The sequence below is a fragment of the Cervus elaphus genome, chromosome 24, assembly GCF_910594005.1.
Source record: "Cervus elaphus chromosome 24, mCerEla1.1, whole genome shotgun sequence".
NCBI classification, from domain to species: Eukaryota; Metazoa; Chordata; class Mammalia; order Artiodactyla; family Cervidae; genus Cervus; species Cervus elaphus.
Genome location: NC_057838.1, coordinates 60034420 through 60278212, shown reverse-complemented (window position 1 = coordinate 60278212; position 243793 = coordinate 60034420). Strand labels below are relative to the sequence as shown.

General features: G+C 45.6%; 8 protein-coding genes and 1 pseudogene across 16 annotated transcripts; 6 read left to right on the top strand and 3 right to left on the bottom strand.

Moving 5' to 3' along the window:
* The first annotated feature begins 5218 nt into the window (after positions 1 to 5218).
* RAD54L2 (RAD54 like 2) lies at positions 5219 to 95191 on the top strand. The gene is made up of 22 exons (XM_043885372.1): positions 5219 to 5433; positions 42229 to 42424; positions 66241 to 66442; positions 67392 to 67531; positions 68008 to 68124; positions 68451 to 68677; positions 69466 to 69648; positions 69788 to 69921; positions 71381 to 71577; positions 72634 to 72976; positions 73691 to 73868; positions 74995 to 75246; positions 75462 to 75580; positions 76827 to 76945; positions 79137 to 79236; positions 79963 to 80168; positions 80575 to 80747; positions 81245 to 81441; positions 83763 to 83962; positions 85500 to 85589; positions 87829 to 87921; positions 89362 to 95191. Exons 2-22 carry the CDS (start codon positions 42283 to 42285, stop codon positions 90354 to 90356), a joined length of 4407 nt encoding a protein of 1468 aa, XP_043741307.1. The 5' UTR covers positions 5219 to 5433; positions 42229 to 42282; the 3' UTR covers positions 90357 to 95191.
* A 2519-nt stretch (positions 95192 to 97710) lies between these two features.
* Positions 97711 to 128056, top strand: TEX264 (testis expressed 264, ER-phagy receptor). 6 transcript variants are annotated; one of them, XM_043885375.1, is made up of 6 exons: positions 97711 to 97794; positions 98771 to 98843; positions 100990 to 101281; positions 111016 to 111237; positions 123905 to 124073; positions 127466 to 128056. In XM_043885375.1, exons 3-6 carry the CDS (start codon positions 101024 to 101026, stop codon positions 127756 to 127758), a joined length of 942 nt encoding a protein of 313 aa, XP_043741310.1. In that variant the 5' UTR covers positions 97711 to 97794; positions 98771 to 98843; positions 100990 to 101023; the 3' UTR covers positions 127759 to 128056. The 6 variants fall into 6 exon arrangements, with proteins under 6 accessions (XP_043741310.1, XP_043741309.1, XP_043741311.1 ...); XM_043885374.1 differs by having other exon boundaries at positions 97746 to 98183; XM_043885376.1 differs by having other exon boundaries at positions 97746 to 98196.
* A 2618-nt stretch (positions 128057 to 130674) lies between these two features.
* Positions 130675 to 141631, top strand: GRM2 (glutamate metabotropic receptor 2). The gene is made up of 6 exons (XM_043886971.1): positions 130675 to 130783; positions 132498 to 133080; positions 135545 to 136382; positions 137866 to 138941; positions 140621 to 140801; positions 141026 to 141631. The coding sequence occupies exons 2-6, from the start codon at positions 132631 to 132633 to the stop codon at positions 141097 to 141099; spliced, it is 2619 nt and encodes an 872-aa protein (XP_043742906.1). The 5' UTR covers positions 130675 to 130783; positions 132498 to 132630; the 3' UTR covers positions 141100 to 141631.
* A 33405-nt stretch (positions 141632 to 175036) lies between these two features.
* IQCF6 (IQ motif containing F6) lies at positions 175037 to 175703 on the bottom strand. 3 transcript variants are annotated; one of them, XM_043886755.1, is made up of 2 exons: positions 175619 to 175703; positions 175037 to 175464 (listed from the first exon to the last, which is right to left on the bottom strand). In XM_043886755.1, the coding sequence occupies exons 1-2, from the start codon at positions 175688 to 175690 to the stop codon at positions 175096 to 175098; spliced, it is 441 nt and encodes a 146-aa protein (XP_043742690.1). In that variant the 5' UTR covers positions 175691 to 175703; the 3' UTR covers positions 175037 to 175095. The 3 variants fall into 3 exon arrangements, with proteins under 3 accessions (XP_043742690.1, XP_043742691.1, XP_043742692.1); XM_043886756.1 differs by having other exon boundaries at positions 175676 to 175703; XM_043886757.1 differs by lacking the exon at positions 175619 to 175703 and adding an exon at positions 175575 to 175592 and having other exon boundaries at positions 175096 to 175470.
* Positions 175704 to 189428: 13725 nt separating this feature from the next.
* Positions 189429 to 189699, bottom strand: LOC122683159 (40S ribosomal protein S29-like). Its single transcript, XM_043886758.1, has one exon. It carries the CDS (start codon positions 189668 to 189670, stop codon positions 189500 to 189502), a length of 171 nt encoding a protein of 56 aa, XP_043742693.1. The 5' UTR covers positions 189671 to 189699; the 3' UTR covers positions 189429 to 189499.
* A 7595-nt stretch (positions 189700 to 197294) lies between these two features.
* Positions 197295 to 210026, top strand: IQCF3 (IQ motif containing F3). Of its 2 annotated transcripts, none has more exons than XM_043886753.1 (3): positions 197295 to 197458; positions 197645 to 197740; positions 201216 to 201696. In XM_043886753.1, the coding sequence occupies exons 1-3, from the start codon at positions 197441 to 197443 to the stop codon at positions 201681 to 201683; spliced, it is 582 nt and encodes a 193-aa protein (XP_043742688.1). In that variant the 5' UTR covers positions 197295 to 197440; the 3' UTR covers positions 201684 to 201696. The 2 variants fall into 2 exon arrangements, with proteins under 2 accessions (XP_043742688.1, XP_043742689.1); XM_043886754.1 differs by lacking the exons at positions 197295 to 197458; positions 197645 to 197740; positions 201216 to 201696 and adding exons at positions 208330 to 208395; positions 208562 to 208609; positions 209571 to 210026.
* An 18630-nt stretch (positions 210027 to 228656) lies between these two features.
* On the top strand, positions 228657 to 229700 carry LOC122682686 (annotated as a pseudogene).
* Positions 229701 to 232411: 2711 nt separating this feature from the next.
* IQCF2 (IQ motif containing F2) lies at positions 232412 to 233923 on the top strand. The gene is made up of 3 exons (XM_043886760.1): positions 232412 to 232455; positions 232634 to 232720; positions 233479 to 233923. The coding sequence occupies exons 1-3, from the start codon at positions 232438 to 232440 to the stop codon at positions 233860 to 233862; spliced, it is 489 nt and encodes a 162-aa protein (XP_043742695.1). The 5' UTR covers positions 232412 to 232437; the 3' UTR covers positions 233863 to 233923.
* A 7529-nt stretch (positions 233924 to 241452) lies between these two features.
* On the bottom strand, positions 241453 to 243354 carry LOC122683043 (IQ domain-containing protein F5). Its single transcript, XM_043886536.1, has 2 exons — positions 243294 to 243354; positions 241453 to 241910 (listed from the first exon to the last, which is right to left on the bottom strand). Exons 1-2 carry the CDS (start codon positions 243295 to 243297, stop codon positions 241465 to 241467), a joined length of 450 nt encoding a protein of 149 aa, XP_043742471.1. The 5' UTR covers positions 243298 to 243354; the 3' UTR covers positions 241453 to 241464.
* Positions 243355 to 243793: the final 439 nt, after the last annotated feature.

Below are 243793 nucleotides of genomic sequence, written 5' to 3'. Positions count from 1 at the left end.
TCTTTTTTTTTTGGCTGTGCTGGGTGTCAGTTGTGGCATCTAGAATCTTTAGTTGCAGCATGCGAACTCTTAGCTATGGCATGTGGGATCCAGTTCCCCAACCAGGGCTCCAACCCTTGCCCCCTGTGTTGGGAACATACAGTCCCAGGGACTGGACCACCAGGGAAGTCCCAGTGTGGGTGTCTTTGATGCTTATATATTAGGTCTTTTGGGAGAGGGGAGGGAGATAATAAGACTTCTTTCTCAAGTTTCTGCCCCACTTCCCTGGTCCCTTTTTCCTCTGTTTGGTCATTTTTAGGGCTCTCACCTAAACCTACTTCAACACTTGAGACCAAATCTGCTTTATTTATCACACAGGGAGTCTAAGCTAAGAAGCCAACTGGGGAAAATGTAAGGCATGGATCAGGGAGGGGTTGAAATGGTGATGTGACCTTGGGATTCAGAGAAAACTGAACCAGCTTTTGAGACATCTTTTAACCCTTTAAGATCATAGTGTGAAGTCTCCTTACTTGAGTGAGCGGAGAACCTCCAGAGGTTTTGAGCATGCTGCTTTCTGCTTAGAAGCTTGCTATTTTCAGGTGGTTACGAAAATGTCTTTAGGCAGATGAGCCTTTTCCTTCTAGAGGATAATCTAAACGGAAATTCATGTGTATATATGTATGACCCAGTGACAAAATTTAATTTAGGTTCATGTAACTGATATCAGATCCTTTCTGGAAAGTCTCTTCAGACAAGGGAGAAGGGTATCAAGGTAAAATTTCCTGAGTCTCAGAAACCAAGGGGTGAGGCGAGAATAGAAAATTTGAGGCCATGCGACAGCTATGATACTTTTGGAGCACCTTCTGCAGATCTAAATTCCCAACAGTAGTTTGGGAACATGAACTCCCAGGTCGGTAGGTGCCCAATATGCTACTGGAGATCAGTGGAGAAATAACTCCAGAAAGAATAAAGAGACAGAGTCAAAGCAAAAACAACACCCAGTTGTGAATGTGACTGGTGATGGAAGCAAGGTCCAATGCTGTAAAGAGCAATATTGCATAGGAACCTGGAATGTTAGGTCCATGAATCAAGGCAAATTGGAAGTGGTCAAACAGGAGATGGCAAGAATGAACGTCGACATTTTAGGAATCAGCGAACTAAAATGGACTGGAATGGGTGAATTTAACTCAGATGACCATTATATCTACTACTGTGGGCAAGAATCCCTTAGAAGAAATGGAGTAGCCATCATAGTCAACAAGAGTCCAAAATGCAGTACTTGGGTGCAATCTCAGAAAAAACAGAATGATCTCTGTTCATTTCCAAGGCAAACTATTCAATGTCACAGTAATCCAAGTCTATGCCCCGACCAGTAATGCTGAAGAAGCTGAAGTTGAACAGTTCTATGAAGACCTACAAGACCTTCTAGAACTAACACCCAACAGATGTCCTTTTCATCATAGGGGACTGGAATGCAAAAGTAGGAAGTCAAGAAACACCTGGAGTAACAGGCAAATTTGGCCTTAGAGTAAAGAATGAAGCAAAGGCTAATAATGTTCTGCCAAGAGAACACACTGGTCATAGGAAACACCCTCTTCCAACAACACAAGAGAAGACTCTACACATGGACTTCACCAGATGGTCAGCACCGAAATCAGATTGATTATATTCTTTGCAACCGAAGATGGAGAAGCTCTATACAGTCAGCAAAAACAAGACCAGGAGCTGACTGTGGCTCAGATCATGAACTCCTTATTGCCAAATTCAGACTTAAATTGAAGAATGTAGGGAAAACCACTAGATCATTCAAAGTGAAAGTGAAGTCGCTCAGTCGTGTCCGACTCTTTGCGACCCCATGGACTGTAGCCTACTAGGCTCCTCCCTCCATGGGATTCTCCGGGCAAGAGTACTGGAGTGGGTTGCCATTTCCTTCTCCAGGGGATCTTCCCAACTCAGGGATCGAACCTGGATCTCCCGCATTCCAGGCAGATACTTTAACATCTGAGCCACCAGGGAAGCTTCTAGATAATTCAGATATGACCTAAATCAAATCCCTAACGATTATACAGTGGAAGTGAGGAATAGATTTAAGGGACTAGATCTGATAGACAGAGTGCCTGAAGAACTATGGTTGGAGGTTCGTGACATTGTACAGGAGACAGAGAGCAAGACCATCCCCAAGAAAAAGAAAGGCAAAAAAGCAAAATGGCTGTCTGAGGAGGGCTTACAAATAGCTGTGAAAAGAAGAGATACAAAAAGCAAAGGAGAAAGGGAAAGATACAAGCATCTGAATGCAGAGTTCCAAAGAATAGCAAGGAGAGATAAGAAAGACTTCCTCAGTGATCAGTGCAAAGAAATAGAGGAAAACAATAGAATGGGAAAGACTAGAGATCTCATCAAGAAAATTAGAGATACCAAGGGAACATTTCATGCAAAGATGGGCACAATAAAGGACAGAAATGGTATGGACCTAACAGAAGCAGAAGATATTAAGAAGAGGTGGCAAGAATACACAGAAGAACTGTACAAAAAAGATCTTCATGACCCAGATAATCACGGTGTGATCACTGACCTAGAGCCAGCCATCCTGAAATGTGAAGTCAAGTGAGCCTTAGGAAGCATCACTATGAACAAAGCTAGTGGAGGTGATGGAATTCCAATTGAGCTATTTCAAATCCTAAAAGATGATGCCGTGAAAGTGCTGCACTCAATATGCCAGCAAATTTGGAAAAGAGCAGTGGCCATAGGACTGGAAAAGGTCAGTTTTCATTCCAATCCCAAAGAAAGGCAATGCCAGAGAATGCTCAGACTACCGCACAATGTTACTCATCTCACACACTAGCAAAGTAATGCTCAAAATTCTCCAAGCAAGGCTTCAACAATACATGAACCATAAACTTCCAGATGTTCAAGCTGGATTTAGAAAAGGCAGAGGAACCAAGATCAAATTGCCAACATCCGCTGGATCATCGAAAAAGCAAGGGAGTTCCAGAAAAACATCTATTTCTGCTTTATTGACTATGTCAAAGCTTTTGACTGTGTGGGTCGCAATAAACTGTGGAAAATTCTGAAAGAGACAGGAATACCAGACCACCTGACCTGCCTCTTGAGAAATCTGTGTGCAGGTCAGGAAGCAACAGTTAGAACTGGACATGGAACAACAGACTGGTTCCAAATAGGAAAAGGAGTACATCAAGGCTGTGTATTGTCACCCTGCTTACTTAACTTATATGCAGAGCACATCATGAGAAATGCTGGGCTGGAGGAAGCACAAGCTGGAATCAAGATTGCCAGAAGAAGTATCAATAACCTTAGATATGCAGGTAGCACCACCCTTATGGCAGAAAGTGAAGAAGGACCAAAGAGCCTCTTGATGAAAGTGAAAGAGGAGAGTGAAAATGTTGGCTTAAAGCTCAACATTCAGAAAACCAAGATCATGGCATCTGGTCCCATCACTTCATGGCAAATAGATGGAGAAACAGTGGGAACGGTGTCAGACTTTATTTTTTTTGGCTCCAAAATCACCGCAGATGGTAACTGCAGCCATGAAATTAAATTAAGACGCTTGCTCCTTGGAAGAAAAGTTATGACCAACCTAGACAGCATATTGAAAAGCAGAGACGTTACTTTGCCAACAAAGGTCCGTCTAGTCAAGGCTATGGTTTTTCCAGTAGTCATGTATGGATGTGAGAGTTGGACTATAAAGAAAGTTGAGCGCCAAAGAATTGATACTTTTGAACTATGGTGTTGGTGAGGACTCTTGAGAGTCCCTTGGACTTACAAGGAGATCCAACCAGTCAATCCTAAAGAAAAATCAGTCCTGAATATTCATTGGAAGGACTGATGTTGAAGCTGAAACTCCAATACTTTGGCCACCTGATGCGAAGAGCTGACACATTTGAAAAGGCCCTGATGCTGGGAAAGATTGAAGGTGGGAGGAGAAGGGGAAGACAGGATGAAATGGTTGGATGGCATCACCGACTCAATGGACATGAGTTTGAGTAAACTCCGGGAGTTGGTTTTTTACAGGGAGGCCTGGCATGTTGCAGTCCATGGGCTTGTAAAGAATCAGACACGACTGAGTGACTGAACTGAACTCAACTGTCTTAATTTGCTCCAAAATTAACTGATTTCTAGAGGTGTGAATGGACTTCCAGGGCTTCCCTGGTGGCTCAGTTGTAAAGAATCTGCCTGCCAAGCAGGAGATAGGGGTTGGATCCCTGAGTCAGGAAGATCCCCTGGAGGAGGAAGTGGCTACTCACTCCAGTGTTCCTGTCTAGGAAATCTCATGGACAGAGGAGTCTGGCAGTCTAGAGTCCAAGGTGTTACAAAAGAGTCAGACACGATTTAGCGACTAAACAACAGAGGTGTGAAGGCCTAGAAGAAAAGGGAAGAGGGAAGGAGAAGGGATTTTTTTAATTGTGTTGATTTTATGCGGAAAGCAAAGCCCACTTTCTGAATTTTTTCATCATTTCGTCAATATTCATTTCTTTCTTTTTTTTTTTTAATATTAATTTCTTGAAAGAGGGAGAAGGAAGGGAACCTGGGCCTGCTGTGCAGCTGACACAATTCACTCTTCCCCTTAAATGGAGCCCACATGGCAATAATTCCCAACTTGAGGGAAGAGAACCTGAATCTTTAACTTCCCTCTCCGGTTCAGTGATCAGGAAAGCCCTTTCTTGTCTCCGCTTTTTTTCCAGCTTCAGTCAACAGGAAACCGGTCGGGAGGGGGAAAAACCTAGTTATATGGTGCACATCAATTTCAAGAGTCCTTGAGATCTGCGCCCAAGCTCTGTAGGAGGCGATAGCAGTAGTAACAATCATCATTGGCAGCGTCAGCAACGACCGAGACCCAATGTTGAGTCGCACATCTCCGCGCCAGGCACTTGCAACATTTCATATAGTCCTAACAAACCTCCAAGGTTATCCCCAAGCGAAAAATGAGGAGGAACCGAGACTCACTAGAATCACTGACTTTCCAACGTGCCTCTCTGATGGCTAGCGGGGTGCAAACTCATTCTGTTGGACCCACCACTAAAATCATTCTCAGGTTTCCGGTCTGGGATTCCCGTGCTTCATTCACTCCTGAAAAAGTTAGCACAGATGGCTCTGTAGAGGAAGGAGTCGCAATCCATCGGGCGCGAGGGAACAGCGGCCTCCGACAGGCTCTCAGCGGAACTTTCCTGTCCGCGGCGCGTGTTCCCGTCCGGGCGGCCGGGCGCGCGGGCCGGGAGGGGGAAGCTTTCTGGCGCGGACCGCCAGCGGAGGCTGAGAGCGCCGCCGCCGGAGAAGACCGACGCTTAGCCGGAGCCAGCCCGCGGCGCCCGGGCCTGGCCGGCTGCCTCCCTCCATCCCCGCTGCCACTGCCGCAGGCACTGCCAAGGCGGGCGCAGCGGAGCGCTCGGCCCCTCGGCCCTACCCGGCCCGGCGCGGCCGTGAGCCGCGGCGCGGGAGGTGAGTGCGGTTGCCGGCCCCCCGACTCCCTGCTCGGGCCGCCAGGACCCGCAACAATGGGGGCCGAGTGGAGAGGCGGCCCGGGCCCCTGGCGCTCAGCGGCCTGGGGCAGCAAGCCGGTCCTGGTGGCCCAGGCCTTGGGGCGCTGGATCCCACCTGGGAAACTCCGGTGGCTGGAGGCTTGGCGGGGGTCTTGGCCTCCACCTGGGGCCTTATTGGCTTGGTATTTAGGACTTTTGTACCCGGGAAAGGGAGTCGTAGGGACACGGAGACTTAACTGTAGTGGCGTGCGCTCTTAGCGCCTGATGCAGACGGCCTGGAGGCTGGCCACAGCGGGTGGGTTGGGGGGAGGGTGCATTTGGAATTCTAGGGGGCCTCAGTGTGCCTTCCTGGTCCGTAAGACGAATCGAGATGCGTCTCTCCTTGCCCTCCTCCCCACCCGCTCTGGTCCGTGAACTTGGCAGGCCGGGATCTGGCTGAGGAGAAAAGGGTATTGAGTATTTAGCTTCCCTGAGGTAACCGGTCATTAGTTCCTGGAAAGGCAAGGAGCTCAGCTGGGCACAGGGGAGTTGAGCGAAGAGATGGATTCTCCAGTGCCCAGCATCCCAAAGTTGAGTGATTCTCAGATAGAGAACTTGTCACAAGAGTGTCACAGTGAGTCGTGTTGGCTACCTTGGCGTTAGGGGGAAGCCGGAGTTGTGAACTGGAGAGTATAGAGGAGGGTTGGTAGGCTGCTGAGGTTGGAGAATTGGCTTTTTGTGGGCAGTGGTGGTGGCAGCCTGTGAGATAAACAAGGGACCTTTGCAGAGTGGGCTTCCTGATAGAGAGTGACCTCTTTCTGCGGGGGAGGGGTGACTCAGATCTATTAGAATTCCTGCCACTTGCTAGTGGATGTGACTGAGTATGTTGGTGGCTGGGCAGTGAGGTAGATGGGGCTGGAAGGGGGCGTCTGGGGGCTGAATTGAGTTTGTTCCTGAATAGAAGTGTGGACCATTCCTTTTTACTGCGAGTCAGAATGGTAGCTGTCATTAACCGTGTTTTAAGTAAAAAATTTCTTTGTGGTATTTGGACCCAAAGCATTCCTCTGTTCATTTTTTTTCCTTCTTTGTTTTTGAATTGTGACTCATGCTTTCTTTTCAACACTGTGGCTGTTGTTTATGATGATAGACAAACAGCATAATATATGTAAATTTTAGGGATTTTCACTCCACTTTTTCTAAATGTAAATTAAGAGCCTCTTTTCACTGACTTGTGTGTCATTGTTTAACGTGTGCAACTCTAGAAAGGGATGTGAAAACTCTTAACAGTTTGTCGAAAGTTCATTTTATCCCTAAATCCATGAAACTTCATTTTCTCCTACTGCCATGAAGTCATTACATTAAATCTGCTAAATCTTAGTGACTGTTATTTCAACTCTCCCAGGACATTATCTTCACTAGAAGTGTTGTCTGTCTGGTCTGTACACTGTGTCTCAAGTGTTTCATTGAAAGGCAATATGCAAATTCCAAGTAGCTGAGGCCTGCATCTATTCCATGCACCAGAGTTCTCTATGGAATATTCTCAAAAGTTGGTGTGTTGTCTGTAGGTGAGATATCAAACCTCGTGTGGGAAAAAAAGAAGTGTCAGAGTCATTGTACTTTCAGAGTTTGTTTCGTGTTAGGAGCTGTATTGCCTCTTTGGAGTATATTAGAGTATAAATTTTCATATGAGATGTGAGGTAATTCTATTTGTAGTTTGCTGGTGGTTCTGAGGATTTTTTTTCCCTTAATGTTTAAAAAATCATGTATTTCCCTTGAACTATTCTTTTTCTCTTTTTTAAGTTTTCTCTTGTAAGTAGCTCATTCTTCCATAAACAAATATCTATTGAATTATGCCAGGCCCTGTGTTGGGCACCTCCACCATGGTGATGTTATTCTCGTTTTAATAATAGTAATTCATATTTTAGAAGGGGTTATAGGTCTGTGAAGGAAGAAATGATTCACGCATTCAAGCTTTTAATCTGTAAAAGCATTGAGTACAGTTTTTATGAAGTATTGATTCTGACTACTGACAATTGATTATCTTTATATATTTCCATGGGAGAAGTTCACAATGGTATGGGATTGTTTAGGATTATTTTATTTATATACACCTGTTAACCTGAAATATGCCTGTAGACAAACCACCAGGTAAACATTTTGTTGCTGTGTGTATCTTGATGGGCTGTGATTTACAAATACTGTATGTGTGCCTCGGTTCCTTAGGAAGCCATCACACTTTCCTTCCCACTGTGGTTTTGAGAGTATGAAGGTGTTGCTTATTGCCTTTGTCTGGTTCACTGTATATAGACTGGGAGTGCCTGCTGATGGTGGGAGTGCTGTCTCCTAAAACAGGAGGAATAAAATTGAGGTAAGGCTCAGCTTATTTGCTGTTCCTTGCCTCTTAATTTTTACTTCATAAATTATGTTTGAAAGCTTTTTTGCTGTAATTGTTAATCTCCATTCTGATCTAGTTAAATGAAAGTCTGTCCTTTGCTCTCCTCTCTGTCTTGCTGCATACGTATTTTGGCCAAAAATAAAAGAAGAGATTTAAAATCAAGGCATGTGGATAATAAATTCTTTGAAATATGTCTCACTTTCCATCTGGAATAGTCACTTGATCAAATCAAATAAGAACTGTTTTATTTGTTGCTTTGGAGGTAAACTGCTGAAAAATGTTTTTGACTGCCTCTTAGTCAGATGGATCACCTCAGAGACTCTTGGAAAGAAGACTTAGAGCGTTTGATTTCTTTGGAAAAATTCTGAGGTGTCTAGGACGATGGAAAGAGCATGGTCTTTGGAGTCATTCCATCTGTACCCCTTGCTTGCTTTTTAACCTGGGTAAGCTTTAACCTCTTTGTGCCTTGTTTTTTAATTTTTTTTCAGTCTGTGAAATGGGGCTGAATAAAATAAAACAACCTTTCCAGGCTTTAATGAGGACTGGAGATGAGGGCCTAGTGCTTCATGGGTGGGCAGTGTTTGCTGTGGGCAGTAGTTAGTATCTGTCCCCATGTACGGGATACTCTTCTCAGTAGTATTAGTCCCGGGAGAGTGGCTGGGCGCTATACATGGTTGCGAGGTTCAGTTTCCTTGTGTAGTGAGGAAGGCAATCTTCTGTCTACACCTGTTGGCACCCTGATCAGGTGAGAGAATTGTTGAGTCCACACTATAAAGTCCAAGGTCATTCCTGGCACTGGTAGGTTTTTTTCCTGGCAGTTTGTATGGAGAAGCCTGGAGGTAACTGTTTGGCATGTCCTTGTTTTGGGAACTGTGGGCATTCCCAGTGACAGAGTGCTGGGATATGCTAAGTAGCAACATGTTCTGTGTGGCCCCTGATCGAGGTATTTCTCTAGCTTTCTTCTGTTGGCATCAGATACCTGACTTTGGTCTTTTTGCCTGGAAGGGTCTGGATGCTGGAGAAATTTGTCCAATTTGGGCTAGTTTGATAGAATCTAGCACTGTTCAGAAATGTTTTTGATGAACAGAAGGTTCACAGGCTTTGTTATAGAATTGTCCAGTTTTATTTTTTCCCTGTGAGAGGAGAAAAAAAAAAAGTTGAGAGAAAAATAAGAATGAGCCAGACAGAAATGATTCAAAATAACTGGCCCTAAATCTCTTCCAGTCTTTCTTCATCAAATCCCCCTCCATTCAGAGTCTTTAACTCCAGTTAAAAGTAAATAATATGCCTCTGGCCTTGAATACACGAATATGTAGATCCTGGTATGTCTCTACTTCAGCATCTCGCAAGGACCTTGGTGCCCTGGCCTCTTTGGTGTCTTACTCTGCAGTCCGTCTTCTTCCACAATTCCTCTGTCACTATAGGTTCCGGTCATAGAGAGCTCCTTGAAGGTCCCAGGATTCTCAGGCTATTCCTCTTACTAATTTTCCCTCCCATTCTAGTGCTTGTTTGACCCTTAGGCTTAAATTTACTAGGAATGCAGGCCCCACCATCACTTAAAGCCCTTCCTTGATTCTTTCCAGATTAAGGTGGATGCTTTTCCTTTGTATGGCCATTACAATCTGTGAAAGCTTCTTTCATAACTGGTGTACTGTTAACTTTGGGTATTTTTGTGTATTTTCTGTGCCTACTACTGGAGGGCAGGACCTGGTTTTGTTTGACTTTACATCCCAGTACCTAACCATTCCTGTTACGGAAGTGGCTACTCAGTAAATGTTCAGTGAACAAATGAATGACCTCTGCATGTGAAGTGTCATGAAATTATTCCTTGTGAAGCTGGTGATGTGATGAGAGTTCCAGTTTCATGGGTGCACCTGATCCTGGCTGAAGCAGTGCTGCTGCCTTTGTATTTCCAGGTTGCTAAAAGCAGTGCTTTATTTTGCTTTGAAAATGTGTTGCTTATTCTGAACGTAAATGATTTTGATGCTGGGGAGCTATCACCTTCTCTCTTTGGGTCTTGCCAAAAGTTTCCTTTGGAAGAGAATGTGATAGTTCTTTAGTTTATCCAGATCGTCCATTGGCCATTTACTATTATGAGCACTTTGTCCTAAGGTGGGAAGAGCAGTGACTAGTTTGGGCTGCAATGTCTCCATACAACTATTTCCAGCCTGGGAGTGAGTGATGGATGTAACAGCAGGATGTTGTGACTTTTGTCAGCTGACAGACTTTTTGAAGATCCAGCTGAGCTCAGTATCGTCATATTCAGGATATAACATCGTTTGCCCAAATTTTACTGAAGAATTTGAACTCAGTGATTATGAAATTAGCTGTTGCAGTTTTTTTGTTCAGCCTCCCACTGTACTAACACTGAAACTGATATATTAGTTCTTTGTTAGGAAGCTCTGTTGTTCTGAATTACTAACCTGAAAGTAATGGAATTGTGCCAATTCATTTAGTCACCCTCTTGGCTCTTCTTAGTGGTAAAATAACTTGAGAATATACTATCTAAATTACTTTAATTTCCATGGTTGATCAGACCACTTAGGAATCCCACTGGCCAGGTGTAAGGAACTTTATTGAAGCCTACGTAATGCAGTTATTCTTTCATGTAGGTGACATAACAGACTACAGAAAAGGAAAGCATGACAAGTAACTGTAGTTAGATTAAAGATAAAAATTGACATGAGATAAAAAGGAAAGCTGAGACAAAGCATAAGGCACTTTAAATGTGGCAAGCAACTGTTAAATTGAAGAAATTTGTGAGCAGTGTTGAAATCTTGAGAAGAAAATTGTTATGGGTGAAAAGCAATAAAACTATGAACAGTTTCATCCAAATAGGCACATTGAAGGTACTCGCACCCTTTTATGGTTTTATAGCACCATTGATGAAAGTGGTAAATAGGTAGAATTGAAAAATGTTTCCTTTACTATGATAAATATCATATAGCTTGTGTATGTCGGAGAAGGCAATGGCACCCCACTCCAGTACTCTTGCCTGGAAAATCCCATGGACGGAGGAGCCTGGTAGACTGCAGTCCATGGGGTCAGTACAAGTTGGACACGACTGAGCGACTTCACTTTCACTTTTCACTTTCATGCATTGGAGAGGGAAATGGCAACCCACTCCAGTGTTCTTGCCTGGAGAATCCCAGGGATGGTGGAGCCTGGTGGGCTGCCGTCTATGGGGTCGCACAGAGTCGGCCACGACTGAAGCGACTTAGCAGCAGCAGCAGCTTGTGTATGTATGGTGTTGTAATTTATAAAACACAGGTGAAGTGGCTTGCTTTCTAGTGCACAAAGCCAGTAAGAAGAAAAGCTGGAGCTTCATGCCAGGTTTTCTAAGCTTAGGGCCCTTCTTATCATGCTCAGGGGATACTGTTAGGGCTTCAGTTAGGGTTGACAGTCCCCCCTTACTCCAGGCTTCTGGCCAGTAGAGGATACACAGTCCACCCAGGGCGTGGAGCCTCTGCTCTGTTAACGGCAGCCTAGTGACTCTGGAAGAGCTGGGTGCTGGGGGAGAGGGGGAGCCCAGAAGGAGCTCCTGCCTTCCTCACAGATCCTTTAGGGGTTATGAGAAACACCCAGAACCAGGCGGAGATGGTTTTGCACTTAAGACCCAGTGAATCAAATCGGGATCTTCCTGCTAACGGGAGGATGTGTAGAAACTGGAAGAAGAATGAAAGTTTGGAGAAGAGTCCTTTAGGTGTAATTCCGGATTGAGCTTAGTGCCCTCCCATCCCACCGTCTCTGCTCCCCTCCCCCGTCTCTCCGGCTTTCTCCTCTCTGCTGTTTCACCCGCCTCCCACCTTACTGTGGATGCTGGCTTGCCGTGGTCCACAGTTTCCGTGCTGCCCTGCCCAGATCTGAGAACATGCCTGAACCTTTGCACTCCGCCTGCTGTGCCAGTTGCCAGCCCTGAATTCTCTCCCCGGGCTTCTTTGGCGGCCCCTTGGCTGCCCAGCGTTTCTGGGCTGCATTGCTTGTCAGCAGCTCCCGCTGCCTCACTGACTTGCGCTGTCTCTGCCCCTGCAGGTGCTGTCCTCTGCGTTCACAGGTCCGGTTCCCACCGCGGCAGCCTGCACAGGTCCCGAGGCTCGTTCCCTCAGGCCCTAGACCTGCTCTCTGTCTCCCTCCTTGACCTGTGACCTCACCTTACGGCTCTCTGATTCCCTGCCCCCCCCCCCCCCTTCCTTTCAAATCCTTAACTTTTTCCCTGATTATGCAGGTAAATATATGGGTACAGTTAAAATTTAGGTATTTTTAAATAAGGAAAGGAACCCTTAATCCCGTATCTCAGTGTTAAGTACTCTCATGAATTTGGTTTCTATTTATCCACACTTTTTTCCACTGTGTATATGCTGATATCTCCAGGAAGATCCCCTGGAGAAGGAAATGGCAACCCACTCCAGTATTCTTGCCTGGAGAATCCCATGGACAGAGGAGCCTGGCAGGCTACAGTCCATGGGGTTGCAAGAGTCGGACACGACTGAGCAACAAAACCACCACCACCATATGCTGATACGGACATATTTGTGCTTCTGTAAATGTGTGACATAAAATAATTCCTTTTTTACGGAAATGGAATCACAATATACCTACTTTTTTATAGTTTGCTTATTCATTTAATGCATTTTTTCTTGTGCATTTTCCTTTGTGTCTGACACATATCTGTTGTATCTTTTAATAGTTTATAGTATTATATATTTTTATCAGTTTTCCTAGTCCCCTGGTGATAGCCATTTGTTTCCTCCTCTTTGAAGTAACATCCTTGAAGTACATCTTCCTATACCTCTTCGTGTGCACTGTGTACATTTTTCTGTGCTCTGTGTACTTCCTGGGATAAATTCCTGCAACTGGAAAAATTCCTAACAAGTCAAAACTTATGATTGTTTATGATTTTACTAGATATTATCACATAACTTTTGAAAGATTATATCAGTTTATCTTTCTCCTCTAACAGGGAGCATTATAAACAATTTTAATCTTTGACAGTTGAATCCTAGATAACGCACTTTTATTTATATTTCCTTATTGAAGGAGGATGAGCATCTTTTCATGTTTTTGTTTCATATATAGATTGATTGGTTAATTAATTAATTGCTCACTTGTCTTCTTTCTAGCATCTTCCTGTCCTCCCTCTTTCCCCTGTTTGTTTTTACCTACTACAAGGTAGAACCAAAGTAGTTTGGCCTTTCATGCTATCCTAGCCCTCTCCTTATCCTTGGGCATTCTATCTAAGATGCAGTTTTTTGTTTTTTTGTTTTTTCATTTATTTTTATTAGTTGGAGGCTAATTACTTTACAATATTGTAGTGGTTTTTGCCATACATTGACATGAATCAGCCATGGATTTATGTGTGTTCCCCATCCTGAACCCGCCTCCCACCTCCCTCCCCATCCCATCCCTCTGGGTCATCCCAGTGCACCAGCCCTGAGCACTTGTCTCATGCATCCAACCTGGATTGGCGATCTGTTTAAGATGCAGTTTTATAGCCATTTCCTCACTTCTTACTTTAGCTAAACCTCTTAATCCTTTGCGATCTGGCTTCTGGTCCTGTTTTTCTCCTGAATACCAACTCTGAGTGAATTCCTTGTTACCCAGACAAAGATTTTTTTTCTTGATGTTTGTTGTTCTTTATTTTGACTGATTTCCCTTTGCAGGGAGGGAAGCTGTGTGTAAGTGAACTTTTTATTATGGAAAATTTGAAACATACACAGCAGCAGGGAGTCTAGTATAACGAATTCCATGTAGCCGTCACTCATTTTCAGTCATGATTAATATTTCCCCAATTTTTTCTTTCAATTGTCTTTCCCACTTTTTTTTTTCCCCCTGATGTTGGCATATTTCAAAGCTAATCTCAGGCTTTGTCATGACATGAATGCATATCTCTGTTGAGAACATTTTATTTCTTAAACATCATCACCTTGCCATTTTCTTTTTTTTTTTTTTTTTAATTATTTCTTACTTTTCTTTTCAGCTGTGCTGGGTCTTCATGTGGACTTTACTGCATGTGGCCTTTCTCTGGTTGTGGCAAAGCGGGGGCTGCTCTTCTCTGCAGTGCACAGACTTACTGAGGTGGCTTGTCTTCTTGCAGAAGCCGGGCTCTAGGTGCCCAGGCTTCAGTAGTTGTGGTGCCTGGGCTTAGTTGCTCTGAAACATGTGGGACCTTCCCAGACCAGGAATCAAACCTGTGTCTCTGCATTGGCAGGCAGATTCTTAGCCACAGGACAACCAGGGAAGTCCACCTTGCCATTTTCTATCCTTAATAATGAGGACTTGATATTTAATCCTAGTTCTGATACTGACTATTTAACTTGGACAATTTGTTTTTTCAAGTTTTTATTGGAGTATAGTTGCTTTACAATATTGTATTAGTTTCTGCTGTACTGCAAAGTGAATCAGCCATCCATAAACGTTTCTCTCTTTCTGAATTTCCTTCCCATTTAGGTCACCAGAGAGCCCTGAGTAGCGTTCCCTGTGCAGGGCAGTAGGCTCTCGTTAGTAGCTATGTTATACACAGTAGTGTATGTATTTCTATCCCATCTCCCAGTTCATCCCATCACCCCCTCCCTGCTTGTAGCCGTATGTGCCTTCTCTACATTTGTGTCTCTGTTCTGGCTTTGGAGATAAGTTTCATATGTATCACTTTTCTAGACTCCACATATAATCAATATTATATGATATTTTTCTCTCTTTGATTATTTCATTCTGTGTGACAGTCTCTAGGTCCATCCGCCCACATCTCTACAGATGGCACAAGTTTGTTCCTTTTTATGGCTGAATAATAATCCCATGTGTGTGTGTATATATATATACCACATCTTTATCCATTCCTCTGCTGATGGACACTTAGGTTGCTTCTGTGACCGGGCTACTGTAAATAGTACTGTAGGGAACATTGGGATGCATGTATCTTTTTTGAATTATAGTTTTCTCCAGATATGTGCCCAGTAGTGGAATTGCTGGGTCATATGGTAGTTCTATTTTCAGCTTTTTAAGGAACCTCTATACTGTTCTCCACAATGGCTGTATCAGTTTACCTTCCCACCAACAGTGCAGAAGGTTTCTCTTTTCTCCACCTCCTCTCCAGCATTTATTGCTTGTAGATTTTTTGATGATGGCCATTTTGATTGCTGTGAGGTGATACCTCATTGTAGTTCCAGTTTGCGTTTCTCTAATAATTAGTGATATTGAGCGTGTTTTCTTGTGTTTATTGGCCATCTCTATGTCTTTGGAGAAATGACTGTTTAGGTCTTCTGCCCATTTTTTGATTGGGTGGTTTGTTTTTTTTAAATTAAGCTGTATGAGCTGTTTATGTATTTTGGAGATTAATCCCTTGTCAGTTGCTTCATATGCAAATATTTTCTGCCATTCTCAGGGCTGTTTTTCTGTCTTGTTTATGTTTTCTTTGCTGTGCAAAAGCTTTTAAGTTCAATTAGGTCCCATTTGTTTGTGTTTGTTTTTATTTTCATCCTAACCCAGGTTTGTTGGTTTTCCTCTTCTATTCCCTCTGTGGTCTGACCCTCAGAAATCTAGCTCTTTCACTCCCACAACTTCAGGCTGTCCAGGTGACTCAGTTGTGTAACCCTGGTTTCTTTACCAAACAACAAACCCACATTTCCTCCTGGCTTTTGGACATGTCTTTCCGGTCGCGTGGGTGAGTGTTCAGTGCCCTGGACGGAGTCTGCCCGCCAGAGCTGCCCTCAGTGTTGCCGCTCGCCCCACGGCTTGGGCAGTTTAGTCGCCTCTCTTGATCTTGGTGTCCTCAGTCAGGATGGTAGGGCTGGGTTAGAGTCTGAAGTCCTGTGCAACTTTATCATCAGCTGTGAGAAGGTGCTTTCAGAAATGTCTTGCTCAGCATATGTGGGACCATATGCATCATTCTGCTCCCCAAACAAGTTTCTGGCTTTTTCCGCCTGGCCTTTCTCAGAAAATCCATGCTTTATCCTATGACTTTTCCCTTGCATTTGTCCTCAACATGGGGCCAGTTATCTTGTGGCTAGTTCTTCAGTTAATCCTGACTTCTGCCTCTTCCTGGAACATACCTTGAGCCCTTTTCAGCTTTGTATCTGTATTCACATTGTTTCCTTTGGCTGTCCTATTCAAGTTGTTTCCTCTACCTATGTTGTGGCCAGTTAAATTTCTGACCATCTTTCTACTAAGTTCAGGTACCAGCTTCACCTGCACTGGAGGTGAGTTCTCCCTCTTTCGGCTCCCATGACTGACAGCGTCTCAGTGGCATTTCACACTGTGCTGGGTGCTTCAGGTATTCGTGTGTACAAGTTTTTCTTGCTTTCTTGTGTAATCTCCTTGAGTATAGGCACCACATTTACACACTGTAATTTTGCATCCTACAGTGTCTTGGCACGATTCTTTGTACTAGTAGTTATTGCAGTTAATTCCAGTCTTGAAAGTCAAAGAATCCTCTGTTTTCCTGTCCTGTCTCAGAGTTGGAAAGATTCTCCAACTTCTGGGCAATACAGTTTAGCTTCTCCAAAGTACAGCTGGTCATACTACATTGTTGTTGTCATTGTCTTTAGTTGCTGAATTGTGTCCGACTCTTTGCGACTCTGTGGCCACTGGTGTCCTCTGTCCATGGGATTTCCCATGGGGGAGTCGGTTGCTCTTTCCTTCTCAGGGGGTCTTCCTGACCCAGGGATCAAACCCGCATCCCCTGCTTGGCAGATGGATTCTTTCCCGCTGGAGCCACTGCGGAAGCCCGCATACTGCATGCTCTCATGGAGTAGCTAAAGGTAGTCATCAGCCTTGATTGGAAGCTAATGTACCATATGCTGGGCAGTGTGCTTGGTAATGTGTTTTTTCACTTTAAAAAATTCTTATACATGTACTGTTATTCTTCTCATTTCATAGATAAAGGCACCTAGATCTAGAGAAATTAAGTAGCTTCTTTAGCATCCCTTAGATAGAAAGTGGCAGTGCTGGGACTCTGACCCAAGCCATCTCATCCCGGAGATGTGATGTATTCTGAACTGGTGTACTGTTCTTTTGTCCGAAGCGCGTTTACTGCCAGTTGGCCCTTACATGTTTTATGTTTATTTTCTAGCACTTATCAAATGTCTTGCATGGTTTTTTTGTTCATTTCTTCCCAGCCACCCAAACCAGCTATCCCTCTATTGTTCTTTCTGATTTTGGTGAAGAGTATGCCAGACTTCAAGCCTCAGAGTCACACGTAATTTTTCCCTTTCCTTCCTGTGAGTTCTCCCTAGTAATGCCTTATCTCTGTTTCATCCTTTCTGGCTTCTTTCTTCTTCACCCAGGCCCTCCAGGTCCAGTCCTGGATTATAATGACTGACCTTCCTTCCTTCCTTCTCTCATTTTTGTATAGTCCTTCTGAAAGGATTGCCTGTCACCCATCTCTCTCCAGGTAAAAATCTGTTTTTCCTGTAGAGGAGGGTTCCTAAAAGCCAGTTTTCAAGCTGTGTCACAGTCAACTGTGGGACCTCTTTTCAAGCATATAAAGTCCTCACTGTAATACTATGAAGCCAGTACTGTTGTTTGCAGTTTACAGATGAGAAAACAGAGGCTCAATGAGATTGTCACTCTCACAAGATCACTGCTGTTGGGGGTCTGTGTATTTTTAACAAACTCCCCAGATTCTGTTGCCCTTGTGGTTTTAGAAAAAACCAGGCAGCCTTCAACCCCTTTTTGGAATGCCTCCCCTACATCTTGTGTTTCTCTGTGGTTCCCCCTCCATCTAATGGATCTGACATTCTGTAGATTTTAATCTTGACCATGCCCACCTTGCTGATGTCTTTCCTGATAGCATCCTCCTGGACTGGTTCTTTCCCTGTCTCTCTGACTCACTGTGCAGACTCCTTTTCAACACTCCCTCATGGTTTGACCTATCCTTGACTTGCTTTCTCCCACTTCATACACTCCCTGAGTATCATCCAAATTTGAGGCCTCAGCTACCTGAATGTGACAGGAACACCCAAATCTGTATCTGTGACCCCAGCCCATTTTCCGGCTGTTTCTGACATTTCACCATTAACACTGTTAGCTGCTCCATCGTTTGAGCTGGAACCCTGGATCAAGGACCAGAGCTTGGAGTTAGAAGTCTAGGTTGGAACTGCACTCTCCCACTCTCTCGATAGTATCACAGACTCAGTGGACATGAATTTGAGCAAATTCTGGGAGATGGTGGCTGACGGAAGAACCTGCGTGCTGCAGTCCACGAGTCACAAAGAGCTGACATGACTCAACGACTCAACAACAACAACTGCTCTCCAGCTGGGTATATTTGGGGCAGGTCACTTAACCTCTGTAAAACTTAGATTCCTTATCTGGAAAGTGGGAATAACATTGCTTTTTTCATGGTGTCATTGTGAAGATTCAGTGAGAGAATGTAGAAAAAACCAATCATTTGATCGCAATCTGTGGAGTCCTTCCCGTGTCTATCAAGTACCGTGATGAATGCTAGGAGATAGTGGTGAGCAAGGCCGCCCTCACGGGGCTCCACTTGGCTACTGCGGTCTCACTGGTTTTGCCTCCTTAGTCTCTAATATTCCCTCTCTTCTCCTTTCATTTTGCCACTACCTTAGTTCAGGGTCTCATCACCTTTTGTCCAGATTGTTGTAACCGTTTCCTACTTAATCTCCTTGCCTCCACATAGCTACCAGTGTTCTTTTTAAATTGGGAATTCAAATGACACTTCCCTGCTTGAGTTCCTTTAATGGGGCTCCCACTGGGGGCACACGAGTCTCCCACACTGTAGGGAGAATTGCATGGAGGTAGATACTGAGTCCACTTCTGAGCTCAACAGAGAAGGGCTCAATGGCATAATAGTTATGTCTGCCAGAGGTGCAGACAGCAAAGTGGTGCCAAGTGCCACATATTTGCCAATCCTTATATAGGACAAGGCTCAGACTCTAAACAAGGTCCTCAGGACACTGCTGGATGAAGATCTGGCCTACTTCTCATCTCTTGCAATTTCCTTATGAGCTCTCCAGCTGCTAGTCCTGCAGAACTGTACTCCTGCATGTGTCGTTCCCCCTCTCTGAACGACTTCATCAGTCTTCTTAAGGAAAGCTGTTTGTCCTTTGATGTTCAGATCTGTTGCCTCCTCTGGGAAGTCTTCACCACCCTTTCTCAGCAAAATCATTTCCTTCTCTCCCCTATAGAGCCTCTTCCTCCCTCCTTCCCTCCTTCCTTCCTGCCTCCTCTCCCCCTCCTTCCTTCCTCCCTTCCTCCTCCCCCCCTTGCTCCCTCCTTTCCTTCCTTCTTCCTTAATATAATTCACATACTGTAAATTTCCACCATTTTTAAGTGTTTAATTCAGTGATTTTTTTTTACATCACAGGATTATGCACCTATCACTACTATATAATTCCAGAACATTTCTTTTCTACAGAAAGAAACTTGTACTCATTCAGCAGTCACTCCCTCTTCTCCCTCTCCCTATCCCCTGGTAACAGCTAATCTATTTTCTGTTTCAGTGGTTTTGCCTATTCTAGGCATTTCAGATACATGGGCTCATACAATATATGGCCTTCTGTGACTGGTTTGTTTCACTTAGCAGAGTGTTTTCAAAGTTTGCCCATGTTAGTACTTCATTCCCTTTTATTGCTTGATAATATTCCACTCTATGGATATGCTGTATGCATTTTATCTATCTAGTCATCAGTTGTTGGAAGAAAAGCTTTGGTCATACATTGTACTTTGGCTTCCCTAGTGGCTCGGGCAGTAAAGAATCCACCTGCAGTGCAGGAGACCTGGGTTCGATCCCTGGGCCAGGAAGATCCCCTGGAGAAGGCAACGACAAGCCACTCTAATATTCTTGCCTGGAGAATCCCATGGACAGAGGAGCCTGGTGGGCTGCAGTCCGTGGGGTTGCAAAGAGTCGGACACAACTGAGTAGCACTTTCACTTTCTTTCACGCTCATGGTGAGTGTTACATGTCTGTGTCAACTGACTGGACGATTCCTGAGGGCTCCAGTCATCACTCTGTGACCAGGTTCTCTCATCTCTGGAGCTTCAGTACCTGCCAGAACTGGCCAGTAGTAGATGCTTAATGATGAGTCATTTTATCTCCTTTTCCAGAAAACTTAGAAACATTTTCTGCCTTTTCAGCACTTCTCAGATCCAAGTCATGATTCCTGTATGGAGTGTCTTCTCCCCTCCTCACTTACCTAAGTCAGCCTTGCTTCTGGGGTTGTCTCAAGGTCTGCTTCCTCCAGGAAGCCTTCTAACAGCATCTGAACCTCAGTGTGTTGCTTTCTTCTCTGAACTCTGGTATATTTGGGATCGCTGTCGTTCATCAGGCTCTTAAAAATGTACCCCTACCTGTCTTACCTTAATTAAGTAGGCTGACACTAAGCCCAACAACACTTGCTGCTACTGCTAAGCCAACAACACTTAGGATTCCCTTTTTGCACTCCCAGTACAGAGGTGCTCTAATTAATGTAATGGAATTATGTCTAACGTTTTACCTTGCTTAAATTCAGCCATACACTTTACAAAAGGAAAACAAAGAGAAAGTAACGAATAATGGTTTAAATAATGGGATAATTTATACTCACCATTTTACTCAGTGAGTGAGTACCCAAAGGCAGTGGATGCAGTCAGTGCTGTTACAGTTAAAATGATTGACAAAACCTATAAATGTAAAGAATTCTTGATCACTGTTGAGGTGGTGTATTGCTGAGTTCGAAGTATTCAGTAGTAGGGCGGCAGGGAGGAAGAATTGAGCGCCGATGCAGAATTGGTGAACTGGTTCAGGCAGCAAAATACATGAAGGGTTAATTTCTGAATATTATACTTTTTTGGAAATATTTTTGGTGTATACATCTATAGAAATAGACTTCCCTGGTGGCCATATGGTATAGAATCTGCCTGCAGTGGAGGAGGACCCAGGTTTGATCCCTGGGTGAAGAATATCCCCTGGAGAAGGGAATGGCTACCCTCTTCAGTATTCTTGCCTGGAGAATTCCATGGACAGAGGAGCCTGGTGAGCTACAGTCCATGGGGTTGCAAAGAGTCAGACACGACTAAGCAACTAACACTTTCACTTTCTCTGGAAATACATACAGAAGACTATTCATATGGTATTTTTGTGGACAATCGAAAAGGCCTTTCAAGGATGATTCTAACTATGGATGATCTTTTTCACGTGCTGCTTTAGGCCCTCATGTGAACCCTAGCGAAGATGGGATCTCTGTAGTAGATAGCTGGTGAACTGTGGTTGGCAGTGTGAGGGCTTGCCCTGTTGGTCACAGGATGTGGCTACCGATAGGAGCAGTCACAGCCTGAAAATACGGTGCTGCTCAGGATGAGGGTGAGGCCAAACGACTTATTCACTGAAGACTTTGTAGAGAGAGAATACATGTACAAAGATGCTGGTCTTACAGTTATAAAGTCATATATCTATTTATTGTAAAACAAAAGAATAAAGAAGAAAATAATAGCTTTTTGGTAAAACTGTCACCCAGAGATAAAAATGTTTAATAACCTTTTGGTGCTTTTCCTTCTTGTCTTTTTTTTTTCTATGCATATATATACTTGCAAATGTGTAATTCTGTTTTTAAAACTGGGATCTAAGCGTTTATTAATTTTTTCCCACTTTTTATACAACATTATATTGTTAAGATGGTCTAGAAAATCTGCCTCTGAAATTTGCTGTGCTGTATCTATTGTATGTTCTCAGAAAGACTTTTCCTCTGCTAGGTCGGAAGATCTTGGGCAGAGCCACGTATTGATGTATTGATAGGTTTGCTTATGAGCTTCACCAGGACTGTCTTGCAAGCTCTGGTGAGGGCAAGCTAGAATTCGCCAATTGACCCGCGCTCTCAGTGCAGATTCCTCTGTCAGAGACTTGTGACCTGATCTCATCTGTCAGCTGCCCCTGTTAGACTTGCCCTTCTTCTAATGACTGCAGTAGATGTTTCAGATTGTTTATAAACTATTTTTTTTTTGGATGTTTAGAGGAAGGCCTGTGGCGTTTTTTGTTATTGTTATCAAAACCATGTGCTGTGGCAGCATCTTAATGAACAATTCCGTGTCAAGGGCATTTTGGCAAGTTTTTCTCCTTTGAAGATTCTCTTCTCTTCATATTCCATAAGTGAAAGTAGCAAGTAATACCTTGTGACATGTACAATCAATACAGTTCTTATAAGAAACCAAATCTGTAAAACAGTTGGAGCATCAGTAAATTAGCCTGTTGAAGTAGAAACTTACTCTTTTGTATTTAATGTGTTTGAATTTTGTTTCCAATGATAGTCTTCCTTCCCCAGTTTGTGTCTCTCCAGCTGCCTAACCTCTCATAAGGGATCTTGAATCTTAAATGTGAACAGATTATTTAGTTTGTCCTGCTAACGTAAAGCTTATCTTTGGCATAACAGGGAGAAAATCTGTGTTTCAGATAACTTTTCATTTAGTCACTTTGGTGTCTTGGTAAGTTTTGCCTCACCTGCCTGCTCCAGAACTGGTACATTCTAGAGTCTTCCTAGGTTCCCTTCTTGAGCTATGAGTTGGCCTTTTGCTGTGGTTTATTCTGGCTGTCTCCATGTCTTTCCTTCCCTACTATTGTATCCACTCATTGTTTGTGGACTTGGTTTATCCAGTTTTGTCTAGGAGGAATGCCTGTTTTCTGGGCTTGGGGCCAAGTTTTTTTTACTTAACTTTCAGGTAAAACTACAGCATCCCAGCTGCTGTTTCCAGAGTTGAGCTCTCTGAAACCAGTTTTATTTGTTTGGAGACCAGACAGCACATTTTATGGTGGAAGATGTTGCACACATTTTGGAAAATAAAAATAGGCTCTCCCCAAATGGACCATTGGTTGCCTGTATGAGAACCAGCACACTGATGTGTACTGTACAGTCTCAGCTACCAAGGCTTCCAGGTGGGCTGGAGCTGAGAGAAGGCTGTAGTGTTTTCATGAGCAACACTGGAAAAGAAGCTGCGCATCTGCATAGGATTTGTGTTGAGTTACTGAGTCCTTGTCGTGTTGCTGGGTTGCATGTTGCATGAATGCTTCCAGCACTTGAAGTGTAGGTGTCATTACCCCAAATGAGGGAAAAGTAAATAATTCGCTCCAGTCTGTCTGACGTCTAAGAGTTCCCTCTCCTTGATAGCAGTGCGGACAGTAAAAGCGAGGCTGTGTTGTAGCATCTGGTCTCCAGTCAGGCTGGTGTCCGAGGGGGAGGCGACGGCAGCACCTTAGGCCCTGTTAGGGAAACCTGGAAGAGAAGTCTCACATGTCTTTTACTCTTTCATTGGGGCTTGAAGAACACGACCCTACTGGCCCTTTACCTCCTGAGAGTTCTCAAATCTGGTCTTTGTTTTTTGTTTGTTTGTTTTTTTTTAACTGGCTATTTCCCATCTCTTCATATTCCATTTCTTCTAGCAAATATTTCTTCCAGGCCATGTTTTGAGTGCTTACACTGTACTAAAAACTGAACTGTGTAACTTCACAGTATACTTTACATTTATATTCTTTCACCACCTTTTTCTTTTAATAATCCTTGAAGGTAGGCAGTGCCTCCATTTTAGTTTGGAATCTATGGCCCCGAGAGATGACTTGCCTAGGGTCACACTGAAAAATGAGTGGGATTTCAATTTGAAACTGCATATTCCTATGACTTTTTTTTTTTTTTTTTTAACCTATGCTTTTATATTCTATGGTGCAGAGTGATGTTTATAGTACACAGAGCTGGTCATCTTATTTTGGTCTTCTTGTGGGATAATACCCAGTCTCAACATAGTCAGGGTCTTCAGTGATCTTGATCCTGTTGCTTTTCCGAGTTGAGTTTTTACTCTTCCCCCATACTTCCTGCTTTATGCTCCAGTAATGCAGTCTTCTTGGATTTGTTTGATTTCACATCTGCTTTTGTCTCTCACTTATTGTTCATACAGTTCCCTGTCTTTGAACTCTTCCCTGCTCTTCTCTATTTATCTCCAGCCTCCACGCCCCTCCACGCCCCACTCTGTGTATGCTTCAGCCATGTCTGCTTCTTTGCAACCCCATGGACCGTAGCCCACCAGGCTCCTCTGTCCATGGGATTCTTCAGGCAAGAATGCTGGAGTGGGTTGCCATGCCTTCCTCCAAGGGATCTTCCTGACCTAGGGATTGAATCCACATGGTTGGCAGGTGGTTCTTTACCACTAATGCCACCTGGAAAGCCCTACCTGCCCCACATTACCTAACTCTGTCCAAATCTTTCTTCAGAACTCACTTTGGGCCTCATTCCTCTTAATGCTTGATCTGTCCTGACCTGTGTTTACTCCTTATCTTTGTGTCCCCAGTAGATGATAGTTGTTTAATATGTTTTGGTTGAGCTGAGTAGAATTTTGGAAAGTATCGCTGTCCAGAAAAAGATGTTCAGAGACCACCAAAGCTTCTTGTTGAGCTGTTTTGTCAACTTTAATAACTTAGTTAAGGGTCAATTTCTGACATGAGGAATGTAACTTATTATTAAAAACAGAGGCTAAAAAACAAAACAAAACAGAGCCTAAAAGGTTTTTCTGAATTTTGACATTTGGATGTATTAGAACTATCTTTGTGGAACCATCTTTTCTCTCCTTTTTAAATTGGACCTCCATTGCTATTCACTGTTTGTTAACTAGTACCCTGACTAGGAGGCTGAATCTTTAGATAATGGACTTGATTTCATATGGTGTATGCACTTTGCAACTATTGGTTCTCAGTCATCATCACTTCTCTTCTTTCTCTGAAGCTTTATAGAACAGCCTGATTCTAGATTTCAGAGCCTCTTTATGTCAGGGTACAGAGAATGTGCATCTTAGTAAAAGAACGTCTTGGTTTCTAAGTCATGGTTTTTGCATATCTCCACCCCCTACCCCCTTGTGTTTATCAAAAATCAATAGTCAGCAGTTTGAATGTAGAATACCATAGTTTTTGCTTCATCATTTTGCTGAGAAGACTTTATTGCTTTTAAGCTCTTTTCTATGCATAAGCATTCAGCAGTATCCTTAGTGAATTTTAACTGATTGTTAAGTCTGCTGATAAAGAAACTACTGACTTTCCCTGATACTGGCAAAGGCCCAGGTGTGGGAGGATTAGTTACTCGGCTTGGTAGAATATCAGCTTGTCCTCTACAGAGATGATCCCTTTTTCTTCACTGAGGTTCCTCTCACGTAATTCTCTAAATATGCTTTTGTTATTTTCAAATCTTCCTTAAGAGTCAATTGCTTCCTGTTGTTTAGAGGCAGCCCAGAGGAAACAACTTTTGAAAAGCAAAACTGACTAATCGATTCACCTACTGATGGGCTTTTTGGGGTTTGTGAGCTGGTTATAGCATCTTTATCCCAGTGTTAATGTGTTGTGTACATACAAGCCTTCTGAAGTGTTTGAAACTGCTGCCAGATCCTGGTAAGAACTCAGGAAATCCACAAATGAGGAGTAGCTTCCCCAAAGCAGTGAAGCAGTCTGTCTGTCTGCCTTACACAGGGCACAGACAGATGCCCACTGTGGGCCACAGTTAGCAGAATGTGGTAGATTTGGGGTCCTCCTTTCGATGTAACTGAGAGTGTGAGATTTGTTACCTAGGATGCCTAATCAAATACAGAGTGAGGAGTTAGAAATAGATGGAGTAGAGCGGAAGTGTAAGAGATGCTCTTGCAGTCCGCCCTTTCCTTTAACCCTGTAAAGAAGAGGCAATTTAATAATATTAGGGTTCAGTAAAGCTAGATATATATGGCTTCTTGGGTAAACCAGATATAACCTGTTGAAGAAACTAGCCCAGATATGATGTTATAAAGAAGGGGGAAAAAAGAGTTAAAAGGGAGCAGTCACAGCTTTGTGGAGCATGTAGTGCATCTTATTTGTATGTTTATAATAGGATGCTGTTAGGAAACATGAGGGCCGTGTGTCTGATCCCTTTTTACAAGTCCTAACAAAGGAAGCTGTATTTCTTCCCATTTTGTTGATGATAATGGAGGGTATGGGACACCTGAAGGCAGTGCCCAGAGAGGAAAAAAAAGAGGACTTTTCCTCCTGTCCAGCATAGTCTCAGATGCTTTGGGAAGTCCACATAACTTGCCAGGAGTGAGCTTCAGGAACACGTATAAAGGTTGTGCTTCTCAGGCTCAGGTTCTCCTTTGTTGAGGTTCAGACCTTTTGTCTGTAGGATTGCTTAACACCCAGTGCCCATGGCCCCCACTTCTTTTGTTTTTGAGGAGAAGAGGCTTTGAGGCAACATTACTGTCAGTTTTCTGGGCAGGTGACTGGCCTACCCCAGGAATGGTCCCCCTGTCTGTCAGGCTGTGGAGCAGAGGGGAGCCTTAGTCCTTCTGTTAAATCCCTGCATGGGTGTTCTCCCTTCACAGTGCAGGTAGAGCTTTAGGAATCTGACCCTCTTGACTCTTGCTTTTGTGAGTAGTCCCTCCTCTGTACTTTTGAATTATGAGCTCATCTTCCATAAGGCTTTATCTTGGTGGTCCTGGTTGAGGTATATCCAAGAGATGTTTTCCATTTACTTCTAGGCAAAGCAGAAGCATCCCTTGCTTGGGACCACTTTAGTTTTGGTTAATTTCTTGGACCATGTAAGTAAGTAAGTAAGTAAGTATGTATGTATTTCAACCTCAAACTGGTTTGAGGGCAGGCTTCTAGTTACAGACTCCCATTGGATATCTTTTTTTCTCCCTCCAGCCTAAATTGACACAAGATTTTGTGTTGTCTTCTGTGTTGGTGGTTAGATTCCGCCCCCCCCCCCCCCCCCCGCCCGCCCCCCACCCCAGACCACTCTTTCATGAGAGTATGTATAGAGGTCTCAGTCCCTTCTTTTCAGCTTCTTTGAGCCCAGGGTATTATCTCTGTGTCTCCTTGCTCCCCCTACCCCCCCTACAAGATCGGTACCCTCCTCTTCACCTAGGACTGCTGTAGTGAGAGATCTCATGATTTCTTGTGGTTTCAGGTTGCCTCTCATTGTTGGTTCTTGGGGGTTTCTCTTACTTGTTTTGTGGGAATAGTTGTGCATGTAGAATGGATGCTGATTATAATTTTCTCCATATTTCTAGATGTTTCACAGTGAGAAAATTGCAGGATCTCCCCCACTGCCAAGGGGCCAAGCAGGATGTCCTTGTCCAACTTGGTAGATGTACTTTGCTCATTGTGTTGCACTCTTATTGGTTTCCACCAGATGGTTTCTAGGGCTGTTGACCTGAAATCTTCCTCTGGTGCAGTCCTGCACTCGAGACTCTGGTATACCCAGTAGTCAAGCACTCACTCTCAGTTAATCATTTCTTTTTTCAGATAATTTTATGGGCTTTTGCTGCAAAAGTAGAATCAGCAGGGAAGCTATAAAATGGCACACTTAGTCTTGGTTTGTGTTCTTTCTGAAATTTGAAATGGCGTGCATTTCACAGTTCTTGATCAAGATAACAGCAGCACTAATGGTATTTAAAACTGCGTAGGTTCTTTCCATCCTTCTTTGTGAGTGGCATCTTTTAGAAGCCAAGTTCAAAATGTATAATTATTTTTAAAAATGTCAACATTTTATTTACTCTAAAGACTAAAATACAGCTTGTATTAATTTAATACTAGTATCAGGTCAAAAATCTAACTAGAGGCCTGCGTACTTTGTCAGATCCACACTGGTACAGAAATAATGACATGGACTTCACTAAGAGCAGAACTATCTTAAACGGGGACTTTTGAATGTGAAGAGGCCCACCTATCAGAAGTGTTTGTTATGGAAGCCAGTGTTTTTATTTTTAGTTAATGGAGAGATGATGAGGAGAGTGTGGAAATGGCTGTGATGTAGGGTGTTCAGTACTTTTCTCTGTTAGCATGGCCAAGTGGCAGCCTCTAACCCTGGGTTTAGAATGTTCTGCAGATGAGCCATTGACTTAGCTGGGCCTTTTGTTCAGCCTCACTGTTATGTAACAATGAGTTGCACTCCTTTTTCTTGTGTTTTGTGGTGAGCAGGAGAGAGGATTAGCTCACTATCCGGTCATTTTTCTGTTAATCACCCCCTTCTCTTTCGGGGGCATTTTCATTTTGGCTGCAGTGTGGGGGCAATGTCCACTTGAGAATAGGTCACAAGAATATTTAATGACCACTTGTTGACTGAGTGACCAGAAGATTGGAACTTTATTCACCTTCTTTCCCAAATGCAGGCCTGGAAACCCTGTCCTTGAGATTTGGCAGTTGGCTCTAGGTGTTCCACTTTTATTCTTGTCTCTCAGTCATCTAGATTGTTCTCGGATGGTGGTGGCCGGCATTCTTCACTCTCGGTCACCTAGATTGTTCTTGGATGGTGGTGGCCAACTATTGTAAGTTGGCAGTTGGCATAGTGAGTGCTGATGAGGCGGAAGTTTGAGGTTTAATTCCAGAGTTCAGCCTCACCCTGGTTTGAGAGAAGCCATGCTGCCCAGACTGTACTGTTAACTGGACGAGGGTAATGAGTGTCCTTGGGTACTCGATGTGTTTAGGGCAGATGTTTAACCTAATTAGGGGAGAAAAATGTATCGTAAATTTCTTGATGGGACAATAATGTCATTATTCATTTTTGTATTAGGGACGTGATTTTAAATTATGATTAGGTTTGATTAGGTATTTGTTATTTATTCAAATGCTACAGACATCTTTGATGTCCAGCAATGACATTTTTGTTGTTTCTGTTTTGGATTCTTATGGCTTCTTGCTCTACATCTAAATTTACCTTTTAGAGGCATGTATTTATATCACCCCCACTGTGCCTGGCACAGTGTCTTTATCATAGGAGATGCCTAAGCTTTGGCCTGAATGAATTGCTAGCCCTTCTGCTTTTCCCTTTGACCATTCTATCTCCAAATAACTATCGGTCACTTTTTCCTTTTAAATATTTCTTTAAGCTTTTATTTCATTTCAGCCTTTGCCCTTCATCCCCACTATCATGACAATATCTCCTCGCCATAATGTCACTGTGTGAATTATTTTGTTCTCTTCATTATATCACCTCTCATTTGGTAGATTGAAGTTTGGTCTTGTCTCCATGGAATAGCATCTTTATCTGAAGAGTGACCGGAGGCACACAACAGGCATGTGCACTCACACAGGTCAGCTTCCAGTCTCTGACACATGGCCCTTCTTCCCAATGGTTAGTATCCATTGGTTTCTGCTTACAGAAGGGAGGTTTTCCTGTGGGTTCTCTTGTTATTTGCAAAATCTATAGCCTGAATCTGCCCAGACTGCATGTGCTTTTCCCCAGAGACATTATCAGTTCAGTTCAGTTCAGTCACTCAGTCGTGTGTGACTCTTTGCGACCCCATGAATTGCAGCACGCCAGGCCTCCCTGTCCATCACCAACTCTCAGAGTCTACCCAAACCCATGTCCATCGAGTCGGTGATGCCATCCAGCCATCTCATCCTCTGTCGTCCCCTTCTCCTCCTGCCCCCAATCCTTCCCAGCATTAGAGTCTTTTCCAATTGAGTCACCTCTTCGCATAAGGTGGCCAAAGTATTGGAGTTTCAGCTTCAACATCAGTCCTTCCAATGAACACCCAGCACTGATCTCCTTTAGGATGGACTGGTTGGATCTCCTTGCAGTCCAAGGGACTCTCAAGAGTCTTCTCCAACACCACAGTTCAAAAGCATCAATTCTTCTTCACAGTCCAACTCTCACATTCATACATGACTACTGGGAAAACCATAGCCTTGACTAGACGGACCTTTGTTGGCAAAGTAGTTAGAAGAAGCCTTTTTCCTACTTTACTGTACTGGCTTTAGGTCAGATGCACGCTTTCTTTCCCACTTACCTTTGCTAATATTTGGATGTCACTGGTTTCTGCGGTGTTTATGTCCAGTGTTAGACTAGAGACGAGACTTACAGTGCAAATTTATTTAGGTTATCTGTGATTCAGTGGTGTGAATCTTAAACTACATATATTTACAGTGTTGTAGAGAGAGGGAGGGTGTGTGTGTCTGTGTCTGTGTGTCTGTGTGTGTAAGAGCCTAAGAACTGGGCACATAACCTTAGCCATAAAGTACCAGTGAAACACGTAATTCAGACTGATTACATAAGTCTCCTTAGAAATAGTTCTGAACTGGGCCACCTCTACACATAGAGGAAGGGCAAGCTGGCGCATCCAGTTTCTCCCTGCCTGTGGGGTGCTGTTTGTTTATGCCATTGATTAGCCCTAGAGCCTTCCAGGGGGAACCCAAGTGAGATTTGCCTCAGAGATAGTTCCAGTTGTTGGCTAGGCTCAGGGGAAGAGGGAGCGATGCCTGCCCCCCAGCGAGAGGACATACTGTCTGTTCCTGAGGATCCTAGGGGGCTAATTAGTCTTTTTAACCCTAAGTTATTGTGTCTTAAAGGAAAGGAAGTTTGTTACTAATTTTCTAAGGAGAATAGTTAGCTAGGTAATCTTGTCAAATCTGTACTTTGAAATAAGATATTTTTGTATTTGTTAAGTGTTTAAATCTGGAGAACCAGGAATAGACGATTTTATTCTCTTCCTTATTAACTGTCTTTTAAAAGGTTATTTGTTTAGTTTTACCCCTAAATGCTTGATTGTATATTTCCTAAAGACACTTTCTTCTGTAACCACAAAACAGTCCTCACAGTCAGGAAATAAAATACTGATACACTACTGTTATCTAATCCATAGTCCATATTCAGTTGCATCAACTATTGTTCTCAATACTGGCTCTTATAGCTATTTTCTTCCCCAGGTCCAAGACCTAATCCAGGATCCCATGTTGCATGCAGTCTTCTTTAATCTGAGACAGTCCTTAGAGAATTATTTTACATATATGGTGAGATGTACACCGTTAGTCCTAGGATGCTCTCAGTTCTCACATTCCGATCCCGACTTCCCCGTGCACCCTAGAGAAAGGTGGTACCACCTTCAGAGTAAAGGGATTGTGTTTGAGTGCAACTCTTTAGTGTAATTCAATTCTTCCACATTTTCATAGCTGCTGACAGGTTTGGTTGTCTAAGTGGGTATGTTGGCCAAGGGAGGGAGACAGGTGATGATTAGACTCTGTATGTATTTTTGTTTATTTTTCTGTGTGCTTAGTCACTCAGTCGTGTCCAACTTTTTGCGACCCCATGGACTGTAGCCCACCAGGCTCCTCTACCCATGAGGATTCTCCCAGCAAGAATACTGGAGTGGATTGCCATGCCCTCCTGCAGGGGATCTTCCCAACCTAGGGATCGAACCCAGGTCTCCCACATTGCAGGTGGATTCTTCACCGTCTAAGCTACCAGGGAAGCCCTTATTTTTCTATGCGTATTTTAAATTGCTTAGGTCATTAAATGATCCTCCTTGGTTCCACTCAGTTTTTCCTGATTCTCAGAATCAGTTTTTATTATTCAGTGAAAATGCGGAATGTGGTGTTGATAACAGGTTTGGTTTTATCTATGGTTCTTTTTTTCCTTTGTTCTTTGAGGGGTGAACTCACTATGGATTCCCGTTTACAAATTCGTGTATCATGTAATTACTAATCTAAGTCAACTGGGAAAGTGACATTTAGTTGTTTAAAGATACAGGTTACCTATTGCATTGCAGTAAATGCCACACTTTATTTTTGCACGTGGAAAGTCAAGAAATAATGCATTTTTAAATTTTCTGTTGCTCTTTGCAGATATAAGTTCTTGTGATTTGTCACTTACAAGTCTTTGTGACCCTGAGATGTTTCCCAGCACCAATAACCACTCTCTGATTCATTCTCTGGATCCCAGCTTGGTGTTCAGCAGTTCAGTTTCCATGCTAACTACTCAGAGTTAGTGCAGACTCTACAGGTTGAGGACGCAGTCCCACAGAACTGAGCCTGCTTCACATACCGGTCACAAGTCCTTGACTGACTGACTATAAGTCAGAGGTTCCTATGAGCCCCTCTTTAGGTTCAAAAATTTGCAAGAATGATTCATAACTCAAGAATATACACATGTTTACTGGCTTATTGTAAAGGGTACAACTCAAGAAGAGCTGAACGGAAGCGAAGCGTAGGGCAAGGTGTGGGGGGCGTGTTCCCGTGCTTCAGTGCCCTTTCGAGGTGTCGCCCTTCCAGCCTCGATGTGTTCACTGACCCAGAAGCCCTCTGGCTGTCAGTGTTCAGGGGCTTTTATAGAATTTCATCTCCAGCTCCCTGCCCCCATCTTGGAGTTTGGTGGGTAAGGCTGAAAGTTCCTTCTGGTCGTTTGGTCTTACTGCTGGCCAGTCCCATCCTGAGGCTTTCTAGGGATCCCACTCTAGAAATTCACTTACCTAAATTCAGGTCTGGTCAAAAGGGGCTCGGTATGAATAACAAAAGACACTCCTGTCTTTTTTGGGTTTTGGGAGCTCTGTGCTGGGAACCTGGGGCAAAGACCAAACGTAGTTTTGTATTGTCGCATAGACACCATAAGGTGTCTACCCCTGACTAGTATTACCATTCATTTTAGAACTGTGAGAAGTGGAACCAGAAGAGTTTACCTATGTCATTATGGAGCTAAGTGCACAGAGTGCCCATGTCACTGACAAAGCCAAAGTGGAAAAACTTGAGTAGCTGTAGAAATACAGTTTGTGAGTACATACCGCAAAATAATAGTCATGCATTAGAAATTTTATTTATAGTAGATACCAATGTAGGGAAAACCACAGTATACAGCCTGTATATGAGATAGGTATAACTTTTTAAAAATAAATGATTATTGAAAATCTAAAGTGATCAGCATCAATTCAGAAAATTAGTGGCTATATTATGGAAGGATTCAGGTAAGGGTCCCTGCTGTAGTCTTATTTGTAAAAGCTCTGATTTGTTGAAATGCTGCTTGGATAGAGCTTTTCAGGATTGTGTCTGGTGGGTAGATTGACTAGATACAGAGATGTCTTTACCAGAATTTATGCTGAATGTTTGCAGGCCTGTGAAGGGTGAATGAACCATCCCTCCCTCTGTACAGCTTATGCTTGTCTGGGTTTGAAGCCCCCAGACTGAGCTCTGTGGCTTTGTGATAGATTTCTTAGAAAGGGAAGAGTCTTAGGAGAGGGAGGGGTCTCAGAGGGCTCAGGGAAGAGGCTGGTGAGAGGAGTGGAGTCAATTGTGGTGGGACATCAAGCATGATTTGGCTTCTCTCCAAGCCTCTTCAGTCTCACCATCCAGTAGATAAACCTCACTTGCTTTTAGGTTGATCTGAACTGGGCTGGCTTAGGCTCCAGGGAGCCTAGGGTAAGTGGGCCATCCATGCCCCTGCCAAGTTGGTCCTTATCTCTGAAATCCCTGTTTTAAGTTAGAGCTATGTGGAAAGAGATAACAGGGCTCACGAGTTGAATGGTAACATATTTAGCCAGAATTGCATTTATTCTTGCCTCATCCCCTGCATTTAGAGATCCAGGGATCTTTTTTTTTTTTTTTACCACCCTCAGATTACACAGATCTGATGTTTTAACATATGTGGAGTGCGTGTGTGTGAGAGAGGGACTCTTTTCAGAACCCACACTTCTCTGGGGAGCAGTGTCTGTGTCACACAGGCTTCTCATAGCCAAATCTGTCATCCCTATTTTAGCTCCTGTCTTCCCAGTTCAATTGTTTATTCTCTTTCTCTTTCTCTCTCTCCCCCTCCCTTCCCCCTTCCCTCCTTTCACCACCCCCTCCTTTTTTTTCAGCTGACTCCATGGAGAATGAAATGAATCTTTCATTTGCTCCCCTCAGCAGTGGCCTTCTAGGGCTTAACTCCTACTTATTCAAAACTCCTGGGACTGACTCTTGCAGGGATGTGCTTCTCAGTAACTTCTTGGATGAAGGGCATAAGCCAAGGGGGATTTACGAGGAGGGCAGTGTACCTCAGCCCTTGGCTGTTTTAAAGGGAGTGTGGATAGCAGAGATTCAGTGGTAAAAGTGAAAATTTGACTTTGCAAATGTAGTATTGGTCTTCCCTGGTGGCTCAGCTGTAAAGAATCCGCCTGCTATGCAGGAGACTTGTAGGAGACACAGGTTTGATCCCTGGGTCAGGAACATCCTCATGAGTAGGAAATGGCAGCCCACTCCCGAAGTCTTACCTGAGATATCCTATGGACAGAGGAGCCTGGTGAGCTGCAGTCCGTGGGGCCGCAAACAGTCAGACACAGTGAAGTGACTAAGCAACAATGTAGTATTAACTTCAGTTACTGAGGAAATTTGCCCCTTAATGATTAATTATATTTATAAAGTAACCTGTCTGTATAATTTTTATATATCAGATTAATTTTTGTTTTTTATTTAAATATGGAAGATTTATAATGTTCATGTAATGTGGTTCTCTGCATGTTATGTTTTTCCTTAAAGCCAGTTTTTCTCTTTGTGATACCTGAAAACGTGGGGGAGAAGACCACGTTTAGAATAGCAGGTATTAGAATAGCAGGTCTCAAACTTTTTGCTCTTAGGATCCTTTTATACTCTTAAAAATTATTAAAGACCTCAGAGTGCTTTACTGGTCAATATTTGTTGTATTAGAAACTAAAGCTGAGAAATAAAATGTATTAATTCATTCTAAAATAATACAATAATTATATATTAACATAAATAACCTTTTAAATGAAAAATAGCTATTTTCCAAAACAAATTAGAAGAGTAGAATTGTTTAACATGTTCAAAAATTTGAAAATGTCTGGTTGAATCAAGACAGCTGGGTTCTCAGATCTGGTTCTGCATTTGTTCTGTTGCGACTTACTGTTTTGTTGTTGACTTTTTATATTATTGAAGTACATGAAGAATGTAGTTAGAAAAGACAGGAGTGTTTTAACATCCTTTTCATATAATTGTGGGTATTTGTTAGTATTATACCAAAACTCTGGTAGTTTCTTCAAGCTTAATTGTTACAGAGAGCTTGAAACCGTATCAAGAAACTTTTTGTATTGTTTTCATTGAAATCCATTGGTCTGTCTTGCACTTTGAATGGCTGTTTAACCCATGCAGGAATTTGACTTTGTTAAAGGGTGTCGAGGACCCTCAGGGGTTCCAGGACCACCCTTTAAGAACTGCTGTCATAGAATTTGGAAGGGGTCTTAAAGATGAATCAGGCCCATCTCTCTTCTCTCTGGAGTAAGAGGGTTTGTGGAAGACGCTCTGGGAGGATAACGCAGTGCGTTGCCGGCGAGCTGAGGCTGGCCTTCAGGCCTCTTCACACGCGGCTCCAGAGCCTCTGTCATGCTTGGGGCTGGCCTCACTTGCATTGCCTTTTGGGAGAGTTGTCTCCTGTGGCCCGGTTCCTTGGAGGCCTGGGTGTGTTTGTTCATCTTTCTTTCTTTCTTTTGTCTTAATTGCTGAAAGTCTCATTTGAGTTCCAAAAAACATATTTCGATCTCTGTCAGTTTAGCTTCTGTGACTGCTTATGTGTATTAAATATGTTTTAAAGTAACTGAAAGATAAGCAAAAGACATTTGGGCTGCATGGAATTTTGAAGTACACGTTAGATTTTCATCTTGCACAGGAAAGGTGTTTTGAAATAACTTTAAAGATCCACAGTCGATCTCTCACAGCAGATTGAAGAATCTTGTAATAGATATCCAGAAAGTTCTATATGTGAACTGAACTCTCTTCTCCTCTTCTTTGATTCTTTGACTAATAGGTTTCTTTGAAGGGCTGTTGCTTCAAGTTTTGGGCTGAATGTTTGCTTGCTCTGAAAACTTCCCTCCCCTTGTATGTTAGCATAAATGCATGGTTTTGTTTATATTCTTAATGGAGAAAAGATGTGAGTGGCACTTGCTGTTAAATTGCTTTGAGAGCACTTGAGGAAATTTAATATTACCCAAGGTCACCAAAATTAATGAGGATATGGCAGTTGGGAATGGATTATTTTATTCAAAGGCAAGATCAGGATGCTGCTGAGGACCACTAAGATGTCTCTGGAATTTCACCAGCTACCTGGTGAAGCCGTGTGTGTTTGCAGTTTTCAGTGTGAACTCTCCAGGCATGGTCAGCTTTGTGAACAAAGGCTGTGAGTGTGTGTGTGTATGTTTATTTCCTTCTGTGTATCTCCCCGCCAAGGGTGTGTCTGAGGGCTGTGCCCACATGATTAATTCCACTGATTCTTGGTCAGGCAGCACTTTACAGACAGGTGTCTTTGTCTTTGAATTTAGCAGGGCAGAAAACCCTCTTCCTTCACTCTCAAGGTTGCTGAGAGAGGCTCACTGGGATTGACTGTGTGTTTCTTCATAATTAGAGCCTCTTTTTAGCAAACCCAGTATGATGTTGTTCAGTCACTCAGTCATGTCCGACTCTCTGTGACCCCATAGACTGCAGCACGCCAGGCTTCCCTGTCCTTCACTATCTCCTGGAGTTTGCTCAGACTCATGTCCATTGAGTCAGTGATGTCATCCAACCATCTCATCCTCTGCTGCCTTCTTCTTTTGCCTTCAGTCTTTCCAGCATCAGGGTCTTTTCCAGTGAGTCAGTTCTTCACATCAGGTGGCCAAAGTATTGAAGCTTCATCTTCAACATCATTCTGTCCAGTGAATATTCAGGGTTGATATGTTTTAGGTTTGACTGGTTTGATCTCCTTGATGTCCAAGGGACTTTCAGGAGTCTTCTCCAACCCACAGTTTGAAAGCAAACCCAATATATTAAACTATAAAGGTTAACATATTATTTAGGGATTGAATATTTACCTATCAGAGTGGTTCTGTTGGGAGTTCCTTTAAATAGCTCGTTCTCCAGTTTCATTAAAATAGAATTTGATTCCCAGAGTTTGCTCGTAGGAATAACAGGTCATTTTTAAGGTGCAGCAACACCCAAGTCACCCTCCTAGTATGTCTGTGTCTTAGAAGCAGAGCTCCTCTTCACTGAAGATTGAAGCAGTGTGTCTCATGGGATGAGGAGCAAATGGGGAAATGCATTTTTTTCCTTATCAATTTTTTTTCTCATGTCTATATTCCACTGTATTTATGTACCACAGCTTCTTTATCCATTCATCTGTCGATGGTCATCTAGGTTGCTTCTATGGTCTAGCTATTGTAAATAGTGCTGCAGTGAACATTGGGGAACATGTGTCTTTTTCAGTTTTGGTTTCCTCAGGGTATATGCCTAGTAGTGGGATTGCTGGGTCATATGGTGGTTTTATTCCTAGTTTTTTAAGGAATATCCATACCATCTTCCATAGTGGCTGTATCAATTTACATCCCCTACCGGCAATGCAAGAAGGTTCCCTTTTCTCCACACCCTCTCCAGCATTTATTGTTTGTAGACTTTTTGATGATCACCTTTCTAACTGGTGTGAGGTGGTATCTCATGGTAGTTTTGATTTGCATTTCTCTGATAATGAGCAATGTTGAGCACTTTTTCATGTGTTTGTTAGCCATCTGTACGTCTTCTTTGGAGAAATGTCTTTTTAGGTCTTTTTCCCACTTTTGCTTGGATTGTTTGTTTTTCTGGTATTGAGTTGTATGAGCTGCTTATATATTTTGGAAATTAATTCTTTGTCAGTTGTTTCACTTGGTATTATTTTCTCCCATTCTGAGGGTTGTCTTTTCACCTTGTTTGTAGTTTCCTTTGCTGTACAAAAGCTTTTAAGTTTAACTAGATCCCACTTATTTATTTTTGTTTTTATTTCCATTACTCTAAGAGGTGGGTCATAGAAGATCTTGATTTGATTTATGTTGAGTGTTCTGCCTATGTTTTCCTCAAGAGTCTTATAGTTTCTGGTCTTACATTTAGGTCTTTAATCCATTTTGAGTTTATCTTTGTGTATGACATTAGGAAGTGTTCTAATTTCATTCTTTTGCACATAGCTTTCCAGTTTTCCTAGCGCCACATATTGAAGAGGCTATCTTTGCCCCATTGTATACTCTTGCCTCCTTTGTCAAAAATAAGGTACCCATAGGTGTGTGGGTGTATCTTGCCTATCTTGTTCCATTGGTCTGTATTTCTGTTTTTATGCCAGTACCATGCTGTCTTGATGACTGTAGCTTTGTAGTATAGTCTGAGGTCAGGAAGGTTGATTCCTCCAGCTCCATTCTTCTTTCTCAAGACTTCTTTGGCTATTTGGGGTCTTTTGTGTTTCTATATGAATTGTGAAATTTTTTATTCTGAAAAAATGAAAGTGAGTCTTCCCTGGTGGCTCAGAGGGTAAAGCATCTGCCTGCAATACAGGAGACCTTGGTTCGATCCCTGGGTCGGGAAGATCCCCTGGAGAAGGAAATGGCAACCCACTCCAGTATTCTTGCCTGGAGAATCCCATGAATGGAAGAGCCTGCTAGGCTATAGTCCACAGGGTCTCAAAGAGTTGGACACGGCTGAGCGACTTTACTTTCACTTTTCACTTGTGCATTGAATCTGTAGATTACATTTGGTAGTATAGTCATTTTCACAATATTGATTTTCCTGCCCAGGAACATGGACTCTCTCTCGATCTGTTTATGTCGTCTTTGATTTCTTTCATCAATGTCTTATAATTTTTCATATACAGGTCTTTTGTCTCCTTAGGTAGGTTTATTCCTGGATATTTTATTCTTTTTGTTGCATTGGTGAATGGGATTGATTCCTTAATTTCTCTTCGTGGTTTTTCATTGTTAGTATATAGGAATGCAGTGATTTCTGTGTATTGACCTTGTATCCCATAACTTTGCTAAATTCACTGATTAGCTCTAGTAATTTTCTGATAGTTTCTTTTGGGTTTTTTATGTATAGTATCATGTCATCTGCAAACAGAGTTTTACTTTTTCTTTTCCAATTTGGAATTCCTTTTATTTCTTTTTCTTCTCTAGTTGCCATAGCTAGGACTTCCAAAACTATGTTGAATAATAGTGGTGATAATGGACACCCTTGTCTTGTTCCTGAAGTTAGAGGAAATGCTCTTAGTTTTTCACCATTGAGAATAATGTTTTCTGTGGGCTGATCATATATGGCCTTTACTATGTTAAGGTAGGTTCCTTCTGTGCCCATTTTTTGAAGCATTTTTATCACAAATGGGTGTTGAATTTTGTTGAAGGCTTTTTCTGCATCTGTTGAGATCATGTGTTTATTTTTCAATTTGTTAATATGGTGTATCACAGTGATTGATTTGTGTATATTGAAGAATCCTTGCATCCCTGAAATAAACCTGACATGATCATGGTATATGAGCTTTTTAATGTGTTGTTGAATTCTGTTTGCTAGAATTTTGTTGAGGATTTTTGCATCTATATTCATCAGTGATACTGGCCTGTAATTTTCTTTTTTGTGTGTTGTCTTTGCCTAGTTTTGGTATCAGGGTGATTGTGGCCTTGTAGAATGAGTTTGGAATTGTTTGGAAGGCAGATTCTTAACCACAGGCCCAGGCCCACCAGGAAAGTGCCCAAGAGCTAATTTTTAAAATCAGAGCTGCCTTCTCTGTGTTCTGAAAGGCTATGCCACATGGAAGTGTGCGTGTCGGGGCGGAGCCCCTTAGAGACAAAGTGCAGTTGACCGTGCTGCTGCCTGCAGGATCAGCTTTTCCTCTGCCATTTTCCCTTTGTTGCTTTTTTGAAGGTGATCAGTAACAGCCAAACCTGCCCCTTAAGTAGTTAGTGTGGCTCTGAAGAGCTGAGAAAAGACTTCACTGTGTTGTCTTTGTAAAGAAATTTAGTGGCCTGTAGAAGGGAGGGAAAGAGAAAAACCAAATTTGGTGGGACTTAAGAAAGCCATTACTTTCCAGTTTCTTCTCTGACATGGGCATCTGATGGCCTGGGTACTATTTTAAAAGTGTCCTCTTTTTTAAAACAGTTTTGAGAAGGGGGCTGGACCAATGTCTTTCATAGTCTTAAAAACATATGTGGTGGTTGAATGTTTAATTGATGTTTGCTGCTTGTCTGTCAGGAGCTTGGGGCTGAGGTGGTTTTAAAGATGTTTGTTAACTGTGGGTTTGCAGGAAGCTTTTCATTGTTATTGCTTAACCTCTAAGTGATTGTCATTTTTCCATCACCACACAGTTTCTTTTGTAAAATGCCAGAAATTCAGATTACCTAAAGGTACTTGCTAATTAAAAATTGTTCTCTAAAAGCCACTCCATGATCAGCCAGACACACTGTAAGCAAAACAAGTTGCCTCACGCCGTGTAGAGTGAACTAGGGGTGTATGCTGATTGTGAGCGTGCGCTTCCGAACAGAGCAGTTGCTGATGAATTATCATTATACTGATATTCAGAAATAGATTTCACTTCTAAACCTGCTGATATTTAATTGGTTTACTACTTCCTTTTTCAAACCTAATGAACTAAAGCATAGGTTTCCCTCAGAGACTTGGAATTTGCCTTGTCAGTGAATGGTAGCTCAGCATTAGTTATATTAATGTGTATTTGTGGGTCACTTTTCTTCCCTGTACTTTAATGCCCTTTGTGAATGTTTTTGCAAGTGTGTTATTAATGCAAAAATTTGAATTCTATTACTAAACCATCCACAGCTGCTCTTTGCTTTTGTTGTCTTCGGAGGCTAAGTATGTGACCGGTCAGGGTGCACACACTCGTTATTCCTGCGCTTTTTAACTGAGCAGTCTTAAATTCTGGTTTTCCAAAATTCTAAAGGATCCAGTTTGCTTTGTTTTGTTTCTGTTTCTATTCGGGGGAGCATAAAAGTTCTGTTTCAAATTGTGTCTGAACTTTAAGAGATTCCAGGTCTAGAATAGTATTTGTGTTGAATAATTAAGATATTTGTGTTTCTTTTTTTTTTTTAATTTTGGGAAATGGGAGGAATTTTAGGATGACCCGATTCTGGATGTGGTTGTCTACAGCTGTTTGTCTTATGAAAACTTATTTATCTTGTGCCCTTCTTCCCCACATGTTGTTACAAAAAATTTGAAATGTACCAAAAACTGGAAAGAACTGGTGAATCTTCACATTAATATTTTGCTGTATTTGCTGTATCACAAAACAGCTAGCTTTCTCTTTATCCTGTTTCTCTTCTTTTCACTCAAGAAGAAAGGACTTTTGCTAATAGTGAAATGGAGAGAGAGAGGTGGACAAACATGCACAGTGCCTGACACATACTAAATATAATAGAACAAACAGATTGGCATGACAGAGTGAATGTGAATAGGAATGATTTGAATAGGACATGCTTCTAGCTCTAGGATACAAAGAAACCGCTCCCAGCTAAATCCCTGCCACTAGGGGCTTACTGTTGGGTCAGGAGGTGAGAAACCAAAGAAGGCAAACACTTTGCCAAGTAACTCATATGAAGCCTTCAGTGAAGGTCAGCCTGGTCAGCATGGCTACTGGAGTTCAGAAGAGGGAACATGATCCCTGAGGACTGGAGCAGTGGACAAAGGCTTCTTGGAAGAAATGGAGCTGGAACTGGGCCACGAACTAGGGCAGAGCCCAAGAGCTGAACTGTGGGCGCCAGGCCTTCTGAGGCTTCCTACCTCCTCGGGAAGGGACAGTGTGATGAGCAGTCAGTTACCCGTAAGCACTGTATTTAGGTGGTGGGAGAATGGACCATCTTCCTTGTAGTGCTCCAAGATAGGGCCTACTCATTCCCTGAGCACTCCCAGTTACTCCAGGACCTCACCTTTGCTGCTCATTCTGCCTGGACACAGTCCCTGCAGATGTCTGTCCAGCTCTCTGTTTCTTCTGGTCTCTGCTCAGTGAGAACTTTCCTATCCCCGTTCCCTGCCACACTATATAAAATAACAGCTGCTTCTGGCACACACCACCTTCTGACATAGTTTTCTCTCCTTTGTACTGTGTCCCCAAAGCCTGAGTGCTTGCGATTATATACACATGTATATGTATCTACAGAGATGTAAAGAGTAGGTGCTCAGTTCAGTTCAGCTCAGTCGCTCAGTTCGTGTCTGACTCTTTGCGACCCCATGGACTGCAGCACGCCAGGCCTCCCTGTCCATCACCAACTCCCAGAGTTTACTCAAACTCATGTCTATTGAGTTGGTGATGCCATCCAACCATCTCATCCTCTGTCATCCCCATCTCCTGCTCTCAATCTTTCCCAGCATCAGGGTCTTTTCAAATGAGTCAGCTTTTTACATCAGGTGGCCAAAGTTTTGGAGTTTCAGCTTCAGCATCAGTCCTTCCAGTGAACATTCAGAACTGATTTCCTTTAGGATGGACTGGTTGGATCTCCTTGCAGTCCAAGGGACTCTCAAAAGTGTTCTACAACGCCACAGTTCAAAAGCATCAATTCTTCGGTGCTCAGCTTTCTTTATAGTCCAACTCTCACATCCATACATGACTACTGGAAAAACCGTAGCCTTGACTTGAGTTGGTGCTCAGGAAGCAGTTAATGCATGAAGGAATGAACCAGTGGAGATTCTGAAGTGTATAGGGTGTTTGGACAAGAAAGTACCTTACAGGGACCAGACAAGCAGGTAAGAGAGGCTTGAGCCGGGCAGAGTCACCACAGTGTGTCTCAGGGCCAGCGTCCTGTGGGGAAGGTTGAGGTTTTAGGTATGCTTAGCTCCCTACCTAACCAGGGTATTCATCCTTGACATTTTCTCTTTGAAAAATGTGTGTTTCTAAGTGAAACCTTTGGTGATTCTGCTGCCTCTTGTCCTCCTCCCAGGACCCCTGCAGTGGACCATGAGACGGTAATGTCCACTGAGGACCTCTGGGAGCCATGTCAGACGAATCCGCCTCAGGGAGCGACCCAGACCTGGACCCAGACGTGGAGCTGGAGGATGCGGAAGAGGAGGAGGAGGAGGAGGCGGAGGTGGCAGTGGAGGAGCATGGCAGGGATGACGGGGAAGACCTGCTGGATGGTGAGTGCCTCTCGTGAGCGACAGAGGTTGCTTCCCTTTTCTCCGTTAAAATTTTTGCTGAGACAGCTTGGTGTTTGCAGTTGGATTTCTCAGGTCATCCATCGTGAGAAGGCAGAGTCTGAAAAACAGCGACAATGAACCCATATGCTCTTCCCCAGGAAATGAATTGTTCCTCTACATAAGCTTCACTGTGGTGCTGGAGGGACCTTTAGCCCTCACCTCGTCTTTGGCCATGTGCACACATAGGTCCCCACATTTGAGAGTGGAGCGTACTTGTTCAAGTCGTGGAGGGAGTCAGTGGCAGAGTTCCTGTGGTGAGACTTTGTGGTCTGGTGACCACAGACCCATCAGGGGATAACTGTGAGTTACCTGTGAATTTCCTCAGTTATATTCACAATTCTGCTTCTGTGAACATGAGGACGTTATTTGGGGAGAGGTTCCTAGATGGGTTCACAACTCAGAGAGCTTACCCTGTCTCCTGCAGTGCTGGTCTGCCTCTCAGCCACTTCAGGCAACTATAAATTGCTCCAGTGGGGAGAGAACTGCCCCTGTGTAGCTGCTAGACCCCTGCTGGACTCCTCTTTGGTTTGCTTGGCTCACCCTTTCTTTATTCCCAACTTGTTGAAGTGGCATTAGACTTTTTCTTTCATCATTAGTCTAGTGTTAGGTCATCTGACCAGCTTCTCAATTAATTCTAGCCTTTCATGGCACAGGAGTTAGTTGTTTGTAAGCTTCCTGTTATCCTAGGAATAAAATTTGCCTTTTTATAACACAGCAGTATTCATTTATAACACACCAGAAATTGCACTAGATTGTCATTCCTTGGACCTGCTGGAGCCTGGTGAAGATGCACTCCTGTCATTCTCCAGATTCCAGGGGAATAAACATCTTTCCTTTTTCTTTGTTGATGTTAATGTCTTTAGTTCTCACTCATCCTAACAACTGCCATATGGTTCAGGGATCAATTTTCTGTCACGTAAACTGTTGAGAAGTCTCTGCCCCATTTCCAGTTTACTTATGGCAGGCAAATTACCATTTTACTCCCTGCCCTCACCCGGACAGCATCTTTTGCTATCCACTGCTAGCCTGTTCCATTCGAGTCTCCTCACCACTAGTTTTATAGTTCCTGTCCATAAAGTAGTATGAGGAGAAATAACCGAAGATAGTGATGTATGGGTATACCATTAGACTGTTTTGCTTGCCTCTCATGGTTCTTAAGATGGCATTAGAATCCCTAGGTATCTGCATCACTTTTTGCTTTTATATCATTTGGTTTCTCAAAATTATGTTTTCAGGCACCTCTAGAACTCTCATCAGGTTTAGACTGGGTTTTAGATACTGCCAGTGAGTATAATGGATATATACACACTGTTTTCCCTCTTGGCTTCTTGGATTCCTTTTCTCCTGGTCAGATTCTTAATTATTTAAAAATTGTATGGTATGAATTTGAGGACTTTACTATTATTTATTTAAAAGTGGCAAGAATTTAATTGTGATTTGTCTCATAATAATGTACTTATACATATACATAATACATATACATAATACATAATTACTTATAATAATGTACTGTAATTGGAGTTTTTAAAAAAGAAAATGTATTTCTTGATGAAATAACTTTTTAAAATTTTGAAATGATTTCTTTTTATTGCTTATGAATTTCAGAGTGAGTAAGAAAAAGTTTCCATAGGTACTTTCTCCTTCTTTGGCCCCATTAGGGTATCTCACTTCTTGGAATTTGATTCAAGCACAGTTTTTTTTTTTTTAACTTTTTGTTTTGTATTGGTGTATAGCCGATTAACCCGATTAACGATGTAATAGTTTCAGGTCAACATGGAAGGAACCCAGCCATACATACACATGTATCCATTTTCCCCCAAACCGCTCTCCCATCCAGGCTGCCACATACAATTGAGCAGAGTTCCTTGCAAGCACCATTTTTACTTTTCAATGTAGTGTTAGAACACTACAACCCTACCCTCCCACCCCCCACCCCTGCTCCCCGGAAATAAAAATGATACTTCTGCTACTTGTGACATCTCTGCCACTGTTTCAGTTCTTACAGCTTTTCTGGTCTTCTCATCTTGAACACTCTGTGCAGTTGTGCTAAAACATCCAAGACCTGCCTATTTTCTTCAGTCTTGCCTTTGCTTCCTTGGCTTGCTGGTTATCCTGCAGTTCTAATGGGCAGAGCAGCCAGCGATTCTAAAATTAGGAATAGCTATGAATAGTCTAGTCTTAGCTGGTGTAGTGTGATGTGGCCCTTTTGTTTTCTTAGAACAGTTTTTCTCAACCTGGGTTGATTTTACCTCCCGGGGGACAGTTTACAGTCTGAAGACATTTTTGGCTGTCACGACTCCTGGGGGTGGGGGAGGAATGCTCCTGGCATATGTGGGTAGAAGTAAGCCGTCCTGCTGACGGCCCTGCACTGCATAGAACAGCTCCCTGCCACACTGTTATCTGGCCCCAGACGTCAACAGTGCTGCAGCTGAGATACCCTTTCAGAAAGGAAACTGTTACTACAGCCCTTTCTATTTGAAGTGTTTCACTTTGACAGTACTTCCTTATAGTTTACACAAACATCTGAACTATCCTACTAACCTTTTCAAAGAACTGCCTTCTGGCTTTGGTGATCCTCTATATTATGTTTGTTTTCTTTGTAATTTCTATTTTAGAATATTCTCCTACATCTTTGGGATTTATTTTGCATTACTTTCAAGCTTCTTAAGATTATGCTTAGCTCATTTCAGCATTTTTTTCCTAGTAGCACTTAAAACTAAATTTCTAAGTACTACTTTAGATCCATCCCCTCAGAAGCATTTTGAAATGTTTTGTCTTATTGGTTATTTTAGTAATCCTGTGTGTTAAGTAGGGTGGGTGCATTTTACAGATGAGAAAACTGAGGCTCAGAAAGGCATTGTGCCTTGCTCAATGTAATTAGTAAGAAAATGGCAAAGCTGGGCCTTTGGTTTCCAAGGTGGTGTGCCTGTTTCAAACCCATGCTGCTTCTGAGACCATAGATTCATATAATTCCCTGCCTGTGATGTGTTGGCTTTCTTTCTTAATGAGTGCTTTGAGGGAGGAAGTTGGTGATATTGTTGATCAGAGATGAGAGGACAATTAGAAATAATGGCATGAATAAAGGGAAAGCATGGCATGTGGTAGAGAATGATGAGCTCTCTTACTTGGTGTAGCACTGAGCACTTTAGGAGGATGACCGGAGTAAGACTGGGGTCATGACCTGTGGTCAGATCATGAAGGAATCTAGATTTGTTTTAGAGGCAACATGGAACTGATGGAGGTTTTTACTGAGGGAGCATTCATTAGACCTTTTATTTTAGGAATGTTATTCCAGCAGTATACAACAGAGATGGTCTGCAGATCAAGAAAACCAGTTAGGTCTATGATGGAGCTTTATGGGAAGGGTCAGTGAGGGTTTGAACTTTTGAGTCAGTTGATCTGCACCTGAGGAATACAAAGTCAGATTTGTTGCAGTGGGATTTATATGACTTGGTGACTTATTGGTTATGTGGGGCAGATTGAAGATGGACTAAGTAAAGCCTGGGAGGATTATGAAACCTTTGCAAAGATGGAAGGAACAGAATAGTGAGTGAATGGGGGAGTTAAGAGATATTTTTAGCTTTGCTACATTTAAGTTGGAGCATTGTCTACCCCTTGATACTGACCTACCAAAGCTGACTCGTGAGACATTAGTCTGAGAACTGGCTGTGATAGAACATGGTGGCTTTGGCTATTGGGGAACAGCTTCATGATTTTGTCTTCAAAAAAGTGGGGAAGAAGATAGTGCTTTCTGTTCACAACAGGTGAGGGGACCTGTGGCATGTTGTGAGACGTTTTGGATTGGCGTGTCATTCCTGTTTTTCTTTTCTATATTCTTTTAGAATGATGGGGAAAGTTAGAGGTCAGCTCTTTTGGGGGTCTGTCATTATTAGAGGCAGAGGTTCAAAACCCGCTCTGTCTGGAAGTTGGCTTTCCTTGTACAATGGTTTTTCTGGCTCAGTATTTTCTTCTAGCTGAGCGTGAGCTCTAATCTCTTGATCCAGATAAGGTGCTTAGAAATATTTAGATGAAGGAAACTCCTAGAATTATCTGGCCTTTACCAAAAGAGATTTGTTTTCAGTTACTACTTAATGTGTGTTGCATTTGATGTGAGAGTGTGGCGTGAGTGATACATGATACATTTTCATTTACCTGTGTTTTGCTGGTTGATTTGCTGGTTCATTTGTCTTTCTCAATGTCACTCTACCCTTTAAGCCTACAGTAGATTCTTCCTTTCATATACTTGACAACTGTAGGTAATAGAGCATCTAGACCAAGGAATAGTTCCAAGGGTCTGTCTGTGCAAATGGTAAAAATCCTAACCTCATTTCCCCTAAGTAGTTTCTTATCTCCTTGCAGTAGGGAGACAGGGAGAAAAATAGCAGGAAACCTGGGCCTAAATGTACAGTAAAGGTTGGGGGGTGGGGGAGATTCTTAGAATTTAATATGTTCATTTAGTAAGAACTTCATGTATTTCTCATTGATATTCATCTGGATTCGATTCTTGGTTTCCCTCCAAATTTTCAGTTGTTCTCCAGGTGTACAACAATCTTAGTTAATAATGAGATTCCCCTCCCCCACCAGTCCATTTAGGTTACCCTTATTCTTATGGAATATTTATTACAAGGAAAAACCAGATGTCCCATTTCTTTTCCTCCGGTACTTTTTTGCTTCATTAGTTGTGCTGGTTTCTCTGCTATTTTCTCAGTTTTCTGGTAGGAGAACTGGGACCTCCACCACCCTTTTCTTCTGAGAGCCCTCTGCTCATCCAAGCTGTTTGGCCTGTGAACAACCTTGTTCAGCTAAGACAAGAGTAGGATTTTTTTTAATAGGAATTTCATTGTAAAACCCAAGGCCCAGTCAAAAACTACAGACTTAAACCATTTACTGGCTATGCTAGGAATGATTGCTTACCAAGGAGTTTTATTTCCAGACTTGGTTCCTTAGGTTGTGGAAGGAATACTAGGAGTTTGTGGAGCTTCACTATAAACATGACAGACCTTGCTGGAGTGTCAGTTTTATTGGGAAGTTAGTGGAGGAGTGTCAGGGCTTGGGGGTTCAGTACTTTGGTATGGATTGAAAAAAATTTTTTTATATAATGAAAATCTGGGCATAGAAATCAGTATTCACATGAAGTTTTAAGATAAAATTAGATTTTCTTCAAATAAATTTGAGAGTGGAGTTTGAATGCTTTGGATGGTGCCCTAAGGGATAAGAACATTTTCTGTGGGAATTCAGGACTCCTCAGCAGAAAACTTGGAGAAGTCCTAGTTTATTTAAGTGAGTCAGGATCTGGATACAGACTGATTTGATGGGCACATCTCTTTGGAACATAGGCCTTTTTTTTTTTTTCCCCATTTCATTCTATTCTTGTCTATTTTACATGGCGTATCAGGATACTAGTTTCCTCGAACAGCAGCTAGATGTGTGACATGCTTAGTGCCTTCTGGAACCTGCTTCATAGCCATCTTATTGACAGAAAGCTAGCCTCCCAGATGTCAACTTTGACCCCCTTCACCTTGCACCACAGGGTAAGGAAAACTGATCTCCTTCTCAACCCCTGCGTCTCTTAGTCTCCTGCAGGGAGTTTGACTTGTGCTGTTTCTCTCACCCCCTTCTATTTGTCCTCTTTGCTTGCAGTATAAAGAATCAGGGGTAAAGTATCCTAGGCACAGGGCCAGGGCAAAGGCCCTGGGGTGGGAACAACTCTGCTTGTTTAGACTCAGGAAAGTGGAGGCTTTGGTGGCTAGAGGACAGAGAGCAAAGGGCAGAGTGGTCTGGGGTGAGCTAGGTAGGGGCTTGAGCATGTAAGGCCAGTGGTGGTGGTTCGAGATATACCTGGAACCCTGGGTTTATTTGCTTGAGTACTGACAGCTGCTATTTCAGACTCACGCTGTGAATCCCAAGCATGTCAGTAATCACCAGCAGTCTGCAGGCAGAGTCTTGCAGCTGGAAGTGAAAGAAGTGTAGGGAACCTCGAGAGTTTTAAACTAAGATCAGAGTGGGCGGCTTTTGTGTCATGAAGAATGGCACTTGGGAGGAAGATTCGCAGCAATCTAACGGGAATCCTAGCCAATGTTTTCTCCCTCCCGTGGAAGCCCCCAGGGCCCTTCACAAGGAGCATAGGTTATGGAGGTTGTAGTTTTCACTGTTTATTATGGCCTTTCTGTCACATTAGACATCCCTATTTTGAGCCTAGATTTCTTTCTCTTCTAAGAATAGTTTTAAGTAAATGTTATGAACCCTGTGATTGTCTCATATCCTAGATCCTTCTTCAAAGAGTGTGTCTGGAGTTGGATAATATTTCAAAATCTGTGATGCCCAACTGCTTGTTGACTTTACTGTTTAACAATAAATTTCTGATTATTAGTAATATGAACCTATTAATTAAATTTTGGAAATTTAGGACATTATAAAGAATATAAAAATCACACACAATTCTATCAGCCAGAGATAGTAAGAATATTGATATCTTATTTTTCAGTTATTTTTCTCTTCAGATGTATATTTCTACAAAGCTGGAATCCCATTGCATTTTTTTTTTTTTTGCATGTGCCATTCAAAATTTTTCAAAACCAGAATTGTTTCATAATTCCATGGCATTTCATTTTTACTTTTCTAAGTTTTTATTTTAAAAAATAAAAGTAAAAAGATCAGTTGTTACCAGAGGTTTGAAGGCGAGGAGGGATGAATCTGTGGAGCACGGAGGATTTTTCGGGCAGTAAAACTGCTCTGTATGGTCTACCATGGTGGATACATGTCATTACACATTTGTCCAACATCAAGAGTGAACCCTAATGTAAACTGTGGCCTCTGGGTGACACGGATGTGTCAGTATAGGTTCATTGTAGCAGAGGTACTACTGTGTTGGGGAGGATTAGTAATGAGGGAGGCTTATGTGTGGGGCCTTATTCTGTGAGATGGGAGCCATTGCAGGGTTTGAACAGAGGAATGATCACTGGTTGATGTGTAGGGAACAGACTGTTACAGAGATGAGGGCAACATCAGGGAGACCAGTTAGGAAGATATTGCAAAATTCAAGGCAGGAAGGATGATGGCTTGGTGGAGTTGGTAGAAGTAGTTGGATTCTGGGTATGTTTTGAAGATGGAGTCAAGAGAATTGGTTAATGAAATAGATATAGACTGTGTCAGAGTAAGAGGGGAGCTAGGGATGGATTCCAAGTTTTTATTGAACTAGTTGAAGATGCCATTTTCTAAGGTTAGGAAGATCAGGGGCAAGGCACAGATTGAGGACAGACAGGAGTTTGGTTTTGGAGAAACATGTTAAGTTTGACATGTCTTATGCCTCCAAGTTGAAATGTCCACAGGTCAGTTAGACTATTAAGTTGAAATTCAGAGGAGAACTCTATGTTGGATATTAAAAAAAAAAAAGTGGGGCATATCTGTATATGAATGGTACCTAAATCACAGGAAAGGATAAGATTATTTCAGGAATAAGAGAAATGATCTGAGCAACTAAGCACTTGACAACAGAAGTGGGGAGGAAATGAGGATGATTGAGAAGAGAAGACTGAAAAGAAATGGCCACTGAAGTAGTAGAAGACCCAAGAGAAAATGTTATGGGATCCAGATAGAAAAAAAAAAATCATTTCAAGGAGGAAGTGATCAATTGTGTTAGATAAGGCAACCAATGGTCCTAGTAATATGAGGACTAAGAATTGACATTGGATTTAGCATTGTGGGGGTCCTTGTGCCCTAATAATCAATTTCAGTGCAGTGATAGGGGCTCAGACCAGAACAGGAGGAGAACGGGTTTTATCTTTTAAACTTACTTTTTGCCAGTGGGTCTGATCAGGTTGGGAAGGAGAAACTGATGGTGCAGGAGAGACAGGTGGCAGTCCATACTGGCTAAAGCCAAGCTGTCAGTGTGGTCTTGGGAAGCCTTTGCCGCAGCACTCTAGTGTGTGATAGAGAGGAGCACCCCACCAGGCAAAGCAGTCTTCATCTACACCTCTGTGATCCTGGGAAAGTCCTTGCTGAGCCTTTAGGTTCTCTTCCAAAAAATGAAAAGTTTGCAACCTGAATTCTAGATCTGTTGTTCTCTTATTCTGGATGAAGACGGGGAAGGGAAGGCATGTTTTTAGGAACAAAGAGGAATCACTGAAATAGAGAAAAGGGCTGTGCATCAGCCTATGGGAGCAGTTAGACCATGCAACTGAGTGCACCAAAACAGACAAGACAGTGTTAATAGAACATTCTATTGCATTTCAGCGTTTTGTTCTCAACATAGATGACGAGCAGCATTCCTTAAATTACAGATTCAAGCCAGATCTTTTTTTTTTTTTTTTTAGCTGCAGTACATGACTTGTGGGATTTTAGTTCCCAGATCAGGGGTCAAACCTGCACCCCCTGCAGTGGAAACACCAAGTCCCAACCACTGGACCGCCAGGGAAGTCCCTCAAGCTAGATCTTTGTATTCTGTATTTCTATCTTCCTTTTCTTCCCCAGAAGCGTGTCACTTTTGTCGGAGAAGACTTGGATATCTGTTGTTGGACTGATTTTTCAGCATAGCTTGTGTCAGTATTTAGATGACCTCCGTGTTAGAAATGAAGCAGTGCTGATTTTGGTGCTTGTTGCTGTCCTTCCTTTCTGTGTGCTAGGCTTAGGGACACAAAGGGGCAGAGAGCTTGAGCGTGCTGGGGGCGGGGCTGTTTTGTAAACCTGCATTAGGAAAACATGTCAGACCTTGACCCTGTTGTTCAGAGTGATTTTGTAGGGCCTTTAACATTCCTTCCCCTCAATCCAAGGGCTTGGGGGAGGGGGGGCGGTATCTGATTGTGGTTTTAATTTGCATTTTCCTAATTACTTCAGGTGTTGAGCTCTTTTCCACATGCTTACGATCATTTTCACTTTTGTAAAGTGCCTGAACCCATGTTTTCTACCATTTTTCTTTCTTTCACAAATTTCTTAGTTGGTTTATAGGAATTTTTTATATCTGGTTGTCTTTTTGATATATACACATGACACACCTTCCCCATTTATATTGCCTGGTTTTTCACTCTCTTAGTTGTGTATTTTTTGCAGTCTTATAATCTTTTTTAAATTGTATTTTTGATCTGTAGATGCTTTAATTTTAATGAAGTCAAATTTATCATTTTTTCCCCTTTTTGTTTTGTGCTTTGTATAAGAAATAGTTGTCTGCCCCAAGGTCATGAAGATATTCTCCTGTTGTCTTCTAGACGTTTCATGTTTACCGTCACATTTAAGTCTCGGATACATCTGGAATTGATTTCTGTGTGGTATGAGTTAGAGCCACGCTTCATTCACCCCATCCCCCACCAATATGGTTAATTGATCTACTCTGCATTAGAGTTTTGTGTTATTCTTTGTTGTAAATCAAGGCACAGTACATATGTGACTCCTTCTGAACTCTGTTTTCTTCTTTTATAACTTTAAGGGGAATGGGAGTACAGGGGGAATTGTGCAGGGTGGTGGCTAAGAGCAGGGACTCTGGAGCCAGATCAGCCACCTGAGTTCAAACTAATAGCTTTGTGAAGGAAGTTTTTTTTCATCTGTACAATGGGAAGATTTGTAGTATCTTGTATTTACCATTTTGAGGACTGAATGAGTAATATTGGTAACATGAATAAATCTAGCCAAAAGATAAGAAGCATTGCAGGTAGGCTGGGCCCCAGTGCTTCTGGGAGCAGAGCCAGTGACCAGCACCGTTTTAGATGGACTTGGGTATGACGGGACATGGGGTGGGGTGCATATCTAGCAGACTCACCACAGACCTGTGCTGGAACTACAGTTATTCCCCAGTTACCGTGCCTGCCCCGACTTCAGAGTTACCCAGTAACCCTCTGGAAGAGAAGGTTTTTCAGTATTTTTTTAATCATCTCGTGAAGTGTTCAAATAATCTTTGGTCCAGTTTAGAATACAGAAGCAGAACGTGCCAGGCTTAAATGAAGTTCCCTGAGCAGCTTACCAAGAGAGACAGCGGCAGCTATTAACTTTCTCTCTGCAGCTATGTTGACAGACACTATAGCTTAGCAGTTGGGCACATGCTGAAATAAGAAGGAAGAAACCTAGAGGGGGCCTTCTGGAGGCTAACCTTTAAGTGGGGACCCAAAAGAGGCTATGGGTTAGAAAGAAGTAAGTCATTAGAATCTAACACAAAACTGTTAGATGAAGAGGTGGGGAAAGAGGGACACAGCCTCAGCCAAGGCCTGAGATCTCGAGAGCACTGTACTTTTGAGGCTAGAGAGTAGGCAGTGGAGGGTGTGTGGGTACAGGTGTTGGAGGAAGCACTTGGTGGTCAGAAGGAAGGCTGGATGCTAGCAATCAGGGAAGACCTTAAGTGTTTTAGACTATATCCTGTGGGTAGAAGGGACAGCTTTAAGGTATTTTAGGAGATCCTGGGTGGGTGGAGACTGTAACATGGTCAGATTCAGAAAGCTCTCTTTTTGTCGTGTGTATGGAAGTGGGAGTAATCAGAGGCAGGGAGACCCTTTGGAGTCTGGTGTCAGAATCCAGACCAGGGAGTACAACGGTATGGAGGGAAGCCAAGTGGGATATTTAGGTAACTTCTTTAGGCACAGAATTTGTGTTTGAAGATGAGGAGAGGAGAGGTTTTATCATCAACAGTGATCATATATGGTAGAGATCTATAGAGTCTTTCCCCTGTGGAGTGAAAGGTCCTGGGAGAGCCACTGCTGAGTGCTCCTCCAGATTAGAGATGTTGTACTTATGTTCCAGCCGGTCTTTTAATCAGGAAGCAAAGATTCAGTGTGCTACCAGATAGATGCATATTGTCTTTGCATTTTCTGTGACCCTAAGGAAATTTTTTTTTTTTTTTAAGATTTATCTTATTTTTAATGTGGTCAGAAAGTGCTTTATCTGTCTTTGTCTGAGTTGACTCTACAGCCTTTTGCATTCATAGGGTTAACATTTAAAGTTTAAGTTAATGAGATAGTCCAGGAGGTCAGTGACATGCAAAATAGTTTATTATTTTGCCAAGGCATGAGTTTAAATGCTGCTCTCTGGGGTGTGGGAACTGATAGTTGAACCCTGACCTCCACAGCATCCGCTCCTCAACCTACCTTGTATTCTGCTCTCAAATCAGAAATTGTTATCATTATTAAGAGTCTGATGGGAATCGTTTAACTGTTTCAATTATATGTGAATGCGTTTTGTGGAGGAAATTCTGTGCTGGAGCAGCATTCTCTAGTTTTGGGAGTTTGTAAAGGTACCTTACTTCTCTCTTGCCTGCTCTGCTTTCCCAGCATGATGTCTGATGCTCTGCTTGTGGAAGACCAGCCCTTTCTCAGCTACTGAATCCTTCTGGGAAATGTGTGTGTGTGTGTGTGTGTGTGTGTGTGTATCTGGGAAGTGTGTGTGTGTGTGTGTGTGTGTATCTGGGAAGTGTGTGTGTGTGTGTATCTGGGAAGTGTGTGTGTGTGTGTGTCCAGCCCTTTCTCAGCTACTGAATCCTTCTGGGAAATGTGTGTGTGTGTGTGTGTGTGTGTCCAGCCCTTTCTCAGCTACTGAATCCTTCTGGGAAATGTGTGTGTGTGTGTGTGTGTGTGTGTATCTGGGAAATGTGTGTGTGTGTGTGTGTCCAGCCCTTTCTCAGCTACTGAATCCTTCTGGGAAATGTGTGTGTGTGTGTGTGTGTGTGTGTGTGTCCAGCCCTTTCTCAGCTACTGAATCCTTCTGGGAAATGTGTGTGTGTGTGTGTGTGTGTGTATCTGGGAAGTGTGTGTGTGTGTGTGTCCAGCCCTTTCTCAGCTACTGAATCCTTCTGGGAAATGTGTGTGTGTGTGTGTGTGTGTGTGTGTGTGTGTGTGTGTGTCCAGCCCTTTCTCAGCTACTGAATCCTTCTGGGAAATGTGTGTGTGTGTGTGTGTGTGTGTGTGTGTGTGTCCAGCCCTTTCTCAGCTACTGAATCCTTCTGGGAAATGTGTGTGTGTGTGTGTGTGTGTGTGTGTGTGTGTGTCCAGCCCTTTCTCAGCTACTGAATCCTTCTGGGAAGTGTGTGTGTGTGTGTGTGTGTTGGTCATGCCTCAGTACTTCAAAGCATTCATCAGTAGAATGAAAAAATAAACTGAGTTATATGGATTTCACGCCCCCGCCTTTCCACTGTACTCTCACAGGGGAAGCTTTTGTTTGTTCATAGGACCAGTTTTACTGTCTTCTACTGTCTTGGTCTTAACAGATACAACAGTAACAGATTTCAGAAGATGATCACCTTAGTGTGTATACCTATGTCCTCTCTCAAATAAAAGTAGCAGAATTTGAGCTGGTGTTACACTTTGCCCATTCCCTCTTAAAAGGAACAGCAGGTATGCCCTGTTTTCCTCTTGTTTGTTGTGGATACTCTTATAGGGGGCCCTAGTGGAGTTTGCACATATAGGAAGATTTGCATGTTGTTCTGTGCTTCCGTCACCATTCTAAATGGATTTCCAGGAGGAGAATGCGGGGCTTTACCTGCCTGAACTCCAGAGGGAAGGGCTGCAGTCCCCCGAAGTTGCAGGCAGGCTTGTTCTCTTCATTCCTCTCCCTAAATCCTCACTTTGTGGGTGCGAGGTCCTGTTAACTCTCGGCCCTCAGGTTCACTGGAGATGCCAGGAGATTGTCTGCTAGCTTCCCTGAGAGAGACTGCCAGTTGGAGCCCTCCAGAAGAGCAGGGAGCCTGGCTGGCATGGACTGACATGGTTCTTGAACCAACTCTAGCCCTGACACCTATCAAGCAGTTGCAGCATACAGATCCACTTTACTCCCCCATAGTGCTGAATGCAGGTGCAGAAAGGACTGGCCGTTTAGTGATTCTTAAGTTTCCAGGAGTAATTTGCTTGAGTCTTTAATTCTCTTCTTATTTTTCCTGTTTGGATTGCTCATACTTTGGGAAACAAGCAAAAAAAAAAAAAATTATTGCCTCTGTTTTCCCATTTATATCCCTAGCCAATTTCTTTCTTTTTTTTTTTTTTTAGACAGAGATGTAGTTGATTTACAATATTATGTTAGTTTCAGGTATATAACATAGTGACTCAAAAATTTTATAGATTGTACTCCATTTATAGTTACAAAACATTGCCTATACTCCCTGTTCTGTACCATATATGTTTGTAGCTTATTTATTTTATACATAGTGACTGGCACCTCCTAATTCCCTACCCCTATCTTGCCCCCCCGCCCCTTCTCTCTCCCCACTAGTAACCACTGGTTTGTTTTCTGTGAGTTTCTTTTTTGTTAAATTACTAGTTTGTTTTATTTTTTAGATTCCACATAGTAGTGATAACATACAGTATTAGTCTTTCTCTGTCTGACTTATTTCACTAAGCTTGATACCCTCCGGTCCATGCATGTTGTTGCAAATGGCAGAATTTCATTCTCTTCTTAATGCCTATCCCATTTCTTTTTTTAATTGTTACTAGAGAGTTGAGAGACTCTTGGAGAAAGAGTGACTAGCCTGTTGTCTCTTGAGGCCTTTGGCAGAGTCTGGAAGGAAGGGCTGTCTCCTCAGGAAGCTGGCTGCAGGCTGCCGGCCGCCACAGTCACCAGGTGCCTCGGGTGGTGTGTGGCTCCTCAAGAACGGCAGCCATTTCCAGACAGGAGTTGGCTCTCTCTCCACCTTCTGTTCCTCGGGCAGCAGCAGAGTTTCCCTTCTTAATGTGTGACAGTGGCTGGGTGTGGGGTTGCTGGTGGAATTCTGGGGGATGGAAGGAATGGGGGAAGTCAAGCTGAGTACGTAATTCAGCATTCGTGTTTGGCATAAAGCCATAGAACGTTAGTGGATGTTTTCTTGGAATATGGAATAATGAAGTTGAGTGAGTGCAGAAAGCCAGGGAATAGTTCAAGAGTCAGCTCAGATTTCTGAAGTAATGATGCCAGTTTTGACTGTGGTAATGATGCTTTTCATGTTTAAATGTTTGTGTAAGTATTCTGGATATACTGATTCTTTACTATTTATGTCGTTAATAGCATCTGGTCTGTGACTTATCTCAGTGTTGCTCACAGTGCTCTTTGTTGTTAAAAAAAAATTCTGTAATTTTATTGTAGTTTATTGTAATTTTAAGCAGTCTTTCATATTGTTTGATCGTCTTTTATTTCATGAGTGTAAAAGTGAGAAGACATAGGAGAGGCAAATTTTAAAGATCAGAATGTGGTTTCCATCAGCATCCTTGGGTTTAATTTAGGTTTTTAAAATTTGGTTTTGTGAAATTATTCTAGACATTACCTTGTCTGTAAGATATTTAGTAAAGCCGAATATTCACTTTATGTTTTCTCATTAGCTCTCTATATCTTATTCAGAAACTAAACTAGAATTCTTCATGGTTTTCACCTTAGTCTTCTCTCTGCCTTTGCTCAGAAGTACCTGCTTTGTGACCGATTTGCTGAGAATTTGGTAATTCTTGCCTGTGGTTGCAGAGATGGCCTAAAATTTTCATCATCATGCTGAGTAGAGTCAAAATCAAATCTGTCAGCAGCACAGAGCTAGAATTTCAGATGGGTTGGAAAGAGGTGTCATTGTGCTTACAAATAACTGTTTCTTCAGTGATTTGACTTTATGCTAAAAGCAGTGGTTCTCCACAGGGAGTGATTTAGCCTTCTAGGAGACAGTTGGCAATGTTCTGTGGTTGTCACAACTGGGAAGGTGCTACTAGAATCTAGTGGATGGAGGTGGTGGGAATGCTGCTGAGCATTCTAACAATGCACAAGAGAGCCTCCAACAACAAAGGATTATCTATCCCCAGATGTCCACAGTGCTGAGACTGAGAACTGCTGTGCAGTCTTGGTATCTTTTACAACGATGAGCAGTTGTCCTCTTCCCCTATGAGAGCCCAGTGGAAAGACTGGCCATTTCTTTTCTTCATGCCTTAGGTTGTCTCTCATGAGGGAGTGAGAGTGATATTGGTCCTCTTGATCTCAGATGTCACTTTAAAAGATGTTTAATTTGGAATCCTCTAGTTGCTTTTAGCTTCAATGCTGTGAAGATTTATTTCTTCCCAAGGAGCAACTAGGATGAGAATTTTTTTTCCCCCTTAAACTGGCTTCCATGATTATTTTAAAAGTGAATCACATATTGGTGTGTGTTTTTAACTTTTTAACGTTTATTGGCAAATATATTGTCTTTTCTTGACATTTATTGAGTCAGGGAAAGCTTAGTCTATAGAGAACTTCAATGTGTGCTCGTAAATGATGATGTATTGACAATATGGGACATAAACATACTGAATAGGAACTAATGTACTTCAGTGGATTTTTTATTCATGTGTATTTTCCTCTAGTAGTTTTTTTTTTTTTTTTTTTTTTAAATAAAAACAGGCTCATTTAAAAAAATTCAGCATACGTTTATTGAGCATCTGTTGGGCAGCTGGCATTTTTATTAGGCTTGAAGGATACATTGGAGAATGAGATGGACAGAATTAATCCCTGCCTTCAAGGAGCAACAGTCTAAAAGGGGAGACAGGTTAAGTGTTGAATGGTTACTAACTTCAGATCTGGGTAAGAATCTTGTAAACAATAAAAAAAGGGAATAAGCCCCAGGGGTAGGCAGGAAGGGTCTGTTTTAGCCAGTGTGGTGGTTGTGGCGATGGTGGCTCTCTGACGAGGTAGCATTTATGCTTCAAAGAATCAACTTTTGGTTTTGCTTTTGCTCTTAAAGTATGTTTTCCTCTGTTCTTCCTGCTACGTTCCTTTAGTCATTATGAATACAGGGCTAGTCTTGTTTCATCTGTTGCTGCCTATCTTGGGTTTTTTGGAAGTATTAGTTCCTCAGTGATCAATGCAAAGAAATAGAGGAAAATAATAGAATAGGAAAGACTAGAGATCTCTTCAAGAAAATTAGAGATACCAAAGGAATATTTCATGGAAAGACGGGCACAATAAAGGACAGAAATGGTATGGACCTAACAGAAGCAGAAGATGCTAAGACGAGGTGGCAAGAATACACAGAAGAACTGTACAAAAAAGATCTTCACGATCCAAATAATCACAATGGTGTGATCACTCACCTAGAGCCAGACATCCTGGAATGCGAAGTCAAGTTGGTCTTAGGAAGCATTACTACGATCAAAGCTAGTGGAGGTGATGAAATTCCAACTGAGCTATTTCAAGTCCTAAAAGATGATGCTGTGAAACTGAAAGTGCTGCACTCAACAGGCCAGCAAATTTGGAAAACTCAGCAGTGGCCACAGGACTGGAAAAGGTCAGTTTTCATTCCAATCCCTAAGAAAGGCAATGCCAAAGAATGCTCAAACTGCTGCACAGTTGCACTCATCTCACACGCTAGCAAAGTAATGCTCAAAATTCTCCAAGCCAGGCTGCAACAGTATTGAACTGAACTTTCAGATGTTCAAGCTGGATTTAGAAAAGGCAGAGGAACCAGAGATCAAATTGCCACATCCGTTGTATCATTGAAAAAGCAAGAGGGTTCCAGAAAAACATCTACTTCTGCTTTATTGACTATGCTAAAGCCTTTGACTGTGTGCATCACAACAAACTGTGGAAAAATCTTCAAGAGATGGAAATACCAGACCACCTGACCTGTCTCCTGAGAAATCTGGATGCAGGTCAGGAAGCAACAGTTAGAACTGGACATGGAACAACAGACTGGTTCCAAATCAGGAAAGGAGTATGTCAAGGCTGTATATTGTCTCTCTGCTTATTTAACTTATATGCAGAGTATATCATGAGAAATGCTGGGCTGGAGGAAGCACAAGCTGGAATCAAGATTGCCGGGAGAAATATCAGTGACCTCAGATATGCAGATGACACCACCCTTATGGCAGAAAGTGAAGAAGAACTAAAGAGCCTCTTGATGAAAGTGAAAGAGGACAGTGAAAAAGTTGACTTAAAGCTCAACATTCAGAAAACTAAGATCCATCTGGTCCCATGACCTCATGGTAAATAGATGGGGAAACAGTGGAAACAGTGACAGACTTTATTTTGGGGGCTCCAAAATCACTGCAGGTGGTGACTGCAGCCATGAAATTAAAAGACACTTGCTCCTGGAAGAAAAGTTATGACCAACCTAAACAGCATATTAAAAAGCAGATACATTACCTTGCCAGCAAAGGTCTATCTAGTCAAAGCTATGGTTTTTCCAGTGGTCATGTATGGATGTGAGAGTTGGACTATAAAGAAAGCTGAGCGCCAAAGAATTGATGCTTTTGAACTGTGGTGTTGCAGCAGACTCTTGAGAGTCCCTTGGACTGCAAGGAGATCCAACCAGTCCATCCTAAAGGAAGTCAGTTCTGAATATTCATTGGAAGGACTGATGTTGAAGCTGAAACTCCAATACTTTGGCCACCTGATGTGAAGAGCTGACTCATTTGAAAAGACCCTGATGCTGGGAAAGATTGAAGGCATGAGGAGAGGGGGACAACAGAGGATGAGATGGTTGGATGGCATCACCAACTCAATGGACATGAGTTTGAGTAAACTCCTGGAGTTGGTGATGGACAGGGAGGCCTGGCGTGCTGCAGTCCATGGGGTTACAAAGAGTTAGAGCGACTGAACTGAACTGAACTGAAGTTCCTTAACACTGTAAGATTTTATCTATAGAAGATTTTATCTATAAGATAAATAAATAAAAGTAAATAAAAATAAATATTTATCAATAAAATAAAAATTTATTTACTTATAAAATAAATCTATTAAAGATTTTATCTATAAAAACTTCAGAGTATATTTAATCTGTTCTCTAACATATGAAGTCCCTAAGATATGACCTACCTCTTTTGGGTTTTTTTTCCCTTGCAGTTTATTGATGGAAGAAAAGGACTCACTTGTTCTGTACTTTTGCACATTTCTAGACTTTGCTGATTGCATCCATATGGTCTTGTTTATCAAGTTTAACATAGTCCTTTGTTCCCTGTATTTTTGCAAACTAGGAATGCGATATCTAGGTGTTTTCAGATTCAGGTTCAGTGTTTGGACACACATACATCATAGGTCGTGTTGTATATATATCCTTCCACATCATGTCAGGAGGTATGTGGTAAGACTTGGAATCCACTGATCTTTCTTTATACAGATAAGATTGAGGCAAAAGAAGAAATGGAATAGCTGGAGAAAAGGCCCTGGAAGTGTTTGTGCCTTACCCCTTATGAGTGAAATGTAGGGTTTTTTGGTTTTTTTTCCCCCCAAAGCTACTCATTTGTCTATCATATTTGTTATGGTGGGGTTTATAGCTCATTCCTGAGAGGCTTATGTAAATGTTTGTTGGTGTTTGTATAACTTTAGTGATTACTGCTCACAGCTGGCTTGCATGAGGGAGAAAGTTCAGAGGTATTTGTCACCAGATCTGATTCCATGAGCCTGAGCTTGGGTGGTAATAGTCACTGACGTTTAAACCACTGAAGACACTAATTTTCCTTTGTCAAAGCACATGCTTCTACTTTGTTGACTCTAATCTTTTTTCCTCAGTGACTTTTAGTGGATTATATTTTAGAATTTTGGGGTGAGCTATTCTTTGAAAGTGAAATTAATGGTTTTGGGTAGGTTGTAAATTCACACGGTTCAATATTTAGAAGGTACAAAAGAGCACAGTGAAAAGTTGTATTTTGACTCAGGGAAAATCAATTTTATTAATTTTGAAATAACAGTTTTATTATTAAAATTAGTTCAAGATGTAGTGTATATCAGGGGTCTCCAACCTCCAGGATCTAATGCCTGATACTCTGAGTTAGAGCTGATAAATAATAGAAATTAAGTGCACAATAAATGTAATATGCTTGGATCATCCAGAAACTATCTCCCCTCCAACTTGGTCCATGGGGAAATTGTCTTGCACGAAGCTGGTCTCTGGTGCCAAAAAGGTTGGGGACCACTGGTATGTGTTACAATGCTGTATAGAAACCAGAAGCTTCACAGCAAGTGTTGTGAAGCAGTCACGAAACAGTTGTAAAACACTGACTTCCATGACCACAGACTTTAAATACTAGCACATCCGGGCACATCTGTAAACTAAAGCCGCTTTAACAAGCAAACAGTAGTTGTTGAACACAGAAGCTGAGGATTCATTCAAAGAACGGTAGGTGGTGAGAAACTGACTCAGACCTGTGTCCTGTGTATAAAGGAAAGGGGAAACCTGTGTCTGAACTCTTTATTCATGAAAATTGTATCCACTGTGTTTGATCATTTGAAAATTGCTACTGTGCTTGGCTACACTCAACCCATGCCAGACAGAAATTCACAGCCAGGCCTAACAGGTTGGAATGTTAGGTAGTAAATTTGTGACATTCAAAGGCTATCCAGTTTGTTCTTCCCCCTCCCAGGGACAGCCCACTCTGCAAGGCAGAAACCAGAAGAAATAAATACAATAGTTGGCAACAAGTTTGCACTACCCAGCATATGAAGTTCAGACCCTTTGCCTGCCCACTCTGCTCTGTCTCTATCCTGCCTCCTCTCTAACCTTGCCTCCAGCTGTTCCTCTAAGTGGTTACTCAACAAATTTGCTTGTGAAATAGAAACAAAAACAAAAGGCCTTAAGGCCAGGAGACCATCAAAGGTCATTATCTAACCAGGTCAGAGGGCCCAGCAAAGCACTAACTTGGAGTGTGCCAACCCAGCCCTGAGTGGAAATTGGTGTGTAGGTCAAGCTACAGTGTTGGTGGAATGCCACTCCTGCTGCGGTTTTGCTTAATTCACTTTAGCCAGTGTTGAACTGCATGTACTTTCCTAACCATTCCACCTTGTTAGAGTCTCTATTCCTCTTGCTTATGCTCCTCTGTCTAGAATGTTCTTTTCTTCCTTTACTAGCTGGTGCTTATCCATTCTGTTAGATTAAACCTAGGTCTCACTTTTCCCGAGGAAGTGCCCCCATTAACCACTGATAGGCAGGGCTGGATTAGGTGTCCTTTCCTCAGGTGTTACTGCTATAAAGCGCTCCACTGTATAGGTATGTACATGTTTCCTCATGAGGACCGCTCCATTGTGCCTTGGCACAGGGCCTGGTACATAGCAGATACTCAGATTTATGTTGGGTTAAATTAAAAGCGAGGGTCAGGAGAGGCAACAGTGTCTGGTTTGTGGCAGTGTCAAGTGGAAAGATTTAGAATATGGGGTGTGTGTTTTGTAAGAAATACTCATTTTCTAACACAAAATGCACTTTGCATATGTCAGTTCTACTTCTCCTTTTCCTTTCTTATTTCTGATGTTTGATTAGGATGTATAATTGAAGTTTGAGGTCTCCACACAAATACATGCTGCTACCCAGCTTGACTGACCAAGCCCAGAGCTCTGTGTGCTCCCAGACTGTTGAATGTGATTGTAGGAGTATGAAGATCCATGGAGTTCAGCAGACTAGTAAAGAATAATATTTTCCATGAGAGAACTATTTACATCTTCATTTTACAAATGTGAACTATGGCTCAGAGAAGTTGACCTCATGAGCTCAGAGCTAATAAGTGACAGAGCCAAGATTTACCACCAGGGTTGCCTGACTACAAAGTTCATCCTTTTAACTGTCTGCTCCTGTTTTTCTACTTATTTTCTGTATACCCATAGGCAAGTTTTTTTTTTTTTTTAGGCAAGTCTTTTTAACTTTTTAGTGCTTCAGTGTATCATATTTAGAATGGGGGGGGCAGGACTAGAATGAGGGGAGCAAAATTCACCTTGTAGAATTATTGTAGGAAAGAAAGAAGAGAAGAAATCAAACCCATTCTTTGTACCTGGACTAATGGTAGTCATAGTAAAAGTAGCAGCGGTTTTATATGGTGTTTACGGCATGCCAGGCATTGTCCTAGCACTTTATTTAGGCCACCTCATATAATCATCGCCACAATCCTCTGAGGTTGAGGAATAACACTACAGTTATTATCCCCTTTTTATAACTGAGGAACACAAAGGTTGTAATAGGGGTCAGAGCTTGTGTTTACAGCCCAGGAGTCCGGCTTCAGTGTCCATACTGAGCCCATTTGCTCTCTTATCTCTTAGGAAACATTAGTTTCCAACTCCATGCTGTTCTGGAGTTGGCATCAACATGAAAGAGACCATAAGGAACCCAGAATGGTATCAGAGTGGCCAGGGGCTACATCAGGCCGGGTAAGGTGAGCAGTAGCAGTATCTGGGACAGTCATGATTCTCTTACTCAAATCACTGACTGCTGGGATGGCCCTTTGGTATTCTTTGGTGGTTAAGTTCATAGGATGATGACCCATGCTATGTCTTTTTTCAGTTTGAGGGCATCTACTTACTGGTTTACTCATTGAGGTATATGACATCCCTGGCCTCTCTTTACCAAAGTCTGCAGGGTTAAATGTTTCTTCTTGAGTCCATACTGATATATATTTTTTTAATGTTGAATATATAAATGAGGGAGAAGGGACAAATCTCCCTTACAGAAAAATTCCAGATAATAAATCTGGAAGGAAAGACGGAAATAGAAAACCACTGTTAGAACACCACTGTAATGATTGCTCTAGGTAGAATCCACTGATGAATGTTAAAATTAGTGGATGAAACTTTTGAAGATATTTGTGTTCTCAAAGTATCCCCCCACCCCAAACATGTGTCTGTGTATGTTTATGGTTTTTGTTTTAACTCTGTTCTTTTTTTTTTTTTCTTTTTGTATATGGTTTTAACATATGTCCAGAAATCCTTTGATGCCCTTCCGTCCAGGAAATGGAGTGTAATTTTCTTCCCCCTGGATGTAGGCCGGGCTTAGTGATTGGCCTCTTATGAATAAAGTATGGGGGGGGAAAATACTAACTTTACAGTGGAGAAGTCCAGTAAACACCACTTCAAGGTTAATGTCACCAGGAATAACTCATGTTGATATCATTACCCTGATCAGACGTGATGAGAAGAGTACTTCATCTGTGTGATATTCTTTCCTAAAAGTCATAACCCCCAAACTAATAAGAAAAATTGAAATCTGGGGACAGTCTACAAAGCCACCTGACCAGTATTCTTCAAAAATGTTTCAAGGTCAGGAGCTCCCTGGTAGTCCAGTTGTTAGGATTCTGCGCTTTCACTGCTGGGGCCTGGGTTCGATCCCTGGTTGGGAAACTAAGATCCCACAAGCCACATGATGTGGGCAGAAAAGAGAAAATCAAGTTCATGAATGCGGGGAGCCGGCCTGCTCAAGGCCCAAAAAGGCCCTGGGAAAGGCCTTGAAAGAGGCCATTCCCTGTCCCGCCACCCCATGATAAAATAGTAAAACATTTGCCGGGTCTCCTTTGTTCTTCCTTGAGAAAAACGTAGTAGTGACCTTCACTTAGTAGTTTATTTTGGGAATGCCAAAAACAAGATGTAAGCTTCTGCAATCACTTAAGACAAAGAATTGTATTGATGTGACAAACACCAGATGGCATTTTTTATGGACTATGTTTTCTGCTTGTACTAGTATAAAGGTAGCTGTTTTACTCAATAAAGTTGCTGACTTGCCTAAAGAGCATTCAGCCCTCTCGACCCCATCCTTTACTTTCAGCTTCTTTTCCTCAGGCTTCCGTGCTGCTGCGGTCGGGACTTGTTCACATTGCCGGCTGGTCCCGGCACATGAAAGGCCAGAATAGGCTGCCACAGTTAGGGGAGACTGAAAAGACATTGAAAGCTAAATGCAATGTGGTATCTATCCTAGATGGGATCCTATTGTAGCAGAAAAAGGACATCAGTGGAAAACTGGTAGATCCAAAATAACAAACAGAAACAATCCCACCAAAAGGCCAGACTTCCTGAGTCCTTGCTGCCTGAGAGCCAAGTGACATGGACTGGAGCACCCAAGTTTCAGCACTTCTGCTCTTGTTCTGAACCCTTCTTACCTTTGGGAGAGACCTTTTGATTGTGTAGAGGTTGTATCTGGGAGGCTCTGGCAGGTGTAGGGACAGGTCTGAGTGACTGCAGGACCTGCCCATCCCACAAACAGAATGCAGCTCAGCCGATGAGGAGAGGGGTGTGCACAGAGACCCTCCCACCCCAACCCCAGTTCTTGCTGGTGGTCGGTACCACAGATGACATTCCCTCTGCCAGGAATTTCTTCCCACTTGGCCCCCATCCTGAAGGCAATAATATACCATTAGACGTTCTGTTCATCTTTTAAGTTCTCACTTACATTTTACCTTCCATATAATTCCTTGTGTGATTATCCTATGAAATAGTACCTTTCATATTCCTGTGACCCTAACATAATTATTCTTGGCTTAGCTAATTACTTCTGGCTCAAATATGGTACCTTCAACTTTGAGTTGCTCTGCCCCTCCTGTGGCAATGGTATTTAGCACACCTTGCCTTTTAATATCTAGAAGACAAACTCCTGGAAGGGAAGGAACCTTATAAATATTCCTTGAAGCATCTAGGACAGTACCTGCCATGTTGTGAACTCTCATTAAATGGGTGGCGAATTGAATGAACACGTTAAGGCACTGAAGGGAGGAATGGTCTCCCTGTTGGCCAGATGAGACTTGCTTAGAGTCATACAAGTGAGTGTGAGCTGTGTTTGAAACTCAATGTCCCTTTCTGGTGGTCTGAGGCCCTGACACTTCCTCACTCTGAACATAGTGCTAAATTACACCAAGAGTGATGGCTCACATTTGTTGTGAGCCTACTCTGGGCCAGGCTTGGTTTTAAGCATGTCCTTTATTTAGTCCTCACAACAGCTCTGAAGTGTGGAAATTACTATCCTCATTTTATAGATAAGTCCATTGAGGTTCAGAGAAATGTAACTCGCTTTCTTAGCTCACCCACTAATAAGTTGCTGAATTGAGATCTGACCCTAGCATGTCTGGCATCAGCCCACTTTTCCTCCAGTGAAATTGATCCCTGGCACCTCTTTCCATTTGTCTCTTTAGACCCATCCCTGGAAGACATGTGTGGTACTGAGTGTGCCCAGCTGGGAGAAGATGGGCAGCAGCCACCGCGGTGCACTTCAACTACCTCATCTCAGTCTGAGCCTGCAGAGCAGCTTAGGCGCCACCAAGGCAAGAGCCTTGCCTCTGAGGACCCCAAAAAGAAGAGAGCTCAGAAACCCTCCCACATGAGAAGAAACATACGGTGAGCTATGCTCTGGGAGAGAGGAGAAGGGAAGGAGTAGAAATACTACCTTCATTTGAAGGCTGTTGGTAGTTTACCAAGTTCTGTTTACCTGTTCTGTTTATCAAGGAGAAAAATGTAGGCTATGTGCCCCAATTAATAGTGAAGCTGCAACTCAGGACCACTGGGTCTGGACTATCTGAGGATGCAGAGGGGATGCAGGTGGCACCCGAGCACCGCTGGGGATGCCCCACCCCTGGAGGGCAGGGGAGCATCCACAGGATGCTCTGGTTGAGTCTGTTACTTCCTTCATTTTTTTTTCTTATGTTTCCAAATACGAGGAGATAAAAGAGTTTGATTTCTTGTCTTCTCAGAACTCAACATCAGTTGGAAGAGGATTGTCTAGTCCAAACCAAGGCTTCTTCTTTAACCTAAAAGATCAGCAGATGTGAACTTCATGTCCAAATCCCCAGCAGTCCTTTTTTCTACCCATGACAGTTTTCCTTTTGAAAGAAGATAAAGGATATTTTTCTCCTCTTACCCTCATTTTTTTATAAACAGAATGAGAACTTGGAAATATACTCTGAGTTTGGGAAATAAGGATGCAAAATCATCCACAATCCTGTTTCCCCATGTATCAACTCTGTCTTTTGTACTGCTTTCCAGCTGTGTGGATCACATATTACTCTATTTCACTCTTGATTTATTAGGTACCAAGATGAGTCAGTGGGGTGATGTGTCAGAACGTTAAATAAAATGAAAAACATACTAGCCCAGAAGCACCTGAGCCTTGAAGTCCTATTTATGTGTCTGGTTTTTTTTTTGTTTTTTTTTAACCTTACCTGCTGCATGGGTGTAGTGGTACTGATGTGGCTTCTCCTCCCAGCAGTGATGATTTCCCTCTTTAGCTTGACATTACCTTACCCAACCACAAGTGAACTGAAGCGCTCGCTCTTATTTTAATGTTTAGAAAGCTGCTCCGGGAGGATCAGTTGGAGCCAGTTACCAAAGCAGCACAACAGGAAGAATTGGAAAGAAGGAAACGCCTGGAGCAGCAGAGAAAGGATTACGCAGCCCCCATTCCCACCGTCCCCCTTGAGTTATTTCCCGGTAAGTCGTGGAGGGGGCAGGAGGGGCCCTGCGCCCAGGGGAGGAGAGACCCTCGGTGCGCACAGTGTCAAGGACAGAACTGGAATCAGATGGTGGCCTCTCAGGAATCCTTTCAGTCCATTCATTTTCTAAGAAGCATACGAGCAGAAGGATCTCGTTTGAAAAGTTAAGATGGATAAAAATGTACTTCCTCAAATTGATATTTAGATTTTCCCCCATAACTCTGGATCTTAACGTACCAAAGGATTAGGACATTTTCTAGTGGTCAGGTGAGTGCTAGAAGTAAGAGCCGGTAGAGAAAACGGAATTTGGGAAGAGGGTTGCGGTTTTTAAGATGTCCTCTACTTGTCTCCTCAGGGGATGGTCCCCCTAAGAACAACACAGGAAGAGGAGGGCAAATTATTTTGGAAAATATGTTTCAGCTAAATGTGGTCTTGACATTCTCTTCCATCTCCCCACCCCCGCCTCCACCCCAGAGGAAATTGTCTTAAGAGCAAGCGATGGTCCCCAACTGCCTCCTCGGGTCTTGACCCAGGAAGTCATTTGTTTGGACAGTAGCAGTGGCAGCGAGGACGAAAAAAGCAGTCGAGATGGTAAGACTGAGCCAGAGGTGCCCCTCCTTCCTCCCGACCCAGTGTTCACCCTGAGAGATTGGCTTTACCTCCAAATAGAAAAGAGTTCCGTCCTTCCTCATTCCGTTTAGGGTCTGACCGTGACAGATTTCCCTGAGTCTCCTTGGTAAATATAAGTTTTTCCCTTGTTTTAACTTGAAGCTGAAAGAGAGAAAAATTAAAAATCAAAATTTTTATGAATGGTAACAAGTTCTAACATTGTTTCCATGCTCCCTTACCTTAAGTTGCAGTGAATTATATCTGCTCCCTGAGTCCTTGTTTTCATTTTACTTTGTTGGCTGTCTCAGAGGTGATTGAACTGAGCTCTGGAGAGGAGGATACTCTGCACATTGTGGACAGCAGTGAGTCTGTCAGTGAGGAGGATGAGGAAGAGGAGAAGGGTGGCACCCATGTGAATGACGTCTTAAATCAGCGTGATGCTCTGGGCCGGGTCCTTGTCAACCTGAACCACCCTCCGGAGGAGGAGAATGTCTTCCTGGCCCCTCAGTTGGCACGGGCGGTGAAACCTCATCAGGTGCAGTAAATCTGGATTCTCCTGTCTGTCTCCTTTCAGCTTCCTTCTGTGGACATCACCTGCTGGCGGTTGTTAGCATCACAGCCTGTGAAGTACTTGTTTGGTACCATGAGCAGCTACTGATTGATTCTTCCTCCTAGATGTTGATGCTTTAGGATTTCTGATGGGTGGGAAGGGACAAGCCTGAGACATGCCCTGTCATGTAAGGTGCTAATGTCTTGGGTTAATAATTTTGAGCCACCTCCTGTGAGATGACTGATCAAGATACTCTCTGAAGAGTAGTGCCTTGGTGGGAACTTGTGGCTCCAGGAGAGGTGTGAGACTCAGAAGTCTGAGAGACTTTCTGATAGGAGAGCTCAGAGCAGTTTGTGTTGACCCAGAACCAGAAGTAGGACCAGTGAATAAAAACTCCAGGAAGGCAGAGGTTGACTCAGCAGAAGAACTCTAACAGTAAGAGCTGCTCCTCATGGAATGGGCTGCCTTGAAGTAAGCAACCAAGGGCAGCCAGACTCAGACTGAGTGAAAGACCCAGGCAGGAGTTTGGTAGTCAGGATTCTTGCCTCAGATGGGGTGCTATACTAGGTCAATGCTTTTCTCTGTTTTCTCCAAGAAGAATGTCACCCGTCAGTAAACAAGCCAGGGTTCTGGGAAACTTCTGTAGCCACTCACACCAGCTGTCTGGTCTAATGTCTGCTCATTTACTTAACTTTGACTAGTTCCAAAGAAAGTAAACTAGACCCTTGGTCTTTGCCAGCCAAAGATATTTGTCTGTGTTTGTTCCCTGTCAGATTGGTGGGATCCGATTCCTCTATGATAACCTGGTTGAGTCCCTGGAGAGATTTAAGACCAGTAGTGGCTTTGGCTGTATCCTCGCCCACAGCATGGGTCTGGGGAAGACTTTGCAAGTGATCTCCTTCGTCGACGTTCTCTTCCGCCACACGCCAGCCAAAACTGTCCTTGCCATTGTGCCGGTGAGTGTTGGGGCGGGCACCACTTGCTCACCCTTCTGCAGAGCTCTGGGGTGATGCCTTACTGGCACTAAAAAGCCTGATAGGCTCAGCTCCGAGCTTCTTCCCTAAAACACCCTTTTTGGACTTAACTTTCTGACAGGTTAATACTCTTCAGAACTGGCTGGCAGAGTTCAACATGTGGCTCCCAGCTCCTGAAGCCCTTCCAGCTGACAATAAGCCTGAAGAAGTCCAGCCTCGGTTCTTTAAAGTTCACATCTTGAATGATGAGCACAAGTAGGTGGCCTGCCCTCCCTCTGCCCTTTTCCTTTGAGACTTTTTCCCAGGGTCTGGAGTCAAGGCAGTCAGTCTATCAGAGTATGTGCCTTGTCCTCCCAGATTCCTTCTGGTTTCTTGATGTATCCCCCTCTCTCTTCTTGCTACTCATTTTTTCTCTTCCTAGGTTTTCAGTAGTCAGAGTTACGTAGCACAGAAATTTTTGTATTCTGCTCGAAGATGTTTTTATATCCTGAAAAATCTGTGTGCATGGTCACATTTTCCCATGCGTATACAGTTCAACATGATAGCATGAAACTTTCCATCTTCTATCTTTTCACCTTTTACATTCATCTTTTATTAGAAAACTAACCATCAGTCTCCTCTTGTAAGCACTAATCTATATTTGACCCTTAACGGTACAACTTCCAAGCTTTAAAAGATGCAAACCATTTTTTTGTTTGTTTGTTTTGGATATAAATATAGTGATTTATATTTCCATTCCGTAAATTCAGCCTGCTTTTGGGAAATTTAAACCTGTATCCTAATCCTGATCCAAACCAGCTATCCATGCCACCCTTTCCCCTTGTTGATATGGATAACTGAGAAAGTAGACTTTCTTTTCTGCGGAGGTCACCTTTTGTGATGTTTGGTCACACACATGAAAATGAAGAAACTGTGGGTGGCTCCATAGGTCACTGATCACCTGCTCTTTTCTAGATTTCAGGACTGTCAGTCCACGTGCGGTTAATGAAATAGAACCAGAGCTCAATTGTTCAGGAGGAGAGGGATGTGCTGAGTGGCATCTGGTCTCAGCTATTCTTTTTCCTTTATTGTGTGTCCTTGGCTCTTCATTCACCAGGGCCTGGGCAGGTGAAATGCAGAATGTTGCCCTTGCTTTTACTACTTTGTATTTATTATGATTGTAACTTGCAATTCTCCCTCAAATGTAGTATTATAGTCATGCATGTACACTTTGGCCATCTGATGCAAAGAACCGACCCACTGGAAGAGACCCTAATGCTGGGGAAAATGGAAGGCAGAAGGAGAAGGGAGTGGCAGAGGATGAGATGATTGGATGGCATCACTGACTCAGTGGACGTGAATTTGAGCAAACTTTGGGAGAAAGTGGAGGACAGAGAAGCCTGGTGTGCTGTAGTCGATGGAGTCTCAGAGTCAGGCACAACTTGGTGTCTGAACAACAATGTGTACATCTAAGGGGACTGTCACTTTTACTTGCTACATTGAATTTCTGGTTTTTGCTATTTAACCATCACCAGCGACCTAGTCTGTCCTCAGTGCAGTTAGTATGTCTATGATGGCGGGAAAGTCCTTGGGCAGCTGGCCAGCCCTGTGATGCTGCCGCATGAAATCTGTGGCGATAGGGACCTGACTGTACACCAGCACAGCTTTGACTGTGAGGAGTTCTTCCTGCAGAGCCGGGGAAGCAATGATGTGTTCTTTCTGTTCACTCTTGCAGGACAATGGCAGCTCGCGCCAAAGTGATGGCTGATTGGGTGTCAGAGGGAGGGGTGCTGCTGATGGGGTACGAAATGTACAGGCTCCTCACCCTGAAGAAATCCTTTGCCACAGGTAGACCGAAGAAAGCCAAGAAACGTTCTCACCCGGTCATCATTGATCTGGATGAGGAAGACCGACAGCAGGAGTTTCGAAGAGGTGGGTGGCCTCTCTGGGGATATTCTAGGGGGTGACTTGCGGAAAAGAAGTAGTGTCTGCTCTCGTACCTAATCACACGGGGAGCATTACTGATGAGTCGTGTGGTCATGAACCAGAAATCCTGGTCCCTGAGGTAGGACTGGCTCTGGCCAGTGGCTCTTGGAAGGTCCTGCTTTCTCTGCAGACAGTGGAATTCTGTGTCGGCCAGGCCACAGACTGGCTTGGGCAAGACTCCCCTATGTCTTCACAGAACGATTCGAAGAGCAGCTGCTCCCTTTACCGCTTCCCAGAATGTTCTGAGACAGCATTAATTCAATATATTTAAATTACTAATACACAGAGTAGTAGTAGTATTGTTTGTGTGAATTTATAAAAGAAGAATTTATCACAGTTTTATTTTTGGTGAAAGCCATTCTTCTCATAGTTCTAGCTCTCTTCTCTTGTTTGAGGGGCCTTGGCCTATTTGGGGGGAAAAATGTATTTTTAAGGTTCAGAGGCTGTCTCGTTTCATAGATCTCTTCATCTATGAGATACTGTTTTCTCTGCTTCTGTGGCTGACTTTGACATTTAGCAATGAGTGGCAAGGAACTCCAAGAAGACCTTGTCCTTTAGTTACTCCCACCAGCCAGCTCTCAGGTGGCGCCAAGACAGTGATGAGAGCCTGTGGAAGTGTCTGGGTTATTCCTATCAGAATCATCCATATGCATTTTTAACCCTTTAGACTAGTACTCTGAAAGTCATGCCGTCTGCTACCTAATTGGTGTAAGCCCTAGAAATGCAACTCAGTTTTATTCTTAGCCTAAAGCAAAAAGAAAATAAGGAAAGGAAAGAGGGAAAAGGGATATTTACTGCAAGAGTCAGTAGGCCAGGGTCATGTGTCACCCCAGATGCACAGGAACTGGAATGGCCGGCTCCCTTTCACCACTGGGGGCTGACTCTTGCTTTCCTGCTTCCTTCATTTCTTCTGTCTCCTCCAGGGTGCACCCCTCCTTCTCATATTCTTGACTAAGAGCAAGCCCTCTCACCCTCTTACTCCGGATCCTCTTCCCTCCCTAGAGTTTGAGAAGGCCTTATGCCGCCCTGGCCCTGATGTGGTGATCTGTGACGAAGGACACCGCATCAAAAACTGCCAGGCCAGCACCTCCCAGGCCCTGAAGAACATTCGCTCCCGCCGCCGGGTGGTGCTGACCGGGTACCCCCTGCAGAACAACCTCATCGAGTACTGGTGCATGGTGGACTTCGTGCGCCCTGACTTCCTCGGCACCCGGCAGGAGTTCAGCAACATGTTTGAGCGCCCCATCCTGAACGGACAGTGTATTGACAGCACACCTCAGGACGTCCGCCTCATGCGCTACCGGAGCCACGTCCTGCACAGCCTCCTGGAGGGCTTCGTGCAGAGGTGAGCCATCCTCGGATTTTCCCAATCTCTGGAGAGTCCTGGTGGAACAGACCCCCCTCGAGGCTTTCCTGAAGAGGGAAGGTGGTTATGGTGGGAGGACCCCTTGCTCGTAGGGCAGTAGTAAACCTCTGCTTTTACTGAGTAGCTTTTCCTGAGCAGGTAATAGATGGTGGATATCCAGTAGCTCAGTCTCTGAAAGTCTGGCCCAGAAATGCATCTCTCAGAAGTTAATCTGTGAAGTTACTAGGGATATCTGCCTTAGTTGCTGAGAGAAGCAAGAGACAGCTACCATGCCAAGAACTTGAGTGAAAGAGTAAAATGGTTTTCAGGGGAAAGACCTCACCAGTTTCAGCATCTTGGAAGATGAAGCTTTGGCCAGCCTGAAGCATTCCCTTGCTTTTCTGTGTGAAGACGGTGTGTGTGGAGAAAGCTTAGAGAAGCAGCCCTAGATCAGGTTAAGAACCTGGAGTTCCCCGAGTCTCTGTCTCTCATTCAGTCACCCGGAACAGGTCACTCTGCCTCTTTGCTTTAGTTTTTATCCTCAAAAGAAGTTTCTTGCTGCTGGTTGCTGAGCCAGTCCTCATTATTACAAGGCTGTTGTGACTGCTGAGGTCCTAAAGAAGGATGTGTGGCGCCAATGCAGGATTCTGTTGTTATCCTGCACTGACACCTCCTGGCCACACTGCCTTTCAATTCTGCTCTGTACCTTTGTAGGAGGGGCCACACTGTGCTGAAGATTCACCTCCCCGCCAAGGAAGAAAATGTGATCCTGGTGCGGCTCTCTCAGATTCAGCGAGATTTGTACACACAGTTCATGGACCGCTTCCGGGACTGTGGTAGCAGCGGCTGGCTGGGGCTAAACCCTCTCAAGGCTTTCTGTGTGTGCTGCAAGGTGTGTTGAGGCCTCAGGGAATACTAAGATACAGACTAAGGATGCTCATGGTCCCAAGGGAATCCTTGATAAAGGAAGAAGTCCACTGCACTGAGGGCTCTGAGGCACAGCAGTTCCCTGGAGTGCAGCTCGTAGACTATAATGTAAATGGTGCCCCTTGAAGTTGTGCAGCTGCACAGCTTCTTACACCAAACTGGAGAAATCAATCCCTTTCTCACTGATTTTTTTTTCAACTGAGACATGGAGTGATTGGAGGAACATTGTGGGACAGAGTTTTTGACTGCTAGCATAATCAGGATTCAAGAAATGTATAGCTTAGACACGCACGTTATTAGGCATACCTTCCATTTGATTCTGTGTTTAATCAGGTTGAGATCTATTTCATTCTGATAATTCTTGAGATGGTTTGGGGACAGCAAAGCCTAAGTATCTTTAGCACTGGGCCAACCCTAGCTTGTCTTTGACCTGGCTAGATGCTCTTAGTTGCCTCACGAGGGATCTATTTCTTTAACAGCTCTCAACTAACCTCGTTGGATATTATTCCCACTGCTCTAATAAGTCAGCTGAAGGTGTATGTCTGGGGACAGATGACTTTCACAATACTTGCTAGATCAGGGCCAGGAAGCTAAAGCAGACATGGTCTGTGAGGATGCTTTGGTTGCTGGTGTACCCTTCTCACACACCCCCCAACACAAACCCCTTTCCTCAGGAATTCTCAATTCCTGCCAAGAATGTCCCTGAAATGATTTATAGTTGATCATCATCTTAAGTTAGAAACATTTTTTCATAGGAGAGATTGGTCTTGTTTCATAGTTTCATACAGTTTCACATGGTGAAACAGGAATGTTCTTGTTTAAGTAAGAATGACAGCCTTTTTGGTCATGTACCAAACATACTGGCATGCCTCCTGGTGTGAATTCTCCCATTCATGTATCATGGAAATCAGAGTTGGTTAGTGAAAATGTGCACGCTTTTTGACTGTGATGGGGTTGGGGAGACTTTAATTTTGGGTGTGACAGTGGGTGCTGTGGGAGGTGTGTGTGGGCAAGTGCCTATTGCCAGACTCTGTGGGACACCCTTAGATTTTCTCTGCACTGTGCTACCTCCCGTTTAACTTGAACCTCAGATCTGGAATCACCCCGACGTGCTGTATGAAGCCCTTCAGAAGGAGAACCTGGCCAATGAGCAAGACCTGGACGTGGAAGAGCTTGGTTCAGCGGGAACTAGTGCCCGCTGCCCGTCACAGGGAACAAAAGGCAAGGTGGAGGACAGCGCCCTGGCCTCCTCAATGGGAGAGGCAACCAACAGCAAGTTCCTCCAAGGGGTCGGCTTCAACCCTTTCCAGGAGCGAGGCAACAACATTGTCACATATGAATGGGTGAGTCAGGCAGATCCATCAACCTCTGCCGTAAGGGGATGGCAGAGAGCCTTCATGGGGAGAGGGTGGGGCATGCACAGTGCACTGTCCGCTAAGGTCTATGCAGGGACCTGTTCAGGTTGCCCGTGAGCTACTACTGCCTTTGAGGGTGAGAATTGTATTTCTAGTAGTCTGGCTACGGCCTGCTCCAAGCTGCCTCATTTCCTCTCCTATAGGCCAAGGACCTTTTGACTAATTACCAAACTGGTGTCTTGGAGAACTCTCCCAAGATGGTACTGCTTTTCCACCTGATTGAGGAAAGTGTGAAGCTTGGAGACAAGATCCTTGTGTTCAGGTAGGAAAAGAAATTCTCTAGTGTGTGTCTTTGGTAAAGACTGACGCAGCCCCTGTAGCCTGAGACTGTCCGGGATTGCGCCAGCCCCGTTTTATGTCCATGTCTCTGCAGCCAGGGCTGCTTGTACTTTGTTTCTCAGAGTTTCTTTTTTTATCCAATGCAGTCTCTGCAGAGAACAACTTGAGGCCTTAGGTTACCATGTTGGAGATCACGGTCTAATCCTTCAAATTGTGACCCAGGCCAAATCTGGCCTGTTTTTGTATAGCTTGAGAGCTAGTTTTTACATTTCAAAAGAATTTTTTTGTGTGTTTTTTTTTAAAGAATCATATGCAGGGACTTCCCTGGTGGTCCAGTGTTAGGACTTTGTTCTTCCACTGCAGGGGTCATGGGTTCGATCCTGGTTGAGGAACTAAGATCATAGGAGCTGCGCAGTGTAGCAAAAAAAATTTTTTTTAGTTAAAAATTTAAAAATTAAAAAAAAGAAACATATGTAGCACAGACTGTGTATAGTCTATGAAGCCTAAAAATATTTACCTTTTGGGCCTTTACAGAAAACATTTGCTGACCTCTGGTCAAATCTGCTTCTATATCCCCAGCCTCCCCCTACCTTTTTTTAAAAGCTTTGTATATAAGGCCAAATAAATGGTGTTATTTATTCCCAGTTTTGAGAGAGCTCTGAGTCCCATCAAGGCCTCACTTCTCAGAGAAAAGGTGTAAAGTAGATTGCTTCTCCTTTGTTCCAGCTAGATCATGCTCCAGTGAGAGCTAAGTGGCAGGAGCCTGGCTTAGGAGTCTCAGAGTGGGGGTTCCCATGTGTGACATACTCTGACAAGAAAGCAGGGATTCTAAGTTTGGGAAAGCCTAGTGTCCTGCTGCTTTTATGGTCTGGCTTTCTGCTTAACTTGGAAACAGCTAAATGATCTGTCTCCTTAGTAAAATCCTAATATTGCCTGTGGCCTATAATTAGATCTCATGTATATTCATACAGTGTTGGTTTTTAATGCTGATGCTACGTGTTACTCTGCACCAAGCTAAATCTCAGGATTTTTTCCATCAAGGAAGTAATAGGTTAGAGAATTTTTTGGTGGGGTGGTAGTGATAAGTGTGTGGATGATTGTTCTCCCTCATGAGCTCGGGTGATTGTGGGTAGTTGGATGCGTGAGCTCTCACTCTCAGAGGGGAGCCTACTGGGGAACAAGATTCCCTCGGGTTTGGGAACCTTCTGAACCAAATGTGTCCCTTTCAGCCAGAGCCTTTCCACCTTGGCTCTAATCGAGGAGTTCCTAGGGAAGCGAGAAGTACCCTGTCTACCTGGTGCTGAGGGCCAAGGAATACAGAAGTGGGTTCGAAACGTCAGCTACTTCCGTGAGTTCATTGCTGCTTTGTTTGCGGAGCCTTGGCAAGGTCTGCCTAAGGGTTTCTTCTCCTTGTCTCCTCTCTCCTCCTCCTTCCTCCATTCTCCATCACATGCACAGGAAGGTCTGTGATTTATCTAGGGAGCAGAGAGATACTAAAAGCAAGCTGCCGTGTATGAGGCACTGCACTAGGCTGGGGAGCCTAGGCCAGGTACGAGGAGGGCAGAGATGTTGAAGGCGGACGCCCTGCCATCACCCTGCCATGCAAGAACAGATTTAAGGTAGCACTGACTGATGGCCCTCACCGGAGTTCTACAGTGGACAGAATCGACATGGTGAGGATGCTTGGAGAGGCTTCCTGGAGGAGGTGGAACTTGCACTCAACTTGCAAAGATGGAGAGAAATTGAATATACAGAGCTGCTGTGGCCTAAAGATCCTCCTAGGCCACACGAGAACAGTGAACACAAGCCTAGATCATGTATTCTCACTGGGGGAGAAGGTGTCCCTAACAGGGTGAAATTTGGGTCACGAGGGGACAAAAAAATGGGAACTTTTAGAATTATAAAACATAAATATGCATATAATGAGTTAATTATATATAGTATACAGTATATCTGTGGTATGAAACTTTAATGGAGGGCATGGTGAATGGAGAAAAAAATGTTTAAAGGCTCCTTAATGGGGTGGTAAAGAAAAAAAAAGTTGAAAATTACTGACTTCGGGCACTTACTGACCGGATATTGACATTTGGGCCAGTGGTGGCTCAGACGGTAAAGCGTCTGCCTACAATGCGGGAGACCTGGGTTTGATCCTTGGGTCGGGAAGATCTCCTGGAGAAGGAAATGGCAAGCCACTCCAGTACTCTTGCCTGGAAAATTCCATGGATGGAGGAGCCTGGTAGGCTACAGTCCATGGGGTCTCAAAGAGTCGGACGCGACAGAGCGACTTCAATGTCAATGTCAGTTGTTACAGAGGCCTGCCTTTGGCATTATGGAGTGTTAGCAGCATCTCCTATTTCCTCTCACTAGATGGCAGTAGCATCCATGCAGTTATAACAGCCCACCTTCTCTAGACATTGCCAGATGTTCCCTGTGGGGGAGCAGGGTGGGGAAATCCCTTTTGTTGAGAAGCCCTGGCCTAAAGGAAAGATTGAGAGAAATGGAGGGTCAGGGGATGGTGAGGAGACTCCAGCCAGCCTAGATCCGTGTGTTGATTGTAGGCTTGTCCCATGATGAATCATTGCTGACCTGCGCTTGGAAATTGTGGGAACTCAGGTTGAAAGCCAGGTTGAGGTGTTGAGCCTCTAATACCAGGCAGTTAATACCAGCCTTCCTACATCAGTAGTAATTCAGTTCTCCATGTAGTATTTCATGCCCTTAGCTTTGCTGCCTTCTCTGCTTTCCTCCAAGTGACAAATGTAACCCCTCCTCCCTTATTCCTGTTTCTTAACTGAAGCCTACTTTTTCTCTTTTCTTGTGAGCATCCCTCCTTTCATTCCAGTGTCCCATCCCATTGCTCCAGATCATCTGTTTTTTTTTTTTTTTTTTAATTTATTTATTTTTTCAGTGGGTTTTGTCATACATTGACATGAATCAGCAATAGATTTACACGTATTCCCCATCCCGATCCCCCCTCCCACCTCCCTCTCCGAAAGATAAAGAACATTACAGCATACTAACACATATATATGGAATTTAGAAAGATGGTAACGACAACCCTATATGCAAAACAGAAAAAGAGACACAGAAGTACAGAACAGACTTTTGTTTTTTTTTTTAATGTCTCCTTCAAGCAACTCCTTAGCCTTAGGAGTTTATTAACTGTGGATTCCTGCCTGGTGAAGGAACATCATCCTTCCTTATCAAAACATAAAACCCTTGGTCCTTTTGTACTCACAGGACTGAGGCAGAGCAGTTACCTTAAACCAATTCTTACCAGGCTTCCTTAACTAGGGTGATTCTTATGCACTCTGAAATCTAGGAACCTTGGCCTTAGATTTGACCCAAGGTACTAAAGGGAGAAACACAGTTTATAGATGCCTGGGTCTCATGGTAGGTGCCCACGGAATGTCCAGAGCATGGAATCTGAGCACTGTAGTGTTTGTTATCTTGTTTTGCTTTAAAAATCCATTTGCCCATTGATTTTTCTGTGTATCCCTGTCCTCATCTGTCCATTTCTTGTTTGTTTCCTTCTGTCCTAGGGCTAGATGGTAGCACCCCTGCCTTTGAGAGGGAGCGGCTCATTAATCAGTTCAATGATCCCAGCAACCTCACCACCTGGCTGTTCCTTCTCTCCACAAGGTGAGTGGATCCTGAAATGGGGAAGTCAGAGGGCTGCATTCAGGGCATTTGGCCACACGGGCCTGAACCCCAAAGGCTTATCCAAGTTCTGTCAGAAGAGATAGAGATCTCAGATTTGTGACTTGTTTTTGAGGTGAGAGGAGGGGGGCCCCAAAGGAAATTTTGTTTGAAGGGCAATAGTGATAGTGTCATGAATTTCTCTGAGACTTTCATTCACAGTGGTCATAATTAGCTTTTCTCTCAGGACTGTTCTGAGGCTTAGATGATGTGATGAATGTGAAAGTGCTTTAATAAGTACAAAGTGCAGTGTAACTATAAAAGACTGATGGCATTATTTGTCTCATGCCAAGCAGCTTGAAGGCTGTGCTGCCTTCTGCATCAGAATGCCCTTGATAGGATATAAACCAGTCATTCTCCCAAGCTGTTAGACCAAACACATCAGAAACATTGGTACACAGACACTTCCCCTGGCTCAGTAACATCACTTCTCACTCATCACAGGAGGGTGGGAGAGTGGATTTTCTTTCTGAGCTGGTAGGCACTTCTGTGTTGGACTTTCAGGGCACTGTTTCAGTGCCTGAGGAAGGTACTGTTCTTTAGCAGAATCCTCTAATATGTTCTGCTTAGGATAAAGAGGATGATATTCAGGTAGGAGTCACAGGGGGTAAAACCTATCTGAGAACTATCTTTAATCACTTTCTATGTTTATTGGCTTGTGTTTTAAAGGGCTGGGTGTTTGGGCGTGAATCTGATCGGTGCCAACCGAGTGGTGGTGTTCGACGCTTCCTGGAACCCTTGCCATGATGCTCAGGCTGTGTGTCGGGTATACCGTTATGGCCAGAAAAAGCCCTGTCACATCTATCGCCTTGTGGCTGATTTCACCCTTGAAAAGAAGATCTATGACCGTCAGATTTCGAAGCAGGGCATGTCAGGTGGGCCATCTTTCAGGCTCAGAAGAGGCACATTTATACAGACTACCATTCTAATTGTATCAAAGGAGGGGAGGAGAGGGGCAGGATGAGGAAACACAAGCAGGCTTTCGATTTCTGATGCAAATAATTGCTTATGAGGACAGTTAGCTCAAATTGTTGAAGATGGATTTAACGATAAGAGCTGAGCCTGGTTATGCAGATATCTCTTAAGATATTTCTGTTTCATGAGAGTCTCAGACCTGCTCTTTGACTTTTAGGTATGGGGTGGCCTGTGGTGTTTTAGATATTAGTAACAGTTATGCCACCCACCACGTCTCTTCTCTCTGCCAGTCTTTGGAGCAGTGCTTTTGTGGTCTCCTTTGCCGAGAACTGACTTCCTCTATGTCTTCTCCCTTTTCCCTTCTAGATCGGGTGGTGGATGATCTCAATCCAATGCTGAATTTTACTCGAAAGGAGGTGGAGAACCTACTGCACTTCGTGGAGAAGGAGCCAGCTCCCCAAACATCCTTGAACATTAAGGGGATCAAGGAGCCAGTCCTACAACTTGCCTGTCTGAAATACCCTCACCTCATCACCAAGGTGGGACCCTGGTGCACGTGTCCCAGTACTGCACTCTCTGCTGAGGGAGGCTTGTCTGATTCCTTCATCCAGAATTTTATTTTGTGCAGATTAATTTAGCTGGTTCTTTTCCTTGCCCCAGACAGTCCCCCTCCCCTCTCCCCATCACCTATCCTATCCTTGTCTCATCCTAGCAGTGTGAACTCAGCCATGAGGATAATTTGGCCATGGTGAGTTTTCCTAGCCAAAAGAAGTTCTGAAAATGTAGTCTGGTGATTCTCTGAACCCTCCCCTTCTTTTGAAGGCAGACGTAGGTTGTCTAAAGCTGGTGCCAGGTTAGAGTTGAGAATTTATGCTTTTGACAGAAAGAGTTAATGTGCCTGTGAGTCTGAGAGCAGGCACTTTGCTAAGTACTGTAGATAGCCAGCTCTTCCTTGGTTTCAAAGTGAGGCTTTTTGTATATCATTCATATTGGTACAAAGACTGGTAATTAAATTAACATCCTCCTGTGTCCCCAGGAGCCTTTTGAGCATGAGTCATTGCTCCTTAACCGAAAGGATCACAAGCTGACCAAGGCTGAGAAAAAAGCAGCAAAGAAGAGCTACGAGGAGGACAAACGAACATCGGTCCCCTATACCCGCCCATCATATGCACAGTATTACCCGGCCAGCGACCAGAGCCTGACCAGCATCCCCGCCTTCAGTCAGAGAAACTGGTGAGTCACTGAAAAGGGAGGAAGGTCTGCTGTTGGGCCAGGCCCAGACCTCTCAGCTGGTTCCTTTTGTAAATAAAAGGAGGCCTACAACTTGCTCTTAGGCTGCCTTGAACGGACAGGTTCTGCTCTTGGATGAGGTGCTGCAGTTCTGCAGCCCTAGTGTTTTAAGTGGTTCTGGCTGGAACAGTGAGCTGCTGGTCCTGTGACTCAGGAGAGTCCTTCTGGCCCCCCGGGGAGGCACAGCTTCCCCTAACACAGACTCCCAGGCCTCCCACACAGCCACCTGCTATCTGCAGCGCCTTGGTCCTACCCCTCATTTCGCAGTGAAGTTCAAGAGTGAAGGCCAGGTCTTCTATGGGTCTTGAGTTATACTCAAGGAATTCCAGTGCTCTTAATGGGATCTCATTCTGTGTCTGTGCCTTATTCCTGAGCAAAAAGATCTTTTTCTTGAGTACAGTTTCCAAAACTGTTAGGATAGGAACAGCATGGAAGCCAATTGCTAAGTGGGGACAGAGGCTCTTTGTAGGAAATTATAGAATAGTTATCAGTACCTTTTTTTTTTCCTTCTCAGTAGAAGACAGAGTACTTCATAGCCTTTATCACATCAGCTTCCTACTTGCTTGGTTTGCATTTTTACATTGTTTGATTATCTTGAGTTAAAGATACTAGTAATTATTTTAAGAGGGATAGATTTTAGAATTTTTTCTTTTGAATGTTCCATGTTTAATAAAAAAAAAAAGCTTGCCAAATGAGCTTCTAAAGGAACTGAATGAAGCCATGTAAGATTTTATATGACTAAACTTTGGTGATAAAATTTGCTAATTTTTATGTGTAAGATGCTTCAGAGTAGAAAACTACTATCTTTTCAAAGACTTCAGACTTTATTTCTGTGTCATTTTTCAAGATACTGTTGCCGCTCACATTCTCCTCTCTTGTCCTCTACCCGTTTTCTTTCTCTTTTCTGGGCTTTTCCTTGTAACAACAGGAATGGACTAAGTCTGAACCCAGTGGGAGAAAAACCATATGCAGGCAAGGTGTGACAAATGGGCTGGGCTGTAAGGAGATGTCAGCTCCTTTTCTAGCCCAACTGCAGCCCTGGAGAGGGCATCAGCCTCTCACAGCATTTGATCCTGCTGATTCCTTATTCCATCTGGGTACATGTGAGGAGGCCTTCCCACCCAAATGCCTAGCCTTAGCCTCTGCAGATTAGCCTTGGCCTTGGGCTAGATTCCTGAGTCCCGCTGATATCTGAGTTGGGCCCCAGACCCCAGTGAGGGTGCTGTGCTCTCTGGCCTATCTCGGCCATCCACAGGGCCCCAGGGGTTGCCCAAAGGCAGCCTGAGAGCAGTGATTGAGCACTTCTGGAGGCCTACTCCAGCCGCAGTGTGGCATAAAAGTGTGTTCTTTCATGTGCCAGTTTTCAGTCAGATGAGGAAGAACGTATACCAGTCCCAGAGGGTCTCTTTCCCAGAACTAAAGACCACAGACTTTAGAAAGCTCAGAGACAGGGACTTAATTTCAGAACCCTTAAATGAGTAGCTTCCTCAAGGTACCAACATCCAGCTGAAAGGAAGGTAAAGCATGAGGAATGCGTTTTGGCATGTTGGTGGTAAGAGATGCACAGCCAGGGCTCAGGCTGGCCACAGCCGTGTGCCACTTAGAAGCGTGACTTCTGTGCAGCGTTTCTCCTGCTTCTGCTTTTGTGGTGGCTGTGACTGTAGGGCCGTTTTGGGGACTGGCCCCAGAGCCCGTTGAAAAGGAATGCAGAGGAGAGAGGTGTCTGCCTTACTTACCGAAACTTGAGGATTCAGAGGGTAATGATGGTTAATGTTGGACAGATGGTCTCAAGGTCACCAGCACATGTGATGTCATGTGGCCTTTTTTTCTTGGTGAGTAGGAAAATTCCACCCATTTGTCCCCATTTGTCTTGAAGTTAGCATGCACCATGCACCCGTGTGCCCCTCATCCCCCACCATGACTCTTTGCCTCTTCCTGACTTCTAAGGACAAATTCCTGATGTATGTAGACAGTCAGTCCCAATTCTAGAGGAGCAGATGTCACCTCACATTTCCAAAAAGACATTATTCCACTGACATCTGATTCTTCTTAGACACCGAGAGGCTTTATCCCTCGCTGTGTCTGTCTCTGCTCTGTCTCTAGTCTCCTTTTTAATTGACCATACCCTGCGGCTTCTTTTGATCCTTCTGTCAGCAGCTCTCTGGCTATAGAATGGGGAAGTCTGGAGAGGCTCAGCAGTCTTGCAGAAAGGTAAGTAAGGGCTGTTTTGCCAAACTCTTAGTGTGCTTGTCTTTCTCTCCTAGGCAGCCAACCCTGAAGAGTGATGAGAAGCCCGTGGCCAGTGTTCGTCCTGTACAGTCCACCCCGATCCCCATGATGCCACGGCATGTCCCGCTGGGAGGCAGTGTAAGCTCTGCCTCCAGCACAAACCCAGCTATGAACTTCCCGATCAACTACCTGCAGCGTGCAGGAGTCCTTGTGCAGAAGGTGGTCACCACAACAGGTTGGGAGCTCCTGAGTTCTCTTCGAGGGGTGCTGTCCCTTTTAAAATTCCTTTGTTCAGGTTCTTTACCTACTGAGCTATGAGGAAAGTCCAAGAAAGTGAAGTCACTCAGTTGTTTCCGACTCTTTGCAACCCCATGGACTGTAGCCTGCCAGGCTCCTTCATCCCTGGGACTTTCCAGGCAAGAATACTGGAGTGGGTTGCCATTTCCTTCTCTAGTGGATCATCCCAACCCAGAGATGGAACCCAGGTCTCCCACATTGCAGGCAGACTCTTTACCATCTGAGCCACCAGGGAATCCCTCTGTTCATTCAGGAAGTATTGATTAAACAATGTCTGCATTCTAGGCAATACTACATTGGCACTCTAAGTAGAAGTAGAGAAGGCAGCAGTCCCTAATCATGAAGAATATTTATTCTAATAAAATATCTTAAGAGTAGCAACACAGAACTGGGTTTTATTGAATGTGGTGGGTGGGATGGACACTGAACACTAGAGATTGTGGGAATGTCACTGGACATAGGGTTGGTCTTCAGAGTGAGGTGTCAGTGTGTTGAGTCCTGCCCGACTTGTCAGGTCAGCTGGGTATGAAGGACAGCTCTCAACGTCCTTAGTTAAAGACCTTGTTTTGTTCTTTGTAAGTTTAATGTGGATCGAGCATGAGGGGCCAGCGGTCAGAGGTGGGCAGCGCATTCATCCCCACAGTTGATTCTGTGGTTCAGAGTAACTGGGAAGGAAAGCACCTCATGATGTTGTTTTTCATCTTGTTATCTAGAAATATTCATGACAATTCATTTTAATGAAAATATCTTAATTGGTTTTTTTGAGTGTGAAAATTAAAAGATATTCATAGTTGAAAAAAACTTCTTTGGAAACAAGTTAAAAACAAAGATAGAGCCTCTCGGGACTTCCTGAGCGGTCCAGTGGTTAAGACTCTGTGCTTGTACTGTAGTGGGTACCGGTTTAATCCCTGGTTGGGGTACTAAGATCCCACATGCCATGTGGCACGGCCAAAAAAAAAAAAGGGAGAGACAGCCTCTCATAATCCTACGTCTCTGCTGATTCTTTTTTTTTTTTTCTGCTGATTCTTGAAAATACTCTTCATTCTTTAGTTAGGTGAGGAGTAATATCAGCAAGGAAGATGTGTGGCCTCTTGGAGCCTAAAGTGATAGGAGCAGATACATGCAAATTGCTTAGGGAGGAGAAAGAAAATAGAAATAACCATTTGAATGGAAACGTTTTTTTTTTTAACTGAAACTTTCTAAACCAAAAACTCTATGATTTTTAAATTAAAGCAAGGAAAATTGATGAGAAGGACGATCAGGTTTCTGAAAAGTGTTTTGTTTTCAAGTATTCTTTGTTGAGGCAGTTGTGAGCAGCCCTGCTTGCTTCCCCTTCCTTGGTTCTGACCTCTGCTCCACTGGGATGCTTTAGGAAAACCCTTGAGGATCAGGGGGTGGATGCGAACTTGGCCTTTTCTCCCCCTTCTTCAGTCAGGCCCTATGTAATCTAAATCTGAGGTCTGTGTCTTCACTAGATATTGTTATTCCTGGGCTCAACAGCTCCACAGATGTACAGGCAAGAATTAATGCTGGCGAGAGCATCCACATCATCCGTGGGACGAAAGGTGAGCACCTGCCTGAGGAGCCTCTCCCGTCTCTTTGGTTGAGAGTGGTGGGCTGGCCAGCAGAATCAGGACATATGGCTTGAGCTGGAGCAGGGATAGGAGTCATCCTATAAGAGTGGGGGAATGTGGGGGAAACCTGAGAAAATGACATTTCTAGGAGCTTAGCCGGTTTGGGGTGGGCTCAAAGGATAGCTGTCAGTGGCTTAAAAGAAAGGCGTTGTGGTCCCTGCCTTCCTGTATTTTGCCATCTTCTTTATGGAGACTCTCAGAGTGGGTCTGGATAGACACATTGTTCTGTGTTGGTCTCAACCTGTCAATAGTATCGGCTAGGAATGCCTGAGACAGCCGTCTGGTCCTGTACTACTTGTGGCCATCCCCACATACCTTTCCTCAGAGCCAGTGTTGTGACTGGACCAGCCCTTGTTTTTCTTATTACGATGGCAGGATGCACCTCAGCTACAACCATCAGGCAACTTTGGAAACACAAGGCTTATTACTCACAGGTCCTCTAGGGCACACAGCATACTCCAGGGCCACACAGGAAGGTGGTAGGTAGAGAGTCAATGTGTGGGCTTGGGTCTCTGTCTTATTAGGGTCCAAAAGTGGCTAGGGTTTCACAGGTTCACTCTTTATTGGTGAATTTAAAACTTAAAAGTGGGAATTGGTGTGTGGGAAGGGAAAGGCGAGAATCACTCAAGGATTACTTACCTAGGTTACCCCAGGCTTTCTAATAAGGAACTTTTCAAGGGTGAGAGCAGCCAGGTGCCTTATCTCGTAGTTTAGCTAGTGCTGTGCCTGACAGCTGGCAGTTTGTTATCCAAGATGGATGTCTTTGAAATGGATGTCTTGGCAATCAAAAGCTTAATGTCTGGCAGTTACACTGCACATGGGGTGGCCAAAATTAGAGGGAATGAGCTATGGAATAGGTTATAAGCAAACACATATATCACTGTGCTGTCTTACCTACTTGACTAGAATGAGGTAGACATCTCCAACGAGGAAATGTAGTGGGTGGGTGAATTAGTATACCCTGGGTTACATGACAGAATTTTTGAGTGTGGTCATTTGAAAAGTCTGCTGCCTCTGGGCTCGTGAAGTTCTCCAGATGGGATTTCTGGAGAAATCTGGGCTGGTGTCAGAACACAGTTGAAGCCTATATTTCATGTCACCTTGTGGTCTATGATGCTCCTTGAGGGTCTTTGTTTAGTAAGGAGATTTTGCCCTAGTCTCTGTTGGGTTAAAGCACCCTTAGTTTCAGGAAAAAGATGCTGTGAAATACATGATACCCAGAGAAGGTCGTCCACAGTCCACTTACTGGGTTCTTCCTAGCCTAGAGCTGAGAGGAGGGGGTGGTATGCAGACTGTGGCCCAAAGGCCAGATCTTGCCTGCATGCTGTTACTGTACTTATGAGCTAAGAATGGGTTTTATATCTTCAGTCATTTTCAGTTAGTTGGAAAAAAAATCAAAGAGTATTTATTCTGTGACATGTAAAGTATATGAAATTCACATATCAGTGTCCATAAAGGTCTTTGGAGCACCGCCATGCCCGGCTGCCATGCTGTAGCAGCCGAGTTGAGTAGTTGCAACAGAGCCCTTTTGGCTCACAAAGCCAAAGATATTTACCAACTGATGCTTTAAGAAAAAAATTTGCTGACCTCTGGCCAAGAGGCAGCCCTGGCACCAAGAACTAGATCAGAAGACATGCCCAAGACCAAGGGAAGGTTGACTAGTGCCACGTGGGAATAGAATGCCCATCTTGATTTATTCCTACCAAGGGAGGGCGGTTATTGAGGCAGTGAGGCTGCTTCCTCCCCAATCAAGAGGAGGACCTAGACTGGAGGACCTGGGCCAGAACAGAGGGAGCCAACTTACTGTCTTTCACAGCACCCAGTTAATTTCCTTCATTGCATTTACCCTTTCCTGATATTTTCTAGTATAACTGTGTGTCTCCCCGTCCAGAGTCAAGCTCCATGAGACAGGGCCCTTTTCTGTCTTGTATACTTCAGTATCTGGAACAGTGTCTGGTGTATGTTAGTCACACAGTCAGTGTTTGTGGAGTAAATGAGTAATATTGGGTCCACAGCTCAGTCATCCAACTCCTCACTTCAGGGATTTTGAGAGAGAGTGTGAAACCACTTTCATAGCTCTTTCTGAGCCCACAGTGGCTAAGCCTGGAGTTCCCAGGGCTGGCTATATTGCATATCTGCTCCTCATGGTCTTCCTCATGCTTCTCCTTAGGGACATACATCCGTACCAGTGATGGGCGAATCTTTGCTGTCCGGGCGACTGGCAAACCAAAGGCCCCTGAAGATGGTCGGATGGCTGCCTCAGGTATAGTGGCTTCTACTTTCCATTGACCTATGTGGCATTTTTGACAGGTTGGTTTTGTTAACTATTTTTTGAGTAGATAATGTATACGTGGTTCACAATTCAAAGATTTCCAAAAGGAGTAAAGGGAGAAGTTTGTCTTCCTTTATACTCCCAGCCATCTGTTGCTCCTTCCTGGAAGTGCTTATTCCTGTTTTTTGTTTTTTTCTCAAGAGATACTCTATACATATACATGGTACAGGGATATGTATGTGCACATGTGTGTATATTAAAACAATATATGGTATATACATACTATATATGTATGTAACTTTGTATTTTGAAAACAAATGCTACACTTACTATAATATACTGTTTGTTCTTTTCTTCACTCACTGGTGCATCTCATTGCTTGTTCCTTATCCTTCCTTGAGATGTTCCTCGGTGAAGGTTTACACAAGATGCAGTTAGATGGGTATAACACGGTGCATTACTGGGTTCCCTGTTCCTGGACCTTTAGATTGTTGTACTCCTCCATTACACTTCTGGTTCACAGTCACATGGGTGTATCTATAGGAAAAATTCCTAGAAATCGGATTGCCAGGTCAAAGAGTATACATGTGGTACATGAACAACATTAGGAACTCTTGCAAAAGTCCCCTCTAACTAGGGGAGTGGCTCCCACTTATCCTCCCACCGTGCGGTGTGAGACGAGACTGCTCTTGCTTTCAGCTTTTATCATGGAAATTGTCAAGACACCAGACAAGCTGAAGAACAGAACCATAAGCACCCATGTACCCTGCAGCTCGATCCGGTGGCTGATACCTTTTTCAGAAACTTTTTCCTTTCTCTCCTTTCCTATTATTTGAACTATTTGTAAGTTGAAGACATCATGTCATTTCACCCCTAAATATTTCAGTACACATTTGCTGAGATTAAGGTATACTCCTCCTAATCACAGCACCATAATCACACTAAAAAAAAGTTTAACAATTCTGTAATATTATCTACCACTCTTGCCGGTTTAGATTTAGTTGTACCAGTCATCTTTCATGGCCATGGATTTTGTTTTGTTTTTAACCAGGATAGACTGCTTTTTAAACTTCCTTTTCCTCTTTTTTCCCATCATGGGCACTGACCATCTTTGTCCCCAGAAAGTGTCTGACTGAAAGGATGATCTGGCATTTCATATCCATTATTTCATAGGATTCACCTTGGTGGAGTTTTACAGGGAACTGAGGTACAGCGAGGTTACAAGTCTTTACTTGGATGGACTTATTTCCTAGATCGAAAGACTTCTTTCTTTGTGACTGGGAAAAGTTGACTAAGTGATGTTGTTTGCACATGAAACTATTTGAATTTTGAGAACCACAGGACAGGGTTTTTCCCCAGTGGACTTTTGTCTTATCCCCTCCATCCCTCCCTGGCCATTCTGGTTCTCAGTCACCTGCATTTTGTCCCCAGGTTCCCAGGGGCCTTCTCTCGAGTCTACAAGCAATGGCAGACACAGTGCCTCATCACCTAAAGCCCCCGACCCCGAGGGGCTGGCCCGGCCCGTCTCTCCAGACAGCCCGGAGATCATCAGCGAGCTCCAGCAGTACGCGGATGTGGCTGCTGCCCGAGAGTCCCGCCAGAGCTCCCCAAGCTCCAGTGCCGCCCTGCCTGGCCCCCCGGCTCCACTTGTGGACGGCAGTGCTGTTCCTGGGACAGCCCTCGGGACTGAGCCTCGACACGGGGGTCATTGCCTCAATAGTTCCCTCCTGGTGACCGGCCAGCCCTGTGGTGATAGGCACCCAGTGTTGGACTTACGGGGCCACAAGCGCAAGTTGGCCACCCCACCTGCTGCCCAGGAGTCAGCCCGCCGGCGGTCCAGGAAGGGCCATCTGCCAGCTCCCGTGCAGCCGTATGAACACGGGTATCCAGTTTCTGGCGGGTTTGCCGTGCCACCCGTCTCCTTAAACCATAACCTCACCCCCCCCTTCACCTCCCAGGCTGGGGAGAACTCCCTGTTCATGGGCAGTACCCCCTCCTACTACCAGCTGTCCAATTTGCTGGCAGATGCCCGCCTGGTGTTCCCAGTGACTACTGACCCTCTGGTGCCGGCAGGCCCCGTCAGTTCCTCTTCCACGGCTACCTCAGTCACTGCCAGCAACCCCTCCTTCATGCTCAACCCCTCTGTAACAGGGATACTCCCCAGCTACTCACTCCCATTCTCACAGCCACTCCTGTCCGAGCCAAGGATGTTCGCGCCTTTTCCTTCCCCTGTCTTGCCCAGCAACCTTTCACGGGGCATGTCTGTCTACCCCGGCTACATATCCCCACACGCAGGCTACCCAGCCGGTGGCCTCCTCCGGTCCCAGGTGCCTCCATTTGACTCTCATGAGGTTGCTGAGGTGGGGTTCAGCTCCAATGATGATGAGGATAAGGATGATGATGTAATAGAGGTCACTGGGAAATAGCTGGGGATCCCCTCTCCACCTCACTCGGGGCCCCCAGCAGGTCACCCACCCAGACGGAAGGCAGCAATCTGGGGTTTCTGAGAATAGGGCCCTTGGCAAGAGGGGAAAGGAAGAGGACAAAGAAGGGTGGTTGACCATAGGTGGCAGGGCTCTGTTGCTGTTTTAACAAAAGAGGCAAAAAAAAAAAAAAAAAAAAAATTCCAACAGAGCAGCAATAGTGGGAAATCAGGGACCTAAAACAGGAATGGAGGGGCAGGGCAGCCTGCCTCTCTTCCTGCCTGCCTTGCTTATGCTGTCTGCTTGCTTGCTTGCCCGTCTGAGGGTAGAAGCTCACATCCCATTTCTGTCTTTGGGAACATTCTCTCCCGAGAGAGCTGCCTTACTGGGTGACTTGGCTTGGTCTGGAGAGGGGAGGGGAGGGAGGGAGGGAAAGAGACGAAGGGTGGGCAGACTGAGATTCCATGCAGAGTGGGGTCTTTTTAGGGGATGGGAAAGAAGCAGACCAGGTGTGTGTGCGTGTGTACGTGTGTGTGTATGTGTGTGTATATGTACTTACATGTATGTAACAGCAGGGGTGCAGGTGGGCGGGGAGGGAGGGAGGGAGGGAGGGACTAAGGGGGAAACTAAGAAATGAATTTATCTTTTATAAAATGGAAATCAGAGCATGGTGGTTCATGGCAACTATTACTATGAACATCAGGGTGAGCCCAGGAGAAGAGCCATGGGAACCACAAGTTTCCTTCTAGTTGGGTGAAGACCAGGCCCAGCTAACCCAAGTCCCCTGTTGTCAGAGCCACACTTGATTCAAGACTGGGGGGAGATTATCAGAGAAAATGGGCATTACCAATCTCTCTTTCCCCAGCAGCTTTCTCTGAGCAAGATCTCCCTTTCTGGCGCTTGAGAGTTGTCAGTGTGCCGAGGCTGGGAGGGAGAAGCACTGCAGAGTATGAGCGGGAGGTCATGGAGTTGTGGCCAGAAAAGACATTCTTCACGAAGATGGAACCGAGCCCCCAGCTGCCCGTCCTGGTGGCCTTTCTTGGCCTTTCCTTTCCTTCCCCATTAGAGAGCTCCATGTTAATTTATTTCTTATGGGCAATTATTTATTATTTGGACTTTTCATGTGTCTTGGTTCTTTTTTGGGGGGGTGGTGGGAGGGGAGGTTAGGGTAAGGAGGGTAGATGTTGGGAAGGGAAAGTTTAAGATGTCTAAGACCCCACAGCTGCTGGTTAGTAAATCCCCAGCGGATGGCGAATTGACCAAGGAAAGAGAGTTAGCCTTGATCAAGGTCTACACTAAGCAACTATGTTTTCAGCAAATGGCCTCTCAGGAAGTTCGGGGAATCCTGTGACTGGGTATTAGCGATGATGCAACTCATTACATGGTGATTGAAACTTAGGATCATGGAGTTTGCAATTAGGAAGTAAGTGACCCCAAATTCGGAGCTGTGTCCTCTTGGGATTACCTTAGAGGCAGGCTCTACGCTGAATAGTGAAGCTGGGTGTAGGTGGCTGCTGGGTTGACAGAACAGACAGTTGAGCTCATGTCAGAAAATGTCTTGGCTTCCTCAGCCTATCATGATCAGTGTGGGCCCTGGTGTCTGCTACCTCCATCCTCTTTGAAGGAACGTGGAGGAGCCCTTCCTCTGTAGAAGCCTTAAATCATCATAACACATCGGTCATTCTGAGTCTCCCCTTATCACCAGTGCTGGAGGCTGAGGGGTATGTAGTTTTTAAGCATAAGTACTGTCTTCCTTTTGGCTTTTCCGCCCCTACTGCTGAGACCTTGCTGGGTAGTTCTTTAGGGAAAACAAGCCCTGTCTGGCTTCAGAGCTTTACCGCCTCCCCATCGGTCCCTCCTCACTGGCCGGGCAGCTGCCGTGCCTGCCTCTTCTGAGCCCTGGAGGCAGCTTAGCGGGGTCACCCGTAGTAGTAGCTGCTTCTGCAGTTCTTCTGAGCAGCCCATTTCCATTGTTGGGGGGGTCTTAGCACACTCCGGGGTATTATCCCCAAGAAGAGACAAGGAGATGGCTGGTGCGTGTGCGTGTGTGTGTGTGTGTGTGTGTGTGTGTGTGTGTGTGTATGTATGTGTGCGCGCACTGTTCAGTTACACCAAAAGTGGAACTTAAGGAGCTTGCTTTCTCTGTTCTCATAAGCACCCTGTCAGACACTTAACTCTCCTCTTCATAGAAGCCTTAGACCTACAATTTAGCTATGCAAATTATTTTAATAATTTTAAAACAGCAGTTCCAACAGTGCTTTCTCGGATGCATCCCAAGAATGAATGGTGAAGGGGCTGAGTTGGAGTGGGCTCTCCGGCTGAGGCTGGTGCAGAGGGAGTACGCTAGCCTGAATCTCTGATTTGCGGGGAACACTCACCACCTGGGCTACAAATGATGCCTCTAAGGCCCCAGAGCACTGGGATCCCAGAGATTGTGTGTGTGTGTTTGGGGAGGGAGGGGTATTTCTGTGTTCGCCTCTAGGAAATCACAGCAGCAGGCTCTGAGAATCCAGAAACTATCCCAGCGAGGAACTGAAATCAGTCCCTGGAGGGATGGGCTTTTGAAGGTACTGGGAAGCAAACGGGTGTTCTCGGCGCCATTACAAGCCTGCCCTCTTCCCAGTGGTACTAGGGGCTGAGTCTTGCTTCACCTCAGGAAAGACCATAGTTTTGGGAGGCTGTCCTGTGTAGACAAGGTTTTCTTTGATATGTGCAGCTTACAGTGTATAAGAGAGTAGGGCTAGGATCATGGGAAATTAGAGTGCTTCTGGTTCCATGGTTTTCCTTTTTTTTTTTTAAATGAACGTGAAAACACTTCTCTGACATTTCTGCTGTCTCTGTGTGCAGGTAGGCAGGCGTGCATGCACACCAAATATGAACATATGTGTGAGGGAAGCAGCTGTCTCAGAACCTAAGAACGATGTTTTACTGTTTCTTTGATGAGAAACAACTTGGTGGTGATGTCCACCCACCATTCTGGCTTGAGTAAGAGAAGGATGGTAAGAGGGAGGGCAGGAGATCAGGGTTAGCCATCTTCCCTCACTGCTGTCTTCCATAGAATGTTTTCAAGGGCCTCAAGCCCCATCTGTCTGGTTTAGCCTAAATCCTCAATCTAGGGGATATAGTACTATGTAATGATTCAGAATTACCACTTGTAGTAATGTTTGATTTTCTGTCTCAGTATTTTTGTAGATAAAAATTCAGCAGAGACAGATTAGCCATTGAAGTGAGAAAGTAAGTGAACCATGTTGGATCCAGATCATTTTCGAATTAGATATCTGCAGAGTTCTCACTGCCTCAAGTTATGCTTCTCAAGCATCTGTCTTAAGCATCTTCTGACTTCAGGATATCTCTGGTCCTTAGAACTCTATTTCCTAGGAACTAGTGTGTAGAATCTCTATATACTTGTGATTCACAACTAAATATGAACATTTCCCACTCCAGGACATGAAGCAAGTAGCTGGGGTAACATTTTGCTAATAGGTTGAAACACTCAACCAAGCTTTTAACAGTCTGGGTGGGACTGTCACTCCCACAGCAGTCAGAGCAAGGCACTCTTATCTGTGCATGCCTGGCATCGCTCTGAATTGAGTCCTCATCCCTTGGGGGAAGGTCGTCTGGGGCTTTACATTCCTGTTTCTGTGTTTCTGTTCATAACCTCCTTGTGCTTCCCAGTCCCCTGTGATTCTACAGGAGCCCAGTGTCTCCTCTCTGAGCAGTGGCCTCCTGTGCACCCAGCTCAGTGACTCTCCTTGCACCAAAACTCCTGAGAGGAGAACTCCCACCCTAGCAGACTTTCTGGCCCTCGGCAGACTGTTCCCAAGAAAGAAATCTGCACCTCGTGGTCTGTCTGAGAAGGTTATGCTCTCCAGTCACTCACCTGCAGACTCTCCCTCTGACTCTTCTGCCCTGTATATTCCACTGTGACCCCTTCGCGTGTGTTCTGTGCCACTGGCTTGGCTCTAGTCCTTTTATGAATACCCGAGTCTTAACAATGAACTTGCTGAGCAGGCAGAGTCCAACTTCTCTGCGCTTCGGGGACTTGGTCTCCTTGCCTCTCTCAGAGGTCTGTTTGCTATCATAATCTAGTGTGTTGGGGAGAGGTAGCTAGACAGGCTGTAGTGATGGGGCCGGGGGAGATTTGAGTACTCTGTTACCACTATTGGGATAATATTCAGAAGAGGGGACCTCATACTGTGACCTAACCTAGGGCCCTCCCCTGGAAGAGAGCTCAGTCCAGGTTGTGTGTGTGTGTGTGTGTGTGTGGCAGTGTGTGTGTGCGCACACGTGCTTATGTGCACATGGGTGTAAACTGACTTATCTGGTTGTGTTACTCAGGGTGGGCTGGGGACTCACCGGAAGAATCCCCTCAGCCTTCCCGACTGTGTTTTTCCTGTACCCTCTCCAGAGGGGTCGGGGAAGGGGGTCCAGGGTGGGTTGAGGGGGTCGCAATGGATAACCACTAAGGCCACACTGCTGCCAGGGGGAGTCAGGGGGAGATGAGGTGGCCCCAGGGACCTGGCACCTGGCTTTGGTTTTCCGTCTTCTTTCCTCAGGACGCCCCCTGAGGCCTGGGACCTGCGCCTGGCTTTGAGGAGCATCTGTAGCTGAGTGCTCTAGCTGCTGGTGTGATCACGGGCTTCCCTCCTCTCTCAGCAGGGCAGGTGCTCCTGCCCTAGAGACTGGGCAACTGGCTGTTTCTATGACGTATTTATTTTTACTTGTGTTTCATGTCACTTTTTTTAAAAAAAAAAAAGCAAACAGAACAATTGTAAGTCAGTATAACTGCCTATCAGTTTTCTTTATTTCTCTTTTTGTAAAATAAAATGTAAACTGAAGAAGGCAGTGTTGTTTAATCAAGGAATTGTCTGAACAGCTCTGTGGCTGGGTGATGGTGTAAGGGATATAACTTAGAGCAGCGTGTATGCTGAGACAGCACCTCTGGGGGTGGGAACAGATGGCTGGCAGGCTCTTTTTATGCTGTGGAGTTCACTACACTTTTTCTGCCTTGGCTCACCTGAAGAAGACTGCATTTCCTGGCTCTGGAGGAAATAGCAAAGCTGACTCCGAGTGGCTTGAGGCTAGCTGGTCCCTCAGTCATGGCAAGTCCTGCAGGGGTAGCCCTAACTAGCCTGTGAGTGGCCAGGGATTGGCCTTCAGAGGGTGGGAGATGGCTGGTGGCAGGGTTTGGAGAGCATCTTACATTGCATGTGCATTCTCCATTTGTCATCTGAATTAGAGGATCTAATCACCGCTTCGAAGAGAACTAACCTGAAGAGGTAGAAGAAGGAGGGGGCTGTCTATGCTTTGTTTCCTGTTTGGTGAAACACTGTCTGGAATTTACTAAGGGAGAGTTAAAGAGCTTCTGTGGACAGGGAAGGCAAGAGCAGACAAAGGCCAAGTCTGGGCTCCTGAGAGAATACAGGCCATTGGGAGACAGGACGGACTGGAGCATGGGTGAGGGAGATGATCCCAGAGGCTAGGTGATCAGCTCTGCTCAGACATGCTACCAGGGGTAGTGGAGAGTGCCTGGACTACTGTCTCCTGGTGGCGAGGAGAGGTCTTGCAGGAATCCTACCAAGGGCAGAGCTGGCTTTGTTGAGAGCAGCCTGCAGTGAAGCCTGGTAGGCTGATGGCCTGCAGCCCCAGTCACAGGCTAACTCTGCTCACCACAGAGGCGCTGAGGCTCCTAAGACACATCCTGAACTCTGACATGGAGCTCTGGAGTTCCCCTACCACGCTAAAGGAAGTGAACAGAGAGGATGAGATGAAAGGGCCTCTCCAGACAATGGTTTCCTGGGAGAAGTTCATCAGCTTCTGAGAAGCAGAACTGACCATGCAGAGGCTGTCTGTGTCTGAGGCAGTAGCCCGCCCTTCCTGGTCTCACAGGAAATGCTTTCATGTCCATTTGCCTCGGGGCACCCAGAGGGTTTGATCATCTACCTAATATCCATCAATAGACCAGAACTGCCACAATCCTGCCAGCCCAGCCCCGAGCGCCTCTGAGAAGTCAGCTACCCATTCTGGTTAGCCCAGAGCCCTGTAGATAAGGTTCAGTCTTCCCTGCCGGTGGACAGAATAGTGTGAAGTAGAAGGGAAAAAAAACCAGCTACAAGTGCCTCTGTGTCAGTCTGCCCTTTGCTAGTATAGTGGGATCCCCTCCAAAAATAATTCACTTCCCAAACCAATCCTCTGTGTGAGGAGCACCAAAGTAGCTCTTGACCCTGCCTGTCATGTAGACAAGCTTATGAGCAGAGCTGTCCCCTGCCCTATCCCCTCCACTGCAGGACTGGGCCTCTCAGGAGGGTGAGGTTTTATCTTTGGGGCTCTGGAAGAATGCTTTGTTGTTTTTGTAGTTCCTCAAAGATACCAGCTGAAGATTGAAGCTGTCCTCAAGGAACTTAAGAGTTGGCTTGGGGTTTGGCGCAGTGGTAAAGAATCCGTCTGCCAATACAGGAGATACGAGTTCAATCCTTGAGTGGGGAAAAATCCCTTAGAGTAGGAAATGGCAACCGGCTCCAGTATTCTTGCCAGGAAGATTCCGTGGACAGAGGAGCTTGGAAGGCTACAGTCCAATGGGGTCGCAAAGAGTACCACACGACTGAGCACGCACACTGTATGTGTGTGGGTGTGTATAATACATAACTTAGAAGGGCAGACTGGCCTCCCCCATCCACCTCTAGGCTACTGAAGGAGGAACCCGGAAGGCAGGGCCTTGATTTTGTTCATTTAGTATCCGCAGCCCCTAGAACTGTACTAGCAGGAAGCGATGCCCAATAAATGTTGGATGGAAGAATGATCACCTCTGTGCTCCGTTTGGCAGGGTGAAGCGGGGCAGAGGAGGGGAGAGGTAGACGCTGAGTGTTGGAGGTAGCTGCTATCTGCGCTGTCCGAGATGGGATCCCGCTTCCTCCCTGAGCTTCAGCTGTAAAATGAGAGCAAGTGGCCCTGCCTTGCTTGGTTCCCAGGTCTGTCGGAAAGCCTCAGTGAGGCAAAGCGACAGTACCTAGGGTGATACCAAGGCCAGAGTTGTACTGCCGCGCTGCACTTCCCAATCTCTTCAAAGGATCCTCTCCGGTGCAGCCGTTTGGGACCCCAGACTGCCTCTCTACTCCCCCCTCAAGTCGTGGCTTTCTCGACAGTCCAGAAGTCAAGAGATTGTTTCTAAGTCACCGTCGACCTGCAGCCCAGAAGCTTGTGGGAGGCAGGAAGGTAGAGGGTGGCATTGGCCCCTGACCGCTCAGCCTTACAGGCGTACGTCTGTTGCCATGGACACGGGGCGGGGCAGGCCCCCGCCCTTTGGGCCCCGCGCGCACGCGCCCACGGCCATGGCCACGTCCTGCCGCGAGAGGGGGCGGAGCGAGCGTGCGCGGCGGGCGCGCGCAGGCTCCAAGACCAAGCCGCGTGCGCGGATTGGCGTCGGCGGCTGGTGGCCGCTGAGGTGAGGGCCAGGTCTGGGAGGTGTCCTCGCCGGGGCGGCTCTACACGCGCCAGAGGCCTGGAACCTCCGTGCGCCTGGGCGCGACCTCAGGGCCACCCGCGTCCCCACCGTGACCCCGGCCCAACCGCTCTTTGCATCTCGTCACTCCCACAGCTCGTCCCGGCTGCATCCAAGGGCCCGAACGCGACCTTGGACCACTCTACTATCTCGGGCCACCCTCTGCCTCGGCCACCGGTGCACGGCACGCCCGGAGACTAGGGACTCCGGGGCGGGCGAAGGGGTGGGTGTGGGCGGCGGGGTCCGACAGCTGGACCAGAGCCGCACGTAAACTCCGCCCTTGTCTCCTGAGGCCGCGCCACACAGCGGTGGCTGCAAACTTTAACTTCCTTGTAAGTTGCAGAGGTGCGTGGGACCCCTAGAGGTCGTGGCTGAAAAGGAAAGGGCTGGTTACCTAGGCGAGGCGAGGGTGAGCAGGGGGTGGACCCCGTGATTGTAGAGTGGAGGCAGCCTCTCCTCCCCTCGCAGGCCCCTCTGATTCCGAAATCTTCCCGCGCCCGGCGGGCGCTGAAAGTTTTGCCTGTGGCTGGCCCTTTAAGGGCGGGCCAGCCGCCGCGGCGCACGTGAGCGGCCTCAGGAAGCCGGCGCGGGGCCGCCCTCCCAGAGAAACCGAGAGGGGTCACAAGCCTGCCCAGGGTCAGCAGCAGGGGTTGGCTTAGGGCCAGGCGCGGTGGATGGACCCCTCCAGGAAGAGGACGCTCCAAGTACAGAGGTTTATAACCAGAAGTCTAGTGAAGAGCTGACATTTTTCAGGCGGAATCTGGCTTCTGATTTCCCTAAGGGGTCTGAGGACGTGGTGGAGGTACACCATATCTTCTGGGGAGGACAGTTCTTGTCGAGGCCCCTGTGGGCGTTCCCTGATGAGAGATCAGTCAGGGAAGGGCGCCTGGCTTAGTGGTTATTTTCTTTCTGCCCTCAGCCCTGGAGCACTTGGAGCTTTGGCCCCTGCCGCGCTGGATGCCATGAGTTGCTAAAGTGAGCCGGCTTTAGAGGTGAGCTTCCCCAGCCCTTCTTCCCTTTCTCTTACCCTGCTTCCTTCCCGTGCTGCCCAGAGCTCAGCGGGTCCCCAGGTACATTCCCTGCCTCTTTTGAGCAGTTTAGGAAGTGAGAGGAAGAGAAGGGTTCCAGGAACTAAGCTCCTTTGAGGAGAGAGGAAGTGTGCAGAGAGAGCAAGGACCAGAGGGCTGATCACTCCCAAGACAAGTGGGAGACTTAGATACTGAGAGCTTCCAGCTAAGAGCCTTGGGTTCAGAGATGTCCAACATAGATTAAATTCTTGGGCTTTTCTGGAAGTCCTGTTCCCAGGGAGGAGAGAAGTGGAAGTGGGGAAGTTGGACTACCTGGATTCTCATTGCCTACATTTTGTCCAGGCAGTTCTGTTTAGTACCTTTGTGACTTTGGTCAAATCTCTTAATCTCCAACCACTTGTTTTCTGATCCATACCCATCTGGTTTTGAGGATTAATGAAGTAGCTGTGTTTCAATATTTAGACAGTGCCTTATCATCATCAAAGAAATCAGGTGTGAAACTAAGTGAAGGCAAGTTGAGGAAGACAAAGAATGCATCCAAAAGTGCAACTGTAGGGTAGGAACAAGGGTGGGTGAAAAGACCATTGTGATACAACGCAAGGTCATGATGCCAAAGGTTTAGAAGTGTATTGCCCATGTCTGTGAGACAAACACTCTGTGCAAATTGACTGCAAAGACAGCTCTTCAGAAAAAAAGTTTTGAGACCCAGAACCCACAGGGAATAAATTATTCCATACAGCTAAGTTTTCCATAGAACTGAAGTGTTGATTTTCTGCTCCTGAACCATATAAATAGTCTTCTCTGTGGTGTGTTCCACACCCCCCCACCCTGGGTGATGCAGGTCAAGCCCTCTTAAGAGAGTTAGTCTTCTGGCCCCAAGTTGCATGGAGGCCTGGGCAGTCTGTCTGGAATGGCTCATACACCAGCCTATGGGCTGTGTCCCTCAGCCTGCTCTTAGATATCTTCTCTGCTTTTTTTTTTCCTCCCCTAAAACGAGTATCTTTATTGCTTATACCATGCAGATAGCAAATAGGAGAAACAGGGAAAGTCCAGTGAGGAAGAGGGAGAATTGTCAGATAAATGACATACACAGAAAGGAAAAGACACCCTCTAGCAAACCTACATGATGCCTTTCTGTGAACTATCTAGTACATGAGGTCAGTGGGGGAGAGCTGAATCCCCAAAATGAAATTCCGAACATCCAGAGATGTTGGGGAGAAGGGAAGGAAGGGGGAGGGGTGAAGCAGCCATTGGACCCCTGTTTGGGCTCCTGCCTGGCCAGCATCCCTCCCCCATGGGAGGCACCACTCCCTGTTGTGTCTCCACTTCTAGCAGTCTTTCTTCCTCTGCCTCTTCCTTGCTGATCTGTGGACTGGAAAATTGGGATGAAGCTTGTTAGCCTGGGGAGCTCAGCAAGTTCAGGAAGCATAGTGCTGGACTTTGCTCGGGCTGCTCAGGCCCTCTTTAGCCTGGCCTCTCCTTTGGTTCTGGATGGATGAGCTTGTTGGATAGCAGTATTTCTTGGGCCAGTTGTGTTTAGTCAAAGAGACTTTCCTATGTGAGCCCCTTCCTGTGGCACATTTTCTCTGCCTGAGGTTTCATTCCTCATGGTTTCCCTGTTTTTAATAAGAGGGCCCTGTGCTTGCCCCTCCTCCTTCAGGCAGTGGCTCACAGGTTTGGGAGGCTGGGCAGGCAGTGCAGGGAAAAGGCTGGCGGGCAGGCTGATGTCGGCCCATCAGGGGTGGCTGATCAGGGCTGAAGTACGATCAGCTGCCCCTGATGGACCAGACATATGTCCCCTGCTGACTCACTCCTGTGCCTCTTCGTGACTCAGCTTCCCCAGGTGTGACCACGACTGCCAGCTGACAGAGTTGCTCGGAGAGCCTCCATAGTTGTGATTAAGAAATAAAGAGGCTTGTGGCTTCAGTCATCCTTTGTAGCTCCCTTCTAGGTCACTGTGTGTGTAAACACCTCCGGCTCCTCCCCCTCCCCCTCCCGGGTCAGAGCACCCAAGGCAGGGCTGAGGTTGGGCCACAGCTGGCTGGCCGGCAGGCGGGCACATTGGTCAGAGCAGGCTACCAACCTCCTCTCCCTTCTGTCTCCTTTGCAGCTGCCTTGGGGTGTGGCGTGGGGGGCACAGAGCCATGTCGGACCTGCTCCTCCTGGGCCTGATTGGGGGCCTGACTCTGCTGCTGCTGCTGACGCTGCTGGCCTTTGCTGCGTACTCAGGGCTGCTGGCTGGGGTGACAGTGAGTGCTGGCTCACCCCCCATCCGCAACGTCACCGTGGCCTACAAGTTCCACGTGGGCCCCTACGGTGAGACTGGGCCGCTTTTCACGGAGAGCTGCAGTGTCTCCCCCAAGCTCCGCTCCATTGCTGTCTACTATGACAACCCCCACACGGTAAGGAGCCTCCTGTGCCCTGGCTGGGGTTCCACCCACTGGACAGATATGGGGCAGGGCTTGTTGGGCTCGGGGTGTTTTGGTTTCTGAGGAAGGGGCGGGGAAATGATAGAGCTGGCTATGTAGACCACCTCCTCTCTGGCCTTGAAGCTCCTTCCAGATTTAGTCTGGACTTCTGCTCCAGGCATCCATATACTGGTTTTCTACTTGTCCAGGTCTAGTTTCCCTGTCTTGTGGCTCCCACGAACTTCTGAGTGCCACTGTGAATCCCTAGGCTCTGCTGGGGCTTTGCTCTGTTGCTTCCTCTTCTGGCCTTCTTTCATTCCCATTTGAAGCCAGCACTCTAAAGCCAGGCCATTCAGATGCTGCCCTTTCTTTGGGATTGTATCTTGTTTCTTTGGGGGCTTCCCTGGTGGCTCAGATGGTAAAGAATCTGCCTGCAATGCAGGAGACCCGGGTTCAATCCCTGGGTTGGGAAAATCCCCTGGAGAAGGGAATGGCTACTCACTCCAGTATTCTTGCCTGGAGAATTCCATGGACAGAGGAGCCTGGTGGGCTACAGGCCATGGGATAGCAAAGAGCTGGACACAATCGACTAACACAAACACAAACACACACACACACACGTTTCTTTGCCTTCCCTCTTTCAGCTCTTCTACTGAAAGAAAATAAAATCTTATAGTCATTATGATAGTCCCTTGCCCAGGGACAAGGTATTTCTTTGGACGTCAAGCTGCCTAGTTTTGAGAGGGGTTTGGGGGCAACTGGAGCCTGGTGAGCTGTCCGGGATGCTGGGGTGAGAGACTGACCTGGCATCACGGGCACCCCGTGGGTGTCTGGCTGTACTTACAGCCTGTGGTGAGTCAGGGCTCACCAATGTGGCCTCCTGCCATGCCGTGGGGTGGTGCTGCCTACTGCTGCATGGGCTGGCAGCTCTGCCTAGGTTCTCCAGCCTCCAGCTCTGAGTCTTGGCAAACCAGGTGTTGGGAATCCCCAGCTCTGGTTTCCTTGCCTGGAGAGCTCAAGTGAGCAAGGCCTATAGCCTCCACACTGCGTGCTGAGCGGGCCTCACTGGGGTGCTCAGTTGAAACAAGGATATCCTGACTCCCTCTCTGTGCCAGGTTCTGCTTGACACCTGCACTCTGGAGATGAACAGACCTGGCCCTGCCCTCAGGAAACTTTGTGGGGTTGGCAAGTCAGCCCTATAAAAATGAATGAATGTCTAGCAAGACACTGTACTATGTTCAATGTTCATGGAACTTTGAGCTGTGGATTTGCCTCAAGTCTACCATGGAGGCTCAGAGAGGAGGTCTGCCATGAGTATAATTTTACTTTACTGGGAAGGGCCTTCTGGCTAAGGGAACTGCAGAGCACAGGCCTGCAGACGTAGGATGACAGAGGAAGTGTGGCAAGTGAACACGTGGTGGGTGGAGAGCGATGTAGAAGGATTGGCTGGGCCAGGCAGTGGGAGGAACAGCGGGTTGGGAGGACAGATAAGGCACAGTTTTGCCACCTTTTTGATTTAGGAAGCTAAGTAGATGGCAAGGGGAGGAGACGAGGCAGGGGGCCGTGGAGACTGGGCTGAGTCGGGGTGAGAGGTGACGGGGCCTGGTTGAGGGATGAGTAGACGTGGCAGTTCTGAGGTCACGTGACTGGAGTTGGCACCGAGAGTCGAGAACACTGAGACCCAAGAGGGCTGGGGTAGGCTTTGGGCTGTGGGAATCCTAGACCAGACGCCGGACCCCCACCCTTGCCCGCTTCTGTTGTCTAAGTCCCTGTCTCTCCGCTACCCTCCCCTGGTCCCTGCCCCTCCTCCCGCATCTGACCCATTTGGAACCCTCTGCAGGAACTCAGTAGGAGGGACAAGGGTCCTTGCAGTGTCTCTTTCCTTATCAGCATGTCCTGTTTCAGAAGCCGTATGTTACCTCTTGGATTGGAGGTGTTAATTCCAGAATGAGAGAGGGCCGTGGTCCCTTTGGGTCATTGCCGAAGGCTGGCTCAGGGAAGAGTGAGGTAGAAGAATCCTGGCATGGGGCACGCTCCCCAAGGCCTCCTAACCCAGCCAACTCCAGGAAGCCCACCATACAGCTCTCCTGAGGATGTGATGGACTCTCTGGGCTGGGTCTTGATTTCCAGGCTTGGCTAGGCACATCCTGACTTGGGTACCAGTCTGAGGGCCCGTGGCCTGAGAGCACAGCCTTGAGGTTAGCAGTCCTAGATTCTGATTCTGTCTCACCACTGTCCTGTTGTGTGATTTGGGGCATACCACATAACCTGTCTGAACCCCCATTTCCTCATCTGCAGAGTAATGTTAAAAATACCTGCTTTTAGGTCAGCTGGCAAGGGTTAAATCAAGTGACATAGGTGAGGCATTCCCTAGTAGCTCAGCTGGTAAAGAATCTGCCTGCAATGCAGGAGACCTGGGTTTGATGCCTGGTTTAGGAAGATCCCCTGGAGGAGGGCATGGCTACCCACTCCAGTATTCTTGCCTGGAGAATTCCATGGACAGAGGAGCCTGGCTGGTTACAGTCCCTGGGATCACAAAGAGTCAGACACAACCGGGTGACTTAAGCACAGCACAGCCCAGGACCTTGAGGTGCTATGGTTGAGGATCAGAAATTGTAGCAACAAAAAATGGGTGGAAAAAACACTCATGCTAATTAAGTGTGATGAGGATTGTTAGGCTGGGCACTCATAACCCAGGCCTAGGCCCTAGCCCTGGCTGTGACCATCGGGTTGGCATAGAGAATGAACACATAGTCATAGTGGCCCCTCTGATCCTGTCTTTCCCAGTCCTGGGTCACTCGGGAAGTAACCTGTGTCCGCATTCAGAGCTGAGTCACACCCTGACACCTGGGATAGCTCACCTGCCTGGCAGAGATCCTAGAAGGTTCAGGGAACCCTGGGCCCCCAGGATTCATGTTCTCATGGCTACCACAGACTGATTGGTCCATGAGAACTGAGGCTTCTGGGTCCATACTGCTGATACCATAGGGGAGGAGACTAACGACCAGTTAGCAAATGCTGCAGTACTGTCTTACCAAGTTTACTTATGCTTTTTTATTTGCATTTAACAAATATTTGAGCATCTGGTCTGGCCACTCTCTCCTGGGCACTGGTGCACAGTGGGGACCAAGGGATGCAGCCCTCAGGCCCTCTCCATGGGCGCGAGGGGTGTCAGGGAACCTAAAGGACAGGCCTCTTCTGGTCCTGGGGAGGGCCGAGATGCGAAGCTTTCTGCTCCCTGGCTGCCTCCCCCAGCCCAGCGGTGTCCAGCATGGGGCCCTGCATGCTGTGATTCACAGGAGGAAGAGACAGGATGTGGCTGAGCTGTGGAGTGTCCCATCCCCACTCCGCCCTCCCCAGCACAGCCCAGCACAACACAACAGGAGCCAGAACCTGGCTTCTCTGAGTGTGGGAGGGAGTGAGGCTATTTCAGGCTCTGTGAGTGGGGCCGTGAATGACCAGGTGAGGGGTGGCCACCCCCATGAGGTGTGGACTGACAGCTCCCAGCCACGCCCCTTCCAGGTCTCAGCTGGACAGAGGGAGGTTGGTTCCTCAGAAAGGCCTGGTGAGGCTCCCCTGGTCTGGCTCAGGGCCCAGGAAGTAACACACGAAAGGGCACCAACAAGGCAAGATTGTGGCATTGCTCTGGACACTTTCACGTGAGATGCTGCTTGAGTGTGTATATTCTGGAGAGACATGTCTATGTTTGGGTGTCAGTCAGCTGGCCAGCCCTATATCTTAGAGTTCTATATGGGAGGAGCCTATAGATCTGGGCTTGTGATTCTTGTGGTGCCGGAGGAATCATTCTGTTTTCCATCCCTGAGGGCCTTGGTGGCACGCGCGCACACACACACACACACACACACACACACACACACACAGAGTTCTGTCTTGCTCTCTCGCTCCTACTTGGACAATGATTTTCGCTTCCCCTTCTAGGCCTGGTCCCTCTGGGAGCCTTGGTTGTTGGCAAGGCGCTGGAGAGGACCCTGCACACCTCGTTTGATCCTGACCAGTTCTGACCTGTGAACAAGCCCTAGTGATTGGGCTGCTGTCACCGTGCCTGTGGGCCTGTCCCGTCTGACAGCCTGGCCCTCCTCCTCCTGCCCCACCCTCTGCTGCTGCCGACTCTGCTGCTATTTGGGGCTTAAGTAACCTGCCTGCCCGCCCTTGTGGGGAGCTTGGCTGAGGCAAGTGGGGTGTGGCAGCCTGTTCAGCTTACCTGATCAAGGCCTAGGAGGGGGTGCTTGCTTCAGGCATGGAGGGGGTGGGGGAGGGGACTGGTGGTGGTTGGGTTCTACCTTTAGTTAGCTGCTTGTTGTTTAGTCGCTCAGTTGTGTCCGACTCTGTGAGGCCATGGACTGTATCCCACTAGGCTCCTCTGTCCATGGGATTCTCCAGGCAAGAATACTGGAACGGGTTGCCATTTCCTTCTCCAGGGAATCTTCCCAATCCAGGGATTGAACCTGCATCTCCTGCGTTGGCAGGCAGGTTCGTTATGGATAAGCCACCAGGGAAGCCCCTTTATAAGCTGAACCACACTGAAGTTTCTCTCTTCCACTAGTCCTTTGAGAGTCAGCCTGGGGGTCACCAGATCTGCAGGGGCTGAGTAAGAGTTTTCTGATGTTGGCCTGTGCCGTACTTTCTCTTCAGTGTATGTGGGGATGGGGTCCCCTGCTCTCCCTGGAGGCACTGAGGTCCCATGGAGCCTGAGAAGGGTGGGGTGAGGGAGTAGGATTTCCCAGGATTGCACCCTCAGAACAGGCAAGGGGGATGTGGACTGAGCTGATGCCTCCTGAAGGCCCAGACCATCATCTACCCAGCTATCCCGTGGCAATAGTTCTGTCACGTGGAATCCAGGTCTTTGCTCATAGCAGGTTGACTGTAGGCAGCTGTAGAAAGGTGAGACTCACTGCCCAGCAGAGCTGGCCTTGGGAAGGAGAAGGGGTGAGGAATGGAGGGAAGGGCTTTGGACTTACCCTTCAGGGTTGGAATCAAGGCTCCATTGCTTACCTGCGTGTGACTGAGCAAGTCCCATGGTCTTTCTGAGAATCTCTGCTTCAGGATTTTAGTGTTTTGGGGGACTAGATAAGACCAAATACCCAGCTCCTATTAGGTGCTTAGCCATCTTGGCATATGCACACCCACCCACATATGCACCTCTGAGGGCCTTATGCCATGAAGACTTGATGCTTTTAGGTACTCTGCTTGCCTGTGGCCTAGCCTTGTGCAGGTGTCCTGGGCCATGCGAGGAGGTGCAGTATGGGGAGAAACCATTGTGCAGGCCGTTCCGCCCTGTGCTCAGTCACTGAGTCGTCTCTTTGTGACTACTCTTTGTGACCCCATGGACTGTAACCACCAGACTCCTCTGTCCATGGCATTTCCCAGGCAAGAATAATGGAGTGAGGTGCCATTTCCTACTCCAGGGTATCTTCCTGACCCAAGGATTGAACCCACATGTCTTCCATCTCCTGTAGACGCAGGCAGATTCTTTACCCCTGTTGCCACTTGGGAAACCCCAGGCCATTCCTCGGCAGGGCCTATTTCTTGGGCTCCCCAGTGGCTGTGGATTGTATGTGGCATGGCTCTGGAGTCAGTCTGCCTGGGTTTGAACCCTGATGCCAACATTGCCTTGCTGGATTCCCTTTGCTGAACTCCCTGGGTCTCAGGGATATAATGAGCAGATGCCTAGAAGGCAGCAACTGAGGCCAGTGGTGAGCACCTTGTCAGATGCCAGCTGACATCCTTAGGATTATGCTTGGGGGTGAAAATAGAAAATCCCTGAAAGACTTCCAGGTGGGAGCTCCCAGCAGCCCCTGGAGCCCCCTCTGAAGGGTGGCATCCTGCTGACTTCCCTCCCCTCAAGCCTGAAGTGTGGGTCATGTGCTCTGACCTGGTTGTCTGTGTCACCCATTTCCTTCCTAGTGCCAGTTCCACCGTGCCTTTGGGCCTGAGCTCCTCAGGGAGGTTGGATCTGGGGGCTTGTTGTGTTGACCTGCAACACGCAGGAGGGTATGAGCCCACCATTCACCCTCTAGAAATGGATAGGTGTGACTGATCTCTTCTACAGGGGGTACCGGTGCAAGTGAAGGGCCTTGCCCCACTGCTCCCGCTCACTTGGGCAGCTCTGGGCTGCGTGGGCTGGCCAGGAAGGAGTCTAGGCAGCCTTCTGGGCCTGGGACTGGTGGACAGTGCAGCTGTCCGTCAGCTTATACAGGCTGCAGACATGAGGAGGGCCATTTCTGTTGATCCTGATGGCTGGGTTTGGTCTGAGCTAGCTGAAACCATTTTTTCTTCCTGGATCCTGACATTTATTGATCTTGTCCAGTTTCCAGATTCATTGAGGTCCTGGCCAGGCAGGGACCATCTCTTCACTGACGTCATACAGCAGGGTACTGCAAGGCCTTTCCAGAAGGGGCAGTGGGCCCAGATTGTACTCGAAAGCTACAGGCTCCAAGCCCTCTTCTCACTGGGCTAGGGCTCAGGAGGCCTCACAGCCTGAAGGAGGTACTCTGGGATCTCTTTCCTAGCAGTTGTGCTCTGAGGGCAGATTCTGCATGGGCCCCTCACTTACCCAAGTTGGTGGTGGGTCTGTCCACCACCCTGTCTCCCTGGTATGGTTCCTTGCTGATGCTAGTTCTGAGCACTAGCTCTTGTTCTGAGCTTAGCTATCCAAATGATCGATATGGGGAGGAAAGGGAGAAGGCCTTTAGACCTGGAAGGCCCAGGCTGCCCTCCGAAGATCAGGCCCAATAAGGACACTGCATTGAACCACAGAGGGTGGGATTTCCAGCCATCAGGACACTCCTCCTTTTTGGACCCTTGACAACCTCAGTGAGCCATTCCCCTGAGCTGGGCTGGACTGTCCTGGGAGCCCAGGAAAGCCTTCTCCTGCTCTGAGACCAATCTTGCCACTGCCCAGCTGGTCTTAGTACCTGTCCCATCTCTTCCTTGCCGGTGCCTGATTTGGCTGGCTCCCAACTCCTCTTGGTATGCGGCTGCTCAGCAGGTGGTGGGCGTGCTGGGTAACCTCCTAGGCTGCCCCTTAGCCCCTCGGACAGGGGAGGGGCAAGAAGTGTTCTCACATGTAGAATTGAAAAGGTGCTCAGGCAGGAAAGCAGCACTTGTGCCCAGGATTTCAGGAGCTCTGTCTCCTTATTGGCTGCCTCCCTCCCCCATGACAAGAGCTCCTCCTTTATCAATGTGGAGGGAGCAGAGGTTTGCTCATGATACAGAGCCCGTATGTGCATGTGTGTGCGTGTAGGCATACCTGACCTGTCGCTGAAGAACTTTCCTTCTGCCTAGAGGTCTGGAGTGGTGGGGAGAGAGAGAGGCCACCAGTTACAGGCAGCACAAGACCTGTTCCCTCCAGTGGGCATTTGGGGATCAGAGAGGAGGGACTGGCTAGCGAGGAGCGGCAGAAGCTTTCAGAGGAGGGTTGAGCTGAATCTTGAAGAATGGGGGAGTTTCCCAGGCAGAAGGGACTCAGAAATAGGGTTAGGAGGACATTCCAGGCAGAGGAAGTAGCCTACGCAAAGGGAGGAAGCATGGGAGGATGTGGCATGTTTGGCAAGCTGCAAATAGTTCCATGTGGGCATGTGTGGGGGTGTGGTGGGAGAGGAGGCTGGCAAGGCTGGCTGGCCAGAGCCTGGATTTGTCTCTCCCTCTGCCACTCAGATGCTTAGTGGGCGCCTGCCCACCTGGGTTTCAGCCCCTACTCAGGGCTAGGAATGCAGAGAAGGAGTGCTCGGTGAGTGTGTGGACAGAGCCAGGCAGTGTGTACACAACACACTGAGTGTGGACCGCTCTGAGACAGCCTCGCATGCGGGCCTCAGGAGTTTCATCTTAGATAGAGGTGAATTGGGAGGATCCATTGAGAGGTGCTAAGCAGGATGATCACAGTATCCTGGTGCCTTTGGGGGGCTGAGGAGGATTGGAGCTGGAGCCACTGAGGTAATCAAGACCGTGGGGCCCAAACCCAGGTAGGCCAGGGGCTGGAGAGGGGACTGTCGGTTGGCCTTCCATCCATTTCTCTGTTTAGCCTGTGGTAGATGTCTCTTGTGTATAGCATAGGTCACTAGGTTAGGAACATGAAGATGGGCTTCCGCATAGGCCCTGTCCTTTGGGCCTATCAGCCTGAGACCTGCCCTCTGGAGCCACCTGGTGTTCTGGCCATCCTCAAGTCTTGGATGTGAGTGGGGTAGTTGCACCATCTAGAGACAAGAGGTGGTATTGCAGCCGTCTCCACTCGGGAGAGTGGGAGAAGCATCGGGTTGAGAGAAGTGGCAGTGCTGCGAGGTTGACTTGATGCAGGTAACAGTTTACAGCACGGGGCTGCTGTCGAGCCACCCTGAGAACGCTGTCCAAGAGGGTGTTTGGGCCTGAAGGATGGGCAGGGAGGAGCTACATGTTCAGAGGTTTGGGTAAGTGGGCATTCTAGGCCAGTGGTTACCTCTTGTTTGGCCTATGTCATAGCTACTAATAACTGACAAGTATGGAGCACTTGTCATGTGGACCATGACAAGTGTCGGACCATGCTAAGGCCTCCTGGGAAGTGTCTCATTTAATACGGTTCTGTAAGTTGTTATCTAGGCAGTAGGCTTCAGGAAACTAAGGGACTCACCCAGAACACAGGACTCGAGATTCACACGCGGGCCTCCCTCTCTCCAGAAGCTGTGGTCCTGACCACTGTCCCATACTGCCTGCCACCAAAGCCCTGAGCTATGCCTAACAACATAGGATTCAAGGGGACCAAGCTACAGAGAGTTGGGGTGACCCCCAGGGACTATGCAGAGGTGGGAATTGGTGTCCATTTCAGGCAAAGTGACACTCCAAGGTCAGGGCTGATTTGGCCAGAATAGAAAGGTAGGGCTGGGCTGAGGATCCCTTAGGGGACTGTTGACTGGGCTTGGAAAGGGCCATGGGAGGGCAGAGACAGGTAAACATGACTGCACGGTACTGGGATGGCAGGCTGAGGAGAGGAGAAAGTGCAGGTAGAAGGAGTTTAAACGGAGGGGTTAGTGGGCCCTGAGGAGGGCCTTCAGATGGAGGGAAACCCGGGACAGAGAGCCCTAGGTCTGTGATAAGTCTCTCGGGTTTAGGAGCAGATACCCCGGGGGCTGGTGCAGATTCAGGCGGCAGGAGGTAGGACACACCGGGGCCCATGGATGCCAGGAGGAAAAGCAAGTGCTGGGCTTTGCAGGCCTGGAGTCAACCCTAGGAAGTCTCAGAGCCTGGGAGCCCTTATCTGGCTGCAGTTTGTGGGAGCCAGGGGAGGGAGGGGAGCAGAGTGCGGTGAGGTGTAGGTCTTAGGGGCCCAGAGAGATTTGGAGGGAACCAGCATTCTCAGCCAAGAAGGGGCTTGGGAAGAGGGGCAGGGTTTAGGGAGGGGCATGGGTTGGAGCAGAGGTACAGAGGCCCTGGTGATGGGGGCCAGCCCTGCCTGAGACCCTGGGGCCGAGGATCTCACTCTGCTTTCTGACCAGCACTTATGTGGCCTCTTTGCCGCCAGCAGGGGCCTGCCCTGGGCAGTGGAGGATGGATGAGACAGGATGCCACAGGCCTGGGTTTCAGCAGGAAAACTGTCAACTTCATTGTGGCGTCTGGGCTGTGTGGCTTGTTGGAGCTGGTAGTTCCCCCAGGCCCCAGCTGGCCCAGAAGCCAGGAAGCAAGAGGCTTGTGGGCCTCCTTCCTTCGCCAGCCCTGACACCCCTGCTCTGCCTCCCCAGGTGCCCCCTGAAAAGTGCCGCTGTGCAGTGGGCAGCATTCTGAGTGAAGGTGAGGAGTCACCCTCCTCTGAGCTCATCCGACTCTATCAGAAATTTGGCTTCAAGGTGTTCTCCTTCCCGGGGCCCAGCCATGTGGTGACGGCCACCTTCCCCTACACCACCCCCCTGTCCATCTGGCTGGCTTCCCGCCGGGTCCATCCTGCCCTGGATGCCTACATCAAGGTGAGACACAAGTCTGGTTGTGTGTGTGTGTGTGTGTGTGTGTGTGTGTGTGTGTGTGTGTGTGTGTGTGTGTGTACGTGTGTGTGTGTGTGTGTGTGTGTGTGTGTACGTGTGTGTGTGTGTGTGTGTGTGTGTGTGTGTACGTGTGTGTGTGTGTACGTGTGTGTGTGTGTGTGTGTGTACGTGTACAGCCAGTCCTTTGAGTGGGAGCTGGGAGGCCTGCCTCGCCTGGGGGGAAAGGTGGTTTGGGGAGGGTGGCATCTCATGGAGCAGGTGCCTGTGGAGCTAGGAAGATGGGCAGAGGCTACTGACATTTCTTCTATACACCCAAGACCTTGTGGGCCCCAAGCATCTCCCAGGAGCATGGGGAATTTGTTCAGAAATCCAGCCTTGTCCTTTAAGCTCTGACTTGGACCGGAGACATCCTTAGTGTTCAGCTCCCACTCCAGGCCCACCCTGCCCCATCCTGCTGGAGGCTTGCAGACCAAGGACCCTGAGACAGACTTTCCCTTCTGTAAATTCCTCCTCCTCCTCTTCTAAAACATTTGGAAACTTGGGTGCTAGGGAAATGACCCCAATTTGGGCTTGGAAGTGATGGCTTATTCATCCATTCGCCTTGTATTTGTCGAATGTCTACGCCAGGTGCTATGCTGGACGTGGTGTGAGATCCTGGTGTGTGAAATAGGTGTTTACAGTGAGGCGGTGGAGATAGGTGATAGCGTCAGACAAAAATGGGATGTGCACTAGGAAAGAAGAGGGTGAGAAAAGGCGGGGAACCAAGTGAACAGAGTGGTCAGGTATGGCCTCTTGGAGGAGGCAACGTCTCAGGCAAAAATCCTAGAAGAGCCCTTGGAGGGGTGGTAAGAATGTTCTCAGCAGAGCGAGGGTGAAGAGCATGGGTTTGCTGTAAAGACAGTGGGAAGTCTGTGCAGCGTTCCAGCCGGGATCTGGGTTGTGGCTCATGGGGGCCGGGTGGAGGTGCTGAGAAGCTGTTACGAGTCCTGCCGTGCACGGTGGCAGCTCGGGCTGGGGCAGGGCTGCGGAGGTGCAGACAAGGTGTGGATGTGCAGTCTGTTTTGGAGGTGGAACTGTCGACTTTGTGGGTGGGTTGGATCCGGGGGCAGAGGAGTGGGAGAGTCACGCCGCGGTCCCCTCTGGCCAGGGTGGGTGGGTGAGCGTGTAGGGTGCTCTCCGCTGACGTAAGAAAGGCGGAGGGAGGAGGTGAGGGGCTCTGTGGGCTCTGTCGCGGGGGGTCTGTCTCGGGGACAGCCCAGCCAGGGTGTGGGGTCAGCAGTGATGTGTGGAATGTGGGGTTCACAGAGGGTTGGGCTGGCGGATATGTGTGGTGACATGCGCCTGTTGACAGTAGTTGCCCCGGAGGACGGCCGCAGCAGCAGGGGCTGTGCAGGGGGCGTGGCCCGCATGGCCGGGGTCAGGGAACAGGAGATCAGAGCTAACAGGAATGTGAACCTGGCGGTTTTGGAAGAACCTGGTTCTCCAAAGCATCTTGGGAAATGAGACAGGGCCTTGGCAATGGGCGTGGGAGCCCAGACACGTCCTGGTGAAGGAGGTGTGAGAGTCTGTGTCGGGGCTGGGGAACGGAAGGATGGGGCCCCAGGTCGCCAGCTGTGGCCGTGGTGGGCAAGGGTGGGGAGAGGAGAACCAGGAGGGCTGCCGTGGTGGGGAAGGGGCGTGGGGAGGATGGAGGAGGATTGCTTTTGTGTGCTGGAGGGTGCCAGCCAGAAGGGCGCAGGGGGCGGGGTGAGGAGACATGGGGGAGCTGGCGGGTGGTGAGGGCAGGAAGGCCGGCAGCGTTTGTCCTACTCAGCGTTTGTCCCCAGGAGGGGCTGGTGTGTGGCGTTCTCCGGTCCTGTCTGCGTCGTCCTCAGATTCAAGGGCCAGTCTGGGGGAGCACCCCTGGGAGGAGACTTTGTGGGCTCCAGACCTCAGAACAGGACGTGTGGCCTGTGGTGCGGTGGCGAGCCACTCAGCCACCAACGCCTTTTCTTGGCTTCGGGGGTTTATTTTTAGACACCTTTGTCCAAATTTCCCGGCCCCTGACAGCTTCACAAGTTGCCTGGTTTTGACGTCACCTCTTTGATGAAAGCCCTTCCTCCTACCACCTCCTCCCTAGGAGCCTGTCAGCAGAGCTCCGGGCTCGATTTTCCTGGGGCTGAGCCTGCAGCAGGGGGGGGTGCCATCCTCTCTCCTGCCTGGGATGCCGAAGCCACAGGTGCAGGGCAGTGCAAGGGGCTCCTCAGGGATGTCTGTGAGGCCTGCTGTGTGGGCTGGGCCACCCGCTCGGGGAGAGCGAGACGCGGGGCTGCCCCACGGTGGAGGCGCAGCCCAGCTGCTCTGCTGGTTTCTGGGGGTGGGGGTCACCTCTGCCCCCGGGTTCAGCCTGATCTTTCATCCTGGGGAACAAAGCCAGGTGAAAGACGAGGAAGGGGCAGGTTCTCTTTGCTGGTCTCCGCCTGCAGTGGCCAGGGGTTGGCCCTGTGACTCTCAGCCTGGGTGACTGCAGAGAATGTAAGGCTCACCCTCACACCTCTCCTCGTCCCCCTGACCCCCAGGGACCAGAGAAGAGAGGATGCTGAAAAGACTCTGGGCACTTCCAACTTTCCCAACCCTGACAGCCAGCTGCCTTTAACTGTGTGTGTGTCTCTGTGTGCATACACATTACATACATGTGCACATGTCTTCTTTCCCCACCTCGCTGGCTTCTCTCTGGAGGAGGCTGGGTCTGCTGCGAAGTTGCTTCAAACACAGTGACAGCAGCCGGTCGGCTTTCTATTTCGGGAGGGGTGAGGGAAGCAGCAGCCAGAGGAGGCAGGCTCACCTGCTTCCCCAGAGGCTGGGGCGAGGGCTGAAGGTGTGTGATCTCAGAGTCTCAGATGGGGCGTGGAGAGCAGCTGCCGTCCTGGCAGCCGGAGAGGTGTCTGAGCTGGGGACAGGATTGGTCCCGTGGAACAGCAAGGTCCTAGGGGTCTCTGTGAGGAACCCCGAGAGAAGCACTTGTCAGGCCTCTGTGGGGGCTCTGGAAGGACGGCTGGGTCCCAGCCCTGTGGTCTGTGGGGCGGCCCCTGGCTCTCCGGCCAGGCTTTCCTATCTTGGCAGTCTGGCAGGCTGTAGGGCTAGACTGCCTTCCTCCACGTGAACCACTGGGCTCCAGGCTAGGCACTCTGGGACAGCATGTGTGTGAGGGGTCCCTTGGGGGAACACGCCCCAGCTTTGTCAGGCCAGTCCTCTGCAGTCCAGAGAATTAGTAAGCCTCCAGGGCAGGAGGAGACCCTGCCCTGAGCCTAGGAGTGGGGTTCTCGGTCAGCTGAAGGAGGGAACTGAGCTCCCTTGAAATTCTAAGGCTACAGAAGAGGTGGGCCCAGGATGTCAGCCCAGAGCAACAGACAAAGGTCTCAAAATTCACCTCTAGGTGGGACCAGTCTTAATGAGTGTCCAGGAAATGCTTGGGGCACACGAAACAGACCAGAGCAGAGCCGGAGGCCCAGGGTCCCTGTGTGGGATGGTGTGTGAGGTCACTGAGACTTGGCTCCTGTCTGTCTGTGTCTGGAGAGGAGATCATTGGGAATGTCAGACTGCCCAGCAGAGGCCCCTGTGCCTGACTTCCTTGCAACAGGATGTATGATCTTTTCCACAAACCCCCTTCCCCAGGTCTCTGCTTTCCCCGAGTTTTCAAGAGAGGGTCCTTTTGAAGTCTGGACATCTCTTGAATTTAGGGAGACACAGAGCATTGTCTGTGGAGGCTGCTTGGCTGGGAAATGGCAGGTAGGCCCTGGAGGTCAGATAGTGGATCTCTCTGCATCGAATTGGAGAAGGGTGACAGGCAGAGCAGGGTAGTTCCCCCAGTGGGGGAACCTTGGTGGTAGAGTCCTGGGATGGCCAGGTGGACAGGGTTATCCTGCCAGGGACAGCTGTGAGCAGGGACCCCAGACCTCAGTTCTCGAGCTGTTCTGGGGTCAGGAGCCTTGGTGCTGTGCTCTGGTGCCCCCATGGCTGGCAGCCAGGGGTAGGGGCTGCACTCAGACCTTCACCTGCTTCAGCCGGGGTAGCTCTGCCTCTGGGTTTGACACATCAGATGACCTCCTGAGCTTTTGTTCAGAGGAGGATGTTTGAGACTTGCCTGGTTTGAAAACCTCCATCTGCATCGTTGGGCAGCTGCACCCTCCGTCCCTGGCTGACCACACGCCCGTCCTAGATCCTGAGGATGCCGCTGCAGTTGCTGTGTGGGTGGAGCTAGGAGGCGCCAGGGCTCACCCCTTGTGCAGGTGGGGCCAGAAGGGTTCCCGGAAGAGGACTTTGGAGGGAGCTGGAAGCTGGACCTGGAGGACGCCCTGGGGAGGGTCAAGGTGGCGATCTCCCCGGAAGGGCTGTGCTTAAACTCCCAAGTGGTGGGTGAGAGGCTGGCAGTGTCCAGGGAAGGCCAGCTGAAAGCTGAGAAGTGGGGGCCTCCGTGGGGTGCCTGCAGAGGTGGTCAGCCTGCTGGGCTGTGGGCACGGAGGCAGCTTCCAGCAGCGTGGTCAGAATCTTGGTCCCATCCAGTGGCTCCAGATCTCCTGTGTGTGTTTTCCCTCGACCTGCCCAGGTGACTTTGAGGGAGTCAGTGATGGGGGTGGTTTGAGTCCCTGCTGAGGCCAGAATACCAATAGGATGCAGGGTAATACTGGCGGTGGGAATCCAAGTGAGGAAGCCCCCGTAGGATATGACATTTGGGGTCCTCTCTTTCCCTGCCCATCACCTTTGCTGAGCTAATGTGGGAGGGTTTCCGAGCCTTACTTTCAGTAGGAAAAGCCCTGCTGGTATCTCAGCTCAGTCACTTACTCCACACTTATTCACTGAGCCCTCCTTTGTGTGGCGTTGTGTGGACCATGGGGGAACCAGCTGGGAAGCAGGCATAGGATCCTAGTCAAAGCCAGCGTCCCCATTGTTTTACCAGCAAGGACACTGAGGACAGGGAAGTGGAGGTTACTCAAGGTCAGGGCTGGAAGCAGTGGCCGAGTCTCCCCTGGACAGAGAGTCGCTGATGGCTGCATGTCTCTTGTCACTCTGCCCTGTCCATGATTGGGGCTGGGCCCAAGAGGCTGAGGAGTCGTCACAGACTTGGGTTGTGCTGGGAGTGGTACCCAGAGTGGGCCTGGGATAGCAGCCCGGTGGCCTCACACCCACTCAACCCTCTGTCTCCAGCCCTAATGGGCAGAGTAAGGCGCTGAGGCTGTCAATTTAGGAGCCTGCTGGGGGAGCCAGAAGCAGGGGTGGAACGAGCCTGGCTGCCCATTTGCCCAGCAGGGACTCATTAAGGGAGACCTTGGCAGCTGTTCTGGGCACAGGAAGCAGCTGCTGCCGTGCCCCTTGGGGCCGCATGTCCTCACCCTCAGTGAGGTGGAGATGTCTCCATTCCCAGGCTTCCCTAACCGGGGCCCCGGGGCCAGCTCACCTGCCAGTGCTGCTGCCACCTGCTCATTGGCCTGCCCCCGCTCAGAACCACCAGGACAGGGGCTGAGGGATAAGCCCCCGAACGCTCTCCTCCCACCGTCTCTCCCAGCCACGAGGCTTAGCCGTGGCGCGGGGTGGGGAGGGGAGAGGTGGATTCACTGGGAAAGGCAAAGCAGCATTGGGAGTAGAGGATGGAATTTGGGCTGAGCCTTGAAGGATGGGTAGCATTCTCTAGGTAGGAGGGCAGATCGGGCAGAGGCAGTGACGGGGCATGGCTTGTGTATCCACTGTGGCTGGGGTGCAGGGGAGGAGCAAGAATTTGGGCCCAAGAGATAAGGCTGCATCCTGCAGGGTTTAGGGAGCCACGAATGGTATGTGAGCAGATGAGTGACAGCTTCTGGGCTGGCTTTGGAACAAGACTTGAGCACTGGGAGAAGGAGAGGAAGAGTCAGAGGCTGCAGTCGGACTCTCAGTACCCACAGTTTAGCAGAGAGTAGCAGGGACTCCATTCCCAGGTTCCCCTAAGCCAGGAGGAGACCCCCACCCCCACCCACACACACACACCGGGGCTTGGCTTCCCTATTGCCCCTGGATGCTGAGATGTAGGGAAGCCCATGCAGGAGGCTGAGGCTCTCCCCTCTGCCCGGGCCCTGTTCCTCAGCCTCTCTGGCTTCACCCCTCCCCACTGCCCTACCCCAGGAATGAAAGCACAATGCCAGCCTTTGCTGGGGCGGGCGTGGGAGCCACTGCTCTCGAAATACCAGCTTGGATATGGTAGCTTGGCAGCCCTGCAGGACCCTGGGGGCTGAGGCTTGTCTGGATGGTGCTGTAGGCTTGGGCCGTCACCAATCCCAGGAGAGCAGTCTTCCCCAGGCAGATGGGCTTTTCCCAGGGAAGAATTCTTCTACTCTTCTCCAGAGAACTTGGGATTCCAGGAACAAAGAAGGAGGAGAGATTCCAAGGAGGGAGGTCCCTCCACAGCAGTACAGTTCTGCCTTTTAGTGGAGCCCTCAGACTAGGGGAGACTGCCTGTTTGGATATGCAGACAGGAAACCTAAGGCTCCAGAAAGAAGGTCTTCCCTGAGTGGTGAATGGAGGTACCAGTCGGAGATGAGAAATTCAGGGCCTTCTCCTCCTCCCCTAACTTCTCCCTTTCTTCCCCACTTCTCTGTCCCCAGTGGCCCACCTGTCCTTCCCTCTGGCACTTGCTGATTGCTCTTGGCTCCCAGGTGCCTGACTTCATGGCTCCATCTGCACCAAGCAGCCTTCCCGCTGGTAGATAATCAATCAGCAACATTTTCATTGGCTCATAAGCCGAACGGGCTCAAAGTCCTTGACTGCACAGATGCTGCAAACAGCGGCGGGATCTCGGAGAGGGGTTGGCTGTGGAGCCTGCCACGGCAACAGTGTCATCTAGGAGGCTGTGGCTCCCATTCTAGATTTGGAAAGGAGAGTGGTAGGACCCCAGGTCTGAACCCCCAAGCTGCCCGTGGGGGTCCTCACCCCCACAACTCCTCAGCCGTCTGCTCCTGTTCCACAAGGGCCCAGAAGGCCAGAGCAGGGCTGAGCTGGGATTCAGTATTGGCCATGTGGACCCTGGGGAAAGGCTGAGCATGGCTGGGGGTCAAGGCCTTCCCAGTCGACCCAGGTATTAGGTGTCTAAGGGCCTGTGCCCCCCTGTGCCCCCATGCCTGCCTAGAGGGAACCACCCTCCCCGGCTTCTCCATGCCCCAGCCACCCTAGTCTCCACTGCTGCTGAGGCCCCCCTCCTGGGCTGCCCAGGAAGCCAGGGCCTGGGTGTGCAGGGATATGAGCAGAGGTGTAAATTGCATGGCAAGCTGCCGGCTCTGAGGTGAAAATGAAAAGTTTTCAGGCAGCGGCGGCAGCAGGCACAGCAGGCTGGGGTGCCAGGCACAGCGCCCCGCTCTCCCTCACACCTTCCCCTGTCTGCAGTCTTCCCCAGACTCCCACCCCTCCAGGCCTGGGCTCCTATGCCTTCCCCTGTCATTGGGGGTGGGGCGGCCCTTTCAGCCCTCGGTGAGACCCGACCCCAAGAGGACCTTCATCTCTTGCCTCTGTTTTATCTTCTAACTAGCTGGCGAGTGCATAGACAAACGAGCTGTGCTTTTGTTAATTTTATGAACTTAATATTTGTAGTAGTTTCTCCATTGATTCTTCTTCAGTTTTTCAGGTACACAATTGTCCTATCTTTAAGTAATAGGGTTTTTACTCATCTTTTCCAGTTCCTCACTTATTTTGAGATCATCTATTCTAGTCTCTCTTATTTTACAGTTGGGCAGATTGAGACCCAGGCATCTTTGGTGGCTCAGCAATAAAGAATCCACCTGCAATTCAGGAGACAAGGGTTTGATCCTTGGGTCGGGAAGATCCCCTGGAGAAGGAAATGGCAACCCACTCCAGTATTCTTGCCTGGAAAATCCCATGGACAGAGGAGCCTGGTGGCCTTCAGTCCATGGGGTCACAAAAACTAAACAATAAAGACTGAGACCGAGGGAGAACCCACCCATTTGTCAGTAGCCAGACCAAGGCTCTGGGCTCCCACTTGGAGCTCTTTCTGCCGCTTGGTGCCTGCTCTGACCTGTTCCTCCCGGCAGCCCCATTTCATTCCTTTTCTCCTTTGCCTGTCATTTGCAGAGCTTTGAGCCCTCCTGCTCCAAGGAGGGAGGGGACTCACCAGCCCTTCTGATGGCTCCCCTGTCAGCACTGCAGGGTCCCCAAAGTGTCTCCTGCTGTCACCTCCTGCCCTAGACAGGTTTAGGTTCTGGGCCAGAGGTGGTTGGAAGGCCCACTGGGGATGAGAAGGATCCAGGGAGAGGGAAGTTGACAGAAGTTCCCGGGCAGAATAATAACAATGTGCCACATTCCAGCCGCAGCCCCTGCTGCGCCTCCCCCATCACTTTGCACAGACCGGCTGCCTAAGGGGCCTCCAGGGTCTGAGCCCCCACTTGCAGGGACTGCTGTGTGCAGGCGGGTGCACGTCAGTGTCTGTGTAATTAAAAATGAGCACGCCTGACTTCACCCAGTGAAGAGATGCCACCACCTCGGGTGGGATACAACAGCTGTTTGCTGGCTGTGTGGCTGCCCAGCTGTCCAGACCGGCGTGGACAGACAGGTCGGACTGGGCCGCTCAGAGTGAACAGGAAGACCCGGGGCCCCTCACCCCCGTGAGACGGGAGGTGGAGGGCTGTGATGGGGTGGAGGTGGACAGAGCAGCCCTCCCTCCTTTCTGGGCCTAGGGCTCCTCTAGCGGATGTATGACCCGTGGCTCTGTCCTTTAGGGGATCTGAGGCTGCTTAGCTCTGAGCAGACCCAGGCTCTGGCATCCAGGTTTGGGACCCATCCTGTCTCCCCAGCTCCTGGCCTGACCTTTTCTGCATCCCTCCCCACCCCTAGCCCAGGCCAGGGCACAGGTTGATGGTCTGAGATGGGAACACAAATGAGGGTGATCCCAGTCCTCTCTTTCCTCCCTCCTCCCCTCCCCTCAGTAAGAGCCTTCAGGGAGGTGGTGTGGGTCCTGGGGGGAAGCCTTGGCCTGGCATGCGGGTCTCGTTCTTTTGCAGGATCCCTGAGCTGCACCCACCCAGGTTGTGGGCTCAGCCTGAGGTGAGGAGGGAGTCTGTGGAGTGTTCCCAAGGTGGCTGAGACAGTGGCCCCACAGTAACCTTTGCACGCTGCTCCTTCCCTTGTCAACCGGCATTCCCTGGGGGTGTGATGTTGGTGCAGGCAAGGAGTGGGGAGTGCTGATGCCCGAGGTCTCCTGGAAATCTCTGCGTTATGGGTGCTGTCCCAAGTCCCCCTCCGGTTGTTTGTGGAAGGCCCGGGTGGGAGGGAGGCCTCGGAGATGTGTCTGAGGGACTGGAATGCTAAATCCAGTCTCTAGCCATTCCTGGTGGCACCTTGGCATGAATAGTTGACTTCTTCCTGTTAGGTGAGGAGAATTGTAGACACCTCAGTCTCTCCCACCTGGGAGCAAGGCTTTATGATCCCCTTGAGTCTGTGTGGGAGCGAGTTGCCCTGGGTAGTGGCCTCATCACATAACCAGTGGCTTCAGGGGCCAGAGCAGGTTCCCCTGTCCTGGCGAGGCTTTCTCAAGCCTCTGACTATCTGGGCTGTGGGAGGGGGTGTGCCCAGGGCTGGGAAGACTCCAGGCCCATCCAAGCCCCTCCCTCTAGCAGCACCAACCCAGGGTGGCATTGGCCTCGTGTCCTTGGCAGTCAGCTCTCCAAGGGCTCCCTGGTGGGGCCGGCTGACGGAGAGGCAGCTGGCCTTGCCTTCCTCTGATGATTTTCCAGTGTTCACCAGGTCATCACCATGCTGCTGGTGCAGCAAGGACCTGAGAGCTGGCCCCTGGCTCTCCTCTCGTCCCTCAGAAACTGTCCCTGTCTGGGCGGGAAAGGGCTTGTTCTCTCTGCCTGATCACTTAGGGACAGGGCATATGGCCTGTCCTGCCCGCACCCTCCATCCCGGACTCATTGTTGGTCAGTGGGCAGAGCTTGGAAAGGGGTCTCAGGGAGAGGCCACTGGGCAGTTAGAAGCCCTCCACCTGCTTCTGGGCCTGGGCTGGAAGTTTGTGCCTTTGCCTTCTTCCTGCCCCTTCTCTGCTCTGATCCTGAATTTTGACAGGATCCGGCATGTGTTAAAATGATTTAAGGCTGAGCTGTCAGTGAGATTTTAATTAGCTCCATGCCTCTCTCCAGCAGGGAGGGCCAGGGTCCCCCCACCCCCAGGTGGCAGGAGTAGGAATGGGCTGGGTGTGGTATGAGGCTGCCCCTCCAGGGGCCTGGGGACAGGCTTGGGCAGCTGGCACTCTGTGTGGGATGCTGTGAGGAGGGAACACTGGGCAGGGAAGGAAGGGCCGGCTAGCCCCAGGCCAGTTTTCTCTCCCTCCTCTGTCTCCCCTGTTCCTCTGTTCTCCCGGATGGCTTTGAGATGAAGGCGACGGCAAGGATGGAGGATGCAGTTTCCATGGCAACAGGGCTGTCCACAGCCAGGCGACTTCAGAGCCGGGCTCTCCGGAGGAGGCAGATGCGCAGAACAGCCACAGAGCTGCCTCCCGCCTGCCAATGAGGGGGCTGGCAGAGCAGGTGGCAAGGGTGGCTGCTTGGTGCTACCCCCCCTGATGCCTAGTCTCAAGGAGAGGGCGGAAGGGGCACTGATCCCTCTCATCATCCCTGTCACTTCCAGAAGGAAAGCTCTGCAGGTGGCTTGAGTGTTTGTGAGGGCTGTCCCTAGAATTTCTGGGTGCCCACAGCCTCAGTTCCTGCAAGCATCCCCCAAAGCCAGCTGTCTCCAGCCCTTGAGACTTGGGCCTCCAGGTAGTCTGCTGCTCTGATGGCCACTTGGCAGCTTCCTTTTGGACCCTTTGAATGCCCAGAGCATGGCATGTTGGTGAAGGCCATGCCCTGACTGGGTTTGGGGGGCCCTTTTTTTCCTTTAGCTCCCAAGGCATGACCTGGACCTTCTCCAGGGAGCCTCCCTGACCCTGGCCTTGGTGATGTGACCCAGTACACTGAGGGGTTCAGGTTTGGCACATGCTCGCCCCCAAGTACTGGCATTAGAGGGGCCCCAGAGCCTGGTAGCTCCTTATTCCTGATGCTGTGTTCTTTTTCACCCTCCTCCTGAAGACCAGGGCTGGGGCGGCTGTGTGGGTGGGTAGAAAAGCAGAGATAGCCACTCGTGTGTTTGGAGATGGGAAGAGCTGGGGCCGTGGACTTGTGAGATGACCCAAAGAACACTCAGGTTAGCAAAAAGATCAGACCCAAACTGTTAAAAATAATGACTGACTTTCACTGCTCTCGGACGCATCAGGGCCAGGGTAGCCTACTCTGTTGGAGCGCACAGAGACTTGGGATGAAAGGCCTTGTCCGGGTCTTCCGTGGAGTCACAGGCTGAGCTCCAGCTAGACCCTGGGCTAGGACATCCACCCCCACATGGCCTCCAGCCAGCTGCTGAGGGCCCTGGCTGGATAAATCTACCTTCCTTCTCTCTCCCGGGGGCTCATTTTTACCTGTTTCCACTTGCTTCAATTGAAGGGGGTTCCTCAAGCCTCAGCTTGGCCAGGCAGGCTGACAAGTGGAGTCCTGGAGAGGCTTCTCCCCACCAGGCAGTAAGTCTCTCATTACCGCTAAGTGGAAGGCTCATTTCAGAGCTCATGGTGAGAGCCGGGCGGGTGCTATAAATAGCCGTGTTGTGAAGGTTGGCGGGTGAGCAGTGACAGGGCAGGGGCCTGGCCGTCATCTCAGTGGGTAATTGAGCTCTGTTGCAGGGAGGGGGGCGGCTGAGGAGCAGGGTGCACTGACCCCTGTTCTGGTTTGTCTGCCTGTGTCAGGGCATCTCTCTCATGTGTCCACGCCACTTCCACATGCGCCGGGGGCTGCGGAGCCCTGGGTTCCGTGTCCAGACAGAAGGGAGTGGACTGCCTGTCTCCACTTAGGGCCTATAAGCTAGTATTTCAGCCCAATGTGGTGTCGTGGAGTGTCCAGTATTAGATCCGCTTGTCCTGTCTGTCCCTCCAGCCTAGGGTCTGCCACCTCCACTGAAATTCTGGACCCAGGTCTGAGAAGGGGTGGGAACCAGCCATATCTGATAGTCTCAGAGGTTGGGATAGACCTAAAGATGCAGGGAGATGGGAGTAGGAGAGGGGTTTAGCTGGCCTGGAACCCCTATCCAGGCTTTGTCAGTAACATGCCTGCAAGGGCAAGGACTAGAGACCTGAGAGTCAGGCCCTGGCCTCCTCTAACATTGGCGGGTAAGACAGCCTTAACCAGGGCAGAGAGGAGGTCAGGTCCAGGGATGGCAAGTCTGACAGGTAAGACCTTGGCTTAGGTGCCTGGGGCCACAGATTTTGAGGCCCCGTCCTAGGGAAGTCTGGGGTGCTCAGCTTCAAGGCTCTGTGAGACAGTGCTTTCTGGAACAGCCTTTGGTACCAGGATTAGCAGTGCCAGGCTCCTGGGTCCTTCCAGCACCTGTCTAGGACTCCCAGGTCGTTAGAGTACTGCCCCCTGGGGTGTGGCCCCCTGTCCACAGGATGCTGTGTGGGTGCCTCCCTCAGCAGAGATTTGGAACTTGGGGGAGATTGGGGCGGGAGGAGCCAGCCCCCTGGGAGGGAGTAAACAGTGAAGAGTTTCTGGGGCCACTTGGGGACGCATGGGTCAGAGGCCCTGGAAGGCTCATTCTGCCTTTTGTGCTCTCCAACAAGGAGCGGAAGTTGTGTGCCCACCCGCGGCTGGAGATCTACCAGCAAGACCAGATCTATTTCATGTGCCCCCTGGCACGGCAGGGAGACTTCTATGTGCCTGAGGTGAAGGAGACAGAGCGGAAGAGCCGGGGGCCTGCAGAGGCCAGCGACGCCCCGGTGGATGGCACAGGTACAGGGTCGGGGGTGAGGGCGGGGTCTCACCTGGAGCCCCCCTCCCGGCCGTGTGGGCCTGGTGAAGGGGCCTCCGCCCCGGCCGTGTGGCACTGTCGGTGTCCAGACCTAGGCTTGACAGAGGTGGAAGAAGGGACCCACCTCCCCACGCGCAGGGTTGCCTGTCCCTAGACACAGAGATCCATGTAGGCGTGGCTTCACACACATTACCCTGGCAGTGCAGATGGAGATCCTGCCCAGGATTCCCTTCACCTTCAGATGCAGCAGAGCTACCCTTGGAAGCTCAGGTCACAGACAGCTGGATGCTCATGGCGGGGTGGGGGTAATTGCTGAGGCTACTCAGGAAGGGCATTGCTTGGGTCGGGCTCATTAGAAGTGAGATTGACACTGGATCTGGAAGGTAAGGAGGGGAACACGGTGTCCCTCTGGTCTGGGCCTCGACCAGAGCCAGCTGCTCTCTCCCTTTCAAAGAGGAGCCAGAGAGCATGCAGAGGGGAGACAGGAGGTAAGTACCCTGCCCCTTCCATCAGAGCCAGCCTTCCTACCCCAGGTCCAGGCTACCAAGTTGCTTACGTGCTCTCAGCCTACCCCTGGGCTGTCCCCAGGAGGCCAGGGGACCTGCTGGTAACATCCCAAGTGGTCTAGAGGGTCTCAGCCTCGGCCATGCTGGAGGAGCCTTGTGGGAATCTGGCAGTCCATGACCTGTGGGAGTGGCATAAGACCAGGAGGAGTGTGACTGCCTTCTTCACCTCCTGCTTTAGGAGGCTCCCTCTGTCCATCCAGTCTTCAACAGCCAAGGTCACCCTGAGAGACATGTGTTGGCGGGAGCGAGGGGCGGGTATCGGGAGGCAGTCTTCACTCCCTAGGGGCCATGTCCAACACAGTTAACTTCATCTGCCACTTAATTACCTCCGTGGGGCACTGCTCCCACCCGCCTGGTAGCGCCTGGCAGACACTCTTCAGCGCCCCTACTGTGGACCCAGGACGTGGCACAAGGTCAGCAGACCCTGGCAGTCCCCAGGGCAGGAAGGGGAGCACCCTGACCTTCCTTCAACCTCCCTCTGCTGCCTGCACCCGCCTCCTTGGCCCACCCACCCAGCTCCCCTTCCAAACACTGCCTGCCAGGGGTGTTAAAGTACTTCTTGGCACTCGCTCCAGCTGGCTGCAGCCTCGCTCCCACGCCCCCGGCTTCTCGGCCTGTCCTCCCTACCAGCCTGCCTGCCCATTCCCTGGAGTTGGGGAACAGAGGGTCTGCCCGCCTCTGACAGGGTCTGCCCTGCACCTGGGGCGGACTCTGGGTGTCCGCCTTCCAGGGGCATGCCACTTGCTCTGCGGTGTGCGGTGGGCGCCTGGCTGCCCAAGACTTGGCCTGTCCCTTTCCGCCTCCCTGCTGTGGCCCCCGCTCGGGCTCAGAGGTGAAAGGGGTGATTAACTGCCTTCTGCCTGTTATTACATTGATGTATTATTTAGCTCCAGGGAGGCGATGAATATTTGATCTCCTTGCACTGGCTGTGGGCAGTGGAGGAGAGAGGGGCTGAGGTGTGGTGGCAGCTTCATTCTCTGCCTCAGCAGCCTGGGGGGCCTGGGTGCTGCCCTGCCTGGTCTGACCTGTCCTGCCCGGAGACACAGGCCCAGGACTCAGACTTGCTCCTGCACAGACCCTGAGGAGCTGGAGGGCTGCCCCTTCCCTGCCTTGCACTCCTTAGTTAGGGTGTCCACACGTGCCTGGGGGCTGTTCTCCCCTGGCAGGCTGGCCTGAAGGGGCAGCCCTGGGCTCCTCCTCTGATCACCCCTAGCGGAGGGGCTGGGAGAGGGAGGAGGCAGGCAGCTGGCAAGCAGGCAGGTCCCCACACCTGGGTCCCTAGAGAGCCGTTGGCTATGTGGGCAGGTTGAACTTAATTGGGCCAGGGAGAAATCATCCCCCTCTTTTGCTCCGCTCAGGCCTGCAGCCTCTGGGGCACCAGTCATCATTTAAGGAGAGATAGAGGGACTGCCATCCTGCCCCAGGGCCAGAGACAACCACCCACAACTCAGGGAGCTGTCCGGGCTCACTCTTGAATGCCTCCACCCTAGGAACCAGGACTGAGGCCCCAGCAGGACGAGGGCCCTGGGCTAGCAACCTGGCCGTTGCAGGGCTCACCTCACCCCTGCAGTAGGGCCCAGGGTCATCTGGGGGCCGAGGAGGGTTAGGAAGCAGACCCCCTACACATACCCACCCTGATCCCCAGCTGAGGCTCAGTGAAAGTTCCAGGCCAAGTCCAAATGCCAAGCAGTCCGCAGCTGCACCGGGCTTGGGGCTCCATCACCATGGAGACAGGATCTGGGGAAGCTGGCCCACCCCTCACCTTCTGTGATGTTTGACTGCTGCCCCCTCCCTTTCCCACTGGAAGGGAGGCATGTCCACCTTCTGTCGGTCTGGATTCCTACACACAGGGGGCCTGAGCTCTCTGCCTCTCCTTGCCGCCCCCAGCCATTGTTGGTGCCTCTGATCTGAGGAGATGAATTGAGAGGCTGCTCCAGAAGAGGGCAGATGAACCTAGCCTGGAGAATATATTGGGGATGGGCGGAGCAGGCTAGGGTGGATCTCGGGGCTCCCCAGCAGGTAGCAGAGTGCTCCCATGGTCCCCTCCTGCTGCTTTGGGGCTCAGGAGCCACTAGGAGTTGGGGATGGGTAAGGGCTCCTCTGGGGTGACCCAGGCATAGAGGAAGAAAATCCTTAAAATGCTTCATCCCCACACCGTCCTCCCCTACAATTGGTTGTTGAGAATTTCTCAGGACTTCTCCATCCCACTCCTGCCCTGGCATTCTCCTCAAGTTTTGGGGCTCAGTGTGGGCCAGAAGCAGGGACATGGCTGCCACTCGGGGAGCCCTGCGTGTGGGGAGGGGCACAGGAGAGCAGGCCTCCTCGTCCCTTCCCCTGTGCTCAGGCCTTCTGGGCAGCGTTCTGGCCTTGGACAAACCCCTCTCTAAGCCTGAAATGGGAAGTGGAGGAGGGGACTCTACTGGAGTCTTTGTTCTACCCTCAGCTCCTCAGGTCAGGGCTGAAGGGTCTTTAATGGGTTGTTGGGGGCCCAGGGGGCAGCAGGCTTTGTGGGAGTTCAAGGAACTGAGGCTAATTCAGGGCAGGGAGAGGAGTGTACAGCAGGCTGACCTCCTCCCCCTCCCCCACTACCCCACCCGGCCCCTGTTCCCTCACTCTGCCCTGTCAGTGGACCACCAGGCAGGGCAGAGGGCAGAGGGCAGCAGAAACGAGCCTCCGGAGCCTGGGGCAGCTTTATTATTCATGAGCATCCTGTGCAGGCTGAGTAGCTGTTGCTGGTCGGAGAGCCTCAGTCCTCTCCCTGGAGGGGGGGGTCCCAGCTAACCTGAGCCCCCCTCTTCCCGCTCCAGGTGCTGACACGATGAGCGACACGAGTTCTGTAAGCCTGGAGCTGGGTCCTGGCAGCCGGGAAACTTCAGCGGCCACACTGTCCCCCGGGGTGAGCAGCCGCGGCTGGGACGATGGCGACACCCGCAGCGAGCACAGCTACAGCGAGTCGGGTGCCAGCGGCTCATCTTTCGAGGAGCTTGACCTGGAGGGCGAGGGAGCCCTGGGGGAGCCAAGGCTCAGCCCTGAGACTGAGCCCCTGGGGGCTCCCAAGTGGCCCCGGGAGCCCAGTACCCCAGAGAAGGGCGAGGAGTAACCGCGGCCTGCACCTCCCTATGGCACCGCTGCCAAGGAACTGAGCGTCTCTGCAGTCCTCCTCTTCCTCCACCTCCCGGTCTCCGGCCGGGGCCAGGGCTCTTGTGCAGCCCTGACTTCTTCTGCCCCGGTCCTCCGGCCAAGCCTTCTCCTCACTGTCCTCTCGGCCCCCAGAGCCAGAGGACCCAGGACTGTTATCTGCACCCAGCCCCTGGGGCTGCCACCCCTGTTACATCTTTTTCAGATTCACGTTGAGCTTCCAGGACCCAGAATAAAAACAAATGATTTTCTTGGTTTCACCTGGATTTGTGCTGTAGGTTTGTCTGTTCCCCCTTAGGGAGTCCTGTGCAGATAGGCCCGGAGTGGGCAGAGCACCCCCGGCCTGAGAAGAGGAAGGTACCCTGGTACCTGGGCTGGGCTGGGGTAGGGGAATTGGAGGCCCTTTAGCCCTGCTCTGGGTAGCTCTCCTTGACAGCTGCTCCTCCATTGCAGCAGCCCCAGGGGCTCCCCCAGGCTTCAGGAGAGCAGGCCAGGCGGGACAAGGGGTGTGAAAGCTGAACCTCGGGTGCCCTCTGGGGCTCAAGGGTGGGGAGCTCGCCACCCGCCTTTGCCTGCCACAGAGGGGCGCCTCTGTGTCCGTAGCTCAGGTGCTGACCCTGGTATCTGCCCAGCCTGTGAGGACATCCCTGTTGTGCCTGCCACTGCCTGTGTGCAGGCACACACACATGCTTTTGGTGTTTTATGTGTAACCACGGATGGGTCAGGTGACGGTGGTCCTGGGCGCGGCTGTCTTTGTGTGGATGGCGGTGTGACTGCACATGCGGCTGTGCTCAGCGTCCGACTGTAGTTGTATTACAGGGGAGAGAACCTGGCTGTCTGCAACCATCACTCTGGCGGCTTGTCTGTATACAGCTATGTGTGTATGTGTATGGGGGTGTGTCCAAGTGGAAAGCTGTGTGTTTCTCTGTCCATGTATAAAGCTGTAGTAGGTCTCTGCAGCTGTGTCCATGACTAGCCCTATGTGTGGACATGTCCCTGTGTACAGCTGTGCATCCACATGTGAGCTGTGTCTGTGTGTACAGTTGTGTGTTTGCGTGTAACGCTGTGTGTGCAGCCATGTGCACATGTACAACTCTTCATGTAAGGCTGGGTGTGTGCACGCATGTGCATAGCTGGGTGTGTAACTGCATGTCCATGTGCTGCAGCAGGGCCGTGCGGCTCACTGGCTGCAGGCTACGCACTGGGCCACCCGGGCTTGTGCTATGTTTAAGGCCCGATGTCTTTGGTGTGGCTGCCTTGGTGGGTGGGCTGGGGTTGCTGTGCCGTCCTCTCACCTCTGCAACCCGCTGCTGTCAACCCCTCTGCTCCAGGGACTCCATCGCTGACCGACCCCAGGGAGCAGCTGCGCTGAGACAGCCGGAGAGGGTGAGAGCAGCGGGAAGTGAAGACAGCGTGTCTATCTCCGAGGCCTTGTCTGACAGCTCTGCACCCTTATCCTGCTGCCACCTTGCCTCCCATTAGCGATGGAGTTTGTGTTTGTTTGGGTTTGATGTGTTGGTCTGTTGCACAGCTGTGTGCTTTCCAGAACAGTGGGGCATTGGGCTTCTGTGTCCAGGGAAAAAGCCCGTCCTTTCTCGGTGAGAATCCCCCGAGCCCACTTGTAGCTGTGTGTACCAGAGGCACCTGGGTGTGGTGTGTGCTCACAGGCCTGCATCCGATCTGGCCTTGCCTCTCCCGACACCCGTGGAGGAAAGGGCAGCGCCTGGGGAACACGTGTAGAGAGACCCCATGCTGCTTGCACATGGTAGTAGTTAGTGTGTGTGCAGAGTGGCTCTGGGGCTACATCTCGGTGCAGCACCTACCCCTTCCCAAATCCTTCAGTATAGTCTGGCGATGCTGATTACCCCCCAGCCCCTACTCAGGGGCATCCTTTCTCACTCTGCTGCAGGAGGGAACAAGACTCAAGAACATCTCAGAGCTGTCCTCCCTCTGTGTGGGCTCCAGCTCCTGCTCCTGCCCCCTCCTACACAGCCACCAGTTTCAGGAGCCTCTTCCCCAGCTCCCTCCCCTCCCAGATCCCCCTGCTGGCTCCAGCCTGCCCCTCAGTGTTGACCCTAAGTCCCTGGGCCTGCAACCCCACCCCCAACCCAAGCCTGGTATCTCTTTGCCATTAATGCCCTTTACACATGAGAGTTGAGATTCGTGGAGGGGTCAGGGGAGGTCAGGGTTGGGAGGGTGTGGGGGGTATAGTAGCTTTAAAGGTCATCTGCAGGAAGGAAGAGAAGGTTCCAGCTTCCTCTGACCCTTTCCCCCCTCCCCCGACCCCTTCTCGCTCCATCTCTTCCCTCTAGTGACTCAGGCCCCAGCTCTTGGTCAGGGCTGAAGACATGCCCCCCCCGCCCCAGCCCTGGCATGTGGACCGGAACCCAGTATGGGAGTGGGTAGGGAGAACGGACGTGAGGACAGGGAGGCAGCAGACTAAGCCCTTCCCCTGGCTCCCACGTGCCCCATTACCTATCCCCCAGGGGCACCCCACAACCCTAGAGCCAGCCTTCCCGCTCCCACAGATGGAAACCCACACCACTGTGCGCACCCCACTGGGCCCAGTGACCTTCCCAGCCGCGTGCCTCACGCTCGCTGGCCTTCTGGGACTCAGTCTGACTTGGGGCGGAGGGGACCCGAGGCACCTGCTCTAGCAGAGGGCAGGAGAGCCCGAGGATTCAGCACCACGCGGCGGACAGCGTCGGGCCGGTGCTCCAGAAGAGCAGGGGAGTGTTGCAGGCGTCTGGAGGGAGGCGGAGGCCGCGTTGGGCGCGGGAGATCGGGAGTGGGGAGGGACGGAGGCGGGGTTGGGGGCGGGCTGGGGCCGGGGGCGGGGCGGGCCGCGATTGAAAGCGGCCGGCCGAGCGGGCGGGCAGAGCGCAGAGCTGCCGAGCCAGCGAGCGAGCGAGTCAGCGGGAGCTGGAACCCCGTGCCCCAGGCTCGCTCCGCTCGGTTTTTCTCCACGCCAGAGCGGGGCGCGCAAGGTAGGGTAAGCCGGGTGCTGCTGCGGCCGCCACCGACCGTATCGATCCTGACCCCGAGTCCTGGGGTCCCTCGGGCCCTCGAGTTCCGGGGCGCCCCGGGGCAGGGACTGGCCAGGGCATCCAGACAGCGCTAGTCAGAAGCTCGGGAAGCGGGAAGGCAGCCCCAGGCGTCCCGCCTTTCTTCCCCAAAGATCGCACGCCCTGCATCTCGCTCCCTCGTTCCTCCTATCCCTCCGTCCTTTGGTCAGTCTTTCTGTCTGTGCCTCTGTCTGTCTCAGCCTCTCAGGCTCCATCTCCCCAAATTTTGTGGCCCAGGCTCTCAGGCTGCCCTGCTTCCGAGGTTCTCCCTCCCCTTCAAGGGTCTGTCCCTGATGGAGCGTTGGTCCCAGCCACCCCTGTGGGAGGATTGTGGTTGACTCGTTTGGACTCAGCTCCCACTGGGTCTGTGCCCCGGTCTGTGTTGGTCTTCATGCTTACCTCTCTTCCCTGTTTGCTTGAGCTGTTTCTTTCTGGGGATGCACAGCACCGCAGTTCCCCTGCCCTGGCCCCAGCAGGAAATTAACCCTGGGGTGCTGAGGGGGCCAAGTGAAGAGCCCCTGTCTCTGTGGCCAGGACATGGGGTCCTTGAACTAGTTCTGCCCTGCTTCAGGCTCAGTTTCCCTCGCCTAGCCTTCCTGAGCCCGTGCAATTGTGAGAGCCCGTGTGGCATGGGTGTCCAGGCGGGCAGCTGGGGCACAAATGATGGGGTGCAGAGTGGAAGAGGGAAGCAGGAGTCTCTGAGGGCCAGGTTGAGCAGGGCCCTGAGGCCAAGGATGGGGAGATTGGAGGTGGTGACTTTCTCTGCTTGGTTGTGAATTGCAGAGAAAAGGAAGGCAAAAAGTCTCAAATGACAGTAGCAACCCACTCCAGTGTTCTTGCCTGGAGAATCCCAGAGACGGGGGAGCCGGGTGGGCTGACGCCTATGGGGTCGCACAGAGTCGGACACGACTGAAGTGACTTAGCAGCAAGGTGTCCAAAAGTCTCACCCTGAACCCTGTTCTGAGATTTTGACCAGATGGGCTGCCCGCCACCCCTGACATACACACACACTCACATCTACTTTCCCTGTTGACCTTAGGACCTGTGGCCACTTCAGTGTCCCTCCCTGGGGCCAGCCTCTCTACCTCGCTGTCTAACTTTCAAGACCTAGAGTCTCTATTTACTTCCTCAGTCAGGAGGAGAGACTGGGAACCTTGGGTACTCATTTGAGTTTCCCTGGAGTTCGAGACTACCATTTAGAGCTTCTTCCTTCCCTCTTCCCTGGTGGGTTCTCAGTCCTCAATGGCTCCTCTCTGGAAACCCAAGGATGGGGACTGGACCCTCAAGTTTGTAACTGTGACCTTCTGCTGCAAAGATGTTGACTTTGGGGCCCCGGGAGGTTTGTGCAGGGTGTTGGATATTCTTCTGGGTCTAATGTTTCTACCCTGTGTAGTTCCTCCACCTATGCTAAATTTGGGATGAGCACAGAGCCCATCTCCAACCCCAGATCCAGACAGGGCTGAGGGACAGGCCAAGGGGTGTCCCAGGAGCTTCTCATCCTAGTAAGGGTACCGCCTCTCCCTGGCTCCTCAGTCCCTGGGAAAGAAGTTTGGGGGAAGCAGAGTCAGAAGGGCTAGCCACTCTCAGGTTCCACTTCTCCCTACCTGTTTATCTGTCTGTCTCTCTCTCTCTCCAGGAGCTGGGTCCCTCCTCATCCTCTTCCTGTCTGTCCTTTCCTGGTCTATTTCCACCTCTCTTTGCTTTTGCTGCTTCTGCCCTCCTCCCCTGGAGGCCCAGGTCTGCCGGACCCATCCATCCCCTCTGGGGCCATGGGATCACTGCTTGGGTTCCTGGCTCTGCTGCTGCTGTGGGGCGCCGTGGCTGAAGGCCCAGCCAAGAAGGTGCTGACCCTGGAGGGGGACCTGGTTCTGGGTGGGCTGTTTCCAGTACATCAGAAGGGTGGCCCAGCAGAGGAGTGTGGTCCTGTCAATGAACATCGCGGCATCCAGCGTCTGGAGGCCATGCTTTTTGCGCTGGATCGTATCAACCGTGACCCAAGCCTGCTCCCAGGAGTGCGCCTGGGTGCGCACATACTCGACAGTTGCTCCAAGGACACACATGCTCTGGAGCAGGCACTTGACTTTGTGCGGGCGTCACTCAGCCGGGGCGCCGACGGCTCACGCCACGTTTGCCCTGACGGCTCTTATGCCACTCATGGCGATGCTCCCACTGCCATCACCGGTGTCATCGGCGGCTCCTACAGCGACGTCTCCATCCAGGTACACGGGGGCTGTGGAAATGGAGGCTGGGCAGGGAAGCCAGAGAGGGCGGGTACCTGGAATTCCAGCTGAGCGGGGACTCTGGGTTACTATGCACTGGAAAAGGACTAGAGGCTTTCTTTGAGTAGCTTTTTACAGAAGTCTAAGAGAGTGCCCCGGTGGGAAAATGGGGCTCAAGTTTTAGAGATTATGCAAGGAAAACATCCCACTCCCAAGACACACACACACACATCTGATGTTAAACAGCCCTAAGAAGCTTAATAGCCAGGCCTTTTGTGTCAGAACTCTAGTTTTGAATCCTGGTTTTCCCACTCACTGTGTGACTCTGGGCATTATTTCTCTTCTGTACCTCACTTTCATCCTTATAAAATGGGACTCATGATGCTTACCACTCTTAGGGGTGTGGTGGTAACTTAATGAGGTAACACATGCAAAGCGTGAATCAAGGGGGCTGGCAGATCATAAGGGTGTAATCAATATTAGCTGCTGCTGTTATTAAGCCACTTTATAGATGAGGAAACTGAGGCTTGGAGAGAGGCAGGCCACAAGTCCGGTTGCTCACAAAGTGGAGACATGAACCTGGCTGTCAGCCAAGGACCTCAGTGACTGTCAGATCATCTCTCCGTGTATTGGAAAGGGGGAGACAGAAGCCAAGAGCAACCCAGAGAAGAGAAACAGGGGAGGGGGTGCCCCAAAAGGAAGAGAAGCAGGATGTTTGTGGAGGTGAGGAGGAGGGTACCCCAGAATCTTTCAGCAAGTGCAGGATGACCAGGTGGGGGACGGGGGAGAGGGACCAAGGCCCTCCCTCCTGTTCTTCCCACAGGGGGTCGGCAGAGGGCACAACTGATGGCCTTTGGCACACCTGGCTGCTGGGGCCCAGGGGGATCCTCCTTGTCCTTTACTGGGTTCCACCTCTTGCCTGTACCCTTACCTGTCTGGTGCCAGCCTAGGCTGCTGGAAGCTGAGGCCAGAGCTGAGATTGGTGTTGGGAGTTGCAAGGAGGGCCTCGTCTGGGGGCCTCAGCTGCCTCGAGAAGGCCAGCAGAGGGCATTGCCATCAGAAACCAGGCTGAGCCCCCTGACCCAGAATGCTTATTTAGGACAGAGGAAGCAGGAGTCTGAACTATGGAGGCAGCTTCTGGCCTGGGGTGGGGAGGGAGGCCTGCTCACACCCCTATTGCAGGGAATGAATTACCAGTTCTGCTAGGCCTGCTACTGGATGGGGCCAGTGGTAGCTTGGACAGGTGTGGCTGCACCAGCACCTCCATCTGTAGCCTGGGCTGGGGACAGGGATGGGGAGGCAGCCTCCCATTGTTGATGTCTTCAGGGGCCTCTGGGGTTCTTTCCCAGCACACCCTCTGCACAATTCTTTTAAGGGCCCCTTGTATTTACCTCCAGCTCAGTTACCTCTGCCTCACCCCAAGCTGCCTGCCTCCCACAGCAGGGCCCACAGCTCAGCGTCCATCTGCTTTTTCCTTGTCTGGGTCAAAACAAGGCTCAGTCCTTTATCCTGCGGCTGCACCTGTCTGGAATGGTTCATCCACATTCCTGCCCCTCTCTCGTGCTGAAATCCCTATAATCTTCCAGGCACTGTGGCCTCATGTACATCGTTATTCTTGACCTGCTCAGCAACCTTGGAAGGCAGGAATGAGAAACTGAGGTTCAGGGAGGTTTGCTAACTTGCCCAGGGACGCAGAGTCAGACAGTACAGGGAAGGAACTGAGATTGTCCGAGTAAACATCTATGTCCCAGAAGCAAATAGAGGACCTGACTCCCTCTTTTGGAACCTGGGCCACCCCCTGCTCTCACCCACCATGCCACCAGGTTCTTGGCTGGACCCCACTCTTAGGGGCATATCCCAGGGATCTGAGGCTGAGAGACTGGCTGCCAGGTAGGCAGGAAGCCTTGTTAATTTCAGGCTCAGGCATCCAATAGAGATCCACTCTTGGGCTCTCAGGGCTATGGAGCCCTCAAATCTTAGTCTTCCTTCTTCAGGGAGCCTTCTCCTTCTCTTTCCATCATCCCAGCAGCGTTGACTCTGGGGTAGAGAGCTTAAGACCCCTGAGCATCCCAGAGGTCATGCAGTGCCTCGTCCCTGTGCAGCCAACGGCCAACCTATCTCCACCCAGGACTTAGGTTTTTCCTTAGCTCTCTCTTTTTGCTACAGCTGTTCATCTGAAGGGAGACAGGGGGGGGGGGGGTTTGAGTGTGGCTCAGGACCCTGGTGCCCTGGCCCTAGGTCTTTCTGAGCCCTTAGGAAGGGACAGAAAACTTGCTGTCCCCAGGGAGAAGACACATCAAGACGATGTAGGTCTTTGGAGAGAGGGAGACATCATAGATGACCACATGGGCACTTGATCCCAAAGTCTGATAGCTGGGTTGAGGGGCACAGCTGTCTCCAGCATTTGACTTGGTCTCTATCTCTGCCCTCTCGACCACCCCCATCCATGCCCGCCCCACTGCAGGTGGCCAACCTCCTGCGGCTATTTCAGATCCCTCAGATCAGCTATGCCTCTACCAGTGCCAAGCTGAGTGATAAGTCCCGCTATGACTACTTTGCCCGCACAGTGCCTCCCGACTTCTTCCAAGCCAAAGCCATGGCTGAGATTCTCCGCTTCTTCAACTGGACCTATGTATCCACCGTGGCATCCGAGGGTGACTATGGTGAGACAGGCATCGAAGCCTTTGAACTAGAGGCCCGCGCCCGCAACATCTGCGTGGCCACCTCGGAGAAGGTGGGCCGCGCCATGAGCCGCGCAGCCTTCGAGGGCGTGGTGCGAGCCCTGCTGCAGAAGCCCAGTGCCCGCGTGGCTGTCCTGTTCACCCGCTCCGAGGACGCCCGTGAGCTCCTCGCTGCCACCCAGCGCCTCAATGCCAGCTTTACCTGGGTGGCTAGCGATGGCTGGGGGGCCCTGGAGAGTGTGGTGGCAGGCAGCGAGGGTGCTGCTGAAGGCGCCATCACCATAGAGCTGGCTTCCTACCCCATCAGCGACTTTGCCTCCTACTTCCAGAGCCTGGACCCATGGAACAACAGCCGGAACCCCTGGTTCCGTGAGTTCTGGGAGCAGAGGTTCCACTGCAGCTTCCGACAGCAAGACTGTGCAGCTCACTCCTTGCGGGCCGTGCCCTTTGAGCAAGAGTCCAAGATCATGTTTGTGGTCAATGCGGTGTATGCCATGGCCCATGCCCTGCACAACATGCATCGCGCCCTCTGCCCCAACACCACCCGCCTCTGTGATGCAATGCGGCCTGTCAACGGGCGCCGCCTCTACAAGGACTTCGTGCTCAATGTCAAGTTCGATGGTAATGGTGCCGGCCAGGTCCACCAAGCTGCTGTCTCTCGGAGGGTGAGAGGGAGCAGGCCCTCAGGTTCTAGCACATGGCTAGGAAAATACAGCCCACCACAAGTCAGGGATTTACCCAAGGGGCTGGTGTCAGAGTTGGGACAAGGCCAGCCAGGCAGGGAAGACTCCAACAGGAGCCAGGCCTGAGGTGCCACTTCCTGACATCCTTCCAGAGGGTAGACATCTGGCCTGGCTCTGCACTGTAAGGGTCTCTGCTTCCTGCTTGGGCCTTGCCTTCTATCTCCTGCCTCTTATCATGCAGGGAGTAGAGATCGGGAGACCTCAAGCCCATTGTCAGGCAGCAGGATATCAGAGAGAGTGAGAATAAAGGTGCATCAGGATGACCCTGTATTTTTCAGGAAAATTTCTATTCCTAATCTTGCTTTTCCACTCAAGGTGGCCACAGTCTCTTCAAACCAAAATTATCTTAATAGAAGTTCCAGCTTCAAGAAAAATAAATGCCACAGAGTCATCTCTGTGCTTCAGAAAGAATGACTGCAGGAGCAGTGAGAGAGGGTGCCAGAGCTTGGAGCTCTGGATCAGGATCAAGAAGAGTAGCAATTCCTATAAGATTGACATTCAGAGTTATGGGAGAGTCAGGCTGGGGGTTACTGCTGCATTTGGGTCTGATTGGGTTGACATTAGAACAAGGCTAAATTTAGCCCTCTGGGCTAAGTGGAATTTATAGTAGGGCTCAAGTTGGATTTTGAAGACTTCGAGGACTGGGTAGAAAGAGGAGAGGCTGTGGGGGACCTGCCTTTGACTCCAGGCAGCACCATTCACCTTGGGGTCTTAAGCATATCATCTGCTAACTTGAATACCATGTGTCACTGAGACCTGGGATGATGGGGTCCCTGCCTTCTCAGCCTGGTTGGGCGATGTGAGGATCACAGGGGGATGGGGGTGGGGAGTGGAGTGACTTGTGAGCTGCCTGCCAAGCACATCTAGAAGGAATCCTCCAGGTGACCACTGAGGTTGGGATTCACTTATACAGCAATCAGTGTTAGGACTGGTGGGGGGCTGGAGATATCACTGATGGGATTAAGTAGGACCAGGACTAGACCTAAGGTCAAGTTTAGCTTTTGGGGGTCTCCATGTTAAGTTTGGAGAAAGGGCTGTGGTGTGTTTTGGGATACCGTTGGGGTCTGGGTTGGAAGGTCTAAGACTGGGTTTTGGGAGTCATGGTTGGGTTGGTGTGGGCATTAGGTTTGTGGAGATGCCTGAACTTTAAGCCTGGGGTTCTGTTTGGGGCTTGGGCTTGGGGTCTGTTATTTATTTAGGCCTCTCATTTAGAAAAATAGCTGGTTAGGCAGGCTTTAGTGCTGGGGCGAGGATCAGAAGGACAAGGGACTTCAGCTCTGGGGTTTGGGTTCCATGTTAGGGCTGAGGTCACATCAGGATGAACCAATCCAACCCTCTCTTCCTTCCCTCCCCGACCCCAGCCCCCTTCCGCCCAGCTGACACCCACAGCGAGGTCCGCTTCGACCGCTTTGGGGACGGTATTGGTCGCTACAACATCTTCACCTACCTGCGGGCAGGCGGTGGGCGCTATCGCTACCAGAAGGTGGGCTATTGGGCAGAAGGCCTGACCCTGGACACCAGCCTCATCCCGTGGGCCTCACCCTCAGCCGGTCCCCTGCCCGCCTCTCGCTGCAGTGAGCCCTGCCTCCAGAATGAGGTGAAGAGCGTGCAGCCGGGGGAGGTCTGCTGCTGGCTCTGCATTCCCTGCCAGCCCTACGAGTACCGACTGGATGAGTTCACCTGCGCCGACTGTGGCCTGGGCTACTGGCCCAATGCCAGCCTCACTGGCTGCTTCGAGCTGCCCCAGGAATACATCCGCTGGGGTGATGCCTGGGCCGTGGGACCTGTCACCATCGCCTGCCTAGGCGCCCTGGCCACCCTGTTTGTCCTGGGTGTCTTTGTGAGGCACAACGCCACCCCTGTGGTCAAGGCCTCGGGCCGAGAGCTCTGCTACATCCTGCTGGGCGGCGTCTTCCTCTGCTACTGCATGACCTTCGTCTTCATTGCCAAGCCATCCACAGCGGTGTGCACCTTACGGCGCCTCGGTTTGGGCACTGCCTTCTCCGTCTGCTACTCAGCCCTGCTCACCAAGACCAACCGCATTGCGCGCATCTTCGGTGGGGCCCGGGAGGGAGCCCAGCGGCCGCGCTTCATCAGCCCTGCCTCGCAGGTGGCCATCTGCCTGGCCCTTATCTCAGGCCAGCTGCTCATCGTGGCCACCTGGCTGGTGGTGGAGGCCCCGGGCACAGGCAAGGAGACAGCCCCTGAGCGGCGGGAGGTAGTGACATTGCGCTGCAACCACCGCGATGCAAGCATGCTGGGCTCGCTGGCCTACAATGTGCTCCTCATTGCACTCTGCACGCTCTATGCCTTCAAGACCCGCAAGTGCCCCGAAAACTTCAATGAGGCCAAGTTCATCGGCTTTACCATGTACACCACCTGCATTATCTGGCTGGCCTTCCTGCCCATCTTCTATGTCACCTCCAGTGACTACCGGGTGAGCGACCTGCTCCAGGGCAGGCTGAGGTGGGTGGGGGGCGGCAGAGCAGGACAGGGGACCTTCTGATTCCTGGTACCTCCCTCATTGAGTCTTCTGATAACTCTGAGGCTCCAACAGGTTAAATGCTCACCCAGGAGCTCACAGCTTATGGTGGCCCAATTGGGACTGGACTCCAGGGCAAGTGGGAAGGCTGAGTGGGGCCTAGAAGGAGTCCTGGAACTGAACTCTGCAGTGCAGTCAGGCTGGAATAGGTAGGGTGGAGGTGGGGAGGACAGTCAATATGGAAACTGATTGGAACAGAGGGTCTGCACTGCCCTCCCCACTGCCCTCTGCCTTGAGTTTCAGTGGGGGGTATACATGATGGAAAGGTAGGCAGAGGTGAGAAGGAGGCAGGAATGAGAATGGCAGGGCGGGGCTGTGGAGCCAGCAGCCCCGAAGAGTGTGATGCTCTGATGCCCCTCGGAGCTGGGCAGTGTGACGGGGCACCCCCGGAGCTGTGTGACTCTGGGGTTGAGAGATGAAACCAGGGGATTCAGGAAAGGTGAAGCAAGGAGCGGGAGGTGATCTGGGATGTAGAGCTTGGGAAGATCAAAGCAGGTGAAAACTGTACCCCAGTTGATGACTTCCAAGCAAAATTCCAACTGGCACTGAATGCTCCATGGGTCTGCTCAGCTTCAAGGGACAATGGCTGGTTCAGATGGGGTGCTCAGGGAAGGCTTTTCCGAGGAGGTGACAGGTGAGCGGCGTTCTTAACAATAAGAGGATAGTCTTCAGTGGTCCTCATGACTGTGTAGTAAATTCCATGACTCTCTCCATTTTACAGATGAAGAAATGGAGACTCAGGGAGGTTCAATCCCTTCCCTTAGGTCACTCAGCATGGGAGTATAGAGTAGGGTCTGAGCTGACAATCTTAACAATTAAAGGAGCAGGAAAATCGAGGCAACAGCCCCTGCAAAGGCCCCCTCCCTCAGGACAGAGGTATGGTGGGCAGGGCCAGGGCCAGGGCCAGCTGGGCTTGGCTGCTCGAGCGAGCGCCTGCTGGGCCACCTGCCTGGGCGGTGGAGGATGAGCTGGGGAGGGAATCTGCTCTGACTCAACCTGCATTTGCATATCATTTGCACTTGCATGCCAGTCATAAGTGGCTAAGGACTCAGCTGGGAGGTACACACACCAACCCCAAACACGAGTGCACACACACATATCCCTACATTCACACACATGTGCATATACCTGCACACCTGGCATGCATCCACATCTACCCACCTACACACATCCGTACACATGCATCCTACAGTTTCACACACAACTGCCTACTCTCACCATCCCCTACACACACACCCGCATACAGATACACATGCGACTACATGCCAGCACTCCATGCCTGCACCCCCCACACAGACACATGTCTGCACACACACTCCCATGCATACATGCACCTTGCATGTTCACCCTAACCCCACAGCTAGAACTTTGGTCTTCCTGGAAGACGGTGCACTGAGGCTGATGCTGGGACTGTGCCCAACCTTCCTAAAAATTCTCTGGGACTTGGCAAATGGACCAAGGCCCAGGGCTGGATGCTTATGGTCCCCACTGCTGGGACCCCACCACCTGGGCAGGGTTCCCGGGGCCAGGTCCAGGCCTTGGGACAGACTCATCCTTGACCTCTCCCACTGCAGGTGCAGACCACCACCATGTGCGTGTCGGTAAGTCTCAGTGGCTCTGTGGTGCTCGGCTGTCTGTTTGCACCCAAGCTGCACATCATCCTGTTTCAGCCGCAAAAGAACGTGGTCAGCCACCGCACGCCCACCAGCCGCTTCGGCAGCGCAGCTGCCAGAGCCAGCTCCAGCCTCGGCCAAGGTCAGCGTCCATCTATGATAAGCCCCTGCCCCAACTCTCAGCATGGGGGCCACTTCCTGGGTTACTGAGATTCTTTGGCTGGGGGTGGAGTGCCCCCCAGATGAGGCTGAACAGGAGCGGGGTGGGAGGGGGTGGTGAGCTACTTTCCGCAGTCCTGCCTCACTGATGCCCACTGACTGAAGGGACCTCAAGACTAGCCCCAACCTCCAGTTTCCTCTTCCTAGGGTCTGGCTCCCAGTTTGTCCCCACTGTTTGCAACGGCCGCGAGGTGGTGGACTCAACAACATCGTCGCTTTGAGGATCCCCACACTCCTTCCCTGACATGGCTGCTCCCCAGAGCCTGGTGCAGACCTGTGTCCAGGGCCAGGAGGAAGATGACTGGAGCACTGCAATAATGCCAACCCCGTGCCCACCCCCAGTGCCACTCACCACCCTACTTACTCCAACCCTTTAGAGTCAGAAGCTGGGATCCCTGGCCTGGGAGCCTCAATAATGACCACCAACTGCCCTTGTAGCTATGTCCCCTCCTTGCCAGGCCCAGGACTTGAAAGGGAGCAAGCCAGGGCCCACTCTGCCCTGGAATAGAGTGGCTGAGGACTGCAGGCCCCAATCCCCAATCAGTAAAGGTGCTTCCAGCCCTACCCCTCCCTCCTTCTAGGGCCTTTTAAATTTTTTATATAACTTATTTTGGGATGGGGAGGGGGGTTAAAATGGGGACTGTCCCTCCTCCTGCACAGTAGTTTGTCCTGTGGTTTATTTTGTATTATCTGTAAATGAAGTGTCTTTATTAAAAAAAAAAAAAAAGAAAATCACACTTTGCCTCTGATCCAGGGAGGTCCTTTCATCCCCGCCCCAGCCTCTCAGTCTTCATTTTGCTAGAATTTGTTCACTCTGCCCTGTGCCGGTTGTGCTAGGAGGTCTGAGTCCTGCCTGATGGAGAGACAGAAAATAAATAAGTCATCCTTCCTTGAAAGGAGCTGCTACAGACTGGCCAAGGCACCACTGGGGTGAGGATAGGAGGTTTAAATGGATACAAGCTCATCTGGCTGTCTAGGGCAGAACCTGGGCGGTGTGAGTGATGCAGCAGGAGAGGCAGCTGACTGTGACCCTTGCTCCTGCCTAGCATTTGAGGAGTCTTTGATCAGTGCAGAGCCAGGCTGGACATCTGAGGTGGAGGGAGGCAAGAGGAGGCTTGAGCATCGTGAGGAAGGAGGAGGTGGGGCAGCGAGGGGAGTTGGAGAGGCCATCTGCTGTTAGTCCGATGAGAGGAGGAAGAAGAGGCCTTCCTCTCTCCCTGAAGGAACTCGCTCAGCTGTTGGATGGTGGAGCCCAGGATCCTCGGGCAGCCCCCGAGATTGCAGTCTGGAATTTACCAGCAGGGGGCGCTGAGGCACAGGCTCAGCCGCACTGCGCAGGCAAGTAACCGCTGCCCTCCTGTGGCCTAGGGGACTGTGGGCGCCCGACTACCACAGGAGCCGAGGAACCTCTTTGGGGGAAGCCCCAGAGTGAGGTATCTCAGAGGGACAAAGTCCTGCACTGGGAGACGGGCGGGCCAAGGACATTTGTTATTTCTAAGTGAATTCATTTGCATCTATAGACTAGTGAGGCTGTGGGCTAACAATTTAACTTTGGGCTAACAATTTAAGAAATGAAAACAGAAAACTGAAAAAAGAAAATTGTAGGCTTTCCCTCTCGAGCTAATATTTGGGGTGTAGGGATGCCAAATAAAATACAGAGTGCCCAGTCATGTTTGAATGTTAAGTAAACAATGAAAGCTTTTTCTTTTTTGGTGTGAGTATATCCCATATTTGGGGTATACTTATACTAAAATTTTTAATGTTTATCTGACATTCAAATTTAACCGGGCGTCCTGTATTTTCGGGCTTCCCCAGTGGCTCAGCGGTAAAGAATCTGTCAGCAATAAAGGAGGAGTAGAAGACTCGAGTTCGATTTCTGGGTCGGGAAGATCCCTGGAGGAAGGAATGGTAACTCACTCCAATATTCTTGCCTGGAGAATCCCATGGACCGAGGAGTCTGGTGGGTTACAGTCCATGGGGTCGCAAAGAGTCGGACATGACTTAGCGACTAAACAATAACAAACATGGTTCACAGCTAAAAAGGTACAACGGGTAGTCAGTGAAGAATCTCCTTCTATCCCTGCTACCCATCCAGAGAGAAGGGCCCAGAGGCTGGGGGTGGGGAAGAATGGCAGGAGGCGAGTGAAGAATTCCTAAAGTCGGTGCTCAAGTCTGTGGGCCACATCCCTTTCCTTCCCCGGGCCCCTCCTCCGTTCCCTCCCTTCGCATCCCCACGCCACGATAGCTGTGGTAGGCGGAGAATCTCACCTCAGCCCTCCTCCCTTAGACCAGCCAACACCAGGACTCCGCTCAGGGAGGGGACATGGCGGGGCGAGGTGGAGGCACCGTGTCTGCTCTTAGGGGGACCGAGGCCCCGGCGTCCCTTCGAGGACCCTTCCAATCGGGCAACCCTGGAGAGACACCGGCGCGGCAGCAAATGAGGGTTACCGCGGGGGCGTGGATCCCGGGGGCGTGGCCCCCGAGAGAGAGGGACTCAGTCCCGCCCCCGCCGCGTCGCCATAGGGCGAGGCTGGGTAGGGGCGGGGCCGGCTGCTGGCCGCTGTGGCAGACCGCAGAGGGGGCGGGCTGAACTCCGCCACCGAGCGCGACTGTGCGAGAAGGTGCGAAGGTGCGACAGGCCGCGCAGCGAACGTTAGCGGCCAGGATGACACGGCGCGGAACCTCCCGGCTCACGACACCCAGACGGCTTGTGGCGCCAGAGGGCTCTCGAAGGGACCGCGGCAAGGCCACAGCGCGAAGTCTCTCACAGTCCGTTTAAGTAAGGCTGCATTTTGTATTTCCACACAGTTGAACGTCCTGGCGGCTAATTAAATGGTGAATAAGGCAAATCCTGAGGGAGAGCTCCTCTGGTTGCGGTCTCACAGGTAGCCTGTGAGAATGGTTGGCAGCTTTTTTCTGACGTACCTTGCAACAGTGAGAAGTGCAGGAGCGACCGGAGAGGTTGAAAAGTATCTGACAGAGCTCTTTCCCCCTATTTCCAGCGGAGTGAGGCGTGAAAGGAAGAGTAAGCTTGGGATGAAGAGAGACTAGTTGAAGCCTAAGGGCAGCTTTAAATAAGTCCGTCAGCGAAGCTGTGGGGAAGGGGAGGTGTTACACTCTTAACTGTGTGCCTGAAATTTTCCTGTTTTTCTCTAGTCCGCCTCATGACCCAGTCACCCGCTGGAGGGAGGTGTGTTTGTGTTTAATGGAGGGAATTTTAAATTTTTATGTATTTTTGACCACACTGGGTCTTGGTTGTTGCGCTGGCTCTTTCTAATTGCGGGTAGCGGGGGCTACTCTTCGTTGCAGTGCACGAAGGGGTACTGGGCTGATGGCGGTAGCTTCTCTTGTTGGGAAGCACAGGCTTTGGGGCGCGCGGGCTTCAGTAGTTGCGGCTCCCGGGCTTCGTTGCACGGCGGTACGTGGAATCTTCCCAGATCAGGAATCGAACACCTGTCTCTTGCATTGGCAGGTGGATTTTTTAAAAATTATTTATTATTATTATTGGCTGTGGTTGGTTTTTGTTGCTGCGCGGGTTTCTCTAGTTGCGCCAGAGGCGAGCAGAGGCTACTGTGCTTTGAGGGCATGCAGGATTCTCAGTGCGGTGGCTTCTTGTTGCGAACAACAGGCTCTAGACTCGGGGGTTTAGTTGCTCCGCGGCATGTGGGATTTTCCCGGACCGGGGTTGGAATCCGTGTCCCCTATATTGGCAGGGAGATTCCTAACCACTGGACCACCAGGAAAGTCCTGGAGGGAAATTTCTTGTGGTAAACTGTTGGTAGCCGTCAGCCTGTCTGGGTGGACCTGGTTCTCTGTCAAAAAGGGGCTTGGGTGAGGGTGGTTCAAGCCACTCTGCTCGCTGCTCCTCCTGGCCCAGAGTGGGGGCAGTGAACCCTCCGCCGAGGCAGATCCTTGAGGGAATATGGCAACCCAAGAAGTTAGTGATGTATTGATAGCAGAGGTGTTGGGGACCAAAAGTAGAGCTGAGGGACTGACACAGAGCCTGGAAGAAGATTCAAGCTCTTCCACTGGCCAAATTGTGTCAGGAAGTTTGCCGCAGAGCTCCTTTCTGGTCAGAGCTCTCTGTCCATTCCTCCGCCTTCACTGTGGCTGCTTTCACTCCCGCTCCTGGGGGCGGGGTTCGTGAGAAATAGCGGGGAAAGGAAGGGACGCTCAGGGTCTGAAAAAAAAATGTGCCCACCCCAGCCTCCTGCAGAAAAAGGGAAGGAGCCTACTATTCCCACCCTTGTGGGCCAGCGATGGCATTTTCTCAGTCTAGGGAAGAGGGGCTAGAACTGGGGAAAGCAGGGGAAGGAGAAAAGGGGGTGGGGTGTTAAAGGGAGTGGTAAGAGAGGGAGACGAGAAATAGAGGCAACTTGGGGTTGGGGAAGGCGGGAGGAGCAAGAGGAAGAAAGTAAACATGGACGCTTTAAAACTGAGGACTCTTGCCAAGATGTCAGGGTGTTTTTGTTTGTTTGTTTTGGTTTTTGTTTTAAAGAAAAATCGCTTTATTCTTTCTGTGAAAAAAATTCTCATAAACAATTTAAGCAGAAAAGTACAAAATAAAAATATTGCCTCGTTTCATCACTCAAATATAACCATCATTGACATTTCTTTTACAGCATCCTAAACATATTTCTATGCATTTTTACAGATTGAATGCAGATAGAAATACTTTCATAAAAATGGGATTGTGCCATATGTTTATTATTATTTTTTTTACTTAAGATTTAATTTTACTTGATTCTAATTGAAGAAAGTGAATGTGAAGTGAATCTGAATAAACTCTGAACTTCACATACATTTCTTCACCTCTAAAGATATTTTTCGCTTGAAAGATCTCTGTATGTTTAAGAAAAGAGACAGTGACATTTAGAGGTGAATATTCCTTTAGTCTCAGGGAATTGAAGGACAGTTTGACCTGTGGTCAACCTTCTTGCAACATGAACAAGAGGAGGATGAGCAAGAGGAGGATGACCTTTCTGAGGCACACTGCATCTGGTCCGAGGGTTGCTGATTGTCTAACCTGTCATTGGTGCGTTGCCAATGCAAGGATGGGTGCAAGGCAGACGGACACAGGTGCTATGGGGCTGTTGAGGTATTTCAGAGAAGGGAGCCCAGACACTGTAGCTTTTCTGTGCTTGTGTCTGTACTCACGTTGGTTTCCATCCCTCAGGGATGGTGGTATGAGAGACTCTGTCTGGGTCTCATGAACCTTGGGACACTGAGCTCCCTGTCCTGGATCATTTCTCCAAGTGAAACAAATTTGATGCTGGGACAGCTTCTTGTGTCTTGTGAGTTTGATTCACAAAATCTGAAACTCACCCTGGCGGTCTTGCAGCATTATGCTTTTTTTTTTTTATTAACCATATTCTCATTTTAGACTATATTGATTAATTAATTCCTTGTTGAGAAATTGAGAACATTTCTCATTAATTAGTAATTTTATACTGCATTAAAATGAAATTACAGCATTGATTAGTAGTTTTTCCCTGTCAGATTTCATCAGTTTCATTATGTTTAAATTCTGTTTGATGGCTCAGTAGTAAAGAATCTGCCTGCCAATTCAGGAGACACAGTTCAGGGTCTGATCCCTGGCTTGGGAAGATTCCCTGGAAAGGAAATGGAAACCCAGTCTGGTATACTTGCCTGGAGAATGCTATGGACAGAGGATCTTGGAGGGCTACAGTTCATGGGGTCGCAAAAGAGTCAAACATGATTTAGCGACTAAACAACAACCGAACAAACTTACTTAGTCATCTAATAGTCATTCCAAATTTTGAACCAGTCTGTTGTTCCATGTCCAGTTCTAACTGTTGCTTCTTGACCTGCATACAGATTTCTCAGGAGGCAGGTTAGGTGGTCTGGTATTCCCATCTCTAAGATTTTCCACAGTTTGTTGTGATCCACACAGTCAAAGGCTTTCTTTGATTAAATAAGTAGATATTTTTTGGAACTCTCTTGCTTTCTCGATGATCCAACAGAGGTTGGCAATTTGTCTGTCAAACCTTCTCTGCCTTTTCTAAATCCAGCTTGAACATCTGCAAGTTCACAGTTCACATACTGTTGAAGCCTTACTTGGAGAATTTTGAGCATTACTTTACTAGTGTGTGAGATGAGTGCAATTGTGCAGTAGTTTGAACATTCTTTGGAATTGCCCTTCTTTGGGATTGGAATGAAAACTGACCTTTTCCAGTCCTGTGGCCACTGCTGAGTTTTCCAGATTTGTTGGCATATTGAGTACAGCACTTTCACAGCATTATCTTTGAGGATTTGAAATAGCTCAACTGGTCCACTTGACTTCGCATTCCAAGATGTCTGGCTATAGGTAGGTGATCACACCATCGTGGTTATCTGGGTTGTGAAGATCTTTTTTGTATAGTTCTTCTGTGTATTCTTGCCACCTCTTCTTAATATCTTCTGCTTTTGTTGGGTCCATACTATTTCTGTCCTTTATTGAGCCCCTCTTTGCATGAAATGTTCCCTTGATATCTCTAATTTTCTTGAAGAGATCTCTAGTCTTTCACATTCTATTGTTTTCCTCTATTTCTTTGCATTGATCGCTGAGGAAGGCTTTCTTATCTCTCCTTGCTATTCTTTGGAACTCTGCATTCAAATGGGTATATCTTTCTTTTTCTCCTTTGCCTTTCACTTCTCTTCTTTTCTCAGCTATTTGTAAGGCCTCCTCAGACAACCATTTTGCCTTTCTGAATTTCTTTTTTTGGGGGATGGTCTTAATCACTGTCTCCTGTACAATGTCACAAACCTCCGTCCATAGTTCTTCAGACACTCTTGTCTATCAGATCTAATCCCTGGAGTTTATTTGTCACTTCCACTGTATAATCATAAGGGATTTGATTTAGGTCATACCTGAATGATCTAGTGGTTTTCCCTCCCTTCTTCAATTTAAGTCTGAATTTGGCAATAAGGAGTTCATGATCTGAGCCACAGTCAGCTCCTGGTCTTGTTTTTGCTGACTGTATAGAGCTTCTCCATCTTTGGCTACAAAGAATATAATCAATCTGATTTCGGTATTGACCATCTGGTGATGTCCATGTGTAGAGTCTTCTCTTGTGCTGTTGGAAGAGGGTGTTTGCTATGACCAGTGCGTTCTCTTGGCAAAACTCTTTGTTAGCCTCTGCCCAGCTTCATTTTGTACTCCAAGGCCAAATTTGCCTGTTACTCCAGGTGTCTCTTGACTTCCTACTTTTGCATTCCAGTCCCCTATGATGAAAAGGACATCTTTTTTGGGTGTTAGTTCTAGAAGGTCTTGTAGGTCTTCATAGAACCATTCAACTTCAGCTTCTTCAGCATTATTGATTAGGACATAGACTTGGATTACTGTGATATTGAATGGTTTTCCTTGGAAACAAACTGAGATCATTCTGTCGTTTTTGAGATTGCACCCAAGTACTGCATTTTGGATTCTTTTGTTGACTATAAGGGCTACTCCATTTCTTCTAAGGGATTCTTACCCACAGTAGTAGATATAATGGTCATCTAAGTTAAATTTGCCCATTCCAGTCCATTTTATCTCCTGTTTGACCTCCTGTTCCAGTCCAGGCCATCTCCTGTTTGACCACTTCCAATTTTCCTTGATTCATAGACCTGACATTCCAGGTTCCTATGCAATATTGTTCTTTACAGAATTGGACTTTACTTCCATCACCAGTCACATCAACAACTGAGCATTGTTTTGCTTTGGGTCTGTCTCTTAATTCTTTCTGGAGTTATTTCTCCACTCTTCCAGTAGCATGTTGGGCACCTACTGACCTGGGGAGTTCATCTTTCAGTGTCATATCTTTTTGCCTTTTCATACTGTTCATGGGGTTCTCAAGGCAAGAATACTGAAGTGGTTTGCCATTCCTTTCTCCAGTGGACCACATTTTGTCAGAACTCTCCACCATGACCCATCCGTCTTGGTGGCCCTACACAGCATGGCTCATAGTTCATTGAGTTAGACAAGGCTGTGGTCCATGTGATCAGTTTGATTAGTTTTCTGTGATTGTGGTTTTCATTCTGTCTGCCCTCTGATGGATAAGGATAAGAGGCTTATGGAAACTTCCTGATGGGAGAGACTGACTGTGGGGGAAACTGGGTCTTGTTCTGATTGGCGGGGCTATGCTCAGTAAGTGTTTAATCCAGTTTTCTGTTGATGTGTGGGTCTGTGTTCCCTCCCTGTTGTTTGACCTGAGACCAAACTATGGTGGAGGTAATGAAGAAAATGGGAAAGGAGTAGATCAAGGCTGAATATTGTCACCCTGCTTATTTAACTTATATGCAGAGTATATCATTCAAAATGCTGGGCTGGATGAAGCACAAGCTGGAGTCAAGATTGTCAGGAGAAATATCAGTAACCTCAGATATGCAGATGACACCACCCTTATGACAGAAAGTGAAGAAGAATTAAAGAGCCTCTTGATGAAAGTGAAAGAGGAGAGTGAAAAAGTTGGCTTAAGGCTCAACATTCAGAAAACTAAGATCATGGCATCTGGTCCCATCACTTCATGGCAAATAGATGGAGAAACAATGGAAATGGTGACAGACTTTATTTTGGGGGGCTCCAAAATCACTGCAGATGGTGACTGCAGCCATGAAATTAAAAGATGCTTGCTCCTTGGAAGAAAAGCTATGACCAACCTAGACAGCATATTAAAAAGCAGAGACATTACTTTGCCAACAAAGGTCCATTTTGTCAAAGCTATGGTTTTTCCAGGAGTCATGTATGGATGTGAGAGTTGGGTGTATTCTTTCTATCTTGAGTTGTTTGAGTTTTTGTATATTTTGGATATTAACCCCTTATCAGATAGATCATTTGCAGTTATATCTTCTGCAATTCAGTAATTATTCAGTAAACTTCTGCAGTTCAGTAAACTATTTTGTTAATAGTTTCCTTTACTGTGCAAAAGCTTTTTAGTTTGATATAGTCCTATTGGTTTATTTTTGCTTTTGTTTGCCTTGCCTGAGGAGACACATCCAAAAAAATTATTATCAAGGCCAATGTCAAAAAACTTACAGTTTATGTTTTCTTCTAGAAGTTTTATGGTTTTAGGTCTTAAATTTAAGCTTTTTATTTTTTTAATCCATTTATTTTTATTTTTTATTGAAGTATAGTTGACATACCATATTATATTTGGTTTTTAAATGCATTTTGAATTTATTTTTGTACATGATATAAGAAAGTAGTCTGGTTTGATTCTTTTGCATGCAGCTGTCCAGTTTTACCAACACTATTTATTGAAGAGGCTGTCTTTTTCCCATTGTATATTCTTGCCTCCTTTGTCAGAGCTTAATTGCCCATATAATCATTAATATAATGAACCCATATACATGTGGATTCATTTGTGGACTCTCTATTCTGTTCCATTGATCTGTGTGTCTTGTTTTTACACCAGTGCATATTGTTTTGATGACTGTAGCTTTGTAATATAGTTTGAAATCAGGGGGTGTGATACCTTCAGTTCTGTTGTTCCTTATCAAGATTGTTTTGGTTATTTGGGGACTTTTGTATTTTATTAAAATTTTCAGAATTATTTATTCTAGATCTGTGAAGAATGCTATTGGTGTACTGATAGAGATTGCACTGAATTTGTAGATTGCTTTGGATAGTATGGTCATTTTAACAGTGTTAATTCTTCTAATCCATGAACATGATACATCTTTCTCTCAGTTTATGTCATCTTCAGTTTCTTTCATCAGCCTCTTAAAGTTTTCCGAATACAGATCTTTCACCTCCTTAAATTTATTCCTAGGTATTGTATTTCTTTTGATGTGATTGTAAATGGAATTATTTTATTAATTTCTTTTGCTGATAGTTTGTTCTAACTGTATATAAATGCAGTAGACTTCTGGGCTGGGAAGCTCAATGCAGGGCTCAGATCACTCACTCCTTGGACAGAACCTCAGCAATTAGAATTGTTCTTCTGTTTGTGGATCTCCCATCTGGGGATATGGGTCTTGACTCTACCACATCTCTCCCCTTCCTACTCCTTGTGGTTCCTTCTTTATATCTTTAGTTGTAGATCTTTTCTGCTAGTCTTCTGACTTTTCTTATCAATAGTTTCTTTATAGAGTTGTGATTTCGGTATACCCATGAGCTCAGGGTCTTCCTACTCACCATGTTGACCATACTATCTAGGAAAGATTTCAGATCTTAGGTTTTATTAGTTTACTTTGCCAAATTTTAATAGAAATTCTTCTTAATAAAAAGACTCCCTTGCTTCCAATGATTATATCCCTCTTTTTATTATGAAAAATTATATGTAAAAAGTAGAATACCTCAGTGGACCCATTAGCTACCTTTTAGAATTATCAATTTCTGCCTAGTATTTTTTCATATTTACTCCCATTCTCTTCCGCCCTGTCCTTCTAGAATTTTAAAAATGTAAACCAGGAGTGTTCTTGTCCTTTTAATGTAAACAATAAACAGCATTTATTATTTATTGTGTTCAAGAATATCATATATGTTATTATACATATTGTGCATAGGTTATTTCATTTTATCCAATACCTATATTAAGTAGATTTTATTAATATACCCATTATACAGACATAAAATAAATTTTTATTGAAAAATGCACACAATTCATAGAAGTAAATCTCAAATCTTTTTACAAAGTGAACATACCTTAGGATGTTTTCCTCTTGGCTTTTTTGCTTGAATAAAAGGTTGACTGATTTAAATATTTTGAAGTCATATTTCCTAGTTTTTACCTAATGTCCTTTTTCTGTTCTAGGACCTCATCCAGGACACTACATTATATTTAGTTGTTGAGTCTCCTTAGGCTGTTGGAGGAGGTCATCCAGAGAGCATAATGCTGGTTGATCCTTGAGTTGGACTCAGGAAATCAGAGGCTCCTTATCCCCTCCTTGTCTTTGGAATGTATGTCTGCCTGCCATTCCCATAGTGGGAGCTGTTTCAAGGATGCAGCCTCGACAGAGTAATGTGTTGTTGAGAACATCTGTGTGGTACATGACCAAATCCCATTAAGGCCTCTACATAAACTTTTAAGATTCTGGTCAGTGTGTGCAGAGATCTACTTGTCTGCAGCTGCCCAAAGTGAACCTTGAAAGTAAGTTCCCTTGCTTATTAAATATGCCACCTACTAATCTGGAGTGATCTCCCTCTTTCTTCTGTCTCTCCTTGCCTTCCATGTACAGGGCCAATTTGTGAACCAACAAGCTCCTCTAAATTAAAAGAAAATTTATTTATCTTTTTTCTCCAGTTTTATTGAGATATAATTGACACACATCACTATGTAAGTTTACAGTGTACATCATAACGGCTTCATTTACGTATATTGTGAAATAATTATTGTAGTAAGTTTATTTAACATCCATCATCTCATAGCTTCCTAGCTGGTGCTAGCAGTAAAGAACTTGACTGCCAATGCAGGAGCACCAGGTTTGATCCCTGGGTTGGGAAGTTCCCCTGGAGAAGGAAATGGCAACCCACTCCAGTATTCTTGCATGGAGAATCATCTCATATAGATACAATAAAAAGAAAAATTTAAGGAAAAAAAAAACTTTTCCTTGTAATGAGAACTATTAGAATCTACTCTCTTCACAACTTCTATGTGTATCACACAGCACTGTCAACTGTAGTCATCATGTTATGTCCCTCTTCATTGTTGTTGTTTAGTCACTAAGTTATGTCCAACTCTTTTGTGATCCCATGGACACAGCCCACCAGGCTATTCTGTCCATGGGATTTCCCAGACAAGAATACTGGGGTGGGTTGCCATTTCTTCCTCCAGGTTATATCCCTGTTGCTGCTGCTGCTAAGTCACTTCAGTCGTGTCCTACTCTTTGTGACCCCATAGACGGCAGCCTACCAGGCTCTGCCGTCCCTGGGATTCTCCAGGCAAGAACACTGGAGTGGGCTGCCATTTCCTTCTCCAATGCGTGAAAGTGAAGTCGCTCAGTCGTGTCTGACTCTTCGCGACCCCATGGACTGCAGCCCACCAGGCTCCTCTGCCCATGGGATTTTCCAGGCAGGAATACTGGAGTGGGGTGCCATTGCCTTCTCCAGTTATGTCCCTAGTACTTACTTATTTTATAACTAGAAGTTTGTACCTTTTGACCACCTTCCTCATGGTCCACAGTCCTTCCTTCAGAACTTGGTAGACATTTCTTTACTGTCTTCTAGCTTTGAATGTTGCTGTAGAAAACTCTGATGCCTGTGTGATTTTAAAACAAATATTGAGAAGTATTTTACATATTTAAAATGCATAGATTTTTAAGGGTACAAGTCTGTGAATTTTGACAAATGTGTACACCCATGTAAACATCACTCAAATCTAGATTTCCCATTACTCGTGAAAGTTCCCTGAGGCCCCTTTTCCAGCCCATTCCCACTTCCTCCTAGAGACAACTGTTCTGATTTCGATCATTATAGATGATTTTTTGCCTGTAACGGAACTTTCTAAGATGGAACCATACCATATATGTTCTTGTGTCTGATTTTTTTTTTCTCATTCCGTTTACCATCGTGTTATTCATGTTGTGAGCATCAGGTCTTTGTTCCTTTTTACTGCCGAATAGTATTCCATTGTACAAATACACCATAATTTGGTTATCCATTCTCCTGTTGATGTATATTTTAGATTGTGTCCAGTTTTTAAAGATATATGTATATATATGTATATGTATGTATACACACACACTGAACACTTCTGGGCAAGACTTTTTGTGGACGTAAGTTTTCACTTCTTTCTAGTAAATGCCTAAAAGGTTGAGTCATGGGGTCAGTGTTTGTTTGTTTGTTTAAAATCTTTATTAAAAATTCCAAATTTTTTCTCAAGTAATTGTATCATTTTGCAGCTATATATGAGGACTCCAGATACTCCATCTCTTTATCACCTGTCAGTCCTTTAACTCACACGCTCATGCATGTGTGTGTGTGTGGTGGTTATCTTACTGTGGTTTTAATTTGTATTTCTCTGGTTATTAATTATAATAAATATCTCATGTACTTTTTGACTATTCATAGATCTTTTTGAAGTATTTTTTCAGGCCTTCTGCCCATTTTTATTGGGTTATCTTTTAATATTGATATGTTTGAATCAGGATACATATTCAGGATGAGTCCTTTATCAGATAAATGTATTGTGAATCCTTTCCCTACTCTGTAGCTTTGCTTTTAATCATCTTGTTCTATTAATGAACAAAGACTTAAATTTGGCTGAAGTACAGTTTATCAGTTTTTTTAATGCTTAGTGCTTTTTATGTCCTGTTCAGAAATTCTATGCTTGCTTGAAGTTTGTGAAATTTTGCCCTATTTTTTTATCCATACTATTTTTTTTTAGTGAGGTAAAATTTTTTTTTTAGTGAGGTGAAAAGATCCTGATGCTGGGAAAGATTGAGGGCAGGAGGAGAAGGGGACAACAGAGGATGAGATGGTTGGATGACATCACTGACTCCATGGATATGAGTTTATGTAGACTCCAGGAGTTGATGATAGGACAGGGAGGCCTGGCGTGCTGCGATTAATGGGATTGCAAAGAGTCAGACACGACTGAGCAACTGAACTGACTGAGGTAAAATTAACATAACATAAAGTAATTTTAAAGTGAACAATCCAGTGACATTTGGTAAACTCACAGTTTTGAACAACCAATACCTCTATCTAGTTCCAAAACATTTTCATCACCTCCAAAAAAACTTTGTGTTATTAAACAGTTACTCCCCGTTCCTCCTTTCTCCAGCCCCTCACAAAACCATCTGTCAGTCTACTTTCTATCTCTATTGATTTAGTTATCCTGGATGTTCCATAAAAATGGAATCATGCAATGTGTGACTTTGTATGTCTGGCTTCTTTGACTTAGCATAATGTGTTTTGTGTTCATCTGTGTTTTATTAGTACCTCATTTTCTTGGTTGAATGATATTTCATTGTATGTATACACTACATTTTGCTTATCCATTCATCCACTGATGAACATGGATGAATGCTTATCCATTCATCCTCTGATGAACATCCACTGTATCCATTCATCTCTCAGTGGAGATTTAGGTTTCCATGACTTGGCTATTGTAAACAGTGCTGCTGTGAGTAGTTTCCACCTTTTATTTATTGCACATAGTGCTGCTATAAACAGTCATGTATGAATATTTAATTGAGTATCTATTCTCAATTCTTACAGGACATCTTTTCATGTGTTTGTTAGTCATTTACATAACTTCTTTAGAGAAATGTCTATTCAAGTCCTTTGCCCATTTTAAAATTGGCTTCTTTGCATATTTGTTGTTGAGTTATAAGAGTCCTTCATTATATTTTGAATACTAGACCCTTATCAGATATATGATTTGCAAGTATTTTCTCCTATTTTGTAGGTTGTCTTTTTTCTTTCTTTTCTTTCTACCCTCCTCCTGGCTCCCTACCGCCCCCCCCCACCCCCTTGCATGCAGCGTGGGGGATCTTAGTTCCCTGACCCTGACCATGGATCAAACCCACACCCCCTGCAGTGAAAGTCTTAATCACTGGACCACCAGGGAAGTTCCAGTCTTTATCTTTCTTAACAATGTCCTTTGGTGCACAGAAGTTTGTTTTTTAATTTTAATGAATTTATCTTTTTTGTTTTGTTACTCATGCTTTTGGTGTCATATTTAAGAATCCATTTGCCAAATTCAAGCTCATAAAGATTTATCCCATTGTATTCTTATACGAATTTTATGGTTTTACAGGTTCTACTGCCTGTGGGATAGCGTGGATCGCATGCCCTCCCCTTTAAGTGGATGTAGGAGGTGGTTTGGGGACTGACAGATCCAACCAGCACCCCATGGAGAAGGGGCAGGGTTGTTCAAAGCAAGAGGCGGTGGGCATACACATTGCATTTCACCCAATGACTGCCCAGCATCCATGTAAACCTTCTTTTCCCCACATGTGCCCTCTCAAAAATGCTCTTGCTACTTGATAGAGGTGGTGGTTGCAAAACGTTGGGACTGTATTGTACTAAATGGCGCTGAATTGTACATTTTGAAATGGTTAATGTTATGTGAATTTCACCTCAATAAAAAGATATTTAAAAAAGAATCTTATGGGTTTACCTTTTATATTTAGGTCATTGATCCATTTTAATTTTTATGTACGCTGGTAGGAATCCAACTTCTTTTTTTGCATATGGATATGTAGGTATCCCAGTACTGTGTCTGTCCTTATGCCAGCACCACACTGCTTTTTTTTTTAATTGACGTATAGTAAATTTACAATGTCATACCAATCTCTGCTGTACAGCAAAGTGACTCAGTTAGACAGATACAGACATTCATGTTCTTTTCCATGATGGTTTATCATAGGATATTGAGTATGATTCCCAGTGGTATACAGTAGGACCTTGTTGTTTATCCATCCTATATATAATAGTTTACATCTGCTAATCCACCACTCCCAGTCTTTCCCTCCCCCACCCCCTTCCCCTTGGCAACCACAAGTCTGTTCTCTATGTCTGTGAGTCTGTTTCTGTTCTGTAGATAGGTTCATTGGTGCCATATTTTAGGTCCCACATCTAGGTGATATCATATGGTATTTGTCTTTTTCTTTCTTTCAGTCAGTATGATCATCTCTGGTTGCATCCATGATGCTGCAAATGGCATTATTTCGTTCTTTTTTATAGCTGAGTAGTATCCCATTGTATATATGTACCACATCATCTGTATCCATTCATCTGTCAGTGGACATTTAGGTTGTCTCCATGACTTGGCTATTGTGAACAGTGCTGCTGTGAACATAGGGGTACATGTATCTCTGAATTTTAGTTTTGTCTGGGACCAGGAGTGGGATTGCTGTATCGTATGGTAATTCTGTTTTTAGTTTTCTGAGGAACTTCCATGTTGTTTTCTATAGTGGCTGCACCAGCTTACATTCCTGCCAACAGTATAGGAGGGTTCCTTTTTCTATAGACCCTCTCCAGCATTTGTAGAGTTTTTGATGATGGCCATTCTGACTGGTGTGAGGCGGTACTTCGTTGTAGTTTTGATTGCATTTCTCTAATAATTAGCGATGCTGAGCATCCTTTCATGTGCCTACTGGCCATCTATATGTCTTCTTTGGAGAAATGTCTATTAAGGTCTTTGCCCATTTTTCAATTGGGTTGTTTGTTTTGTTGTTGTTGAGCTGTTTGAATATTTTGGAGATTAATTCCTTTTCTGTTTCATCATTTGCAAGTATCTTCTTCCATTCCATAGGCTGTCTTTTCTTCCTTCCTTCCTTTCTTATATATGGTTTCTTTTGCTGTTCACATGCTTATAAGTTTTATTAGATCCCATTTGTTTATTTTTGTTTTTATTTCTATTGCCTTGGGAGACTGATCTAAGAAAACATTGGTATGATTTATGTCAGAGAATGTTTTGCCTATGCTTTCTTCCAGGAGTTTTATGGTGTCATGTCTTATGTTTAAGTCTTTAAGCCATTATGAGTTCATTTTTGTGCATGATAGTACTGCATTGTTTTTATTATGGTAGTTTTTTTAGTAAATTTTGAAATTAGAAAATGTCAGTCCTCCAAATTTGTTCCTATTTTTTCAAGATTGTTTTGACTCTTCAAGATTCATAGCAATTCCATAGTAATTTGAAGATCTGCTTTTTCATTTCTGTAAATAAGATCATTGAAATTTTGATAGGAATTGCACTGGATTTGTAGACCACTTTGTGGAGTACAGTTGTCCCTAGTATCTGTGGAGATTGGTTCCAGGACTTCCCTTATATACCAAAATTTACAGATACTCAAGTCCTTTATATAAAATGGCAAAGTGTAGTGGATGTATAGTGTATTCATAGATATAGCCTTCATATCCGTGGATGTGGAATCTGTGGATAGAGAGGGCCAACTGTATTGCTATCATAACAAAAATTATTAAGTCCTTAAATCCATGAACACAAGATGTTTTCTCATTTGCTTCAGTTCAGTTTAGTTCAATTGCTCAGTCATGTCCAGCTCTTTGCAACCCCATGAATCGCAGCACGCCAGGCCTCATTTGCTTAGGTCTTCTGTAATTTCTTTCAGCAATGTTTTTTAGTTTCCGTGTACAAGTCTTTCACCTTCTTGAGTTAATTTATTCATAGATGTATTATTCTTTTTGATAGTATTGTAAATTGTAGAATTGTTTTCTTAATTTCCTTTCAGATTGTTCATTGCTGATACATAACACAGCTATGTGTGTGTTGTTTTGTATCCACAACTTTGCTGAATTCATTTATTAGTTCTAATAGTTAAAACAATTATTTTGGAGCTTTTTTTTTTGGCCTCATTGCACGGCATGCCATATCTTAGTTCCCTGACCAGGGATTGAACCTGTGCCCCCTGAAGCAGAGCGTGGAGTCCTAACCACTGGATCACCAGGGAAGTCCCTATTTGAAATGTTCTATAGATAGGATAATGTCATTTGTGAACAGAGATAACTTTACTCTTTCCTTTCCAATATGGATGCTTTTCTTTTTTCTTATCTAATTGTTGGTTAGAATTTCAGTTCAGTGTTGAAAAACAGTGAAGTGGGCCTTCTTGTCTTGTTCTTAATCTTGGGAGGAAAATGCTGTCAGTCTTTTACCTTTGAGTATGATGTTAGCTGGGATTTTTTCATAAGTACTTTCTACCATGTTGAGGATCTTCCATTTTTTTGTTTTCTGAGTGTATTTATCCAGAAAGGGTGTTGGATTTTGTCAAAGTTTTTGCTGCATGGAGGGGATCATGTGAATTTCCTTCCTTTGTTCTGTTGATGTGCTTTATTACTTTAGATGATTTTGTATGTTGAATGTTAAGTCCCGGGGAAAATTTCCACTTGATCACAGGATGCAGTTCTTTTATCTTGCTGTAGGATCTGCTTTATTAATATTTTGTTGTTACCTGAATAGTAACCCTTTTCTCCTGAGGGCACATCACTTAGTTTTTTGAGTTTTGGCTTCTTGTTCTTTCTACTTTTTGTATGTTAGATCTGGAGGAGACCGTATGAGTTTTGGAAATTTCCTTGTGCCAACCTTAATAATTTCAGGTCACATTCCCCTCTCTATACTCCACCCAGGTAGTGACCTTCCAACTCTTTTATGGCTAACCCTACCAGTCCCCGCCCAAGACTTGTGGCTTCCTATATGCTGCCATCTCTTCAGCCAGAAGACTTTGGGCCTTTCTTATCCTTTCCCCTTATCCTTTCTCCTTTCTTGATCCTCACCCCTTTACTCTTATTCTGTTACCATATATTTCTAGTCCAGGTCTTCCATATACAACTCCTTCTAATCCCTAGCCTTGTCCTTCTCTCCTACTCCTTGTTCAGACTTTGCTGATTCTTCTTTCTACCATTCTCCATCTTTCATTCAGAAACAACCCCTCCCCCAAGTCTGGAAAGGGGAGGGTGAGAGGGAGCGAGAGAACAGTGTTGAGCTCTGGCTATCGAAGACTCTGGATCCAACAAAAAGGCCAGATTCTCTGCCCTGGGATAATAAGCGTTCATATAAATAAAGAAAGGGGGAAAAAAAAAAAAGAAAGTGAAAGAGGAGAGTGGAAAAGTTGGCTTAAAGCTTACCATTCAGAAAACTGAGATCATGGCGTCTGGTCCCATCACTTCATGGGAAATAGCTGGGGAAATAGTGGAAACAGTGTCAGACTTTATTTTTGGGGGGCTCCAAAATCACTGCAGATGGTGATTGCAGCCATGAAATTAAAAGACACTTACTCCTTGGAAGGAAAGCTATGACTAACCTAGATAGCATATTGAAAAGCAGAGACATTACTTTGCCAACAAAGGTCCGTCTAGTCAAGGCTATGGTTTTTCCAGTGGTCATGTATGGATGTGAGAGTTGGACTGTGAAGAAAGCCGAGTGCCAAAAAATTGATGCTTTTGAACTGTGGTGTTGGAGAAGATTCTTGAGAGTCCCTTGCACTGCAAGGAGATCCAACCAGTCCATCCTACAGGAGATAAGTCCTGGGTGTTCATTGGAAGGACTGATGCTGAAGCTGAAACTTCAATACTTTGGCCACCTGATGCGAAGAGCTGACTCATTGGAAAAGACCCTGATGCTGGGAGGCATTGGGGGCAGGAGGAGAAGGGGACGACAGAGGATGAGATGGCTGGATGGCATCACCGACTTGATGAACATGAGTTTGAGTAAACTCTGTGAGTTGGTGATGGACAGGGAGTCCTGGTGTGCTGCGATTCATGGGGTCACAAAGAGTCGGACATTACTGAGTGTCGGACAAGACTGAGCGACTGAACTGAACTGAACTGATCAAGTACTCCCCCTAGGATGTCCACATTGTATCTGATCGCTAAGTCTCACAAATGGTTTACTGTATTATGTTACATTGTGCTCAATACTTAGTAGACATCCCATAATGATTGAATCACATGGTTGAATTATTTGTTGTATTGGACCAACTAAAGTGTGCTAATTTGCTTCCTGGATGCCAAGTCAAAAAAAAAAAAAAGAATTAAGATTCTATTTATTCCTATGGAACTTCCATGTATCTTTTGCTTCTGTGCTAATAAGTACACTTTTGCTTCTGTGCTAATAAGTACACTTATTCCTGCTGCCATAGGATTGTGTCTCCGATGTCTTCAATCTAACATATTGGCCACTTTTCTGTTACTATTACATAGATGAGTAGAAGATGTGGTGTTTTATTCCTTGTGGCTTCCTATCCTATCTCAGGATTTAAGAAGGCACATGATAGCCCAAATCTTGTGGAAACCACCAGAGTAGATCTGGCCATGGCTCTGGATGACAGCCAACACTCATATGGTTGCTGAGAGTCGTGTCACTGGTAGGAGGGAGGGAGAGGTGAGTTAAAAGATCATAGTCATAAACTGTGACATAAGGGGTCTTATACCTACCACATGGTGTGTCTTCTGTAACAAGTGCCATGGAGTAGGTTGTGACTTCTGTTCACTCCACATCTATCAGAGACAGAGCAGAGCTGAGGATGAAAATATAGGGTCTCTGAGTCCTACCCACACCGTGGTCCTCTTCTTTTGTAGCCCATCTATAATCCTTCCCTGTTATTAGCTATAATACTTAGAAGAGCAGGGATATTGGTGCCACATATCTTCACTCAGGCCTCGTCTGTCTCTTGTCCTGGGTTTCTTAACTTACATTCAGTTCTTCCTCCTTCTATTGCTACCAAACACCCTCTAAGTCTGTGTCCTCATATTTGCACATTAAATTAATGACTTTTATTTTCTGGATTTTGTACACTTCTGTGTTGTACAAACTGTCTAATCACTGGCATCCCCTGGTTTAGTGATTCCCTGGGACTCATGGGATTCCACATATACATGTAATTGTGACTAAGATTTATTCCAGTAAAATGATATAGGTACAATCACCTAAGGAAAAAGACAAAACAGGTACAGAGTAGAGGAAATCAGATCTAAGTTTCTAAGAGTACTCTTCTATTAGAGCCATACAGGAAGTGCTTTATTCCTCCAACAATGACTTATGACAACATAGATGCCAGGGAGGATAACTTGAGTCTAGAAGCATAGGGTTTTTATTGGGGTTCATTCACATGGGGGCTTCCCTTTTGGCTCAGATGGTAAAGAATCTGCCTGCAATGCAGGAGACTTGGGTTCAGTCCCCAGGTTGGGGTGACCCCCCGGAGAAGGAAATGGTAACCCACTCCAGTATTCTTGCCTGGAGAATTCTATGGACAGAGGAGCCAGGCAGACTACAAACCACAGGGTCGCAGAGTTGGACGCAACTGAGCAACTAACACTTTCAATCACATAGGCACCCTCTGATGGCTTCTACCAAAATTCCAGTCTCATAAGGAAAGCAGCATAAACTACATTGCTTGTACAGTTTAGTTGCAGTAAATGACCTTATCAGTTAGGGAATTGTGGAATTCTCAAAATCCAGATTCCTTGTCACCAGTGAATAGCTGACTTTTCAAGCATGTCTCCCTAAGGAAGCTTTCTCAAGCTTAACTCTGTTCTGCACAACTGAGAGTAAACAGGATAGCCGCATAGGGGATATGTCAAACTTAATGTGTTCATGTAGCATATATCCCAAGACTTTGGGTTATTAGTCCCCTTGATACTGTAGCAAGACCTAAGACCTACTGTCAGATTCTACTTGCTTGTTTAATCACTTATGGATGGCACTTCATTGCTTTCCAGAAGTGAAACCATACCAAGATCATATGTAACTCAGCTCATTCAGGTGGAGGGACAAGTCTGCAAAGATTTCCTTGCTGACCATGTTCTCCTGGACTTTATGTGCTCAACATAAAGGTGGCATTACATCATGGCTGTGATGAAATAGTCATTATGTCTTCCATTAGTTTCAAGGAATGTCACAAAAGCTAGCATGCATGATGAGAGACCATTGCAAGGATTGGGGAGAGGATCCTAGGGATCCCTAGGAATATAGGTCATAGGGATCAAAGTGTTGGAATTGTAGAAAGACTGTAGAATCGTAGAACTAGATGGGATACTTCTTCAGAACTCAGAACTTTGTGAACCTGAGCTCTTCGGCTCCTGTGAGTTTCTCTACTTCTGTTACCTTCTCCTTCTGTCAGCTAACTAGTGTCCTTGTCTGCTTTCTATGGGTCTTCTCTATTTAATAACTTTAGTTTCCTCAGAATGTTCATGTTCTGCTCCCTATCTGACAGAATCTAAGACACGTGAAAGCTCAGCATATGTTCAATGATTCACTCCATATTTACTCTCAGATTCTAACTCACGGGAGTCTGACTGATCCAGATCATCCTTGTTGAGCAGAGATTTTTTTCATCCCATGCCATCTTGTAATGGATCAGGTTTTAATGGGCTCTGATTGACATGAAAAATATATAGCACAGAATACAGATGCTGTGGGATATTTCTCTCTGCATGATCTATTGACCAAGATATATCTATTAAAACTGATTACAGATCTGACCAAATTGGGTTTGAAAATGGTGTCCATTAGGGTATTAGGTTTCCAGCAACCTATTGGCGTATGAATCCTGATCAATCTCCACGCTTTTAAAATTTAAACAATTTAAAATGGTTAACACATGTTAAAATGAAAACAATTTAAAATGTTGAATAAAATTTAAAAACTATATTTTAAAAGCACTGATAGTATGATAAGATGGAAAATAATACTGAAACTAATAATACTGAAAATAATGCAGATAATAATAATATAAATACTGAAAATAATACAGAGATCAAATTGCCAACATCTGTTGGATCATAGAAAAAGTAAGAGAGTTCCGGAAAAACATCTACTTCTGCTTTATTGACCACCCCAAAGCCTTTGACTGTGTGGATCACAACAAACTATGACAGACTTTATTTTCCTGGGCTCCAAAATCACTATGGATGGTGACTGCAGCCATGAAATTAAAAGACCCTTGTTCCTTGGAAGAAAAGCTATGACCAGACTAAACAGCATATTAAAAAGCAGAGACATTACTTTACCAACAAAGTTCTGTCTAGTCAAAGCTATGGTTTTTCTAGTCGTCATGCATGGATGTGAGAGTTGGACTATAAAGAAAGCTGAGCACCGAAGAATTGATGCTTTTGAACTGTGGTGTTGGAGAAGACTCTTGAAAGTCCCTTACACTGCAAGGAGATCAAACCAGTTAATCCTCAAGGAAATCAGTCCTGAATATTCATTGGAAGGACTGAGGCTGAAGCTGAAACGCCGGTACTTTGGCCACCTGATATGAAGAACTGACTCATTTGAAAAGACCCTGATGCTGGGAAAGATTGACAACAGAGGATGAGATGGTTGGATGGCATCACCAACTCGATGGACGTGAGTTTGAGCATGTTCTGGGAGTTGATGATGGACAGAGAAGCCTGGTGTCCTGCAGTCCATGAGGTTGCAAAGAGTTGGACACAACTGAACTGAACTGAATACTGAAACTCAAAACCAAATAAAAATGGGAATTCATAAAGGTAACGAGTTGTAAAGTTGCCTTTTTGTCTTGAGGATATTTGCCAAACCATGTGAGTTTGAGCTCTGGTTGTCATAGCATTATAGGGATCAGGGAACAAGAAGACATGCCCAAAGTGGGAAGTCAAACAGGAGATCTTCTCCATGTATGTATTAAATAAATATTACCCCTCCAACCCTTGACCATGGCAGAGAACATTTCTTGAGAGACTTTTTTTGGGGGACTGTATAGAAGAAGAAAAGTAGGTCCTGAGGATTTATAACCAGAGACATCCCTCTTACAGCTTTTCAGCCAGAATTCACACGACCTAGATTACTCAAAAACATGTAAGCTGAGATTTTATTTTGCAGTCCTTCTAGACTAATTGCCTGCCCAAGTATCTGAGAGAAGCTACAAAATCCTCTCTGTAGGAACCTATGTTTATCCCAGAAATCAAGAAATTCTCACAGGCAAAGTGAGCAGCTTGCATTATTAATACTAATAATAAAAAAAAAACCTACTAAATACACAAGGAAAGAAGGCACCATGAGAGTAAGAATTAGCAGGAATGGATCTGCAAAGACCTAAGATATTGATATAGTCAAGCCCAGAAATAAACTGTTGCAATATTTTGAAATAAGTGAAAGACAAATATAAAAAATTCATCAAGAGGGGCTTCCGGGGTGGCTCAGTGGTAAAGAATCCACCTGCCAATACAGGAGGCACAGGTTCAGTCGCTGACCAGGGAAGATCCCACATGCTGCGGAGCATCTAAGCACATGTGCCATAACTATTGAGCCTGTGCTCTAGAGCCTGGGAGCCATAGCTACTGAGCTAACATGCTGCAACTACTGAAGTCTGTGCACTCTAGAGCCTGTGCCCTGCAACAAAAGAAACCACTGCAATGAGAAGCCTGTTCGCCACAAATAGAGGAAAGCCCATGCAGCAACAAAGACCCAGCACAGCCAAAAATAAAATTCATCAGGAAAAAGGCAATTATACATAATAAGCAAATTTAGAAACAAACCAAGTAAAACTTAACTGAAATACAAAAAATACAATAACTGGAATAAAAAAAATGATAGTATTTATGGTTTCCAGTCCATCATGTGAGGACTTTAGAAGTCTTCACTCCATCCTAGCAAGTGAAAAACTAAATAAACTAAAAAATCAAAAAGACTTCTTATTCTGTCAGAGAAGTGAGGTCACAGGGCAAGTAATTGGAGCTACAGATAGGTGGGTACAGGGAATTACAACTTATCAAAGCAGAAACCTCCATAGGAACCAGTGTGAGGACAGGAAAACCTAAACTATAATTGAGGAATTGCCGAAGGTTCAACATGGACAAGCAAGAGAGAGAAAAACATCACGGGGCTAGCCGTCGTGGGGCCCTCACATTTTGTGAGTTTAATCTCCAAAAGTTCTACCAGGTCCTCGCTGTGAATATCAGAGAAATACACCCTTGTGCTTTTTACAAGGGGAGAGGAAATAAATTATTTTTAAGTATGCAAGAGCATTCTGTTTTCTTAACAAGGCTTGCCCTTGGGAGAAAGTTTTTACCCAAGCTTAACCTGCTGGCGTTATATCACAATCTAACCTACAAGACCAAAGAGCAGTACTCAATTATAGTTGTCTCTGCCTACCACATGTGGGAAGAAAAATACACAACTCCAGTTCCTCCAGCCAATCTGTTCCATGCAAGGAAGAAAAAAACTGAAAAGCATTGGTGAACTTTACAGTCCAGGGGTACAGCATCATCACAAGACTGGGACATAACCACCAAACTATACAATGCTTCGCCTCCCTCCACAACTTACCACTACATTACTAAAGGTTTATTTACCACGATTCCTTTTACCCAGTACCTCACATCTATCTTTGAGCAAAAAAATTACAAGTCATACTAAAAGGCAAAAAAAAACTAACAAAAAATAACCAAAGAGGCAAACAGTTTGAAGAGACTAAATAAGGATCAGAACCAGAAAAAGATATGGCAAGAATGCTGAAATGATCAGACCAAGAATTTTAGCGAATATATTATTAATATGCTATTGGCTTTAATGAGGAAAGTGAACAACATTCAAGAACAGATGGATAATGTAAACAAAGAAATAGAATCTAACAATAAAGAGATTCTACAGATTAAAAAAATTGTAACAGAAATGAAGAATGTCATTGATGGATTCATTGGTAGACAGGACATGGTTAAGAAAAGTGTCTCTGAGCTTAGAATATGACAATAGACTTCCCAAACTAAAAGGCAAAGAGAAAAAGCCTGGGGAAAAAAACAATAGAAAATTCAAGAATGGTGGAACAACCACAAAAGATTTAAGATACACATGATGGGAATGCCAGAAGGAGAAGGAACATAAACCATATTTGAAGCGTAATGTCTGATAATTGCCCTCAAACTAATGTGAAATGCTGCATTAATGTCATCATTACAGATACCATAGTCATTAAAAGCACAATAAAGGAATACTTTGAACAACTCTGTGCTCCCAAATTTGAACCTAGATGAAGCAAACTAATTCCTTAAAAGACACAATCTTCCGAAATACACAGAGGAAGAAATTGATTATCTGGTAGGTCCATATCTATTGAACTGAGTCAATAATTAATAACTTTCTAAAATATAAAGTACCAGGCTCAAATGGGTTCACTTGTGAATTCTACCAAACTTTTAAAAAAGAAATTATATCAATACTCTATAGTTTCTTCAGATAGAAACAGAATACTTCCTAACTCATTCTATGAAACCACCATTACCCTAACACCAAAGCCAAAGACATTACGAGAAATGAAAACTGTAGACCAACATTTCTCCCCAACATAGATGTAAAAATCCTCAACAAAATATTAGCAAAACAAAACTCACTATGTATAAAAAGAATTATACCACAACTAAATGGAATGTATTTCAGCTATGTCAGGCTGGTTCAAATTTTAAAATCAGTTAATGTAATTCATAACTTCTACAGACTAAGGAAAAAAATCACATGATCATATCAAGATATAGAAAAATAGTTTAACAAAATCCAACTTCCATAATGAAGAATTCTGAGCAAATAAAAATAGAGGGGAGCTTCTTCAACTAGATAAAGAAGAGCTACAAAAGAACACAGCTAACATCACGCTTAAAGCTTTTCTGCTGAGATCAGGACCAAAATCATTGCTTACAACACCGTTAGCTAATGCAATAAGATGAAGAAGGGAAAGTAAAAGTATACAAACTGGGAAGAAAGAAATAAAACCACTTTTGTTCTCAGATGACACAATCATCTATGTAGAATATCTGAAAGAATAAGTAACAAAAGTTCCTGGAACGAAGTGATTATAGGAAGGTTGAAGAATACAAAATTAATGTGCGAAAGTCAATTGCTTGCCTGCATAAAACCAATAAAAAGGGGGGATTTGACATTAAAAAAAACCTTATCATTTATTACACAGTGTCCTTCAAAGTGAGATACTTGGTATAAATCTAACCAAATACATATAAAATCTATATGAGGAAAATTATAAAGCCCTGATAAAGTATAAAATAAGAACTAAATAAGTGGAGAGATATTCACTATATAAATAGAAAGACACAACGTTGTCAAGATGTTAGCTCTTCTCAACTTGAACTACAGATTCAACACAGTTCCAAACAAAATCCTGGAAAGTTGTTTTGTGGATAACCACAAGTTGATTTTAAGTTGGTATGGAGAGTCAGAAGACCCAAAATAGCCAAAATAATACTGTTTTTATTCTTTTATCTGTCAGTGGAAACTTTGGTTGTTCTGATGTCTTGGTTGTTGTGAGTAATGCTCTGATGAATATGGGAGTGCAGATGTCTCTCTGAGATAGTGATTTTATTTCCTTCTCAAGTATATCTGAAAGTGGGATTGCTGGATCATGTGGTAGTTCTATTTTTCATTTTTTGAGAAAATTCCATACTTTTTTCCCCTGTAGCTGTACCAAGGTTACATTCCCACTGAGTGCACAAGAATTCACTTTTTTTCCATATATCCTCACCAACACTTGTTATTTCTTATCTTTTTGATAATAGGCATTCTAATAGATTTGAGGTGGTATCTCACTGTGGTTTTGATTTGCATTTCCCTGATGACTAGTGATGTTGAGCACCTTTTCATGTATCTGTTGGCCATCTGTATATATTCTTTGAAAAAATGTCTGTCAAGTCCTTCGTCCATTTTTAAATTGGACTGTTTGGTTTTTATGCTGTTGAGTTGTGTGAGATCCTTATATGTTTTTATTCTTTGGATCCTTACTATAGTTTATTTTCTTTACATTTTACTAGTAATTTTTTAAAAATGATAATGAATGCTTACTTTTGATCATAATGATTTTTTTCTTCTTTTAATCAATCAGTTAACATGATGGAGTTTTTCAGTGTTGAATCATTGTTGGTTTCCTGGGGAAATCCCTGTTTTGTCATTATGTATATACATTTAAATCTTGATGCTTGAGGAATTCCCTGGTGGTCCAGTGGTTAGGACTCTGCTTTCACTGGGTAGGGCTGGGATTTAGTCCTTGGTCAGGGAACTAAGATCCCCCCACAAGACACACAGCAAGGCCAAAAATGAAAACACAAATAAACAAAAATTAATGTTTATAATTTGCTAATACTCTATTTAAGGTTTATATTTATTTTAATTTTTATATTTTATATTTATTAGGTATATATTACATTTATATTTATTATAGATGGTGATCTTAATTTATCTGTCTTATAATATGCCAGTCTGGGTTATTTTTTTTTAGTTTTTTCAACTTTATTAAAATGTAATTGACAAACAGATTTATACACTTTGATAATTTTATATATAAATACATTATGAAAGGATTCTCCCATCTAGTTAATTAATATATTATATATATATATTTATATGTAGTAAGAACATTTAAGTTCTACTTTCTCAGCAAATTTCAATTATGTAATACAGTGTTATCAACTATAGTCACCATGTTAATACATTAGATCCTCAGAATACTTGTCTGGTTTTGATAACAATGCAATGCCAGCGTCATAAAGACAGTTGGGTAACTTTCTGTTCTTTCTCTATTTTGGAATGGTTTATATTACGATATTACTTGGAATGATCAACTATGATATTTTGCAGAATTTCAGGTGTCAAGACTGCTCATTGCCCTCAAAACTCATTTTGTGCTTTAAATGTAGGAGGATGAACTCTGTATTCTTTCATTCTATCAATACTTCTTTTTTTTTTTTTTTTGCACCTCACTTGCAGGATCTTAGTCCCCTAATGAGGGATTAAACCTGTGCCCCCTGCAGTGGGGAGAGGGTAACAGGTAGGAAGGCCAGGTGTCTCCAAACGGAGGAAACAGGCAGCAAGTGCCAGACATTTTTCTCTCTCTTAAGCGGCAGGAGGAAACAAACCAGCGATATGTTTTTCCTTCTCTATACAAATTTAAAAGGAGGTTTCTCTTAAAATGCTGTGTTGCCATGACACCTGGTTTCACCTGAAGCTAACTACTCTCAAACCTTGGGTTAATCAATACATTTCTTTTTCTTATGGAAATGTTGTCTTAAGCCATGTTAATGTACCCCAGACTCTATCTTCACGTTGGTTCCACCAAACGGCCTAACTTACTTACTCAGATATTGTTCCCTAATCTATGTAAAGGAAACTATTTGTTGGTAATCTGCCCTTCTACAAGATTCAAGTCAATCGTTTTATGGCCAGGGATGAATTATCTGGTGCCATTCTAAATTTTATGACATTCCTTTCTTTTCATTAACAGACTGTGAGTGACTATATAACATATAGCTAAAGACTAGGAGGGGGGTACTCTTTTGCCCCCTTCTGATGCCTATGTCAGAAGCTTTCTCTATCTCCTTTATACTTTAATAAAGTTTAATAAAACTTTATTACACAAAAGCTCTGAGCGATCCAGCCTCGTCTCTGGCCCCGGTTGAATTCATCTCCTCCGGAGGCCAAGAATCCCGGCGTCTTATCGTTCAGCAACAACCTTTCAGTGGAAGCATAAAGTCCTAACCACTGGACCACCATGGAATTTCCTATTAGGACTTTCTCACACCAGAGCCACAAGTCTCATGGAGGAAGCACTTGGGAGAATGGGCCCATGTCTTAGAGTCAGATGCCTGCGTTTGAGTTCTTGTCACTCATCCTTTTGCCCCGTGAGCATTTGTTCTTCAGCTTCCTTCTTCCTGCTTCATCTGGTACCTCTTTCCTCTTTCCTTTTTCCAGAGTTGTGGTCCTATATCCTCTGATGGCCCTTGTTTCACTCTGTTCAGAATTGTGAGCTTTTTGTGTAAAGTTAATTCGTTTTTCATTTTCCTTAGATCTTAGAAGAGAGAAGGGTAAATGTGTTTTAAAACAGCTAAATGTTCTTTTCTGCTCTATCTTTTTCTGTTGTTTTAATTTCAGTGTCCAGCTTTCTTTTATTTTAGATGTGCCCATTATAAAGCAACATATAATTGGCTATATTTAAAAACCTAATGTGAGATTTCTGTTAATATTAGTAGATAAATTTTACCCATTTCTATTTAATACAGACTTATTCCCATCTTTGGGTTTTCTATCCTGCTTTCTTATTAATTTTTTCCATTCTGTTGAATTGGTCAAGATCTTTTCTTCCTATTTTTTCTATAATGCTTTAGGAGCTGTGCCTGAGGCTGGTTGTCACCACCACCCAATCTACTCTCTCTTCTGTCTCATAAATGGCACCATGACAAGGGGCACATTGATTTCTTCACCAACATTCTTATTCCTTCTCCTTTCAGGCATGTTGGAAGATTGCATTGTCCTTCTCCTTGAAGTTAGACACAGCTGCATGGGTGTTGAGCCAATAAAATGGAGCAGAAATGAAATAAGACACTTCTAAGTGGAAGAACGCCAAGGCTAGTACTTGTCTCTCCAGCCCTTCCTGCCCCTACTTGGATGAGTGTAATCCCAGGAGTTCATATCCACGTGGAGGTGGTGTAAGCCTGAAACAGCCTGGAGGGCTGAGCAAGCACAGGGAGAGACAACCATGGAGAATTGCCTGGAGATCAGCAGATTTGTGTGAGTGAGAAATACATTTCAGTTAAGCCATTGAGATTTGAAAGTTTGCATTAGAGCAGAATCTAGCCTCTCTGAATACACTTGGTGACAGTGTGTCCTTGTAGCAGGGAAGGTCTGGTAACAGTTCTGGCTAGTGAAATATAAGTGGAGGAGGCTGGGTGAGTGAGCCTTCTGGGAAAGGCCTTTAAAAGAAATGAATGGCATAAATGTTTCTCTCTTTGCTCTTCATCTACTCTCCTGAAACGCCAACGTGATGGCTGAAATTCTAGGAATCATCCTAGAGTAAGAGGACTAGTCCCATCCCAGGAGTGCAATGTGGAAACAGAGAAGATAGAACCTCTTGATATTATGCAGCTGCTGTACCTTGGCCTTCCCATTCCTGGGCTTTATTTATGGGAGAAGAAAACAAACTTTTATTTTGTTTAAGCTGCTGGTTTTCAGGTTTCTGTTCCTAAGAGCCCAATACAATTCCTAACTATTATGGAAGTTATTTAAGTAATTTTCATCCTTCTATTATTTATACTAAAGTTATTTTTTAATGTTTTTATTGTGGAAATGTTCAAACATATCTCAGAATGAGACAGAATTGTCATCATTCCAACAGCAATTACCAATTCATAGTCAAACATCTTTCATTGATACCTCCCACTTTCCCCTCCTGGGTTGGATCTTGCAGGTAGTTCTGCCTGCTCTTGTGGAAACCATGCTTTCAGCCCACTCCCAATAGATAATCCTACTAAGTCCTCCACCCACAGACCTAAATTCACCTTCTGATACCCATGGTCCCTGTCTTGGCCTTGGGTGGTAAGGTCTCCACAGTCTGTGGCTTCTTGTCTCCGTCCTAGGCCCCTTTGTGATATCTTGCCTCTCCCATCTTGGGCTTTTACAGAAGTAAAAGCCTAGAATCCTAACCACTAGGCCACCAGGGAACTCTCCCTTCTTTGGCGTGTACTACTTTTGCCTCTGAACCACGCAGGCTCCCCTGTGTCTCCTGGGATAACCTGAGAGGAGGGGCCGAGGGCAGGATCTGGCTGTAGGCTGCAGCAGTACCTCAGCCCCTTCACACTCCTCTATCTCAGGGCTCTGAATGGTCTTTTGTCTCTTCCTGTATGGCTGGAACTTTCTCTGTGGGCCCTGTGTTCCACCTCCTTTCACTGTCAAAATCTATCACCCTCTTTAAGGATATACTCTATCCTGAGTTCTTTGTTCTGAACGGTTGATATGAAAGCCCAGCTTGGGAGTGCCCAGAAAACAAATTTTGTTCTCAACTCAGTCCAGCCCTTCTACATCTTAAGTGCTTATTTCCAGACTACTAATTTTTGGCGGACCTGGACAAACTTGAGTTTTAGAAACAAAGCTGAACAAAGGCTAAGCAGCATCCACCTGGCAAAATGGGAGTGGTGGGATAGTGGTCAGAACCAGTGTCCTCCTGTAATGTGTGTGAATGTGTGTGAGTGATCAGGGGGATGTTGGTCGGCCCACTCAAGCTGCTGGGCATGCATGGCAGTGGCTGTGGCATGTCATTTTGGGTTTGGCATGTGGGACAGAGAAAGATGAAAATTCAGGATGGAGACCCTGGAGTGATGGGATCAGAACTGAGCTTGGTGATGCATCAGGTAAGGGGCTGGAGAGCATGGAGTGGGCATTCTGGGGCAAAGAAACTAGATGTAACGTGGGGGTCCTTTTCCAGGGCAGGAGGGGACTGGTAGGGGATGGGCTTTCACTTACTGAACTACCTTCTTAGAGGCCCAGGAGGCTAGACCAGTCTGAGGGTCAGTAGATTTCTTTGTTGATCAGGCCTGGGTCACATATCTCTTGGGGCCACCATGTCACCTGAGGAAGGCATGTGTGTGAGGATACCAAGTCCCCCAAAATGCTCTTAGGCCCACACCTGCCCCTTAGCTGCAAGCATGCTCCTTCCATCCCCACTTGTGTTGTTTCAGTGTATTGTCAGGAAGAGTTCTTATGCAGCTCAGTTCTTAGTGATGGTGGAAAAGAGAAGAGAGGGTCTATGAGGTTCTGAGAGGTCTATCTGTAAGAAGTCCCACCTGTGGTCTCATCCTTGCTAAGGAGGGAAAGGTGGTTCCACCAATCTAGGCAGCTAGCCACAGACCTTGCTGCTAAAAGAGCTTCTCTCCTGACTCCTTTTCTATGCTTCATTCCTCTCCTTGGAGCTCTCTGATGCCCAACACCTACAGGGTTAGACCATCCCTGGCTTCTCAAGACCCCTGATCTTTGAAGGGACTCTTGCAGTGGTGGTTAAGACTTTGGATGAAACTTGACCTTCTTGGACTGCCCCACAGTCTCCATTACTGACCCCTGTGTGGGGCCATCTTCCTGGGATCCTGTCTACCTGGGACTAGAGGCCTAGCCTACTTTCCCCAATAGCCTCTCCCCATCTCAGACCCCAGCTGTCTGGAGGTGCTGGACCTTCCTGCTTCCAAAGGTTTTTGACCCAGGGTAGCTCTGCCTCTAGATCCCTGTTTTTCTTTGTATGCTTAGCTCATCAGAGAGCAGAAAATCTTGATTTCCTTGAGCCCACTGAGTGTAAACCTGGGAATTCTACATGACCATCTGCAGATGGGACCATGCGAGCTGAGTAAGGGACTGTAACCTGGGCTGGAAAGGACTTAATTCATCAGTTTTCACATTGTGGATGCATACTGAATTTCAGTGCCCAGGCAACTTCCCAGCCCAGATAAAGCAGAATCTCTGGGTGAGCCTAGGCATCAGGGCATTCCAGTATCTTAGGGGATTCCAGTGCCCATTGTAGACTGTAAATCAGAGAGTTAAACTCTTGCTATCATAGATTTGAAACACCTCTCACTGCAGGGGTGAATGCCTCACGGGCTAAATCATGCAGAATTCCTGCCATGTTGTTTGTAGACCTAACTAGTTTCCTACCACTCACCACTGCCAGTAGGGGAGGAGAAAGCTGTGTTGAAGCGCCTAAAAAGGGTGGAAGAGTGAGGAACCTAGCTGCATCATTGCCACTTGCAGCTATTGGAGGTGATAGATACTGGACTGAACCCTGAATCCTCACATCTGTCACAGCTGTTCTAGGGACATCCTGCCCTGAATCCCAAACACACACACACACATACACAATGAGCCCTGGGGTGAGGGAGAACCTTACCCAGCTGTAAGGCCAATGAAAACCTCTGGCTTCTGTACACCTCCCCAGCTGGTCCTCCCATCCCTGTGCTGGCCAAATCCTGGGGAGGGTCATGGACCTCAGACTCCTGGGATGCAGGTTCAGACAAGTATCACACCTGATATAGGGTGAGAGTGAGGGACTTGGGCATGTTTGACAAAGCAGAGACTGAGAGAGCATATTCAGAGATGATTGAGACATAAATGCCAAGAGATAATAAGAGCCTCAGCAAAGCATAGACACCTCAGCACCCACTCACGGCAGGCTCAGCAGAGGGTGTGGTAGTTTGTGAGAGGGTTGCGGGAGAGAGGGAATCTTGAGGGAAGGGCAGCTCAGCTGCTTCTGAGGATGTGATAAGGTTTAGAAGCTGTATCCCCAAGCTAATGACCTCTGATGGCAGAGGGATAGCCCTCCTGCCTGTTCACCCCTATTCTTCCTCTGCTTGTTAATCCACTCCAATCCCCAGGCTCTCTCCCCCCACACCAACTCCATGCTTGGTTCTCCAGGAAGTGGCCAGCACAGGGCGGGGTTGCGGGGTTGCGGGGTGGGGGCCGTGTCTCTTAGCCCCTGGGGAGGGAGGCAGCAGGCACAGCTGCAGCCTCTCTGCTCCTGCCCCGGCCTCCCCCAGGGGCTGGCTTTAGCTGGCTGTTCCCCTTGAGGCATAGCGCCTGTCCTGCTGCTGCTCAGCTGGGGGTACCCTGTCCTCCTGGCTCTCTGCCAAGCTCTGTGCCCGCCCTGAGGGCCCTGCCAATCAGAAGCCTGTGGAATCCTGCCCTTCCCAGCTGGCTCTGACTGCAGCCAGTCCTAATCTGAATGGAAATTGCCTGGCAGGGGCTGCAGAGGAGTAAAGCCCAGTGCCTACCCAAATTGTGGTGGGAGCTGGGATCAGGCTGGCTCAAGTGTCAGAGCTGGCCCTGAGCCCTGAGCTTTCTTTTGGGTACAAGATTGGTCAGGTTTACTTTAGGAGCAAGGGCTAGTGTGAGTTGTCCTGGGACAGGCTTTAGACTATGCCAGGAAATCATTTTTTTGGAGGGTGGAAGGCAGGAAAATAAGGGGCTGATCCCTCTTCTGTGGGTCTGATTTCCAACGGGCACGACCATGGTCAGTAAATGTCTTTATTGGAAGAGAGATCCAGTCTCCTTGGCTCTACCAGCACCCTAGGTCATGAGGATTTCGATGTCGAGCTCTAGCCGGCTGGCCCTGACCTCATAGCGGCCCCGGATCAGGCCTCGGGTTTGGCTGGCATGCCAGCGCCAGTGAGACTGGATGATGCAGGCCGCTTGGCGTGCCTGGAGAAACCGTCTGCGGGCCTGCCACATGCGAACCTGTGCCTGCACCTTCACCACTGCCCATTCCTGGCAGGCGTAGAGTCTTAGTGCCAGGCGCCGTCTTTGCTCCAGCATCTTGGCCTGCATCGACCTCCACCAGCACTGGATGACCCAGGCCCTGAGTGCTGCATGCAGTAACGTCCGGCGTACCATGTTGCCACGCCACCATGACTGAATCTTTATGGCTGCCTTCTCTAACTGATTGGGGGAAGGAAGAACATGGAGATGCTCAGTGGGGTACCCTCCCATTCCTAACCCCACCTCTGGTGCTGGGAGGAAAGGGGGCCTGGCCCAGGTAGCCCTGGCCTCTTATTTCTGGGCCCCATCCATCTTATTTCCAAACCCTACTCACCTTTAGACACTGCTCATTATCCTCTGGACAGATCCCTTCTGTATGAGCCTCACTCACATTTTGTGTGTCCATGGCCCTGGTCTTTAGAGTCCACTCATCTATCAGTTAGGCCACCCTAGTCTGTAGCCCCGCCCTCAACTGTTAGGCACCCTATCACTAGACTCCGCCCACCTGCACACAAGTTTCCCCTCATTAGGCCTATTCATCCACATTTCACCCACATCTCTTTCTCCTTTTGTTTGTATCTTCTTATGGATTGACCAGCCACCTTATTTATTGATACCCATAACTTTAAGTGGGCTGTCATTATTTCTTGCTTTCAGTTTATTTCTCAGACTCAGCTGGTGCCTTAAACCTTGCTCTTTCTACAGCTTCTAGCCACTTATTTCTGATCCTGCTGGTGTCAGTGGAGAGAAAGATTCATTCAACTTTCCTTCAAGTAAGGGTTTACACACACATACTCATTACCAGTGTGGGTTTCTGGAAGCCTAAGTGTCAGGGTCTTTGGGAGGGACCTGAGCAGTGTGTTCATGGGCTAGTATGTGTTTTGTTAAATTTGTGGAAGCAAGATATTTTATCTGCAATTGGAGAGGGCTTCTGTCGCCCCTTCTCTGACCCCCTTTGTCACCCTCTTCTTGTCAGGTGCCATGGAATGGCTGCAGTTTCTTTTGGAATGTGACTAAGGGGAAGCTGAGTTGGGATATACTTAGTATGGGTTAATGTGATAGATTTATGTGGTCCCAGTCACCCCTGGGAATAGGTAAATTCTTGTTAGACATTCTGCTAGCAATGACTTCCAGGAGTTTTCCTACCTGTTACAACATCCATTCACCTGTGTCATGGTTTGATATGGGGACAGAAGTGCAGCTATGGTGATGTGGACACTCCCTGCAGTGCCTGGCACCAGAAGTGTAGGTACAGTGGAGGAAAAGCAAGATTTGAAAAGTTTGAAGACAAAAACTGGTCCACAGAAAATTCTTACTGTTTTTAGACACGTAAAATCCTAAGTAGTAGATTCTGTTTTCATTGATGCTTGATTAAAATTGAAGTTCTGTCTTGTCAGAAATATAATACTTGACAATGCAGTGAAACAGTTATAAATATTACAAGCTTTTTTTTTCTGTTTTAGTATCAATTCTGTAAAATAGAGTTTATCAGAATTCCAGAATCGATGCTTTTGAACTGTGGTGTTGGAGACTCTTGAGAGTCCCTTGGACAGCACAGAGATTCAGCCAGTCCATTCTGAAGGAAATCAGTCCTGAATATTCATTGGAAGGACTGTTGCTGAAGCTGAAACTCCAATGCTTTGGCCACCTGATGCGAAGAGCTGACTCATTTGAAAAGACCCTGATGCTGGGAAAGATTGAAGGCGGAAGGAGAAGAGGACGACAGAGGATGAGATGGTTGGATGGCATCACTGACTCAATGGACATAAGTTTGAGTAAACTCTGGGAATTGGTGATGGACAGGGAGGCCTGGCATGCTGCAGTCCATGGGTTTCAAAGAGTCGGACATGACTGACTGACCGAACTGAACAGTGATTACAGGAACCAACCAGAACTTCTATGAATGGTGTACATGCTGGCATGAAAAATCCTGTTTTACGCATCTTGAAAGGCAATAATGTTTCTATAGAAAATCATATGAAAAATCATCATATGAAGAAGTAATAAAAGACTATACAGCAAAAAATGTAGGAAAAATACCACAGAGGTAGGACACTTAATTAATATATATGTTGTTACATTTGTGATCTCTGCCACCTCTTTTATATGTGTCATTTGTTGTCTTGACTTGTCCTAAATATTCACTGGCCTGATTTTAAGTCTATAATTTTGTATTCTTTTTCTTAAAGTAGGCCTTCCAATTTATAAAAACTTTAGTTCCCACAAAACCTGGGTCTGCCCTGCTGTGCTGTAAGAATGCAACTCTGTGGCCAGGGCTCATGGGAGCTCACATGAGTTTCTAGAATTCAGAGTTAGGACTGAAACTGCAGAAACAGATGATGCAGAGCTGCTGTGCGTCCTTTGGGATTTGAAAGGCCATTCTGGCTCTAGTTTTAACATGCATGATATTCCTCATTTTTCTACATGAGCCACATACTGTGGCTTCTGTTTATGTGTATTTGAGGCCTCGTACCATCACTTCTACTAATTGCCATGGCACTGTCCATCAGCGTGTCTTACAGATTCTGGCCCTATTTTCAAGCAAGCAACTTCTTTAGGTCACATTAAAAGTCCTCGAGAGCGGACCCTGTTGCCTCCATTAATGTCTGTCAATCTGAGTGAGTGGAACGCTGGTATCGGCCATCTCTAAGGCCTGCGTCATTGCATTGAACCATCGGTCCTGGTGTCAGGCATCTACTTCCAGTCCAATATGCTGGATTCTGAAGGGATCACTTATAAAGGGGCTGTGGTTGTGGCCAACACTCAGGCTCAGTCTATGCAGGTCAGACTGCCAACACTAGACCTCACTGTTCCTTGGGGATCTCTCCCCTACCCACCTCTGGCCTGGCTGTTTATTGCCAGAATGTCTTGGCTTTGTCTCCTTAGAAGTCTCTGGAAAAACCTGTCAGCCTCTTTTACGTTCACGCTTTTGTAGTTATTCACAAAGTGGCAGCGTATGAGGCCGAAGCCAGGAAGATGCACTCCCTGAGTCCTATCCTACTAAGTGTTCACAGACCACATTCCTTGGTCTCTATTTCCTCACTGCTCCCTTCTCCAGATTCTGCCTTCTTTTCTCCCCTGGGTTATAAATACAGTATGTCTGTTTCTAAAATACAGAAAAATGCAGACATATAAGGCAGAAAGTGAATTTCCTTTAAATTTACTCCCAGAGATAGTCTTTCAGACCTTATGCCATGCACAGACTTAAATTTGATATTAAGAATAATTAATTTTTTATTGAAGTATAGTTGATTTACAATGCTCTATTAGTTTTTGGTATATAGCAAATTGAGTTTTATCCATACATATATATGGACTCTCAGATTCTTTTCCATTATAGTTTAAATAATTTATTTTTAATCCATACATTTACGAACAAATTTCTGCCTTATATTATTACTGCTGCTAGTTTGGAGAGTATCCTGGACAATTAGCTATGAATTTATGGACATAGAACATCCATGTACCTTAAGAAATAGAAAACTGTTTTATGTGTTTCTGTGTATCTTTTTTAAGTAATTGAGGTAAAACCCATATAACATAAATTGACCATTTTAACCATTTTAAAGTTTATGATTCAGTTGCTTTTAGTGCATTTGCAGTGTTTTACAACCCAAGAATACTAGATTGGGTAGCCTATCCCTTCTCCAGTGGATCTTCCCAACCCAGGAATTGAACTGGGGTCTCCTACCTTGCAGGCGGATTCTTCACCAACTGAGCTACCAGGGAAGCCTCTATGCAACCATCACTACTATCCAAGTCCAGTTTCTAATTTCATCTAATTTTAATTCTAATTTCATAATCCCCAAAAGAAACCCTGTACCCATTAAGTAGTTACTTCCCTTTATCTTTCCCTAACCCCACACTCTGGCAACCAGTAATCTGCTTATAGTCTCTTAAGGATTTGCCTCCCATGGACATTTCATATAAATAGAATCATATACTATATGGCCTTTTGTGTCTGGGGTTCTTTCACTTAGCATGTTTTTTCAGGGTTCCATGTAGAATGTATCAGTACTTCATTCTTTTTTATGGCTAAATAATATCCCATTGTATAGATAAATTTTGTCTATATATTCGTAAGTTAACAGGGATTTGAATTGTTTTCACTCTTTGGTGATTGTGAACAATACTATTATGAGCATTTGGTGGATTTTGTAGGATTTTCTCTATGTAAGATCATGTAATCTGCAAATAGAGATAGTTTTACTTGTTCCTTTCCACTTTGGATGAATTTTAGTTCTCTTTCTTACTTAATTGCCGTGACTAAAACTTTAAAGGTCAACATTCAGAAAACTAAGATCATGGCATCCGGTCCCATCACTTCATGGCAAATAGATGGGGAAACAGTGGAAACAGTGGCTGACTTTATTTTTTGGGGCTCCAAAATCCCTGCAGATGGTGATTGCAGCCATGAAATTAAAAGACGCTTACTCCTTGGAAGGAAAGTTATGACCAACCTAGACAGCATATTGAAAAGCAGAGACATTACTTTGTCAATAAAGGTCCGTCTAGTCAAGGCTATGGTTTTTCCAGTGGTCATGTATGGATGTGAGAGTTGGATTATAAAGAAAGCTGAGCACCGAAGAATTGATGCTTCTGAACTGTGGTGTTGGAGAAGACTCTTGAGAGTCCCTTGGACTGCAAGAAGATCCAACCAGTCCATCCTAAAGGAGATCAGTCCTGAGTGTTCATTGGAAGGACTTATGTTGAAGCTGAAACTCCAATACTTTGGCCACCTGATGTGAAGAGCTGACTCATTGGAAAAGACCCCGATACTGGGAAAGATTGAGGGCAGGAGGAGAAGAGGATGACAGAGGATGAGATGGTTGGATGGCATCACTGACTCAAAGGATATGGGTTTGGGTGGACTCCAGGATTTGGTGATGGTCAGGGAGGCCTGGTGTGCTGCGGTTCATGGGGTTGCAAAGAGTTGGACACGACTGAGCGACTGAACTGAACTGAAAACTTTTCAGTACAGTGTTGAGTAGCAGTGGTGAGAGAAGGTATCTTTGTTTTATTCCTCATCTTAGAGGAAAAAACTTTCAGTCTTTCACTATTAAGTATGATATTAACTGTAGTTTTTTCATAGCTGCCCTTGATTAGTTTGAGAAGTTCCCTTCTATTCCTAGTTTATTGAATGGTTTCCTTTTTAATCACAAAAAGATGTTAGATTTTGTAAAATTCTTTTTCTCTATCAGTTGAGATAATCCTATGACTTTTCCCCCTTTATTCTATTAATATGGTATATTACTACATTGGTCTTGGTATATTGAACCTGCCTTGAATTCTTGGGGTTAATCCTATTAGGTCATGATGTGTAACCCTATCAGTATGCTTTTAGATTTTATTTCCTAGTATTTTGCTGAAGATTTTTACATCTGTACTCATAATTGGTATTGGTCTTTTGTTTTATTTTAGTGTCTTTGTCTGGCTTTGGTGTCATAGTGATGCTGACCTCAAAGAATGAGTTAGGAAGTTTCCTTTTCTTCTGTTTTTGGAAAGAATGTTAGAAGAATTGGTGTCAGTTCTTTCATGTTTTATAAAATGCACCAATGAAGTGAACCAGCCCTGGGCTTTCTTTATTGGAAGTTTTGGATTACTTACTCATTTCTTTTCTTGTTATACATCTGTTCAGACCTTCTTCAGTCAGTTTGGGTAGTTTGTATTTCTAGGCATGTGTTCTAGGTTATCTTATTTGTTGGCATACAATTATTCATAGTATTCTCTTCTGATTCTTTTTTATTTTATAAGGTCACTAGTTGCTCTTGGTTTTAATAATTTGAGTTTATTGTTGTTACTCAAGAACTCCAATACAGTGTTCAAAAGGATTTGAGGGGAGCGATACCACTTTTCTCTCTGACTTTAACACTTTTTGTGCTTTACCACCAATAAGAGTATTGGTGGGAGGTTTCTCTTAGCTAAACTTTTCAAATTAATTATGTTTCTTCCTATTCTAATATGCTCATGGTTTTAGGCTTTATTTTTAAGATTATATTTTATTATTTCCAGTTTTATTGAGAAATTATCTATGCATCAGTGTAAAAGTTTAAGTCATACTGCATGATGGTTTGATTTACATATATTGTGAAATGATTACCACAGCTAACATCCATCTTCTCATATAGATAAAATAAGAATTTTTCTCCCTGTGATGAGAACTCTTAGGATTTATTCTCTTAACAACTTTACTATATATCATAGAGTGATAACTATAGTCATCATGTTGTATACCACATCTCTAGTACTTAATCATCTGGTAAGTGAAGTTTGTACCTTTTGATCACCTTCCTCCAATTCCTCCTCCCCCCTCTCTGCCTCTGGTAACCACAAGTCTGATCTCTTTTTCAATGAGTTTTTTTTTTTTTTTTTTTTAGTAAGGATTCCACTTATAAGTGTGATCATACAGTATTTGTCTTTCTCTGAAAATATTTTATTTTCTAGAGCAGTTTTAGGTTCACAGCAAAATTCAGCAGAAGGTACAGGGAATTCCCATTTACTTCCTGGACCTACGCATGTATAACCTCCTCCATTGTCAACATTGTTCACCAAAGTGGTGCATTTATTACAACTGATGAACCTACACTGACACCCAAAATTTATAGTTTACATTAGAGTTCACTCTTCTTGTGGGCTTCCCTGGTGGCTCAGCTGGTAAAGAATCTGCCTGCAATGTGAGAGACCCGGGTTTGATTCCTGGGTTGGGATGATTCCCCTGGAGAAGGGAACGGCTACCTACTCCAGTATTCTGGCCTGGAGAATTCCATGGACTTCATAGTCCATGGGGTCGCAAAGAGTTGGACACGACTGAGCAATTTTCACATTTCACTTTTCTTCTTCTTGTCCATTCCAGGGATATAGGTAAATGTGTAATGAATGACATGTATCCACCATTATAGTATCATACAGAGTATTTTTACTGCCCTAAAAATCCTCTGTGCTTCACATATTTATTTATCCTTCTCTCCTCCAACCCCAGGCAACCAGTGGTCTTTTTGCCATTTCCATAGTTTTGGCTTTTCTAGAATGTCATATAGTTGGAATCATACAATATGTGGCCTTTTCAGATTGGCTTCTTTCACATGGTAATGTGCATTTATTGAGCCACCATGTCTTTTCATGGCTTGATAGCTCTTTTTTTTAACATTGGTTAATATTCCATTATCTAGGTGTTCACAGTTTATCTACTTATTCACCTACTGAAAGACATCTTGATTGCTTCCAAGTTTTGGCAATTATGAATAAATACGCTGTAATCATCTGTGTGCAGATTTTTGTGGGAACATAAATTTCTAACTCCTTCGGATATATATCAAGGAACAAGTTTGCTGGATCATATGGGAAGAGTGTGCTTATTTTTGTAAGAGACTACTGAACTGTCTTTCAAGTTGGCTGTAACAGTTTGTATTCCCAGTCACTAGCAGTTAATGAGAGTTCCTGTTGTTTCATATTCCCACTAACATTTGGTGTTACCAATGTTCTGGATTTTGGTGATTCTGGTATGTGTTGTAGTGGTTTCTCATTGTTTTTTAATTTGCATGTTTCTGATGATGTATGGTGTGATGCATGTTTTCATGTGCTTATTTGCTGTTTGTATATCTTCTTTGGTGAGGTGTCTGGAAAGGTTTTTGGCCCATTTTTAAGCTAAGTTGTTTGCTAATTTTTTTTTAATGAAGAATTTTATTAAATGTTTTTCTTTTTATAACTATAGAGAGAATTAAATGGTTTTCTTCTTATATCTGTTAACAATGTGAATTACATCAATAGATTTTTTTTTTTTACTGTGGAAATTTCCTCACAGTGGTGGGCCTTGGCCATATTTAAGACTACCTGGCATCTGAGCCCTGTCTTTGGGGACTACCTGTCTTATCTGTCTTTGTGGAAGACAGCTTGCCTCTAATTATAGAGATGTAAATGCCAGTTTCTTGCTTTTCCAGCTTCCCTGGCTGCTGGGCAGACATACGACGGGTTTGGCCAGTCAAATGTACCCACAGGGTTTTTCAACTTGCAGTTTGGGATGCGGAGAACGAAGAGAGCGTCCTTTGTGCCTGTGGTGGAATCTTCATCAGGCTAGTTCTAGGGTGTGGTGTTTTCTGTGGTGTTGGATATGTAGCTTTTCTTTGCTCTATTTGCTTCTCTCTCTCTCTCTTTTTTTCTTTCTTTGGCCACACAGTGGGATTTTAGTTCTCCAACCAGAATCAAACCCCAGCTCTCAGCAATGAGAGCATGGAGTCCTAACCACTGGACTGCCAGGGAATTACCTGCTGTTTGTTTGTGAGACTGCCCTTCATGCTTCTTGAAAATCTGGTGAGTGAATAAATATTGTTTCAGTACTTTTATTTTCTGCTTAAATAAATATGAATCAGCTTGTATTGTCTATATTTAAGAAAATGATAAATACACTTGCATTCATGAGATAAATTCTACTCATTTAAGTATTATTTGAAATTATCATTGGATTCAGCTTGTTAATATTTGCATGTGGGTTCACAAGCCAGATTGGCTTATATAGTTTTCTCTTCCTATGCTTACCTAACCTGATTTTGATGTCAAATGGATGCTGACTTCTGGGAGTATTTCTGAAGAAAAAATTCCCAGAGTAGAGCTGCTGGATCAAGGGGTTTGTGCATTTTTCATTTTGATGGATTTTATCAAATTGATACTCAAAGAGGTTTTGCCAATTTACATTCTAACCAACAACATATAATACTGCCTGTTTCTCTTTACTCTTAGGAACTTGAAGGACCTGTCATTAACAGTTAACCTTTTATTTTTTTTAATGTGTGAATTAAGCATCTTTGCATATGTTCAGAATCTTTTCCCGCCCGCTGTTTCTTTTTTTCTGAACTGCTGGTTTTTCTTATTTGGGCAAAGTTCTGGTTTAACCTTTTGCCCTGCAGTGATCTTCTGGTCTGGAAGCTTAGTTCTCTCTGATGTTGATTTTAATGGGTGCTAAAACTGGAAACGACCCTCACTGGGAGGGAAGTTGGCATTGTTGTTTCTGCCTCCTAACTCAACACACTTTTCAGTTGTATCCACCACTTATGCAAAGATTTTATTGGCTTAAAAAGACTATATTTCCTAGTGACAGTCAACTATTCTACAAACAAATCAGGTATTGCATTTTAATATTTTAATAAATAGATCCTAAACCAATACAATTTTGGCAGGGGGAGGAGAGGATAAGTAAGTGAAAAGTAGGTGAAGAAATTTTATTTCCAAAACTTTAAGTATTAAGCTCTAAGAATTTTTATGAGGGAACCCCTTTCCTTTTCACAACCAAATCACATGAAGAAAAACCTTTCAAAGTATGCATTCTAAAAGTAGTTTCCATGGCGTTTTATTTCGGCTGATGAGCTCCCTCTGGAGGCAGGAAAATTATCAGCACCAGAGTTTCTTTTGGTTCCACTAATAGACTGTTATGACAACCCTAGACAGTGTTTTAAAAAGCAGAGACATTATTTTGCCAACAAAGGTCCATATAGTCAAAGCTATGGTTTTTCTGGTAGTCAAGTATGGATGTGAGAGTTGGACCATAAAGAAGGCTGAACGCCAAAGAATTGATGCTTTTGAACTGTGGTGTTGGAGAAGACTCCTGAGAGTCCCTTAGACTGCAAGGAGATCCAACCAGTCAGTCCTTAAGAAAATCAATCCTGAATATTCATTGGAAGGACCGATGCTGAAGCTGGAGCTCCAATACTTTGGCCACCTGATGTGAAGAGCTGACTCATTAGAAAAGACCCTGATGCTGGGAAAATTGAAGGCAGGAGGAGAAGGAGATGCCAGAGGATGAGATGGTTGGATGGCATCACCAACTCAATGGATGTGAGTTTGAGCAAGCTCTGAGATGGTGAAGGACAGGGAAGTCTGGCATGCTGCAGTCCACGGGGTCACAAAAAGTCAGACGTGACTGAGTGACTGAACAAGCAACAATATACTGTTATGCATGTGTGCATGCTAAGTCGCCTCAGTTGTGTCTGACTTTTTGCGACCCTATGGACTGTAGCCCACCAAGCTCCTCTGTCCATGTAATTCTCCAGGCAAGAATACTGGAGTGGGTTGCCATGCCCTCCTCCAGGGGAATCTTCCCAACCCAGGGATGAAACCCTAGTCTCTTATTCTCCTTCATTAGCAGGAGTTCTTTATCACTAGTGCCGTGTGGGAAGTCCCCCAAATACTGTTATAACAGTATTAAATTAATTCGGCAAGGTGGCAGGCTACAAAATTGAAGACAAAAATCAGTTGCTAACAATGAACAATCCTAAAAGAAAATTATCCCTGAAAATCCATTTACAATAGCATCAAAAAAATTAAAATACTTAGGAACAAATTTAACTAAGAAAGTGAGAGACTCATACAATGAAAACTATAGAGCATTGCTGAAAATAACTAAAGAAAATATAAACAAATAGAAATATACTTTGTTAATGTATCAAAAGACTTAGCAAGATGTCAGTACTATCCAAAATAATCTATAGATTCAGTGCAATCCCTATCAAAATCCTGATGACATTTTTTTGCAGAAATAGAAAAGTCTAACCTAAAATTCATATGTAATCTCAGAAACCCTGAATATCCAAAAAAAATCTTGAAAAAAAAAATTAAGCTTAAAGGGCCTACACTTTGTAGTCTCGGAACTTACTACAACATTACAGTAATCAAAATAGTATGGTACTGGCATGAAGACCGACGAAATAGAAAAGAGAGCTCAGAAATAAACCCTTACATATGTATTCAAATTATTTTTTACAAGAATGCCAAGACCACCCAATGGGGGAAAGGACGGTGCTTTAAACAACTGGTATGGAGAAAACCAGATATCTACATGCATACGTGTGAAATTGTACCCATATCCAACACCATATAAAAAATAAAGTGGATCAGAGTTCTAAAACTCTTAGAGTGAAAGAGGTAAAAAATTGTACAACGTTGGATTTGGCAATGATTTCTTGGATGTGACACTGAAGGCACAGGCAACAAAGAAAAAAGACAAACTGGACTGCAGGAAAATTTAAAATTTTTATGCGTCAAAAGACACTGTTGACAGAGCAAAGAGGCAATCCATGGAATGAGAAAAAATATTTGAAATCACTTATCTGGTAAGAAATTAAAATCCAGAACACATAGAAGCTTTTAAATCTCAACAACAACAAAACCCAATTTAAAATGAACAAAGGACTTGAATAGACATTTGTCCAAAGGAGATAATGCAAATGACCAATAAGTACAGGTAAAAATGCTCAACATTTCTGATCATTAAGGAAATGCAAGTCAAAATTACAATGAGATACCACCTCACATCTGTTTGGATAGATACTATTTTTTTTTTTCTAAATGGAAAATAACAAATGGAGATGAGAATGTGGAGAAACTGGAACTGTTGTACCCTGTTGGTGGGAATGTAAGGTGGTATAGCTGCTGTATAAAAAAAAATTAAAGATGGAATTACGATGTGGCAGTTCCATTCCAGAGTTTTGAAGAATATTTGTTTATGTGTGTTTATAGCAGCATTTTTCACAACAGCTAAAATATCAAAGCACCCATGTGTCCATCAGTGGATAAATGAATAAGCAAAATGTGGTATATACATACAATGGAATATTATTTAGCCTTAAAACAGAAGGTAATTCTGACTTATGCCACAATGTAGATGAAACTTGAGGACATTATGCTAACTGAAGTAAGTCAGTCACAAAACAGCAAATACTGAATGACTTCACTTTATAGAAGGTATTTGGAGCAGTTAAAATCATAGAGATACTGGAGTAGTTAAAAGTCATAAAGAAAGACAAATTCTACATAATAGAATTGTGGTTACCTGGGGCTGGAGGTGGAGGAATGGGTGGTTATTGTTTAATGGGTATCAAGTTTCAATTTTACAAGAAGAAAAGAGTTATGTACAGGAATGGTGGTGACAGTGTACAGCATTGTTGTTATTCAGTCTCTAAGTTGTGTCTGACTCTTTGCCACCCCATGGACTGCAGCACACCAGGCTTCCCTGGACTTCACTATCTCCCGGAGTCTGCTCAAACTTATGTCCATTGAGTCAGTGATGCCATCCAACCATCTCATCCTCTGTCACCCTCTTCTCCTCTTACCCTCTGTCTTTCCCAGCATCAAGGTCTTTTCCAGTGAGTCAGCTCTTCATATCAGGCGGCCAAAGTATTGGAGCTTCAGCTTCAGCATCAGATCTTCCAATGAATATTCAGGGTTGATTTCCTTTAGGATTGACAGGTTTGATCTCCTTGCTGTCCAAGGGTGAACATATATAATACCACTGAACTGTACACTTAAAATGGTTAAGTGGTAAATTTTGTATTATTTGTATCTTATGACAATAAAAAAGTAAATGGTGACTAGAATTAAAGCTGAAAAAGTTGAAGCACTTAAGGGAAGCAGAAAATAGATGGGTGTTCCATATAAATAAGAGAAATCTAGATTGTTGATGTCACAAGTGTTCAGTGTTCTGGACACGATTAAAAAAATAAAAAGGTGAACTCAACATTGGTATCTTATTCACTATTCTGGTTAGTGGTAGAGGTGGTGGGAAGTATGGTGAAGAGGTAGTTGAAAAGTCAACAAGGTGATTTTTTTTTTCTTTTGCCGAATTCCATGGCATGTGGTATCTTAGTTCCCTGACCAGGAATCAAACCTGTGCCTCCTGAAGTGGAAACACAGATTCTTAATCAGTGGACCATCAGGGAAGTCCCAACAAGTTGATTTTTTGAGCAGAATTTTTGACAGTTTCTTTGTGAAGAGGCACAGAATTTGCAGACCAGGACTGCCACGAATGAGGGCATCCTGGTAAATACCCAGTGTTTCATGTTGGAAGCCAAGAGGACTTAGATACCAGGAGAAAAGTGAATTCAAAATAGACTAGCATTTCCAATGATGAAAAGTCAGTTTCACATCATCTCAGAAACTGGTTTAAGGAAACCCAGGATTTCTAATGCTCCAGTCACCTACCAGAGCAAATGTAAATCATCTCTGAAGAAAGAGATTTTCTTTTTGAAAATTTTTCTTATACAGCATCCATCACTCAATAAAAAATAGCCAAACTCAAGGCCAAAAAAAAAAAAAAGCTTGAAAACAAGAGAAATAACTGACAGGAGAATTAGACTCACAAGTGGAGACGAATAATGAAGGTACACGTACAAAGTTTTAAAATAAATTCTTAATGTGTTAATGAAAACAAGACAAAATGAGAATTCAGCAGAAAACTGAAACTTATTTTAAAAGTGTCAAGTGGCGAATTTTAGAACAGAAAAGCACAACAACCAACTAGAAAATTCAATGGGTGAGTTTAACAAGATTACACAAAGATCAAGAGAGAATTAATGAACAGAAAAATCAAGAGAAAATACATACATTGAAACACAGTTCAGTTCACTTCAGTCACTCAGTCGTGTCCTACTCTTTGCAACCCCATGAACTGCAGCACGCCAGGCCTCCCTGTCCATCACCAACTCCCGGAGTCCACCCAAACCCATGTCCATTGAGTCGGAGATGCCATCCAACCATCTATCCTCTGTCATCCCCTTCTCCTCCTGCCCTCAGTCTTTCCCAGCATCAGGGTCTTTTCCAGTGAGTCAGCTCTTCACATCAGGTGGCCAAAGTATTGGAGTTTCAGCTTCAACATAAGTCCTTCCAGTGAACACCCAGGACTGATCTCCTTTAGGATGGACTGGTTGGATCTTCTTGCAGTCCAAGGGACTCTCAAGAGTCTTCTCCAACACCACAGTTCAGAAGCATCAATTCTTCGGTGCTCAGCTTTCTTTATAATCCAACTCTCACATCCATACATGACCACTGGAAAAACCATAGCCTTGACTAGACGGACCTTTATTGACAAAGTAATGTCTCTGCTTTTCAATATGCTGTCTAGGTTGGTCATAACTTTCCTTCCAAGGAGTAAGCGTCTTTTAATTTCATGGCTGCAGTCACCATCTGCAGGGATTTTGGAGCCCAAAAAAATAAAGTCAGCCACTGTTTCCACTGTTTCCCCATCTATTTGCCATGAAGTGATGGGACCGGATGCCATGATCTTAGTTTTCTGAATATTGAGCTTTAAGCCAACTTTTTCACTCTCCTCTTTCACTTTCTTTCTTTCTTTTTTTTTTTTTTAAGTTTTGAAAACTTTTATTTTATATACAAAGAGCTAGTATTATTTCTGTCTAGGGGTGATGTGCTGGATGAGCCATCTAAGGAAGTTCAGTTAGTCCAACTTAATGAAGCCGATGTCCTTCGCATACTGGCGGAAACACTGGCGGCACATATTGAGGCCGTATTTCCGGATCAGACCGTGCCAGTTTGAGCAGACCCGGCAAGAGCGAGAACCCTGGCCGAATTTTCTCGGATGGCTCCAGTAGAGCTGCTGGTGACCCATGTTGCTTTCTCGGTTGCAACAAGGTAAAAGGCTCCTCTTTCACTTTCATCAAGAGACTCTTTAGTTCTTCTTCACTTCTTGCCATAAGGGTGGTGTCATCTGCATATCTGAGGTTATTGATATTTCTCCCAGCAATCTTGATTCCAGCTTGTGCTTCCTCCAGCCCAGCGTTTCTCATGATGTACTCTGCATATAAGTTAAATAAGCAGGGTGACAATATACAGCCTTGATGTACTCCCTTTCGTATTTGGAACCAGTCTGTTGTTCCATGTCCAGTTCTAACTGTTGCTTCCTGACCTGCATACAGGTTTCTCAAGAGGTAGGTCAGGTGGTCTGGTATTTCCATCTGTTTCAGAATCTTCCACAGTTTGTTGTGATCCACACAGTCAAAGGCTTTGGCATAGTCAATAAAGCAGAAGTAATTGTTTTTCTGGAGCACTTGCTTTTTTGATAATCCAGCAGATGTTGGCAATTTGATCTCTGGTTCCTCTGCCTTTTCTAAATCCAGCTTGAACATCTAGAAGTTCACAGTTTCACATACTGTTGAAACCTGGCTTGCAGAATTTTGAGCATTACTTTACTAGCATGTGAGATGAGTGCAATTGTGTGGTAGTTTGAGCATTCTTTGGCATTGCCTTTCTTTGGGATTGGAATGAAAACTGACCTTTTTCAGTCCTGTGGCCACTGCTGAGTTTTCCAAATTTGCTGACATATTGACTGCAGCACTTTCACAGCATCATCTTAGGACGTGAAATAGCTCAGCTGGTATTCCATCACCTCCACTAGCTTTGTTCCTAGTGATGCTTCCTAAGGCCCACATGACTTTGGATTCCAGGATGTCTGGCTCTAGGTGAGTGATCACACCATTGTGATTATCTGGGTCATGAAGATCTTTTCTGTATAGTTCTTCTGTGTATTCTTGCCACCTCTTAATATCTTCTGCTTCTGTTAGGTCCATACCATTTCTGTCCTTTATTGAGCCCATCTTTGCATGAAATATTCCCTTGGTATCTCTGATTTTCTTGAAGAGATCTCTAGTCTTTCCTATTATATCATTTTCCTCTATTTCTTTGCACTGATCCCTGAGGAAGGCTTTCTTATCTCTCCTTGCTATTCTTTGGAACTCTGCAATCAAATGGGAATATCTTTCCTTTTCTCCTTTGCTTTTCGCATCCCTTCTTTTCACAGCTATTTGTAAGGCCTCCTCAGACAGCCATTTTGCTTTTTTGCATTTCTTTTTCTTGGGGATGGTCTTGATTTCTGTTTCCTGTACAATGTCATGAACCTCTGTCCATAGTTCATCAGGCACTCTGTCTATCAGATCTAGTCCCTTAAATCTATTTCTCACTTCCACTGTATAATCATAAGGAAATTCTTAGTCACTGGCTAAAATCTGCTTCAGTTTTTTTACCCCAAACCTCAAGGAAACATGACCACAAAGCAAACTCAGAAAATGTCCGTAAGAAAATGGATTAAAATCCTATTTGAGCACAGGTTCAGACCTTCCTCTCCCACCTCAAATTCCTGGGAATAATGGAAAAAGCATACATTTTTTTAAGGCATACCTTTTTAAGAAACATCTAATAGTACCTTGGGAATTTCCTGGTAGCTCAATCAGGTTCAGGAGACCCAGGTTCAATCCCTGGTTTAGGAAGATCCCCTGGAGAAAGATATGGCAACCCACTACTGTATTCTTGCCTGGAAAATCCCATGGCCAGAGGAGCCTGGCGGGCTACAGTCCATGGGGTCACAAGAGTTGGACACGACTTAGCAACTAAACCAATAGTACCTTAAAAAAAATAGAGGTCTTCAGTGGACAGAAATTATATGGATACTTTAAAGAACAGAGGCAAATATGAAAAGACTTAAAGAAAATGAACCAAAGCTCTAAAAAAGATTTCATATATAAGTGGAGAATGGCCCTCCAGTTCCTGCAAGGTAGAGCTTGTGCAGGGGGCAGCAGAGGCTGTGCATTATCGTAGGAACTAGTTGGAATATGTCTGTAGTAGGAGCAGCCAACTTTCCTGCTGCGACATGCAGTTGGCAAGATAGGACCTGTCTTCAGGGAGGAACTGACTGGCCTGGGAAGAAGAGGCAGGGCCTGGTACCATGTAACATTCTTGTACAAGAAGACTCCTTGTGAAGTAATTAGCCTCCAACTAATAAAAAAAAAAAAAAAAAGAAGACTCCTTCCCAGGAGTCTTCCCACTTACATTTCACCCAGACGGTTTATCCCACATCTCCCATGTAATCTGTGGAATCAGGGACTATCACTCATCAGTAAGTTAAATGAAATCTCAAAGATGAACACCCAGCCAGGAATCATCAAGCTTTCAGGGAGACCAACAGCATGAAAAAACCTCCCTAAGCCCAACAAGCAGAAACACAGTAACTAAAGGGAAGATTTAAGACAGTTTAAAGGAACTAAGTTAATGTATACATTAGTATAAAAAATATACAATTACACTTTTTTTGCCACACCACATGGAATATGGGATCTTAAGTTCCCCAACCAGGGATTGAACCCGAGCCACCAGGAAAGTTCAATGTTCATATTTTTGACAGGAGAAGACCACTCAGCCTTAAAAAAGGAACAACACATTATATTAAAGAGCCACTTATGGATCTTGGAGAGGAACAATGTAGCTATCAAAATTACAACCTGAGGGATGGGTGGTGGCCAAGAAAGCAGAAACAGAAAACCTTGAATTCACCTCCTACTACAGGCACACCAGAATTACAAGTAGTTACAGAGAAACCATCTATGATAATGACCTGAAGAGTAGTAGAAAATATTTTCCACAATAAAGACATAAAGGGGAAACCACAACAAAATGGGCAGGGGGCCAGAAATGCAATATAGTCAGGACAAACCCTTGGGAAGGTGACCCACAAATGGAAGGAATAAGCACAACTGCAGAAGTCCTCCCCAAGGACTGAGGGATCTGAGACTCTGCAGCCCAGGGATCCTGCACTGGGAAGATGAACCTCCAGAACATCTGGCTTTGAAAACCAGAGGGGCTTATTTTTAGAAGAGCCAGAGGGCTATAGGAAACAAACTTAACTCTGAAAGGGTGAGTGCAAAATCTCAAAAGATTCCAAGTCCAGGTACAGAAGCGGTAGCTTGAAAAGAGCTTGGGTCAGACCCACTTACTCATCTTGGAAACCCTCCTGGAGGGGCAGAATGCAACTGGGGATCTTCTTGTCGATAGAGGTGCTGACAGCAGCCATTTGGGGAAGCTCTTTCAACTATGATAATAACTTGCAATGGTAAGCACCATTTTGGAGTCTTTTCTCTAGCCTGTTAACACCGGGGACCCAGCCTCCTCAGACCATTTAGATAGCCACAGTTAGAATTTCAACAAAGAGAAAATATAGAGAAGAACCAAATGGAGCTGATGACAAAATGACTAAATGAAAAAATGCACTAGAGGTTGTCCAAATATGAAAAAAGAATTTTAAAAAACGAGGATGGTCTCTTGCCACCGCCCCCGATCTCCCACACCCTTGCCGGCCCTGCCTTTTCTTATGTCGCTTCTCCCTGCTGCCACGGCCGAGGCTTAGCGCTCAGCCCGGAGCCAGGCCTACCCATTCCGCGTGGGCACTACCTCCTTTGGCTCGGGAGGAAGCTAGGACCAAGCGCGTCAGGCCGTCACTCCTCCGGCCCTGGAGCTCCTGGGCTGGGGGTGCTGGCCGACCCTCCTGCGCAGTCCTTTCCCGAGGACACTTGTGAGTTAGCGGGTTTCAGAGAGGGAAGCCTCGGTGTAGGCCCGTTTGGGGGGCGCGGGGCGGGGCGCCGCGGCGCGCCGGAAACTTTTTAGAAAACTAGTGTTTCGTGTGGGAGGTTCCGGCGGTATCTCCTCAATTTCCCAGAGGTTTGGGCGGCCCCCGGACTGCTGACTTGCTGAAGAATCTTAGGAACTGTGACGTTCTTCACTCATTTGTCTTCCTCGCGTCCCGTCCTCAAGTCTAGGACCAAACGAGGAAGAGTGTCTCGGGACTCTGCATGGGGTTTCAAAGGGTGGTGAAGAGCTAAGGTAAATATCTGGATTAATACTTTGAAACTTAAGACTTTTCACTGAGTGGTTGTGAAATTGCCTCAGTTCTTCGAGTTACAAGAAAATGCACAGGTCAGGACTCTATCCGATTGTTGTTTACATCCTGTGTTTTGTTTTTGCCCCCTTCACCCTTTGTGGATAGGCTCTTCAACTCTGTAGGCCAGACCACGAAGGGGTTCATGTGTCTCCCAACTTCTGAATCATCCACGTTCCCTGCCTTGTTTGATTCTCTCTCACCTCTTTGTCTAAACAGTTGTTTATTTATATTGGTATACCAATAAGGGGAACAAAAAAAAGATTAAAAAAAAAAAAGAAAGAAAAAAAAAAAAAACGAGGATACTTTAAGAGACCTCCAGGGGCTTCCTTGGTGCTCAGTGGTAAGGAATCGGCCTGCTGTTGCAGGAGATGTGGGTCTGGTCCCTGGTGGAGCATCCCACAGGCTGCAGAGCAGCTAAGCCCGTGTGCTACAACTGTTGAGCCTGTGCTCCAAAACCAGGAGCCCAACTGCCCTCAAGCCCATGCTCTGCAACAAGAGAAGCCACCACACTGAGAAGCCCTCGCACTGCAATTAGAGAGTAGTCCCCACTCTCCACAACCAGAGAAAAGCCCCCCCGCCCCCCGCCAAAGCAATAAAGACCCAGCACAGCCAAAATTAAATAGATTATTTTTTAAAATGAATGAACACAGCCTAAGAGACCTCAGGGAAAACATTAAACGCACCAACAGTCGCATTATAGGGGTCCTAGGAGAAAAGAGAGAGAAAGGACCTGAGAAAATATTTGAAGAGATAATAGCTGAAAACTTCCCTAATGTGGGAATTAAAAGACAATGGAAAAAAATTTTGAAAGAACAAGGGAAAAAACAACAAATAACATACAAAGGAACTTCTGTATGGTTATCCGCTGACTTCTCAGCAGAAACTGCAAGCCAGAAGAGAGTGGCATAATATATTTAGAGTAATGAAAGGGAAGAACCTACAACTAAGAATACTCTACCAAGCAAGGCTCCATTCAAATTTGACAGAAAAATCAAAAGCTTTATAGACCAGGAAAAGCTAAGAGAATTCAGTACCACCAAACCAGCTTTTCAACAAATGCTAAAGGAACTCCTCTAGGCAAGAAAGAAATCAGCAGTTTAAAACAACCTTGTGTGTATATACATTGCTATATCAAAACCTCAAAAACCTCTACTGTACTCTTGAAGGGCTGTTTATATGCAGGAGTGTCCCTGCATGGCTTGTTTGAATTTTTTTTTTTTTTTGGCAGAGGGCTAGTTGTTGTTGTTTTTTTTCATTTATTTTTATTAGTTGGAGGCTAATTACTTTACAATATTGTAGTGGTTTTTGCCATACATTGACATGAATCAGCCATGGATTTACATGTGTTCCCCATCCCGATCCCCCTTCCCGCTTCCCTCCCCATCCCATCCCTCTGGGTCTTCCCAGTGCACCAGCCCTGACCACTTGTCTCATGCATCCAACCTGGGCTGGTGATCTGTTTCACCCTTGATAGTATACTTGTTTCAATGCTATTCTCTCAGAACATCCCACCCTCGCCTTCTCCCAGAGTCCAAAAGTCTGTTCTGTACATCTGTGTCTCTTTTTCTGTTTTGCATATAGGGTTATCATTACCATCTTTTTAAATTCCATATATATGTGTTAGTATACTGTACTGGTGTTTATCTTTCTGGCTTACTTCACTCTGTATAATGGGCTCCAGTTTCATCCATCTCATTAGAACTGATCCAAAAGAATTCTTTTTAATTGCTGAGTAATATTCCATTGTGTGTATGTACCATAGCTCCTTTATCCATTCGTCTGCTGATGGGCATCTAGGTTGCTTCCATGTCCTGGCAATTATAAACAGTGCTGCGATGAACACTGGGGTGCAAACCCTTCAGGATGGAGAGGGCTAGTTTCAGTTTGGATGCTTACGGTCTCTCCTCAGTGTGTGCTGGCCATTATCCCCTGTGGTAGGAGTGGTCAGCCACCTCTGCCAAGGGACCTGAGACCAGGAGCCAACCACTGCCCCGCCTTCCTGGAAGCATGCATGTGGGCTATGTACCTGCACATCCCCTGTCAGCACTGATGGTCTATGTGAGTTTCTCTCTGCTTTGCTCTCTGCAAACCTGTTGCCACCCTCTCCCCTGAGGCTCCAAAGCTCCTCTGTCATGGCTGATCCCCCTGCTAGTAAGGGGGACTTACTGGTTTTTGAAAATCTTTCTGCTTTCACAACCCCCTCCCAAGGGTACAGATCCTATCTAGATTCCCTTCTCTTTTCTTCTTTTTTCTTTTGTCCGATGCAGTTATGTGGAGATTTTCTTGCCCTTTTTGAGGTCTGAGGTCTTCTGTCAGTGTTTAGTAGATGTTCTATAAGAGTTGTTCCACATGTAGATGTATTTTTGATGTATCTGTGGGGAGAAGGTGAACTCTATATCCTACTCTTCCGCCATCTTGATCTTTCCCCTTAAGCACTTCTTAATAGATGATTTGGGTAAGTTTTCACAATTCTGTATTCCCCAGTAAGCACCACTGAGAATAAGACAGAGCACATTTTTCTTTGTTTTTGTGTGTGTGTATGTGTGTGTTGTTTGCAAGCAATACATCTTATAACTCTACTCTAGGTATAATCTTTATTTGGAATCATTTCACCTACAGTTTAAGTTTGCTTATTTTAAAATTTTGAATAAATGGATCATCCTGTAAATAGTTTATGTCTGGCTTCTTTCATTTAGCATGTTTTTGAGACTCACCTATGTTATTGTGTGTTTCAGCGATTTGTTCACTTTTAACACTGTGTATTTCATTATATAAATAAACTAAAGTTGCTTTCTCTAGTCAGTTTTGGTAAACATTTAAGTTGTTTCCAATTTTGACCTATTTGAATAAACTTGCTATGAACATTCTTGCACAAATCTTTTGTAGACAACATGTTTTCATTTTTCTTGTGTAAATACCTGGGAGTGGAATTGCTGAGTTATAGAGTGGAGATATGTTTAAATATATTAGAAACTGCCAAACCATTTTCCATAGTATTTATAGTGTTTTATACATAACCACCAACAGTATATAAGAGATTCAACTACTGTACATTCTCATCAATATTTGATTGTCACTGTTTTTCACTTTAGCGATTCTCTAGAGTGTCTAAAAAATATCTCATTATGGTTCTAAATTTATTTCCATCATGAATAATGATACTGGGCATCATTTCATGTGCGTCTTAGCCATAGTACATCTCCTTTTATAAAACACTTAAGATTTTGCTCCAGACTCATTCTTTCTGTATATTATTTGCTTCCATTGTTTGAACTGAAATCCATGCAATTGAACTCCCTATTGATGAATATTTAAGTTTTCTCAAATGTATGTTTTTATCAACAGGCATGAAATGATGAACTTTGTACAGCTTTGTGCACCAATGGGCCAATATTTTCAGTATCCTGCCATTTTAGCCAAATTTTGGCCATTTATAGCATTAAAAATGGATAGAACTTACATGTTTTCACAAAAAGGGCTCAATGGTTGGGAACCATTCTGATGCCTGAGTCATAGGTGCCCTTATGACATCATTTCTGTCTTCCCTTCCTTCTTCCTGCCTGAGATGTGGCTGGAAGAGTACAGACCTGAGAGCAATGGAACCATCTAACTCCTAACTATGGGAAATTTAAGGGATCACAGACCTGAGAGATTTGGACCATCTATTTCCAAGTCATGGGCATTCGATGTTGTGTAAGAGAGAGAGCCAATCTCCCCAAAGTTGCAGGCAGGGAAAGGTGGATTTCACAGTTGTTAAGGATACCAGTCCTACTTGTAGGGTCTCTGGGCAAGGCAAGAGGTTGAGCATGTGGTAGACTCAGAACCGAATTTACAGAGAGCAACCTACTCTTATCTTTTCCCTCTAAACTCTGATTACAGAAGGATGGCCACGTTTGTCAAATTTTAATAGAAGACGTTGATGAAACCACATTACTACATGAAAAGCAGAAGAAAAAGGAGAAAAAAAAACCAGAGGTAGGCCAATAGAGGTTCTCAAAGTTGAAGGGGACCCAAACCTGCAATGTGTCTAACTAAAGTCACCCAGTGGTAACAGTTGTCTTTCTCTGTGGCCCATAGCATGGGATGATCAGGGAATTTGTCACCCTTGTGGCTCAGCTGATAAAGAATCTGCCTGTGATGCGGGAAATCTGGATTTGATCCCTGGGTTGGGAAGATCTCTTGGAGAAGGGAAAGGCTACCCATTCCAGTATTCTGGCCTGGAGAATTCCATGGATTGAATAGTCCATGGGGTCGCAAAGAGTCAGACACGACTGAGCAACTTTCACTTTCATTCTCACGTCCATACATTACTACTGGAAAAAGCATAAATTTGATTAGAAGGACCTTTGTTGGCAAAGTAATGTCTCTGCTTTTTAATATGCTGTCTAGATCAGTCATAGCTTTTCTTTGGAGTAAGTGTCTTCTAATTTCATGGCTACAGTCACCATCTGCAGTGATTTTGGAGCCCAAGAAAATTAAGTCTGTTTCCATTGTTTCCCCATCTATTTGCCATGAAGTGATGGGACCGGATGACATGATCTTATGGGACTGGATGACATGATCTTAGTTTTCTGAAGGTTGAATTTTAAGCCAGCTTTTTCACTCTCCTCTTTCATTTTCATCAAGAGGCTCTTCAGTTCCTCTTCGCCTTCTGTCATAAGGGTGGTGTCATCTGCATATCTGAGGTTATTGATATTTTCCTGGCAATCCTGATTCCAGCTTATGCTTCATCCAGCCCAGCATTTCTCATGATGTACTCTGCATGGAAGTTAAATAGCAGGGTGACAATATACAGCCTTCATGTACTCCTTTCGTGTACAATGAAAGTGAAAGTTGCTCAATTTGAAACCAGTCCATTGTTCATGTCTGATTCTAGCAGTTGCTTCTTGATCTGCATAAAAATTTCTCAGGAGGCAGGCAAGGTGATCTGGTATTCCCCATCACAACATTCCACAGTTTGTTGTGATCCACACAGTCAAAGGCTTTGGCATAGTCAGTAAAGCAGAAGTAATTGTTTTCTGGGATTCTCTTGCTTTTTCTATGATCAGACAGATGTTGGCAATTTGATCTCTGGTTCCTCAGCCTTTTCTAAATCCAGCTTGAACATCTGAAAGTTCTCGGTTTCACATACTGTTGAAACCTGGCTTGCAGAATTTTGAGCATTACTTTGCTAGTGTGTGAGATGAGTGCAATTGTGCAGTAGTTTGAACATTCTTTGGCATTGCCCTTCTTTGGGATTAGAATGAAAACTGACCTTTTTCAGTCCTGTGGCCACTGCTGAGTTTTCCAAATTTGCTGACATATTGACTGCAGCACTTTCATAGCATCATCTTTTAGGACTTGAAATAGCTCAGCTGGTATTCCATCACCTCCACTAGCTTTGTTCATAGTGATGCTTCCTAAGGCCCACCTGACTTTGGATTCCAGGATGTCTGGCTCTAGGTGAGTGATCACACCATCGTGATTATCTGGGTCATGAAGATCTTTTCTGTATAGTTCTGTGTATTCTTGCCACCTCTTCTTACTATCTTCTGCTTCTGTTAGGTCCATACCATTTCTGTCCTTTTTTGAGCCCATCTTTGCATGAAATGTTCTCTTGGTATCTCTAATTTTCTTGAAAAGATCTCTAGTCTTTCCCATTCTATTGTTCTCTATTTCTTTGCATTGATCGCTGAGGAAGGCTTTCTTATCTCTCCTTGCTATTCTTTGGAACTCTGCAATCAAATGGGAATATCTTTCCTTTTCTCCTTTGCTTTTCGCGTCCCTTCTTTTCACAGCTATTTGTAAGGCCTCCTCACAAAGCCATTTTGCCTTTTTGCATTTCTTTCTTGATGATGGTCTTGATCACTGCCTCCTATACAATGTCACGAACCTCCATCCATAGTTCTTCAGGCACTTTTGTCTATCCGATCTAATCCCTGGAATCTATTTCTCACTTCCACTGTATAATCATAAGGGATTTGATTTAGGTCATACCTGAATGGTCTAGTGATTTTCCCTATTTTCTTCAATTTAAGTCTGAATTTGGCAATAAGGAGTTCACGATCTGAGCCACAGTCAGCTCCCGGTCTTGTTTTTGCTGACTGTATAGAGCTTCTCCATCTTTGGCTGCAAAGAATATAATCAATCTGATTTCTGTATTGACCATCTCGTGATGTCCATGTGTAGAGTCTTCTCATGTGCTGTTGGGAGAGGGTGTTTGCTATGACCAGTGCTTTTTCTTGGAAAAATTCTGTTAGCCTTTGCCCTGCTTCATTTTGTGCTCCAAGGTCAAGCTTGCCTTTTACTCCAGGTATCTCTTGACTTCCTACTTTTGCATTCCAGTCCCCTATGATGAAAAGGACATCTTTTTTGGGTGTTAGTTCTAGAAGGTCTTGTAGGTCATCATATAACCATTCAACTTCAGCTTCATCGGCATTAGTGGTTGAGGCCACTAACCCAACTAGAGGTTGGATTACCATGATATTGAATGGTTTGCCTTGGAAACGAACAGAGATCATTCTGTCGTTTTTGAGATTGCACCCAAGTACTGCATTTTGGACTCTTGTTGACTATGAGGGCTACTCCATTTCTTCTAAGGGATTCTTGCCCACAATAGATATAATGGTCATCTGAATTAAATTCGCACATTCCAGTCCATTTTAGTTCACTGATTCCTTTAATGTCAATGTTCACCCTTGCCATCTCCTGTTTGATCACTTCCAATTTTCTTTGATTCATGGACCAAACATTCTAGGTTCCTATGCAATATTGTTCTTTACAGCATCAGACTTTACTTTCATCACCAGTCACATCCACAACTGGGTGTTAGAAACCCAAGTCTAGAATTGTGTGGGAGTGTCTGTGTGTTTACATGAGTGCATATATATGAGTTAACTGAAGTTCAAGATGTGAGAACCAAAAGAAGTGAAAGTGAGAAATAAATGAGCAGGGCTCCAAACTATGTGGGACAGCAAATGTCTAATTCCATGATTTGACAGAGAAACCAGCAGGTTGTGCATTGGAGCTGGTGTCAGCCATGAAAGGAGAGCAAAGGATGCCCCTTCTCCAGCCTGTGGATGTGATCTGAAGGGAAGTGATATGCTTCCCAGGTAGGTATCAGGCCCAGGGTGCAACAGAATAACCCATTGACCCATAGATCATGGTGTTCTTGTTCTAGACTGGCCAAACAAGCCCAAGGAACCAGGTGACAGCTAGGGCAGGTGCGCCCCCAAGCAACATATGAGGACTGTGAGACTCCATGTTCAGCTGTGATGTGTCTGTTAAACCAAGAGTGGTGGAGACAGGGTGTCTCTCTGGTCTTCTGGCTCCAGCCAGTGGCCTGCTCAGTGCTCAGGAACTACTGAGGAATTGACCCTTGTTGACAAAGTATCAAGACCCCTTCCTAGCTCATGCCAGGGCTGAGGTGGGTTGGTAACATTTTCTGAGTGTCCCTTCTTTTTCCTTGTAGCCGCCACCCCCAGTGGAAAAGCCAAAACCACCCCCAAAGGTGGTTACAAACAATGAGCTACAAGCAATAAAAATCCAGGCCTGGTGGCGGGGCACCCTGGTGCGTAGGACGCTACTGCATGCGGCTCTCAGAGCATGTATCATTCAATACTGGTGGAAACAGAAGCTGGCAGAGCTGCTGGAGAAGAAACGACGGGCTATGCTGCAGTATTATGCTCGGGAAAAATGGGCAGTGGTCAGGCTACAGTCCTGGGTTCGCATGTGGCGCGTCCGGCTTCGTTACTGCCGTTTGCTCCATGCCGTCCGCATCATCCAAGTGTACTGGCGCTGGCATAATTGTCATACCCGTGGCTTCTTTAGGGGCAGCTATGAACTCACAGCAAGACAGCTAGGACTTGAGCTTGAGATCTTTCTGGGATCACACATCTGTCGGATTACGGACTGCATCCCCTTCCCAATAAAGAACTGATCAGGTCGGGTCCAACACTGTGTCACAAGGTCTCTGTCAGACAAGCTTCAGGAGGTCCTGTCTCAGTGAAGGGTCAAAGTAAATGATGGCAGATATTGGGCATCTCACAGGTCAGCTCTGAGGTTATCTGGGGTCCCATTTGAAGGAGGATTCTAAGAGCCCAGGGCTGGATGGGTGGGGTCTGTGATTAATTAGCAGTGGCTGCCATGAGTAGAAGAGATGGGGTTGCAGGGCTTCCAAGTCAGCCAGCTCCAGGGAAACTCCTTCATAGTGTGGTCTATAGTTTTCTGTTTTCATTTTGTCAGTGGTTTCCTTTGCTGTGCAAAAGCTTGTAGATGATTAGGTCCCTTTTGTTTATTTTTGCTTTTACTTCTGTTGCCTTAGGAGACTGACTGAAGAAAACCTTGATATGATTTATGTTGGAGAATATTTTGCCTATATTCCATTCTAGGAGTTTTATGGTGTCTTGTCTTATATTTAAGTCTTGAAGCCATTTGTAGGGTTTTTTTTGTGTGTAGGTGTGAGGGTGTATTCTAACTTCATTAATTTACATGGGGCTGTACAACTTCCCAACAGTACTTGCTGAAGAGACTGTCTTTTCCCCATCATGTATTCTCACCTCCTTTGTTGAAGATTAATTGACCATAGGTGATTGATTGATCATGGGCTATCTGTTTGGTTCTCTTGATCCATAAGTCTGTTTTTGTGCCAATACCATGTTGTTTGGATTACTGTAGCTTTGTAGTATTTTCTGAAGTCTGGCAGGGTTATGCTTCCTGCTTTGTTCTTTTTCCTCAGGATTTCTTTGGCAGTCCTCAGTCTTTTATGGTTCCATATAAATTTTAGGATTATATGTTCCAGTTCTGTGAAAAATTACATGGGTAAGTTAAATCTGAGCTTCCCTGGTGGCTTAGTTCAGTAAAAATCCATTAAATCTGTGGTTTGCTTTGGGTAGCATGGCCATTTTAGCAGTGTTATTTCTGTCAATCCAAGAGCATTTCCATTCAATTTAGACCAATTCCCAAAGTCCCCCCACCCCCACCCCCCGCTCACCCGCCTGGGGACAACAGAAGCCCACACAGCCTAGCCTTGGCCATCTCACTCTCTCAATACCTTCCCTGGTGGCTCTGTTAATATCAACTAAACCCAGCACCTTCCCATCTCAGTGCTTTGCTCTTGTTGCCTCATCTAGAATTTGAATGGTCTGAGTGTGAATCTAATCATGGATTGGTCACCTGAGAGCCAGATGTGAAATTTTATCCTTTGCCTAGTTCAGCTAGTCAGCAGAACAAAGCCATAGGCAATCATCATTCATTCCTGAAACAACTGCATGAGGAATAAATGAACTTGTCAGGTCCTTCTCTTGCCCTCTACTCCACTTAGGCAAAGCATGTGTATGTCAGCCTTCACTCAAGAATAACCTCTGAGCTCTACCTCCTAAAGATAGTGGGTCATCTTACCATGAAGAGATCCTTTTATGTATGCTGGATCTACAGGAAATAGGGCAGTGTTTTTCAAACTTTACCAATGGTCCCAATGACATGGAGAGTCTCATTAAAGCAGATTGTTGGGCCCAACCCATCATACCCCCATATCACTGGGGTAGAGTTTAACTATGTGGTGGCTGTAAATGAAAGCAGAACTAAAGTAATGGTGGTTTAAACAAAAAGAGGTTTAAGTTTACAAACAGGTGTTCCAAGCCTGGTACAGTACCCACAAGGTAAGAAATCTTTTCCCCTTACAATCTGTTACTATGCTATGTATGAGAGGCTATATGGCCTCTCATCCCAAGGTCACTTCATGATCCAAAATGGCAGCTTCAAGATCAATAATTAGATCTGCAATCTAGCCAGTAAAGATGAAAAAGAAGGAGAAAGGCATGCTACTTCTCTTTAAGGGCATATCCTTGAATTTACATATGCTGCTTTTGTGCACAGCTCAGAAGGATATAAAAGAAGATCTAGATAAATAGGAAAAATAATCATTGATAATATGACTTTGAGTTGTAAAGTTGTCAATTATCTCTAAGTTAATCTGTAAATTAACCTCAGTTCCAATAAAAATCTCATTAGAAGTTTTGGGGAAATTACCAAACTGAGGCAAAAGTATCATTTTAAAGAATAAATAAATATCCACAGAAAAAGAGACTGGAAAAATGATCAGTCACATAAAATACATTATAAACTTGTAATAATAACATACTGTGAAGTTGACGCACCAGCTGTTAAGAGTCTAAGGTGAGGATTAAACATTTATTTAAGGATTTGTAGAATTTCCCCTTCATGCCATTCCCCTCCTTCATGTGTATCATTTGGTGATAGCCCCTCTTCCGCCCTAGCAGGAGAGGGTTTTATTTTCTGGATAATTTAAAGCAAAGAACATCCAAACTCAAGGATTTCACACATTGCTGAAGGCAGAGGTGAAGTGCCATACTAACATGGAGGGATTGATTGGAAGTGTGTAGGCTGAATAGTGAAACCTCAAGCCCTCTGTGCCAACTCAGCTACCTAAAGGCCTGCAGTCAACTTTGATTTCCTACCCTCTGACTCAAAGTTTGTGATTCTTCTCTGGGGAATCAGTCCATTATTGTTGCTTGAATAGCAAACTGCCACAAGCCTCAGTTGAATGCAACAGTAAAGCATATTGACCTAGGCTGCATTCAACTGGGGTGGTTTGACTGGGGAAGCTCTGCTCCACATTTCTCATCCTTCTCCTCATACCAGCAAGCTACCTAGGCATTTTCTTGTCTTGGCAATGGCAAAAATATGAAATGGCAAACATTAATGGGCAAAACCTTTCAAAGCCAAAGTCAAACTTTCATGTCATGCTGCCCTTATTCTACTGGCCAAAGCAAGTCACATAGCCAGACCTAACACACAGGAGGACGGATTCCATTCCCTTATGCAAAGAAACTTCAAAGTCCCATAGCAAAAGGTGTGAATATAAGGCCTCTAAAGCAATCTACCACAGTTTCCAAAGGATAAAACAAATGAGTACTGATGTTTGAAATGAAACCCAACTCTGCCTTATTAGCCCTTACTGCATGGCATCCTAAGCCCCACCATGGACACTGAGTAGCATTCTCCTGTTATACATAAATAGGCAACTTAACATAAATCATTGATATTTTCATAAAGCTGCTTACATGAAAGACTAAGACAAAAAAACAGGAAAAAGGGCTTCAAAGAAATAGAGCCAATACTGGGAACAGAAGAAAAAGGTTAAAAAAAAACCCAAGCTAAAAAAAAAAAAAAACCCAAGCTAACAACTATAACTAATTTTCTAGGCTAATAAGAGATGATAAATCAGTGAAATAAAATGATATGCCAGCCTTCAGAATGGGAGAAAATAATAGCAAATAAAGCAACTGACAATTAATCTCCAAACTATACAAGTAGTTCATGCAGCTCAATACCATAAAAATAAATGACCCAGTCAAAAAATGGACCAAAGAACTAAACAGACATTTCTCCAAAGAAGACATACAGATGACTAACAAACATGTGAAAAGATGCTCAACATCACTCATTATCAGAGAAATGCAAATCAAAACCACAACAAGGTACCATCTCACGCTGGTCAGAATGGCTTCCATCAAAAAGTCTACAAACAATAAATGCTGGAGAGGGTGTGGAGAAAAGTAAACCTTCTTACACTGTTGGTGGGAATGCAAACTAGTACAGCCACTATGGAGAACAGTGTGGAAATTCCTTTAAAAACCGGAAATAGAACTGCCATAAGACCCAGCAATCCCACTGCTGGGCATGACACCAAGGAAGCCATAACTGAAAGAGACACATGTACCCCAATGTTCTTTGCAGCACTGTTTACAATAGCTAGGACATGGAAGCAACCTAGGTGTCCATTGGCAGACGAATGGATAAGGAAGTTGTGGTACATATACTTAATGGAATATTACTCAGCTATAAAAAAGAATGCATTTGAGTCAGTTCTAATGAGATGGATGAAACTGGAGCCTGTTATACAGAGTGAAGCAAGCCAGAGAGAGAAACACCAATATAGTATATTAATGCATATATATGGAATTTAGAAAGATGGGAACAACGACCCTATATGCAAGACAGCAAAAGAGACACAAATGTAAAGAACAGACTTTGGGACCATGTGGAAGAAGGTGAGAGTGGGACGATATGAGAGAGAAGCATTGAAACATGTATATTATCGTATGTAAAACAGATGACCAGTGCAAGTTCAATGCATGAAGCAGAGCACAAAGCTGGTGCTCTGGGACAACCCAGAGGGATGGGGTAGAGAGGGAGGTGGCAGGGGTTCAGGATGGTGGGACACATGTATACCCATGGCTGACTCATGTCGATGTATGGCAAAAACCACCACAATGTTGCAAAGTAATTAGCCTCCAATTAAAATTAATTAATTTTAAAAAATGGTGTGCCATTTAAAGAATATTCAGAGAACAGGAAAGAGCTCCTGAAAGTTGAGTCTTAAAAAAATGGAAAAAATCTTCTCAAAAGTAACACAGAAAAGACAGAGTTTAAAGATAATGTAGAAAATATTGAAAAATTAGAGGATGGCTCTATGATCTGACTAATACGATTTGTATAAGTATTAAAAGCTAGTGGCCAGTGAGAAGGCCCTGGCCTGTCAGCTTTGTAGAAGGTGAATTTCCATGAAGAAATTTCCACAGAAAGTAGTGAAACAAGTAAAATGTTTATTAGAAGGACAAAGTACAAGTGAATAGAATCACATAGGCGGGCTCAGAAAGAGTCCTATCCTCATGGTAGTTTGAATCACTTATATGGGGCATCTCTTACAGGTTTCTTCTAGCCAGTCATCTTGCTCTTGCCTGGCTCTGAGTCTATTTGGTTTAACTTAGGGTCCTCCCATGTATGTGTGTGCATCTCTTAGCCAAGATGGATTCTAGTGAAGAGGCCAAGGATAGGTTGATATCATCTACTATGGGGTGGCACCTCCTCCCTTTCTGGCCCCCAAGAAGCCTTTCTGCTCATGTGTAGTCAGAAAGATCTCTTTGACCTCTAGAATAAGAAATATGTGGTCTCTTTATCTTTTGTCTAGGCAGGGCTCAGCTCCTCTCTTGGCTCCTGCTATTATCTTCATCTTGGGAGTATCTCTCCACAGGGGACAAACTTCAGCTGCTCAGCCTGGAGCCCACCTATCTCCTGCCTCAAGTTCACACAGCCAGAAAGAATCTATATCAAGACTGGAACCCAGATACTTACCCTTGAGTCACACCATGTCTCAGAGAAGTCTCACAGACTGTCTCACACAAGTCTCTAGTCAAGAGAAATGCAAAGTAAAACAGCAAGGCGACACCACTTTGCATTTTCAGTTTAAGGAAAATTAATAATTGACAGAAGTTAGATCGGATCTGCCACTGTGGAGAGCAGTTTGTAAGGATTTTGTGGTGTGGAGGAGCCACCTGTTTTATGACTCAGCAAGCCAACCTGTGTGTGACCCTGGAGAATGCCTCCCACAGCTGCAGAGTGATAGGAAGATGCTCCTTGCAGCATTGTCTGTTGTAGAGACTCCTTGGAGGTCACCTAGAAATTAATTCAGAGGATAAAAACAGATTATTCTGGGTCATGAGTACATATAGAGTCACTGTCATCAAGTTATATATATATAAACATTTTCATAATAAAAAGAGTTTCTATGAAGCTGCGTGGGAAGAGAAAGGGAATCAAGAGTGTACTTCATGGTATGGCTGTCAGTAGCACTCTCTTGTCATGATAAAGTAAACACTAAGTCATGATCGGACCTAAGTTGCAAATAACCTCATAGGGAAAATGAGAGGAAAATGTGGGGTTGTTTGGAATGGGGCAGAAAAACTAAATCATCTTCTTTGGTGGAAAGTTGATAGATAATACTTTGAAATGAAGAGGCCATGTCAGCCTGTTAACTGAGATCTGGAGAGAGAGAGTGTGACCATGGCTGGGAAGTGACTGTGGAGACAGTCAGAAAACTGTGGCTTTTGAAGCAAGCCTGAATACCTAATTAACTTTAAATGACCACTGCCACTACAGGAGGAGTCTGAGATATTGCCTGTCTCCTAGGTAATGATCATTTGGGAAATCCCTCCTGCCCACTATATTTCAGACAGGATGAAAGGGCTTCTTTTGTTATAAGGAATATAACATTGGCCTGCTGAATGCAACTCAACAGCTATAGAAGGACAGCAGCTGGAAAGAGGGAGCAGAAATTGACTGAGGTGCATCCATCCCAAACCTTCCTTGGCCCCTTCTGCTCGCCATCCATACCCACACTCTTCCCCATTAGAGGAGGGACTTTCTCACCTGTTGAAGAAGGGCACCATTGCACAGAAAATGGGAGGGTGTGGAGAGCAGCCTGAGCCTATGCACCTTCCTCTGCATTATGTGAGCTGCTCTGCTCAGTAGCTGAGGACAGGATGATTTTGTGGGTGGACCAAACCAGAGATCATTCTTGGGACAAGACACACTCTCAGGGGATGTGGTTCTACCAAAGACCCTGGTGCATCCCTAGCAGGAGGGAAATGCAGGTGTTTCCACTTTATCCAACAAGTTTGAGCCTGGAGAAGGCAACATGGTCCTTGGGTCATAGTTGCCCTTGTGACATCATGGCTATCTCCTCATCTACCATCCTTCCTGCCTCTGCCAAGACCAATGGAGCAGCGACCAGAGAGGGATATGAACACCTCAACCACTGCCCCAAAACCATGGGCAGTAAATGCTGTGTAAGACTTAGACGCTCCCTTCCCCAAGAGTGGGGAGTTGCCCCACGGCCAAGGGAAGCACTAGATGACTTCAAGGACCCTGGAAAAGAACAGGGAGCTGGAGCTTTGAGAACTTTGCACAGAGACTGATCCTCACTCATGCTTTCTCCCTGTGTTCTGATTGCAGAAGCCTGAACCAGATAATGATGATCTAGAGAAAGAGAGGAAAAGGAAGGTAGGTGGGGCCCAGGAGCATGCGGGAACCTCAGACCATTGGCCTTCTGACTCCAGGGTCCCTGAAAGTAAAGGCTTCATCTCTAGTCTCACAGGAATCAGCTCAGTGGTGCCTTCCTGTCCTGGTATATTCCCTCCATATTCTGGGTGAGGGAGGGAGAGAGACAGTAGAGAAGCGAGGAATCAGGATACTGACAGGCCACATGGAAGGTGAGACACACCTCAGTGAAAACTAGAGAGCTGGAGAAAGGGCATGCTGGGCCTAGAAGGATATGAGAGTGATTGAGAGATAGTGAAAGTGTTAGTTGCTCAGCTGTATTCGACTCTTTGCAACCCCATGGACTGTAGCCCTCAGTCTCCTCTGTCTATGGGATTATCCAGGTAAGAATACTGGAGTGGATTGCCATTCCATTCTCCAGGGGATCTTCCCAACACAGGAATCCAAGCCAGTCTCCCGCATTTCAGGCAGATTCTTTGCCATCTGAGCCACCAGGAAAGAGTAGTGGAAGTCAAAAGAAATGAGGTGGAGGAAGCTACGAGGGGGCTGTGATGGTGTAAGGCATCAGGAGGTAGCATCACAGGCTGGAATCTGGGCTGAAATGCAAGCTATAAGTTCAGAGTTTAATCCTCATGAGGACCCTTTGGTTCCTCACATCCATGTCTGGTCTTCTGGATCAGAAAGTGTTTCCACTGATTCCATGAACCTGTGAAGACCACAGGGCAAGCATCTCCTCATTTTATACAGACAAAGACACTGTGACTCAGAGGGTAAGCAGATGTGTTTGTGGGCATAGACAAGACAGAGGTAGAGCCAGAACCCCACCCAAGGTTCCTGGGCCCTGAGATCCACCAGGGAAAAGGCTGATTGTTCAAAGAGACAATCAGAGGTCCTTTGTGGCAGACACGACAGCTGTGGTTGATGGTGAAAAATTCACTAGGAGTCTTCTGCTTTGCTTGGTTAGTTGCTTCTTGCAAAACAACGCCAGATAGCAAGGATGAAGGCGGCTGGGAAGATCCAGGCCTGGTGGCGTGGAACCCTGGTGCGTAGGACCCTGCTGTCAGCCGCCCTCAGGGCCTGGATGATTCAGTACTGGTGGAAAACAGTCCTGTGGAGGAAGTTGAATATGCGACGGCAGATCTCATTGAAGATCTACATAATCCAGGAGCAGGCAGCAGTCAAGCTCCAGTCTTGGGTTCGCATGTGGCAGTGCCATCAACGTTACTGCCAAGTGTGCAACGCTGTATGCATACTACAGGCTCCAAAGAGCTGCTTCACCTTTCAGACCAGTGATGTTTCACAGGCACAATATGGAGGTGCTTTCAACCAGCCAGAGTTCCATATTGAAATCCTATCAATCTAAGAGAATACTATAGGGTGGAGAACTGGCTCCACCACCCCAATAAATGTCTGACCAGGTTTTGTGTGTTTCAGTGACTGTCTCAGGATGGGGACCCCAAAGATTCAGGCCCGGCCCTCTTCTACTCAGGGAATACTTCAATATAGGTATCTCCCCCTCCTGCCCCAACTCCTGCCCCTCAGTGCCTATGGCCCCTGTTTGGACCCACAGTAGCCATGTGCCACTGTATCCAAATCAGAAACTGCTGCCTGAGGGTGACCTCATATATGCAGAGCCAGATGTCCCATTCCACATCTCCATCATCAGTCTTGTCTCCTAAACTCACAATTGGGAGGCATTGGGCTTTGTATTTCTGAAGACTCTGGGTACCTCCTCATATGAGAGTGAAGGCATGCTACACACTCAGCCTGCCACTGGGACCCAGCGAGGATTGCACCCGTTGGCTATGTGTTTGGCAAGCCCCAGACAGAAGTCAGGCACTTGGCTGGCTGTCCTGGGAACAGAGCAGCCCAGAGAAACCACAGGAGGCTGGCCTGAGTGATGACTGGACACAAGGTTTTGCAAGCTTCATGCTAATTTAGGTTCTATTTTCTTTTTTAAAATTAATTTATTTGGCTGTGTTAGGTCTTAGTTGCAGCACATTATGGGGTCTTTGTTGTATCTGGATGCTATTTTCTTTGGGAAATAGCAGATACCATGATCTTAAGGAATCTTAGTACTGCCTCCACCCTCCCCCATCATTGCAAGCTTCTCAAGGGTGCTAAACACAAATAAGGCTCCCACTGATATCAAACACCTCCACTCTATGTATGAAACCATTCTTTGTGACTTCAACATTGACTGGATGATGCCCCCATGCTTCTTGCCTCTCACCTCCTGTGATTTTGACTTCCACCCTAGCTTAGTCATTCATTCCTGTGATTGCACTGAAGACCATTGTTTCACAGACTGTCTATGGGGAAGGACCATTTTTTAAAAATGTTCAATCCATCATAGGCCAATTATTTTGAAAAACAAGCAAATTTTGATGAAAATAAATGGAAAAGCATATAGAATACAAGGCTTGTTTGTAATTATTAGAACATACATAAAATTACTATTTCAAATAGTTTTCAGTTCAGTTCAGTTCAGTCACTCAGTTGTGTCCAACACTTTGCGACCCCATGAACCGCAGCACGCCAGGCCTCCCTGTCCAACACCAACTCCTGGATTTCACCCAAACCCATGTCCATTGAGTCGGTGATGCCATCCAACCATCTCATGCTCTGTCATCCCCTTCTCCTCCTGTCCTCAATCTTTCCCAGCATCACGGTCTTTTCAAATGAGTCAGCTCTTCACATCAGGTGGCCAAAGTATTGGAGTTTCAGTTTCAGCATCAGTCCTTCCAATGAACACCCAGGACTGATCTCCTTCAGAATGGACTGGTTGGATCTCCTTGCAGTCCAAGGGACTCTCAAGAGTCTTCTCCAACACCACAGTTCAAAAGCATCAATTCTTCTGCACTAAGCTTTCTTTATAGTCCAACTCTCACATCCATACATGACCACTGGAAAAACCATAGCCTTGACCAGATGGACCTTTGTTGACAAAGTAATGTCTCTGCTTTTCAATATGCTATCTAGGTTGGTCATAACTATCCTTCCAAGGAGTAAGCGTCTTTTAATTTCATGGCTACAGTCACCATCTGCAGTGATTTTGGAGCCCCCAAAAATAAAGTCTGACACTCTTTCCACTGTCTCCCCATCTATTTCCCATGAGGTCATGGGACCAGATGCCATGATTTTAGTTTTCTGAATGTTGTTTTTAAGCCAACTTTTTCACTCTCCTCTTTCACTTTCATCAAGAGGCTTTTTAGTTCCTCTTCACTTTCTGCCATAAGGGTGGTTTCATCTGCATATCTGAGGTTATTGATATTTCTCCCGGCAATCTTGATTCCAGCTTGTGCTTCCTCCAGCCCAGCGTTTCTCATGATGTACTCTGCATAGAAGTTAAATAAGCAGGGTGACAATACACAGCCTTGATATACTCCCTTTCCTATTTGGAACCAGTCTGTTGTTCCATGTCCAATTCTAACTGTTGCTTCCTGACCTGCATACAGGTTTCTCAAGAGGCAGGTCAGCTGGTCTGGTATTTCCATCTCTTTCAGAATCTTCCACAGTTTGTTGTGATCCATACAGTTGAAGGCTTTGGCGTAGTCAATAAAGCAGAAATAGATGTTTTTTGGAACTCTTTTGCTTTTTTGATGATCCAGCAGATGTTGGCAATTAGATCTCTGGTTCCTCTGCCTTTTCTACAACCAGCTTGAACATCTGAATGTTCACATTTCACGTATTGCTGAAGCCTGGCTTGGAGAATTTTGAACATTACTTTACAAGCGTGTGAGATGAGTGCAATTGTGTGGTAGTTTGAGCATTCTTTGGCATTGCCTTTCTTTGGGATTGGAATGAAAACTGACCTTTTCCAGTCCTGTAGCCACTGCTGAGTTTTCCAAATTTGCTGACATACTGACTGCAGCACTTTCACAGCATCATCTTTCAGGATTTGAAATAGCTCAACTGGAATTCCATCACTTCCACTAGCTTTGTTCATAGTGATGCTTCCTAAGGCCCACCTGACTTTGGATTCCAGGATGTCTGGCTCTAGGTGAGTGATCACACCATCGTGATTATCTGGGTTGTGAAGATCTTTTTTGTGTAGTTCTTCTGTGTATTCTTGCCACCTCTTCTTAATATCTTCTGCTTCTGTTAGATCCATATCATTTCTGTCCTTTATTGAGCCCATCTTAGCATGAAATGTTCCTTTGGTATCTCTTAATTTTCTTGAAGAGATCTCTAGTCTTTCCTATTATATCATTTTCCTCTATTTCTTTGCACTGATCCCTGAGGAAGGCTTTCTTATCTCTCCTTGCTATTCTTTGGAACTCTGCAATCAAATGGGAATATCTTTCCTTTTCTCCTTTGCTTTTCACATCCCTTCTTTTCACAGCTATTTGTAAGGCCTCCTCAGACAGCCATTTTGCTTTTTTGCATTTCTTTTTCTTGGGGATGGTCTTGATTTCTGTATCCTGTACAATGTCACAAATCTCCATCCATAGTTCATCAGGCACTCTGTCTATCAGATCTAGTCCCTTAAATCTATTTCTCACTTCCACTGTATAGTCATAAAGGATTTTATTTAGGTCATACCTGAATGGTCTAGTGGTTTTCTCCACTTTCTTCAATTTCAGTCTGAATTTGGCAATAAGAAGTTCATGATCTGAACCACAGTCAGCTCCCAGTCTTGTCAAATTGCTTTAAAAGTTTCTAAATGGTTACTCTTAATCTCTGTTCTTATCTTGATGGTAACAAATGCTCACCACACTTGGAGCATTGGTATTTCCCTAGTGCTTGTGTTACCAAACTTAGGTTCAGCTGCTTGTCATTTAAGAATCCAATACCGAGAGACCAGTGTTACATAAAAAGAAAGATAGCTTTACTGAGGAAGTTGGCAGTCCTGGGGAGAAGGTGGACTCATGTCCCAAAGAATCAATTCCTCACTCTTTAGATTTTGTTTGTAGTCAATATAAGGAAAAGAAGAAGGGGCTATATGCTGAGGAGAGGGTTGCGACATACATGATCAGATTATGGATACTATTGATTGGTTGATAGTGAAAAACTGTGAGTAAACATCATGAACCTTTTGGTTTCAACTGTCTGGGGTATACATGCTTGTGCAGGATACAGTTAATTTTTTCCACTTCATGGGGTTTTCAGTATCTGTAAAACAACTCAAAGGATATGGCTCAGAACATTATCTATAGCCCTTAAGGAGGAACTAAAGGTCTTTGAGTTTGTTTAAGGGCTAAACAAGTGTTATTTTGTGTTGTTTGACTGCTTGTCTTTGTTTTTGCATTTTTTTCATTTTTCTGATTAAATTTATTCTTTGACTAAAGTTTTTTTTTTTTTCCATAAATAAGAGGCCAGCAGAGGACATGGAGGGAATCTGTCCTGGGAAAGCCCCATAGAATCCTATTTGGTGACACTTGTCATCCCTCAAAACTGATCACAGCAATAATAATAATTTCAGTCACCATGGTCTCTGAGTTTTGCCTTCTATCCTTCAAAGCAGAAGTGAGAAAACTGTGATCAGACTTTAAAGGTACTTCTCTATAAGCTTCAGTTCAATTCAGTCGCTCAGTCATATCCGACTCTGTGCGACCTCATGAATCGCAGCACTCCAGGCCTCCCTGTCCATCACAAACTCCCGGAGTTTACTCAAACTCATGCCCATCGAATCAGTGATGCCATCCAGCCATCTCATCCTCTGTCGTCCCCTTCTCCTCCTGCCCCCAATCCCTCCCAACATCAGGGTCTTTTCCAATGAGTCAACTTTTTGCATGAGGTGGCCAAAGTATTGGAGTTTCAGCTTCAGCATCAGTCCTTCCAATGAACACCCAGGACTGATCTCCTTCAGAATGGACTGGTTGGATCTCCTTGCAGTCCAAGGTGCTCTCAAGAGTCTTCTCCAACACCACAGTTCAAAAGCATCCATTTTTCGGCGCTCAGTTTTCTTCACAGTCCGATTCTCACATCCATACATGACCACTGGAAAAACCATAGCCTTGACCAGATGGACCTTTGTTGACAAAGTAATGTCTCTGCTTTTCAATATGCTATCTAGGTTGGTCATAACTTTCCTTCCAAGGAGTAAGCGTCTTTTAATTTCATGGCTACAGTCACCATCTGCAGTGATTTTGGAGCCCCCAAAAATAAAGTCTGACACTCTTTCCACTGTCTCCCCATCTATTTCCCATGAGGTCATGGGACCAGATGCCATGATTTTAGTTTTCTGAATGTTGTTTTTAAGCCAACTTTTTCACTCTCCTCTTTCACTTTCATCAAGAGGCTTTTTAGTTCCTCTTCACTTTCTGCCATAAGGGTGGTTTCATCTGCATATCTGAGGTTATTGATATTTCTCCCGGCAATCTTGATTCCAGCTTGTGCTTCCTCCAGCCCAGCGTTTCTCATGATGTACTCTGCATAGAAGTTAAATAAGCAGGGTGACAATACACAGCTTTGATGTACTCCCTTTCCTATTTGGAACCAGTCTGTTGTTCCATGTCCAATTCTAACTGTTGCTTCCTGACCTGCATACAGGTTTCTCAAGAGGCAGGTCAGCTGGTCTGGTATTTCCATCTCTTTCAGAATCTTCCACAGTTTGTTGTGATCCATACAGTTGAAGGCTTTGGCGTAGTCAATAAAGCAGAAATAGATGTTTTTTGGAACTCTTTTGCTTTTTTGATGATCCAGCAGATGTTGGCAATTAGATCTCTGGTTCCTCTGCCTTTTCTACAACCAGCTTGAACATCTGAATGTTCACATTTCACGTATTGCTGAAGCCTGGCTTGGAGAATTTTGAACATTACTTTACAAGCGTGTGAGATGAGTGCAATTGTGTGGTAGTTTGAGCATTCTTTGGCATTGCCTTTCTTTGGGATTGGAATGAAAACTGACCTTTTCCAGTCCTGTGGCCACTGCTGAGTTTTCCAAATTTGCTGACATACTGACTGCAGCACTTTCACAGCATCATCTTTCAGGATTTGAAATAGCTCAACTGGAATTCCATCACTTCCACTAGCTTTGTTCATAGTGATGCTTTCTAAGGCCCACTTGACTTCACATTCCAGGATGTCTGGCTCCAGGTGAGTGATCACACCACTTGTGTGATCCACCAGATTGTGATTATCTGGGTCGTGAAGATCTTTTTTGTACAGTTCTTCTATGTATTCTTGCCACCTCTTTTTAATATCTTCTGCTTCTGTTAGGTCTATACCATTTCTGTCCTTTATTGAGCCCATCTTTGCATGAAATATTCCCTTGGTATCTCTAATTTTCTTGAAGAGATCTCTAGTTTTTCCCATTCTGTTGTTTTCCTCTATTTCTTTGCACTGATCGCTGAGGAAGGCTTTCTTATCTCTCCTTGCTATTCTTTGGAACTCTGCAATCAAATGGGAATATCTTTCCTTTTCTCCTTTGCTTTTTGCTTCTCTTCTTTTCACAGCTATTTGTAAGGCCTCCTCACAAAGCCATTTTGCCTTTTTGCATTTCTTTTCCATGGGGATGGTCTTGATCCCTGTATCCTGTACAATGTCACGAACCTTCATCCATAGTTCATCAGGCTCTCTCTCTATCAGATCTAGTCCCTTAAATCTATTTCTCACTTCCACTGTATATTCATAAGGGATTTGATTTAGGTCATACCTGAATGGTCTAGTGGTTATCCCTACTCTCTTCAGTTTAAGTCTGAATTTGGCAATAAGGAGTTCATGATCTGAGCCACAGTCAGCTCCAGGTCTTGTTTTTGCTGACTATATAGAGCTTCTGTATCTTTGGCTGCAAATAATATAATCAATCTGATTTCGGTGTTGGCCATCTGGTGATGTCCATGTGTAGAGTCTTCTCTTGTGCTGTTGGAAGAGGGCGTTTGCTATGACCAGTGCGTTCTCTTGGCAAAACTATTAACCTTTGCCCTGCTTCATTCCGTACTCCAAGGCCAAATTTGCCTGTTACTCCAGGTGTTTCTTGACTTCCTACTTTTGCATTCCAGTCCCCTATGATGAAAAGGACATCTTTTTTGTGTGTTAGTTCTAAAAGGTCTTGTAGGTCTTCATAGAACCTTTCAACTTCGGCTTCTTCAGCGTTACTGGTTGGGGCATAGGCTTGGATTACCGTGATGTTTAATGGTTTGCCTTGGAAACGAACAGAGATCATTCTGTCGTTTTTGAGATTGCATCCAAGTACTGCATTTCGGACTCTTTTGTTGACTATGATGGCTACTCCATTTCTTCTAAGGGATTCCTGCCCACAGTAGTAGATATAATGGTCATCTGAGTTAAATTCACCCATTCCAGTCCATTTTAGTTCGCTGATTCCTAGAATGTCGACATTCACTCTTGCCATCTCCTGTTCGACCACTTCCAATTTGCCTTGATTCATGGACCTAACATTCCAGGTTCCTATGCAATATTGCTCTTTACAGCATCAGACCTTGCTTCTAACACCAGTCCCATCCACCACTGGGTATTGTTTTTGCTTTGGCTCCATCCCTTCATTCTTTCTGGAGTTATTTCTCCACTGATCTCCAGTAGCATATTGGACACCTACTGACCTGGGGAGTTTCTCTTTCAGTATCCTCTCATTTTGCCTTCTCATACTGCTCATGGGGTTCTCAAGGCAAGAATACTGAGGTGGTTTGCCATTCCCTTCTCCAGTGGACCACATTCTGTCACACCTCTCCACCATGACCCTACCGTCATGGGTGGCCCCACACGGCGTGGCTTAGTTTCATTGAGTTAGGCAAGGCTGTGGTCCTGTGATCAAGTTGGCTAGTTTTCTATGATTATGGTTTTAGTGTGTCTGCCTTCTGATGCCCTCTCGAAACACCTACCGTCTTACTTGGGTTTCTCTTACCTTGGACGTGGGGTGTCTCTTCACGGCTGCTCCAGCAAAGCGCAGCCGCTGCTCCTTACCTTGGACGAGGGGTATCTTCTCACGGCCACCCCTCCTGACCTTGGACGTGGAGTAGCTCCTCTCGGCCCTCCTACGCCCGGGCAGCAGCCGCTCCTTGGAGGTGGGGTAGCTCCTCTCAGGCGGGGCCCCTGACCTCCGGGGTGAGGTAGTTCCTCTCGGCCTCTGCCCCTGACCTCCTGCGTGTGGTAGCTCCTCTCGGCCGGCCGCCGCCCCTTACCTCAGACGTGGGGAAGCTCCTCTCGGCCGCTGCTCCTGCGCTGTCGCAGCCTGGCGCTCTTGGTCGCTACCCCTGACCTTGGGCAAGGGGTAGCTCCTCACTGCTGCACTTCTGTGCGGTCCGTCTTTTAAAAAAATTCTATTGGAGTATACATGATTTGTTGTTGTTGTTCAGTTGCTCAGTCATATCTGACTCTTTGCAAGCCCATGGACTGCAGCACACCAGGCTTCCCTGTCCTTCATCTCCCAGAGTTTGTTCAAACTCATGTCCATTGAGTCAGTGATGCCATTCCAACCATCTCATCCTCTGTCATCCCCTTCTTGTGCCTTTTGTCTTTCCCAACATCAGGGTCTTTTCCAATGAGCCAGCTGTTCGCATCAGGTGGCCAAAGTATTGGAGTTTCAGCTTCAGCATCAGTCCTTCCATGAATATTCAGGACTGATTTTCTTTAGGATGGACTGGTTGGATCTATTTGCAGTCCAAAGGACTCTCAAGAGTCTTCACCAACACCACAGTTCAAAGCATCAGTTCTTTGGTGCTCAGCCTTCTTTATGGTCCAGCTCTCAACATCCATACATTACTACTGGAAAAACCATAGCTTTGACTAGACAGACCTTTCATGGAAAAGTAATGTCTCTGCTTTTTAACATGCTGACTAGGTTTGTCATAGCTTTTCTTCCCAGGAGCAAACGTCTTTAAATTTTGCGGCTGCAGTCACCATCCACAGTGATTTTGGAGCCCCCAAAAATAAAGTCTGTCACTGTTTCCACTGTTTCCCCATCTATTTGCCATGAAGTGATGGGACCAGATGCCATGATCTTAGTTTTCTGAATGTTGAGTTTTAAGCCAACTTTTTCACTCTCCTCTTTCACCTTCATCAAGAGGCTCTTTAGTTCCTCTTTGCTTTCTGCCATAAGGGTGGTATCATCTTCATATCTGAGGTTATTGATATTTCTCCCAGCAGTCTTGATTCCAGCTTGTGCTTCATCCTACCTGGATTTCATGTGATGTACTCTGCATAGAAGTTAAATAAGCAGGGTGACAATATACAGACTTTATGTACTCCTTTCCCAATTTTGAACCAGTCTATTGTTCCATGTCTAGTTCTAACTGTTGCTTCTTACATACAGGTTTCTTAGGAGGCAGGTAAAGTGGTCTGGTATTCCCATCTCTTTAAAAATTTTCCACAGTTTGTTGTGATCCACACAGTTGAAGCCTTTAGCATAGTCAGTGAAGCAGAAGTAGGTGTTCTTGCTAGAATTCTCTTGCTTTTTTGATGATCCAATGGATGTTGGCAATTTGATCCCTGGTTTCTCTGCCTTTTCTAAATCCAGTTTGTACACCTGGAAGTTCACAGTTCAAGTACTGTTGAAGCTTAGCTTGGAGGATTTTGAGCATGACCTTGCTAGCATGTGAAATGAGTGATATTGTGAGGTAGTTTGAACATTCTTTGGCATTGCCCTTTTTTGGGATTGGAATGAAAACTGGACCTTTTCCAGTCCTGTGGCCACCACTGAGTTTTCCAAATTTGCTGGCATATTGAGTGAAGCACTTTCACAGCATCATCTTTGAGGATTTGAAATAGCTCATCTGGAATTCCATCACCTCCACTAGCTTTGGCCCTACACAGCATGGCTCATGGTTTCACTGAGTAGACAAGGCTGTGATCCATGTGATCAGTTTGGTTAGTTTTCTGTGATTATGGTTTTCATTCTGTCTGCCCTCTGACAGATCATACTTGATTTACAATGTTGTAATAGTTTCTGCTGTGCAGCAAGGTGAATCAGTTGTACATATACATATATCCACTCTTTTTAGATTCTTTTCACGTATAGGTCATTATAGAATATTGAACAGAGTTCTCTGTGCTATACAGTAGGTTCATCTGTTTAATATATACTAATGTGTGTATGTCAAACCTGATCTAATTTATCCCTCCCCCTGTTACCCTTTGGTAAACACATGTTTGTTTTCTACATCTGTGACTCTATTTTGGTTTTGTAAATAGGTTATAATCTTGCTTCCTGACCTGAAGATTTTACATTATTTCCTGTCTCTTCAAATGGTCAGTTCTCCCTCTTTTCTTCTTAACCTCAAACGATGATATTACCACACACTTAATGGAGGACACAGCAGCAGACTGGAACCCATCTTGCTATCATCTCATCCTCCATCTCAACATCATTTGCACCACACTTTTTGCCTTCGTTGAGTTGAAATGAACTCTTTGCCCTATCTGAGGCTACCCCCTCCACTTTGCTCTTCTTGTATTCTTTTTTTATCTTTTCTTCACTGTTACCTCTTACCTTTGCTATGATGTCATCCTGTAATTTCATTTCTCTGAATCAGTTTCCACCTTTTCACCAACTCATTCCCATCAGCCTACAAACTATCCCCCATAATTAAAAAGTCCATGCTTGACTATCTCCTATTCCAGGTTTTACATCTTCTCAAAGCAAAATATGTTGTCACTGCCTCCCCTTCTATTGTTCCCATTCTCTCCTAAACTCACTCCAATTGTGCTTTCCATTCCCCCAACTCCGTAGAAACAATACTCATCAAAAGTACTCAATGAGAGAGACTGTTGGCAAAAATGACCAAAATTAGGGACTTCCCTGGTGGTCCAGTTGCTAAGAATCTGCACTTCCACTGCAGGGGACACAAGTTCAATCCCTGGTTAGGGAACTAAGATCCCACATACCACATGGTGCTACCAAAAAAAAAAAAAAAAATTACCTTCCTTGACCGTTCACCCAGTCTGCTTGATTCAGAGGAATTCTCTCTGAATACTCACTTTTACTTTCCTCCATTAATTCCCTTCCACATCAGTCCACCATAAAATGCTGTTGGCTCCATCTCTGAAATACAACAGTATCTGCAATATAAGAGATGAATGAAGATTAGAAAAACTAGATCTCTCACACATTGCTCATGGAAATATAAAATGGAGTAACTGCTGTGGAAAACAGTTTTGTAGTCTCTCAGAAAGTTAATTATGGAATTATGAATAACCCAGCACCTAGATATATAGCCAAGAGAACTGAAAACATATGTTCAAATGAAAGCTTCTACAAAATTTTGTGGTTAGATAATAGCTAAAAACTTGAAAACAACCAAATGGGTGAATGACTAAATAAATCATAGTACCTTCATACAATGGTATACTGCACAACAATATAAGTGAACAACTGCTACATACAATTGTATGGACCTCAAGGGAAAGTATGGACCTCAAGGGAAAGTACAGACCTGACATTGATAGAACCATCTGCCTTCCAACTATGGGGAAATCTAAGGGATTGCAGACCTGAGGGGTTTGAACCAATATTCCCAAGTCATGGGCATTCGATGTTGTATAAGTGAGAGAGTCAAGCCTACCCAAAGTTGCAGGCAGGGGAAGGTGAATTTCCACAGTTGTTAAGGATTCAAATCCTATATCTGGGGTCTCTGGGCAAGGCAGGAGGTGGAGCATGTGGTGGACTCAGCATAGAATTTAGAGAGAGCAACCTACCCTTATCTTTCCCCTTTTAACTCTGATTACAGGAAAATGTTGACAAAACTGCATTATTGAACATGAAAGTAAAAAAGGAAAAGACAGAAAAATCTCCAACTTCACCCTCTAAACCAAAAGTAAGTCAACAGAGCCCCTCATAGTTGAGGGGGACCCCAACCTGAAATGTGTCTGAAGTCACCCAGGAGTGACAGTTGTCTTCTCTGTGGCCCATAGCATGGGATGATCAGCGAATTTGTCACCAAAGCAAAGTCTATTTGTGAGTGAAAGATAGTGCTAGGGATTATTGCTCAGGAACAACAGTCATAAACTGAGAGTGTCCCAGTCCAACCAAGATGAGTGGTTGTCCTGTCCAGAGTTGGAATGAATAGAAATTGACTCATCCTTGGTTGTCCTTTTGTCCTAGTTCCTTCTAGATCTGAAAAGGTGGGTGACTGAGACATGGAGGTTTGGATTACTAGGAGAAGAAACCCTGCAAAGTGGGAACCCCAGGCTATGCCAAGTTGGGGAGTGGGGTGGTAAGGGCTGTGTTTGGGGGATACATAGTCAACTGTAGGGAAACCCAAGTCTAGAATTGTGTGGGAGTGTGTGTGTGTTTACATGAGTGCATATATATGTGTTAACTGACATTCCAAGATGTGAGAACCAAAAGAAGTGGAAGTGAGGAATAAATGAGCAAGGCTCCAAACTGTGTAGGACAGGCAAACATCTAATCCCGTGATTTGACAGAGAAGCCAGTAGGTTGTGCATTGGAGCTGGTGTCAGGCATGAAAGGAGAGTAAAGGGTGCCCCTTCTTCAGCCTGTGGATGAGGTCTGAAGGGAAGTGATATGCCCAGGTGCAACAGAATAACCCTTTGACTCAGATTGTGGTGTTCTTGCTCTAGACTGGCCAAACAAGCCCAAGGAACCAGGTGATAGCTAGGGCAGGTGTGCTCCAAGCAACATATGAGGACTGTGAGACTCCAAGTTCAGCTGTGATATGTCTGTTAATCAGGAGTGGCAGAGATGGGGAACTTGTCTGGTCTTCTGGCTCCAGCCAGTGGCCTGCTCAGTGCTCAGGAACTATTGAGGAATTGACCATTGTTGATAAAGTATCAGGACCCCTTCCTGGCTCATGCCAGAGCTGAGGTGGGTTGGAAACATTTTCTGAGTGTCCCTTCTTTTTCCTTGCAGGCCCTCCCTAAAAAGGAAGGTGAAGAGCAGAAAACTATAAAGATCCAGGCCTGGTGGCGGGGAACCCTGGTGCACAGGATACTACTGCATGCAGCACTCAGAGCATGTATCATTCAGTACTGGTGGAGACAGAGGCTGAAAGGGCTATTGGAAAAGAAGCGATCATCTGTGCTAGAGAATTATACTCGGGAAAAATGGGCGGTGATCAAGCTACAGTCCTGGGTTCACATGTGGCACGCCCGTCTTTGTTACTGCCGTTTGCTCCAAGCTGCCCGCATCATCCAAATCTACTGGCGCTGGCGTAATTGCCAGGCCCATGGCTTTTTCCGGGGCCGTTATGACCTCACAGCAAGCCATTTAGGACTTGAGCTTGACATCTTTCTGGGATCACACATCTGTTGGGATCACACATCTGTCGGATTACGGACTTCATCCCTTTCCCAGTAAAGAACTGATCAGGTTGGCTCCAACACTCTGTCACAAGGCCTCTGTCAGACAAGCTTCAGTTCAGTTCAGTTCAGTTTAGTTGCTCAGTTGTGTCCAACTCTTTGTGACCCCATGGACTGCAGCACACCGGGCCTCCTTGTCCATCACTGACTCCTGGAGTTTACTCAAACTCATGTCCATTGAGTTGGTGATGCCATCCAACCATCTCATCCTCTGTCATCCCCTTCTCCTCCTGCCTTCAATCATTCCCAGCATCAGGGTCTTTTCAAATGAGTCAGCCCTTCGCATCAGGTGGCCAAAGTATTGGAGTTTCAGCTTCAGCATCAGTCCTTCCAATGAATATTCAGGACTGATTTCCTTTAGGATGGACTGGTTGGATCTCCTTGCAGTCCAAGGGACTCTCAAGAGTCTTCTTCAACACCACAGTTCAAAAGCATCAATTCTTTGGCACTCAGCCTTCTTTATGGTCCAGCTCTCACATCCATACAAGACTACTGGAAAAACCATAGCTTTGACTAGACAGACCTTTGTTGGTAAAGTAATGTCTCTGCTTTTTAATATGCTGTCTAGGTTGGTCATAACTCTCTTTCCAAGGAGCAAGCAAACTTTTCTTCCAATTTCATGGCTGCAGTCACCATCTGCAGAGATTTTGGAGCCCCCCAAAATAAAGTCTGTCACTGTTTCCACTGTTTCCCCATCTATTTACCATGAAGTGATGGGACCAGATGCCATGATCTTAGTTTTCTGAATGTTGAGTTTTAAGCCAACTTTTTCACTCTCCTCTTTCATCAAGAGGCTCTTTAGTTCTTCTTTGCTTTCTGCCATAAGGGTGGTGTCATCTGCATATCTGAGGTTATTGATATTTCTCCCAGCAATTTTGATTCCAGCTTTTGGAACTGGTCTAAATTAAATGGGAATGCTCCTGGGTTAGAAGAATTAACAGTTAAAATGGTCATGCTACCCAAAGCAATCTGCAGATTTAACACAATCCCTATCAAATTATTCATGACATTTATCACAAAACTGAAACAAAAAATCCTAAAATTTATATGGAACCCAGAAAGACCCAGAATTGGCAAAGCAATCCTGAGGAAAAAGAACAAAGCAGGAGACATGACCCTTCCAGACTTCAGACAATACTACAAAGCTACAGTAATTAAAACAACATGGGACAAAAAACAGACCTATAGATCAATGGGACAGAATGGAGAACCCAAAAATAAACCCATACACCAATGGTCAATTAATCTTCAACAGGGGCTTCCCCGATAGTCCAGTGGTTAAAAATCCACCCTGAAATTCAGGGGACAGTGGTTTGAGCCCTGGTCTCCACATGTTACAGAGCAACGAAGCCTGTGTACCACAACTACTGAGTCTGTGCTCTACAGCCCAGGAGCCACCATACTGTAGCCTGTGTGCCTAGACCCGAGCTCCACAGTAAGAGAGACAACCACAATGAGAAGTCTGCACACCACAACCAGAGAGTAGACCCCGCTCGGTACAACTAGAGAAGGCCCTTGCACAACAAAGACCCAGCGCAGCTAAAAATAAAATAAATTTTTAAAAAAATCTTCAACAAAGGAGGCAAGAACATATAATGGGGAAAAGACATCTATTCAGCAAGTGGTGTTGGGAAAATTGGAGAACCCCATGTAAATCAATGGTTATGACAGGGTAACAGGTAGGAAGGCAAGAAGTCCCCAATTGGCAGTAGGAAATTAACTGCAAGTGGCAGACATTTTTTCCTTCTCCACAAAAAATTAAAATAGACATCTGGTTCTGCCTTGAGTTAACCAATGTGTTTTTTTTTATGGAAATGTTTTCTTAAGCTTTGTTAATGTAACTATGTATTTGCTTAGGAATCTGACTGCTGAATGCCGAAGAATTGATGCTTTTGAACTGTGGTGTTGGAGAAGAATCTGAGAGCCTGTTGAACTGCAAAGGGATCCAACCAGTCCGTCCTAAAGGAAGTCAGTCCTGAATATTCATTGGAAGAACTGATGCTGAAGCTGAAACTCCAATACTTTGGCCACCTGATGCAAAGAGCTGGCTCATTGGAAAAGACCCTAATGCTGGTAAAGATTGAAGGCGGGAGGAGAAGGGGATGACAGAGGATGAGATGGTATGGATGGCATCACCAACTCAATGGACATGAGTTTGAGTAAACTCCAGGAGTTGGTGATGGATAGGGAACCCTGGCGTGCTGGGGTTCATGGGGTCACAGAGTCGGACATGACTGAGCGACTGAACTGAACTGAACTGCCTTTCTTCAAGATGGTTTCTTCAAAATGACATGCCTCGTGCCATCCTATCTCAGAAATGCATATTGTGGAGAGAGGACCTGGTGAAACTCCCTCGGCCTTGAGGTGCCTCTCTTATCTGATTAATAAGCTTGCTAACAGACATAAAACATGTTGCTAAAAACTAGCAAGGAGGCACTCTTTCTGCCCCCTTCTAATGTCTATGTCAGAAGCTTTCTCTATCTCTCTTATATTTTAATAAAATTCTGTTACACCAAAAGCTCCAGTGGTCAAGCCTGTTCTCTGACCCTGGATTGAAGTCCTCTCCTCCAGAGGTCATGAATCCCAGAATGGCACATGGCTGGCAGCAGAAAACTTTCAGTTAGAACACATCCTCACACCATACACAAAAATAAACTCCAAATGGCTTAAAGACTTAAATATAAGACAAGTCACCATAAAACTCCTAGAATGGAACATAGGCAAAATATTCTCTGATATACATTGTACTATATATTATTAGGTCAGTCTCCTAAGGCAACAGAAATAAAAATCAAAAATAAACAAATGGGACCTAATCAACTTACAAGCTTTTGCACAGCAAAGGAAACCATTGACAAAAACACAAAACTATAGACCACACTATGAAGGAGTTTCCCTGGAGTTGGCTGACCTGGCAGCCCTGCAGCCCCTTCTCTCCTACTCACAGGAGGCATTGCTAATCAACCACAGGCCATACCCATCCAGCACCTGGCTCTTAGAACCCTCCTTCATATGAGACTCCAGATAACCTCAGAGCTGACCTGTGAGGTGCCCAATATCTGCCTCACAATCCAGATAATCACAATGGTGTGATCACTCACCTAGAACCAGACATCCTGGAATGCGAAGTCAAGTGGGCCTTAGGAATCATCACTATGAACAAAGCTAGTGGAGGTGATGGAATTCCAGTTGAGCTATTTCAAATCCTAAAAGATGATGCTGTGAAAGTGCTGCACTCAATATGCCAGCAAACTTGGAAAACTCAGCAGTGGCCACAGGACTGGAAAAGGTCAGTTTTCATTCCAATCCCAAAGAGAGGCAATGCCAAAGAATGTTCAACTACCCCACAATTGCACTCATCTCACACGCTAGTAAAGTAATGCTCAAAATTCTCCAAGCCATGCTTCAACAGTACATGAACTATGAACTTCCAGGTGTTCAAGCTGGTTTTAGAAAATGCAGAGGAACCAGAGATCAAATTGCCACCATCCATTGGATCATCAAAAAAGCAAGAGACTTCCAGAAAAACATCTATTTCTGCTTTATTGACTAGGCCAAAGCCTTTGACTGTGTGGATCACAACAAACTGAGGAAAATTCTTCAAGAGATGGGAATACCAGACCGCCTGACCTGCCTCTGGAGAAATCTGTACACAGGTCAGAAAGTAACAGTTAGAACATGGAACAACAGACTGGTTCCAAATAGGGAAAGAAGTAAGTCAAGGCTGTGTATTGTCACCGTGCTTATTTAACTTATGTGCAGAGTACATCATGAGAAACGCTGGGCTGGATGAAGCACAAGCTGGAATCAAGATTGCCAGGAGAGATATCAATAACCTCAGATATGCAGATGAGATACCACCCTTATGGCAGAAAGCAAAGAACCAAAGAGCCTCTTGATGAAAGAGGAGAGTGAAAAAGTTGGCTTAAAACTCAACATTCAGAAAACTAAAATCATGGCATCTAGTCTCATCACTTCATGGCAAATAGATGGGGAAACAGTGGAAACAGTGGCTGACTTTATTTTTTGGGCTCCAAAATCACTGCAGATGGTGACTGCAGCCATGAAATTAAAAGATGCTTGCTTCTTGGAAGAAAAGTTATGACAACCTAGACAACATATTAAAAGGCAAAGACATTACTTTACCAACAAAGGTCCATCTGGTCAAAGCTATGGTTTTTCCAGTAGTCATGTATGGATGTGAAAGCTGGACCATAAAGAAGGCTGAGTGCCAAGAATTGATGCTTTTGAACTGTGGTGTTGGAGAAGACTCTTGAGAGTCCCTTGGACTGCAAGGAGATCCAACCAGTCCATCCTAAAGGAAATCAGTCCTGAATATTCATTGGAAGGACTGATGCTGAAGCTGAAACTCCAATACTTTGGCCACCTGATGCGAAGGGCTGACTCATTTGAAAAGACCCTGATGCTGGGAAAGATTGAAGGCAGGAGGAGAAGGGGATGACAGAGGATGAGATGGTTAGATGGCATCACTGACTCAATGGACATGAGTCTGAGTAAACTCCGGGAGTTGGTGATGGACAGGGAAGCCTGGCGTGCTGCAGTCCATGGGGTTGCAAAGAGTTGGACACAACTGAGCAACTAAACTGAACTGAACTGAATTCCAAAAGTCCCCCCACCTGCCTTGGGCTACATAAGCCTGCACAGCATGGCCTTTCCCGCCTCACTCTCTTAGTGCCCTTCCTGGTGGCTCTGCTAATATCAAATAAACCCAGTAGGCCCCCATCTCAGTGCTTTTCTCTTGTTGCCTCATCTAGAATTTGAATGATCTGACCAAAGACCAATCATGGATTGGTCCCCTGAGAGCCAGAAGTGGAGTGTTATGATTTGCCTAGTTCAACTAATCAGCAGGAGGAAGCCATAGGCAATCATCAACCATTCATGAAACAGCTGCATGAGGAATAGATGAACTGGTCAGGTCCTTCTCTTGCCCTCTACTCTACTTAGGCAAAGCATGTGTCTGTCAGCCTTCACTCAAGAATAACCTCTGAGCTCTACCTTGTAAAGAAAGTGGGTCGTCTTACCGTGAAGAGATCCTATCATGGGTCTACAGGGAAATTGTCAGGGCAGTATTTTTCATATTTCTTCAATGGTCCCAATGATGTGGAAGGTTTAATTAAAGCAGATTGTGGACCCCACCCATCATTTCTGGTTCAGTATATCATGTTCCCAAGAATGAGTATTTCTAACAAATTTCCAAGTGATACTGTGGCAACTTATCTAGGGAACACCACTACAGTAGAAAAATCTACAATTCTTACCCTTCTGAATGGGAAAGGTCAGTTTCTGCCTCCTATGAGTCTTCTCCTATGTGTCTCCTTTACTGCTCATAAAAAGTGCTTTATATTTGACACACTTGGAGAACCTTATTTCTGGCCTTTCCATTCTCAAGAAAAGGGGTTTAAACTAAAAATTCCATGTTTTAAGCCTGCACTGATCTTTTTGATGAACAGCCTCATCATTAGTCCATCCAGGAGCTCTCCCAGAGTTACCACATTAGAACAAAGGACACTTCTAACACCCAGGAAATCATAAGAATTTCAGGAACTCTGTGTTAAAATCTAGTTCAAAGACCAAATATTAAAACAAAAGATACTCCTCGTGCTCTTATCACTTAAGAAATTACGAGAGTGCTTCCTAGGACTCTCTAGGCTTCTTCCACTTCTCTGTGGTTCTTCTTGTTTCTCCACTCATGCTATTCCTCTTCCCCTCTGCCTCCTGTATTTAACAAGCTCTCCTGAGGCCTAGGCCTCTCCCTAGGCCTCCAAGTGTTGGGGGAAAACCGTGTCAGCCACATTGGCAAGATCAAAGCCATGTTCATTTCCAGTGCAAAGATCATGAAGCCCAATGGTGAGAAGCTGGACAAGTTCCAGTCTGAAATCTTCTACACCCTCCTGGAGTTGGAGATGAACTCAGACCTGAAAACCCAGCTGTGGGAGTTGAACATCACAGATGCCAAGGCCACTGAAGTTAGTGTTGGTCAAAAAGCTCTTTTAATCTTTGTTCTTATTCCTCAAGTGAAATATTTCCAAAAATTCCAGGTCTGGCTATTGCGTGACTTGGAGAAGTTCAGCGGGAAATACATCATCTGTTGCTCAGAGGAGAATTCTGCCTAAGACAACTCGAAAAAGCCATACCAAAAAATAAGCAAAAGCATCCCAGGAGCTGCAGTCTGACAACCGTGTATGATGTGATCCTGGAAGATTTGGTTTGCCCAAGTGAGATTACAGGCAAGAGAATCTGCAAGAAACTGAATGGCAGCTTGCTCACAGAGGTTCATTTGGATAAAACACAGCAGAACAATGTGGAACACAAAGTTGAAACATTTTCTGGTATCTGTAAGAAACTCATGGGTGAACTCCCCAATGGTTCAGTGGTTAGGAATTTGCCTGCCAATGGGTTCGATCCCTGGCCTGGGAAGATTCCACATGCCATGGGGCAACTAAGCCTATGTGCCACAACTACTGAGCCTGAATGCTCTAAAGCCCATGAACCATAACTACTGAAGCTCACACGCTATAGAGCCTGCAAACCACAAATACTGAGTCCACATGTTATAACTACTGAAGCCTGCTCACTCTAGAGTCAGCATGCCATCTCTATTTATTATAATAAATAAATACATTTTTGAGCAGCTGATTTTTAAAATATTTATTTGTTTGTTTATTTCTGGCTGCACTGGGTCTTCATCACTGCTTGCAGGCTTTCTCTACTTGTGGCGAGCAAGGGCTAGTCTCTAGTTGTGGTGCATGGGCTTCTTATTGCCATTGCTTCTCTTGTTGTGGAGCCCACACTCTAGGGCACAAGCTTGGGCTCTCGGGCACACAGGATCAGCAGTTGCAGCTTTCAGGCTCTAGAGGGCAGACTCAATGGTTGTGGCACATGGGCTTTGTTGCCCTGTGGCATGTGGAATCTTCCTGGACCAGGGATCAAATCCATGTCCCCTACACTGGCAGGTGAATTCTTAACCACTGGACACCAGGGAAATCCCAGCAAAGCAAACCTGAGAAAGAAAAGTGAAGCTGGAGGAATCAGGCTTCCTGACTTCGGACATACTACAAAGTTACAGTAATCAAAACAACATGGTACTGGCACAAAAACAGAAGTATAGATCAATGGAACAAGATAGAAAGTTCGGAGATAAACCATCACTCCTGTGGTCACATAATCTATGACAAAGGAGGCAAGAATATACAATGAAGAAAAAGAGTCCCTTCAATAAATGGTGCTGGGAAAACTGGACAACTGCATGTAAAAGAATGAAACTACAACACTCCCTAACACCATACACAAAAATAAACTCAAAATATGTTAAAGACCTAAATGTAAAGCTGGACACTATAAAGATCTTAGAGGAAAACATAGAATGCTCCTTGACATGATTTGCAGGAAGATTTTTTTTATTCATTTCCTATAGTGATGAAAATAAAAATAAAAATGAGGTCTAATTAAACTTAAAATCTTTTGTACAGCAAAGGAAACCATAAACAAAACAAAAAGACAACCTTCAGAATGTAAGAAAATATTTACAAGCAAAGCAACTGACAAGGGATTACTTTCCAAAATATACAAACAGCTCATGGAGCTTAATATCAAAAAACAAACAGCCCATACTCAGCCGTTAAAAAGAATTCATTTGAATTAGTTCTAATGAGATGGATGAAACTGGAGCCCATTATACAGAGTGAAGTAAGCCAGAAAGATAAAGAACATTACAGCATACTAACACATATATATGGAATTTAGAAAGATGGTAACGATAACCCTATATGCAAAACAGAAAAAGAGACACAGATGTACAGAACAGACTTTTGAACTCTGTGGGAGAAGGTGAGGGTGGGATGTTTCAAAAAAAACAGCATGTATATTATCTATGGTGAAACAGATCACCAGCCCAGGTGGGATGCATGAGACAAGTGCTCGGGCCTGGTGCACTGGGAAGACCCAGAAGAATCGGGTGGAGAGGGAGGTGGGAGGGGGTATCGGGACGGGGAATACGTGTAACTCTATGGCTGATTCATATCAATGTATGACAAAACCCACTGAAATGTTGTGAAGTGATTAGCCTCCAACTAAAAAAAAAAAAAAAAAAAAAGCCCAATCAAAAACTGAGCAGAAAATTTACAAAAGACATTTCACCAAAGAAGACACACAGATGGCCAAAAAGCACATGAAAAAATGCTCAGTATCATTAATTGTTAAAGAAATGCAAATCAAAACTACAATGAGGTATCACTTCATACCTTCAGAATGGCCTTCATCAAAAAATCTACAAACAATAAATGCTGGCAAGGGTGTGAAGAAAAGGGAACTCTCTTGCACTGTTGTTGGGAATGTAATTTGATACAGCCACTGTGGAGAACAGTATGGAGGTTCCTTAAAAAACTGAAAATAGAACTACCATATGACCCAGCAATCCCACTCCTAGGCATGTACTCGGAGAAAACTTTAATTCAAGAAGATACACACACCCCAATGTTCCCTGAAGCACTGTTTACAGTAGCCAGGAGATGGAGCAACTTAAGTGTCCATCAACAGAGGAATGGGTAAAAAGAAGGTATCATATGTTTATACAATGGACTATTACTCAGCCAGAAAAAAAGAACAAAATAACACCATTTGTGGCAACATGGATAGACCTGGAGACTGTCATATTAAGTGAAGTAAGTCAGACACAGAAAGACAAATATCATATGATATCACTTACATGTGAAATCTTTTTTTAAAAAAGGTACAAATTAACTTATTTACAAAATAGAAGTAGAGTCATGGATGTAGAAAACAAACTTATGGTTATGAGGCAATGAGGGGAGGATAAAGTGAGAGTCTGGCACTGACATATATACTCTGTGTGTGTGCTCAGTCCCTTCAGTCCTGTCTGACTCTTTGCGACCCCGTGGACTGTAGCCCACCAGGCTTCTCTGTCCATGGGATTTTGCAGGCAAGAATACTAGAGTGGGTTGCTGTGTCCTCCTCCAGGGGATCTTCCCAACCCAGGGGTCGAACCCGCCTCTCTTAAGTCTCCTGCATTGGCAGGCAGATTCTTCACCACCGAGTCACCAGGGAAGCTCCAATTTGAAAGACGTCACCTTCAAAATCTACCTTGCACCACTCATTTTTGTTTTCTATTTAATTAATTTTAAATTGTTGCTTTTATTCTACTGCTTTCTAGATCCATCTCGTCTCTGTTTATAGTTTTCTATGGTGCGCTGAGGTACTAAAACCTGAATCCAGAGAAGACAGGAAGTGCTAAGTCTGAGGAGACACAAGAGAGCTGAATGGAGCTATACTGCCATGGTCCCTCTTGCCCTCCTGTGTGACTAGTTTTAAGAGAGGATGTGGATGGGCCTCACTAGTGGGATGGTACACAAATGCCCTCTTTCCACTCTGAGCTCTGATACGTTTCTGACAGAAGGGAAGTGGACAGGTAATACAAGTTCCCATGGATCTTGTTTCTGAGGAAGACTCAACCTATGTGCAGATATCCTAATCCTCATGTCATAAAGCAATTGTTAACTCAGGGCTTTCCCCCTCAAATGACTCGTGCCAGACCTTGGGAAGTAGATAAACGAAGGAACCATCAAGAGACAAGCCATGGGGGTTCGATTTTGTGTAAGAGACGCATTCAGATCCTCTAAGCAGGCTTGAGGGTGGGTGGGACTCACCCAAGACTTTATGGGTTTGGGAAAAATCAGGGATGCTGAGGCAGTAGGTAGCTTTTGTGCAGAGCCATAGAGAGAAACAGTAGTTTTCACCCTCCCATTCATTTCCCATTTATTTCTGATGACAGAAAGATGGCCATTTCATTCAAATTGTCATTGAGGATTCCGAAGAAATAACTATGATGAAGATGAAAGAGCGGAAGAAGAAAAGAGAGGTAGGTAAAATCTCTGTATAATGTATAGATATCCAGGACATTTATGTCAGTGTCATGAGGACGTGGAATTGTACCTCTTAGGCCACAATTATCTTAGAGTTTAAGATAGTCAGGAGTCAACTCAACATTGGCTCTTTTTCCCTCCACTCCCTTCTCAGCATGAACTCTCTGGGTCTGGGTTTGACTGTGACATGACGAGTGAATGGAGAAAAGGAAAGCCATCAAGAAACACATGAGCTGGGAGATGAGAATGTGAAGACCCTGGATTAGAAAGAATGTTCTCAATATGTAGAAGCTGGGAGTAGAATATATGATGAGGATGTTAAAAATCAACCACCATATTGAAATACACTTTTGTGGCAGAAAGCAATCAATCAATAGGACTAGAATTAGCAGAGAATACCACGCAAAAGCATTATGAAACCAAACCTCCAAAACCCAATAAGCACTGATGGGTTAGAATATGACTAACAAAGGCCCTCATACCCCTCATGCTTGCTTCTAGTTACTAACGGTTTTCCCCTTGATCCATGCCCCTGAGAGGTAGTCAGGAGGAGGATGCTGTGACTCTGAGGGTAAGGTGATGTGTCCTTATTGGCAGAGAAGAACTCAGCACCTAGGGCCTCTTGATCAGTGTCCTGCTATCTCCCCTGAACTCTCCAAAGTAGGGATATTAAGAGAACCAGGCCCTTTCCAGAAATATCCTACAAGTTGGTGTGCAGGCAGTTCTCTGAGTGGTCTCTCTTATCTCTGCCTAGAAAAGTAAAAAAGACAGAGTAGGAGCAGCCAAGAAGATCCAGGCCTGGTGGCGTGGCACCCTGGTGCGCCGGACATTGTTGCATGCAGCCCTGAGGACTTGGATGATTCAGTGCTGGTGGAGACTGACAATGGACAGGCTGCTGCAGAAGAAGCGGAGGGCAGCCCTGATTGCCTATGCCTACAGAGAGAGGGCAGTGGTCAAGCTCCAGTCTCTGGTCCGTATGTGGCGCATCCACTGGCGATACTGCCAGGTGCTCAATGCCATCTATGTCATCCAGTACCACTGGCAATGCCACAACTGCCAGGCCTGTGCCCTCCTCCGGGGCCACTGCGTGGTCACAGCCACGCACCTGCAGTTTCACATTGAGATCATTAACCCCTAGGAAATGGCTAGACGGGGCACTGTGTCTCCTGTCCCATAGTAAAGGTCTAACCTGACATAAAGTATGTCTCGTGGTTTCCCTTCTGCTAATGGAAATGTTAGGACTTGAGTCATGCTGCCTTCTCTTCTCCCTGGGAAAGAACTTCAGTGAGGTTCTCCCTTTGTGCCCACAAACCCTGTTCTGGACTGACAGTTCTATATGCCATGTACTTAGTTGTCAAAACAGAAACTGAGGTCCTAGTCTACCTATATATATAACAGAGTCAGAAGTCCCAGCTCCCATTCCCAACCCCATTCCTTTCTTCTCACTGGGAATCTGAGAGTGAGGTAAGCTGCATCTTCCTGAAGACTCTGGGTACCTTTGCACGTGAGAACAGACACTGAGGCTTTTCTCTGTCCTCCTGGGGTTAGTGGGGGGGTCTCAGATGCCTTAGACAAGGTGTCTTTGCCAATCACCTTGTGAAAAGGCCAACATGTGGCTGACTCTTCTGGGAGGAGAGTAGTGCAGCCCCAGGTGAAGGACAGGCCAGCCTTAGTGTAGATGAGACTGGGCATGCTGATGAGCAGCTGATGACCCTGGGGACTGGTAGAAAACAGTTCATGACACTTCAACTCCGTCTTCACAATTCCCTTACCAGAACTCCTCTCCCTGAGGGCTGTACAGCAAACAGGGCTCCAGTGATTTTACCCCCATCCCTACTCTTGTCTCCATTCTCACTGCCATGGTCGTACTAATCCAGTGCTACTCAATAGAAATTTCTGTGATGGATGGAAATGTTCTGTATCAGTGCTGTTCAGCGTGGGAGCCACGAGCCACACATGGTTGTGAAGGACTTGAAATGTGCCGGGTGCGATTAAAGGATTGAGTTTTAAATTTTTTTTAATTAATTAAAGCTTAAATAACCACATATGGTAGTGGCTATTCCATTGAATAGTGTGGCTCTAGACCTTACCATTACCAATAATTGTACTGCTGCCCAAATTGCTTTTTCATTCCATTCTTTTTTATTTTATTCTCTTCTTCCAGTTCACCTTTCAAATATCACTAATAGAATGTTTCTTCAGATGTGATAAGATCTTCCAAGCCATTTACTCTGCCATTTTTTTTATAGCCATCACCCCTGACAAGCCCTTGTATCTGTCTTTATCCAGTTCAGATTCTATATTTAATTACTGTAATCTCTCCCCCGAACACCTTGACTTCCTTTGACCCTATCTCTGCAAAGCTGTGTGGAATGAACTTAATCATCTACCTGCTTTGTGCCTGCAGAGGAGGAGCATGACACTCAGCTCACATTCAACCATGACGCGTGGTCCCAGTTCATGTTCATGACTGCAGACCTCCACTGGACCGAGTTCCCAGTAAATTTCTCTGGTGTGTTTGCATTTCTTTTTTTCTGACTTGAATAATTCATAGTACCTCCTCTCCAAATGCCCAATTCTACTTCTCCCCTTGAACTCCAAAATGATGGTATATGTTACCACATACTTAACTGATGAAATGGAGACAGACTGGACCCCCATCTTCCTACCACCTTATTCTCCATCCCATCTCTGGACCACACTTGCTGCCTTCCCTCCAGTTGAAATAAATGAAGGGTCTTTGATCCCATCAAAAGCTAACCCCTCCACTATCCTGCTGCCATCTCGAGGTGTTTGATCCTGCATTCATAACCCTATTGTCCAAAGTATCAATGTCTACCTCTTCCATCTTTTAAAAATGCCATCTTAATTTCTTTCCAGTTCTCTGTTTCTCCTAATAGCAAAACATGCCATCACTGTTTCCATTTCTGTTCACAGTATTTTCTCTTCAACCCATTCCAATCAGGTTTATGCCCCTCTCACTTCACTGAGACTGCACTGATCAATATCACCGACATTCCAGCTGACCAAATCCAATGGTCATTTCTCTGTCCTTATGCATTCTCTCTACATCAGGCTACAGAGTTAGCTACTCCATTCTTGTTAAAATAATTTCTAAAGGCAAACAATAAAAACCATACCACTCAACCCATAAGTACTTTAATATATGTCTTTAATAGGAGAACTTTGTAAAAAATATAACATCAGTATTATCATATCTTTCAACAGTCACAATAATTCCTTGATAGAATATATATGTACCCAATAACTGAGCTTCTAGATACATAAAGTAGGATTCTTCTGTACCCCTTTGTGCTTGCCTACTACTGTCCACCAGACTCTAGTAACCACTGATCTGTACTCTGTACCTATTGTTTTCCCTTTTCCAGGACATCATAAAAGGAATATTTTGTAGCCTTTTGAGTCTGGCTTCCTTTCATTTGGGCTTCCCTGGTGGCTCAGAGGTTAAAGCGCCTGCCTGCAATGTGGGAGACCTGGGTTCGATCCCTGGGTCGGGAAGATTCCCTGGAGAAGGAAATGGCAACCCACTCCGGTATTCTTGCCTGGAGAATCCCATGGACAGAGGAACCTGGTGGGCTACAGTCCATGGGGTCGCAAAGAGTCGGATATGACTGAGCGACTTCTCTTCACTTCCTTTCATTTAGCATAATGTGTCTGAGACTTCTCTCTGGTATTGTGTGTACTCATTTCTTTTAATTTCTGAGTGGCATTCCATTTTAAGAATGTTATCAGAAGTTTTTACCAGTTGAAGGATTTGGGGTTTTTTCCAGTTTGAGTGGTTGCAAATTAATCTGCTATACATATTTGGTTTTGTGTGTGTGTAAACTTAAGTTTTGCACTCTATTTGGCTAAAAACCTAGGAGTGAGAGCTTCCATTTCTACAAGATGGTGTAACTCATTTTTTCCCTTTTCCTCTCCTCTGAATACAAACTAAATACTTTGGAAATAATTCAGCAGACAGTCATAAAAGGACTCTGAAATGTGGAGAGATGGCAGGTTATCTAGAAATCTCAAGATTTTTGAAAGTGCACCTTGATAAATTCCCTGGGTTTTGTTTTTTCTGCCATGCATCTCAGACTGGACATCAGATATGTCTGCAACCTAGTATCAACAACAGGCATAGGGAAAGCAAAACAAAACAAAGTGAAAAGCATGCTCCCTCTGGTCAAAATAAGAGACGCCCAGCAGAGACTCAGCTGGGAGATCCATATCTAGTGGCAACAGCAGATTGAATTGCTTACAGAAGTGACTCCATTACCCATATAAGCCAACCCATCCCATGCCCTACACTCACTGGTAGCAGTAGGCATAATCTGCTCACAGCAACAGTGGAACCCAGGCTTATCCACCCCCACCACACCCCATATCTGCTAGCAGTAATGATGCAGTCTGTCCTCAGCAGCTGTAACAGCACAACCCACTGCATTTCTCATCTGCTAACAGAAGCAGGCTTGATCTGCCCACAACAGTAACAGCAGAACCTGAGTAGGCCGACGCATCTCCCACCACAAACTAGATGGGAAGGGGGAGTGGGGTCCCCCTGTACCCCTGCTCCAAAAGGCCTAGAATCTCCTCACTTTCCACTCAGTGGCAGACCCAGCAGCACCGGACCCAGCAGCCCCTGGCTGTCCGTCCAGCCACAGAAGATCCAGAACAGGAGCCTTCTGGCCCTCTACCCAACAGCAAAGTGCAGTCCAATAGGCCCTTCTCTCATCCAGTAGCCCCAACAGAGACAGAGTAGGAAACCCGTTTGGCGTCAGCTGGTCAGAGAACAAGCCAGGGTTATTGCTCTCTACTTCAGAAGTCCAACATCCTAAACCCTCCATCTGGTGACAAGAAGGAACCTAGGAAAATGCCTTCCACCTTGGAGGTGGCATCAGAAGGGATCCAGTGGAACCAAAAGAATAAAGCAGATCAGAACTGCATTGAAGGAACCCAGAAAAGAAAGTTCTCATTAGAAATAGGGTCCACAAAAGTAGGCCAGCATCTACATGCTAAACCTAAACCGAGTGCTGCCTTCTAGAACAGAAGATTTTAATAGCATCAAGAGCCTCTTAATATAATATCCAAAATGCCCATCATACAGTAGAAAATCACTCACCATACCAAGAAACAGTAGAAGTATGATGTTAGATATAGATTTCCTTTTTATCAAGTTAAGGTAGTTCCCTGTATTCCTAACTCACTAAGAATTTCCTTTTTATCATGAATAGGTGTTGGATTTTGTCAAATGGTTTTTCTGACAATATTAAATAGTCATATGATTTCTCTTCTTTGGCCTGTTGATATGGTGGATCAATTAATTTTTGAATGTTTAAAGTAGCCTTGGGACTTCCCTGGTGGTCCAATGGTTAAGAATCTGCCTTCCAGTGCAGGGGACACGGATTTGATCCCTGGTCAGGGAATCAAGATCCTACATGCTAGGGGACATCTAAGCCTGCCACACTGCAGCCGCTAAGCCTGTACCACAACCACAGAGCCCATGCACTCTGGAGCCCGCACCGCAGCTATAGAGAAAAGCCAACATGCCACAACTAGAGAGAAGCCCTTGTGCCACAATAAAGAACCCACGTGCTGCACTGAAAGATCCCACATGCCACAGCTAAGACCCAGTGCAGCCTAATTAATCAACTAATTATTTAAGAAGCCTCCATCACTCTCTAAAAATAATAAATAAAAGCGAAGAAGCTTTGCTTACCTGATATAAATTTCTACTTGGTCCTGGTGCATAATTTCTTTCGTACATTTTTGGGTTTGATCCGCTAACATTTTGTTGTGGATTTTTACTTCTATGTGCCACTAGCAATGTACAAGGATTCCCTCATCTCCACACCCTCATCAACACTTACCATTTACGTTTTTGATAATAGCCATTCTAACAAGTATGAGGTTATAGTTCACGTGGTTTTGATTTGCATTTCCATTATTAGTGGTGTTGAGTACTTTTTCATCTGCTAGCCATTTGTATGTCTTCTTTGGAAAGATGTCTAATCAGGTCACTGGCCATTTTTAAATCAGGTTTACTTCTGTTGTTTGTTTTTGCTTTTCTTCACTATTGGGTTATTTGAGTTCCTTGTATATTTTAGCCATTAACCCCTTATCAGACACAAATTTTACAAATATTTTCTCTTTTTCTGTAAGGTGCTTTTTCATATTACTGATTGTTTCCTTTGCTGTGCAGAAGCTTTTTAATTTGCTGTGTCTCACTTGGGTTTATTTTTGCTTTTGTTGCCTGTGCTTTTGATGTCACAAAAAAAAAAAAAATTGCCAAGACCAATGTCAAGCAACTTTTCCCTTCTTTTCTTCTAAAGGGGTTTTGTGGTTTTAGGTCTTACACCTAAGTCTTTGATCCACTTTGAGTTGCTTGCATGTGATGTATAAGAGTGGTTCGATTTCATTCTTTTGCATGTGGATATCCAGTTTTCCCACCATTTACTGAAAAAGACAATTCTTTATCAATAATATTTTCTTGGCACCCTTGTCAAATATTACTTTACCATACATATACGTATGTGTTCATTACTGGACTCTCAATTCTGTCCCATTGGTTTATGTGTCTGTTTTTTTTTCCCCAATACGATGCTGCTCTGATTATTATGGCTTTGTAATATAATTTGTAATCAGGAAGTGTGATGCCTCCAAATTTGTTCTTTTTTCTCAACAATACTTTGACTGGTTCAAGGTCTTTTATGGTTATATGCAAATTGTAGGATCATTTTTTTCTATTTATGTGAAAAATGCCATTGTAATTATGATAGGGACTGATCTGAGTCTATTGATTGCTTTGTGTGGTAAGGATATTTTAACAATATTAGCTCTTCTGAGCCCTGAACATGGACTATCTTTTATTTATATCTTCTTCTATTCCATTAGTTTTCAATATATAGATCTTTTACCTCCTTGGTTAAATGTATTCCTAGATATTTTATTGCCTTTGATACAGTTGTAAATGAGACTTAATTTCTTTTACAGATAGGTTATTTTTAGTATATAGAAATGCAACCGATTTTTGTACATTGATTTTTGTATCCTGCAACTTTACTGAATTTGTTTATTAGTTCAGTTTACTGGTAGAGTCTTTAGGGTCTAGTTGAAGGCATAATTCCAGAAACTTGGACAGTAAATTGTGGCTAATTTTGGTTAATTTCAGCTCTTATCATGGTACAGGCTATCCATCCCTGACCCCCTGACCCCCAAGACTATAGCAGGCAGCCGTAAATGAGTTCTAGAGAAATGTATACAAAGCTTACAGAATCCAAGGTGAGCAATAAAGAGTCTGTGCTTCAATATTGGGGATCTGTGCTCAGATTGCTGATGGCTGCTTGTTATCACAGAGGTACAGAAACAGAGGCAGGGGCCACTGTTTCAAGTCCCACAGACAAGTGTTGCAACACGCTTACTCTCCACCTGAAGTGACTTCCAGGGGATTTAAAGAGAACCTTTTCTTCCTCCTCCTCCTTTCCTTTTTTCCCTTTTTGGAAGCCAGACACTTAAGGACTAGGACACTTAAAAGCAACCACATATAAGGGAGAATTTTAAAAGTTACCATGTATGCCCAGGGAAATGTGCAGGCCCAGAAAAATCCAAAGATGACCTTAAGTTTACACCTTATTTTGATCCTCATCACAGAGACTCCCTACAACAAACCAACAAGAACAGCAAAATCAGGGAAAGAGTGAAAATCTGACCTCTAGAAGAACCACATTGTGAGATTTAAATGTCCAACCTTTTTTTTAACATTAATTTCATGTATTTATTTGGTGCACTGGGTCTTAGCTGTGGCATGCAAACTCTTAGTTGTGGCATGTGGGATCTAGTTTCCTAACCAGGGATTGAGTCCAGGCTCCCTGCTTTGGGAGCATGTAGTCTTAGCCACCAGGCCATCAAGGAAGTTCCCTCAACTGTCCAATCTGCAACAAGAACAACAACAAAAAAAAAACAAACAAACAAACTACAAGGCATACAAAGAAAGGGAAAATTATGGCCCATTCAAAGGGAAAAAGTAAATCAACAGAAACAGTCCCTGAGAAAGGCAAGAGGGTAGCATTAATATAAAAACACTCTAAACAACTGAAACTTTAAGACCTTATGCTAAGTGAGAAAATCACAAAAGGACAAATATTGTATGATTCCACTCATACAAGGCATTTAGAGTAATCGAATTCATAGAGACAAAAAAGTAGAATGGTGGTTGCCAGAAGTTGTGGGTACAGAGTTTCAACTTTGCAGATAAAGTTCTGGAGACAGTTGTGATAGTTGTACAACAGTGTGAATATGCTTAATGTTACTGAGCTCTTTACTCAAAAATGGTTAAAATGGGAAACTTTATGTTGTATATATTTACCACCATTTTTAAATAGTAGTTTTTAAAGACTTTGGGGAAAAGAGCAAAAGATGACACAGGCCTCCATGTTGCACGATTACGTTGAGGCACCATTTACATAGACCACACACTGAAGGAGCCTCCCTGGAGCTGGCTGACTTGGCAGCCCTGCAACCTCAACTCTCCTAGCCATGGCAGCAGACATTGCTAATCAACACAGACCCCACTCATCCAGCACCAGACTCTTAAAATCCTCTACACCGAGCCCCAGGCAACCCCTGTCACTCTTCCTCAGAGCTGATTTATGAGATGTCAAGTATTTGCCATCCTTAGCCTAATGACCTTCTTGAGGTATGTCTGACAAAAGAGCTGGGGACACAGATATAGCAGACCTGGTCATTCCTTTATTGGAAGTGGTATGCATTGTTGTACTCTACAAGCTTGTGAACCCAAAGAGATTTCAAGTTGAAGATTCAGTTGGTTTTCTTTGAGGTCGTAATGGCCCTGAATGAAACCACGGGTATGACAACTGTGCCAGCGCCAATAGACCTGGATGATGCGGACAGCATGGAGCAAGCGTAAATAACGAAGGCGTATGCACCACATGCGGACCCAGGATTGTAGCTTGACCACTGCCCATTCTTGCCTTGCGAAGGCGTCTAGGGCCACCCGTCGCCTGCTCTCCATCAGCAGCACCAGTTTCTGTTTCCACCAGCACTGAATGATCCATGCTCTGAGAGCCGCGTGCAGCAGCGTCCGGCGCACCAGAGTGCCCCGCCACCAGGCCTGAATGGAAACAATCGCCTTGTTTTCTTCAGTTATCACAATTCTTACTTTGGGGCCTTAAAAGAGAAAACAGGGGACACTTAAGAAACTCATACGTTTTGGCCCTAAGTTGTGGCAGGAAGAGGCCTATTTCTCTGACGTTCAGGAGATCTGTTGTGAGCAGCAGCTGCACCTCGAGATCAACTAGGTGTCCTGCTTCTGCCACTCTCCGGTTAATGGACATGGGTACCTCATCTTGTCCTCTGGGCCTCAGGGTCTCTTATCTGTAAAATGGAGGTACACCTGCACTTGCAACCTCGCCTAGTTTTGCATGAACCTGGTTGATCATCTACAGCAGGAACACCCTGATCTAAAAGTGAAAGAGATAGGCATTTCACCTGGAGCTGACCACCTACTTGAGAGCCATGACTCTTCCCTTCAGTCACCTCTCATCTGCTGGAAGACTGGCATTTTTGCTCTCCCTGCCACTCACCTCTGACGTCAGGTTAAACCTGCCTGCTGCCTCCCTCTGCCTCACCAAAATGTTAAAAGATCCCTGCACTTCACACACTTTAAGCTCTTAACACCAGTTAACACATGCATCATTACAAAGATACATGTGCATATGTGCATGCACACACACACCCCAGTCTTCCTGCACCTCGGCCTTTGCATTGCCCCAACACAATCCTCACTTTGAGTCTCTCAACCCTGTGAGGCCTGGATTCACACACTTTGCCCTCCTCCTTAGCGCACACCTTGGCTATACTCTCACCCTAAGGAAGAAATAGGGGGAAAAGACAGCCAAGGAGGAGTCAACGCCTCTCCATTTCCTACTCTGTGTGGTGGCCATTCGTCCCAGTTTGCCTAGCATATCCTGGGTCTATGCCTGTTGTCCTGGTGTGATGTTGCTAAGTGCCCCTTTCACTCCCTGAAGCATCTGTCTTTGGAAAATAAATTACATGGCCACAGACCTTTGAGTCACTCCACTGGGCCACAAGGGCCAGAGATAACACAAGTCAAGGCTCTCCCCAACACAATATCCCAGATCCATCTACCCAGGGAGGGGTGGGAGGGCAGTGGCAGGGGTGTGGGTAGGGTGTTGGAAGTGGAATCCCTTGCTCTCCTCTCCTTTGCTCCTTCAAGCTGTGTTCTATCGATGAGACTTCTTCATAACCTGTGATTATAATGTGGAAGGTTTGCTGTCCTGATCAGAGTTTAGAGAGAAAAACGTGAAAGTAAGGGTGCTCTCCCCACCAGTAGATGCCAAGTCACCCACACACGAGGCTTCCTGGACTTTCGTAGGATCTCAGACATGAGAAGGGATCCCATCCTGAGGGAACTATGGGAGATGTACCCAGCTCCAGAAAGCTTGGGTAGATCTACCTCATAAGACATTAAATGCCCATTGTTTGGGTTGGATAGTCAAACCCCATTAGGTCTTAACTCTACTAAATTACCCATGGTTAAGGGCTAGATGTTCCCATCGCTTTCAGGTCTGCTGTCCAGCCAGTGCTCTGGCCGGAAGAGATGGAGGAAAGGGGAGAGCATGATGTCATAAGGGCACCTATGACTCAGGCACCAGAATGACTCCCAACGGCTGAGCCCCTTCTAAGGAAAACTTAAGAACCTGTCCTTTCTTTCCTACCTAAATGAACACAGTTCTGGTTACAAAGAAGAACACCTCAAATACTGACCCACTGACGCAAAGGTATATAACGTTGCTCATTAAAGCCTGCCTGGTATTCGTTAAGAGGGTTTCAGTTCATTTATTTTTAAATTTTATTTTATTGATGTAATTGATTTATAATGCTGTGTTAATTTCTGCTACACAGCAAAGTGGTTCAGTTATATATAATATATATACATTCTTTTAAATATTCTTTTCCATTATGGATCATCATAGGATATAATATATAGTTCCCTGTGCTACACAGTAGGACCTTGTTTATCCATGCTA

Bases quoted from the DNA above. Each gene is read 5' to 3' on its own strand.
- RAD54L2 (XM_043885372.1), top strand. From the start codon at position 42,283: ATGTCAGACGAATCCGCCTCAGGGAGCGACCCAGACCTGGACCCAGAC. The intron at 66,443-67,391 runs GTGAGCTATGCT...TTTAATGTTTAG, and splicing joins CACATGAGAAGAAACATACG to AAAGCTGCTCCGGGAGGATC. The intron at 79,237-79,962 runs GTGAGTGGATCC...TGTGTTTTAAAG, and splicing joins CTGTTCCTTCTCTCCACAAG to GGCTGGGTGTTTGGGCGTGA.
- TEX264 (XM_043885375.1), top strand. From the start codon at position 101,024: ATGTCGGACCTGCTCCTCCTGGGCCTGATTGGGGGCCTGACTCTGCTG. The intron at 101,282-111,015 runs GTAAGGAGCCTC...CTGCCTCCCCAG, and splicing joins ACTATGACAACCCCCACACG to GTGCCCCCTGAAAAGTGCCG. The intron at 111,238-123,904 runs GTGAGACACAAG...CTCTCCAACAAG, and splicing joins CCCTGGATGCCTACATCAAG to GAGCGGAAGTTGTGTGCCCA.
- GRM2 (XM_043886971.1), top strand. From the start codon at position 132,631: ATGGGATCACTGCTTGGGTTCCTGGCTCTGCTGCTGCTGTGGGGCGCC. The intron at 133,081-135,544 runs GTACACGGGGGC...GCCCCACTGCAG, and splicing joins ACAGCGACGTCTCCATCCAG to GTGGCCAACCTCCTGCGGCT. The intron at 140,802-141,025 runs GTCAGCGTCCAT...TCCTCTTCCTAG, and splicing joins CAGCTCCAGCCTCGGCCAAG to GGTCTGGCTCCCAGTTTGTC.
- IQCF6 (XM_043886755.1), bottom strand. From the start codon at position 175,690: ATGGACACACAAAATGTGAGTGAGGCTCATACAGAAGGGATCTGTCCA. The intron at 175,465-175,618 runs GTGAGTAGGGTT...TCCCCCAATCAG, and splicing joins ATAATGAGCAGTGTCTAAAG to TTAGAGAAGGCAGCCATAAA.
- LOC122683159 (XM_043886758.1), bottom strand. From the start codon at position 189,670: ATGGGTCACCAGCAGCTCTACTGGAGCCATCCGAGAAAATTCGGCCAG.
- IQCF3 (XM_043886753.1), top strand. The intron at 197,741-201,215 runs GTAGGCCAATAG...TTTTCCTTGTAG, and splicing joins AGGAGAAAAAAAAACCAGAG to CCGCCACCCCCAGTGGAAAA.
- IQCF2 (XM_043886760.1), top strand. The intron at 232,721-233,478 runs GTAGGTAAAATC...ATCTCTGCCTAG, and splicing joins AGCGGAAGAAGAAAAGAGAG to AAAAGTAAAAAAGACAGAGT.